This window comes from Salvelinus namaycush, chromosome 21 (genome assembly GCF_016432855.1).
Source record: "Salvelinus namaycush isolate Seneca chromosome 21, SaNama_1.0, whole genome shotgun sequence".
In the NCBI taxonomy this organism is placed as follows: Eukaryota; Metazoa; Chordata; class Actinopteri; order Salmoniformes; family Salmonidae; genus Salvelinus; species Salvelinus namaycush.
This window is the reverse complement of record NC_052327.1, coordinates 26,518,165-26,806,522: the sequence shown is the minus strand read 5'-3', so window position 1 is coordinate 26,806,522 and position 288,358 is coordinate 26,518,165. Positions and strand designations below refer to the sequence as shown.

At 42.6% G+C, this 288,358-nt stretch overlaps 3 protein-coding genes and 2 pseudogenes across 3 annotated transcripts; 2 read left to right on the top strand and 3 right to left on the bottom strand.

The window, feature by feature from the left end:
* Positions 1–65,317, top strand: part of LOC120065834 — a 70,804-nt pseudogene extending 5,487 nt beyond the window's left edge.
* A 7,905-nt stretch (positions 65,318–73,222) lies between these two features.
* Positions 73,223–227,543, top strand: LOC120066253 (N-terminal EF-hand calcium-binding protein 2-like). Its single transcript, XM_039017501.1, has 13 exons — positions 73,223–73,540; positions 79,058–79,082; positions 138,698–138,806; positions 143,421–143,446; positions 143,766–143,863; positions 188,168–188,307; positions 188,752–188,879; positions 191,505–191,584; positions 207,705–207,761; positions 222,355–222,467; positions 225,891–225,968; positions 226,564–226,655; positions 227,034–227,543. Exons 1-13 carry the CDS (start codon positions 73,223–73,225, stop codon positions 227,060–227,062), a joined length of 1,293 nt encoding a protein of 430 aa, XP_038873429.1. The 3' UTR covers positions 227,063–227,543.
* A 2,281-nt stretch (positions 227,544–229,824) lies between these two features.
* On the bottom strand, positions 229,825–238,569 carry slc38a8a (solute carrier family 38 member 8a). The gene is made up of 10 exons (XM_039017954.1): positions 238,381–238,569; positions 235,474–235,672; positions 234,374–234,530; positions 234,159–234,263; positions 233,479–233,536; positions 231,027–231,141; positions 230,568–230,715; positions 230,203–230,402; positions 230,046–230,097; positions 229,825–229,927 (listed from the first exon to the last, which is right to left on the bottom strand). Exons 1-10 carry the CDS (start codon positions 238,567–238,569, stop codon positions 229,825–229,827), a joined length of 1,326 nt encoding a protein of 441 aa, XP_038873882.1.
* Positions 238,570–249,366: 10,797 nt separating this feature from the next.
* Positions 249,367–260,933, bottom strand: LOC120065833 (annotated as a pseudogene).
* A 16,832-nt stretch (positions 260,934–277,765) lies between these two features.
* LOC120066677 (serine/threonine-protein kinase H1 homolog) lies at positions 277,766–285,663 on the bottom strand. Its single transcript, XM_039018111.1, has 3 exons — positions 285,415–285,663; positions 283,334–284,487; positions 277,766–278,772 (listed from the first exon to the last, which is right to left on the bottom strand). Exons 2-3 carry the CDS (start codon positions 284,282–284,284, stop codon positions 278,455–278,457), a joined length of 1,269 nt encoding a protein of 422 aa, XP_038874039.1. The 5' UTR covers positions 284,285–284,487; positions 285,415–285,663; the 3' UTR covers positions 277,766–278,454.
* Positions 285,664–288,358: the final 2,695 nt, after the last annotated feature.

The window sequence follows — 288,358 nt, the reverse complement described above, 5'->3', positions numbered from 1 at the left end:
TGGATTTAGCTCATTTGGCCTTGAAGAAAATATTAATAATGTTAAATGTGACTATACTGTTATGGATAAATTGTAGTAATAATAATAAAGCCTATTAGATAATGATCCACATCATCACATTGGGTTTAATTGTATTGTATTACTTGAATCTAACACAAACCTAATTTTGGCTTAATGAAGTTTGATGGCTGCAATTTGAATACCAGCCTATTTCATTTTGGGTTCAATTTTGGCTTGGTTCACTCGTTAGGGTCAGATCGGGATCTCTGCTAAAGCACCATGGCTCTGTTTTGAATGTATCCAAACTAGCCAAACAAAACAAAATGCTCAAGGTATTTACATATTCCACAGGCTGATATTTGCATTGTTTTTCTGTTTTCATTCTGTAAGCTGACTGCTCCGGTGGGAACCATGTGTTTTGTGTCACTTGGTCCAAGAGAGACTCTGTAATTGTTGTGGATGGCTCAGACAGAGTATAGCCTACCTGTCATGCTAATCCAACAGCGCCATCTCCATGACTAATTATGAAGCACCGACCAATAATAGCCCACCGGCTAGACCAGGGTTTCTGAAACTATGGGCCCTGGTGGACCCTGGGAATGTGAGAGGTGGGTTGCAGTTATGAGAATCTATCATCACACAGTATTTTTTCTTAATTTGGGTCGTTGGATGACGATTTGGGTCACGGGAGGATGGTCAATTTCTCATTTGGGTCTCGCACTGAAAAGGTTTAAGAAACCCTGGGCTAGACTATAGCATCACATTTGTGGCTTTGCCATAAAGTCCTGACAGATAATGGACTGTATAGAAAATAGGGCTGGGAATTGACAGGGACCTCACGACACTAAATTATCACAATATTTTGGTTCCGATACACTATGTATTGCAATTCTCATGATTCTATATGTATTGCAATTCGATACTGTCTTTTTATTGCAGCATACCACCCTGCATCCCACTGCTGGCTTGCTTCTGAAGCTAAGCAGGGTTGGTCCTGGTTGGTCCTTAGATGGGAGACCAGCTGCTGCTGGAAGTGGTGTTGGAGGTCCAGTATTAGGCACTCTTTCCTCTGGTTTAAAACAATGCCCCATGGCAGTGATTGGGGACATTGCCCTGTGTAGTGTGCTGTCTTTTGGATGGGATGTTAAACATGTATCCTGACTTTCTGTGGTCACTAAAGATCCCATTGTACTTACAGTATCGTAAGAGTGTCCTGGCTAAATTCCCAATCTGGCCCTCGTACCATCACCTAATTATCCCCTCTGCCTGCTGCAGAGGGACAAGAGAGAGCCATGAGAAAACAAGTTTTCATCAGTCATGGAAATAAAGTGCTGTAAACAAATGTGCTCCCAATTTAAAAAGAAGATGGTGAAAAAACTATAAAGGAAAAATACTGGAGTTTTAGTACAGGTACAGCCAAACCAAAACGAAAAAATAATATCCCGAAATGTAACTGTATCAATTTTTTCCCCCATTACTAATAGAAAAGGCCTGTATTTTAGAAACACGACATTCTACATACAGTATACATGTACATTGCACAGCTACAGTACTCTTAATAAGTTGTTAGATAATCCAGTAGCTGTGTGTGTCTGTTGTTTCTCCTCAGGGGAGGGTGTTTACATCAGTCTGCATGGAGCGTCTACAGACGTGAATGTGAGGCTGGCTAGGAACTCTGTCATAGTGGAGAAAACCTTGGCCAACCATGGCCAACCAAAGCTCAGTCTCCATAGTGAACAGGAGTGATACTATAGTCCACTATCAGTGGAAGAGATTTGTCACTGAACAGGAGGAGGAGCAGCAGAAGCTAAGGTGGGATGTCCATTCATGTTCATCTCCATGATGTACATCCCAATGTAAACATGATCAACACATCAACATACATTGATTTACTGTAAAACAAACATCTAAAGTGACCCTTAGCTAATGGATCATCAGAAAAGATGGTCGGTCCAGATGGTCGGTCCAGATCAACGCCTTTGTATGTAGCCTGTTTAGATGCTCCTCTGTCCTCATCCCCTACTCACTCTCTCTCTCTGTGGATCTCTCTGCTCTGCCGTGAATCTAGGTTCTGTTCCGAGCTGCAGCAGGAAGAGGAGGATGAGATGGATCAGTTCCTGACAGAGTGTGACGCAGACCCCACTCCACATGACCGCCTGTCCCTGCTCTCACGCACCTTCCAAGACCGACGCAGGCAGCTGAAGGAGGAACGGCTGTCCTTCTCAGACAACTACATCATAGTGGAACCTCTGGTGTGCTATGTAGAGATGGGATGGAGGAAGGATGGGGGCATTTTACTGTGGGCTGATAGCAAATGTTTTCTTATAGGGAGTCCAATGGTCTATGGTACAGTAGCTTTGGTACCCATGCCCATTGACCAACAGTCTAAACAAACTTAATGTGTTTGTCTTAGTTTATGGTCTAATGCTATGCTATAGTACACAGTATCACCAAGGCTGAATTACATGATACCTAATCACCCTCTGGGATTATAGACTTTACTCAGTATGTGAGTCACAAAGTGCATGCAAAGTGCATTTAAGGGATAGTTTTCTCAAATGCCATCATATTTTTTTTTACACAGCAGTAGCTAGGCCAACTTGCGAACCAAAATCCTCCCATAGTATCCTCATGCTTATTTGGTTTGCCCTGTAATCCCTAAGGAAACTGTAATAACTAATTTCAGGGATGCACTTTATCGCATTATACCCTGTACCAGCATTCTGTACCAACCCCTATAACTCAGTGTGGTGTCTGCAGTGGTTGGGCGTAGGTCTTTGTTTTCCCGTTGCCTGGTTCACACCCCCAGCCTCTGGTGACAGTGACACATCTCTCTGTGGAGTACTCAGCTGTGGTAGAAGACAAACTTTAGCACTTTGATGAAATACCTCCAACCTTTAAAAACACATTTAAAACTCTCTCTGCATATCATTTTGCCATGCAGCTAGCAGTGAGTCACTGCTCCACAGCAGCTATAAAAGTCCCCTGGATATTCCTATATTCAATATCATATTTTTCATCCCAATTTGTGTTGAATTTTTTTGTGTGGCAATGTGTGTGAGCACTTATGAGTAGCCATGTGTTCAGCATTCCCAAACACAGAGGGAGACTGTCCCTGCTGAGTCAGAGGCGTGGCCACTTGGATCAGTTCAGCCTCTAACCTGATCTCACCTGCTGTCTCGGAGTCTGACCGTTGGACTGAGATGCCCCTGGGGAGACAGCCACTCATTCTCTCATCCATCCTGACACCCAACTCGCCCCAGGCATTTGTTAAGCACACTATGTCCTCTGGGAAGTCTCACTATAATTTGCCCTTGATGTCTCACTGTCCTGTCTGGTCATGTGGTTTTGTGTCAGAGAGTTGGAAAGGAAGAGTGGAAAACAAACACAGACACCCTCCAAAAAAAGCCAAGCCTCCCAAAGACAAACTCTGCACCCAAGTATTCTGTATAGCACCTTGAAGAGGCGTGCTCTGTCAGCACAGGGTGAGGCCAGAACCCCACTGTTACTCTAAGGCAAACTTGCCCTTCTGCTCTCCAGAGGTCTGCTGATTATGATTACATTAGTGTCTTTCTAAGTACTACATTAACACCCAGCTGCTTTTCTTTTCCACTGGATGACTTTATCTATTTGATAAAGACACTATCATTTGGACAGAAGCTTTATCTTTCATCAGACATAAGTTGTCTTTGATGATAAAGAATAATACTTGGATTAGGGGAGTATTATAATATATAATTTTATATGACACTGAATACAAATATAAACTCAACATGTAAAGTGTTGGTCCCATGTTTCATGAGTTGAAATAAAATATCCCAAATGTTCTATACGCACAAAAAGCTTATTTCTCTCAAATTTTGGGCACAAATTTGTTTACATCCCTGTTAGTGAGCATTTCTCACTCACTTATCATTTAGTGGGCAAAGCTCACCTTCGATGGCACACTGGAGAAGAGTGTTCTTCACGGATTCATTTCAGTTTCAACTGTACCGGGCAGATGGCGTCATGTGGGCGAGCAATTTGCTGATGTCAACATTGTGAACAGAGTTCCCCATGATGGCGGTGGGGTTATAGTATGGGCAGACATAAGCTACGGACAATGAATACAATTGCATTTTATCCATACACACCAGACATGTCACCCATTGAGCATGTTTGGATGCTCTGGATCCACGTGTATGACAACGTGTGTCACGCCCTGACCATAGTTTGCTTTGTATGTTTCTATGTTTTGTTTGGTCAGGGTGTGATGTGAGTGGGCATTCTATGTTGTATGTCTAGTTTGTCTGTTTCTATGTGATTGGCCTGATATGGCTCTCAATCAGAGGCAGGTGTCAGTTGTTGTCTCTGATTGGGAGCCATATTTAGGTAACCTGTTTTGTCATTGTGGGTGGTGGGTGATTGTTCCTGTGTCTGTGTTTTTCCATACGGGACTGTTTCATTTTCGTTCGTTCACTTTGTTGTTTTTGTTTCAGTGTTCTATTTCTTTATTAAAATATGGACACTTACCACGCTGCGCATTGGTCCTCCGATCCTTCCTACTACTCCTCCTCAGAAGAGGAGGAAGACGAGCGTTACAGCGTGTTCCAGTTCCCGCCAATATCCAGCAACTTTGCACAGCCATTAAGAGGATTGGGACAACAGTTCACAGGACACAATCAACAGCCTAATCAACTCTATGTAAAGGACAGTTGTCGAGCTGCATGAAGCAAATGGTGGTTACACCAGAAACAGACTGGTTTTCTGATCCACGCCCCTACCTTTTTTTAAAGGTATCTGTGACCAACAAATGCATATCTGTATCCCTAGTCATGTGAAATCCATAGATTAGGGTCTAATTAATTTATTCCAATTGACTGATTTCCTTATATGAACGGTAACTCAGTAAAATCTTTGAAATTGTTGCATGTCGCATTTATATTTTTATTCAGTGTATAAACCAAGTAGTTTGGCTCCTGGATGCTGATTGGCTGAAAGCCATGGTATATCAGACAATATACCACAGGTATGACGCAAAACTATATTTATGTTGGTAACCGGTTTATAATAGCAATAAGGCACCTTGCAGGTTTGTGATATATGGCCAATATACCACACCTCAGTCCTAATTGCTTAAATAGTGTATATCACCAGCATTATATCATTGAGCTACTCTACGCTTGACAAATAAAAAATATACAGCATCTTACTTACATGACAAAGACAAGCTATGCCAGTTTTTACACCAGCAGGATATCAGTAATCATGTTTGATACTGTAAGAGGCATAGTGTTTAAGGTAGCCTTTCTGTTGCCTGCAGGAGGGGGACATTTGGCCAAACACCACCTCAGATGTCAACACCATTTTCAAACCACAGGAAGCCAAGATCTATTAGCAGATGGTCTACTTTGACATTACAGGTGAAGAGTTTGATCAGATTTGATCCGATTTTGGTAGAGAATGCTCAGGGATGAACTACTTGCTGAAGCAATAATAGTGACTAATAATGTAGAATCCAATTCTAAAGAGGTCACAAGCAGAACGTGTGATGAACAGCAATGAAATGAAACTTTGATGAGAAAGCCTCAGTTAGATTTCTATCCTCTCATACTGAGAGAGAAGTTGTTGGTTGTTTTGCATTTGGTATCCATCTATATTTCCACTTCCGGAGGTCAGATTTCCATTCATTTCCATGTCTGACAGGGTTTAATGGGCATGTGGTGACCTCAATAACACATCATTGAGAGTAGATGTTTTTCCTTATGCCAGTGTACAGTATGTGTATGATTTTTTTATTTACACACCGGTGAGTGGCAGATGTGCTTGATTCATGATCATCTGTTTGCACATTCAGTGTGTTTATTTAATGCGTCTTTGTGTTCTCTGTTTTTGTGATGTTCATCATCTAGGCCGTGAGTCTCGCCTACCTCTATGAATAAAGGGGGAGGGCGTAGGCCCCAAATTGCAATTCAAATTTGACTTCCTTGACATGGGTAACATCTTTATTGCCTCCAAGCACAGCTATGAGGTACTTAACCTTAGTTAAGAGATGCCCGGTACTAATAATATACACAAACAGCTAAGGCCAAAAACACTGAAAAATCGACACTTAAATACACTGAATAAGAATGACAGTGTTCTGTTATATACCGTGGATCCAGTTGTTCAGCTCATCACAACTGAGACTCATAACATACAAAGTCTCAGCTGTTATAAAGATGTAATACAAGAGCAGCTGTGAGAGAATCTCCTGTAATAAGACGTGGCTCACATCAAAATAAATCACACTACTGCTGCCACTAGTCAGCAGATGCCCATGCTTAATCATTGAATAATTGAAGTATAATTGTGATAACTGTTAGTCCTATAATAGAACAGCACCTGGCAGGCACTGTTTGAATTCACTGTTAGGTGAATTATTTAAAGTCTGCCTGCCCAGTCAGCCCCTTTAGTTTCTAGGGCATATGTGGCAGCCTTACTGTAATAACCCAACCCCCTGTGAAACTGGTTCCCACAGACAAAAAAAGACTGTTGGGTCATGTATTGCCAGATAATGTGTTTTACAGAATCTATCTTTTCAGTGGCAGCAAACAACTGTAGATAAAACCATGCAATATACACACATTTCTACTGCACTACACTTACAGTAGGCTAAATGTGAATTCTGATTTGATCAAATCTTATGCATTAGATAGAAAACAAATGGTACTTGGTTAATCACTCTTACATTTACAGTAGATTGGTTTTCACTACAAGTATTCTCTCCCTGGTTCTCAGGTGCTGCTTCTATCCAATAAGGGTCTCATTGAGAGCGTGGCAGGCCCCAAGGGCCCCTTGCACCTGGTTCCTCCCAGCTCAGCGTTTGGCCAGTGTTTCTCCTTCAGCCCCACTAAGAGGATGGTTCCCCCTCAATCGATCAATCAAATATATTTTTATTTTTGTGTTCAAACGTTCATAGATGACCAGCAGGGTCAAATAATAATAATATTCACAGTGGTTGTAGAGGGTGCAACAGGTCAGCACCTCAGGAGTAAATGTCAGTTGGATTTTCCAAGCCAAGCATTCAGAGTTAGAGACAGAGTCGAAAACAGCAGGTCCGGGTCAAGGTAATACGTCCGGTGAACAGGTCAGGGTTCCACAGCCGCAGGCAGAACAGTTGAAACTGGAGCAGCAGCACGACCAGGTGGACTGAGGACAACAAGCAGTCATCAGGCCAGGTAGTCCTGGTGCATGGTCCCAGGGCTCAGGTCCTCCGGGAGGGGAGAGGGAGAGAGAGAATTAGAGGGATCATACTTAAATTCACACAGGACACCGGATAAGGCAGGAGAAATACTCCAGATATAACAGACTGACCCTAGCCCCCCCCCCCCCCCCCCCCCCCGACACAAATTATTGCAGCATAAATACTGGAGGCTGAGACAGGAGGGGTCGGGAGACACAGTGGCCCTATCTGACGATACCCCGGACAGGGCCAACCAGGCAGGATATAACCCCACCCACTTTGCCAAAGCACAGCCCCCACACCACTAAAGGGATATTTTCAAACCAACTTACTACCCTGAGACAAGGCTGAGTATAGCCCATGAAGATCTCCCCCACGGCACGAACCCGAGGGGGGCGCCAAACCCGTACAGGAAGATCACGTCAGTGACTCAACCCACTCAAGTGACGCACCCCTCCCTGGGGCCTGCCACACTCTGGAGGTCTGCTTCTCCTCCAGCACCCTGGGGGTCTTCTCTGAGGAGTTACTCTTCACTGTGGGGGATACCTTCAGCCTATCAGCCTCACGTTCAGGTAACCCTCCCTCACCCCATCACCTCGCTCATCCATCTCAGCACAATCCTTTACCTCTCCATCATTGTCTTGTTAGGGTCGGTACAGTACATCCCCACCTTGGTAGATAAAACATTGGTGGGCATGTCCAGACACATCTATCGCCCCAAACCCCAGCAGCTAGACTTTTCTAAAATGTAAATGTAGCAATGTAGAAAACGCATGACCTACATTAATCAACCGAATGCTTCATCTCCTGAATTCTTGCTCTCCCTAACTTGCCCATTTGATGAACACATTTTTATACTCTAGGTTTGAGTAAATTATTCCCTAAAGGTTGTGTTTAAATTGTACAAAGCAGAACAGTGGTGAAAATCATTTTGTTTCCATAGCACACCTGCCAGTCTTGGCACCTCTCCTTGATTAAGATGTATTACTGTTGAGGAGTGCTGAGTGTAAGGATTACAGAATTACCCTTCCACACTGTCATCCAAGAAATTGACTGATCTTGTTTTTTTCTTCAGTTGTTTTATACTTGCCCAGCCCTGTGTTTTCCTTTAATTATTATGCATTGTCCAGTGACCTTCACATTTGCTAGTCAGCACAGATGTATTCTGTATTTCCTGGCACTTTTTTTTATTGTAGGGGTTGTATAATGGGCCCCACGTTTCACTTCAACATCTCAGAGCTCAACTTTGAGGATGTGTCCTTCCGTGAGTTTTTCATTCATCCTCATCAATGCTGCCTGTTACTCATCGTTAGACGCTTGTGTTAGGCTTGGCGGCAGATTTATCAAACAGTGCATACCTACTGCTTTGTAGTACTATTTACAGTATAAAGCACATACACATCAATGAGAGACAGATGCAAATAAGCAACCATTACCACAAGTCAATGAAATACATAGCCCACAATACATAATTAGCTAATTGTTATGTACAGGTGCAGTGATCTGTGAGCTGCTCTGACAGCTGGTGCTTGAAGCTAGTGAGGGAGATATGAGTCTCCAGCTTCAGTGATTTTTGCAGTTTGTTCTAGTCAATAGTTGAATAGTGTGTATTTTTGTATTTTTTAAATTTTATTTAAAAAATGTTACCCCGTTTTCTCCCCAATTTTGTAGTATCCAATTGTTAGTAGTTACTATCTTGTCTCATCGCTACAACTCCCGTACGGGCTCGGGAGAGACGAAGGTCGAAAGCCATGCATCCTCCGAAACACAACCCAACCAAGCCGCACTGCTTCTTAACACAGCGCGCATCCAACCCAGAAGCCAGCCGCACCAATGTGTCGGAGGAAACACCGTGCACCTGGCAACCTGGTTAGCGCGCACTGCGCCCGACCCGCCACAGGAGTCGCTAGTGCGCGATGAGACAAGGATATCCCTACCGGCCAAACCCTCCCTAACCCGGACGACGCTAGGCCAATTGTGCGTCGCCCCATGGACCTCCCGGTCACGGCCGGCTGCGACAGAGCCTGGCCTCAAACCCAGAGTCTCTGTGATGCAGTGCCCTAGACCACTGCACCACCCGGGAGGCCTTGAATAGTGTGTATTTTAAGAGCTCCAAAGGCAAAACTTTACATTGAGGAGTGGGAGAAAATGTGTGCAATAATTGTTGCAACAAGCGCAACAAAAATGTTTTTTAAGGGACTATTATTGCAAGACAATACACATAGCTAATTATATATTGTGGGCTATGTATTTCATTGACTTGTGGTAATGGTTGCTTATTTGCATCTGTCTCTCATTGATGTGTGTGTGCTTTATACTGTAAATAGTACTACAAAGCAGTAGGTATGCACTGTTTGATAAATCTGCCGCCAAGCCTAACACAAGCGTCTAACGATGAGTAACAGGCAGCATTGATGAGGATGAATGAAAAACTCACGGAAGGACACATCCTCAAAGTTGAGCTCTGAGATGTTGAAGTGAAACGTGGGGCCCATTATACAACCCCTACAATAAAAAAAAGTGCCAGGAAATACAGAATACATCTGTGCTGACTAGCAAATGTGAAGGTCACTGGACAATGCATAATAATTAAAGGAAAACACAGGGCTGGGCAAGTATAAAACAACTGAAGAAAAAAACAAGATCAGTCAATTTCTTGGATGACAGTGTGGAAGGGTAATTCTGTAATCATTACACTGTAATATAGCCCATCCAACTACCTCATCCCCATACTGTATTTATTTATTTATCTTGTCCTTTGCACCCCAGGATCTCTACTTGCACATTCATCTTCTGCACATCAATCACTCCAGTGTTTAATTGGTATATTGTAATTACTTTGCCACCATGGCCTATTTATTGCCTTACCTCCATTATCTTACCTCATTTGCACACACTGTATATAGATTTTTTTCTACTGTATTATTGACTGTATGTATGTTTATTCCATGTGTAACTCTGTGTTGTTGTATGTGTCGAACTGCTTTGCTTTATTCTTGGCCAGGTCGCAGTTTTAAATGAGAACTTGTTCTCAACTAGCCTAACTGGTTAAATAAAGGTTAAATATATATATTTTTTTAAATATTCAACCCTCCCAACAATTGTCCAGGTTGATACATTTTCTGTGGAATTATTTTGAGCAGGACTTTATCTATCTCCGATATGACTTGTATATGGCTTACTGTGGAATAATACTAAACACGGAATCATGTAACGGCATTCCTCCTCCTCTTCATACGAAGAGGAGGAGTAGTGATTCGACCAAAATGCAGCGGGTTGTGAATACATAATGATTTATTACAACCGAAAAACGAACACGAAAACAAACACTTGGAATTATACAAAACAACAAAACGAACGTAGACTGACCTAAAACATGAGAACTTACATATAAGTCGAAGAACGCAGGAACAGGTACAGACTATGACAAACGAACAAACGCTACAGTCCCGTGTGGTAAGAACAAACATACAGACACGGAAGACAATCACCCACAAACAAACAGTGAGAACAACCTACCTTAATATGACTCTCAATCAGAGGAAACGTCAAACACCTGCCTCTAATTGAGAGCCATACCAGGCAACCCAAAACCAACATAGAAACAGAAAACATAGACTGCCCACCCAAAACTCACGCCCTGACCAATAAACACATACCAGACAACAGAAAACAGGTCAGGAACGTGACAAATCAACTAGGGTAGAACGCCCGTTTCTCTTGTGATCAATAACAGCAAAGCTCTTTGCAGACAGATAATATGTATGCTATGACACCTTTTTCATCTCACTGTTTATTTCCCTCACACAAACCAGACCTTTTTAAAGCAGACAGACAAATCAACCTCTTTAGAATGAATTGCCCTCTGGCATTGTAGCTGTATGTCAGTTAACACTGTTTGGACTTTATTTTTCCCTAATCTTTAGAACCGTAACATTGCTTGCTCTATGTTTTATTCCTTATTCCTCCTCTCCTCCAGGTTTCCCTCACACACTGACCTGCAGTCTGAACGACACATCGCTATGACCTTTGGGCTGAGGGTTCCAGGGGATGGCAGTGGGCCTACCAGCATCACCAGTACCTCCTAGGTTTCAGACCTCAGTTTGACAGAACCGGCCCACTGTGTTCACCCTGACACCCACCTCAGGAACCATGCGTCCTCAGGGACTTGTTGACATCCAGGTGTGTGAAATTAGCAGGGAGCATGACCAGGAAGTTACCTCCATTTTCTACTTGTTATAGATATTAAGCATTATCTGAAAACATACAGTATGTGAACATTATTCCAATGAAAAAGTGCTTATGTGCTCACTGTAGAAGATTATCATTTAACTTTGTTATTAATTGTGGACTGGTGGATCATGCTGAGTCAGTTTGTTTTCCAATTTAGTGCTATATTGTGTGTTGTAGATTTTACATTTGAGATTTTGAATAAACTAATCATTAAATTAATTCCCTCTAATCACAACGGCTTCAATCAATGATTGGCACTGAAGGGGCCAGACCTTAATTGTATTCAGCAGTGGAGTTGAATATTGAAAGAATCTGTTGCAGATAAATGCCTAGGAAGATGCCTTTCTCCCTGTGGCTCTGCAAAGCTTAGATTATTACATCAGCTTACTCTGGCTGCCTCTGGTTACTGAGTGTATCTGTCATACGCTGGTCTTTTCCTATCAATGGGAGACTGTTTGGTCTTTTCCCATCACTGAGAGCTGTCAGGCGCTGCGGCGGGCCGATCAGGGGAATCTGTGCAGCTGTCTTGGACCCTATGTATAGGGTGTCTCATGTCTGCTGCCTTCCTTTGGCTGTCTGGAAAACTCTACTTCGCTCTCCAGCCCAATGACCGCACAGCGGCACTCCCGGGCTCTAATGAGTTCTCTTACAAGAGCAGAATATATAGAAGAGGTCAGAGGGAGTCAAATATGCCAGAGGGAGGTAATCTCTCACCTAGCAGAGGAAATGGGCTTTGGCTAACATTTCACAGTATTGGAAGTTATTCATGGGTGGTGCAGAAATCTCCCCAGATACAGACACCTTGGAACATGCAGTGTACTCTCAGTGTAGTGTCTTCCTCTGATGACAGCCTTGACAGGTGTTAGAAGGTAGCGTAGTAGGTTTCTTCTGTATGTAATACAGGTAGTGTAAAGAAGACCAAAATGGAAGCATGATTGGAAAATATTGTGATTTGATAACTAGGTAAAAGTCTGTGAATCAGTGTGAACTGGGAATATATTTGCCAAACGAGCACTTCTACTTCACAGAGATGCCAATGCCATGGCTATGGTTGTCTGTCTATATATGCGGTGTACCTCTATCTGCAGGTGACCCTGTGCTCCAACAGTGTGCAGCGCTACAGCCTGGCTCTAGTGTTGGATGCACAAGGAGTGGGAGAGGAGGTGCTGGCCCTACCCATCAATGCCAGGTTAGAGATCTACACCCAGGGTCAAAATACACCTCTTACAGTAAATGTCCTGATTTATGGTCAGAGGGCACTCATTTTAAAGCACCTCATTCAGAGCAGATGATCCCTTAGAGTCGATGTCAGCGCCCACCAGGAAATCTAATTAGCATAATACAAAAATCCCCACCAAAATCCATCTGTTTAAAATAGTGATGTCTGTTTGAAATAGTGATGTCTGTTTGAAATAGAGATATCTGTTTTTTGTTGTTATATGGGCTGCATCTCAATCCATGTCATCTGCCAATTGCAGACTGGCCGAGCTACAGCGGTGTTTGTCAGAGACATCCTAAAAATCGGTCTTCTCACGAAAATGTCTATAGTGTCAGAACGATTTGGCCAACAAACTAATATGACCACTCTATGGAAAAGATGACACTCGTGAACATGATGGTGTTCTCTGTTTTGCTCTCTGTTTTGCTCTGCGTTACGGGACTCGTCTGAAGTCGGTACCGCCGATCTTCTAACTCCTGTCTGTAGCGTCCGTTGCACACTAATATGACACCTCTATTGAAAGGCGAGATGCCCACAAGTCTCACAAGACTCGTCTGAAGGTAGCCCGGTACCAGTTTTTTAAAATTATGGAAGTACTGTATATATATGGAAAATGTTGAGTGACAATATTTTGTTTGTTAAATATGGGTCTTTCTTATATCTCCTAGATATAGGACAGACACTGCTACTAGCAGTATGTGTGTGTGTAGCCTTGTATTTAGCTCTTCAACCGTTAGCTCTGTTTCCCTACGTGCTCATTTTCTGTCTACATGCTGCCTCTGATTAATGTCTAACCTAATTGAGTGTGCAATTAATTAGTTAATTTGTTCAATGCTTTGTTAGCTTTCTAGATATCAGGCTGCCAGTGCAATCCAATCCCCAGTAACAGCTCATCAGACCTTTATATTTGCTCCATTGCCCTTCTTTTATTACCATGCTCCATCTGTCCTCCTACATTTTCAGTCTTGACCAATAGGCACAAATTAGAAGCATAACAATAATCATTTCATCATCTTCAATTATCTAACTATGCACAATTTTCGCTAAAGATGGGGCTTTGTTTACTCTGCCCGAGCCTCCAGTATTTTAGATAGTGTGTACTAACAGAGTAAAAGTGGGTTTGTTCTATTAGACATACTGTACATTGTGTTTAAGTGATAATGTCCGAGAAGCCGGTGTTTGGAGGATATATTGGCACGGGTGCCAATATTAGGGTTAGGGTAACTGTAGCATGGCAAACCGTGCCAATATATCCTCCAAACACTGGCTTTGAGGGCATTATCACTTTTATACGGGTTACCAACATATTCAAATAATGATTGACATATTTTCATTAAAACCGTTATTTTGAATAATTTATTCATACTATTTGATCATTCCACAAGATATAGTCCTGACACAAATCTAGGGTTGCTACCCAAGCCGGTTGGTCATTTGTTCTATTGGTTCTGTATCTATGGACATGACCCAGTCGTTCATACTACATGTTCCATTGCCATACCGGCTGGCAACGTTCTTATTCCTTGCTTGCTAGCTAGCCAACTACATCTAACTTACAGTCACGTCAAATGTCAAAAGGAATAACAACAGTAGCAGCATTTGCATTTGTTTAAGCTGTTTTCTAGTGACGTTTATTTGGCTACATCCATAACAATGAGCTAATGAGGCGTGATTTCGCCTGGCATAGAACATGTGCTCTCTCGTCATGTCACTGTTGTTCAGAGGAGCTAGCCAACAACACAGCTAACACAATCACTTCAAACACTGAAGCTGTAAAGACTGCAAACTAGCTGCTTTGTTTTGATTTACCTTTTTTCAATTGACATTTCTTTGTATATATCCATAAAAATTATGCCAGCTGATTCATGATTTAGACTGGCTGAGAAATGCTGCCTGCCTCGTCCCAACTCCTGACCCCTACACGTTCATTACTATAGGACAGATGGAGATCGAATTTGAATATTTGTCACGTTCTGACCATAGTTCTTTTGTGTTTTCTTTGTTTTAGTGTTGGTAAGGACGTCAGCTGAGTGGGCATTCTATGTTGTGTGTCTAGTTTTCCCGTTTCTGTGTTTGGCCTGATATGATTCTCAATCAGAGGCAGGTGTTAGTCATTGTCTCTGATTGGGAACCATATTTAGGTAGCCTGTTTTGTGTTGGGTTTTGTGGGTGGTTGTCTTCAGTCTTCGTGTGTCTGCACCAGATAGAACTGTTTCGGATTTCACGTTTGTTGTTTTTTGTATTTTGGAGTGTTCAGTTTTTTGTCTTTTATTAAACATGATGAACACTAATCACGCTGCGCTTTGGTCCTCTCCTTCCACAGAAGGAAACCGTTACAGAACCACCCACCAAAAAAGGACCAAGCAGCGTGGTAACAGGCAGCAGCAGCAGCAGCAACGATGTCAGGACTCCTGGACATGGGAAGACGTTCTGGACGGAAAGAGTTGCTACACATGGGAGGAGATCCTGGCTGGAAGGGATCGCCTCCCATGGGAACAGTTGGAGGCAGTCAGGAGAGCGGAGGCAGCAGCTAAAGGGAGCCAGTGCTTTGAGGGAACACGTCTGGCAAGGAAGCCCTAGAGGCAGCCCCAAAAATTTCTTGGGGGGGGGCACACGGGGAGTGTGGCGAAGTCAGGTAGGAGACCTGCGCCAACTCCCCGTGCTTACTATGGAGAGAGAGAGCGTCGTACTGGTCAGGCACTGTGTTATGCGGTAGAACGCACGGTGTCTCCAGTACGCGTGCTTAGCCCGGTGCGCTACATCCCAGCTCCCCGCATCTGCCGAGCTAGGGTGAGGATCCAGCCAGGGAAGATGGTGCCAGCCCTGCTCTCCAGACAGCCAGTGGGTATCCTCGGGCCAGGATATCCTGCGCCGGCGTTGCGCATTGTGTCTCCCGTATGTCTGCACAGCCCAGTGCGTCCTGTGCCTGCGCCCCGCATGTGCCGAGCTAGAGTTACCATCCAGCCAAGACGGGTTGTGCAGGCCATTAGCTCGAGACCTCCAGTGCGTCTTCACGGTCCGGTCTATCCAGTACCACCAGTGCCAACACCATGCAGCAGACCTCCAGTGCGCCTCCACAGCCCAGTACATCCTGTTCCTTCTTCCCGCACTCACCCAGTGGTGCGTGCCCCCAGCCCGGTACCACCAGTGCTGGCACCACGCACCAGGCCTACTGTGCGCCTCCCGGGTCCAGTATGCCCTGTTCCTGCTCCTCGCACTCGCCCAGAGGTGCGTGTCCCCAGCCCGGTACCACCAGTTCCGGCACCACGCACCAGGCCTACTGTACGCCTCAGCAGGCCAGAGCTGCCCGTCTGCCCAGCGCCATCTGAGCTGACCGTCTGCCCAGCGCCGTCTGAGCTGCCCGTCTGCCCAACGCCGTCTGAGCTGCCCGTCTGCCCAGCGCCATCTGAGCTGCCCGTCTGCCCAGCGCCGTCTGAGCTGCCCGTCTGCCCAGCGCCGTCTGAGCTGCCCGTCTGCCCAGCGCCATCTGAGACGCCCGTCTGTCCAGCGCCATCTGAGCCGCCCGTCTGTCCTGAGCCGCTAGAGCCGTCTGTCAGTCAGGAGCCGCTAGAGGCGTCCGTCAGTCAGGAGCCAACTAGAGCCGTCCGTCAGTCAGGAGCCGCTAGAGCCGTCCGCCAGTCAGGAGCCGCCAGAGCCGCCCGCCAGTCAGGAGCCGCCAGAGCCGCCCGCCAGTCAGGAGCCGCCAGAGCCGCCCGCCAGTCAGGAGCCGCCAGAGCCGCCCGCCAGTCAGGAGCTGCCAGAGCCGCCCGCCAGTCAGGAGCTGCCGGAGCCGCCCGCCAGTCAGGAGCTGCCCGCCAGTCAGGAGCCGCCAGAGCCGCCCGCCAGTCAGGAGCTGCATGAGCTGCCCTTCAGTCATGAGCTGCCCTTCAGTCCGGAGCTGCCCTTCAGTCCGGAGCTGCCCTTCAGTCCGGAGCCGCCCTTCAGTCCGGAGCCGCCCTTCAGTCCGGAGCTGCCCCTCAGTCCTGAGCTATCTCTCAGTCCTGAGCTGCCCCTCAGTCCGGAGCTGCCCCTCAGTCCGGAGGAGTTTCCTCAGTCCAGAGGCGCTCCTCAGTCCGGTGGGGCCCTTTATTAGGGTTCTCAGGCCAGGGTCGGCGGCGAGGGTCGCCGCTCAAAGGACGTCACTGAAGCGGACAAAGACTATGGTGGAGTGGGGTCCACGTCCAGCGCCAGAGCCGCCACCGCGGACAGATGCCCACCCAGACCCTCCCCTATAGGTTCAGGTTTTGCAGCCGGAGTCCGCACCGTGGGGGGGGGGGGGGGGGGGTACTGTCACGTTCTGACCATAGTTCTTTTGTGTTTTCTTTGTTTTAGTGTTGGTCAGGACGTGAGCTGAGTGGGCATTCTATGTTGTGTGTCTAGTTTTCCCGTTTCTGTGTTTGGCCTGATATGGTTCTCAATCAGAGGCAGGTGTTAGTCATTGTCTCTGATTGGGAACCATATTTAGGTAGCCTGTTTTGTGTTGGGTTTTGTGGGTGGTTGTCTTCAGTCTTCGTGTGTCTGCACCAGATAGAACTGTTTCGGTTATCACGTTTGTTGTTTTTTGTATTTTGGAGTGTTCAGTTTTTTGTCTTTTATTAAACATGATGAACACTAATCACGCTGCGCTTTGGTCCTCTCCTTCCACAGAAGAAAACCGTTACAATATTGAAACAATGTTGCAAATGTCGGAGAGACAGACAGCAAGGTTTATACAAATCTCTGCTGTTGAAAACTAAATGTTAGTCTAAAAGAAATGGGAGATAATGTCTAGATGCTTTTTATAGTGGAGATCAAGTTTATAAATTGCCTGGCTGGGCTGATGAGACAATGGATTGCGTAGTCAGATGGAACAGAGTAAATAGGCATTTTAAAGTCATAGATTTAGCCTGGTGGTATCTTGTGGAATAGACACCGGCTGGAATGTGCTTTTAACCAATCAGCATTCAGGATTAGACGCACCCGTTGTATAATATTTATTAATGCACTGTGCATAGTGTTCATCCCTCTGTTTCTATTTCTGTTTCATGCCTCTCTCATTAACCAGCGCTGCCTTGAATCCCTTTGGTGCAAAACAACCTAGTGACTGGTACCCTGCTATGCTGGGTGTCACAATCGTCGTAACTTTGAGGAAGAGTGGACCAAGGCGCAGCGTGATAACAATACATCCTTCTTTATTATTAAGAAGACGAACACGAATACTTATATAAACGAACAAAACAACAAACAGACGACCGTGAAGCTATTCAAACAAAATAGTGCTGACACTAAACACTACACATAGACAATTACCCACAATAGCCTAATGCCTATGGCTGCCTTAAATATGGCTCCCAATCAGAGACAATGAAAGACAGCTGTCTCTGATTGAGAACCATTTAGGCAACCATAGACTTACCTAGACACCTACACTAAACACAACCCCATTACCTCTACAAATCCCCCTATACAATACAACCACCCAAGACGAGACAAATACACACAAACATCCCCCCTGTCACACCCTGACCTAACCAAAATATTACAGAAAACAAAGAATACTAAGGCCAGGGCGTGACACTGGGACCTTGAAGTACTGCAGTCTACAGACAAACGCAAAGACGCACGTACACGTACACACACACACACACACAGTGTCTTGTATTGCACTTAAATCTTTAAAGTGCAGTGCTGAGGAAATACTTCTGACACTCTTTTCACCTCTAAGGCTAAAGAGCTGTGCATTGATAAGGCAGGATTTTTACTAAGCATTTTCAAGCATCAATCGATGGTCATTCTTCTAGAATGACAGAGTCGCTCGATAGCATGGCAAAGAGCCAGGTAGAACTTGATGGCAAAAGAATGTAAAAGATTTAAAAATAAAGCATACTTTCAATTTATATTTTTGCCATTAGTATATTCTTGCCCAATGTTTTGAGCTGCTGCACTCCGTAAGGAGATTAAGGGCAAAGAGCAGTAAGAATAAGAGCATGTTTCACTCCATCGGCCATCGGGCTGCTGAACAGTTGGACAGTAGGCCGCAGAGACTTTCAATATGTGGAAATCTAAACATGTGACGTGTGTATGAACTTTGCATTTTTCCGTGCTGCATGTAATATATTGTGTTGTGTTTGTGCATTTGTATGCTGACGTCACAGAATGAATTTGCATGTAAATGGACAATAAAGTATATTGTATTGTATGATGGCCTTATCAAATCTACTATTTGGGGTCTTAGCTACTGAGTTTTGCTGTGGTTTTCATTTGAAACCTCCTTGACATGCCATGGTTCAAAGCAATACATTTTATTAAACCTCTGTAATGCAAGTCTGATCTGATTATTGACATTTCAGCTGGCTTGTTCTTCATACCCCTCCATGATCACCTTTGTATCGACCAGCAGCTCAGCTCTCACTAGCTCTCTGGCACATAAAGCCTTAGAAAGATGAATCCCAAAGTCACACACCGCTCACATGGATGGTTAGGTGAGGTGTAGTGGCTGAATGCCTCAATTGCCGTTTACTCCCCTTTCTCTGCAAGTCCCTCTGTAATGAGCTGACATCCCACTTTATCTACAAGTGAGAATGAAGTACACTGTAGAGAGTCTATATTAGAATATATTAAATGTGACTAGACATCTTCCTTTGACTAGACATAGAAATCTGCCCTACTTCTGTCTCACAGGGTAGCAGAATATACTTATATCTTCAAGTTAATGTACAGATGAACAAGATACCGATATGCAACAGACTTTGGGGGCTATGATTAATCCCTCTAAAGAATCAGATTGTGCATTTATGGAGAGTAAAGAAGTCTGCGTGACTCAGTAACTTCCAGTAGCTATAAAGTTCAGCTAGTGATAATGTTGTTGATGGTGATTAATCAGGAGCTATGATCCATGATCGGTTGGTTCTACATGACTGCTTGTAACATCAAGAGCATCTCCTGTCGCCAGCAGACCATGCTCTGTTCAATAAGGTCCCCTCCACACTCGAGCACACACTGAAACTCCAATTAAATCCAACTCATTGCATAGCCAATGTCAGCGCAAGGAAGTTGTAAAAAAGTGTCTTTCTGCCCTTGTAGACTAGAGAGTTTGTTATAGAAGTGTAGTGCTTGTTCCTCTCTGCCGTCACATTTCCCCTACATACACGGAGCTCATTAATGTCTTTGGTTGGTCGTGGTTCTGAAGAAGACGTCATGATGGCAGTCAAATGTGATGATTCCGCTTAGTCCATGGAAGCATCCAGATAGTTGGATGAGCCCTCCAGTGTGGTGGTGAAAAAATAAAGTATTATCAATCAGAGAGCCTACTCCAATGTCACAGCGCTGGATTCAATCTGAAAATCCCCATTAAAACTTTATGTGCAACAAATCAATCAGGAAGCTGCTGCATGGAAAATTGATTTTAAATCCTCTTTCAGCTAATAGTTAAGATATATTGAGAGCTACTGGTGCACTTTGGTCTTATCTGCTGATGTGAACAAGGCTGAAGATGTAGTGGTAGAGAAGATTAATGTCTGTTTCCTTTTTAGATTATTTCCTTGTTGAATCTAAATCAATCAGAAATCTAGAATGGAGTAGTATAGAATGGGGAATTCTTCTGCTTTTTTTCTTTAGATGAAAATTCCGCTTTCAAGCTGAATTAGATTGTACAGTACATCTAATAGGGCAAAAGCAGGCTGAATCCTCTGTATCAATCCTGGTATCTATAGCAACACAGCTTTTGGGCCCTGGATCTGATAAAACCCCAGCCTGTCTGTGATTGCTTCAATTAGCAGCTTCACACTCTCTGTAAAACTGATAGACGAGTAGTGAGCTTCCCAACTGCAGCCTTCCTCTGCCTCCACCAGGCTCCCAAAAGGCCCACAGATAAGACAGTATTAGTAGGGAAGAGACTGGAGGGAGCCCGGACCTGCTATCACTACATTACCTCTCATTATAAAACAGTGCTTGGTCCAAGAGACAGATAAGGTTCTGATAAAGGAGTCAAATTGCTTCGTGTGTGGTGCCCTTATTTTATTTGTTGGTTAATCGAAAGCACAGACCCTCTGTAAGAATGCCTCAAACACAGACTTTTATAGAACATATGAGCTCTATGGGCCCAAACATAAAAGGGTTCACTGCTTGTGAACCCTTTTTCTCCTGGATGTTTGACTAACCTGAGAATGTTTAATGAACATCACAGACATACTCTTACAAAGCCCCTCAATGAATCTATCATATATTATACAGGTAGATTGAATTTGGTCCCATGTGGCTCAGTTTGAAGAGCTTGGCACTTGCAATGCCAGGGTTGTCGGTTCGATTCACACTGGGAGCCAGTACAAAAAAGTATGAACATGTATGCACTCACTACTAAGTCACTCTGGATAAGAGCATCTGCTAAATTATATTATGTATTCTGTGTTTTGGCTTACGGCATTATACAGTATGGTTAAACTGGCAGTACTACACCTATTACGTAGTGATTCTGTCTTTTACTACCTCAGATGTAACAGAAGGCCACTGTTTTTTTCCAGGTTCGCAGCAGGTGGTGGGTGGAGCCCAGTGAGGGAGAGGTTCCACCCCAGGGGAAGCTGGAGCTGAGGCAGGTGGCTCACCTATATGACAATCAAATGCATTTATAAAGCCTTTTTTGCATCAGCAGATGTCACAAAGTGCTATACAGAAACCCGGCCTAAAACCCAAAACAGCAAGCAATGCAGATGTAGAAGCACGGTGGCTAGGAAAAACTCTAGAAAAGGCAGGAACCTAGGAAGAAACCTAGAGAGGAACCAGGCTCTGAGGGGTGGCCAGTCCTCTTCTTCTCTTCTGTGCCTGGTGGAGATTTTAAGAGTATATAGGCATTTAAGGCCAGATTGTTCTTCAAGATTTTTAAACGTTAGATAACCAGCAGGGTCAAATAATAGTCATAGTGGTTGTAGAGGGTGCACTTCCAGGACAAGCTGTACCTATCCATCCAGGATAATGAAACACACCATATTTCTCTCTGCCAATGGAAAGGGCACTACCATTGTCACCAACCTTCCTTTTGTCCCTAGTCTGGACCTGGGGGCACATTTCAGGTACAGGCAGGGAGTGTGTACATACTTTACATATTCAATCAAATCAGTCATTCAAATCCCATTCAAATCCACCAGTCATTCAATTATTTCCCTGAAAGCTTGTTTTCTGTCCTCTGCTCCCCAGCTCTGGTCCATATCAGTACTGCTTTAGAGTGACCAACTGAGGTCAGCCCTTCCACCAGCTATACTGGAACACAGAGGGGTACCTCCAGTTCCTCCGCAGAGGCCCCCCCCCGCCCACCAACACAACCAGGGAGGAAAAGGGTCGCAGCTCCCTGGTTCCTCCAGCTGTAGATGGGCCAGTCTTCAGCCTGCATCCTATACGCATAGAGCTCGCCACGGGACACACTGCTAACATGTTGCTGGAGGGCTCCTCTGATTCTCCCAAGGTGGGAACATGTGACAATGGTGGCAAACACTCCTCTGTCAGACACAACTTAGATAGTAAGTTGAGATCTAGAAACATAGACTCATGAGAGCACCAGCTGTTCCGGACGATGGGTTATCATGCTCTCCATAGCCAATGTGAGCAAGACTTTTTAAACAGGTTAACAATCACAAGGCTGCGGGGCCAGACGGATTACCAGGACGTGTACTTAGAGTATGCGCGGACCAACTGTCAAGTGTCTTCACTGACATTTCAAACTCTTCCTGACAAAGTCTGTAATACCTACATGTTTCAAGCAGACCACCATAGTCCCTGTGCCCAAGAAAGCGAAGGTAACCTGCCTAAATGACTACGCCCCATAACACACTTCTAAAGTCTGGTTATGGCTCACATTAACACCATCACCCCGGAAACTCTAGACCCATTCCAATTCGCATACCGTCCCAACAGATCCACAGATGACGCAATCTCAATTGCTCTCCATACTGCCCTTTCCCACCTGGACAAAAGGAACACCTATGTGAGAATGCTTTTCATTGACTACAGCTCAGTGTTCAACACCATAGTGCCCACAAAGCTCATCAATAAGCTAAGGACCCTGGGACTAAACACTTCCCTCTGCAACTGGATCCTGAACTTCCTGACAGGCCGCACCCCCAGGTGGTGAGGGTAGGCAACAGATCTGCCACGCTGATCCTCGACACGGGGGCCCCTCAGGGGTGCGTACTTAGTCCCCTCCTGTACTGCCTGTTCACCCACTAATACGTGGCCAAGCACGACTCCAACACCATCATTAAGTTTGCTGACGACACAGCGATGAGAGCCTATAGGGAGGAGGTCAGAGACCTGGCAGTGTGGTGCCAGGAAAACAATCTCTCCCTCAATGTGAGCAAGACAAAGGAGATGATCGTGGACCACAGGAAAAGGAGGGCCGAACACACCCCCATTCACATTGACGGGGCTGTAATGGAGCTGATCGAGAGTTTCAAGTTACAAACTAGCATGGTCAAAACACACCAAGAAAATTGTGAAGAGGGCACGACAACGCCTTTTCCCCCTCAGGAGACTGAAAAGATTTGGCATGGGTCCCCAGATCCTCAAAAAGTTATACAGTTGCACCATTGAGAGCATCCTGACCGGTTGCATCACGACCTGGTATTACAACTGCTCGGCATCCGACCGTAAGGCGCAACAGAGGGTAGTGCGAACGGCCCAGTACATCACTGGGGCCAAGCTTCCTGCCATCCAGGACCTATATACTAGGCGGTGTCAGAGGACGGCCCAAAAAAACGGTCAAAGACTCCAGTCATAGACTGTTCTCTCTGCTAACGCATGGCAAGCGGTACCGGAGTGCCAAGTCTAGATCCAAAAGGCTACTCAACAGCTTCTACCCCCAAGCCATATGACTGATGAACAATTAATCAAATGGCCACCCGGACTATTTGCATTGACACCCCCACCCCTTTGTTTTTACACATGCTGCTACTCGCTGTTTATTATCTATGCATAGTCACTTTACCCCTACCAACATGTAGAAATTACCTTGACTAATCTGTACCCCCGCACATTGACTCGGTAACAGTACCGGTACCCCTAGTCTATACATAATGTAGCCTCATTATTGTTATTTTATTGTGTTACTTTTGTATTTATTTTTTATTTTAGTAAATATTTTCTTAACTCTATTTTCTTAAAACGGAATTGTTGGTTAAGGGCTTGTCAGTAAGCATTTTATGGTATCTGTTGTATTCGGCGCTTGTGTCAAATAACATTTGATTTGACACACTCCCTCAAGCAACAGATATGGCTGCCTTTACACAGCCAGATCAATTCTGATATTTTTTCCACGTAATGGTCTTCTGACCAATCTTTTCAAATATTTTTCAGAGCTGATCTGATTGGTCTAAAGACTAAATAGTGAAAAAAAGATCAGAATTGGTCTGCCTGTGTTAACAGTCTTTGTTCGTCAATAACAGTCTGTGCATTTTGGATAATTTATTATGTGTTACGGGTGAAAAATTTCGACACCGACTGCATTGGTCTTTGTCAGCACCCACAGTTGTTGGACTTTGAATAAATTATTCAATTTTATTCGCAAAACGAATCTAGTATGTTTCACCACATTGGACTAACTTTATGGATTCGTTTTTATGTTCAGCCAAACCAGTTCTTTTTAGTGTACCATTACCAGTGTTTAATAATAGTATTCACAGCTGGTTATTGACATTCGCTAAAATTTGGACGAACATGTGAATTACAGTAAGTGCACTCTTAGCTAGCATTTCAGATAATGACACAGGGGCCTCAAGGTTGAATACTACAGAGATAAAGGTGTTTAAAGCCCCCTTCATCTGACAATAGTCACGCTGCACAGGCCTGGGTATTGACTTCCTCTCTGGGTATTACTGGGATGCATTTCTCCTTGAGTCCTTATTGATTGAATGGTGAACAGGAGAGGGAAAGAAGCGGGAACCAGAGGTAAGCCCATGCCACTGCAGCCTCTGCTGATCCCCTATATCTTTCAATGGCAATTGTAGGATTGTATTTCAGGAAATCCCAAGCAAAGCTTTGGCAGGACAGGGCTGTATTTCTGTTGGGTAGTTATAGGAAACTGTCACATTTATACCTACACAAGGTCAAAATCTGAGCTTCAGTGCAGAATTGCATATAATGGTATAAATGTTGTCTTGAGCTAACGGAATGTGTGTACTGAATACCTGTGTTTCTAACCCAGGTGGTCTGAGAGAGGCTGGTGTGTCACGCCATGCTAGGTCACCAGAGTGGGAAGGAGCTCATCACCTGTCTTGGACATCTCCTCCCAGCAGCTCAGCTTCTTAGTGGATAAGGTACAGTATGCGACACCAATCACCAATCACCCACAGCCTAAAACTTACTGCCTCTCTGCTCACACCTTACATAACAGAAACAAGCCTCGGTGCATGTGCATGGAAGCCTTAGTGCATGGAAATCATCTCATAAGTTTCTACAATCATGGTGCAGCCATCCATGCCCAATGACACACATTTCATAATGCTTGAAAAATTAGACCTCACATCAGTCATTTGTTCATTGAAGGCATTTATTGTGCAGCAGATCGGTGGCTGGGTTGAGACATTGTGTTTTTTCGATGTTCTACAGCTCCAGTGTCAGAAGTGCTTTGCATGCTCTGTGAAGCTGGATCTCAGTGATTATCTCCTACCTCCTAAGCAAATTACACTGTACACTTCTGCACCAGTTTGTTCCTGATTTATGATGTGGAGATGGCAATGGTTCTGGCAGAGCATAAAAGCTTTGCCCCAGATTCTAGTAACCAATAATCAGTGTTGATTTTAGCATGTAAATCTTGGTGGGGCAAACAAAAAAATGTGGGATGCATGTGTAACAGATTAGCTTCCGTTCCTCTCCTCGCCCCGAACCAGGGGACCCTCTGCACACATCAACAACTGCCTCCCACGAAGCATCGCTACCCATCGCTCCACAAAAGCCGCGGCACTTGCAGTGCAAGGGGAACAACTACTTCAAGGTCTCAGAGCGCGTGACGTCACCAATTGAAACGCTATTAGCGCGCACCCCGCTAACCATTTCACATCAGTTACACTCACCCCCCTTTTGACCTCCTCCTTTTCCGCAGCAACCAGTGATCCGGGTCAACAGCATCAATGTAACAGTTTAGCTTCCGTCCCTCTCCTCGCCACTACCTGGGCTTGAACCAGGGACCCTCTGCACACATCAACAACTGCCTCCCACGAAGCATCGCTACCCATCGCTCCACAAAAGCCACAAAAGCCACGTTACCCATCGCCCCACAAAAACCCTTGCAGAGCAAGAGGAGCAACTACTTCAAGGTCTCAGAGCGAGTGACGTCACCAATTGAAACGCTATTAGCACGCACTCGCTAACTAGCTAGCCATTTCACATCAGTTACACTCACCCCCCTTTTGACCTCCTCCTTTTCCACAGCAACCAGTGATCCGGGTCAACAGCATCAATGTAACAGTTTAGCTTCCGTCCCTCTCCTCGCCCCTACCTGGGCTCGAACAAGGGACCCTGCACACACCAACAACTGACACCCACGAAGCATCGTTACCCATCGCTTCACAAAAGCCCTTGCAGAGCAAGGGGAACAACTTCTTCAAGGCCTCAGAGCGAGTGACGTCACCGATTGAAACGCTATTAGCACGCACCCTGCTAACCATTTCACATCGGTTACACATGCCAGCAAACCCACTACGCAACACTAAACAATACATTAATTGCACTTTAACGGTGACAAACGGTGACTACAAACTGTTAGCGCCTACATAAATCGAATCGTATTAGTCACATGCTCCAAATACAACAGGTGTAGACCTTACAGTGAAATGCTTACTTACAAGCCCCTAACCAACAATGCAGTTATATATATACAGTATATATATACACGGATAAGAACAAGAAATAAAAGTAACAAGTAATTAAAGAGCAGCCGTAAAATAACAATAGCGAGACTATATACAGGGCGGTACCGGTATAGAGTCAATGTGCGGGGGCACCGGTTAGTTGAGGTAATATGTACATGTGGGTAGAATTATTATTGACTATGCATAGATGATAGCAACAGAGAGTAGCAGAGGTGTAAAACAGGGGGCGGGGCAATGCAAATAGTCTGGGTAGCAATTTGATTAGGTGTTCAGGAGTCTTATGGCTTGGAGGTAGAAGCTGTTTAGAAGCCTCTTGGACCTAGACTTGGTGCATCGGTAAGGCTTGCCGTGTGGTAGCAGAGAGAACGGTATAGAACAGTCTTTGACAATTTATAGGGCCATCCTCTTACACTGCCTAGTAAAGCTGTCCCAACAGCAGAGTCCCAACACCTTACCACTGCTACACCTGGCTGTCAGTGGAGCCTTGTCTGGCAGCGAAACAGTTCATTCAGCCTCATTTACTGCCTTTTTTAAAAACATAGCTGATATGGCTGATTTGCTTAAACAAATGTGGTTTCAACTGACAATTGAGTTGTACAAACTATGGCATAAGGGGATGACAAGCAGATAAGAGGCAATCTGTAATTTTTTATTTTATTTATTTTTTATCCCCTTTTCTCCCCAATTTTCGTGGTATCCAATCGCTAGTAATTACTATCTTGTCTCATCGCTACAACTCCCGTACGGGCTCGGGAGAGACGAAGGTCGAAAGCCATGCGTCCTCCGAAGCACAACCCAACCAAGCCGCACTGCTTCTTTAACACAGCGCGCCTCCAACCCGGAAGCCAGCCGCACCAATGTGTCGGAGGAAACACCGTGCACCTGGCCCCCTTGGTTAGCGCGCACTGCGCCCGGCCCGCCACAGGAGTCGCTGGAGCACGATGAGACAAGGATATCCCTACCGGCCAAACCCTCCCTAACCCGGACGACGCTAGCCCAATTGTGCGTCGCCCCACGGACCTCCCGGTCGCGGCCGGCTGCGACAGAGCCTGGGCGCGAACCCAGAGACTCTGGTGGCGCAGTTAGCACTGCGATGCAGTGCCCTAGACCACTGCGCCACCCGGGAGGCCCTCAATCTGTAATTTTGATTAAGACATTAATGAGCGAGCTAGGACGGACGTAGTCAATAGAACTATTTGTTCAGCACTTTTGAAATGTAGAGCGACAGAATTCAGAACATGTGCCGTGTACTCCCTGTACAAGTTAGAACCGTAGGATAAATAAATGGGACATCTAAACAGACAATGAAAGCTCTTACAATATTCGATGATTACATTTCTCTAAAACAGATTATAGGCTATTTGTGCACCACCAAGGTAAAACAGTAGGTGGGTCTTTGTGTGTCAAAAAAGTATGTCATATAACACTATTTGACACGTTAAATAACACAATTCTATTAATTTGCACGTGCAAGCCAAGCACCACCAATACTATCAGTAGTACTGTCAATGCTGTACAAAAAAGTAGCCAAACAAGCACACACCGGGCCACGAACGATGTGTTTACAATACAAATTATTAGGGTGAGGCACACGGGCTACTAACAGCTTACTACACAACATACACTTAGTATTACTTTCTTAGCTACTGTATACATTTCTCCCTTGTGTATTACGTCATTTATGCAGCAGCATACAATACATTTTTGGACTAACCTTGTGAAGGTGGCGCAGCAGTCCTTTGTGGGCAAATTTCGTCACCAAACTTTGTCATCAAAGTCTGGCATTCTCTGGATTTATGGTGAGAACTCTGGGGAAAAAAACACATTGAATAGCAGGCTAACTTTAGAGGTTTCTTTGCAACGCTTACAGTTAGTCACTGATTTCTTCCAAGTGACTCATTGTTGAATTTGCGATTTCCAACTTGTTGTGTAATCTTTATGTACAACGGCCAATGAGCACCGATGGCATTCTTTTATCTGACTCTGTGCCATTCATCTATGTGTTGACAGTCTTGCCTCTTGATTTACAGGCTGCTTGTGCAGAGGAGCTCTCCGGGATAAAGCAATTAGAGAGAGGGAAAGGTGACAGGGAGAGGGAAAGGGGATAGGGAGGGAGAGAGGGAGAGAGAGGAAGGGGTAAGGAAAGAAGCAAGAAAGAAAGGGATAAGAAATGCAGTAGAGTTGAGAAGAGGGAGAGAGGCTGAGAATGAATTGCCCATCTATAAGGCCTGCTGTAAATTGTGCTGCCCACACAAGAGAGGGATAGATGGAGATTATAGATTGGGTCTTTTTTGCTTTGCTTAACCTTTAAGAAGTTATTAATGACGACAGGGCAGCTTTTATATGGGCATTATAATCAATTGACATGCTCCCAGCCTCTAGAGTTTACAGTATTGAATACCGGTAGTTACTCTAACTTACTTCATCTTCACAAATCAGTCTTATCTTTTCAAATGTGTTGATGTATGAATCTAACACACAAACTGTCTATCCTCGAACAACTAGTATTTGTACAATACATTACAGGGATAATAGCCTCGGTTTAGACTTAATATAATCTAACTATGTAACATTTGTAGGTGACTATTCATGCTTAGTATTGAGTTGCTGTTACGGCTCTCGTTGGTAGAATGACCAGACCAAGGTGCAGCGTCGTAGGCGTACATTTTCTTTATTAATGTTCCACCAAAAACAATACAACGAACGTAAAGCTTCGTAGGGCAAAACATGCAACAAACAAAGACAAGATCCCACAAAACCCAAACGGAAACTAACAACTTATCTGATTATCTGATTCCCAATCAGAGACAACGATAGACAACTGCCTCCGATTGGGAATCAAACACACCAACATAGAAACAGAAAACCTAGAATGCCCACCCTAATCACACCCTGACCTAACCAAATAGAGAAATCAAAAGGCTCTCTAAGGTCAGGGTGTGACAGTTGCGGGTACCATATCCCCATGTCTATGTGTCTGTAGACCCGGGTGCTGATTGTAGGAGTGCAGACAGAGCTGTGGGTGCTCTGACCCCTCGTACCGCCAGGTGAGTGGCCGAGGAGGTTCTGGAAGTGCACTGCGCAGACCATCCTTAGCAGGACACAGTGGGACTGAAGAGAGAGGTCCACTTCCCCACCCTCCACTTCTCCACTTCTAAAACGTATGAATTAAGCAGAGCATTTCCCTGACCTTTGCGTGTGTGTGCTCCTAAACGTTTCCTCACCTTCCCTGTATTGGGTGGCTTATTGTTATAAATGTTGTGGATATTGTTTATTGTGGTTCCACTGTTCTATTGAGGCACACAGGAGGGCTCCAGTTTTCATGTAGTTCCAGAAGGGGACAGATGGTGTAGAAGCAGCTGGTATAGCCGAGGAATGGAACTTCTCCTTATTAAGACTGCATTGAGTCAAGCTGTTCATTTCACCCTCAATTGAAAAGATGCAGAGCATCAGTGTCACGCCCTGACCTTAGAGATCCTTTTTATGTCTCTATTTGGTTTGGTCAGGGTGTGATTTGGGGTGGGTATTCTATGTTCTTTCGTTCTATTATTTGTATTTCTATGTTTTGGCCAGGTAGGGTTCTCAATCAGAGACAGCTGTCTATCGTTGTCTCTGATTGAGAACCATACTTAGGTAGCCCTTTTTCCCACCTGTCTTTGTGGGAAGTTGACTTTGTTTGTGGCACATAGCCTTAAGCTTCATGGTTTGTTTTGTATTGTTTATTGTTTTGTCGACGTCATTTCTAATAAAAAGAAAGGGTACGCTCACCACGCTGCACCTTGGTCCACTTGATTCAACGGACAATCAGACTGCTCATCCAACCACTTTCCTTTCTCCTAAGAGGCTGATAACAAATTCCACTCCTGTTAACCGTCAGCGGGACACCTGTCGACCACATCCAGTGAAATTGGAGGGCGCGCAATTCAAATAAATAATCGTAATGTTAAACATTTCTGAACATACAAGTATCTTATATAATTTAAAAGCTTAAATTCTTGTTTATCTATTGTCCTATTTACAATAGGCTTTACAGCGAAAGCATACCATGTGATTGTTTGAGGACGGCACCCCACATCAACATATTTTTCAACCAGCACATGCTTCATAAAATCACAAATAGCAATTAAATAAATCACTTACTTTTGAAAATCTTCCTCTGTTTGCAGTCCCAAGGGTCCCAGCTACAACACGAATTTTCGTTTTGTTAGATAAAATCCTTCTTTATATCCCAAAAAGTCTGTTAAATTGGCGCCATCGATTTCAGTAATCCACTCGTTCAAAATGCAGACAAAGGAATCCAAAAAGCTACCGCTAAACTTTGTTCAAACAAGTCAAACTCCCCTAAAATGTAAATAAACTATAATATTTCATACAGAAAGTAGTATGTTCAATAGAAAAGTAAAATTAGCAGGCGCACGTCCTCTTTGTCGCGCGCGAACAAACGGATGTTCCACTGAGACTCTTTGTACCAAAACTCCAAATTCTTCCTCGTTTTGGAAGAAACAAGCTTGAAACCTTGAACAAAGACTGTTGAAATCTAGTGGAAGCCATAGCAATTGCAATCTGAGTGCTAGAACCCATTGCATAGGACCCATAGCTTTCCATTATAAGATCCTGGGACATCAGAAAAATAAAACATTCCGGTTGGTTTCCTGTAGATTTTAGCCTACCATATCAATTGTGTTATAGTCTCATACATTAATGTAACATTTCTACAAACTTCAAAGTGTTTTCTATCCAATGGTAGCAATTATATGTATATCCTGGCTTCTGGGCCTGAGTAACAGGTAGTTTACTTTGGGCACGTCAGTCAGGTGGATATTCAGGAAAATAGACCCTAGCCCTAAGAATGAAAGATTAACTAAACAGGACACATACACTGGGTGTACAAAACAATCGACACACCTCCCTAATATTGAGTTGCACCCCCCTTAGCCCTCACAACAGCCTCAATTCGTCATGGCATGGACTCTACAAGGTGTAGAAAGTGTTCCACAGGGATGGTGGCCCATGTGGACTCCAATGCTTCCCACAGTTGTTTCAAGTTGACTGGATGTCTTTGGGTGTATCATTCTTGATACACATGGGAAACTGTTGAGCGTGAAAAACCCAGCAGGTTGCAGATCTTGACACATTCAAATCGGTGCGCCTGGCACCTACTAACCTACCCTCAAAGGCACATAAATATTTTGTCTTGCCCATTCACCCTCTGAATGGCACACATACACAATCCATGTGTCAAATGTCTCAAGGCTTAGAAATCCTTCTTTATCCTGTCTCCTCCCCTTCATCTACACTGATTGAAGTGGATTTAACAGGTGACATCAATAAGGGATCATAGCTTTCACCTGGATTCACCTGTTCAGTCTATGTCATGGAAAGAGCAGGTGTTCCTAATGTTTTGTACACTCAGTGTATGTGTGTAAGCACGCACTGTACTGTACTGGAGTGCCCACATCTGGGATTATGGATTTAAAGTTTTCTGAAGTGGCAAAAGCAAGATGATGGCACCGCTAGGAAAGCCAAATCCAGCTATTATCGAAGGAAACCCACAGGAAACAATATCTGAGACACTTCAAGCAAAAGTACACACATATACACTAGCGGACTTACCATTAGGCAGAAGAGGCAATTGCCTCAGGCCTCACATCATCAAAGGTCCTCATGAGCTGGTCAAATAGTAATAATTAATTCGCTTGACGCCCCCACATGCTCCACTCAAGACATAGTAAGTAAATAACATAAAAAATCCCTATAAAAATCAGTCTAGAGATATGTTTTGTTTTTGCACAGGCTGCTTCTCAATCCACAGCATCTGCGGTGGACGGTGGCCGAGCAACAGAGGTTTTTGTCAGACAAGCAGAAATCCGGAAAATTAGTCTTGGTACCGGGCTGAAAAATTAATGGAAGTGAATATAAATAGAAGGTGTACGTGTCAAGGGTGTGTACGGGAGGCGAAGTCAGGTGCAGGAGAGCAGAGTGTAGTGAACAGGCGCACTTTAATTCCGTTCCACAAAATACAGCACATAAAAACAATAACGTGCCAAAAACACGGAACATGGCAAAAGTAAAGCGCCCGACAATAATCCACATCACAAACAAACAATTACACACAAAGACATGATGGGAAACAGAGGGCTAAATACATGCAGTAATTATGGAATGAAAACCAGGTGTGTAATGGAACAAGACAAAGCCAACGGAATATGAGAAATGGAGCGGCGATGGCTAGAAAGCCGGTGACGTCGATCGCCGAACGCCGCCCGAACAAGGAGAGGAGCCGACTTTGGTGGAAGTCGTGACAATACTGGTAATTCCTATATCTCTCAGATTAAGGACAGACACTTCAAAACATACTCACTTTTGAGTAAATGTTTGACTAGCTGTTTTTCATGTATGAATCTGTTATGCAAATCAAATCAAATTTTATTGGTCGCTTACACATGGTTTGCAGATGTTAATGCGAGTGTAGCGAAATGCTTGTGCTTCTAGTTCTGACCATTCAGTAATATCGAACAAGTAATCAAACAATTTCACAACTACCTTATACACACACAAGTGTAAAGGAATGAATATGAATATGTACAAATAAATATATGGATGGGTGATGGCCGAACGGCATAGGCAAGATGCAGTAGATGGTATAGAGTACAGTATATACATATCAAATCATATCATATCAAATCAAATGTATTTATATAGTCCTTTGTACATCAGCTGATATCTCAAAGTGCTGTACAGAAACCCAGCCTAAAACCCCAAACAGCAAGCAATGCAGGTGAAGAAGCACGATGGCTAGAAAAAAACTCCCTAGAAAGGCCAAAACCTAGGAAGAAACCTAGAGAGGAACCAGGCTATGAGGGGTGGCCAGTCCTCTTCTGGCTGTGCCGGGTGGAGATTATAACAGAACATGGCCAAGATGTTCAAATGTTCATAAATGACCAGCATGGTCAAATAATAATAATCACAGTAGTTGTTGAGGGTGCAGCAAGTCAGCACCTCAGGAGTAAATGTCAGTTGGGTTTTCATAGTCAATCATTAAGACATTAAGAGTATCCCAGCAGGTCTGGGACAGGTAGCACGTCCGGTGAACAGGTCAGGGTTCCATAGCCGCAGGCAGAACAGTTGAAACTGGAGCAGCAGCACGGCCAGGTGGACTGGGGACAGCAAGGAGTCATCATGCCAGGTTGTCCTGAGGCATGGTCCTAGGGCTCAGGTCCTCCGAGAGAGAGAAAGAAAGAGAGGGGAGCATACTTAAATTCACACAGGACACCGGATAAGACAGGAGAAGTACTCCAGATATATCAAACTGACCCTAGCCCCCCGACACATAAACTACTGCAGCATAAATACTGGAGGCTGAGACAGGAGGGGTCAGGAGACACTGTGGCCCCATCCGATGATACCCCCGGACAGGGCCAAACAGGAAGGATATAACCCCACCCACTTTGCCAAAGCACAGCCCCCACACCACTAGAGGGATATCTTCAACCACCAACTTACCATCCTGAGACAAGGCCGAGTATAGCCCACAAAGATCTCCGCCACGGCACAACCCAAGGGGGGGCGCCAACCCAGACAGGAAGATCACGTCAGTGACTCAACCCACTCAAGTGACGCACCCCTCTTAGGGACGGCATGAAAGAGCACCAGTAAGCCAGTGACTCAGCCCCTGTAATAGGGTTAGAGGCAGAGAATCCCAGTGGAGAGAGGGGAACCGGCCAGGCAGAGACAGCAAGGGCGGTTCGTTGCTCCAGAGCCTTTCCGTTCACCTTCACACTCCTGGGCCAGACTACACTCAATCATATGACCCACTGAAGAGATATGTAACGGCTGTCAATGTCGTTCTCCTCCTCAGACGAGGAGGAGCATGGATCGGACCAAGATGCGGATTGGTAAGTGTTCATTATTTAATGGCAAACCAACAAACACTACAAATTAACAAAATAACAAACGTGACTAACCTGCAACAGTCCTGTGTGGCCCAAACGCTGACACAGGAACAAACACCCACAAACCACCAGTGAAACCCTGGCTGCCTTAGTATGACTCTCAATCAGAGACAAACGATACACACCTGTCTCTGATTGAGAATCATACCAGGCCGAACACAAAACCCCACATAGAAATAGAAACCTAGACCAACCCACCCAATTCACGCCCTGACCAACTAAAACAAATACATAACAAAGGAAAACAGGTCAGGAACGTGACAAGATAAGTCTTCAGTAAAGACTTAAAGGTTGAGACCAAGTCTGTGGAGATCTATAGGAGAAAGCCCTGCCTCCAGCTGTTTGCGTAGAAATTCTAGGGACAATTAGGAGGCCTGCGTCTTGTGACCGTAGCGTACGTGTAGGTATGTACGGCAGGACCAACTCGGAAAGATAGGTAGGAGCAAGCCCATGTAATGCTTTGTAGGTTAACAGTAAAACCTTGAAATCAGCCCTTGCCTTAACAGGAAGCCAGTGTAGGGAGGCTAGCACTGGAGTAATATGATCACATTTTTTGGTTCTAGTCAGGATTTGAGCAGCCGTATTTAGCACTAACTGAAGTTTATTTAGTGCTTTATCCGGGTAGCCGGAAAGTAGAGCATTGCAGTAGTCTAACCTAGAAGTAACAAAAGCATGGATGAATTTTTCTGCATCATATTTGGACAGAAAATTTCAGATTTTTGCAATGTTACGTAGATGGTAAAAAGCTGTCCTTGAAACAGTCTTGATATGTTCATCAAAAGAGAGATCAGGGTCCAGAGTAACGCCGAGGTCCTTCACAGTTTTATTTGAGACGACTTTTCAACCATCAAGATTAATTGTCAAGTTCAACAGAATATCTCTTTGTTTCTTGGGACCTAGAACAAGCATCTCTGTTTTGTCCAAGTTTAAAAGTAGAAAGTTTTCAGCCATCTACTTCCTTATGTCTGAAACACAGGCTTCTAGCGAGGGCAATTTTGGGGCTTCACCATGTTTCATTGAAATGCACAGCTGCGTGTCATCCGCATAGCAGTGAAAGTTAACATTATGTTTTCGAATGATATCCCCAAGAGGTAAAATATATAGTGAAAACAATAGTGGTCCTAAAACGGAACCTTGAGGAACACCGAAATGTACAGTTGATTTGTCAGAGGACAAACCATTCATAGAGACAAACTGATATCTTTCCGACAGATAAGATCTAAACCAGGCCAGAACTTGTCCGTGTAGACCAATTTGGGTTTCCAATCTCTCCAAAAGAATGTGGTGATCGATGGTATCAAAGGCAGCACTAAGGTCTAGTAGCACGAGGACAGATGCAGAGCCTCGGTCTGACGCCATTAAAAGGTAATTTACCACCTTCACAAGTGCAGTCTCAGTGCTATGATGGGGTCTAAAACCAGACTGAAGCATTTCGTATACATTGTTTGTCTTCAGGAAGGCAGTGAGTTGTTGTGCAACAGCTTTTTCTACAATTTTTGAGAGGAATGGAAGATTCAATATAGGCCGATAGTTTTTAATATTTTCTGGGTCAAGGTTTGGCTTTTTCAAGAGAGGCTTTATTACTGCCACTTTTAGTGAGCTTGGTACACATCCAGTGGATAGAGAGCCGTTTATTATGTTCAACATAGGAGGGCCAAGCACATGAAGCAGCTCTTTAAGTAGTTTAGTTGGAATAGGGTCCAGTATGCAGCTTGAAGGTTTAGAGGCCATGATTATTTTCATCATTGTGTCAAGAGATATAGTACTAAAACACTTAAGTGTCTCTCTTGATCCTAGTTCCTGGCAGAGTTGTGCAGACTCAGGACAGCTGAGCTTTGGAGGAATACGCAGATTTAAAGAGTCCGTAATTTGCTTTCTAATGATCCTGATCTTTTCCTCAAAGAAGTTCATGAATGTAGTACTGCTGAAGTGAAAGCCATCCTCACTTGGGGAATACTGCTTTTTAGTTAGCTTTGCGACAGTATCAAAAAGACATTTTGGATTGTTCTTATTTTCCTCAATTAAGTTGGAAAAATAGGATGATCGAGCAGCAGTGAGGGCTCTTCGATACTGCACGGTACTGTCTTTCCAAGCTAGTCGGAAGACTTCCAGTTTGGTGTGGCGCCATTTCCGTTCCAATTTTCTGGAAGCTTGCTTCAGAGCTCGGGTATTTTCTGTATACCAGGGAGCTAGTTTCTTATGACAAATGTTTTTAGTTTTTAGGGGTGCAACTGCATCTAGGGTATTGCGCAAGGTTAAAGTAGTTGCGATTTGCAAAAGTAATAAAATGGTGGTCCGATAGTCCAGGATTATGAGGAAAAACATTAAGATCTACAACATTTATTCCATGGGACAAAACTAGGTCCAGAGTATGACTATGGCAGTGAGTAGGTCCAGAGACATGTTGGACAAAACCCACTGAGTCGATGATGGCTCCAAAAGCCTTTTGGAGTGGGTCTGTGGACTTTTCCATGTGAATATTAAAATCACCAAAAATTAGAATATTATCTGCTATGACTACAAGGTCCGATAGGAATTCAGGGAACTCAGTGAGGAACGCTGTATATGGCCCAGGAGGCCTGTAAACAGTAGCTATAAAAAGTGATTGAGTAGGTTGCATAGATTTCATGACTAGAAGCTCAAAAGACGAAAACATATTTATTTTTTTTGTAAATTGAAATTTGCTATCGTAAATGTTAGCAACACCTCCGCCTTTGCGGGATGCACGGGGGATATGGTCACTAGTGTAACCAGGAGGTGAGGCCTCATTTAACACAGTAAATTCATCAGGCTTAAGCCATGTTTCAGTCAGGCCAATCACATCAAGATTATGATCAGTGATTAGTTCATTGACTATAACTGCCTTTGAAGTGAGGGATCTAACATTAAGTAGCCCTATTTGAGATGTGAGGTATCACGATCTCTTTCAATAATGGCAGGAATGGAGGAGGTCTTTATCCTAGTGAGATTGCTAAGCCGAACACCGCCATGTTGAGTTTTGCCCAACCTAGGTCGAAGCACAGACAGTCTCAATGGGGATAGCTGAGCTGACTACACTGACTGTGCTAGTGGCAGACTCCACTAAGCTGGCAGGCTGGCTAACAGAGGGCCAATTATCTACAAATTCTATCTTTTGGGAGGGGCAGAAAACAGTTTTCAACCAGCGATTGAGTTGTGAGACTCTGCTGTAGAGCTCATCACTCCCCCTAACTGGGAGGGGGACAGAGACAATTACTCGATGCCGACATCTTTCTAGCTGATTTACACGCTGAAGCTATGTTGCGCTTGGTGACCTCTGACTGTTTCATCCTAACATCGTTGGTGCCGACATGGAAAACAATATCTCTATACTCTCTACACTCGCCAGTTTTAGCTTCAGCCAGCACCATCTTCAGATTAGCCTTAACGTCGGTAGCCCTGCCCCCTGGTAAACAGTGTATGATCGCTGGATGATTCGTTTTAAGTCTAATACAGCGGGTAATGAAGTCGCCAATGACTAGGGTTTTCAATTTGTCAGAGCTAATGGTGGGAAGCTTCGGCATCTCAGACCCCGTTACGGGAGGAGTAGAGACAAGAGAAGGCTCGGCCTCAGACTCCGACTCGCTGCTTAATGGGGAAAAACGGTTGAAAGTTTCTATCGGCTGAATGAGCGACACCGGTTGAGCATTCCTACAGCATTTCCCTCCAGAAGCCATGAGAAAGTTGTCCGGCTGCGGGGACTGTGCGAGGGGATTTATACTACTATCTGTACTTACTGGTGGCACAGACGCTCTTTCATCCTTTCCTACACTGAAATTACCCTTGCCTGACGATTGCGTCTGAAGCTGGGCTTGCAGCACAGCTATCCTCGCTGTAAGGCGATCGTTCTCCTGTATATTATGAGTACAGCGACTGCAATTAGAAGGCATCATGTTAATGTTACTACTTAGCTTCGGCTGTTGAAGGTGCTGACGAACCATGTCCAGATAAAGCGTCCAGAGTGAAAAAGTTGAATGAAAAAAAAGTTGTGAGGGAAAAACAAAAAATATAAACGGTAATTAAAAAGTAAAAACCGTAAAGTTGTCAGGTTGCAAAGTAAGGTTGGCAACAAAACGCACAGCAACACGTCTGCAAGTTGCAAGTTCAAGAGGAAGTTAGTAAGTTTTGCAAGTTGCAAGTTCAAGTTCATATGAGATGAGATGAGTAATGTAGGGTATGTAAACATTATATAAAGTGGCATTGTTTAAAGTGATTAGTGATATATTTATTACATCCAATTTGTTATTATTCAAGTGGCAAGAGATTTGAGTCAGTATGTTGGCAGCAGCCACTCAATGTTAGTGATGGCTGTTTAACAGTCTGATGGCCTGATGGCCTAGAAACTGTTTTTCAGTCTCTCGGTCCCAGCTTTGATGCACCTGTACTGACCTTGCCTTCTGGTCAGGCTCCATAGATGGGCACATCGCTCCCGAGTATACTACTCGCCAATGTCCAGTCTCTTGACAACAAGGTAGACGAAATTCGAGCAAGGGTTGCCTTCCAGGAGAGACATCAGAGATTGTAACATTCTCTGTTTCACGGAAACATGGCTCACTCCGGATACGTTAGAGTCGGTACAGCCTCCCGGTTTCTTCACGCATCGCGCTGACAGAAACAAACATCTCTCTGGTAAGAAGAAGGGCGGGGGTGTATACCTTATGATTTACGAGTCGTGGTGTGATCATAACAACATACAGGAACTCAAGTCCTTTTGTTCACCTGACCTAGAATTCCTTACAATCAAATGCCAACCGCATTATCTACCAAGAGAATTCTCTTCGATTACAATCACAGCCGTGTATATCCCCCCCAAGCAGACACCTCGACGGCCCTGAAAGAACTTCATTGGACTCTATGTAAACTGGAAACCACATATCCTGAGCCTGCATTTATTGTAGCTGGAGATTTTAACAAGGCTAATCTGAAAACAAGGCTCCGTAAATTTTATCAGCATATCGAATGCGTGACCCGGGCTGGCAAAATTCTGGATCATTGCTACTCTAAATTCCGCGATGCATACAAAGCTCTCCCTCGCCCTCCTTTCAGCAAATCTGACCACGACCCCATTTTGTTGCTCCCAGCCTATAGACAGAAACTAAAACAGGAAACGCCCCTGCTCAGGTCTGTTCAACGCTGGTCCGACCAATCTGACTCCAGGCTTCAAGATTGCTTCGATCACTTGGACTGGGATATGTTCCGGATCGCGTCGAACAACAACAATGATGTATACGCTGATTCGGTGAACGAGTTTATTAGCAAGTACATCGGTGATGTTGTACCCACGGTGACTATTAAAACCTTCCCCAACCAGAAACCGTCGATTGATGGCAGCATTCGCGCAAAACTGAAAGCGCGAACCACTGCTTTTAATCATGGCAAGGCGACCGGAAACATGACCAAATACAAACAGTGTAGCTATTCCCTCCACAAGGCAATCAAACAAGCTAAGCGTCTGTATAGAGACAAAGTAGAGTCGCAATTCAACGGCTCAGACACGAGACATATGTGGCAGGGTCTACAGTCAATCACGGATTACAAAAAGAAAACCAGCCCGTCGCAGACACCAACGTCTTGCTCCCAGACAAGCTAAACAACTTCTTTGCTCACTTTGAGGACAATACAGTGCCACTGACACGGCCCGCTACCAAAACCTGTGGGCTCTCCTTCACCGCAGCCAACGTGAGTAAAACATTTAAACGTGTTAACCCTCGCAAGGCTGCCGGCCCAGACGACATCTCAAGCCCCTGGGTCTCGACCCCGCCCTGTGCAACTGGGTCCTGGACTTTGACAGGCCGCCCCCAGAAACGCGACGCGTTTCTATGGGCTAATAGCAGTAAGGCCAAATTCAATGTTAAAAAAAATTTAAAATCTCCCTACAGGGGTCCTAAAATAAAAAATGAAATAGCTAAATGATCCTTGGTATGGCCATCTTAAAACAATTCCATATGTTAGCTTAGTAGAAACCCAGCCCCGGGCCCTTAGACTCGAAGGGGAATCAATACATATTTCTATAAAAAGACAGGTGCTGCTGATAATATTGCCATTATCGTCGAGGCAGAGGACATGTACATGTACCCCATGTATCTGATGCTGACTGGCCAGAAAGAATGTGGCATGGGCTACATAAACTGTAGTAAGACAGAGGGGCGCTGTTTAGCTCGCTATGATGCTTTCTCTGGTGACATTGTTTCACCCACTTGCAAATTGACGGAAAGTTGACGGGTGCACAGCGCACTGTTCGGCACTGTTATTTTGGATGAACGTGCAAAGGCAACCTACTTTTTGAAGTGATTTGTTTGACAATCAGATGAAACATCATGACATGTCTTTACTATAAATCCCATAAAAAAATGTTGAATGGGGAGTGGGGAGTGGGGAGTGAATGGGGAGTGTTCTCAGACTGGCCTCTGCCTGGGCCTCCAAAGCACAAAGTCCGCCCCTGCACATATATTGCTTTTTTCATCCATGGTTAGTTCAAACTTGGCAGCCGTTCCTTGGATCCAGCTTGAGAACACAAAGTAAACCAGTCCAAAAGCCTGTCTTTGGCTGTGACTACTTACCACCACGCTCCCTTAATCTCCTCACACCAGTCAAGAAAGGATCCGATCTGCTACACTAGAACTATTTGGCTACCATTTCAAGCTATCTATTTTGAGGAAATATGAACCCCAAGCAGCTCTACAATATACCATGGCCTTCAGTAGATATTAGTTCATCACGTACCAAGATCTATAGACTCCTGTCACGTTGATTAATGATCGGAGGCGCAGGAATACGTAATAGGGGGGTTTATTTAGTCCATCCCAAAATACAACATGTCATTAAAAGGCACGGGGACGAAGCCCAAAACATACACGTATATAAAATACACAGGAACGTAACCCAAACAAAAGAGCGAGGTTTTAACCTCTAAAGATTACACGAGACAAGACCTGTAATAACACTACATGGGACGAGACCCGTAATAACACGACATGGGACGAGACCCGTAATAACACTACACGGGACGAGACCCGTAATAACACTACACGGGACGAGACTCGTAATAACACTACACGGGACGAGACTCATAATAACACTACACGGGACGAGACCCGTAATAACACTACACGGGACGAGACCCGTAATAACACTACACGGGACGAGACCCGTAATAACACTACACGGGACGAGACCCGTAATAACACTACACGGGACAAGACTCGTAATAACACTACACGGGACGAGACTCGTAATAACAGTACACGGGACGAGACTCGTAATAACAGTACACGGGACGAGACTCGTAATAACAGTACACGGGACGAGACTCGTAATAACAGTACACGGGACGAGACCCGTAATAACACTACACGGGATGAGACCCGTAATAACACTACACGGGACAAGACCCGTAATAACACTACATGGGACGAGACCCGTAATAACACTACACGGGACAAGACCCGTAATAACACTACACGGGACGAGACCCAAAATAGTGCACAATACACGTAACACGAAAGCCGAAACAACAAAGCACAGGTACTCACAAGACCAACAGACAAGGGAACAATAACCGAGGATCCGATCTGCTACACTAGAACTATTTGGCTACCATTTCAAGCTATCTATTTTGAGGAAATATGAACCCCAAGCAGCTCTACAATATACCATGGCCTTCAGTAGATATCAGTTCATCACGTACCAAGATCTATAGACTCCTGTCACGTTGATTAATGATCGGAGGCGCAGGAATACGTAATAGGGGGGTTTATTTAGTCCATCCCAAAATACAACATGTCATTAAAAGGCACGGGGGCGAAGCCCAAAACATACACGTATATAAAATACACAGGAACGTAACCCAAACAAAAGAGCGAGGTTTAAACCTCTAAAGATTACACGAGACAAGACCTGTAATAACACTACATGGGACGAGACCCCTAATAACACGACATGGGACGAGACCCGTAATAACACTACACGGGACGAGACCCAAAATAGTGCACAATACACGTAACACGAAAGCCGAAACAACAAAGCACAGGTACTCACAAGACCAACAGACAAGGGAACAATAACCGACCAGGACAATGGGGAACAGAGGGCACATGATAGCAGAAATCGTGGTAAAGTGAAGTAGAAAATAAAACAAATGCAACACTAAGCATTCAAAGGCCAATGCTGGCTCTGTTGTAAATCTTAGCTGTCAATACAGTCCCAATTTCTGGTGGGGTAGGATTGAGTTTTTATAGTTTTTAATTGTTCTAAAGCTGCTGCCATGTTCTGCCTCAGATAAATCAATAGTGATGTCTCTCTGTGCGACTAAACTGCAGGCCAGTGAAGATTAATCACTCAACCTCCTGCTTTCACTTCTCCAGACCCATCCTCTTAGAAGTGAATAACCCTTCCTATCAATATTTGCATGGATCAATATTTGCATGCACCGGCAACCCTGCTAATTAAATGCCTGTCAGTAATTAAACCAGGTGTGATTCTGCTATTATTGCACCATTTTCATCTGCTTAGCTAAACTCGTTTACGGTGTACATTGAGTGTATATACACTGAGGGTACAAAACATCATGAACACCTTCTCTTTCCATGACAGACTGACCAGGTGAATTCAAGTGAAAGCTATGATCCCTTATTGATGTCACTTGTTAAATCCACTTCAATCAGTGTAGATGAATGGAAGGAGACAGGTTAAAGAAGGATTTTTATGCCTTGAGACAATTGAGACATGGATTGTGGCAAGGAGTGGAACATAATACAGTAACTGAACATAGACAGCAACCAAGCTATGTCTACCATGGTTATAGCAGAGAATAGCCATAGTAAGCTTCTCCCAGGAGGGTCTCCACTTCAGACACTCTTTGAAAAGGCATTGGGCTTCGTGGACTACATTAACAATATATGAATCTCTACTTTCCTCTCTCTGCTGACAGTTTGGTGTTATTGAAATGTAATTTGTTTTCCGGAGACCTCTTGAGGTGTCTGGGGATTAGTGTGATGGACACACAGGCACACACAGACACACACACACACGCACACGCACACCCACACACACACACACAAATGCTAACAAGTGAAAACAGTGGGACAAGATAGAAAGCTTAAAATCCTCTATATTCTAGTGAGAGAAAATGGTGGTTCCGCCTGACAGTGGTCCTCTGGATTATATTAATTATCTGTATTTAAGAATCTCTGCCGGTGGCCTGAACCGTCACAGGACTACGCCATAGACTTCCCCATACAATACTGCCCCCTGCTGTTATTCTCCAGAACACCTACTGTTACTATAGTCTGCAGGCTCTACCTGCATGGTCTCTTACATCACCATGTCTCCTTATATTTTGTATCTCTGCAGTTGTGTGTTTCTCTATCTCGCCATGTCAGTATATTTCTGTCATTTTGCATGTCTGTCTCTCGTTTATTATCTAGCAACATCTGTCCTGTTCCTTTTCTTGCAAAATAGGTGTCCAGTCCACTGGAGTAGTTATTATATAATGTCTCTTAATTATGGAGCATGCTGTAATTAATTAACACCATGGATGCACCAACCGTGAAGCTACTGAGGAGGGGAGAGGGAGAGAGAGACAGAGAGAGAGAAGTGCTGTTGGGGGAGAATCATGAAGATGCTGAGAGGACTTACTGTGATAGAATAAATTAATTCACTGATTTGTTTAATTGCTAATTTTACGTGTCTGTTACTTGGTTGGCTTACGAGATCCAAGATGAAGTATCCAGTGAGTTTCCTTTTTTACAGCTCAATACTGTAGACATAAAGATTATGCCGTTTTTTTGTTTTAGGGAAATTGAGGAACAGAGAACCAGAGAATGAGACCAAGGAGGAGAGGGGGTCTCCCAAAGATCCCCTGTCAGCCCCAGTCACCCCCACTCTCATCACAAATGGGTAGTCAGAGTCAGGTGTGAAACAGCTACACCCCCAGCAGACAGGAGCACAAGTCCCCAGCAGCACAGTTGCCAGCCAGTGCTGATCAGAACACAGGCACAGCAAGCCGTGTAACTAAAGAGCACCCCAGTGCTGGAGTGAAGGAGGTACAGACAGTACACACTATCAGGTGGCCTGCTGATGAGATTTCCTCTCTGTCTCTATTGGTCAGACCTTAGGAACACCTTAACCGAGAACATTGTTGGATTGAATTACAGTATTGAATCTCAATTCCTCTCCTTTTATCGACTATTCCTTTGTGCATCCCCTACCCTCTCTCACGATTGCTCTATCCATATGTCCTTGTGTCTTTATCTATCGTTCTATCATTGTTCTGACCTACAGTATACCTCCTTATCTGTCTCTCCTTCTCTCGTCTTTGATATCCTACCTATCTACTGTATCGGCTGCTGCAGCCAGGTGAAAGCCAGCTGATATCCTTCGCCTTTTACGGTTAGGCAGACATCGGTGGTCCGGTTCTGGCTCTGTGTGAGGTCAAGGAGGGCCCCACGTAAGAGATCAATCTCAAAGGAGAGCCCTCACTGGTCACCTACAGCCTGGACAGAACAGAGATTGACTTTGGTCTTCAGGTATCAAATCAAATCAAATTTTATTTGTCACATACACATGGTTAGCAGATGTTAATGCGAGTGTAGCGAAATGCTTGTGCTTCTAGTTCCGACAATGCAGTAATAACCAACAAGTAATCTAACCTAACAATTCCACAACTACTACCTTATACACACAAGTGTAAAGGGATAAAGAATATGTACATAAAGATATATGAATGAGTGATGGTACAGAACGGCATAGGCAAGATGCAGTAGATGGTATAGTGTACAGTCTATACATATGAGATGAGTAATGTAGGGTATGTAAACATAAAGTGGCATAGTTTAAAGTGGCTAGTGATACATGTATTACATAAAGATGGCAAGATGCAGTAGATGATATAGAGTACAGTATATACATATACATATGAGATGAGTAATGTAGGGTATGTAAACATTATATTAAGTGGCATTGTTTAAAGTGGCTAGTGATACATTTTTACATAATTTCCATCAATTCCCATTATTAAAGTGGCTGGAGTTGAGTCAGTATGTTGGCAGCGGCCACTAAATGTTAGTGGTGGCTGTTTAACAGTCTGATGGCCTTGAGATAGAAGCTGTTTTTCAGTCTCTCGGTCCCAGCTTTGATGCACCTGTACTGACCTCGCCTTCTGGATGATAGCGGGGTGAACAGGCAGTGGCTCGGGTGGTTGTTGTCCTTGATGATCTTTATGGCCTTCCTGTGACATCGGGTGGTGTAGGTGTCCTGGAGGGCAGGTAGTTTGCCCCCGGTGATGAGTTGTGCAGACCTCACTACCCTCTGGAGAGCCTTACGGTTGTGGGCGGAACAGTTGCCTTACCAGGTATTTAGCTATACCATGATCATCCTGAAACTGTGTTAGTTGTGTCTGGTTTACTTGTGAAGGATAAAGGTATCTGTGTGAGCTTTCTTTGCTTGTGTTTTTCATTCGTATCATTGATATTCAGACAAGGACTTTTTGATTTTTGATTTGTAAATGAGTGAATCAGCAGAATCATCTCCTCCTTGCCGGTTCAGCATCAATTTTGGTATCCATTCCCCCTCCTCTTCTCTTCTTTCTCCTGCAGTTGTTTGACCATCTGGCCAAGGTAAAAATCATCATGAGGAACACAGGGAGGGTGGGCTTTGAGTTCAGTGCTCTGTTGGGGGACCAGGATGAGTGTGAGGACACTCGGCCTGGACATACCCTGGTCATCCCTAGAACGGTGAGACAGCCCACAGTATAGAGGATATACAGTGCTTTCTGTACCAATCCTCTCTACCAGCACCCCATGTTTAGTATTTAGCGTAACTACATACACACATCTAGTGGTTTTACTGTAGCTATTTAGGGTGTTTTTTGTGTAACCATTTGCCTGTCTCTCATTACTCAAAGGGCTACATCGAGGCGAAGGCTGAGCGGAAGCTGTCATTGTACTATCTCCCTGGGATCCCTTAGGTTTTCCACAAGACTTTCCAGCTGCAGGTAGCTTTGTGTGAATCAGAGAGCATCACTCTCAGAGGAGAGGGCATTTTCCCCAGGATGTGTCTGGACCCAGTGCTCTGTATGTGCCTTTGTTCATTGTGGAGTTCTATCTCCATACTGTGAAACAGTTTTGTTACAGTATGTTACTCTCTATTCTTGCCTTGTGTAGATGAGAGATATACTGCAGCGGTGAAGGAGTCCACGGAGGCCCTGGAGGAGGACAGGAGAGATAAAGGCACCAGTCGGCCTACCACTGGAGAGGGCCTCCTGTCTGACGGGGACTACATCCCTACAGTTAGTATAGTCAACTCTATCACTAATCTATTTTCCCGTGATTCATGTACATAGATCTCACCATTAGCAAAGCCAATTTGTTCAGTTTGTATACCAGACATGATACCTGGGTGATGTGTGGACAGATGTGTGTGACATTTATTTCACTCTCACTGTGCTCAGCATGATTCCCTGCTGCAGATGGAGGTAGAGAGGCTCTTGGTGAAACAGAATGCCATGGCTATTGAGAAGAGACAAGGGGACCATAGAGACACACCTGCGTCCACTAGAAAGTGGCGCAAGAAGCTTAGCAGGTAGGCTCACATGCAAGTACGTAATCACACCATGGCTATGCATATATTCAGCTCATTACTGAAAGTGGGATCTCACTAAGTCTCATGTTTAAGTTCCTCTTGATGGAGTACACACTGGATTTTGGCTATGTGATCCAGGGTAGTGTTTCTACTCACATAGTTAGTCAAAGTGACAAACACTGGGCCCATGTCTATTTCCTTCTGGGCTGACTGCCGATCACTTACAGGCACAGGGGGATCCTGGGCAGCATTTGGAATGAATGTAGATAGATAATGCTATATGTGGATGGTTTTGATCCAGAGCTGTCTCTTATCCTCAGGGTGAAGAACCTGCCCTATTGTAAGAATGAGACTTCTGAAGTGAAGTTTGAGCCAATCTGGATCTGAGGGAGATCAGTACTGTCATGCCTATACAGGTACAGCAGGAAAACTGTTGCACGAATAGCTAACAGTAGTAGATTTTTTATTACATTTTTTTATTTAACCTTTATTTAATTAGGCAAGTCAGTTAAGAACAAATTCGTATTTACAATGACGGCCAAACCGACACTGGGCCAATTGTGCGCCGCCCCATGGGACTCCCAACCATGCAGCCTGGATTCGAACCAGGGACTGCAGTAATGCCTCTTGCACTGAGATGCAGTGCCTTAGACCGCTACGCACTCTGGAGTATCCTCTGTGTACGTGCTGTTTTGTTGTTTTCCAACATATGTGGGAAATATTTCGACCCCTAGTTTTTTAAGGTCAAACAGGCTGAATGTGCCATGGTGCCGTTGTACTGTGTGTTGTGATTGCCAGATAGTTGGGGGCCCTGCAGTCCAGATCCGTCTGTGTGCCGTAGTCACCATATCCGCCCTCTCAACCTCCACGGAAATGCTGCAGTTTGACAGCATCCAGTGTTGCACTGTTTCAGGTGACCACTGTCCAGCTGTTCAACCACGAGCCTGTACCCTGTGAGTGGAGCATCGCAGAAGAGCAACAGCCCAAGAAGAAGGTACACTACCCAGCATAAGCACTGGTATTCTATACTGCCTCATGGTTTATAAGGGGTTTGTTGAAGCTGAGGGATATTTTCACAAACAGCAGACAGCAAAACTGTACAGTACAAAAGAACACACCCTTTAAACAGATGACTTGTCAGTGTGTTTAACCTAAATTATGTGCTTTTACCATTAAAGCAAATAGCTAATTAGGTGCATTTTTGTTCATTATCTTGTGTTTTATTATGGATTAAATATTTAAAAACAGGATATTAAGGGTATTAGCTGCAGGGCTTTGGCCCATTTTTCTTCTTGTCTTGTGTGTCTTCAGAGAATAATTATAGACCCCCAGGGTCCACACTAGTCTACTGAGAGGTGAAGCTCATCTCATTTATATTTGGGCTTTATCTTTACCAGTAGGACTGCATTGTATCACAGAGTAAACCAATATCACGATACAAATATTCACCAAGTCCTCTTCAGTAATGAAATTATCCACCTAGATACTTATTAGGCTATGGTATAGATATTGTATCTCTCTGTTATTGTTTAAATGTATTATACCATGGCATTGTTGAATACTCATTTCTGATTGGCTTGAAGGGCATACTAGAGCGTGCATTATTTCCCTATAATGCACAATATATTTGCACGGTAGAATTCAATGGCTATAGTTCTTACATGTTCTATGTTTGAGCTGCTTTTGAAAGCAAAAGTCGAATCGAAAACATTATTGGAATTATTGATTTCGATTTTCATAGTAGCCAGCTAGGATTGCTGGTTTGATTAGCTAAACTAGCAAGTCTGTTTGGTTACCAAGGCAACTACTGTCGCTAGCTAGTAAACTTGCTAGCTACTTCAGTGGATGTTGAACACATTTCTACCTGCAAATGAACACAATTCTGTGTTAAATTATAGCCATGGTATAAAAGGGACAATCAACTCGGGGCTTGCGTTGTGGAACACACCATCCACGTCGTTCATTATTTTCCAGAGAACGCATTGCCCCTCGTTGATTATCCCTTTCTTTACTGTTAATAATTGTTATTAATTCAAGTAATATGTGCCTATAGCCTGTGTTTAGATTGACAAGCACCTGAGATGGAAGGCCAGATTGGAGCAACATCCTCCTCCAGGTGTGTTTGAGATGCTTCCTTCAACAGGCATTCTGTATCCTGTAGACAGGGTCAACATCCAGGTCAAATTCAGCCCAGCTGAGTGGGTAAGTAAGTCCAAAAGGCCCATTACAGTTTAATATATTTAAGCAGTCATGACTGCAGGGAACACGGCTCTCTCATAAATTACAGAAAAAGTTTGAACTTGTCTCTCTCGTCTGTTCTGTTAACATTGCATGTCGGCATTTTCTCAGTATTTCCAGAGCTCATCTTTCTCATGAATGATGGAGTCAGGATGAACTGGTCACAGCCAGCTGGGAACAGAAATGAGCCCTGGGAGACACAGATAAGAGGACAGACTCACAGAGGGCCTTATCTCTCTCTGCCACATTATGGACCTCCTCCATCAGATACACACACCTATGACAGTTCTGCTGCCTGGTGCTTTAGAGTCTTGATGGCATTGGGTGGAGATTAGCTGAACCTAGCTAAAAGATTGGTGAAGCCTCTACAGTGTGTGTCTGGTTGGTGAAAGTAATGTTGAAGAGTCAGGGAGAGACAGAGACAACTAAGGGAATACTGGGAGAGAGAGAGTGTTGGCTGGGCTGCAGTTCAGATGGTGTCTGGCTGCTTCCCTGGATGTGAATGGCTGTGTAGAGGGTGTACAGCCAGAGGCTGGTGGTGTCGGTGGCCAAAAGCACCCAGAAGATGCTGCTGCTGGCCCAGGGGCAGGGAGAGGAGCCCCAGCTGGAGTTATCCTCCTTTGTGCTGGAGCTGGGACCCACCCTGCCATTCAGTGCTGGAGAGGAGACTGACGTGATCATATGGAACCCCTGCCTCTTTCCCATCGAGTTCTAATACCGGGAGTTTGACAAGAAAAACCAGGAGGAAGAGAAGGTGAAATCATTTGACTGCCTCTAATGGTGGACCTTGGCAGACATGGTTCTTATCAAAGAAAACATAAATTTTATGTTGAATGATCTCCTATGTTCTATTTAGGTTGTATTACCTTTCAAGTACTAAGAAAGACAGTTTAAGAGTTTTGGAATATAATCTCTCCCTCTCTCTTAATATTCTGCGTATGATGAAGGGCTATGATGGCCAGAATTTCCTGCTGTTGCCCCCACGTGCCCCAGGAGAGTCACTAACTCCTGAGCTAATTGACTATTATAATGACCACAACTGTGAGGAGGAGGACGGTAGGTCTGCTCTGCAGTGGAATCACACTTGTATTTTTATTCTGCTGTCAGACTGTCTGAACACCTCTTATCAGGATGGAGAAGACATATCTACAAAATGAAAGTGTCTGCGGAGCAGTACATTAATATTTACTGATAGCTTACTGATTTAGAGGTCATGTATAATCCATTGGGGTGAGTTCTGGGACTTTCGGTATAAAAGGCCTAGTTTGATCTGCAGTGGAAGCTTTGATTTGACCTGGGATAATCTGCAGTGGAAGTTCTCACTGACTCAAAGCGTTGTCTGGTTCCCCAGAGTCCAAGGCTGGCTCCTCTAAAGATGAGGAGGCGTCTGAAGCAGGGGAGAAGGCAGAGCAGGAAGAGGAGCTGGCCACCCCACCCCTTCCAGAACGACTCATGGAGGAAAAGAAAAAGGCAGCTCCCTCCAAGATGAGACGTCATGTGGAGGTACTGAACAAGACCAAATAGATAACACTATCACACTCCAAACAGTACAAATGACTTACCATTGCAGAAACAGATAGAACAGCTGAACATCATTCACACTGCTCACAGTATGCAACTTTGTCACAGAATACCACAGACATTATATGTAACGCTGGTATGAATGATTCGGGAGACAGGCGCAGTAATGCATAATGTTTTTTTTTATTGCACCCAAATCACAGCGTGCCATGTAAAGGCACGGGGACGAAGACCAAACAAACACATGTACAACACACAGGGTTGAAACCCAAATAAAAGAGCGACGAGTACCTTGAATAAATAACACAAGAGCACAATGATTATCACACGGGACGAGACCCATAATCATCAGCGCAATCCACAATGGCACGAAAGCCAAAACACACAGCACAGGTACTCACACGCACCAACGGACATAGTAACAATAATCGACAGCCTAATGGTGAACCGAAGAGCACATTTATACAAATACAATCAGTGGGAATGGGGACCAGGTGTGCGCAATGACACAGTTCGGAGGGATCCGTGACCCTATAATAGTCATAGAGAGCAAAAACAGCAGGTATCACATTGCATTCTGTCCCTAGACCTGATCAAAGACACAGTGGACAGCAGGACTGCCAGTGTGGGGGACCTGGAGGTCAACCCAGTGTCCAGAGCTATCGCCCACCACATGGGCATTGACCTATCACCTGAGGGCCAGGCTGCACGAAACCGCCGGACATCGCAGTCATTGTGCATGGGTCTCCCCTCTCAGGAAAGCAGCGGCACATCTACCATTTGAAAAAGTAGCAGTGAGAAAAGCATTTATCTGTGTGCAGGTAAAACGGGCACAACAGTGACTCTTGACAAACACTAAGGTGCAGCATGTCTAAGCATTGATGCTGTGGTGCTGGTTGCATTGTCCTCAGGGATGACCTCTGCTAACCTGCAGGCCCACAAGCTGTGTGCCAAGGCTGCCATTGAGCATGCTCAGAAGAGGGTGGAGGAGGCCGGTGAGTCTCAGCTTGATGGATAGGTATTCACGGGGCGTCTCACTCTGTAGATAGCCAATGATAACTGTATCAAACAAATTGTAATTTATGGCATTAAAGTCTAACATTAAACTAACTTTGGATGAACTATATACTGTGTTTGTAGTTGTCTAACTGTAGATGTGATGTTAGGGGGAGTGATGAGCTCTACAGTAGAGTCTCACAACTCAATCGCTGGTTGAAAACTGTTTTCTGCCCCTCCCAAAAGATAGAATTTTGTAGATAATTGGCCCTCTTTCTGGGACTCACCCACAAACAGGACCAAGCCTGGCCTGCTGAGGAGTGACGGACTCCATCCTAGCTGGAGGGGTGCTCTCATCTTATCTACCAACATAGACAGGGCTCTAACTCCTCTAGCTCCACAATGAAATAGGGTGCAGGCCAGGCAGCAGGATTTTAGCCAGCCTGCCAGCTTAGTGGAGTCTGCCACTAGCACAGTCAGTGTAGTCAGCTCAGCTATCCCCATTGAGACCGTGTCTGTGCCTCGACCTAGGTTGGGCAAAACTAAACATGGCGGTGTTCGCCTTAGCAATCTCACTAGGATAAAGACCTCCTCCATTCCTGCCATTATTGAAAGAGATCGTGATACCTCACATCTCAAAATAGGGCTACTTAATGTTAGATCCCTCACTTCAAAGGCAGTTATAGTCAATGAACTAATCACTGATCATAATCTTGATGTGATTGGCCTGACTGAAACATGGCTTAAGCCTGATGAATTTACTGTGTTAAATGAGGCCTCACCTCCTGGTTACACTAGTGACCATATCCCCCGTGCATCCCGCAAAGGTGAAGGTGTTGCTAACATTTACGATAGCAAATTTCAATTTACAAAGAAAATTACGTTTTCGTCTTTTAAGCTTCTAGTCATGAAATCTATGCAGCCTACTCAATCACTTTTTATAGTTACTGTTTACAGGCCTCCTGGGCCATATACAGCGTTCCTCACTGAGTTCCCTGAATTCCTATCGGACCTTCTAGTCATAGCAGATAATATTCAAATTTTTGGTGATTTTAATATTCACATGGAAAAGTCCACAGACCCACTCCAAAAGGCTTTCGGAGCCATCATCGACTCAGTAGGTTTTGTCCAACATGTCTCTGGACCTCCTCACTGTCACAGTCATACTCTGGACCTAGTTTTTTCCAATGGAATAAATGTTGTGGATCTTAATGTTTTTCCTCATAATCCTGGACTATCGGACCACCATTTTATTATGTTTTTAATCGCAACAAATAATCTGCTCAGACCCCAACCAAGGAGCATCAAAAGTCGTGCTATAAATTCTCAGACAACACAAAGATTCCTTGATGCCCTTCCAGACTCCCTCTGCCTGCCCAAGGACGTCAGAGGACAAAAATCAGTTAACCACCTAACTGAGGAACTCAATTTAACCTTGCGCAATACCCTAGATTTAGTTGCACCACTAAAAACTAAAAACATTTGTCATAAGAAACTAGCTCCCTGGTATACAGAAAATACCCGAGCTCTGAAGCAAGCTTCCAGAAAACTGGAACGGAAATGGCGCCACACCAAACTGGAAGTCTTCCGACTAGCTTGGAAAGACAGTAGGGTGCAGTATCGAAGAGCCCTCACTGCTGCTCGACCATCCTATTTTTCCAACTTAATTGAGGAAAATAAGAACAATCCGAAATTTATTTTTGATACTGTCGCAAAGCTAACTAAAAAGCAACATTCCCCAAGTGAGGATGGCTTTCACTTCAGCGGTAATAAATTCATGAACTTCTTTGAGGAATAGATCATGATCATTAGAAAGCAAATTACGGACTCCTCTTTAAATCTGCGTATTCCTCCAAAGCTCAGGTGTCCTGAGTCTGCACAACTCTGCCAGGACCTAGGATCAAGAGAGACACTTAAGTGTTTTAGTACTATATCTCTTGACACAATGATGAAAATAATCATGGCCTCTAAACCTTCAAGCTGCATACTGGACCCTATTCCAACTAAACTACTTAAAGAGCTGCTTCATGTGCTTGGCCCTCCTATGTTGAACATAATAAACGGCTCTCTATCCACTGGATGTGTACCAAACTCACTAAAAGTGGCAGTAATAAAGCCTCTCTTGAAAAAGCCAAACCTTGACCCAGAAAATATTAAAAACTATCGGCCTATATCGAATCTTCCATTCCTCTCAAAAATTGTAGATTCACTGCCTTCCTGAAGACAAACAATGTATACGAAAAGCTTCAGTCTGGTTTTAGACCCCATCATAGCACTGAGACTGCACTTGTGAAGGTGGTAAATTACCTTTTAATGGCGTCAGACCGAGGCTCTGCATCTGTCCTCGTGCTACTAGACCTTAGTGCTGCCTTTGATACCATCGATCACCACATTCTTTTGGAGAGATTGGAAACCCAAATTGGTCTACACGGACAAGTTCTGGCCTGGTTTAGATCTTATCTGTTGGAAAGATATCAGTTTGTTTCTGTGAATGGTTTGTCCTCTGACAAATCAACTGTACATTTCGGTGTTCCTCAAGGTTCCGTTTTAGGACCACTATTGTTTTCACTATATATTTTACCTCTTGGGGATGTCATTCGAAAACATAATGTTAACTTTCACTGCTATGCGGATGACACACAGCTGTACATTTCAATGAAACATGGTGAAGCCCCAAAATTGCCCTCGCTAGAAGCCTGTGTTTCAGACATAAGGAAGTGGATGGCTGAAAACTTTCTACTTTTAAACTCGGACAAAACAGAGATGCTTGTTCTAGGTCCCAAGAAACAAAGAGATCTTCTGTTGAATCTGACAATTAATCTTGATGGTTGTAAAGTCGTCTCAAATAAAACTGTGAAGGACCTCGGCGTTACTCTGGACCCTGATCTCTCTTTTGATGAACATATCAAGACTGTTTCAAGGACAGCTTTTTTCCATCTACGTAACATTGCAAAAATCTGAAATTTTCTGTCCAAAAATTATGCAGAAAAATTAATCCATGCTTTTGTTACTTCTAGGTTAGACTACTGCAATGCTCTACTTTCCGGCTACCCGGATAAAGCACTAAATAAACTTCAGTTAGTGCTAAATACGGCTGCTAGAATCCTGACTCGAACCAAAAAATGTGATCATATTACTCCAGTGCTAGCCTCCCGACACTGGCTTCCTGTTAAGGCAAGGGCTGATTTCAAGGTTTTACTGCTAACCTACAAAGCATTACATGGGCTTGCTCCTACCTATCTTTCCGATTTTGTCCTGCCGTACATACCTACACGTACGCTACGGTCAAAAGACGCAGGCCTCCTAATTGTCCCTAGAATTTCTACGCAAACAGCTGGAGGCAGGGCTTTCTCCTATTGTGCTCCATTTTTATTGAATAGTCTGCCTACCCATGTGAGAGACGCAGACTCGGTCTCAACCTTTAAGTCTTTACTGAAGACTCATCTCTTCAGTGGGTCATATGATTGAGTGTAGTCTGGCCCAGGAGTGTGAAGGTGAACGGAAAGGCTCTGGAGCAACGAACCGCCCTTGCTGTCTCTGCCTGGCCGGTTCCCCTCTCTCCACTGGGATTCTCTGCCTCTAACCCTATTACAGGGGCTGAGTAACTGGCTTACTGGTGCTCTTTCATGCCGTCCCTAAGAGGGGTGCGTCACTTGAGTGGGTTGAGTCACTGACGTGATCTTCCTGTCTGGGTTGGCGCCCCCCCCTTGGGTTGTGCCATGGCGGAGATCTTTGTGGGCTATACTCGGCGTTGTCTCAGGATGGTAAGTTGGTGGTTGAAGATATCCCTCTAGTGGTGTGGGGGCTGTGCTTTGGCAAAGTGGGTGGGGTTATATCCTTCCTGTTTGGCCCTGTCCGGGGGTATCATCGGATGGGGCCACAGTGTCTCCTGACCCCTCCTGTCTCAGCCTCCAGTATTTATGCTGCAGTAGTTTATGTGTCGGGGGACTAGGGTCAGTTTATTATATCTGGAGTACTTCTCCTGTCTTATCCGGTGTCCTGTGTGAATTTAAGTATGCTCTCTCTAATTCTCTCTTTCTCTCTTTCTTTCTCTCTCGGAGGACCTGAGCCCTAGGACCATGCCTCAGGACTACCTGGCATGATGACTCCTTGCTGTCCTCAGTCCTCCTGGCCGTGCTGCTGCTCCAGTTTCAACTGTTCTGCCTGCGGCTATGGAACCCTGACCTGTTCACCGGACGTGCTACCTGTCCCAGACCTGCTGTTTTCAACTCTCTAGAGACAGCAGGAGCGGTAGAGATACTCTCAATGATCGGCTATGAAAAGCCAACTGACATTTACTCCTGAGGTGCTGACTTGCTGCACCCTCAACAACTACTGTGATTATTATTATTTGACCATGCTGGTCATTTATGAACATTTGAACATCTTGGCCATGTTCTGTTATAATCTCCACCCGGCACAGCCAGAAGAGGACTGGCCACCCCTCAAAGCCCGGTTCCTCTCTAGATTTCTTCCTAGGTTTAGGCTTTTCTAGGGAGTTTTTCCTAGCCACCGTGCTTTTACACCTGCATTGCTTGCTGTTTGGGGTTTTAGGCTGGGTTTCTGTACAGCACTTTGAGTTATCAGCTGATGTAAGAAGGGCTATATAAATACATTTGATTTGATTTGATTTGATGTGTGTTTGTGTCTACACAGCCCAGGCTGTGGTGGAGGTGATGGGGCCTGCTGGTCAGGGTGCTGGTACTCTGAGTGTGGAGGCTATAGCCAAACACCCTGCTGAGGGCAGTCAAGTCAACGACCCCCATCCATCTCTACCAGTAACAAGAACAGTGTTGTGGGTCGGATGAGGATTTAACAGATCACCACCCCCTCAATGGTACCCGCAGCTCATCACAGTAATGTGTATTACTATATCAAAGCTAGGAGTTTGTAATGCCTCTTTTTAGTGCTTGCTTTCTGTGCAGGGTGGTGTTCCTATCCACCAGCAGCTGAGCATCAATATGAGTGTGAGCCAGGTCGTAGAGCTGGGCCTGATGAACTGACTGCTACCAGACCAACTGCTGGTGGGCATCCTCTCAGAGAGACCACAGGTGACATACAGTATATGCAGGATACACATGGTATACACTGTCCAACAAAATGCTTACTTGCAGGTTCCTTCTCGACAATGCAACAACAATAATTTATAGTCCATGGACCCTGAATAAATCTCCTGTGTGATCCTTGAGCGTGTAAATGATGCATGTGATGTATGTCTTGTCCCCTGGCAGCTGAGTGACTGTCACCGGGGTGTTGTGATGGACGGGATGGAGACGCTGTACTGCCGCTCCCCCAGCAGCACCCTATAGATCATCAAGGCTTCATCTACATGGTCAACCTCTCAAACAACTACTATGCCTTCAAAGCCAAGGAGAGGGCACAGAGAGAGGCAGAGGGTGAGGACAAACTAGTCCAAAGGAGACTGTGCCTCATATAAACCTCTCTGTTATTGGGAGGGACTATCCTAGTGGAACAGAGACCCTGAAGAGTAACATACTGCTGCCTCTTGAAGAGGTAAATACGTATTGACCTTTCTATGTATTTTTGCCCATGAATTTATTATAATAATAATGATGATCTTTAATTGATGTCCCCTCTCTTCTCTGTTCCCCATGTGTTTGACGGTTTAGGGCTTGGACTCAAAAGCCCTCCTATCCCCTCCTCCACTATCTTCTCTGTCATACCCTACACTAAGAAGAGGCCTGTGCCCAGTGCACAGCAGATCACTAGTTGCTTCCCCTTCATGGTGCCCTCAGCCCCAGAGGAAGCTTAAGGCTCGGTCAAGGTATAAAGGTCCTCCATGAAAAATAGCATAACTTCACACATCAAACCACTATTGCCACCATATTCACTTGTTTTGAACTTCTTGCTTACTCTGAAAAACATGATTGATGATACTGTATTAACATTATGTCTAGACTTATGCTCATTCCCTGGAACACTTGTTAACCTCGTTAACAACTGTTTCTGTATGCCTTTTACGTTTGTCCATTTAAATGGGATGATAAATGAATTAATGAAGCTATTAATTAAAGCTAGGTCTAACTGAATGGGTCTTACAGGAAGAGGTGTTGACCTCTACTGAAGGACGGGGGAAGAAGGCAGACACGGGCAGAGAGAGTCAGAAAGGGGTCCAGGACCAATGACTCCCGCTCCCCTCCTCTAAACGCTGTGACTCGCTTATTTGACACTGAGCATTGCCAACAGGAGTCCCAACAGGAGTGCAAACTACATAAGAATACACAAGAATAAACACTGATGTGCATGAATGTGACTTAAAGGTTTGTGTTGTTTTCTATAGGCTCACCACATTCCACTGGAATTTCCCGCCCTATGGAGAGGCGATCCTGAAGATCTGGTTCCACTCCAAAGTCCCTGTCAAGTTTGACAAAACACTGAACTTTGAGTTGTTGGGTACCAAGATGTTCCAAAATGTACTGTGCGGGAATCTGTACATATCTATCCATCAGTAGATACACAAAGTGAGCATTGTTTGTTTCTAAAAGACATTTGTGTTTTTTTATTCCTTGTGAAATATAACCAATTGTTATAAATAGCTGAGTTTTGTCAGATCTCATACTTTTTTATAGGTTGAAATGTTTTATTATCGCTGTAAATGATGTGTTGAGTGTGTGTCGTTTGGTCTATCCCAGGATGGTATTTGCCCACAGGAAGAGAGTCCTTTGATGAAGCGTTGCAGAAGAGCTACATCATCCGCTCTGGCCTCTATGATTTTGGCCCGCTGCTCTGTGGGAAGACCACAGATAGGTAAGGGGATTAACTTCCACTACCCTACCTACTCTGTGAGTTTATTCACTGTAACTCCATAGAGGACAACATGTGTGATGCATGCCTGTGTGTTACCTGTCTGTGCCATAGGTATAAAGAGAGGAAGTATCCAGAGAACATGGAAAAGCTGGTGATACACAACAACTCCTCACTGGATGCTGAGATTCACTTCTTCTTCCAGCATGACACCAAGGCTACCACCTACCAACTGGAACATCCCAACATGACCCTTAAACCCAACGAGAGACAAGAAGCCAATCAGAACTACTCATAACATCGTAGAATGTAGTCTGAGATGTCAGATTTGTCAGAACCCTGACTGTGTGATGCAAACTTACCTAAAAGTTATCACTGTTCACTAATATTATCAGTGAACAGTTTCACATCCATTTACTTTTGTTCTCGTTTTGAAACTTTGTGCGATAAGCACAGTGTTCCAATAATCCACGGTTGTGTCCTGGCAGAAAGAAGACAGTGTGGTGTATCAAAGAGAACCCAGAGCCAGCATTTCTGTCGCGGGGTCCATCCCGAGCTCGAACGCAAGCAGCTGTATTTTGAAAAGAATCTGCTGCACAGGTCTGAAATGAATTAATCCTGTAATTAACATTATCCAGAACTACTGTATAGCTTTTAAACATGCTTCAGTAACAAAGTAGGAGATTTGTTTTTGTCATGGTAGTTTTCTGTTGATTTTCCTTTCGCCACTCTACACCATTCTCCCTGTGCTGGTTGTGAACCTCAGGAAGAACACGAGGAGTCTGTACCTGCGTAACAACACGCTGCTGCCTGCATCCTGGAGGCTAGAGGTGCTGGGGGATGAGTTCAGTGTGTCCCAGGACCAGGGCATCATACTGCGGGATCCTTGGGGTGTCCCTACCCTAAACCTCTAACCCTAAACTTAACCCCTACCCTTATTCAAACCATAACCTTAACCATAACCCTTACCTAACCCTAACCCTAACCTTAATTCTTACCGTAACCATTTTAAATTTCAACTTCAAAGGGGTAGAGACGCCCCAAGGATCCCGGATAGCATGGACCCTTGTCTCAAGCCAGAAAGCGCGATTGCCGTCTGCACTCATCGGTTGAGGAACGAGCGTTGCGTAGGAGTGACGCCATCTGACGTGAGACAATGGCACATCAACCTAAAGAGAGCCATATGCCTCGAGGTACATTACTGGATGATGATTGATTTGATGTTTAGTATCGACTGTTGCATTATTCCTGTTTACCTCATATTGTTGTTGTGTGACTTTCTGTCTGTGTGTTGCCGTGTGTGTTAGGTGTCTGATGTGTGGAACAGACAGTCCCCAGGTCTGCTTCTCTCCACAGGTGGTCCACCTCCATGTAGACTGTGCCAAGGAGGTGACCGTGGCCTTCTGCTCAGAGCCGCCCGTAGTGCTGACTGCCCAGCCTATCAAGTGTAAGCTGTGCAGGGTGGTGTTCCAGCAGCTTGTGGACCAGGTGCCAGACTGGGACGACCACCTCAGGACCATCATGTGGGTTGACTCTGGGAAACAGGCGGGTAGTCAACAGCCTGCAAAGAAGAAGATAAAGTCACACATAGCTATAAGGCTACCTTTTTGTGACTGTATTTATTGTTTATCATCATGACCCATGCAGGGAGGATATTTCCTGACTACCCAGACTCCTTGCTCTGGCCAAATGCTACACCACGCCCACAGACGTCAGTTTCTTCACAATCAGTCTGGATCTGAGTACCTCCCCAACGATTTCTGGAATGCAACCACATTCTATCCGTTCTGATTGGTCCCAGAAACCCATGGGTTGGGTCTGAGCCAGGGTAAAGCAGCGTTTTGAAAATGTGTCATTAGTTTTAATACTCTGATTGGTTACAGATGATCCAATTGCTAATGACTGTTTTGTACAACACCCCTTATTTTGACGTTACCACAAATGACTTCAAGGGTGGCTGTCTCAGAATGAAATATGTTGCGAACAGACAGCGGCGGAAGAATTCCGTTTGAGTCATCAGGCAAGGGATGAGAGGCCATTGTATTTTAATTACAGTAACTAGTGAAGTAAATTGAGTGTGCCCTGTCTGTCCCCAGGGGATTGAGACAGACACAGAGCTATGGTAGAGAACTCATTCAGTTATGGAACTACGCATCAGTGCTGTGTGTGATTATGCCAAGTTCACCTTGAAGCAGTGACCATAGGAGAGACCATCCACTTCAAAGGACACACTGCTCTATCAGACCAGGCTCACCAAACAGTGTATCTGGTGAATAGGGAGAATCAGAACTTCCAGTTTATCATTGAAGAAATGTCTTGCCACTCAGAAGCCTTTCTGGACAGCCTGCAGCTGGAGCCTATGGAAGGGGTAGTGCCACCTAAAGACAGGTGTGTGACTCAACTCTCAGCTTATCAGTGGTACATCAACAAATCAACAAATCATCTAAATGTAATGTAACGGAAAAGTGTTGCAGTCCATCTGTTGTTATAGTTAATGCATTGTTAGTGATACCTTTGACACAAAGCATCCTCTCTCTTGGTGTCCTGCAGGTTTCCTGTGGTAGTGTCCTTCACCCCAACACAAGATGGAGTGGTGATCTTTAACCTGCTAGTTCAGGTGAAGGGGAAGGTCCAGCCCCTCACTATGAATGTCAAGACAGAGGGCTATGAACGCCTGTATGCAGTGTGAGAGCACCGAGGGAGGCGTCGCTGAGCTGTCTCCAGGCAACTCTCCTCATCAGGTGGACTTCAAACGGGTGAGAAATGTCGGCTTCAAAGCTTAAGACTCAGACAGAAAGGCTAATTATACACTTAAAACTCCTCATAATGCAAATTCACAGCTACCTTTTCACTCCTTTGCTTTGTCTGAAGTTTTATAATGACATTCTTCCACCTGCAGAAGTGTGTGCTCAAAGACATGGGCCTCAACATCAAGGTATCTCTTAGCAGAATCTTAGCAGAAATCAATCTCCCTCTTTCTCCCTCTATGTCTACCATTTGTTCTGATTCATGATTTTCTCTCTCTCTCTCTCTCTCTCTCTCTCTCTCTCTCTCTCTCTCTCTCTCTCTCTCTCTCTCTCTCTCTCTCCTTTTCAGATTAAGAATGGGCCTGCGTTCAGCTACTCCATCCTGGATTCAGCTGGCCTGGATTTCTCCTTCCTCAAACACACCTTTGTAATGGGCTTCATCTACAATGCAGGGATGGTGCTAGCTACACAGACACTGATCATAAGCAACAACGGAGAGAGGGGCATCAGGTAACTGCTGACAAGTTGCCTCGCACTCTGCCTTTGCTTGAGCGACAACTTTAAAACCGAAAAACCCCCAGCCTACATCAATTGACAGGCTCGCTGTTGGCCCTTTTCATTTCCTCTCGCTTATACTTCCAAATGAAATGTAATGAAAAGGACAGAGTGCCTCACTGCACTGGCAGGGAAAAGCAGAGGTAATATATATTAGTGACTCTCAATGAAGGAGCTGCCATAGCGTGTTATTCTCCTCTTCAGTCCAGATCAGGGATAATCAACTAGATTCAGCTGCAGGCCGTTTTTTTCCTGAGCGGATGGTCGGGGGGCCGGAACATAGTTACATCTAATTAGTAGACTGCAAAAGGACAGCAAGAAGCCCAAACAGATATAAAATTTGACTAAAACATAATATTTTCAAACCTTGCTTACATTTGTATGCGATCACGTCGTGCCTCTCTATTATGCGTGGGAATACTTGGGAACAGATTTTTTATTTTTTGTTGTTGCTCAGAAAGAAATAAAACCACCTGCGGGCCGTCAGTTGGGGAACGCTGGTGTAGATTGTCAGTTCTCTAACACCTCGTTTCTGGAGGCGGGGTTCCAGCCGGAAGTGCTGCCCCCTGGTGGGTCCATGGAGGTGCCCATCACCTTCTACCCACAGGAGGCAGTGCAATACCATGAGCGAGTGGTCTTTGAGATCAATGACTGTGCCGAGCAGGTGGTCGAGACCCTAGGTCAAGGAATTGAGATGAAGGTGAGGAGATGTCTGTGTATGTGTGTGTATGTGTGTGTGTGTGTGCATACGTGTGTGTGCTTGTGCGTCTTTATGCATACATTTCCTGTGCACTTCTTCCTCCCAGGTTGACTTTGAGGACCCCAGACACAAGGTGGTGAATCTGGGGGCTCTGCAGATTGGTCAGAAGATCAGGAGGGTGATTCCCCTGGTGAACAACAGCCACTCCTCTCTGACTTTCTCCCTTCTGCTCAGCTCCACTGTACACACTCTGCTTGACTCCAGGGTACTGTACGCCTCTCAGAACCACCTCAACATCACTGTCACTGTGTCCTCTCTCTGAAAGTCAAGCCATATGGCTACCTCGACCTGGCAAGTAGTACAGTAGCTAGATTAATGGATGTTTTGCTCAGAATGTAGCTATAAAGAGAACACAGTTGAGAGTTGTCATACTAGTTGAGTTCTACCTGTGTGATTGAGTGTGATGAGACGTGTATTCCTCTCCTGTACCGTAGGTGCTGTCAGTGAACCCGCCAGGTGAGGTGACCCTGAAGCCGTTTGGGGGCCGCTGTCTGGTGGAGGTGCTATTCTCTCCCAGGTAGCGCATGGCTCCCTTCACCGCAGAGCTGCAACTTGAGTGTCTGGGCACGGTACGCCCCCTGCTGGTGCTGAATGGCTGCTGTCATGGCATGGAGGTCAAGCTGGACCAGGACTACCTGCCCTTTGGAGCTGTTGCTCAGCGCTGCAAAGCCATAAAACGCATCATGCGGAACACTGGAGAAATTGGAGCCAGGTAGGTACTCTGACACACATACTGGTGCTCATGATACATTTTGATATTTTGCTAGTTCCAGTGGGATATGGAGAGGTTTGGCAGAGACTTCATCCCTGCAGAGGGCTACATCTGCCCTGGGATGGAGGTTCCCTTTCAGGTGGCCTTTGCCCCTGTGGAGCTGTGTCAGGACCTGAGATATGATGACCTCTACACCGTAGAGGAAGCCATCAAATTCACCCTGGCAGGCTCCTGAATCATGCCCCCCATCATTGACCTTGTCCTACCTCACAAATCAGCGCTGGACTCTGAAGCCTGAGATCGAGGGGGAACACTGGAGTGGCCCTCCTCCTTCATCATTGATCCCTACCAGCAGAACAAGGCTTATGAGATCACATACAAACCCATGGTCTTGACCCCCGATGGCAAGAAGCACCTGGTGAGAGACACTTTTACTGGAGCGCTGTCTTAGTAGTCTTGAAAACCAGACCCTAGGCAAGCCGGGAAATTAGAAAATTGTGGGAGGCAACGCGGATGTCAAGAGGGATTACTGTCTTAGCTCTAGAACAGACTGAGTGTGTCTGTAGTGTGAAGAGCCTTGAATATGAGGACACATTCTTATTGTTGCTGACAATGAACGTCAAAGCCCTTTTAGATTAGTTATTTTGGTTTTGTCAAATACTATGTTTATATGATACAGTATATTATACCATTACGTACTGTAGATGCATCCTGTTATTCATCTCAGTTGCTTGACCACACTGTCTTACTCTCCTCTCCCTCTTCCAGGACTCCGTATTCTTCTTCCCAGATGGGACAGGCATACTCAACACTCTGCATGGCACTTCTGAGGCCCCCAAGGCTGTGGTCATACATTGAGACAGGGCCTGTCCACAACTGGCACTCCAACCCTCAGCAGTACCACACTACTACTTTAGCAGGATGTCTATCAGCTGCTTAACACCTTGTAATAGCACTGCTTCTACCTCTGTCACACTACAACACATCACCACAACTTTGTCAGCTGCCAGTACTAAAATGTTCTGTGTGCAGGTTCCTTGCTGTGGTGGAGATCATCAAGCACTGTGTCCCTGAAGGGCCTGGACTGTCTGGATGTACCAGCTCTGGCCAAGAGGGACTACACAGTCTTCTTCTTCACCTACAAGGAGGGCCAATGCAATGCAAACGTCAGTAGAGAGAATCTGCTCATGTAGATGTACATTATAAATGCATACTGACCATCTTCAGGTACTTATGGATTCCAAAACCCAGATCATCACTCCACCTTGCTACCTACCGATAGTTGAAGGCTGTAAATGCAGCTGTTTTCCAAGTTGATTTGTATTCAATCGTATGTGTCCTGTCCTCCTCGAACGAGTCTACAGTGGAGTACCTGTTCTCCTACATGAACTACAAGGCCACAGAGCCGGGTGTCATCAGCACAATAGATATGGTGACTCCGGTGCGCCAGACAGCCTCTGCCTCTGTGAGGATGGAGAACCTCATTAGCGTGTACTTCAGTGCTGAGTGCCGCAGTCCAGATGTCAGTGTCTCCACAACTATTGTGCCTCCATTCTCCAAGGTGGGTCTGCATGCATCTAACGTAATGACAAGATTGTTATTTTTCTTGGCATACACAGTGTATCATTCAAATGCACATTGTGGTTGATGCTATGTTTACTCCTCAATTATATAGTTTTAAACAAAGGTCAAGCTAATAATTTTAGCACTGAAATAACTTGAAATATTGTAATATGTTTAATATTTGCATATTTAGACTATATACAGCAGGCTCCAGTAATTACATTTATTTACTGTATTTATTTTACAAATATTAATTTATTTGTCTTTGTCCTATTTATAAAGACTTAGGATATTTATCCATTGTGAGATTAAAGAATAAATATATTTATAGCGGACATGGTCTATCTTATCAGCTCTGTTGTTGGGTGTTATCTCTTCTCGTTTCTCTAGTCTAGATCCATGTGTTCTTCTCAGAGCCACTAGGGAGAGCACTTGCTCCTCTCCAAATAGCACTCATTTGGCATCAGCACCAGATACTGTACCTCCTGGGTTCATTTGTGGGAACAGGATGGGTGTTCAGAATGCATGAAATATATGTTTCCAATTAGCATAAACAGCAGTTCAATAGTGTGTTTGTTGAATAAATGGAAGTGTGTGTGTGTGTGTGTGTGTGTGTGTGTGTGTGTGTGTGTGTGTGTGTGTGTGTGTGTGTGTGTGTGTGTGTGTGTGTGTGTGTGTGTGAGAGAGAGAGAGACAGAGAGCGAGCAGTTAGCAAGCAGTGAGCGAGCAGGATGAGTGCCTGTGTTTTGGGAAAGGTAACTATTAAAATGTTCCTTCATTCTCTCACAGTCAATGAGTTGTTAAATTCTTTCATATTTAAATATTGTGCAGGGGTTTGAAGTCTCCTGACAGAGCTTTTAATTTGGTGACTAGGGGAGCTTTAAAGAAGCTGTACAGTATATCCTGATTTCTATGAAGTATGACCTAAATTTAATTACAATATACTGTAAGTGAAATAGTTTTCCTTCCAAAGTTTTTGAATTAAGTATGTTTAAAGCCAAAAAATTTTTTTAAAGGTGTGGGCATACCCCAACAACAGAATGGTGTGGGCGTATACCAGTCATTAAAAATATTCACGCAAGTAGAAAACTGATTGGCCAGGTCAGCCAATGAGCCAACATAACATAATGTTCTATGAGGAAATAGTAAGGATCTTTGAAACGGTCTGTTTGAGACACGTTTGAGCAGTGGCGGTCGTGCCATTTAAGATGAGGGAGGATGATTTTTACTTTTCATGAGCAGGCCTTATTTCTGTTACAGCATATTGGATGACTGTCATTCATATTCCATTCACCCATTTCAATGTAACAGCGATTACATGATTCTCAAATTTTCCCTATATCCATCATGGTTGCTACAACCTAGCCTATTGAAAGTTTACAACGTAGGCACACAAGTCGAGAGAAAAATTTGAGGTGACAGACAGTGACACATGGACATACAGTGACACATTCAATACCGCCTTACACACTCTTGCCTGCATCAAGCTGATCTAGGATGTAATCATTAGTCCAACAGCTGCAAAGGAGTAGGTTCTATTGGCCAAATGTAGGTATATTTATCCTAGTTTTGTTCCATTTGCTTCCGTTTAAGAAATGTTTTCTGCTATGGAAGTGAAACACGGTTCACTTTCATAGCAGCCACGTATTCCTTCTCGCATCTATCCTCTCACCCTTTTCCTTCACTTGTGGACTTCAATGCACAACACATCAGCTATATGTGACCAGGTGAAAAAACCTTTCCAAGCCAAACCATATCATAACCACTACACACAGCCTACATTGTTGTCACCATATCAGCTAAAGTAACGTCATAGTCAACATAGCTAATACAACTAACGCGTTAGTAAAACCTCTACAATCATGCAGTAAAGTTACAGTGCACAGTCAGTAAGCAGTTTAGCACTTACAAAAACCAAAAGCACTTAGCAAAACCAAAAGCTTACCTTGACATGGAAGAGTTACAGTGTTGTGTTGGATAGTCATAGCCAGCTAGCTATCATAGCATCCCTCTCTTTAAGCAGTGTGTTTGAGTAGGCTAAACTAGCTAGCTGCATTTGCTAGCTAAGTAAGTGAAACTGAAAGTGAAAAAAAATTACAATCGCTCTCTCTCTTGCTTCTCCTTCATTTTGGAAGAAATTAATTTGTTCAAAACTGTTCAACTATTGTCTTTCTCTCTCTTTGAGTCAACTACTCACCACATTTTATGCACTGCAGTGCTAGCTAGCTGTAGCGTATGCTTTCAGAACTAGATTCATCCTCTGATCCTTTGATTGGGTGGACAACATGTCAGTTCATGCTGCAAGAGCTCTTATAGATTGGAGGATGTCCTCTGGAAGTTGTCATAATTACTGTGTAAGTGTATGGAAGGGGGTGAGAACCATGAGCCTACTAAGTTTTGTATTGAAGTCAATGTACCCAGAGGAGGACGGACGCTAGCTGTCCTCCGGCTACACCATGGTGCTACCCTACAGAGCCCTGTTGAGGCTACTGTGGACCTTCATTGCAAAACAGTGTGTTTTCAATCAATTATTTGGTGACGTGAATATATGTAGTATAGTTTTATCTAAAAAGGATAACTTTTTTAATGTTTTAAACATGTTATTTTATGAAATTCACTGAGGAGGATGGTCCTACCCTTCCTCCTCTGAGGAGCCTCCCCTGAGTTTAAGGTGTTTTTTTCTACCATTTATGCTTTGTCCACAAATTTGAGTATAGGATGAGTCAACAACATTATTTGGGTATCAGTTAGCAGAATGTACATTTTTAAAAGTGAGATTTTCACTTGACAGTTACTTTAATGAGGGAGTGGGAGGGTCTTGCACAGGCACACATACATATATTGGGTATCGTAAGTATTCACCCCCCTTGGATTTTCACATTTTGTTAAGTTACAAACTGTTATTGAAATAGATTTAATTGTGATTTTTGTGTCATTTATCTACACAAAATACTCCATAATGTGAAAGTGAAAAGAAAATTCTGCACAGTTTTACAAATTCATAAAAATGTAATAACTCAAATATAGCCGTATTAATATTCACCCTCTTTCTTTAGGAAATCCTAATTCAGTTCAAAAGTAAAATTTGGCTTAACAAATCACATAATAAGTTACATGGACTTACTCTGTGTGAAATAATAGGGGTTGTATTGAATTTCAAGCACAGATTCAACTACAAAGACCAGGAAGCTTTTCGAAAACCTCATAAAGAAGGGCATGGACTGGTCGATGGGTACCACTAACAAATCAGACATTGAATATCTCTTTAAGCATGGTCAAGTCAATAATTATGCTGTGAATGATGTACTGTATTAAACCACCCAGGACAGAAAGGAAACTGCTCAGGGATGTGACCATGAGGCCATTGATGACTTTAAATGGTTGTGATGGATGAGGTTGCATAAACAACATTGGAGTGACTCCACAATAATGTCCTAATTGACAGAGTGAAAAGAAGAATAGAAATATACAGAAAACATGCATCCAACAAGGCACTAAAGTAATACTGTGAGAGAGAGAAAAAATCAAACGAATACACTTTTGGCCCAAATGCAAAGCCTTATGTTTGGGGCAATTCAACACAACACATCCCTGAGAAACTGCCTCCTTATTTTCAAGCATGGTGGTGGCTACATCATGTTATGGGTATGCTTGACATAGGCAAAGACAGGGGAGTTTTTAAGGATAAAAAGAAACGGGATGGCGCTAAGCACATGCAAAATCCTAGAGGAAAACTTGCTTCAGTCTGCTTCACACCAGACACTGAGAAAGGAATTCACCTTTCAGCAGTACAATAACCTAAAACAGAAGCCAAATCTACACTGGAGTTGCTTACCAAGAAGACAGTGAATGTTCCTGAGTGGCCAAGTTACAGTTTTGACTTAAATCTGCTTTAAAATCTATGGCAAAACTCAGAAATGGCTGTCTAGCCATGATCCCCAACACCTTGACAGAGCTTGAAGAATAATTTTAATAATGGGCAAATATTGCATAATCCAGGTGTTCAAAGCTCTTAGAGATTTACCCAAGAAAACTCTCAGCTGTAATTGCTGCCAAAGGTGTTTCTAACATGTATTCACTCAGGGGGGAATACTTATTTTATCAAGGTATATCAGTGATCTTTAAAAATATATATAATTACTCTTCCACTTTGGCAGTACAGAAAAGGTTGTGTAGATCATTGACAATTAAATCAATTTTAATCCCGCTTTGTAACACAATAAAATGTGAAGAAATCCAAGGGGGATGAATACTCATGATACTTACATTAGAACTTTTTCCTAATCACAGAATTCTAATTGTTCTTATATTTTTTCACAGGATCAGTTGAATCCATTGTTTCTTTGCTGCAGTGTAACCAGTCCCCCTGCCAGGACTAGCCTATATACACAGAACAGCCCACAGTACTATCAACTCAATAGGGATGGATGGCATTACCACTTCCCAATGTCTCCTTCCCTCCCAGCCATTGCATACAGTAGGCTATGTTGTGGGTTTATTTGATGGGCTTGTCAGTGCTTCCCCTTTATATACAGTATATTATTATTTTCTGCCAAGATTCCCTTTTAAGATCAGAGTGACAAGTTACATATCTTCCTCAGATTCTCATCAGACTGTCAGAGAAACCTCCAAGCTAACTAGCTAGCTAGCTTTTAATCATGTTTAGCCAACCCTATTAATAGATGCATGTAATAATTGTCAGCTAAAATACAGTGTCGTTACGCTAGCTAAATCATTTTGGGGGTTAATATAGAATTGGCTGGTGATGTCATTGAGATCAAGAGATAAAATTAAACTGTCCTCGATTTTCATATGAGTTTCAAAGGATGAGAATATAATTACATTTTCTTGCATTTTGGAGTAGAATGTCCTTTTAAAAAGTCACCAGAAGGCACCTTCCCACAGTTGTTCAACAACAAAAATCTCCTGGGGGGGGGGGGGGGGGCATGCCCCCGGACCCATCCGCTACCTCTGCCACCGCTGCTGCAAAAAAAGTATCTTAATTTGATCACTCTTTTATTGCTGTTAGTTTTCCTGCAAAATGCAAAAGTAGTGTATTTGAGGTTTAAAAAGGCTTAATGTTTGTAATTTCCACATTAATTATAATCCACATAATAATTCACATTTCCTGTTGCTGCAGGGTTATTTTCCTGCTGTAGAAAACTGGCTCAAATTAAGATCCTACATCTGTAGGGGAAACACTGGGGCTTGTTATATGGTCAGATTGTTCTTAATATCCCTATCTGGTATGGTCTCAAGAGAAGACAGTAACCAGAAGAGGATGAACAGTTTTGACAGAAATGGCATGTGTTGTGTTTGTGATTGTCAGTTTGAAACTGAGTAGCAGTTGTGATGTAGTTGAACTGTAATCAGAGCAGACAGATAGATTCTCTAGTGAAAGAGCTCTCATTTCTCCTCTATATGGAAAGCGCATGGCCCTGTGCTAAGGGGCATCACATCCATCTGGGATTTACCACAGGAGAAGCCTGTCTATGCTGGGCTCTCTATAATGGGCTTGTTTTCCTGATCCATGTGGTGAAGCATGGGGCTGATGAAGCTCAAGTAACCAAAGTCCTATTGAACCCAACCAGGTCTGACTGGCTGTGCTCTGCTCCAGGCCTTCCTCTGTCAAAGACTGGAGGCGGATGGAAGCACTTCTAGTCACCTAGGCAATATGTCCTCTCAGAATGGGTTCTTCCTCAAAACTGCTGTGGACGATTACAATATGCAAAGTTTTTCGCTAGATAATAATGTCAATAATTATATTTTCATCTTTCTAATGGCAGATAATTCCTCCAAATGATGCTAATACTCTGGGTAGGTTTGGCTAATATAAGGGAGAGACATCTAAACTATAATCACCTCCCTGAAAAGGGCAGGACCAGGGAGCCATTCATTTCACAAAGGTTATCCTGCATGGGCCTTTATAGTAGCACACATCACACAGTAGTAATGAGGGACTTTCCTCAAAATTGAGAGAGGCTCAGATGAAACATGTAGGTGGGGCGTTCTGCGCTCTATGATGAAGCCCAACGTCTCTGATCATCATCATAGAAGTGTTTCATCTAGCAGAGATTATGAATGCAACAGGGGGCACAGTCAGTGGCTTAAAATTTCTTAGGTATAGGGGGCGACATTTTCACTTTTGGATGAATTTGTGCCCAAATGAAACGGCCTCGTACTCTGTCCTAGATCATATGATATGCATATTATTATTACTATTGGATAGAAAACACTCTGAAGTTTCTAAAACTGTTTGAATTATATCTGTGAGTAAAACAGAACTCATATGGAAGGCAAACTTCCAAACAGGAAGTGAAAATTCTGAAATGGGTCGCTGTGAAAGGCATCGCCTATTCAATTGCCTTATATTTATGGATCTGTATGCACTTCATACGCCTTCCACTAGATGTCAACAGGCAGTAGAATGTGGAATGAAGCATATAGCTTCATGTGGGACCGGATGAGAGCCTTTGGAGTGACAGGTCAGGCAGATTGCCAGTTCTTGGCCACGCACAGAGGGCATGTGATGTCTTTGTCTGCAATGCGTTTGAAGTTTGAAGTTTTCGTTCATTAGCGTAAAGTTCGATGGACACGTGAACTTTACACATGCTAGCCAAAGTTGCTAATTCGACAGAAGTAATGGACATTATAAAACAAAAAAACGATTTATTGTGGAACTAGGATTCCTGGCACTGCATTCTGATGAAAGATCATCAAAGGTAAGGGAATATTTATGATGTAATTTCCTATTTCTGTTGACTCCAACATGGCGGAGAATGGCTGAGCGCTGTCTCAGATTATTGCATGCTGTGCTTTTTACTAAAGTAATTTTTTAAATCTAACACAGTGGTTGCATTAAGAACCAGTGTATCTTTAATTATATGTTAAACATGTATCTTTCATCAAAGTTTATGATGAGTATTTCTGTATTTCACGTTGCTATCTGTAATTACTTTCGCTATTTTGGAGCCATTTCTGAACATGGCGCCAATGTAAAACCACGATTTCTGGCTATAAATATGCACATAATCGAACAAAACATAAATGTATTGTATAACATGATGTCATATGACTGTCATCTGATGAAGTTGTTCAAAGGTTAGTGATTAATTTTATCTCTATTTGTGGGTTTTGTGAAAGCTATCTTTTCTGTGAAAAAATGGCGGTGTGTTTTTGGATATTGTGGTGAGCTAACATAAATATGTTGTGTTTTCGCTGTAAAACATTTTAAAAATTGGACATGTTGGCTGGATTCACAAGATGTTTATCTTTAATTATATGTACAACATGTATTTTTCATCAAAGTTGTATGATGAGTATTTCTGTATTTCACGTTGCTCTCTGTAATTATTCTGGCTATTTTGGAGCCATTTCTGAACATGGCGCCAATGTAAAACCACGATTTCTGGCTATAAATATGCACATAATCGAACAAAACATAAATGTATTGTATAACATGATGTCATATGACTGTCATCTGATGAAGTTGTTCAAAGGTTAGTGATTAATTTTATCTCTATTTGTGGGTTTTGTGAAAGCTATCTTTGCTGTGAAAAAATGGCTGTGTTTTTTGGGATATGGTGGTGAGCTAACATAAATATATGTTGTGTTTTCGCTGTAAAACATTTAAAAAATCGGACATGTTGGCTGGATTCACAAGATGTTTATCTTTCATTTGCTGTATTGGACTTGTGATTTCATGAAATTATATTATATTTTAATGAACCTACACAGGGTGACATCACCCCATTCAACCAAGCCACTCAATCCCTCTATTCTAATAGAAAAGTAGTAGTGACTTGATCTTTCAATGAAAGTGAACATTTGCCCCATCTCATCTGAAAGCAAAAGCGTGCTACTTTATTTAAGTGGAATGCTGAAGAATGTTAGAGTTAGAGTGTTAAAATGACATCAAATCAAACGTCAAATCAACGTCTATTCCACTCAACGTAATTTCATTGAAATTACCTGGGAACAACGTTGATTCAATCAGTGTGCCCAGTGTGGCATACTACTCCATAACTTAATTCAATGTGCTTAAATCCACCTTGTACAATGTCTCTCAACACTTTGTTACTGAACAACACTTTATTGTCTTTACAATAACTTTTACATATACAATAATTTAAAATATATTTATGGAAGTATATCAGACAAGGTGCTGATCGAAAATTGCCAAGGCACCAATAGACAGTCCGCAACCCTCTGAAAGTAATGTTGAAGAGAGGTGTGTTTTCGGGGACGTTCGGAGGGTCGATGATGATGTAAGAGGAGAGGGAGGGATTGCCCCCATAACGCTCAACATGAACGCTCCGTGGCAAAAGGATGTGTGAGCAAGCAGCGCGCTACTGCAGGGACGGTGTCCACAAACTGCTCCAAAAAGAACAACCGAAACTCCGGGCTCAGGACAGCAAAGAGCAACCAAAACCCGTGGCCGAGGAAAGCGAGTCAGCGACGGCTGCACAGTTTGGAAACAGCGGCGCCCAGCCCGGTGGAATTGACGGGCTCGTCCGCTGGATAGTCACCAAGATGAGCGACAACAAAAGCATCTCTACCCGGGAATACGCGAAGGAGGAGGCAGCGGTTGCCCAAGAGCAGTTCTTCGCACCAGAGCCACGGAAAGGCATCTCTGTAATATTGGATGTAGGTATCGCTTACTTACCTGTAGGATTATCAGATATTTTACCTGCAAATTATTCATTGGTATGGTGGCAGAGGTGGAAGAAAGTCCCATTTTAATTCAGTGCACAATTACGCGTAAAGATCATCCCCAATGTTGTGCCAATACTGTTCACATCATCAATTCGTTACATAGCCTCTCGGAATATACACGTATTCACTTTATATTACTTGAAAATAAAGTTTTTCTGTAATCTGTAGTAATCTGTAGATCAGATGATCCGTGTTTTCCTTAAACGGTGGATGAATTCTAAGCACCATAACCAAATCAAATAGGCTACTCAGAGTTTTTATGGAGTTGGCCTAAAAAGGTAGACGAAATTACTTTGCCACGAGCAGCACCGCATATATTGGCCGTGTCCGAGAGCATCAAAACCGTTATGTATCATGGGTAAGTAGTGACCGATTGACTGATCTACAAATAATATTGAGTTGTTATTTATGATGCAAGGTGATTTGTAGATTAGTCCGCCTTGCCTTTAAAGGCGGCTGCAATGTCGAATGTGCCAATTGAGATGCGTGAAATGCAAGACTTTGACACACATTATCTGCGCACAACGGGTTCACTTCATGCTGTGGGTTCGGATCATAAACAGCGGTGAATTTAGTTGTTGCGGAAATTGACCCATTATGCTGTTTACTTTCTGCATCTACCCCATATCACTGAGTCTACCTGTAATTAAGTGCACCCCATATTGGATGTGGGTGGTGCGCATAGACTATACATCCTAGATATAATATTATCCATGCTCTAAATTGGTATCAATTGGTGTAAATGCTCCTAGATGTGTTACATTGTAGTCTTACTGATGTCATTTTATGCCATAGCATGCATATATAGTACAGTCCTTTAAATGTTAAATGTTGTCATAATAAATAATCTTATACAGAGCTATAGATTAATATATGACTGATAGCCAGACATCTTGTCTTTATACCACTAGTGCATCTTTGACAGGCATACCTTACTTTGAATAATTAATATATTTTTTGCAGAGTATCCAGCAATTACGCTAGGGGTAGGCGGCTGAAGCTGGTCTCAGCAGTATTCATTTAGTAGGTCAAAGTGTTGCCATAGGATTATTCATCATTGCTTCATCATTATGTGTGTCTGGTGCTCCTTCTTCTAGGGATCTACATATTGCATTTAGGGGTACAACTAATCTGAGAGTCAGAGAAACTAGTTCACTTTTAGCCCCAGACCCAGATAAGCTAGGTGATGAAGAAGTGGTGCATGGAAACTCATTAGAATTCTGAAATGAAGACCAGAGGGGTAGAAGTATCCTAGTGTGTGTGTGTGTGTGGGGGGGGGGGGGGGGCTTGTGGGTATCCTTGTGGGTACCGGAAATCCCCCAAAGTTCGCACAAGGATAGTAAAACAAGAAAAATACTCCCTTGTAGGGACATTTTACAGGTCCCCACGAGGACAGACTATTTTAGGCTTAGAGGTTAGGGTTACAGTTAGGGTTAGGATAAGAATTAGGGTTAGGTTTAAAGTTAGGGGTTAATGTTAGGAGTAAAGGTTAGGATTAAAGTTAGGGTAAGGGTTAGGTTTAGGGATACGGTTAGGGGTTAACAAAAATAGGATTTTGAATGGAAATAAATTGTAGGTCCCCACAAGGATAGTAAAACATATGCTGTGTGTGTGTGTGTGTGTGTGTGTGTGTGTGTGTGTGTGTGTGTGTGTGTGTGTGTGTGTGTGTGTGTGTGTGTGTGTGTGTGTGTGTGTGTGTGTGTGTGTGTGTGTGTGTGTGTGAGTGCGTGAGTGCGTGAGTGCGTGTGTGTGGGTGCGAGGCAGAGAGAGAGAGATTACGGGGGAAATATAGTATTCAATAATATTATCTATTGCTTGGTGTGTGCAATTACATATCTGCCATTAAATAGGATTCCAAGACCATTGTCTAAAGGTGTGTAAGTATTGAAAACCCATAGAATTAGAAGACAAACTTCACAGTGGCTGTTCTTTGTACTGTATTTTTATAGCCTCGTTTTTCTCCTCTCTTCTCTCCTCCACACCCCTCCTCCACACAGCAGAGGCATAGATCCATCCATTTGTAATGAGGCAAAAAGATGCAGAAAGAACGCTGCCTCCTCTCTATTTTTTCTCTCTTTCTTTTTCTCTCTCTCTCTCTCTCGCTCTCTCTCTCTACCTGTTCCCACCATTCTGTGCCTCTTTCTTTCTCACACATTTTCTTCCTTCTTGTTTCTCAGCCTCTCATTATTACCTGCTTCTTAATTCTTCCTTCTGCCTTGCATGCTATTCAAGTCTCCATCCATCCCCATGACACCTCCGTTCCTTCTCTCTGTGCCACAGTGAGTGGCGTTGGCAAGTCACCGCTCTCATTCTCATGTAGTGTTCTCACCTGACTTGTTTAGGCTAGTGCTCTGCTGAACTGTCTTCCATTTACTGTAAACCAAGCCCATCTGTATTGTTTTCTATTGTATGAGGCCCTCTGTAAACTCCCTCTCTCACCCCCCCCCCCCCCCCCCCCCCCCCCCCCCCCCTCTGTCTCCAGACTCTCTACCATACCCCACATGACAAATGTTTACCCATTTTGGCTTTAATGAATTGAGCACTGATCTCTGGCATCAGAGATGACTAGGCTGTTCTGTCTAAATAACAGATTAGGTCTGGGATTTGTGGTACATTGGTTTATCTCCAAACTGCGTTATGCCATATTGCCATTAGGAACAGTGATTAGTATTATGGAATCAAATAAACTCTTAATATCTGTATGGCAAAGAGCAAAGACAGTGTGTCTATGTATGCGGTGACTCAACACTATACACCTCAGCTACTACAGCAACTGAAATGACTGCAACACTTAACAAAGAGCTGCAGTTAGTTTCAGAATAAGTTTGTCATAAATATTTCAAAAACTTAAAGCATTGTATTTGGGACAAATCATTCACTAAACCCTAAACCTCAACTAAATCTTGTAATGAATCATGTGGATATTGAGCAAGTTGAAATGACTAAACTGCTTGGAGTAATCCTGGATTGTAAACTGTCATGGTCAAAATATATTGATACAACAGTAGCTAAGATGGGGAGAAGTCTGTCCATATTAAAGCGCTGGTCTACCTTCTTAACAACACTATCAACAAGACAGGTCCGGCCCTAGTTTTGTCGCACCTGGGCTACTGTTCATACGTGTGATCAGGTGCCACAAAGAGGGATTTATGAAAATTTTTGTAAGAAGTGTGTACCGAGCTGTCTGTTTAAACTACTAGCACACAGCTCGGACAACAATTCATACTCTACAAGACATACCATCAGACACACCTACCTATTCAAAGGTTTTTCTTAATTTTTACTATTTTCTACATTGTAGAATAATAGTGAAGACATCAAAACTATTAAATATCACATATGGAATCATGTAGTAACCCAAAAAATATTTTATATTTGAGATTCTTCAAAGTAGCCACCCTTTGTCTTGATGACAGCTTTGCACACTCTTGGCATTCTCTCAACCAGCTTCACCTGGAATGCTTTTCCAACAGTCTTGAAGGAGTTCCCACATATGCTGAGCACTTGTTGGCTGCTTTTTTCCTTCACTCTGCAGTCCAACTCATCCCAAACCATCTAAATTGGGTTGAGGTTGGGTGATTGTGGAGGCCAGGTCATCTGATGCAGCACTCAATCACTGTACTTCTTGTTCAAATAGCCCTTACACAGCCTGGAGGTGTGTTCTGGGTCATTGTCCTGTTGAAAAACAAATTATAGTCCCACTAAGCGCAAACCAGATGGGATGGCGTAACGCTGCAGAATGCTGTGGTAGCCATGCTGGTTAACTTCTTTAATATACATATAAGTGAATTTGTTCCAATACTTTTGGTGTCCTAAAATGGGGGGACTATGTACAAAAGTGCTGTAATTTCTAAACCGTTCACCATATGGATGAACATACCCTCAAATTAAAGCTGACAGTCTGCAATTTAACCTCATAGTCACTGTATCATTTCAAATCCAATGTGCTGGAGTACAGACCTAAAACAACCAAAATATTGTCACTGTCCTAGTACTTCTGGAGCTCACTGTATGTTTTTCATCTGAAAAGCAGGGAAATTGGTTCACCTACATTATGTGACGCTATGCTGTAAGGCCTGACAAATGGATTATCAGACAAGTCCCTTAACACCAGAATGATGAATGTTATACACACATACCTCTGCCACTTTTATCATTAGTCATGCCCCACTTCTGTTGCTTTAATTGTAGTTTACATTTAGTATAATATGTAATATTTTAATGGGCCCTTTTTTTTATAGTGTAAGTGAGAATGGGTCTTTCTGGAGGATATATACCTGTATTTCATTACCTCTCCCGTCAATCATCTGCAAGCACATAATAATGAAAGTCATTGTGATGTATGGCGTGCTCTCTGAGTCAGTGTCCATTGTCTTTCCCTCAATGGTTTTATATCTCATCTGATGAGCTTTTCCCAATGTCCAATGGACAATTTCTTACCCCCGATTTATTTTATTAAAACTCAAGTGCTCATCAGTCTGGTGAAGAAGATAGATATCAATAATGACCCAAACTAAAAAAACCTATACACAGTTGTTTATACTGTTAAATGGAAACTCCACTCAAAAACTTTATAAAATTAGTCCACTGTTGATACAGTCCCAAAATGGTTTGCATATCAGCAGTCAAGTTTTCAAGATATTGGACTTTCAAGAAGTAAAGTGGAGTTCCCCTTTTAACCTCGTTCATGCATGAAATGCACTTACCACTTTCAAAAGCATAGAAAGAAACACATGAATATATATCCCCCACCAGATATAACAAGGATTCACAGATAATTTATTGGTGTTCTAAACCGGTGTGATTACTGCTTTCCCAGTGACAAACTAAGGATTTGTAACGGCTTTCGTCCTCTTCGTCTGAGGAGGAGTAGGAAATATTGGACCAATGTGCAGCGTGGTACGTATCCATAATATCTTTTAATAGAATGAATACAAAATACAAAAAAAACAAGAGAATCAAAATGAAAACCGAAACAGTCCCGAATGGTGAAAACACTGAAACGGAAACAACCACCCACAACCAAAATGGGGAAAACATGCTACCTAAATATGATTCTCAATCAGAGACAACGATCGACAGCTGCCTCTGATTGAGAACCATATCAGACCAGACATAGAAATACAACAACATAGAAAACAGAACATAGACTACCCACCCCAACTCACGCCCTGACCAACCTAACACAAAGACATAAAAAGAAACACAGGTCAGAACGTGACAGGATTAGAGTCTTAACTGTGCCATTACACACGAGTGCATCATGTGGTTAGGCTTTTTAAACAAGATTACGCTGGGTTTTCACTTACTCTTACCTAGCTATTCAGGCAGGCTTATTTACTGTCTCTCATTGCCCTTTTGCGCCATGTTTTATCATGTTTCATGTTTTTACACTGTTCACGTGACTAGTCCCTTCACTAATGTAGGGCTCATGTTTTGTCTTAACAGATTTTCCGGAGAGCTGATAAGGATGGTAAGTGTGTTTTGGTTTGTTAAACATATTTAGTTATCATGTTGTCTGTGTCCTCTCAGTGAGGTATCTACTCTGGCCAGTCTTGTGGATTGTTAGTACATTGTTTAATTTCCAGGCTAGAACAGTGTGGTGCGGTTCCAGAGCTTCCCTCATTCCCTCATTCCCTCTAGCACTTGTTTGTCCTGCTGTCGTGTCTTGGAGCCTTTGACAGGATAGAAGAAAACTAACAAGGAGACAACTTAGAAGGATACGTTTTTATACCAACCAGATGGCCATTTTATTTTCTGATCTGTGTGGTTGCACTGTATCTCTAACTACCTTGTGGAATAGCAATGGTAATTTCACTGCTATATTTTTTAGTTATCTATTCTGTGTGTATGATTCTTAGAGACACAGTAGATACACTACAAATATGTTATTAGCTCCTAGTTAAAGAGAATCCTTGTCATTTGATGTATGGAACAAGCTCAGTTTGTGGTATTTTTACCCTCCTCTCCTGGGAAATGTTCTGTGGCTGTTTCAATGAAAGAGAGATGCTAAACACACTGTGCGGGAGGGATAGAGAGGCTGAGAGAGAGAGAAGAGAGCGAGTAGCAAGAGAGAGAGAAAGAGATGGAGATAGATAGGGGATAAGGGAGAAAAAGATCAGGGGTCCAACATCGCTCCAAGATCTGCTCTGGTCTTCACAATGGGATCCATGTATGGATCGACTAGGGTCAAGGTTTATTGCCTCTCCCTCTCTGCCCGCTTCCAAAAGGGCACCTGCTAAATAAGCCTATATGTCTCCTAGCGTTGATAACACAATTAGCAGTGAGAAGGGTAATCATTAGTGTGTGTTTTATAGCTGAGCTAACATGCTCCTTTGGCCCAGGAGCTTTTATCATTGCTGCCTCCAGGTGAGCGCTGCCTAACAGGCCCTGATTAGAGGTTCTGATCCTGCGGTGTTATGCTGCTGGGCCCACCGTCATAGAGAGGAACGCATCACAGCCCTTTAAATACGGACGTCCTGTAATGAAACTCTTTCCTGAGAGAAAGAGAGGTATCAGTAATTATAGACAAGTGTGTGGTAATGGAAATGTAATTGTCTTCTTTCTCCCACTCCCAATGCCATGATATGCTCCACTCCCGAAACTGCTCAGGGAGGGGGTGGGGGGTAGGTGGGGGGGGGGGGGTGTTTCCCATCCAGCATTAAAGGAGGTACAGCACACATGTTACAGCACACATGAAAAAATACTACAGTTTGCTATAGACTACTACAGTACTTACTGTAGAATTCTGTTGTAAACTGTAGTACCTACCTACCTACCTACAGATTATGGAAAATTTGCTTTTTGAGTAGTTTGTCCAGTAGGTTTCCTCAAGGAGAAAGCCCCCACTGCTATGTCAAAGATAATAAAGCCAAAACGCTATAGTATATATAAAAAAACACTACAGTAAATACTATAGTATAATACAGTCCGCAAAAATACTACAGTAATTACTAAAACAATTTAAATTATACATATACTATAGTAATATATAAATAGTACAATATACTACAGTCATTTCTGCAACACTACAGTGAATATTACATTAAAGTCTGCAAAAACACAACAGTGAATACTATAGTATTTATACCATAGTATACTATAGTATTTTTTCATTTTGGAGCACCGCTAGTTTGTATGAGAGTGTAAGCATGTGTACCTGATTAGTGATTGCCTTGCCTTGGTTGTTGTGGATCTCATACTCCATTTTTGGAACTGGCTTGCAGAGAGTAATCAACTGCCTATTGTATAATATGCCATTTTCATGACTGCTCAGGGTACAAGTTTTCAGAAATGTTATTTTATTGAAGCACAATGAGGAAATATTTGCAGATTTCAGCCTTTGTGAGTAAGACCTTTAAACAGGTAAACATTCACAAGACCGTAGGGCCAGACTGATTACCAGGACACATTCTCAGAGCATGCACTGACCAGCTAGCAGGTTTCTTCACTGACATTTTCAACCTCTCCCTGACCCAGTCTGTAATATCCATATGTTTCAAGCAGACCACCCCGTGCCTAAGAAAGCCAAAAAAGCCTCTCCCTCAATGTCAGCAAGACAAAGGAGCTGATTGTGGACTACAGAAAATGGAGGGCATAGCATGCCCCCATTCACATCAACAGGGCTGTAGTGGAGACGGATGAGAGTTTCAAGTTCCTGTATCCATATCACTAAGGACCTATCATGGTCAAACGCACCAACATGGTTGTAAAGAGGGCACGACAATGCCTCTTCCCCTTCAGGGCTTCTATACCAGGCAGTGTCAGAGGAAGGCCACCCAAGTCACAGTCTGTTCTCTCTGCTACAGCACGGCAAGCTTTTACCGGAGCACCAGGTCTGGGACCAAAAGGCTCCTGAACAGCTTCTACCCCAAAGCCATAAGACTTCTGAACAGTTATTTAAATGGCTACCCGGACTTTCTGCTTTTCACCCCTTACTGTACCTACATGTGCATAGTACAGTACTTCAATCAATCACCTAACCAGGCCTACATGTACATATTACCTCAATCAATCACCCCAACTACCTCGTACCCCAGTACACTGACTCAGTACAAGTACTCCTTGTATATAACCTGTGTGTAGCCTTTATATTGTTATTTATTGTGTTATTTTGTGTTACTATTTTCTTTTTATCTATTTGTTCATTTTCATACTTTTTAACTGCATTGATGGGAAAGGGCACATAAATAAGCATTTCATGGTAAAAATCACATTTTTATTGGTCACATACATATATTGAGCAGATGTTATTGCAAGTGTAGCGAAATGCTTGTATTCCTAGCTCCAACAGTGCAGTAGTATCTAACAATTCACAACAATACACACAAATCTAAAAGTAAAAGAATGGAATTAAGAAATATAGGACGAGCAATGTCGGAGTGGCATTGACTAAAATACAGTAGAATAGAATAGAGTATATACTGTACATACAGTTGAAGTCGGAGGTTTACATTCACCTTAGCCAAATACATTTAAACTCAGTTTTTCACAATTCCTGACATTTAATCATAGTAAAAATTCCCTGTCTTTGGTCAGTTAGGATCACCACTTTATTTTAAGAATGTGAAATGTCAGAATAATAGCAGAGATGTATTTCAGCTTTTATTTCTTTCATCACATTCCCAGTGGGTCAGAAGTTTACATACACTCAAATAGTATTTGGTAGCATTGCCTTTAAATTGTTTAACTATGGTCAAACGTTTCGGGTAGCCTTCCACAAGATTCCCACAATAAGTTGGGTGAATTTTGGCCCATTCCTCCTGACAGAGCTGGTGTAACTAAGTCAGGTTTGTAGGCTCCCTTGCTCGCACACGCTTTTTCAGTTCGCACACACTTTTTCAAATTTTCTATAGGATTGAGGTCAGGGCTTTGTGATGGCCACTCCAATACCTTGACTTTGTTGTCCTTAAGCCATTTTGCCACAACTTTGGAAGTATGCATGGGGTCATTGTCCATTTGGAAGACCCATTTGCGACCAAGCTTTAACTTCCTGACTGATGTCTTGAGATGTTGCTTCAATATATCCACATAATTTTTCTTCTCCTGATGTCATCTATTTTGTGAAGTGCACAAGTCCCTCCTGCAGCAAAGCACCCTCACAACATGATGCTGCCACCCCCGTTGTCATGGCCGTCGTCGGAAGGAGACCAAGGTGCAGTGTAGTGAGCGTAAATTTTCTTTTATTATTGTAAATGTCGCCAACAAAACAAGAAACGAAGAAACAACCGTGAAGGCTAACAGGGCTATAGTGCCACTAACAGAGATAACTACCCACAAACACCAAAGTAAAAAAGGCTGCCTAAGTATGATTCCCAATCAGAGACAACGATAGACAGCTGTCCCTGATTGAGAACCATACCCGGCCAAAACATAGAAGTAAAGAAACTAGAATGCCCACCCTAGTCACACCCTGGCCTAACCAAAATAGAGAATAAAAGCCTCTCTATGGCCAGGGTGTGACACCCGTCACACCAACACCACAGTTGGGATGGTGTTCTTCGGCTTACAAGCCTCCCCCTTTTTCCTCCAAACATAACAATGGTCATTATGGCCAAACAGTTCTATTTTTGTTTCATCAGACCTGTAACGGCAGCCTTCCCTCTCTTCACTAGAAGAGAGTGTGTAGCAGGGATCGGACCAACACGCAGCGTAGCCAGTGCTCAACATGTTTAATAACACTAATAAACAGTGAACACTTAACACTTAACAAATAACAAAATAACAAAATGTGGCAAACCGATAACAGTCCTATCTGGTGCAGAACACAAACACAGAGACAGGAAACAACCACCCACAATCCCCAACACAAAACAAGCCACCTATATATGATTCTCAATCAGGGACAACGATTGACAGCTGCCTCTGATTGAGAACCATATTAGGCTGGACACAGAAACAGACGAACTAGACACACAACATAGAATTCCCACCCAGCTCACGTCCTGACCAACACTAAACAAGCAAAACACATAAGAACTCTGGTCAGGACGTTACAGTACCCCCCTCCTGAGGTGCGGACTCCGAACGCACCCCTAAAACTCAAGAGGAGGGTCTGGGTGGGCATCTGTCCGCGGTGGCGGCTCCGGCGCCGGACGAGGACACCACTCCACCACTGTCTTTGTCCCCCTCCTTAGCGTCCTTTGAGTGGCGACCCTCGCCCACGACCTTGGCCTAAGAATCCTCCCCAAGGCCCCCACATGATTTAGGAGGTAGCTCAGGACAGAGAGGTAGCTCAGGACAGAGAGGTAGCTCAGGACAGAGAGGTAGCTCAGGACAGAGGGGCAACTCCGGACAGAGAGGCAGCTCTGGACTAATGGCAGCTCCGGACTGAATGGCAGCTCCGGACTGAATGGCAGCTCCGGACTGAGTGGCAGCTCCGGACTGAGTGGCAGCTCCGGACTGAGTGGCAGCTCCGGACTGAGTGGCAGCTCATGACTGTAGGGCAGCTCATGACTGTAGGGCAGCTCATGACTGTAGGGCAGCTCATGACTGTAGGGCAGCTCATGACTGTAGGGCAGCTCATGACTGGAAGGCAGCTCATGACTGGAAGGCAGCTCATGACTGGAGGGCAGCTCATGACTGGAGGGCAGCTCCTGACTGGCTGGCGGCTCTGGCAGCTCCTGACTGGCTGGCGGCTCCTGACTGGCTGGCGGCTCCTGACTGGCTGGCGGCTCTGGCGGCTCCTGACTGGCTGGCGGCTCTGGCGGCTCCTGACTGGCTGGCGGCTCTGGCGGCTCCTGACTGGCTGGCGGCTCTGGCGGCTCCTGACTGACGGACGGCTCTAGCAGCTCCTGACTGACGGACGGCTCTAATGGCTCGGGACAGACGGGCGGCTCTGAAGGCTCGTGGCAGACGGATGGCTCAGATGGCGCTGGGCAGACCGATGGCTCAGATGGCGCTGGGCAGACGGATGGCTCAGATGTCGCTGGGCAGACGGATGGCTCAGATGGCGCTGGGCAGACGGATGGCTCAGATGGCGCTGGGCAGACGGATGGCTCAGATGGCGCTGGGAAGACAGATGGCTCAGATGGCGCTGGGCAGACGGATGGCTCAGATGGCGCTGGGCAGACGGATGGCTCAGACGGCGCTGGGCAGACGGATGGCTCAGACGGCGCTGGGCAGACGGATGGCTCAGACGGCGCTGGGCAGACGGATGGCTCAGACGGCGCTGGGCAGACGGATGGCTCAGATGGTGCTGGACAGGCAGGCAGCTGAGACGGTGCTGGGCAGACGAGCAGTGCAGGCAGCTCAGACGGCGCTGGGCAGACGAGCAGTGCAGGCGGCGTTGGGCAGGCAGGCAGTACAGACGGTGCTGGGCAGATGAGCAGTGCAGGCGGCGTTGGACAGACGGCCGACTCTGACCTGCTGAGGCGCACAGTAGGCCTGGTGCGTGGTGCCGGAACAGGTGGTACCGGACTGGAGACACGCACCTTAAGGCTAGTGCGGGGAGCAGGAACAGGGCACACTGGACTCTCAAAGCGCACTATAGGCCTGGTGCGTGGTACCGGCACTGGTGGTACCGGGCTGAGGGCACGCACCTCAGGGCGAGTGCGGGGAGAAGGAACAGTGCGTACAGGGCTCTGGAGACGCACAGGAGGCTTGATGCGTGGTGCCAGAACTGGAGGTACTGGGCTGGAGACACGCACCACAGGGAGAGTGCGTGGAGGAGGAACAGGGCTCTGGAGACACACTGGAAGCCTGGTGCGTGGTGTAGGCACTGGTGGTACTGGGCTGGGGCGGGAAGGTGGCGCCGGATATACCGGACCGTGCAGGCGTACTGGCTCCCTTGAGCACCGAGCCTGCCCAACCTTACCTGGTTGAATGCTCCCCGTAGCCCGTCCAGTGCGGGGAGGTGGAATAACCCGCACTGGGCTGTGTTGGCGAACCGGGGACACCATGCGTAAGGTTGGTGCCATGTACACCGGCCCGAGGAGACGTACTGGAGGCCAGATATGTAGAGCCGGCTTCATGGCACTTGGCTCAATGCTCAATCTAGCCCGGCCAGTGCGGGGAGGTGGAATAACCCGCACCGGGCTATGCACACGTACAGGAGACACCGTGCGCTCTTCCGCATAACACGGTGTCTGCCCGTACTCCCGCTCTCCACGGTAAGCATAGGAAGTGGGCACAGGTCTCCTACCTGACTTCGCCACACTATCCTTTAGCCACCCCCCCCCCCAAGAAATTTTTGGGGTTTCTTCACGGGCTTCTTACCGCGTCGTCGTGCTAACCTCATTCGCCGGTATCCCTCTGCACATTGCTCCATCGAATCCCAGGCGGGCTCCGGCACTCTCCCTGGGTCAACCGACCACCTGTCTATTTCCTCCCAAGTGGTGTAACCCAGATCCGGCTCCTGCTGCCGAGCTAGCTCCTCGAAACGCCGCCTCTCTGCTTTTGCTGCCTCCAGCTCTGCTTTGGGGCGGCGATACTCCTCTGGCTCTGCCCAGGGTCCTTTTCCGTCCAGCTCGTCCTCCCATGTCCATTTCTCCTTGTTCCGCTGCTGCTGCTGCTGCTGCCGCTACTGCCCGTTGCTACGCTGCTTGGTCCGAGTTTGGTGGGTGGTTCTGTAACGGCAGCCTTCCCTCTCTTCACTAGAAGAGAGAGTGTAGCAGGGATCGGACCAACACGCAGCGTAGCCAGTGCTCAACATGTTTAATAACACTAATAAACAGTGAACACTTAACACTTAACAAATAACAAAATAACAAAATGTGGCAAACCGATAACAGTCCTATCTGGTGCAGAACACAAACACAGAGACAGGAAACAACCACCCACAATCCCCAACACAAAACAAGCCACCTATATATGATTCTCAATCAGGGACAACGATTGACAGCTGCCTCTGATTGAGAACCATATTAGGCTGGACACAGAAACAGACGAACTAGACACACAACATAGAATTCCCACCCAGCTCACGTCCTGACCAACACTAAACAAGCAAAACACATAAGAACTCTGGTCAGGACGTTACAAGACCAGAGGACATTTCTCCAAAAAATATGAGCTTTGTCCCCACGTGCAGTTGCAAACCGTAGTCTGACTTTTTTATGCCGGTTTTGGAGCAGTGGCTTCTTCCTTGCTGTGCGACCTTTCATGTTATGTCGATATAGGACTCGTTTTACTGTGGATAAAGATACTTTTGTACCTGTTTCCTCCAGCATCTTCACAAGGTCCTTTGCTGTTGTTCTGGGATTGATTTGCACTTTTCGCACCAATGTATGTTCATCTCTAGGAGACAGAACGCGTCTCCTTCCTGAGCGATATGACGGCTGCGTGGTCCCATGGTGTTTATATTTGCGTACTATTGTTTGTACAGATGAACATGGTACCTTCAGGTGTTTGGAAATTGCTCCCAAGGATGAACCAGATTTGTGGAGGTCTCCAATTTTTTTTCTGAGGTCTTGGATGATTTCTTTTGATTTTCCCATGATGTCAAGCATAGAGGCACTGAGTTGGAAGGTAGGCCTTGAAATACATCCACAGGTACACCTCCAATTGACTCAAATGATGTCAATTAGCCTATCAGAAGTTTCTAAATCCGTAACAATTTTCTGGAATTTTCCAAGCTGTTTAAAGTCACAGTCAAGTTTGTGTATGTAAACTTCTGACCCACTGGAATTGTGATACAGGGAATTATAAGTGAAATAATCTGTCTGTAAACAATTGTTGGAAAAATTACTTGTGTCATGCACAAAGTAGATGTCCTAACTGACTTCCCAAAACTATAGTTTGTTAACAAGAAATTTGTGGAATGGTTGAAAAACGAGTTTTAATGACTCCATGTAACGCTCGTTGTCTGAAGATGAGGAATCATCGGACCAAAGCGCAGCGTGGTAAGTGTTCATGTTAATTTATTAAAACAGAACACTAAACAAAATAACAAAGAGAATGAACGAAACGAAACAGTCCTGTCTGGTACAGACACAAAGACAGAAAACAACTACCCACAAAACACAGGTGGGAAAAGGCTACCTAAGTATGTTTCTCAATCAGAGACAACGATAGACAGCTGCCTCTGATTGAGAACCACACCCGGCCAAACACACAGAAATAGAAAACATAGAACACAAAACATAGAATGCCCACCCCAACTCACGCCCTGACCAAACCAAAATAGAGACATAAAAAAGGAACTAAGGTCAGAGCGTGACACTCCAACCTAAGTGTATGTAAACTTCTGACTTCAACTGTATGAGATGAGTAAAGCAGTATGTTAACATTATTAAAGTGACTAGCGTAAATTCTACACTTGTTTTATTCGGCGCATGTTACATATACAATTTGATTTGAGTCACTAGATTTATTGTTGAAGTAATTATCTTTCTGAGAGGTTTAATCCTGGTGTTGCCTTAGGTTTCAGTTTGAGTGGAATGTTTGCACCATACTATAACAGGGTGAAAATGAGTTAAGTCATTGGCTAGTATAACTGTGTGTTGTTGTGTTTTGCCTCTCAGCATTTTGTCTCCTCTCGCCTGGACAGATCTAGTGAGGCAGATCACTTTGCTGACGGAGTGGAGGCAAGTGGTCTGCCTCAAAGGGACAGGCGACTGACATTGTAATGAGAGAGCGATGGTGAGAGAGGATAAAGATGGAGAGGGGAAAATGAAGAGAATGGGTGAGAGAAGGGAAGAGAGAGAGTGAGAAGGAAAATACATTGGAGAGGGGAGAGAAGCCTTGCTGGGAGGATTCGCATAAAGGTTTCAGCTTGCCCTATTTTCTTCTCCTTCTCTCTGTGGGTACACTGCAGGGAAAGTCCCTTTCACAACCCAACAGAGGGAAACATGAGTCTGACCCACTAATCCAACATTTCCTTCTATGCTATAATGCTCTTTTTGTTCCCCTCTTATTCCAGTATTTTGCGTCTTATGCCTGTGGTGAGCTCTCAGGAGTGTTGACCGTGTTGCTTAGATAACGGCAGTTGTTCTATTTCCTGCCTACTGATAGAAATGGGCCCATAAACTAAGTCGTCTATCGTCTATCCCAGCTGTAATGGAACCTGCACAGCGTGCTAATAGAGGTGACTTTGAAGTCTGCTCCATACGTGTCACCTCACTGCAGCGTAGGCTGATCCCTCTTGCCCCCATCACAGCGCTGGCTTTCCCTGGTTTTCCCTGACTTTCCCTGGCCACAGATTTGACAGGAGTCAGAACAGGAGTCAGGACAGAGGCCTGGGAGCTTCACAGGGCAGCTGGAAGCTGATGAGGCATGAACAGATATAACTACTGCTGCTACTCTCCTCTCCGCCCTGTCCTGTCCTCTGTTCAGCATCATCTATTATTCAGGGGCCTCTGCCTTGGCATTTCTGACATTCTACTCAAAGTTGGAACATCATTTGAACCAGGGCAGTCGCCAATGTCAGGAAAGGACAGTGTACGTACACACACACCCATGCATTTCCACCTCATCCATTTTCCTCTTTCTCTCTATGTCTATCTGCCTCTCTCTTGCTCCCTTACTCACTCTGTCTGTTTCTCTCACTTTTGTCTCTCTCTCAGAGTTACCATATTGTATACTGTATAATACATTAAGATATATATATACACACACACACACACACACACACACACACACACACACACACACACACACACACACACACACACACACACACACACACACACACACACACACACACACACACACACACACACACACACACACACACACACACACACACTCTCTCTGTCTCTCCCTCTCTAAGTGACTTTCCCTTGTGTTTTTTCATCATCCCTGTGTGAATACCTGTCAGACACGTGTCCTCCCGGTAGGATAGTGCCTGTCTGTCTGATGCCTGGTGCCCTTGTTCCTTTCTTTTTGGGTTTAATTATTGTTTTTGAAGCTCCATAGATTTCTGACTCATTTAGCTTGAAGTAATTATTGTCACTCACGGTGATAAGGAGACAACAGGCATTTAGGGATGTTTCTTTATCCAAGATTCTCTACAAATGCGTACGCAGTGATTTTAGTGTTGGGCTAGGGTAAAGGGTAATGACGTGGTAATGGGGTTGACCTAAATGAGCAGCATTACTGCCACAAACACTTGTAAACATGTGTTCCTCTAACTGCCCCCCAGAGTTTGTCAGCCTGTCCCCAACCTTGCTCATTTATTTTTTAACCTGCAGCCAGGCCAGGGAGAGGAGAGGGCTGGGGAGAGGAACAAGAGGAGACTGGAAGAGAAAGGTGCTCATGGTTTATTCAGCATCAACACCAGCATGATAGAACCTGCTCACTAACTTTAAGCCTCAGATAGGCTATTCTATTCCCCAGACCAGACCAGGCCAACAAGAAACACAGCTTTAATATATATATATATAAAGACAGTTTTGGGAAACTACAGTGCCCTCCTGCCAGCATTACTTTGAAAATGTTTTTTAAAAGTTAAGCTTTACTGAAGCGACACAAAAGTACATTAGTCACTCCCTACAGGACGGCATGCTAGCTAGTACAGTACATGTTCTCTGCAGGAAAGTACAGGAAGGATAGGATAGGAGGTCTAATTAACTCCGAGCTGGCTGCTCTCATTGCAATTTTCTTATTTTATTAAGTACAGATACATTTAGTTATACCACTAGTCCTTGCTGTGTATTTCAGTCTCATAATTTCAGTCTCATAATTTCTGATATCCTCAATCAAAACTGTGCCATCTGTATTTAATAACCAAAAGTGCTCAATTACAGTACCTGAATCCAAATGATACAGAATAGACCATCTGTCCCAACAAGCTCTCACAGTCTCACTGCAAAATTAAACGTTCATCCACGTTCTCCAAATGTCACATTTTGAAGTTGCTCCAAACGTCAAATTTGGAAGTGTTTTTGTTGCTCCTGCTACTCTACAAAAATCTAATTTCTAATTTAATAGTTAATAGTTAAGTTTAAGCACTCATTCCGAATAGTTAAGGTAAGGGTTAAGGTTTTGGGATAGGATTAAAACATTAAGTTAAAAGGCTTCTTCCGAAAATATTTTTGGATTAGGCCAAGTCCAAAAAATGCACGTGGACTAGCCTATAGCCTATGTTCTGTTCAGTTTGTGTCACGCCCTGACCTTAGTATTCTTTGTTTTCTTTATTATTTTGGTCAGGGTGTGACGAGGGTGGTATGTGTGTTTTTGTCTTATCTAGGTTTTTTTTTGTATGTCTAGGTGTGTGTGTCTAGTCTAGACATATGTAGGTCTATGGTGGCCTAGATTGGTTCCCAATCAGAGGCAGCTGTTTATCGTTGTCTCTGATTGGGGATCCTATTTAGGTTGCCATTTTCCAGTTTGGTTTGTGGGTTATTGTCTATGTGAAGTTGCATGTCTGCACTCATTGTTTATAGCGTTCACGTTCATTTTGTTAGTTTGTTTAGTGTTCTTCGTGTTCATTCGTCTTACATTAAAAGTATGTATTCACATCACGCTGCGCTTTGGTCTCCTCACTACGACGTTCGTGACAGTTTGAGAAGGAGAGCGCAAAGATGAGAAGGTGGACCGGAGGTCAACTTTGATAGCTTGCTACTACAATCTATTTTATTAAAAACAATATGTTTCTCGCCAATTATGTATTATTGAACTCACAATAAGACAGATTCGAGTAACTTACATTGTCGTGACATTGTATTGATTAATGTGACGACTGCTGCTCATCGAATGATTAACGGTTTATAATTACGTGATTAAATGAATCAGGTAATTATTAACTCATTAACGTGGGGCACCATGGGAAAGTTTTAGCTTTATTGAGTTTCTATTTCCCAAATTAACTCAAAGAATATCAGAATATCAATTTTACAACAGTCGCTAATTAATCAATTTCCTCTACAGTCTCATTCTGAACGTCGCATAATCCAGGAATCTGCACAAACCCGAGTCCCACCAATGAGTCCGTACCACACCAATTGGGTTGATTATTTATTTACTAACAAGCTAAAATTATAATATAAGATACACATACACAAACACACAGTCTAGGCTATTGATTAGAACTTAATACAACAAAACAGCTCCCTAGTGGGCCAACACAAAATGGGGATTTCAAAAGAAAAAGAAAAAGAGAGTGCACGAGAGAAAAATACACTTGGGTGCATTTGTCAGTTATGCTTATTTTAACCCTAACCTCGCACTCAACTGCCGCTCTAATGGGTCAGAATATAATGATGTAATTACGTGTTGAAGGTCTCTGATGGTGGTCTCTACGTGGACAGTTTTGGCTTCACAGATGACACACTTCTCTGGTTACAGGGTTAACTCTCTCTTCCTTTGTCTTAAACCTCGTGTTGTGTTTTGGGGTTGCTGACTACTCAGACCTTGGCTGCAGCTCAGGTCACTTAGTCTGAATGTAAATTCTTAACTCACATGTTTTGTACCCTCGGGTCAGAAGTGGGCAGTTCCGCCTTTAGGGCAATTCTCTGGGTGTACCAAGTTACGAGGCAAGGTCTGGATTTTACTCAGATCCAATTTAGACAACTAACTTCACATTTCGTCTTTACAAAAACATTCTCTTTGATCTGGACATTTTCCACAAAATCGTACAATATGCAAACACCCAGCATATACTAGGAAAACTCTTAAAGTTACAATGTTTTCGTTATAACGTCGTCCTTTAACTATTAATAACTTAACAAAAATGACATTAATTTTCATATTCCATCTATCGTCATTACCACCGTTGTGGCTGACAAAACCTATTGTCCCAAAGTCCATTTATTACATGTTAATGTTCTGAGGCCGGTTCTCCATAGTGAGAGGACAAATGAATTTTGTATGCTGCCTTCAATTTACAATGGACGTGAGGTGTCATAAAACTCCCCCATCTCTATACCTCTCGATCTCTTCCCCCCTGGTGGGTGTGAGAGATCTCTCTGTAGGATTGTGGTCCACTTTAACCTGACCTGAGCAGTCCAGTCATGATAACATTGTGGTGCTGAAACTTGAAGCAGCAGCCACGGCACAATCAATTTGAAATGGACAGCTCATGGTGCTGATAGTAGGCAAAATTCATTTAAACCGTCTTCAGTTTAATTAGACTTTACTAACAACAAGAGAGCTTTTTGTTGGAGACTATTTCTTCCTATGTAGGCCTTTTCTGTAGTCAAATGACTAGTGGCCCCATGGGTGGAATGTTATTCCTATTTTTCATAATTTCATAATTAATAAACATTATTTTTTTAACTTCAGAAAATCTGGTGTTTCTATGTCAAACGGTTTTGTTACATTTCAGTCTTCTGTGATGTATATAAAGTGTAATATTGGGATGCAAACTCAAAATGTAATACATTTCAACTATATATCTGACATGGTACATTTCTTTCTGTTTTTCTTTGCTCAACCATGTGTGTGAGGTATATACTTTGGTTTCAAAGCAGCTTTGTTTAAGACTACCAAGAAACACTATGTGTGACCCTGATTTAGCCCATTGCAGTAAATGGTTAAGAAATAAGAGGTAGGCCTACCTGTTTGACAGACAAAATTAGGCTATGGGCTGCTATAGCTATATATAGATGTGTCAGTCAATTCCTCCACCCACCATGCACTCTTTAAATTGCCGACCTCCGTGTCAGCGAAGGGCTGTTAAGTTAAAACCAAAATTCAAATGGCATAAAGCACAGGCCTACCTCTTGTTATCTTAAGATTTTGAAGAAAATAAAACAGATCTGATTATATAGAGTGATCAATAACAGAGCTTTGGTCCGCGATGCTTTATGCTTAGAAACAAGCTTTAAAATACCCTGGAAAGATGTGACTTGTTTCTTTGAAATTCAGAGGCTGAGCTACAACCTACTATAGCCGAGAAGACAAAAAATGTGCTTGTGAAGTTGTCTAATTCTGTCACTATCAATTGATTAAGCTATTCACTTTCTGTCCAATATTTTTCTCCGAACTGCAAATACGATGATAGATTCATGCAATACTTTTACTTTAAAGGAGATCGTTCCACCCCTACTCTTGTCCACGGTGTTCTGCAAATGCACAACCTTCTGGCCCGCAGCCCTGTGTGCTATCAAAATTCCTGCGTTGCCATGTAATGCTTACAGGAGGAATAGCAGTTTCTTAAACGGCATATCTAAGGCTCTGGTCTGTCCAAAAAGTGAGGGTAAACGGTAGACATGTTCTCTGCTATCCACTTTGTTTAAATTATTATTTGGGGTATAGGGGGGGGTCACTTGTTTTTCTTTTCAAGCATTCCAGGAGGGTTTATGCATACTATACATACACATGGATTTAGTACTGTAGATATGTGGAAGTGGTGGAGTAGGGGCCTGAGGGCACACAGTGTGTTGTGAAATCTGTGAATGTATTGTAATGTTTTAAAAATGGCATAAACTGCCTTAATTTTGCTGGACCCCAGGAAGAGGAGTTGCTGCTTTGGCAACAGCTAATGGGGACCATTAATACATACAAATACAAATGTGTTTGAAAATGGTTTTGGCACCCGCAGATCTGTCGCACTACCTAATCCCAGGAGTCCATGGCTAATTAAAACACATTTTGGGCCTCAAGCAAAGAGCTTTGGGTTTGTTCCCCTTTTCAATTGTTATGTTCCCCCCCGCCCACCTCACCCTCTCTCTCCTCAGTACTCTATCCAGATTAATTAGGTTTGGCCAAAAGTTAATAAAGAATTATGCCAATAATGTTTTTGATCATTTCTCCCAGAATAAGCAACGGAGTGATGCTGTTTTTGAATGTAGAGGTATCAAATCATGTAATCAGAATTGTTTGGGTGACAATGGTACTGAGCAAATAGAGGGTGTGTTTCTGACTTTCCTCCAAAGGTGTCTGCCTCAATAGTGTGTGATTGTGTACCGCAGTTCGAGGCGTTACTGCATGTGGGCAGTCCTCGAGCATCTCTGCATGTGGCTTGTGTTTAAGTAACGCTTTTGATATTCTGGATTTCCCCTGATTGTCTATGCAATTAAAATGTGGGTCAAGAGGGAAATAAAGGTATTATCAGAGTTTTTTGTTTAGGATATGCCATTGTCGTGTCTTTGACTATGCCAGATTAATTGCTATGACATGCTATTCTATAAAATAATTTCTCCGTAATTAATATTACCTGATTGAACTAATCATGTAAATGTTAATTAACTAGAGAGGGACACCACGAAAGAATATTTATAGAGCTGTTATCTTTCGAATAAACTCTTAAAGATTTAGTAAGATTATACATCCATAACAGTCACATTAATCGTCATTTTATTCAGTCTCATCTGAAAGTTGTAAATCCTTGATTATCTGCAAGAATCCTGGCTAACAAGTTGAATCTGTAACGGGTGTCCTCCTCCTCTTCAGACGAAGAGGAGGAGTAGGGATTTGAGGACCAAAATGCAGCGTTGGAGTTAGACATAATATTTATTTACAAGAACCAGACGAAGACGGAAAACTCTTGAACAAATTACAAAACAACAAACGAAGTAGACAGACCTGGACTACGAACTTACACGTAACGAAGAACGAACGAACAAGTACTGACTACAAACAAAACGAACTCACGATACAGTCCCGTATGGTGCAACAATCACTGACACAGGAAACAACCACCCACAACAATCAAAGTGAAAACACCTACCTTAATATGGCTCTCAATCAGAGGAAATGAAAACCACCTGCCTCTAATTGAGAGCCATATCAGGTCACCCTTAAACCAACACAGAAACACATAACATAGACTACCCACCCAAACTCACGCCCTGACCGTCAAACACATACAAAACAACAGAAAACAGGTCAGGAACGTGACAGAATCAGCAATACAAAATTGGGTTTAATTATTTATTTACTAAATACCTAACCAATCACACAGAATCACACATACACAATGAAATCATAACTTGATCACAAATTACGTCACAGAAAAACGTCCCTAGCGGGCGGAATAGATATGACAGCTTGTTACACAAAGAAAAGGGGCGGGATTTTAGTGAAAGAGCGGGAGACTGGAACATAGGCGAGCTGTGCTATCGTAAATACAGTATCTTATGCATTCTAAATTACCGCCCATTCGAAGAGGAAAATGCAATGAATATTTACTCTGAGCTGCGCTTCAGTAGGTTGGTGGTAGATGGACCGTGTCGCCAACCCGAGTCCTCTGTCCTTTGAAGAATGTCTCTGGTGCCTTACTGGATACGTTGGAGGAACGTTGGTTACTCGGACTGTCCTTCCTAACCTGCGTTTAGCTGTTGCTAACTCAACGGCTAGGAGATATCACTTCTGTAGTGAATACGAGTTCAAAGTTCATACCATTCACAATCAAAGTCCATGCTGATGTTGGCTTAGTTCTGTAGTTATTATCTGAACCATTCTGACACCGGACCGTCATCCTGGTGTGCCCGGAACAGGAAGTTATATTCTTGTCAATGGCTTTTATAGTGGAGGGAGAGGGGTGTGTCTGAAAAGTCTATTACCCATGTCTCTTCACAGGGGCGGGCCCCTAGTTGAGCAGAGAAACTTATGAAAGTCCAGATCTCTCATTTGGAAGCTAAAATTACATTTCACCTCTTCACAAATAATGTCATATTCAAACATTTGAATTAAACAACAATTCCATGTGAATCCGATATCTCTGACATTTAGACTTTCCACAGTAGAGTTTATGTCATTCTATCATTGATGAGAATGTGTCAGAGGGCAACCGAACTGACATAATATACCTTAAGTACCACCGCATATGTTCAGTTGGTCGGATTACCAGAATATAGTTCATTTCCCCCCACTTCTGATGTTCCCAGAATCTCTATGTTAACCCATGGGTTTCCTTATGTCACATCAGTTATAGTAGGGAGAGAGAAAAAGGGGGAAAGAGGTATTTATGACTGTCATAAACCTACCCCCACTGCCAACGTCATGACACCATCATTGTAGTATAATTAATGTGCAAGGTTTGATGTTAAAATGTACACTATCGTTCAAAAGTTTGGGGTCATTTAGAAATTTCCTTGTTTTCCATGAAAACATACATGAAATGAGTTGCAAAATGAATAGGAAATATAGTCAAGACGTTGACAAGGTTATAAATAATGATTTTTAATTGAAATAATAATTGTGTCCTTCAAACTTTGCTTTCGTCAAAGAATCCTCCATTTGCAGAAATTACAGCCTTGCAGACCTTTGGCATTCTAGTTGTCAATTTGTTGAGGTAATCTGAAGAGATTTCACCCCATGCTTCCTGAAGCACCTCCCACAAGTTGGATTGGCTTGATGGGCACTTCTTACGTACCATGCGGTCAAGCTGCTCCCGCAACAGCTCAATAGGGTTGAGATCCGGTGACTGTGCTGGCAACTACATTATAGACAGAATACCAGCTGACTGCTTCTTCCCTAAATAGCTCTTGCATAGTTTGGAGCTGTGCTTTGGGTCATTGCCCTGTTTTAGGAGGAAATTGGCTCCAATTAAGCGCCGTCCACAGGGTATGGCATGGCATTGCAAAATGGAGTGATAGCATTCCTTCTTCAAGACCCCTTTTACCCTATACAAATCTCCCACTTTACCACCACCAGAGCACCCCCAGACTATCACATTGCCTCCACCATGCTTGACAGATGGCGCCAAGCACTCCTCCAGCATATTTACATTTTTCTGCATCTCACGAATGTTCTTCTTTGTGATCCGAACACCTCAAACTTAGATTCGTCGGTCCATAACCCTTTTTTTCCAATCTTCCTCTGTCTGTGTCTGTGTCTGTGTTCTTTTTAATATTTTATTTTTATTGGCCAGTTTGAGATACGTCTTTTTCTTTGCAACTCTGCCTAGAAGGCCAGAATCTGTTGATGTTGAGACTGGTGTTTTGTGGGTACTATTTAATGAAGCCGCCAGATGAGGACTTGTGAGGCATTTGTAGACACTCTAATGTACTTGTCCTCTTCCTCAGTTGTGCACCGGGGCCTCCCACTCCTCTTTCTATTTTGGTTAGAGCCAGTTTGCACTGTTCTGTGAAGGGAGTAGTACACAGCGTTGTACGAGATCTTCAGTTTCTTGGCAATTTCTCGCATAGAATAGCCTTCATTTCTCAGAACAAGAATAGACTGATGAGTTTCAGAAGAAAGTTCTTTGTTTCTGGCCATTTTGAGCCTGTAATCGAACCCACAAATTCTGATGCTCCAGATTCTCAACTAGTCTAAAGGACAGTTTTATTGCTTCTTTAATCAGAACAATAGTTTTCAGCTGTGCTCACATAATTGCAAAATGGTTTTCTAATGATCAATTAGCCTTTTAAAATGATGAACTTGGATTAGCTAACACAACGTGCCATTGGAACACAGGAGTGATAGTTGGTGATAATGGGCCTCTGTATGCCTATGTAGGTATTCCATAAAAAGCAGCTGTTTCCAGCTACAATAGTCATTTACAACATTAACAAGGTCTACACTGTATTTCTGATCAATTTGATGTTATTTTAATGGACAAAAAATGTGCTTTTCTTTCAAACAAGGAAATGTCTAAGTGACCCCAAACTTTTGAACGGTAGTGTATGTGTAATCTGTTGATGCGTTGGATAGCAGATGTAACACATACAGCACCTTCAGAAAGTATTCAGACCCCTTCACTTTTTACACATTTTGTTACATTACAGCCTTATGACAATGGAAAAACAAAATCATATCACATTTACGTAAGTATTTAGACCCTTTACTCAGTACTTTGCTGAAGCACCTTTGGCGGCGATTACAGCCCTGAGTCTCCTTGGTATGACGCTACAAGCCTGGCACGCCTGTATTTGCTGAGTTTCTCCCATTCTTCTCTTCAGATACTCCCAAGCTCTGTCAGGTAGACATTTTTTTTCAGGTCTTTCCAAAGATGTTCAATTGGGTTCAAGTCCGGGCTCTGGCTGGGCCACTCAAGGACATTCAGAGACTTGTTCCAAAGCCCCTCCTGAGTTGTTTTGGCTGTGTGCTTAGGGTGTTGTTATGTTGGAAGGTGAACTTTCACCCCAGTCTCAAGTCCTGAGCACTCTGGAGCAGATGTTCATCAAGGATCTCTCTGTACTTTGCTCCTTTCATCTTTCCCTCGATCTTGACTAGTCTCCCAGTCCCTGCCGCTGAAAACATTCCCACAGCATGATGTTGCCACCACCATGCTTCACCGTAGGGATGGAATTGGCCTGGTGATGAGCAGTGTGTTGCATATGCAAATCATTATAGCCTACACTCTTAGAAAAAAGGGTTCCAAAACGTTTTTTCGGCTGTCCGCATAGCAGAACCCTTTTTGGTTTTAGGTAGAACTCTTTTGGGTTCCATGTAGAACCCTCTATGTAAAGGGTTTTCCTTGGAACCAAAAAGGGTTATTCAAAGGGTTCTCACATGGGGACAGCCGAAGAACCATTTTAGGTTCTAGATAGCTAGATCATTTTTTGAGTGTATTGTTTTCTCGGTTTTTACTTTCCTAAAACAATAATTGTCCACCGCACAGTTCAGCTGTCAAGAGATTTGAGCACTATGACAATAAAACATTTTTTTTTATGAATCAGGGTTTTTCATGCATAGGCTTTCTTGGCATTCTCTCAACCAGCTTCATGAGGTAGTCACCAGGAATGCTTTTCCAATAGTCTTGAAGGAGTTCCCACATATGCTGAGCACTTGTTGGCTGCTTTTCCTTCACTCTGCTGTCCAACTCATCCCAAAGCATCTCAATTGGGTTGAGGTCGGGTGATTGTGAAGGCCAGGTCATCTGATGCAGCACTCCATAACTCTCCTTCTTGGTCAAATAGCCCTTACACAGCCTGGAGGTGTGTTTTGGGTCATTGTCCTGTTGAAAAACAAATGATAGTCCCACTAAGCGCAAACCAGATGGGATGACGTATTGCTGCAGAATGCTGCGGTAGCCATGCTGGTTAAGTGTGCCTTGAATTCTAATTAAATCACAGAGAGTGTCCCCGGCAAAGCACCCCCACACCATCACTCATCGTCCTCCATGCTTCACGGTGGGAACCACACATGCGGAGATCATCCGTTCACTTACTCTGCGGCTCACAAAGACACAATGGTTGGAACCAAAAATCTCAAATTTGGACTCATCAGACAGATTTCCACTGGTCTAATGTCCATTGGTTGTGTTTCTTGGCCCAAGCATGTCTCTTCTTCTTATTGGTGTCCTTTAGTAGTGGTTTCCCAAAGAAGGCCTGATTCATGCAGTCTCCTCTGAACAGTTGATGTTGACATGTGTCTGTTACTTGAACTCCGTGAAGCATTTATTTGGGATGCAATTTCTGAGGCTGGTAACTCTAATGTACTTATTCTCTGCAACTCTGGGTCTTCCTTTCCTGTGGAAGTCATCATGAGAGCCAGTTTCAACATGGTGCTTTATGCTTTTTGCGATTGCACTTGAAGAAACTTTCAAAGTTTGACGGACCTTCATGTCTTAAAGTAATGATGGAATGTCGTTTCTCTTTGCTTATTTGAGCTGTTCTTGCCATAATATAAACTTGGTCTTTTATCATATCGGGCTATCTTCTGTATACCACCCCTACCTTGTCACAACACAACTGATTGGCTCAAATGCATTAAGAAGGAAAGAAATTAGACAAATTAACTTCTCTGCGCTACAGATCCCTTTTACGGGATCCCTTTCCTAAACAACCGCTAGAATTGCAGGGCGCTAAATGCAAAAATATTACAAAAAATATTTAGAATCATGCAATCACAAGTGAAATTTACCAAAACACAGTTTAGCTTGTTGTTAATCCACCTATCTGTCACGCCCTGGCCTTAGTATTCTTTGTTTCCTTTATTATTTTAGTTAGGTCAGGGTGTGACATGGGGAAGGTATGTGTTTTTGTATTGTCTAGGGTGGTTGTATGGTTTAGGGGGTTAAGTAGAGTAGATGGGTTTGTGTTTAGTGTAGGTGTCTAGCTGTGTCTATGGTTGCCTGAATGGTTCTCAATCAGAGACAGATGTCATTAATTGTCTCTGATTGGGAGCCATATTTAAGACAGCCATAGGCACTAGGTTAATGTGGGTAATTGTCTATGTTGTACGTTTGTAGCTTGTGTGTGCACTTACGTCTATAGCTTCACGATCGTTTGTTGTTTTGTTTGTTAAAGTGTTCGTTGCGTGTTTTTTTCTTTCTCTAAAATAAAAGAGAATGTATTTTGCACACGCTGCGCCTTGGTCCACTCTCTCTCAGCAAGACGATCGTGACACTATCATGTCAGATTTTGAAAATATATTTTACAGTGAAAGAAATCCAAGCTTTTGTGAGTGTAGCTTTCAATGCTACAACAGCTAGCCTTATATTAGCTTGGTTAGCTTGGTCACGGAAGTCAGAAAAGCAATGAAATTAATCGCTTACCTTTGATAATCTTCGGATGTTTCCACTCACGAGACTCCCAGTTACACAACAAATGTTATTTTTGTTCGATAAATATTACTTTAATCACAAAAAAAACGCCATTTGGGTTGCGCATTATGTTCAGAAAATCAAAGCCGTGTTCCGTTCGACAAATTCCAAAAAGTATCCGTAATGGTCGTAGAAACATGTCAAATGTTTTTTATAATCAATCCTTAGGTTGTTTTTAACAAACATAATCAATAATATTTCAACCGGACCATTACCTATTCAATAAGAGACAAACGGAAAATGGGGAGCTCCTCTCGCGCGCGCAGGAACTATTCGGAGGACACTTGACTAGTTTTGAAAAATCTTGTTCATTTTTCAAAATAAAAGCCTGAAACTATGTCTAAAGCCTGGTCACAGCCTGGGGAAGCCATTGGAAAAGGAATCTGGTTGATACCCCTTTAAATGGAGGATAGGCGGGCCAGGAAACACAGATTTAAAAATATATATATATCACTTCCGGGTTACATTTTCTCAGGTTTTCGCATGCAGAATAAGTATTGTTATACTCACAGACGATATTTTGACAGTTTTGGAAACTTTGGAGTGTTTTCTATCCTAATCTGTAAATTATATGCATATTCTACGATCTGGGCCAGAGAAAATGTCCGTTTACATTGGGCACGTTATTTAAAAATAAAAAAATCTGACCCCTAGCGCTAAGAGGTTAACTTTTAACTAGGCACACCCGTTATTTGAAATGCATTACAGGTGACTACCTCATGAAGCTGGTTCAGAGAATGCCAAGAGTGTGCAAAGCTGTCATCAAGGCAAAGCGTGGCCACTTTGAAGAATCTCAAATATAAAACATTTTGATTTGTTTAACACTTTTTTGGTTACTACATGATTCCATATGTGTTATTTCATAGTTTTGATGTCGTCACTATTATTCTATAATGTAGAAAATAGTAAAAAATAGTGAAAACCAGTGAATGAGTAGGTGTGTCCTAACTTTTGACTGGTACTGTACATTTTTGTCTTCTTTTAATGCCTCTTAAGGGGAAAGTAATCTAAAAGTAACTGAATGTAATCAGATTACGTTACTGAGTTTGGGTTACGTTACTGTTTACAATTTTGGACAGGTAACTAGTAACTGTAATGGATTACATTTAGAAAGTAGCCTACCCAACCTTGAATTTGTTAGATTATAGAAGTAACTGGTAGGCCTAAAACATTCTTACTCACCTCAAATTCAACTATCAGAGTCAGTTGGAGCGCCGGTGCGCACTGCCTTCATATGATAGGCCTGCAACATAATAGGCTAATAGCCACACCACACCAAACCTTCACAAAAGTTTCTAAACTTCATTAGGGTAATATCAAAACTAAGTCAAGCCATTGTTTATAGGGAAAATACGAGCAGGCTATTATAACACGGCAAACACAACATTAAGTTGGAAATTCATTTGGCCAAAGAAAATGATGGGTTGTGTGTCCCCAAAGCTTGTGCCTCCCCCACATTGCGGAAACTGCGGTGGGGTGTGCTATGCCAGTGCCTACCACGTTTTCATAATGTAGAATATATCATTATGTAATAATGAATCTTATACAGTGCCTTCAGAAATATTCACACCCCTTGACTTTTTCCACATTTTGTTGTGTTACAGCCTAAATTTAAAATTGATTAAATTGTAATTGTGCGTCACTTATCTACACACAATACCCCATAATGTCAAAGTGGAATTATGTTTTTAGAAATGTTTACAAATTCATTTAAAATGAAAAGCTGAAATGTCTTGAGTCAAGTATTCAACCCTTTGTAATGGCAAGCCTAAACAAGTTCAGGAGTAAAAATGTGCTTAACAAGTCACATAATAAGTTTCATGGACTCACTCTGTGTGCAATAACAGTGTTTAACATGATTTTTTAATGTCTACCCCATCTCTGTACCCCACACATACAATATAATTATCTGTAAGGTCCCTGAGTCAAGCAGTGAATATCAAGCACAGATTCAACGACAAAGACCAGGGAGGTTTCTAATAGTTCACAAAGAAGGGCACCTATTGGTAGATGGGTAAAAAAAGGAATAAGACATTGAGTATTCTTTCCCTTTGAGCATCATGAAGTTATTAATTACACTTTGGATGGCGTAACAATATACCCAGTCACTACAAATAGACAAGTGCCCTATCTAACTCAGTTGCCAGAGCAGAAGGAAGCTGCCTAGGGATTTCTTTGTGAGCTTAATGGCTGTGATAAATATAACTGATAATGGATCAACAACATTGTAGTTACTCCACAATATTAACAGAAATGACAGAGTGAAAAGAAGAAATAATAAAAATACTCAAAAACATGCATCCTGTTTGCAACAAGTCACTAAAGTAATACTGCAAAAAATGTGGCAAAGAAATTCACTTTTTGTCCTGATTACAAGGCCAAATATACACTGGAGTTGCTTACCAAGATGAAATTGAATGTTCCTGAGTGGCCTAGTTACAGTGTTGACTTAAATCAGCTAGAAAATCTATGTCAGGACTTGAAAATTGCTGTCTAGCATTGATCAACAAATAAGAATGCTCTTAGATACTTACCCAGAAAGACTCACATCTGTAATTGCTACCAAATGTGATTCTAACATGTGTAAGATATATTAGTGTTTTATTTTCAATCATTTTTTCCCAAATGTTTCAATTTTTTTTCTACTTTGACATTACAGAGTATTTTGTGTAGATCTTTCGCAACAAATAACAATTTAATCCATTTTAATCCAACTTTGTAACACAACGAAATGTGGAGAAAGTCAAGGGATGTGAATACTTTCTGAAGGCACTGTATGTAGTTTATTGCAATAGCACTATGTGACTTTAAATAATACTTATATCACGGCTCAGGAGAAGACCCGGATGCAGACAGTTCGAAGTAACAAAAGTTTATTACAAAAACAGGGGGCAGGTAAACAACAGGTCAAGGGCAGACAGAGGTCAGTAATCCATAGCAGAGTCCCGAAAGGTACAGAACGGCAGGCAGGCTCAGTGTCAAGGCAGGCAGAATGTTTAAAAACGGACTACTAGAATATAGGGACTAGAGAAAAACAGGAGTACGGGAAAAACACTGGTAGGCTTGACGAGACAAGACGAACTGGCAACAGACAAACAGAGAACACAGGTATAAATACACTGGGGATAATGGGGAATATGGGCGACACCTGGAGTGGGGTGGAGACATACACAAAGACAGGTGAAACAGATCAGGGTGTGACAATTTATCTCAAAACTGTGATTCTTAAAAGATGTTTCTAGAGATTGGTCAACTCTGTCAGATTTGTCTAAAATGCTAAATTAATCAGGAATGAGCAGGGTCAGCTATACAATCAGGACCCTTCATTCATGTCCTCATTACATGTAGTGCAACAAGACCGCTCATGGTCTGTAAAGTTCTCTACTTTTGAGAGATTTAAACCAGCAATATTGGAATCACCATAAACTATAAACTCCATCTGCCTTATAGATTACGATAGAATATGAATTGGTTGAAATATGTTACATTGAATTACGTTTTAGAGTCATAGGGCAACTGAGAAAAAACAAAATTGCTACTGTGTATACCACTTGAATGAAGAAGAAGAAAAATGTCAACACCGTAAAACATCATCTCTGTCAGACTTGTGTCTCATGTCAACTCCGTCAGAGTGCTGACAGATCTGATAGAAAGGTTGTCTTTTTGGGGGATTTTCAAATGAATCAATATTCAGAAAAAATATTTTCTGTGCTAGACCTAAGTGATAATGTTTGCTTTATAAATGTTAAAACATTTTAAAAACATGCGAAAATGCTAAATAAATTAGCCCTGGAGCATTTAATAGTGCTATAAAACAAATCAAAAAGACATTTGGATATTTGAATAACCTAATGTTAGAATTAAACAATAAAGACCTTTAAACACTTGTTGGACAATTACTGTAAAAATGAAATGCCTTTTATTGTGTCCAGTTAGTTGCATTTTATGAAGAAAAGATATATAAATTGGAGGTTCTTTCTTTACATGGTGTGATAGCTTACACTTTGATCCAGAGGTGGGACCAAGTCATTGTTTTACAAGTCACAAGTAAGTCGCAAGTCTTAGCACTCAAGTCCCAAGTCAAGACAGGCAAGTCCGAGTCAAGTCTCAATTCAAGTCCGTCAAGTATCAAGTCAAGTCTCAAGTCCTAAACTTTGAGTTTCGAGTCCTTAACAAGTCATAATGTGTTCTTCACCAAATGTAATACCATTTCATATTTTTAACAAGAGTAATAGTTAGTATATTACATTTAAGCAAATCATGAATGCTTTTAAAAATATCTCTATATTTATTACTTTCCAAATAAACGCTATATTTCCATGGAAATACATGGGTAGCCATGAGAAAGATCCCCCCCCCCCCCCCCAAATAGGGATCGACTATCGAGGATGGCTATGGGGCGGAATCGGCGATGTAGGTGATGCACACTCTCTCTCTGTGTGGTTACAGTAGGCTAACATTTGTCAATGGTTTTAGGAACAGCAGTAACATCAGGCAGGATTTAGGCTACAAACTGCCTAGCCAGTTGTAGCTCAATCTTGGGTGCAATGATCACGTTCCCGCACTGACTGACTGTGTGGAGGCTCATTGATTTAACGTTACCCTACATGATACACTAGTAAAGTAATAAAATATATAGCTGTCGGCTATATTAGCCACGACTTACCGTTCTTTGTGTAGCTTCAAATGTCGAACAAAGTTGGAAGTTGTTGCGCCTCCGTCTGCAATTTTCTTCTAGCATGTTTTCCAAGTTGCAATCCGTTTTTTGTTGATACAGCGTCGTCTTTATATCCGAAAATAATAATTTTGGGTATCATCTTTCCAAGGGCTCCATCTGAATTCACCTGCCGACGTTCCTCTGCACTGCCACGCACAACTTTTTCTCAGCTGGCACAATTTCATTGGCTGCTGTCTGATTCAAACTGTAATCCGTTAAATGAAGAGTTGATGCGCTGCACACTTTTTTTAATAGCATAATTTTTAATATTTGGGCTTGGGGAGGGTATCAAGTCAAGTCACGATTCATTGGTGTTAAAGTCGAAGTCGAGTTGCAAGTCATCATATTTGTGACTCGAGTACAAGTCATGTGACTCGAGTCCACACCTCTGCTTTGATCTATCAAAATGTATATACATTTTTTTTGCTAAGACCATTTTTCCTGAAAAAAATTGAGGTTGTACCGTCTTTCATGAATCTCCGAGATCTAAAACAGCAATATTTTTACTCAGCCTTATAGCAAAATGTGTAAAATAGCATGAGATTACTACACATTTTCCTCTCTACACCATGGCAACCACCCCTCATTTTGGAGGTGGGGTTGAGGGTGGGGCCATGCTCGAACCTTGCAAGCGGGCCCTGCGAAACTGTTTTACGCCACTGTAGGCATTGATTGGAGTTAGGAGACAGACTATAAGAGAGTATGATTTTTTATAGTAAATGTCTTGATCTTGTGGATTTTAGATCAAAGGCTCAAAGTTAAGATGCCCCTTGAAGATTTTTTCTTGACCTGAACCTTTCAAGGTGCTGAAAAGCTTAGCACTGAGATAAAGCCCCCCCACCCCCTCTCACTCTCTCTTCTAAACCCAGGTTTTATCTCTGGTCATACATTTCTGGCAGAGACTCTCTCCCCCTGGTCATGCAGAAAGAGAGGCAGAGAGCACAGAGAGAGAAAAAATGACTTCACTTGGCCAAACTCCTAAATCCCCAAAATGGGAGAATTAAACCATCTTTCCACTTTTGAGAATGTGGGAACGATCCGTGTACACATAAGGGACAGTGATGTTGAGTGTGTTTCATTTGGTGATCTCATGAAGGACAGGAAACACACATAACGATATCTCTTAAAGTGTACATTTCCCAGCTGTCAGGTTTACATCTAAATATTGGGAAAAGTATGTGATTAAACATGAAACTATTTGTGAAAAGATGTAATGTGATGTTAACCTTCTAAATGAGAGTATGGGTTTTTCATATAAAGATTAACTACTCAGTGACCATGCCCACGTGAGCATAGACATTACGTCCACGTCATGGAACCGCCCTTTTCTACTGAAACGTATAAATCCCACTCCTGATGAAATTCACACCAGACCACGCAAACCCCGGTGTAAGATAAGGTTGAAAATTGTTGAATTTCTGAGACCAAAACATGCCGCGTGACGCTGGTGTGTGAAGTGGTTTAAACTACAACTCCACCAAAGGACAAGACTATACCAGGTGGAGCATTGGCTACACAGCTGGAAATGGTTCAACTCTGAGACTATCGATCCCTACAGAATATGAGCAAATCTTAGACACAAATTACTAGTCGGGCTAGAAATTATGTAAACCTAGGACGAGAATACAGACAACCGCCGAAGTACCTATTCTATGAGAACATTTGTGAATGGTACTCTGAAGTAACCATTCTAACCACCTACAACCACAAAAGACTTTGTGACTTCAATGAAAGTTAACCAGAGACTCTGATGAACCCTACAGGGCGATCAAGGATTCCAACAGAGAAGATATACAGGCGTAAATATAATGTATATACATTGCAATTATTCTCGAATGAGCGGCCGTTCATATGCAAAGGATTAGCATTTCAATTAATCTAATTATAGACTGTGTGTAATGAATCCATTTGTCTTTCCTGCTCTCAGTCCCACCCCTTTCCTTTTGTCTACCAAGCTGTAATGTCAGCTTAGCCCACTAGGGACTTTTCTATCTTTGTTAGTAACCAATATCTTCTGTTTGTTTGTTATGTATTTCTGTGTTTATTTTGTTAGTTAGTAAATAAATAATTAAGCCAATTTGTATATTGCTGATTCATAATTTATGCTAGGGTTTGTGCAGATAACCAAGAATTGTACAACGTTCAGATGTGACTGATAGAAGGTAGCAATTAATAATCATTAATGGCAGACTGTAATTGATAAGATATGAAAATATCTGAAGAGTCGATTCGGGAAATAGAGACTCTTTTAGAGGTCGACCGATTATGATTTTTCAACGCCAATACCGATACCGATTATTGGAGGACCCAAACCAAAGCCGATACCGATTAATCGGACGATTTTTATTTATTTATTTGTAATAATGACAATTACAACAATACTGAATGAACACTTATTTTAACTTAATATAATACATCAATAAAATCAATTTAGCCTCAAATAAATAATGAAACATGTTCAATTTGGTTTAAATAATGCAAAAACAAAGTGTTGGACAAGAAAGTAAAAGTGCAATATGTGCCATGTAAGAAAGCTAACGTTTAAGTTCCTTGCTTAGAACATGAGAACATATGAAAGCTGGTGGTTCCTTTTAACATGAGTCTTCAATATTCCCAGGTAAAAAGTTTTAGGTTGTAGTTATTATAGGAATTATAGGACTATTTCTCTCTATACGATTTGTATTTCATATAACTTTGACTATTGGATGTTCTTATAGGCACTTTAGTATTGCCAGTGTAACAGTATAGCTTCCATCCCTCTCCTCGCCGCTACCTGGGCTCGAACCAGGAACACATCGACAACAGCCACCCTCGAAGCAGCGTTAACCATGCAGAGCAAGGGGAACAACTACTCCAAGTCTCAGAGCGAGTGACGTTTGAAACGCTATTAGGGCGCACCCCGCTAACTAGCTAGCCATTTCACATCGGTTACACCAGCCTAATCTCGGGAGTTGATAGGCTTGAAGTCATAAACAGCGCAATGCTTGAAGCATTGCGAAGAGCTGCTGGCAAAACGCACGAAAGTGCTGTTTGAATGAATGCTTACGAGCCTGCTGGTGCCTACCATCGCTCAGTCAGACTGCTCTATCAAATCATAGACTTAATTATAACATAATAACACACAGAAATACGAGCCGTTGGTCATTAATATGGTCGAATCCGGAACCTATCATCTCGAAAACAAAACGTTTATTCTTTCAGTGAAATACGGAACTGTTCCATATTTTATTTAACGGGTGGCATCCATAAGTCTAAATATTCCTGTTACATTGCACAACCTTCAATGTTATGTCATAATGGCAAATTAGTTCGCAATGAGCCAGGCGGCCCAAACTGTTGCATATACCCTGACTCTGCGTGCAATGAACGCAAGACAAGTGACACAATTTCACCTGGTTAATATTGCCTGCTAACCTGGATTTCTTTTAGCTAAATATGCAGGTTTAAAAATATATACTTCTGTGTATTGATTTTAAGAAAGGCATTGATGTTTATGGTTAGGTACACATTGGAGCAACGACAGTCCTTTTTCGCGAATGCGCACCGCATTGATTATATGCAACGCAGGACACGCTAGATAAACTAGTAATATCATCAACCATGTGTAGTTATAACTAGTGATTATGATTGATTGATTGTTTTTTATAAGATAAGTTTAATGCTAGCTAGCAACTTACCTTGGCTTCTTACTGCATTGGCGTAACAGGCAGGCTCCTCGTGAGGCAGGTGGTTAGAGCGTTGGACTAGTTAACCGTAAGGTTGCAAGATTGAATCCCTGAGCTGACAAGGTAAAAATCTGTCATTCTGCCCCTGAACAAGGCAGTTAACCCACCGTTCCTAGGCCGTCATTGAAAATAAGAATGTGTTCTTAATTAACTGACTTGCCTAGTTAAATAAAGGTGGGAAAAAAATAAAAATCGGCATCCAAAAATACTGATTTCCAATTGTTATGAAATCGGCCCTAATTAATCGGCCATTCCGATTAATCGGTCGACCTCTAGACTCTTTAAACATTTTTCCCGTGGTGCCCCTAGTTAATTAAAGTTTACATGATTAGCTTAATCACGTAATAATAATTACACAGAGAATTGATTTGATAAAATTACAGTCTTCACATTTAAGGATAGTAAAGACTTGACAAAAGCTTTGCCATCCACCCCCCTGTGAGCTGTAACATCCATGCTCTGAGCACTCATGCTGCATTTAGACAAAACAATCCACAAATATGACTCAACATTGGCTAGTCTTCGTATGTTTGTAAGCTCTCTATGCTAATAATACAATTGAAGCCTTATTCTAATTGAAGTGTTCCATTACGTTAACGTTAAAGGCCCAATTCAGACATTGTTATATCAATATCAAATCATTACTGGGTAACAATTAAGTACCTTTAATAGTTTGCCATTCAAATCTTTAAAAAATCTTGCTATGACTGTCTGGGAGTGGTCTGAGTGGGAAGGGGAACACTGAAAACTAGCTGTTATTGGCAGTGAGGTTTGGAACTCTTTGTTATTGGTCTATTACCTAATTTACCACCTGGTGATGTCACCAGGCAAGCTGAAGGTCTGGTGTATATTGTATGTTCAACCAGCAACTGTCAGGAAATAACACTGATCAAATTTTTACAGTGTTAGATTCATCAGTTGTTACAAAATATGATACAAAACACAATATGAAAAAAATAATTTGGACCGCACTGGGCCTTTAAAGGTAACACTTCTTTCCAGCTGTGTTGTCTCCTGCATTCACTGCAGACAGACTAGAGAAAGTTACTGACACCTGTCTAGTCAGGTGATCTATAGTGACTGTCTATAGTCTCAGCTGGAGACACTATGACACTAAGTGTATCACCTGGAATACCATGGTTAGCTGCTGTCTGACTTCAATACAAACTGCCCTGTCATACATGCAGGTGTAATATCTTAATTTCACCAGTTTTTTCAGCAGGAAAATAATACTGCAGTAACAGGAAATGTGAATTATTTTTGGACATTTTTGTAGGGGTTGATACATTTTTTGTTAGGATAAATCAAGTCTGACATTTTAAAGTGGTTATTACATACTATAAGTATTTTTAAACCTTGAATATATTACAATTTGCATTTCCTGCCGCACAGGAAAATTGTCTGTGACAACAGAGCGATCAAATTAAAGGGGCAATAATTTACTTATAAATGAATGATAGGTACCCATCTTGAAAATATATAACTTATACATGCCTTATGAGCTTAGTTCATCTGTCGTACCCCATCAGAACCCAAAATATAAGCTTGTTTTACTCAAGATAACCTTTATAGCAGCTTGAGGACATTGTCCTATCACAGTAAGCCTGTGTCTCACCAGGGATCTCAGAATGTCTTCCTCTGACTCCTGCAGTGAGAAGTGCAGGCAGGATATATTTACGTTGCCTGTCTGGCACCACTATCATATGCCAACCTACTGGCAGTACTGTCATTGGAACAGTGGCAGTAGTGGAGCCGTGTAAGCCTGGGGGAGGCTGTGGGCAGATACCACACTCTCCAAACTCCTCTTCAGCGATGGCCCACAGCAAGGATCACAATTATCCATTTCATTCTGTGCTTATGTAACTGGAGTAGAGTGAGGACTGCCAGCAGGGGAGATTTAGCAAAACTTTTGTTAAAACCATTTGGTTGTTGCTGCAGGGGGACTGAGGAGCTGAACACCGGTTCATGCAGCATTCACAGTCTCAGATTCATACTGTAGATACCATTGCAGTACACACATACAGGGAATGCACACTGTCTATTAATAAGAACAATGCATACCAACAAAATAAGTGCTTGCCTGTGGTATTATTATTTTGTGAATGATTTTACCATCGTACTCAAATTAGGTGATATATCCCAGTTGTCCACCCAGTATCCTGTGAGGTGTGGGAATGAATCATTGATGTGACCTTTCTGCTCAAAGCCTTTTATAAACAGACAGACAGCCTCTCTGACCTTCTTACTAACCAGAACAAACAAACAACTCAATACGACAGGATCACAGCACAGCACTGTGTGTCCTGGCATAGATTACACTACCCAAATCGACCAGGGTTGTGTCAGGTAGCAGGATGGCAGAGACAGGCGACATGGTGGCTGAGTTACTGAAAGTGGAGATTAGAATCAGCCTCTTGGTAATGTTGTAGTGGAAGAATGACAGAAGGTGATAGTTGTGACTAGCAGCTGGCTGGAGTGGGAGCACAGCGTGATGACTCAATCACGATTTATGACATTGTTTGGATGGCCGACCATCTGTGGGCTACCACAGGGATCAAACACACCTTATCTGTGGCTGTCTCGATGAAGTGTGTGTTCTCACAGAAGTCCTAGGGTCACTGAAGCCAGGAGAGGTGATGACTGATGAAACTTGAATCAACTAAATTAATGTTACTGGTTTGATTTAATTGTCATGTTTGGATTGTTACAAGAGTTCATGAAGAGCTATGAATTTTGATATGTTTCAATGTACTCTAAGTGCTATGGATTTATTGTTACAGAGAAACTGTTATTCTGTTTGTCGGACGGCGCATAGTTCAAAGAGGAGCAATACAGGGGTGTGCTCTTATTATACAGTGTTAAGGTGTGGTGATTTGATTTGAGTTTTTGATTTGATTAGATTAGAGAATGTGTGTTGTTTTCATGCCTTTGTTTTAGTGTTTTTGGGCCATGCAAAGTTATGTTAATTAGACGATTGGAGATACTGGGAGTTTGCGTTTAAACGTCGATCATGCAGTCATTGGTAAACCGATCTCCTGATGGGAGAATGATTGTCATAGACGTGAATTTTCTATGCTGTTAAGACTTAGGATATTTTGTATTCTTTTTATTGTGAAGATTTCTGGTATGTACCATTTGGTAATTGTATTCTTATTGAGTAACTGCAATAAATCGGATTACTTCAAGCTAGAATCCAACACACAAGCACTAACCATATTCCTCACATTTCTGAGTAATATTCCTTGAATTATTATTTGGTGAAATGTTTAATGGTAAATGTTATTCGCAAAGTATTCAGACCCCTTGACTTTTTCCACATCTTGTTACGTTACAGCCTTATTCCAAAATGCATTAAATAGTTTTTTTCCCATCAATCTAAACAACAACCTATAATGACAATGCAAAAACAGGTTAAGACATTTTTGCTAATTTATAAAAGATATAACTTAAATATAACATTTACATAAGTACCCTTTACTCAGTACTTTGTTGAAGCACCTTTGCCAGTGACTACAGCATCGAGTCCTCTCAGGTGTGACGCTACAAGCTTGGCACACCTGTATTTGGGGAGTTTCTCCCATTCTTCTCTGCAGATCCTCTCAACCTCTGTCAAGTTGGATGGGGAGCGTTGCTGCACAGCTATTTTCAGGTCTCTCCGGAGATGTTTGATCGGGTTCAAATCCGGGCTCTAGCTGGGCCACTCAAGCACATTCAGAGACTTGTCCCAAAGCCACTACTGCGTTGTCTCGGCTGTGTGCTTAGGGTCGTTGTCCTATTGGAAGGTGAACCTTCGCCCCAGTCTGAGGTCCTGAATGCTCTGGAGCAGGTTTTCATCAAGGATCTCTCAGTACTTTGCTTCGTTCATCTTTCCCTCGATCCTGACTAGTTTCCCAATCCCTGCCGCTGAAAAACATCCCCACAGCATGATGCTGCCACCACCATGCTTCACTGTAGGGATGGTGCCGAGTTTCCACCAGGCGTGACGCTTAGCATTCAGGTCAAAGAGTTCAATCTTGCTTTCATCAGACCAAAGAATCTTGTTTCTCATGGTCTGTGAGTCTCTAGGTGCCTTTCGTCAAACTCCAAGCGGGCTGTCATGTGCCTTTTACTGAGAAGTGGCCTCCGTCTGGCCACTACCATAAAAGCCTGATTGGTGGAGTGCTACAGATATGGTTGTCCTTCTGGAAGGTTCTGTCATCTCCATAGAGGAACTCTAGAACTCTGTCAGAGTGACCATCGGGTTCTTGGTCACCTCCCTGACCAAGGCCCTTCTCCCCCAATTGCTCAGTTTGGCCGGGCGGCAAGCTCTAGGAAGAGTCTTGGTGGTTCCAAACTTCATCCATTTAAGAATGATGGAAGCCACTGTGTTCTTGGGGACCTTCAATGCTGCAGACATTTTTTTGTACCCTTCCCCAGATCTGTGCCTCGACGCAATCCTGTCTCGGAGCTCTACGGAGAATTCCTTTGACCTCATAGCTTGGTTTTTGCTCTGACATGCACTGTCAACTGGGGACCTTATATAGACAGGTGTGTGCCTTTCCAAATCATGTCCAATCAATTGAATTTACCACAGGTGGACTCCAATCAAGTTGTAGAAACATGTTAAGGATGATCAATGGAAACAGGATGGACCTGAGCACAATTTCGAGTCTCATAGCAAAGGGTCTGAAAACTTACAGTATGTAAATAAGGTATTTCAATTATTATTTTTTTTAATCAATTTGCAAATATTTTTTAAAACCTTTTTCTATAAGGGAACAAGGTGAGACCCAAATGCAGACACAGGAGGCAGATGGTAGAGCTCCGACATTTATTATAACAAATGGAGTAGGCAAAGGCAGGTCGGGGACAGGCGAGAGTTCATATATCAGGTCAGAGTCCAAACAGTACCAGACGATAGGACGTCTCGAGGTCAGGCTAGGCAGGGGTCAGAAACCAGAGTCCAAAAACAAGGGGGATAGGCGGGCTTGTAGGGGATAGGCGGGCCCTCACTTTCAAAACTAAAAAATGATCATGATCCATTAGGTAATTTGTAATTTTCAATGATTAGTGATGTTTTGAGATAGGTCTGTATTAAAATAGATACAGTTGAAGTTGGAAGTTTACATACACCTTAGCCAAATACATTTAAACTCAGTTGTTTTTCACAATTCCTAACATTTAATCCTCGTAAAAATTCCCTGTCTTAGGTCAGTTAGGATCACCACTTTATTTTAAGAATGTGAAATGTCAGAATAATAGCAGAGAGAATGATTTATTTCAGCTTTTATTTAGTTCATCACATTCCCAGCGGTTCAGAAGTTTACATACACTCAATTAGTATTTGGTAGCATTGCCTTTAAATTGTTTAACTTGGGTCAAACGTTTCGAGTAGCCTTCCACTAGCTTCCCACAATAAGTTGGGCGAATTTTGGGCCATTCCTCCTGACAGAGCTGGTGTAACTGAGTCAGGTTTGTAGGCCTCTTTGCTCGCACATGCTTTTTCAGTTCTGCCCACAAATTTTCCATAGGATTGAGGTCAGGGCTTTGTGATGGCCACTCCAATACATTGACTTGGTTGTCCTTAAGCCATTTTGCCACAACTTTGGAAGTATGCTTGTTGTCATTGTCCATTCGGAAGACCCATTTGCGACCAAGCTTTAACTTCCTGACTGATGTCTTGAGATGTTTCCTCAATATATCCACATAATTTTTCTTCTCATAATGCCATCAATTTTGTGAAGTGCACCAGTCCCTCCTGCAGCAAAGCACCCCCACAACATGATGCTGCCACCCCCATGCTTCACGGTTGGGATGGTGTTCTTCAGCTTGCAAGTCTCCCCCTTTTTCCTCCAAACATAATGATGGTCATTATGGCCAAACAGTTCTATTTTTGTTTCATCAGACCAGAGGACATTTCTCCAAAAAGTACGATCTTTGTCCCCATGTGCAGTTTCAAACCCGTAGTCTGGCTTTTTTATGGCAGTTTTGGAGCAGTGGCTTCTTCCTTGCTGAGCGGCCTTTCAGGTTATGGCGATATAGGACTCGTTTTTACTGTGGATAAAGATACTTTTGTACCCGTTTCTTCCAGCATCTCCACAAGGTTCTTTGCTGTTGTTCTTGGATTTATTTACACTTTTCGCACCAATGTACGCTCATCTCTATGAGACAGAACGCGTCTCCTTCCTGAGCGGTATGATGGCTGCGTGATCCCATGGTGTTTATACTTGCGTACTATTGTTTGTACAGATGTACGTGGTACCTTCAGGTGTTTGGAAATTGCTCCCAAGGATGAACCAGACTTGTGGAGGTCTCCAATTTGTTTCTCGGAGGTAGCTGACTTCTTTTGATTTTCCCATGATGTCAAGCATAGAGGCACTGAGTTTTAAGTGAATTGCTTTGTCACATTTTTTGCAGTATTACTTTTGTGTTGTTGATCCATCCCCAGTTTTCGCCAATCAAAACCATTCAACTCTGTAACTGTTTTAAAGTTACCATTGGCCTCATGGTGAAATTCCTGAGCAGTTTCCTTCCTCTTTGGCAACTGAGTTAGGAAGGGCACCTGTATATTTGTAGTGACTGGGTGTATTGAGGTAGTTGTTAAAAAACTCATGTTAAACACTATTATTGCACACAGAGTGAGTCCATGCAACTTATTATGTGGCTTGTTAAGCACATTTTTACTCCTGAACATGTTTAGGCTTGCCATAACAAAGGGGTTGAATAGTTATTGACTCAAGACATTTTAATTTTTTAATAATTTGTAATATATATATATCCACTTTTACATTATGGGGTATTGTGTGTAGGCCAGTAACCAACATAAAAAATGTAATCCATTTTAAATTCAGGCTGTAACGCAACAAAATTATGAAAAAGTCAAAGGGTGTGAATACTTTCTGAAGGCACTGTATATACACCAACAGATATAGTAAGAACGATATGTACAGCAGTATGTGGACACCTGCCCGTCGAACATCTCATTCCAAAAGCATGGGCATTAATATGGAGTTGGTCCCCCTTTTGCTGCTATAACAGCCTCCACTCATCTGGGAAGGCTTTCCACTAGATGTTGTAACATTGCTACGGGGACTTGCTTCCATTCAGCCACAAAATCATTAGTGAGGTTGGGCACAGATGTGGGGCGATTAGGCCTGGCTCGCAGTCAGTGTTCCAATTCATCCCACAGGTGTTCGATGGGGTTGAGTCGATTTGTCGACTGCCAGATGGTGAAGCGTGATTCATCACTCCAGAGAACGGTGAGCTTTAAACCACTCCAGACGACGCTTGGCATTGTGCATGGTGATCTTAGGCTTGTGTGCGGCTGCTCAGCCATGGAAACAAATTTCATGAAGCTCCCGACGAACAGTTCTTGTGCTGAAGTTGCTCCCAGTGGCAGTTTGGAACTCAGTAGTGAACTGAGGACAGATGATTTTTACGCACTACACGCTTCAACACTCAGCGGTCCCGTTCTGTGAGCTTGTGTGGCCTACCACTTCACGGTTGAGCCGTTGTTAATGTACTTGTCCTCTTCCTCAGTTGTGCACCGGGGCCTCCCACTCCTCTTTCTATTCTAGTTAGAGACAGTTTGCACTGTTCTGTGAAGGGAGTAGTTCACAGCGTTGTACGAGATATTCAGTTTCTTGGCAATTTCTCGCATGAAATACCCTTCATTTCTCAGAACAAGAATAGACTGAGGAGTTTCAGAAGAAAGTTCTTTGTTTCTGGCCATTTTGAGCCTGTAATCGAACCCACAAATGCTGATGCTCCAGATACTCAACTAATCTAAAGAAGGCCAGTTTTATTGCTTCTTTAACTTCTCTCAGCTACGGATCCCTTTTACGGGATCACTTTCCTACACAACCGCTAGAATTGCAGGGCGCCAAATGCAAAAATATTACAAAAAATATTTATAATCATGCAATCACAAGTGAAATATACCAAAACACAGTTTAGCTTGTTGTTAATCCATCTAACGTGTCAGATTTTGAAAATATACTTTACAGCGAAAGAAATCCAAGCTTTTGTGAGTGTAGCTTTCAATGCTACAACAAGCTAGCCTTATATTAGCTTGGTTAGCTTGGTCACGAAAGTTAGAAAAGCAATAAAATTAATCGCTTACCTTTGATAATCTTAGGATGTTTCCACTCACGAGACTCCCAGTTACACAACAAATGTTATTTTTGTTTGATAAATATTACTTTTATCACCAAAAACCGCCATTTGGGTTGCTCATTATGCTCAGAAAATCAAAGCCGTGTTCCGTTCGACAAATCCCAAAAAGTATCCGTAATGGTCGTAGAAACATGTCAAATGTTTTTTATAATCAATCCTCAGGTTGTTTTTAACAAACATAATCAATAATATTTCAACCGGACCATTACCTATTCAATAAGAGACAAACGGAAAATGGGGAGCTCCTCGCGCGCGCAGGAACTATTCGGAGGACACTTGACTAGTTTTGAAAAAACTCGTTCATTTTTCAAAATAAAAGCCTGAAACTACGTCTAAAGCCTGGTCACAGCCTGAGGAAGCCATTGGAAAAGGAATCTGGCTGATACCCTTTTAAATGGAGGATAGGCGGGCCAGGAAACACAGATTAAAAAATATATATATATATATATATCACTTCCGGGTTACATTTTCTCAGGTTTTCGCATGCAGAATAAGTATCGTTATACTCAGAGATAATAATTTGACAGTTTTGGAAACTTTGGAGTGTTTTCTATCCTAATCTGTAAATTATATGCACATTCTACGATCTGGGCCAGAGAAAATGTCCGTTTACGTTGGGCACATTATTTATTTTTTTTAATAAAAAATCTGACCCCTAGCGCTAAGAGGTTATTAATTAGCCTTTAGCCTTTAGCCCAATTAGCCTTCAATTAGCCTTTTAAAATGATAAACTTGGATTAATTATTATTAGCTAATATATTAGCTATTAGCCAGTGGAACACAGGAGTGATGGTTGCTGATAATAGGCCTCTGTACGCCTATGTAGATATTCCATTAAAAATCAGCCGTTTCAAGCTACAATAGTCATTTACAACATTAGCAATGTCTACACTGTATTTCGGATCAATTTGATGTTATTTTAATGGACAAAAAATGTGCTTTTCTTTCAAAAACAAGGACATTTCTAAGAGACCCCAAACTTTTGAATGGTAGTGTAGTACCAGTCAAAAATGTAGACACACCCAGTAGTTCCAGTTTTTTGTAATTTTACTATTTTCACATTGTAGAAACACATATGGAATCATGTAGTAACCAAAAAATAGATAAACAAATTTAAATATAGAAAGAGGAGGAAGGGAGGCGCTACTAAGGTACACAATAGTAAATTATGGTAGACAGAAGGTGCTCTTTGGTAAAAGGGGTAAATTGGTCATCAAAAAGAAAAGAGGACCAAGGCACACTTCATATAATTAATTCAAATGCCTTTATTAGTATGGCATGTTCAATAGAAACAAAGTTTTAAAAATCCTACGTGTTGTCAATTAGACAATGATGAATTCTACCAATCTCTTACCTTCAACCCTACAGAGGACCTAAACACTGAATTGAAAGGGATCCTCACAGGAGCTAAGGAGAATGGCTACATTTCAGACAATGAGTTCAAATTTCTTTTCAATGGCAGTCCGCGTATGGCTTCTTTTTACCTTCTTCCAAAAGTCCACAAAAGTCTTGAAAATCCCCCAGGCAGACCAGTCATTAGTGGTAATGAAAGTCTGACAGAACCCATCTCTAAGTACATTGATTACTTTATTAAGCCTTTTCTGACGTCACTTCCAGCCTATCTTCAAGATACCACAGATGTGTTGAACAAAATTAAGGAATTGAACAATATAGGTACAGCTTCCTTTTTAGTCACCATGGATGTGGAGTCTCTATACACCACCATTGAGCATGAACAAGGTTTGGCAGCTATGCACCATTTCTTGAGTACCCGACCTGAAACTGAGATGCCTCCTACAGAATTCATTGTCTCACTGACTGAATGGACTCTTAATCATAACATCTTTATCTTTCAGGACCGTATTTTTAAGCAGGTCAAAGGATGTGCCATGGGAGCTTGCTACAGCCCTTCCTACGCTGGTTTGTACTTGGGTAAATGGGAAAATGACTTCATTTTGGATCCTTCTAATAACCATTTCTTTGACCGGATTATATGGTGGGGACGCTATATTGATGATGTTTGCCTGTTTTGGTCCGGCTCAGAAGATGAACTTATTTCCTTCCACCAATACCTTAACAGCATTAACCCTAACATCAAACTAACTATGGAGTACAGCAAGGATAACATTCATTTTTTGGACCTCGACATTAGTAAAAATGACAAAGGTTGTTTGCACAGATCAATCTTTAGGAAGCCTACAGATGGGAATACCATTCTGAGGGCAAACAGCTTTTACCCCAAAAGGCTAAAAGAGAATATTCCATATGGGCAATTTCCAAAGAGTCCGCAGAATTTGCGATCAGGAAACAGACTACAGTGTCAAATCTGCTGAATTGGAGAATCGCTTCTTGAATCGGGGCTACAGCGTTCAGGTCCTGAAAGATGCAGGTACAGTATAAGGGCTGGATTGCTTGACAGAGAGAACTTGTTGCGAAGGGGAGTGCCTCGTGATACATCAGAGAGAGTGTATTTTGTTACAAAATACAGCACTGAAGCAGAGAACATTAAAAGAATCATTAAAAATAATTGGGGAATCATCCAAAGTGATACGCTACTACGCCAAGTCTTTCCTGAGCCACCAGTCATAAGCTTTAAGAGATGTCCTACCCTAAATGACAAATTAGTCCACAGTTATCTTCCGGGTGACTCTCAAAAAACTTGGCTTGACCACAAACCCAAGGGCTCTTTTAAATGTAATCATTGCAACCATTGCAGAAATATTGCACGGAATAAGTATCTTGTTGACACAGTTTCCAAAATGGAGTATTACGTCAAGCATTTCATTAACTGCAAAACTACTCATGTCATCTATAGATTGGAATGTCCACAGTGCAATGTGTTCTACATTGGACGGATAAAGAGACGCCTTCAAGACCGCTTAGCGGAACACAAGTACGCCATACGGGTAGGCAATGAAGACTACAAGTCCTTACACCATGGCAACCCTGCCTCCCTACAAGCTATGGGTATTGATCATATTCCGGCCTCTATTAGAAAAGGGGACCGTCTTAAACAGTTAAACCAAAGGGAAAGTTTTGGGATTTACAAACTACGGGCCACTAAATACCCTGGTTTAAATGAAGATATGGATTCCTCACCCTTCCTGTAGGGTTGTGATAGGTCCATTTGCTGTCATCTAGTGGACATTTTGCTCAATTGCACTCAGCTATGTTTAGACTGTTGTTGTTCATGTTTTGCTGTGTTCTAGTGTACTATGGAATATATTTCTTTCTTATTCTTGACACTTCTCCCAGTCATATTTAAGGTTAGAACTACCTTTCTAAGTGTCCTGATATTTCGAGCTTGGAGTTGTATTTTTATGATAACATAGCTACAGTATTTCATTTTTTAATGTGAATAGTATTGCTTACTAGGTGTGTCCAATCAATTTTGTAACCACTCCCTCTTCTAATTAGGGCTAATTGGAAAAGCTGTTCAAAAGAGGACATTGTATTATTTTTTTGTACTCCCTGACGAAGGCCATGCAGCCGAAAAGCGTCAGATTTTTAAAACTTTGTTTCTATTGAACATACCATACTAATAAAGGCATTTTAAGTAATTATATGATGAGTGCCTTGGTCCTCTTTTCTTTTTGATGACAGATTTAAATATATTTTACATTTGAGATTCTTCAAAGTAAACACCCTTTGCCTAGATGACAGCTTTGCACACTCATGGCATTCGCTCAACCAGCTTCATGAGGAATGCTTTTCCAGCAGTCTTGAAGGAGTTCCCACACATGCTGAGCACTTGTTGGCTGCTTTTCCTTCACTCTGCGGTCCAATTCATCCCAAACCATCTCACCTTGTGTGTGTGTTTTTGCTCGTCTGTGTGTTTTATGTGAATGAGTCTATCTTTGTTTCTTACTACAAGAGTTAGCGTATAGTAGGGAATCCATCCTGAGGGAAATCTTTCTTCGTCTTTCTGTTAACTTCTTACGGCTGAGACCCCGTAAACGGGATCGACTTGACAACAGCCAGTGAAAGTGCAGGGCGCCAAATTCAAACAACAGAAATCTCATAATTAAAATTCCTCAAACATAAACTTGTTGTTAATCCCACCACAGTGTCCGATTTCAAAAAGGCTTTACTACGAAAGCACACCATCTGATTATGTTAGGTCAGTACCTAGTCACAGAAAAACACAGCCATTTTCCAGCCAAAGAGAGGAGTCACAAAAAGCAGAAATAGAGATAAAATGAATCACTAACCTTTGATGATCTTCATCAGATGACACTCATAGGACTTCATGTTACACAATACATGTAGGTTTTGTTCGATAAAGTTCATATTTATATCCAAAAATCTTAGTTTACATTGGCGCGTTATGTTCAGTAATGTTTTTCTTCCAAAACATTTGGTGATTTTGCAGAGAGCCACATCAATTTACAGAAATACTTATAATAAACATTGATAAAAGATACAAGTGTTTCACATGGAACTTTAGATAAACTTCTCCTTAATGCAACCGCTGTGTCAGATTTCAAAAAAACTTTACGGAAAAAGCACACCATGCAATAATCTGAGTACAGCGCTCAGAGACCAAAACAAGCCATACAGATACCCGCCATGTTGTGGAGTCAACAGAAGTCAGAAATAGCATTATAAATATTCACTTACCTTTGATGATCTTCATCAGAATGCACTCCCAGGAATCCCAGTTCCACAATAAATGTTTGTTTTGTTCGATAACGTCCATAATTTATGTCCAAATACCTCCTTTTTGTTCGCGCGTTTAGTTCCAAAATCCAAATTGATGACGCGCAGGCCAGACGAAAAGTCAAAAAATTCCATTACAGTTCGTAGAAACATGTCGAACGATGTATAGAATCAATCTTTAGGATGTTTTTAACATAAATCTTCAATAATGTTTCAACCGGAGAATTCCTTTGTCTGTAGAAATGCGATGGAACGCAGCTAACTCTCATGGGTGCGCGCCTGAGTGAGCTCGTGGCACCCTGCCAGAGCCCTGACTCAAACAGCTCCCATTCCCTCATCCTTCACAGTAGAGGCATCAAACAAGGTTCTAAAGACTGTTGACATCTAGTGGAAGCGCAATGTGAAGTGCAATGTGACCCCATAGACACTGTATATTGGATAGGCAAACCTACAAACCCCAGATTTCCCACTTTCTGGTTGGATTTTTTCTCAGGTTTTTGCCTGCCATATGAGTTCTGTTATACTCACAGACATCATTCAAACAGTTTTCGACTTCAGAGTGTTTCTATCCAAATCTACTAATAATATGCATATCTTAGCTTCTGGGACTGAGTAGCAGGCAGTTTACTCTGGGCACCTTATTCATCCAAGCTACTCAAAACTGCCTGCCATAAGAAGTTAATGCCTGCCCTTTCTGTGTTCTCACTAATGAGCTGCGGTCATGAAGGTGTCAATCACATGACATGGCTGGATGCAATGTGCTTCTCTGAGCCAGGGCTCAGTAGGGTCCCTGTCCAAATTACATTTAGATGCCTGGTAATTAACCAGGCTGCCTTTCTGTGTGTTTGTTTGTCTGTGTGCGTGTGTGCATGTGTGTGTGTTTGAGTCTCGGAACTCTGTGTGATATCACAGAATTGTGTGTGTGTGCGTTTGTGTGTTTGTGTGTGTGTTTGTGTGTGTGTGTGAGTGTGTGTGTTTGAGTCTCAGAACTCTGTGTGATATCACATAATTGTGTGTGTGTGTGTGTGTGTGTGTGTGCGTGCGTGCGTGCGTGCGTGCGTGCGTGCGTGCGTGCGTGCGTGCGTGCGTGCGTGCGTGCGTGCGTGCGGGTGGGTGGGTGTGTGTGTGTGCATTAGTGCCTGAGCAATGGAGCAAACGGAGCAGCTGCACCCTCACTTTCAAAACTAAAAAATGATCATGATCCATTAGGTAATTTGTAATTTTCAATGATTAGTGATGTTTTGAGATAGGTCTGTATTAAAATAGATACAGTTGAAGTTGGAAGTTTACATACACCTTAGCCAAATACATTTAAACTCAGTTTTTCACAATTCCTGACATTTAATCCTCGTAAAAAGTCCCTATCTTGGGTCAGTTAGGATCACCAGTTTATTTTAAGAATGTGAAATGTCAGAATAATAGTATAGAGAATTATTTATTTATTTCATCACATTCCCAGTGGGTCAGAAGTTTACATACACTCAATTAGTATTTGGTAGCATTGCCTTTAAATTGTTTAACTTGGGTCAAACGTTTCAAGTAGCCTTCCACTAGCTTCCCACAATAGGTTGGGTGAATTTTGGCCCATTCCTCCTGGCAGAGCTGGTGTAACTGAGTCAGGTTTGTAGTTCTCCTTGCTCACACACGCCTTTTCAGTTCTGCCCACTAATTTTCTATAGGTTTGAGGTCAGGGCTTTGTGATGGCCACTCCAATACCTTGACTTGGTTGTCCTTAAGCCATTTTGCCACAACTTTGGAAGTATGCTTGGGGTCATTGTCCATTTGGAAGACCCATTTGCAACCAAGCTTTAACTTCCTGACTGATGTCTTGAGATGTTGCTTCAAAACATCCACATAATTTTTCTTCTCATAATGCCATCTATTTTGTGTAGTGTACCAGTCCCACCTGCAGCAAAGCACCCCCACAACATGATACTGCGACCCCCATGCTTCACAGTTGGGATGGTGTTCTTCAGCTTGCAAGCATCCCCCTTTTGCCTCCAAACATAACGATGGTCATTATGGCCAAACAGTTCTATTTTTGTTTCATCAGACCAGAGGACATTTCTCCAAAAAGTACGATCTTTGTCCCCATGTGCAGTTGCAAACCGTAGTCTGGCTTTTTTATGGCAGTTTTGGAGCAGTGGCTTCTTCCTTGCTGAGCGGCCTTTCAGGTTATGGCGATATAGGACTCGTTTTACTGTGGATAAAGATACTTTTGTACCCGTGTCCTCCAGCAACTTCACAAGGTCCTTTGATGTTGTTCTTGGATTTATTTACACTTTTCGCACCAATGTACGCTCATCTCTATAACACAGAACGCGTCTCCTTCCTGAGCGGTATGATGGCTGCGTGATCCCATGGTGTTTATACTTGCGTACTATTGTTTGTACAGATTTACGTGGTACCTTCAGGCGTTTGGAAATTGCTCCCAAGGATGAACCAGACTTGTGGAGGTCTCCAATTTTTTCTCTGAGGTCTTGGCTGATTTCTTTTGATTTTCCCATGATGTCAAGCATAGAGGCACTGAGTTTGAAGGTAGGCCTTGAAATACATCCACAGGTACACCTCCAATTGACTCAAATTATGTCAATTAGCCTATCAGAAGCTTCTAAAGCCATGACATAATTTTCTGAAATTTTCCAGGCTGTTTAAAAGCACAGTCAACTTAGTGTATGTAAACTTTTGACCCACTGGAATTGTGATACAGTGAATTATAAGTGAAATAATCTGTCTGTAAACAATTGTTGGAAAAATTACTTGTGTCATGCACAAAGTAGATGTCTTAACCGACTTCCCAAAACTATAGTTTGTTAACAAGAATTTTGTGGAGTGGTTGAAAAACGAGTTTTAATGACTCCAACCTAAGTGTATGTTAACTTCCGACTTCAACTGTATGTTGCGATAAAAATAGTTTGACTTCTTAGTGAGTGTATTTTGAGCAGATTGGTTGGGAGTGCTGTGTTCACAGTCTGTGCTGAGCTGCTATTGCCTGGGCTCATGTTCATTTTAAGTCAGGGCTGTTCCCCAATATAGATATGACTAAACATCTCTATGTGTGTAACGCTCGTCGTTGGAATGAGGTGAGGACCAAAGCGCAGCGTGGTAAGTGTCCATATTCAATTTAATAACTGAACACTAAGAATAACAAAAATAACAACGTGAAATACAAAACGAAAACGAAACAGTCCCGTATGGTGAAAACACAGACACAGGAAGCAACCACCCACAAAACACAATAGACAACAGGCTACCTAAATATGGCTCCCAATCAGAGACAACGACTGACACCTGCCTCTGATTGGGAACCATACTAGGCCAAACACATAGAAATATAACCATAGAACAAAACATAGAAAAACAACATAGAATGCCCACCCCAACTCACGCTCTGACCAAACTAAAATAAAGACATAAAAAAGGAACTAAGGTCAGAACGTGACAATGTGTTCTCCAGTCCTGAACATCAAGCCTCACCAGGCCTCTGTCTCTGTGGCCATGTTCTGAGGGATGAGTAGTAGGAGTCGATTAAATCTTAATCACGTTGGGCTACTGTTCATTAATTGATCCTGTCAGTGAGGCTGGGGATCATAATGTTTAATGAGGGTAGAACTCCATTAATGAGGGTTGAACCCAACTCTAATCATGACAGATGACATTCACTCATTGAGGAGACACGGGATTTATAGATTACTCAATATCTGTCTCTACCAAGCTCTGTACTTAATTTCTCAATAGGGGGTGCTGTTTTCACTTTGTAAAAATTTCGTTCCCAAATTAAACTGCCTCGTACTCAATTCTTGCTCGTACAATATGCATATTATTATTACTATTGGATAGAAAACACTCTCTAGTTTCTAAAACCGTTTGAAATATATCTGAGTAAAACAGAACTCAAGTTGGAGCAATTTTCCTGTGAGGAAGTGAGAAATCTGAAATCAGGCAGGCTGTTCTGAGGTCAGTTTATTAATTTGCATGTCTTCTATTGGTCGAGATGCACTGCATACGCCTTCCCCTAGATGTCAGCAAATAGTGAGAATTGGAATGGTGTTGCTAGGCAGATCTGAGGCCATATAAAGGGTTTTGGAACGTGGGGTGCAGTCTTTTCAACATTCGCCATGACGCAAGACAGACCTCAGGATGGCGTTCTGGAAAGCTACCGTTATAGGCCTTAGATATATCCGGCTCTGATTTTATTCGATATAGGTGTTAAAGACATCATAATGTTGTTATTTTAAACCGAGTTATATCAGTTTATATCAGTATATTGCGATTTTCGGATATTTCTTTGTGCTGCGTTCTAGTGAGTTGGGCACGTCTGGGCCACATGGCTAATGTTTACTGCTAATTCCAAAGTTGAAGGCGACAATCTACAACCGAGCAACGATTCTTTTGGACAAAGGACAACTTGCCCAAGATTCTGATGAAAGCTCATCAAAAAGTAAGAACTATTTATGATGTTAATTCGTTGTTCTGTTGAAAAATGTAAAACTCATATTCCGCCATTAATTTCGGTGCGGTCTCGCTTTAACGCACGCTGTATGTCGTAGTAACGTTAATTTAAAAAATCTAACACAGCGGTTGCATTAAGAACTAATGTATCTTTCATTTGCTGTCCAACCTGTATTTTTTAGTCAAGTTTATGATTAGTTAATGATTAGATTAGGTGCCTCTCCCAAGATTTCTCCCGACATTTTGTTGGCAGCTTGGCTACTATTCTCATTGTATAACCACGATTTGTGCCGCTAAATATGCAAATTTTCAAACAAACTGTCACACCCTGGCCTTAGTTATCTTTGTTTTCATTATTTTAGTTAGGTCAGGGTGTGACATGGGGAATGTATGTGTTTTGGTTTGTCTAGGGGTTTGTACGTTTAATGGGTCAGTGTCTTGTCTAGGTGTTTGTATGTCTATGGCTGCCTAGATTGGTTCTCAATTAGAGGCAGCTGTGGTTTATTGTCTCTGATTGAGAGCCATATTTAAGGCAGCCATAGGCATTTGGGTTTTGTGGGTAATTGTCTATGTTGTACGTTTGTAGCTTGTGTGTGCACTTACGTTTATAGCTTCACGATCGTTTGTTGTTTTGTTTCGTTTTGTTATAGTGTTCGTTGCGTGTTTTTCCCTTCTCGAAATAAAAGAGAATGTATTTTGCACACGCTGCGCCTTGGTCCTCTCTCTCACCCATAGACGATCGTGACACAAACTCTATATGTATTGTGTAATATGATGTTATAGGACTGTCATCTGAAGAAGTTTGAGAAGGTTAGTGAAAAAATTAATATCTTTTGCTGGTTTATTCGTTATCGCTATTGTTGGCTTGAATCAATGCTGTTGTGTGGTTGGCTATTGTAGTAAGCTAATATAATGCTATATTGTGTTTTCGCTGTAAAACACTTAAAAAATCTGAAATATTGGCTGGATTCACAAGATCTTTGTCTTTCATTTGCTGTACGCTGTGTATTTTTCATAAATGTTTTATGATGAGTATTTAGGTAATTCACGTTGGTCTCTGTAGTTATTCTAGTTGCTTTGGTGAGAGTTGTGATGGTGGCTGCAATGTAAAACTATGATTTATACCTGAAATATGCAAATTTTTCTAACAAAACATATGCTATACAATAAATATGTTATCAGACTGTCATCTGATGAAGTTGTTTCTTGGTTAGTGACTATTTATATCTTTATTTGGTCGAAATTGTGATAGCTACCTATGCAGGAAAAAAAAGTTGGGAAAAAAAAGTTGTGTCTTTTGCTATCGTGGTTAGCTAATAGAAATACATATTGTGTCTTTCCTGTAAAACATTTTAAAAATCAGAAATGATGGCTGAATTCACAAGATGTGTATCTTTCATCTGGTGTCTTGGACTTGTGATTTAATGATATTTAGATGCTAGTATTTACTTGTGATGCTATGCTAGGCTATGCTAGTCCGCTTTTTTACTGATGGGGGTGCTCCCGGATCCGGGATTGTGATGAAGTAGAAGTTAATGTAATCACTAATGATACAGTATGTTGCTGTATGCTTCACACCTACGCTAAAGTCTGTTCATTTATGTGGTAACATCTGTTGGTATGCAGCTGGTGTGTGAGGAGTTGGGTGTGTTCCTTTATCCTGGCAGATAGGGTAGGTCTGGCTGTGCTGATGGATGGAGGGAGATAAGGATAGCTGACAGCCTTGTGTGAGCCACTTGTGTTCCTCATTTATCAGCCAAAACAGGCCTCTGTCTCTGGAACAGGCCCTGGCTGTGTGTGGGGCCGATCCTGTGTGTGTGTGTCACAGGAGGTTGGTGGTTTCCATGTTTTTGATGTTATTTCATTCGCTCCGTTACAGCCATTATTATGAGCCGTCCTCCCCTCAGCAGCCTCCACTGGTGTGTGTGTTATCATTTTCAGACATTCACACACTCTCTTTCTCTCTCTCTCTTTCTCACTCACACACACGCACACAGACACATTATCACTTTCAGACACTCACAACCACAACTTGTTCTCTAATGAAACTCCCCTCAATCCATCATGGGAAGATATTCCTCTGTGTGTGCTAGTCTCGCTTGGTAGGGAGCTACTCTCCTGTTCTGAATGGATGGATCCCTGACATGTACCACCTCAGACAGGAGATAATAACTGAAAAAAGGTCCTTTATTAGTCCAGGAGATAAAAAAGAGAAAATATGGGTCACTGGATGTAAGGCCTGGGTGTCGGAGTGTGGAGTCAAAACGCAGGAAACAGCAGGTGCCAATACAAAATGTTCTTTAATGAACACGGACCAACCAGGCCACCCTACTAACACACTGGGTGTACTACTTAACCAACCCCAGACACGGGGGAAAGGAACACAGTCCAGAAAACACGTAGCACAAAACCAACACCACTACTTACAAACAAACAATCCCGCACAAAGAAACGTGCGGACCGGCTGACTAATAAGCCCAACTAATTAACCCTAATACAAAACAGGTGAACCCAATAAACACATAGGGAGGGGGAGAAAAGGATCAGTGGCAGCTAATAGGCCGGTGACGACGACCGCCGAACGCCACCCGAACGGGAAGGAGAGCCTGCCTCGGTCGAAGTCGTGACAGTACCACCCCTCTGACGCGCGGCACCCGCAGCGCGCCGACACCGGCCTCGAGGTCGACCCGGAGGACGAGGTGCAGGGCGATCCGGATGGAGGCGATGGAAATCCCTCAGCATCGATGGATCCAAAATGTCCCCCACCGGTACCCAGCACCTCTCCTCCGGACCGTACCCCTCCCAGTCCACGAGGTACTGCAGGCCCCTCACCCGGCGTCTCGAGTCCAGAATGGCCCGTATCGTGTACGCCGGGGACCCCTCGATGTCCAGAGGGGGAGGAGGGACCTCCGGCACCTCACCGTGCTGCAGGGGACCAGCTACCACCGGCCTGAGGAGAGACACATGAAACAAGGGGTTAATACGATAATAGGAAGGGAGTTGTAATCGATAACACACCTCGTTTATTCTCCTCAGGACTTTGAAGGGCCCTACACACTGCGGACCCAGCTTCCGGCAGGGCAAGCGGAGGGGCAGGTTTCGGGTCGAGAGCCAGACCCTGTCCCCCGGTACAAACACGGGGGCCTCACTGCGGTGGCGGTCAGCGCTCCTCTTCTGCCGTCCACTGGCTTGTTGGAGAGATTCCTGGACGGCCCTCCATGTCTCCTTGGAACGCTGCACCCATTCCTCCACCGCAGGAGCCTCGGTCTGGCTCGGATGCCATGGTGCCAGGACCGGCTGGTACCCCAATACACACTGAAAGGGGGACACGTTAGTAGAGGAGTGGCGTAGTGAGTTCTGGGCCATTTCGGCCCAGGGAATGTATCTCGCCCACTCCCCTGGCCGGTCCTGGCAATACGACCGCAGAAACCTACCCACCTCCTGGTTCACTCTCTCCACCTGCCCATTACTCTCAGGGTGATACCCCGAGGTCAGGCTGACCGAGACCCCCAAACGCTCCATGAACGCCCTCCATACTCGGGACGTGAATTGGGGGCCCCGATCAGAAACGATGTCCTCCGGCACCCCGTAGTGCCGGAAGACGTGGGTGAATAATGCCTCCGCAGTCTGTAGGGCTGTAGGAATACCGGGCAACGGGAGGAGACGACAGGACTTAGAGAACCGATCCACAATCACCAGTACCGTAGTGTTCCCCTGAGACGGGGGAAGATCGGTCAGAAAATCTACGGACAGGTGCGACCAAGGCCGTTGTGGAACGGGGAGGGGTTGTAACTTCCCTCTAGGAAGGTGCCTAGGAGCCTTACTCTGGGCGCATACCGAACAGGAGGAAACATAAACCCTAACGTCTCTCGCCAAGGTAGGCCACCAATACCTCCCCCGAAGGCTCCCCACCGTCCTCTTCACCCCAGGGTGACCCGAGGAGGGTAGAACGTGAGCCCACCGAATCAATTTGTCCCGAACACCAAGCGGCACGTACTTCCGCCCCACCGGACACTGAGGAGGAGCGGGTTCCGCCCGTAACGCCCGCTCGATGTCCGAGTCCACTTCCCACACCACTGGTGCTATCAGCCTTGAGGCGGGAAGGATGGGAGTGGGTTCGGTGGGCCGATCGTCCGAGTCGTAAAAACGGGACAGTGCATCCGCCTTTACGTTCTGAGAGCCCGGTCTATACGTTAACGTAAACTAAAATCGGGTAAAGAACATGGCCCACCTTGCTTGACGTGGGTTCAGTCTCCTAGCTGCCCGAATATACTCCAGATTCTGGTGGTCGGTCCAGATGAGAAAAGGGTGCTTAGCCCCCTCAAGCCAGTGTCTCCACACCTTCAGGGCACTGACCACTGCTAACAACTCCCGGTCCCCCACATCATAGTTACGCTCCGCTGAACTGAGTTTCTTCGAGAAGAAAGCACAGGGGTGGAGTTTTGGTGGCGTACCAGAGCGCTGTGATAGCACGGCACCTACCCCAGCCTCGGACGCGTCCACCTCCACTATGAATGCTAGAGAGGGATCCGGATGCGCCAACACGGGCGCATCCGTGAACAGCGCCTTCAACCTGTTGGAAGCTCCGTCCGCTTTTGCTGACCACTGCAACCGCACCGGACCCCCCTTCAGCAGTGAGGTAATGGGAGCTGCTACCTGGCCAAAACCCCGGATAAACCTCCGGTAGTAGTTGGCAAAACCCAAAAACCGCTGCACCTCTTTTACCGTGGTCGGAGTCGGCCAATTACGCACGGCCTTAATGCGGTCACTCCCTACCACCACGCCCGAGGTGGAAATGCGATAACCCAGAAAAGAGACGGCTCGTTTGGAGAACACACACTTCTCAGCCTTGACATATAGGTCATGCTCCAGCAATCTACCAAGCACCTTGCGCACCAGAGACACATGCGCGGCGTGAGTGGCTGAGTAGATCAGAATGTCATCGATATAAACAACCACTCCCTGCCCGTGCAGGTCCCTGAGAATATCGTCTACAAAGGATTGGAAAACGGCTGGAGCATTCTTTAACCCATACGGCATGACACAGTGCTCATAATGGCCCGATGTGGTACTAAATGCGGTTTTCCACTCGTCTCCTTTCCGAAATACGCACCAGACTATACGCGCTCCTGAGATCCAATTTTGTGAAGAACTGCGCTCCGTGAAATGATTCCATTGCCGTAGCAATGAGAGGTAGTGGGTAACTAAACCCTACGGTGATGGCATTTAGACCTCTATAATCAATACACGGACGCAAACCTCCCTCCTTTTTCTTCACAAAAAAGAAACTTGAGGAGGCGGGTGAGATGGAGGACCGAATGTACCCCTGTCCCAGAGACTCAGTGACATATGTCTCCATAGCCACCGTCTCCTCTTGGGACAATGGGAACACGTGACTCTTGGGAAGCGCAGCGTCTACCTGGAGATCTATCGCACAATCCCTTCCCGGTCGATGAGGTGGTAATTTAGTCGCTTTCTTTTTACTGAAAGCGATTGCCAAATCGGCATACTCGGGGGGAATGCACACCGTGGAACCCTGGTCTGGACTTTCCACCGACGTGGCACCGATGGAAACTCCCAAACACCTTCCAGAACACTCCTTTGACCACCCCTGGAGAACCCCCTGTCTCCACGAAATTTTAGGATTGTGCCGGGCCAGCCAGGGAATCCCTAGCACCACTGGAAACGCAGGCGAATCAATAATATAAAAGCTGATACGCTCCTTATGATTCCCCTGCGTCACCATGTCCAGGGGGACCGTGGTCTCCCTGACCACCCCTGACCCTAATGGCCGGCTATCTAGGGAGTGCACGGGAAAGGGAGAATCTATCGGCACAAGCGGAACCCTTAACCTAAGCGCGAGTCCGCGATCCATAAAGTTCCCAGCTGCGCCTGAATCGACTAGCGCCCTATGCTGGGAAGAGGGAAAAAATGTCAGGAAAAAAATCAAGACAAACATGTGACTAACAGGGGGTTCTGGGTGAGTTTGGTGCTGACTCACCTGGGGTGATCGAGAAGCGTTCCGCCTGCCATCTCGACTCCCAGACGGACCCCCCCAGCACCGATCGGCCGTGTGTCCTCTCCGACCACAGCTGGTGCAGGGAGAGCCTCCTCCTCCGGTATCCCTCGGCCCAGCCCCTCCCAACTCCATCGGAATAGGAGCGGAGGGGCTGGGTGGTGGAACGTACAGGACCCTCTCAGAACGCCCGCGGGCAGCCAGCAGATTGTCCAGACGGATGGACATGTCAATCAGCTCATCCAGGGAAAGAGCGGTGTCCCGACATGCTAGCTCCCTGCGGACGTCCTCCCGGAGACTACACCGGTAGTGGTCAATAAGGGCCCTGTCGTTCCACCCAGATCCTGCAGCCAGGGTCCGGAACTCCAGCGCGTAATCCTGGGCGCTCCTCTTCTCCTGCCTAAGGTGGAACAGTCGTTCTCCCGCCGCTCGGCCCTCTGGAGGATGGTCAAATACGGCCCGAAAACGGCGGGTGAACTCTGGGTAATGCTCCTTCGCCGAGTCTGGGCCATTCCAGACTGCGTTGGCCCACTCCAGAGCACGACCCGTGAGGCAGGAGACGAGGACACTCACCCTCTCCGCTCCCGAGGGACTGGGTCTTACGGCGGCAAGGTACAGTTCCAGTTGGAGTAGGAACCCCTGGCACCCCGCCGCCGATCCATCATAATCCCTCGGGAGTGTCAGACGGAGAGCGCTGGAGCCGAGGGATGGAGAGTCCTGGGCTGGAGGAGCCGAAGGTGGAGAGAGGAAACCACTCCTCTCCCATCGGTCCATTCGCTCCACCATCGAATCCATCGCTGATCCAATACGGTGGAGAACAGTGGTATGATGGAGCACCCGTTCCTCCATCGATGGGAGAGGGTTGGCCGCTGCTCCTGCTGACTCCATTCGGGTGCGGGATTCTGTAAGGCCTGGGTGTCGGAGTGTGGAGTCAAAACGCAGGAAACAGCAGGTGCCAATACAAAATGTTCTTTAATGAACACGGACCAACCAGGCCACCCTACTAACACACTGGGTGTACTACTTAACCAACCCCAGACACGGGGGAAAGGAACACAGTCCAGAAAACACGTAGCACAAAACCAACACCACTACTTACAAACAAACAATCCCGCACAAAGAAACGTGCGGGCCGGCTGACTAATAAGCCCAACTAATTAACCCTAATACAAAACAGGTGAACCCAATAAACACATAGGGAGGGGGAGAAAAGGATCAGTGGCAGCTAATAGGCCGGTGACGACGACCGCCGAACGCCACCCGAACGGGAAGGAGAGCCTGCCTCGGTCGAAGTCGTGACACTGGAAATGAATGAGTATATCTCTATACCCTTTACCTGGATCATTTGAAATGAGGAGGATGGGGAATAGAGGAATGTTTATTTAACTTGGCAAGTCAGTTAAGAACAAATTCTTATTTACAATGACAGCCTACGGCCAAACCCAGACAACGCTGGGCCAATTGTGCACCGGCCTATGGAACTCCCAATCACAGCCGTTTGTGATACAGCCTGGAATCGAACCAGGGTGTCTGCAGTGATGCCTCTAGCACTGAGATGCAGTGCCTTAGACCGCTGCGCCACCCGGGAGCCCGAGTGGTGCGGAGAGAGGAGAGAGATGTGCACAGAGTGAGATTGAGACATCCCAAGTAGGGTCAGCTCACTTGTTCTGGTTGCCAAGACAACCAGGCAGCCCTGCGCCCCAAAAAGCAATGACTAAGGATAGGCATGAAATACATAGTGTATGTCTCTTCTTCTTCTTAGAAGCGCACAGGATGTGAGAGCCCTGCTGGAAGTTAAAAGTGCTAATTGCATCCCTTTTGTCCGTAGCAGCAAGGTCTGCATAGCGTCGTCCCCATTCCCGTCTGCCCACTCAGACATATTAGCAGAACTGTTCCCATCTGTCTGATGTACCCCTATATGTCCTCACTTCAGATCCCTCCCCACATGCACACACTTATCCATTTTTATCACAAAATAACACCACTGGCTTTGAGGTCTTTTCATTACTTTGAATGTCCCCTCTTATCTGGGCTCTTAATGTAATCTGAAAATTGTGGCCATCTGAGCAGAGCTTTTCATGCAAGCTTGGCGTTTACAGTCTGTTATTATAAGATCCTGATTCTAAGATATGAGTGATAGTACACCCATTAACCTGGAACACAGAGAATGTTCTCTTCCCTGTTGGTGAATGGAGGTAGTGCTGGAACCTGTGATCTGCTCACATCAGAACCTATCCAGCCCTTATCCCACAGTACCCACTGAGCTTCAGCAAACTGTAATTTAGAGTAGAGGATGGCTGGGTTGGGCTGGCATGCTTTTTCATGCAATGGCATTCCTTAGTGGCGAGTAATGTGGTAAAGTAGGTCAGTGTTTAATTAACTAGTGGTACAGTTGTGCTGTTCTGAGGCTCTACCCCTCGCAGAAAATGGAGTAAGACAAGGGGACACAAAGGAGGGGTACCCTCTTAGAAAAAAGGGATCCAAAGGGTTCTTCAGCTGTTCCCATAGGAAAACCCTTTTTGGTTTCAGGTAAACCCTTTCGGGTTCCATGTAGAGCCCTCTGTGGAAAGGGTTTTACATGGAACCCAAAAGTGTTCTACCTGGAACCAAAAAAGTTCTTCAAAGGGTTCTCCTATGGGGACTGCCAAATAACCCTTTTAGTTTGGAGATGAGCCTGTGTTCAGTAGAGAGATGGCTCTGCTCTCTATCCTTCCTCCTCTATTCCAGCAGTTCACTCAGCTTTTATGTGCCTATGCGTGTCTCTCAAAAGCAAACAAGAGACAAATGACAGTGACAATGGAGAGAAGAGAGAAAGGAGGGGTGATAGAAAGAGCAATGACAAAGGTAGAGAGAAGAGAATGAACAGGGGAGGGATATCAATAGGATAAAGAGGAGGACTGAAATAGAGAGAGAGGGATGGAGGGGGGATGTGCTTCTGCAGCCAGTTGTCATTAAAATTCAAAGAACCGGATTCAAAAGATGTTCTCTTTAAAACCTCTTAAGGATCGGCCCCTTTTTTTCAATTTTCGCCTAAAATGACATACCAAAATCTAACTGCCTGTAGCTCAGGCCCTGAAGCAAGGATATGCATATTCTTGGTACCATTTGAAAGGAAACACTTTTGAAGTTTGTGGAAATGTGAAATGGATGTAGTAGAATATAACACATTAGATCTGGTAAAATATATGGCAAAGAAAACCTTTTTACAAACCTTTTTTTGTATATTTTTTTGTACCATCATCTTTGACATGCAAGAGAAAGGCCATAATGTATTATTCCAGCCCAGGTGCAATTTAGATTTTTGCCAGTAGACAGCAGCAGTTTATGTGCAAAGTTATTGACTGATCTAATGAACCATTGTATTTCTGTTCAAAATGTTGTATCAAGACTGCCCAAATATGCCTAATTTGTTTATTAATAACTTTTCATGTTCAAAACTGTCAACTCTCCTCAAACAGTAGCATGGTATTCTTTCACCGTAATATCTACTGTAAATTGGACAGTCCACTAATCCTAAAGAAGTCTCAATAGTTCTGGTCGGTGGAAATAACTATAACAACTCGTTATTTTTAGGCTTGCGCTGCAGTCATTTTCATACACTGGAGTTTAGAGCCCACACTTTGTCCAATAGCCAAAAGTCCAGTTGAACAGCTTCAAGGGCAAACATAATGGTATGAATATTTAATTTCCTTCCCATTCACATGGTGAGCCAGGGCACAGTACGGCTCCACAGGCTCCTGTAGTCCATTAAAGCTGACTGGAGTCCACCTGGCTGGGACTGGGCTTGGAGTCTGGGGCTAAGGGTGGGGCTGGGGACTAAGTTTGGTACTGGGGCTTAGGTCTGTTTCTAGTTCTGTTCCTGGGTCAAGGGCCTCAGTGGATCAAGGGTGGCCCTGTTTCAGTTGGAGTCTGCAGCAGACTCTCTCCCACCTCCAGCTGCCTGTAGCAGCCATGTACAGTTGAAGTCGGAAGTTTACATACACCTTAGCCAAATACATACAAACTCAGTTTTTCACAATTCCTGACATTTAATCCTCGTAAAAATTCCCTGTCTTATGTCAGTTAGGATCACCACTTTATTTTAAGAATGTGAAATGTCAGAATAATAGCAGAGAGAATGATTTATTTCAGCTTTTATTTCTTTCATCACATTCCCAGTGGGTCAGAAGTTTACATACACTCAATTAGTATTTGGTAGCATTGCCTTTAAATTGTTTAACTTTGGGTCAAACATTTCAGGTAGCCTTCCACAAGCTTCCCACAATAAGTTGGGTGAATTATGGCCCATTCCTCCTGACAGAGCTGGTGTAACTGAGTCACGTTTGCAGGCCTCCTTGCTCACACACACTTTTTCAGTTCTGTCCACACATTTTCTGTAGGAATGAGGTCAGAGCTTTGTGATGGCCACTCCAATACCTTGATTTTGTTGTCCTTAAGCAATTTTCCACAACTTTGGAAGTATGCTTGGAGTCATTGTCCATTTGGAAGACCCATTTGCGACCAAGCTTTAACTTCCTGACGGATGTTTTGAGATGTTGCTTCAATATAGCCACATAATTTCCCCTCCTTATGATGCCATCTATTTTGTGAAGTGCACCAGGCCCTCCTGCAAAGCACCCCCACAACACGATGCTGCCACCCCCGTGCTTCACGGTTGAGATGGTGTTCTTCGGATTGCAAGCCTCCCCCTCTCCAAACATAACAATGGTCATTATGGCCAAACAGTTCTATTTTTGTTTCATCAGACCAGAGGACATCTCTCCAAAAAGTACGATCTTTGTCCCCATGTGCAGTTGCAAACCGTAGTCTGGCTTTTTTATGGTGGTTTTGGAGCAGTGGCTTCTTCCTTGTTGAGCGGCCTTTCAGGCTATGTCGATATGGGACTCGTTTTACTGTGGATATAGATACTTTTGTACCTGTGTCCTCCAGCATCTTCACAAGGTCCTTTGCTGTTGTTCTGGGATTGATTTGCACTTTTCGCAATAAAGTACGTTAATCTCTAGGTGACAGAACGCATCTCCTTCCTGAGCGGTATGACGGCTGCGTGGTCCCATGGTGTTTATACTTGCGTACTATTGTTTGTACAGATGAACATGGTACCTTCAGGCGTTTGGAAATTGCTCCCAAGGATGAACCAGATTTGTGGAGGTCTCCAATTGTTTTTCTGAGGTCTTGGCTGATTTCTTTTGATTTTCCCATGATATCAAGCAAAGAGGCACTGAGTTTGAAGGTAGGCCTTGAAATACATCCACAGGTACACCTCCAATTGACTCAAATGATGTCAATTAGCCTATCAGAAGCTTCTAAAGCCATGACATAATTTTCTGAAATTTTCCAGGCTGTTTAAAAGCACAGTCAACTTAGTGTATGTAAACTTTTGACCCACTGGAATTGTGATACAGTGAATTATAAGTGAAATAATCTGTCTGTAAACAATTGTTGGAAAAATTACTTGTGTCATGCACAAAGTAGATGTCCTAACCGACTTGCCAAAACTATAGTTTGTTAACAAGACATTTGTGGAGTGGTTGAAAAATTAGTTTTAATGACTCCAACCTAAGTGTATGTAAACTTCCGACTTCAACTGTACTTCACTCTAGAGTCAATCTGAGATAAAGCCTATATCAAAAGCTCTGCAAGTGGTTTTTACTTCATTGATCTTACAGCTCGCAAATGCCCAAATCATTGTATAAATTATTTACCATAATCAATAATGGTTCAGCATTGAGCCCGAAGACTGCAGGGAGATTTTGATAGATCGTGATGCGGATGATGAAGATGATGATGATGATTATCGTTATGACGATCATTATGCTGATTTTGACATTGTTAGTGATGATAATGGCGATAATGATACAACGCTAAAGAGGATGTTTATTGATCACTGTGTGTATATGATAGTCACAATGAGCCCAGCGTGTAATGACAGTGACCATGGTGTGTGTAGTTGCATGGCTAATGGCAGCATGGCTAATGGCAGCATGGCTAAGGGCAGCTGTTAACCTGATTGATGTCTCTCCTTTCCTCTCATCTGCTCCTCTCCTGCCTGCAGATGATGGGAAGCTATCTCTGGACGAGTTCCAGGCGTTCTTCTCCGACGGGACGCTGAACGAGGAAGAACTGGAGAAGCTGTTTCACACAATTGACTCTGATAACACCAGGTGAGACAGAGCATCACATCACACTGCAACAGCAGAGCAGAGCTACAGACCGGAACACAATGGGTCTGTACCTCAGTGTGAAGATACCATTGAAGCTATATGAAACTATTGCATTTTTTTACCGAAGTTGTCCTCTAGTTTCGGTCTACTTTTATCCATTGCTGGGCTATCCTTGAACCTTTATTCCCCTCTATTCATGCTAGTAGCCTGTTCACTAACATATAGGGCTGCAAAAGACGTGTGTGCGTGTGTCTGCATATGTTAGCAAATGGGAGTATCCTATAGGAATGTGTGTTTGTGCTGTTCAGTGCTACACAGGCAAGTTGATGTTTATTGTCATGAGTCTTGTCTTGGAGGCAGAACTGAGCGATTTCCCCTTAGATGAGCCAGCTGCATAGACAAAATTGCCAATTTGGTCAAAATTCATGAAAACTAAAATTTGCTTTTTGGTCTTAACTTAAGTTTAGGGTTAGGCATTAGTGTTAGCAGTGTGGTTAAGGTTAGGTTTAAGGTTAGGGTTAGGTTTAAAATCATCAGATTTGATGACTTTGTGACTGTGCCATGTAGTGACCACTCTGCAGAGCTGCCTCCAGAACAAGATTAATGACTGAAACGTTAACCTGCACTATACAGTAGGCCAACTCTGCCTGTGTGTATTTTGATCTAGTGAACTAGATCTGTAATATGTAAATCATCATCTGGACTGTTCAAATAAAGTGTGTTACATTGAGGAGGAAATTTCACAAGTCTGAGCTACAATAAATAAAACTGCCGTGTGTATGTGCGTGTGTATGTGCGTGTGTGTTTGTACGTATGTGACTGTGCATGTGACCGTGCGTGAGTGTGTGTGCATGTGTGTGTGTGTTTGTGTGTGTTTGCAAAAGTATACAATTTATCTATACTCGTAAATATCACATCCACTTTTTGAAGGTCTTTTGATGTGGAACTGTGGAACCTTCAGCTGACAGGCCTTTGTTGATGACACCTTTAGATTAAAAAAAGAGAAAAGGAGAATGATAAAGACAAAAATGAAGCATCTGGAAAAGAGATAGAGAATGATGAAAGAATTGCAGAGACTAAGGACAGTCGTCCAGTTCCTGTGTTACCTGTGGTCTCTCCTCTTATCTCCTGCCACTCTTTCTTTCTTTTACCCTTGGCTATCCATGACATCAACCTTGTTATTTTCCGACACTAAATGCTTTCTCTCATTAGAATATCAATTGAAATAACTTTATGGTTCCCCTAAATTTCTCTTTAATCAGGACTTTATCAAACACATCTTTAGATATTATCAGAAAATGTCCTTCACCATGACATTTTTTATTTTATTTAACCAGGCAAGACAGTTTAGAACACATATGTCAGAGTCAAGGCCCGCGGGCCACATCCGGCCCGCGAGAAGGTTTTTTACGGCCCCTGGGATGATCTTGATTTATTATTAGAACCGGCCCGCAGACCGCAGCAAGCCGGCAGCCCGCAGATCTTTTACACGCACCAATACTACATTTCCCACAATGCAACGGTGACGCACCGAGCAGTAGGCTGCTTCATTTCAATATTTATTGGCACAGCAGTCGTCAGCATCACAGTAAAATTAACTTTCAGATACCCATCAAAAATGGCAAAACGGAAGGTGGACACTGAGAACCGGGGGTTTCAAACAAGGTGGGAGTCGGAGTATATGTTCACGGAGGTAGCTGGAAAACCTGTGTGTCTTCTGTGTGGAGAAAGTGTGGCGGTACTGAAAGAGTATAATCTGAGACGACATTATGAAACGAAACACGCGGACAAAAACAAGAATATGGACATGGAACAAAGGCTACAAAAGGCAGAGGAATCTCGACAGGCTCTGTTCAAAAAAGCCAAATCACAAGGCCAGGCTGCTGTCAAGGCCAGTTTTATTTTGGCAGAAGAGATCGCTAAATCAGCCCGGCCATTTACGGAGGGGGATTTCATCAAAAACTGCATGATTAAAGTTTGTGACGAAGTTTGCCCAGAAAAAAGGCAACTCTTTTTAAATGTGAGTCTGAGCAGAAACACCATTGCCGAGAGAGTAGACCAGTTGTCCATCAATCTAAAAGAGCAGCTTGTGAAAAAGGGAAAAGATTTCATTGCATATTCCTTGGCTGTGGATGAGAGCACCGACATTTCTGACATTGCCCAGTTGTCAATTTTCATCCGCGGAGTGGACTCCAGCCTAAGCGTGACAGAGGAGTTTTTGGCTTTACGTCCTATGCATGGCACAACTACGGGGCATGATTTGTATGAAGAGGTGTCAAGATGTGTAAATGAGATGGAGCTGCCTTGGGAAAAACTCGTGGGTTTGACAACCGACGGAGCACCTGCGATGTGTGGACACAGGAGCGGACTGGTGGCGAAGATACGGGAAAAGATGCAAGAGGAAAACGCGACAGGTGAGCTGACAGCTTATCATTGTATCATACACCAGGAAGCGTTGTGCGGTAAAGCCTTGAAAATGGAGCATGTAATGAGCATCATCACGCGCACAGTTAACTTTATCAGAGCCAAAGGTTTGAATCACCGCCAGTTCAAGGCATTTCTGACGGAGTTAGAAACGGAGCATGGTGATTTGCCTTATCACACAGAGGTGCGATGGCTAAGCCAGGGAAAGGTGCTTCAAAGATGTTTCGAGCTTCGTGAGGAGATTTGTCTGTTCTTGGACAGCAAAGGGAAAGACACAACACAACTCCGAGACGAAATGTTTCTGTGTGAAATGGCTTTTCTGTGTGACATTACGAGTCATCTGAATGCAATGAACTTGCAGCTGCAGGGTCGGGATCATGTCATCTCTGATATGTACAGTACAGTGAAGGCATTTAAAACCAAACTGACTCTGTGGGAGACGCAGATGCGGAAAGAAAATTTGAGCCACTTTCCCAGCTGCCAGACCATGAAAGAGAAGCTCTCTACCAGTGCGTTCCCGAGCGCACAGTTGGCTGATAAAATAGGTATGCTTGCCGCTGACTTTCGACGCCGATTTGCTGACTTTGAAGCACAAAAAAGCAGGTTGGAACTGCTCGGTAACCCATTTGCTGTTGACGTGGAAAGCTCACCACCAAACCTCCAAATGGAGTTGATTGACCTCCAATGCAATGATGCACTGAGGGCAAAATATGCGGCAGTGGGTGCTGCGGAGTTCGCCCGTTTCCTCCCCGACACAATGCCCCAGCTGCGCATCCAGGCTGCTCAAACGTTGTCTATGTTTGGCAGCACATACCTGTGTGAACAACTGTTTTCTTTGATGAACCTGAACAAAACATCACACAGAAGTCGACTTACTGCTGAACACCTCCACTCAATTCTGAGGATTTCCTCAGCTCAGAGCCTTACCCCGAACATTGATGAACTTGTGGAAAAGATGGGACACCACCAAGTATCACCCTCAACCTCAAACAAGTGAACATTACTGTGCAATCACATATTTAGAGTTTTTACTCAGTTCAAGTTTAAAAGTTAAAGTTTAATATTTGTTTTCACTGCATGTTACTTCTCCTTAAACAAAGTGTTGTTTTTGATTAATAGATTTTTGCACTTTATTTTATTGTATTTCAATCCAATTATATTTTAAAAATATTTCAGTTGAGTGGATGATAGAAAATTGCTATTATTGTTTTTTTCTTTGAAGTAAATTTAGCCCACTTTTGCTAAAATAGAAAATATAGGCTACTGATGGTGCCTTGAATACCGGTTTCTTTCATTTAATGTTCATGTTATGGGGATTTTTATATAAAGGAAATTTGTCTTTTGTGTCTGTTGAAAATTAAAGATTACTGACAGAGCCATAAGAAAATATTGCTTTATTTATCTGATCATATTGGAATATATTTGTTAGGTTTTCAGTAGGTTCAATTAGGTTCACTAGACTATATGCGTCATTTAAAAATTTTTCAATGAACATTCGAACAGTCCGGCCCTCGGCTTGTAGCTAAATTTTTTATTTGGCCCTCCGTCCATTTGACTTTGACACCCCTGGTTTAGAACAAATTCTTATTTACAATGACGGCCTAGGAACAGTGGGTTAACTGCCTTGTTCAGGGGCAGAACGGCAGATTTTTGACCTTGTCAGCTTGGGGATTCGATCTAGCAACTTTTCGGTTACTGGCCCAACTCTAACCACTAGGCTACCTGTCACCCCCATTACTCAACAGTATAACAAGTTGATTGGCCTGTTTAGAATGTTAAATTACAATGTAAGCTTTTGCTTTTTAATGCCAATCTATTTTATCAGCTGACCGGACCACAGCAAGCAAAGATGAACTGTTCACCTTGTTCCTGCTCCTCATCAATCTGGTTCCGCCAGATTGTAATTTGTAATCAGTGATATGAAGCAGTTTCATGCCAAAGAATAAGATTCAAAATGAATAACAATTTAGTGACCTGAAGCTGAACTCATGGGCACAGATATGCTTCTGATTCAAGTTCGGGTCTTGTAACCTGTTGGTCCCCCCTGATGGAGAAGTATAGATATAGAGGGTTATACTGTAGATCCATGTTGTGTCGCATGCCAGCCTTTCCTCTGTTTCTTACCCCATTCTCCCACTGCCTCTTCCCGCTCTCTCTCTCCCTATGCTGCTCTAACCTGTGGTGTGTTAGTAATGTTGACACTAAGGAACTCTGTGGTAAGTTTTAACAGATTACTCTGTGTGTGTGTGTATCTGTGAGCTTTACATGGTGTTTGTTTGTGTCTTTGGATGTATTGGATATGTGAACGTATGACCAGATTGTTAATCTGTGAAGTCAATATGCCATGAATAGTTTTTCATCCCAACCATCCCAGTAGAATATCTGCATTGATTAATCACGTAGCTAGTCCGTTATCCCATAAGTCACATGAAGTGCCTGTGTGTGTGTGTGTTTGTGCGTGCCTGTGTGTGTGTGTTTGTGCGTGCCTGTGTGTGTTTGCCCCTCTTACCACTGTCCTCTTCCCTGTCCTTCCAGACTACTTTGCCAAACACATGGGTGACTATGAGGGTGTACTGGCCTCCCTGGAGACTCTCAACCTGTCCATCCTCAGAGCCATGGACTTCACCAAGAAGGTGAGTCTCAACCCGGTACATTACACTACTAGGTGCTATTAGATGTGTGTGCGCCAGTTTGTCCTGTCTGTACTACTGTATGTATTAATCATTTGCATGTGTTTTCAGGGCTGTGCTAGTCATGGAATTTTTTATGATGGTTATTGCTCAGCCAAATGACCGCGGTCACAGTAATAACCGTTGGAATAGCAACAGCAAAAAAAATATATATATATTTAAAATGTAAGACACACATGTTCTCCTCCCCTCCGCTCCTGACTGGATCTGTTGCCATAGAAATAGATTTCTATGGCAGCCCAGGTAACCGAAGACTTGTTTGCAACAAAGTTGCATCATGTTGTTAAGAATCCATGTTATTGTAGAAACCAGTGGCGTTCGGGTGTCGTTTAAGATGTGGCAGGATCAATATATTTTTTGGGGAACATGGCCATATTTTATATTAGAGCCTATTGGATGACTGTCATTCATATTCCATTCACCCAACTGAATGTAACGTCGATAGGTTTAGGCTACTACATGATACTCTTATTTTACCTATACCCATCATGAGGTTGCTACAACCTAGCCTATGAATGAAAGTGTACAACATTTGTGCACAGAGAATTTTGAGTAATAAAGATGACAGACAGTGGTGACACATTCATATAATTCCTTCTCACATCTATCTACACTCTTTCTTCCTCTCACGTTTTCCCTTCGCTTGTAGACTTCAGTGCACAACACATCAGCTGTCTGTGGCCAGGTGAAAAAAACATATCATGACTGCTAACCACTAAACACAGCCTACATCATTGTCTCGTCAGAGTCAACATAGCTACTAGAACTAACGTATTAGTAAACCCGCAACAATCAGGCAGTACAGTGTACATTCAGCAGCAAGCAGTTTAGCAGGTCCTGGTGGCAATAAATGAATCAAACCAAAAGTTTACCTTGACTTGGAAGAGTTCCAGTGTTGGATAGTCATAGTCAGGTAACTCCCCTTCCCCTTCCTCTCTGTTTGAGCCGGGGGTATGAGTAGGATACACTACCTAGCTGCATTAGACGTTAGCTAAGTAAGTGAAAGTTTAAAAAAAGGGCCTCCCGAGTGTCACAGTGGTCTAAGGCACTGCATCGCAGTGCCACTAAAGAACCTGGTTCAAGTCCAGGCTCTGTTGCAGCTGGCCGTGACCTGGAGACCCACTGGGCAGGGCACAATTGACCTAGCGTCGTCTGTGTTAGGGGAGGGTTTGGCTGGCAGCGATGTTCCTGTCCCATTGTGCATTAGCGACTCCTGTGGCAGGCTGGGTGCAATGCATGCTGACACGGTCGACAGGTGTATGGTGTTTCCTCCGACACATTGGTGCGGATGGCTTCCCGGGTTAAGTGGGTGTTGTGTCAAGAAGTACAGCTCTTAACCTTCGCCTATCTCTCCCGAGTCCGTACGGGAGTTGCAGCAATGGGACAGGTCTGTAACTACCAATTGGACAAAAATGTTTTTTTATCACTCTCTTGCTTCTCCTTCATTTTGGAATAAATGTATTGGTTCAAAACTGTTCAACTATTGTCTTTCTCTCTCTTTGAGTCAACTACTCACCACATTTAATGCTCTGCAGTGCTAGCTAGCTGTAGCTTACACTTTCAGTACTAGATTCATTCTCTAATTCTTTGATTGTGTGGACAACAGGTCAGTTCATGCTGCAAGAGCTCTGATAGGTTGGAGGACGTCCTCCGGAAGATGTCATAATTACTGTGTTAATCTATGGAAGGGGTGAGAACCATGGGCCTCCTAGGTTTTGTATTGAAGAGGACAGAAGCTAGCTGTCCTCCTACTACACCATGGTGTTACCCTACAAAGTGCTGCTGGGGCTACTGTAGAGGTTCATTGCGAAACAGTTTGTTTTAATAAATTATTTGGTGGCGTAAATATATTTAGTATATCTTTTTATCTAAAAAGGATAACTTTTTTAATGTTTCACTATTTCAATTTTTTACTCAATTCACCTCCCTTTCTTCCTCTGAGGAGTCTCCACTGGTAGAAACAGACTCAACCGCACGAATGCCAGGCCACCCCGTCTTCAGTCAGTCGTTCGTTCTACACACCAAAAAATATAAATATTTTATTTTCATGAAGGTCTTCATCCATAAACGTCGGTTACACGGTTATGCAGTAATTGTACCAGCCCTAGTGTTCAATGTGGTTTACATTACAAGGTGGGGACTCAATGCATCCACCACCAGAAACCATTGCATTGGAGCTGAGCCTAGCTTTGCTGAGGATGTTCTTTCTTATAGACAATTCCTAGCAATATGGGGCTGAAAGCTCCTCTATCCACCAGTACTCTAATGTAACGCCCATGTGCTGCAGATAGGACTGGGTATTACAGTAGATGTGTGTGATGCGCTAATGTGTTAATGTGGCAGCCACTCAGATAGTGTCTATGTAGCCTGTTGTTTCAGAGCTTCACTTCCATATTATGTTTGTGCCTGGCTTCTCATTAGCATTGAGTCTAGGTTCATCTTGATGATGGTAGGGCATCCAGCAACACACAGCCATCAGCTAGTTACCTCTCCCCATTCTAATCAAATATATTTATAAAGCCCTTTTTACATGAGCAGATGTCACAAAGTGCTTATACAGAAACCCAGCCTTAAAACCCAAACAGAAAGCAATGCAGATGTAGTTGCACGGTCACTAGGAAAAACTCCTTAGAAAGGCAGGAACCTAGGAAGAAACTTTTAAGGGGTGGCCAGTCCTCTTCTTCTGGCTGTGCCGGGTTAAGATTATAAGAGTACATGGCCATTAAGGCCAGATCGTTCTTCAAGGTGTTCAAATGATCATTGATGACCAGCAGGGTCAAATAATAATCACAGTGGTTGTATAGGGTGCAATAGGTCAGAACTTCAGGAGTAAATGTCAGTTGGCATTTCATACTCAAGCATTCAGAGGTCGAGACAACAGGTGCGGTAGAGCGAGAGATGGTCGAAAACAGCAGGTCCGGGACAAGGTAGCACATCCAGTGAACAGGTCAGGGTTCCATAGCCACAGGTAAAACAGCAGAAACTGGATCAGCAGAAACTGCACAACTAACTGGACTGGGAACTGCCAGGAGTCATCAGGCCAGGTAGTCCTGAGGCATAGTCCTAGGGCGAGAGAGCTTAGGTTCACACAGGACACCAGATAAGACAGGAACATTTCACCAGATAGGACAGACTGACCCAAGCCCCCCATCACATAGACTATTGCAGCATAGATACTGGAGGCTGAGACAGAGGGGGGGGGGGGGGGGGCGACACTGTGGCCCTGTTCGACGATATGATGATGTAACCCCACCCACTTTGCTAAAGCACAGCCCACACACCATTAGAGGGATATCAACAGACCACCAACTTGCTACCCTGAGACAAGGCTGAGTATAGACCATAAAGATCTCCTCTACCACATGAGCCCGAACGGGCACAAAACTGGACAGCAAGATCACCTCAGTGACTCAACCTACTCAAGTCGAGCATAGCAAAAAAAGCCTGACACAACGTGACACACCCCTCCTAGGGACGGCATCGAAGAGCACTAGTAAGTCAGTGACTCAGCCCCCGTAATAGGGTCAGAGCCAGAGAATCCCAGTGAAGAGAGGGGAGCCGGCCAGGCAGAGACAGCAAGGGCGGTTCGTCAGTCCCATTCCTTGCCGTTCACCTTCGCACCCCTGGGCCAGACTACACTCAACCAACTGAAGAGATCTCCATAGCCTCCAGTAAAGACTTAAAGGTTGATACCGGGTATGCGTCTCTCACATGGATAGGCAGACTATTCCATAACAATGGAGTTCTATAGGAGAAAGCCCTGCCTCCAGCTGTTTGCTAAGAAAGTTTAGGGACAATAAGGAGGCCTGCGTCTTGTGACTATAGCGTATGTATCGGTATGTACAGCAGGCCCAAATCGGAGCGATAGGTAGGAGCAAGTCCATGTAATACTTTATAGGTTAGCAGTACAACCTTGAAATCAGCCTTAGCCTTAACAGGAAGCCACTGTAGGCTAGCACTGGAGTAATATGATCCTATTTTTTTTAGTTCTAGTCAATATTCTAGAAGCCGTATTTAGCACTAACTGAAGTTTATTAAGTGCTTTATCCGAGTAGCCGTAGAGTAGAGCATTGCAGTAGTCTAATCTAGAAGTTAAAAATATCATGGATTAACTTTTCTGCATCATTTCTGGACAAAAGGTTTTTTGCAATGTTACGTAGATGGAAAAAAGCTGCCCTTGAAATATTCTTGATATGTTCGGAAAAAGAGAGATCAGGGTCCAGAGTAACGCTGAGGACCTTCACGGTTTTATTTGAGAGGACCATCAATATTCATTGTCAGATCAGACAGCAGATCTATTTTGAGTTTAAAAGTAAAAAATGTGCCGCCATCCACTTCCTTATGTCTGAAACAAAGTCTTCCTGGGTACGCAATTTTTGGGCTTCACCATTTTTCATTGAAATGTACAGCTGTGTGTCGTTGACATTGTGTTTCCAAATGAAATCATCAAGAGGTTGTCACGCCCTGGCCTTAGTATTCTTTGTTTTCTTTATTATTTTAGTTAGGTCAGGGTGTGACATGGGGAATGTTTGTGTTTTAGTCTTGTCTTGGGTGGTTATATGGTAAAGGGGGTGTTGGGTTTAGTGTATGGGGTTGTGTTTAGTAAATGTGTCTAGGTATGTCTATGGTTGCCTGAGTGGTTCTCAATCAGAGACAGCTGTCTTTCATTTGTCTCTGATTGGGAGCCATATTTAAGGCAGCCATAGGCATTATGCGTTTGTGGGTAATTGTCTATGTAGAACGTTTGTAGCTTTTGTATTGCACTTACGTTTGTAGCTTCACGTTTGTTGTTTTGTTTCGTTTTGTTATAAGTGTTCGTTTCGTGTTTCACTCGTCTCAAATAAAAGAGATGTATTTTTCACACGCTGCGCCTTGGTCCACTCATTATCCTCAAGACGATCGTGACAGAGGTAGATTATATAGTGGAAACAATCGTGATCTAAAACAGAACCTTACGGAAACATACAATTGATTTGTCAGAGGACAAACCATCCACAGAGACGAACTGATATGTTTCCGACAGATAAGATCTAAACCAGGCAAGAACTTGTCCGAAAGAATGTGGTGATTGATTGTGTCAAAAGCGGCACTAAGGTCTAGGACAGCCAAACTCAACTGTTATGTAAAAGGCAATACATCATTTTTCAGACATCTTTAAAAAAAGAATCAACCAGATGCAGCGGCCGCTTTAATGCAGCAAACTCTCTTTCTCGCTCTCTCTCTAAGCAACGACCGCCTCTACTAGTGCCCCATCTAATCCAATCGTGTGGTTATATGCTAATACAAGAAGCCGCGTCTTACCCAATCACATTAATCCAAATATCCTCAGCGGAACCTTGGGACAAGCAGGCAGAAAGAAACAGAAAGATTTGACCGTGGTTCAACTGTAAATATCACAGATAGAAGAAGCTTAGTTACCAGTATCTTTGTTAATATGGCTTGTTAAAACAAATAAAAAATACTCTGAAAACCGTATATTCAAAGACGAGTGGACAGAACAGTATTTGTTAATTCTCCCCGCAACTAGCAGATAACAAATGTGCCTAATATGCAATGAGTCTGTAGCTCTCGTGAAAGCAGGTAATGTTAAGCGCCATTATGACACCAGGCATAGTAAATTCGACCAGACGTATCCCCTGAACACAGAGGTGAGAACAAACAAGATTAACCAACTCAAATCCCAATATGAGAAGTCCACCAAAGTCCTTGTCAATTCTCTGACAGCCTAACAACGTGCAATGGAGTGTTCACTGAGGATAGCTTGGGTTATGGGAAAAAAATACAAAATAATTCAGATGCTGAGATGGTAAAAGAATGCATGTGTGAAGTTGCTGACACCTTGCTTGAGGGTTAAAAAAAGATGAGCTCAGGGAAAATATCAAACAGATCCCATTGTCAGATTCCACAGCAATGAGGAGAACTGAAATATTAGCTGAAGATTTAACTTCACAACTTGATGTATAAGGGCACAAGGCGAGACCCAGATGCAGACATGGGAGGCAGATGGTTTGAGTCTTGATATTTATTAAACAATCCTAAAGGGGTAGGCAAGAGAATGGTCGTGGACAGGCAAAAGATCAAAACCAGTTCAGAGTCCAGGAGGTACAGAGTGGCAGGCAGGCTCGAGGTCAGGGCAGGCAGAATGGTCAGGCAGGCGGGTACGGAGTCCAGAAAATAGGCAAGGGTCAAAAAACGGGAGGGATAGCAAAAGAGAATAGAAGCAGGAGTACGGGAAAACCGCTGGTTGACTTAAAAAGCATACAAGACGAACTGGCACAGAGAGACAGGAAACACAGGGATATATACAGCTATATATAAGCGACACCTGGATGGGGTGGAGACAATCACGTCAAGTGAAACAGATCAGGGTGTGACATGATGAGGCTATTCAGAATGCAACATGTATTTCATTAGCTGTGGATGAATCAACAGATAACACTGATAATGCCCAGCTTCTGGTGTTTGTCAGATTTTATAACGAAACAAGGAATTCTGTGAGGAGCTGTTGGGCTTAACAAATCTAGAAGCACACACGCGAGGAGAGGATATGCATGAGGCAATCAAAGGGATGCTGACAAAAGGGGGATAGATCTGAAGTCACCACAGATGGAGCTCCAGCCATGATAGGAAGAGGGAGGAGACTGGTTGCACGTTTGAAAGAGGACCACCCTGACCTGACATCATATCACTGCATCATCCATCAATTTGTCAGGTGTGCCAGTCTGTGAAAATAGTATTCTGAGGTCATGACAACAATGATGAAACTTCTCAACTTTTTGAGATCAACATCATCCCTACAACATCGCCTGCTACATTGCATTCTGACAGATGCCAATGCCAGTTTTGATTACTTACTACGGCACAACAATGTCAGATGACTCTGGCAGGGTTCTGGAACATTTTTGGGCCATTCAGGAGGAAATCAAAGCTTTCTTATGAGAGCAAAATAGTGACAAGGCAACTCAGTTTTCTGAGTTTTCAGAAGATGAGAAGTTTCATTTTTGACAGGCACCTTAATCAACTGAATGTTAATCTGCAGGGACAGGACAACACAGTGTGAGACATGATAACAGCAGTCCGGGCTTTTCAGAAGAAATTGGCGCTTTTTAAGAATGATCTCCAGGGAGAATTGTCCTCTTCCCCAATCTTTTGGTGCAAATGCAGGGAGACAAAGATGTTCCCAACCATGTTGATTTCATCCAGAAGCTGATGGATAACTTCAAGGCTTGCTTTGATGACTTCACTGTTGGAAGATAACTGCTGCTGCTCATCCAGAATCCCATTCTTGGTCACAAATGTGGCAAAGTTGTCAGAAGAAGCAAAACAGATCTTCAGATAGGTAGATGTTGCATCACAACAAATGGATCTGATTGAGCTGCAAGAAAATGTGGCTTTGAATGAGCAGGCTGGAGATTGTGATCCTGATACTTTCTGGGAAAGATGGTGCCTGCAGCTGATGTCCCTGTTCACAAGAAACTGGCACTATACATCCTGACTATGGTTGGCTCCACATACAGCTGTGAATCAGCCTTCTCCACAATGAACTTCATTAAAAACAAATACTGTACCAGGCTCACCAATGAACACCTGCACCATTGTCTCAGAGTTGCTCTCACACTATTTGTGCCAAAGTTCAAAGCATTGGCAGGAGACAGAAAGTGTAATTTCTCTCATTAATGCAAGGTAAGGCCCAGAGTGACTTATACATGAATATTGCATGGCCCACAGCGACATTCTGTCCATTCAGATTATTATTTTTGTTTAACTCTCCTTTGTTCTCCAGAAAACATGCACTGTATTTTATTTAAATATATATATTAATTCAAGGCCAATGTACAATGGTTCACATTGCCCATTTTGCATAGACAATTATGCAACCACTTTTGTTCTTCAGCAATGTTGATGGAGTGTTGTACGTTTACATTCGAAAGAACTTGTAATTCATTCGTAGTCTCATTTAATGTATTTAATGTACATTTTATATAACAACATGTTTCCTAAGTCATAGACGACTATGTTTGTTACTACGCTGTACCACTGCGGCAATAAAGGATGATATCCATCCGGACCTTTGCCACCTAGGAAATGTGTGTCTCTGGACCTTCTCAAATAGTAGTTGAGTACCCCTGGTCTAGGAACAAGAGGACAGATGCAGAGCCTTGGTCTAATGCCATTAAAAGGTAATTTACCACCTTCACGAGTGCATTCTCAGTACTATGATGTGGTCTAAAATCAGATTGGAGTGTTTTGTATTCATTATTTATCTTCAGGAAGGCAGTGCAACAGCTCTTTTTTTTAAATCGAGAGGAATGGGAGATTCAATATAGGCCGATAGTTTTTTTTACATTTTCCGGATCAAGGTTTGGCTTTTTCAGGAGAGGCTTTATTGCTGCCACTTTTAGTGAGTTTGGTACACATCTGGAGGAAAGGAAGCAGTTTATTATGTTCAACATAGGAGTTGAACTATTTCAGTAGTTTAGTTGGAATAGGGTTCAGTAGGCAGCTGGAAGATTTAGAGGCCATGACTATTTTCGTGAATGTGTCAAGAGATACAGGATTGCAAAACTTGAGTGTCTCCATTGATTTTATGTCCTGGCAGTTCTGTGCATCTCTTTTCGTCGAAGAAGTTCATGAATTCATCACTGCTGAAGTGAAGGCCATCCTTTCTTGGGGAATGCTGCTTTTTAGTTAGCTTTGCGACAGTATCAAAAACACATTTTTGATTGTTTTTATTCTCCTCAATTTGGTTGAAAAAGTAGACTGATCGTGCAGCAGTGAGGGCTCTTCGAAATTCGGTACTGTCTTTCCAAGCTAGTCAGAAAACTTCCAGTTTGGTGGAGCGCCATTTCCATTCCAATATTCTGGAAGCTTGCTAAGGTATTTTTTGTATACCAGGGAGCTAATTTCTTGTGACAAATGTGTTTTGTCTTTAGAGGTGCCACTGCATCTAGGGTATTACGCATGGTTACATTTGGATCCTCAGTTAGGTGGTTAACCTTTCAATGATACCCATCCCGGATCCGGGAGCATCCTCATCAAAAAAGCTGACTAGCATAGCCTAGCCTAACGGGACAGGGATATCATATAATATAATTTTCATGAAATCACAAGTCCAATACAGCAAATGAAAGATAAACATCTTGTGAATCCAGCCATCATTTCCGATTTTTAAAATGTTTTACAGCGAAAACACTATGTATTTCTATTAGCTAACCACAATAGCCAAAGACTCAACCACATATTTTCACCATGTTTCTACCGCATAGGTAGCTATCACAAAACCGACCAAATAGAGATATAATTAGTCACTAACCAAGAACAACTTCATCAGATGACAGTCTTATAACATGTTATACAATACATTTATGTTTTGTTCGAAAATGTGCATATTTGAGGTATAAATCATAGTTTTACATTGCAGCTACCATCAAAAATATCACCAAAGCAGCCAGAATAATTACAGAGAGCAACGTGAAATACCTAAGTACTCATCATAAAACATTTATGAAAAATACATGGTGTACAGCAAATGAAAGATAAACATCTTGTGAATCCAGCCAATATTTCTGATTTTTTTAAGTGTTTTACAGCGAAAACACAATATAGAATTATATTAGCTTACCACAATAGCCAAACACACAACCGCATTCATTCACCGCATAGATAGCATTCGCAAAAACCAGCAAAAGATATAAAATTAATCACTAACCTTGAACAACTTCATCAGATGACAGTCTTATAACATCAGGTTATACAATACACTTATGTTTTGTTCGAAAATGTGCATATTTAGAGCTGCAAACCGTGGTTATACATTGTGAAAATGTAGCAACATTTCCCCAGAATGTCAGGAGCTATTTTGGACACTCACCTAATCTGACCAAAGAACTCATCATAAACTTTACTAAAAAATACTTGTTGTATGGCAAATGAAAGATACACTGGTTCTTAATGCAACCGCCATGTTAGATTTAAAAAAATAACTTTACCATAACAAACAGCTTGCGTTATTGCGAGACAGCGCCCACCAAAACGGCGGAGAATAGAAATAACATTTTCCACTGAAATACGAAATAACATCATAAATTGTTCTTACTTTTGCTGAGCTTCCATCAGAATCTTGTACAAGGAGTCCTATTTCCAGAATAAATCGTTGTTTGGTTTTAGAATGTCCTTTTCTCCTGTCGAATTCGCGCCACAATGCTAGCCAAGCTTGATGACGTTCCCAGTTTCTCTCAACGCAAAGAACGGAAAACTCCAAAAGTCCCAATAAACGTTGAATAATCTGATAAAACTCGGTTAAAAAAACATACTTTACGATGTTATTATCACATGTATGAAATAAAATCAGAGCCGGAGATATTAGCCGTGTATACCGAACGCTTATCAGAAGACAATATGGAGGTGCTTCGCGCGCCTAGGTAGAGAAAGGAAATTCCTGACCTGCCACTCCAAAAGCTCTTGTTCGACCTCAGATCAAGCTAGACACCCCATTCCACCTTCCACTGCCTGTTGACATCTAGTGGAAGGCGTATGAAGGGCATGCATATCGATAAATATAAGCCAGTTGAATAGGCAGGCCCTGGAACAGAGCCTCGTTTTCAGATTATTCACTTCCTATTAGGAAGTTTGCTGCAAAATGAGTTCTGTTTTACTCACAGATATAATTCAAACAGTTTTAGAAACCTGAGAGTGTTTTCTATCCAATAGTAATAATAATATTCATATTGTATGATCTAGAATAGAGTACGAGGCAGTTTAATTTGGGCACGATTTTTTCCAAAGTGAAAATAGCGCCCCCCTATTAACAAGAAGTTAACTGATTTTTGTACTCCAACAGAAGGGCATCTAGGAATAAAAAATAAAAAAGTCTTTCACCTTTATTTAACCAGGTAGGCTAGTTGAGAACAAGTTCTCATTTACAACTGCGACCTGGCCAAGATAAAGCAAAGCAGTTCGACACATACAACAACACAGAGTTACACATGGAATAAACAAACATACAGTCAATAATACAGTAGAAAAAGTCTATATACAGTGTGTGCAAATGAGGTAAGATAAGGGAGGTATGGCAATAAATAGGCCATGGTGGCGAAGTTATTACAATATACCAATTAATCACTGGAGTGATAGATGTGAATCTTTGGATTGTCCAAGAATTCATAGTGCAGTTTTTGATAATCCTTGGTTGGGGTCTGAGCATATTATTTGTTGTGATTGCAAACATAATAAGATGGTGGTCCGATAGTCCAAAATTATGAGGATTTTTTGTTGTTGAGCCACAATATTTATTCCACGGGACAAAACTAGATCCAGGGCCTACAGTACCAGTCAAAAGTTTGTACACACCTACTCATTCAAGGGTTTTTCTTTACTATTTTCTACATTGTAGAATAATAGTGAAGACATCAAAACTATGATATAACACATATGGAATCATATAGTAACCAAAAAAAGTGTTAAACAAATCAAAATACATGTTATATTTGAGATTCTTCAAAGTAGCCACCCCGTGCCTTGATGACAGCTTTGCACACTCTTGGTATTCTCTCAACCAGCTTCATTAGGTAGTCACCTGGAATCCATTTCAATTAATGTGCCTTGTTAAAAGTTAATTTGTGGAATTGTTTTCCTTTTTTTGAGCCAATCAGTTATGTTGTGACAAGGTAGGGGTGGCATACAGCAAAAATAAAGAAAACCCCTGAAATGAGTAGGTGTGTCCAAACTTTTGACTAGTACTGTAGGTCTGGAGACACATTGGGCAAAACCCCCTGAGTCGATGATGATTCCGAAAACCTTTTGGAGTTGGTCTGTGGACTTTTCCATGTGAAAATTGAAATATTGAATATTCCATGAAAAAAAATGGAATATTATCTGCCATGACTATCTGCCTTGGTCCGATAGGAATTCAGGGAACTCAGTGAGGAACACTGTTATACGGCCCAGGAGGCCTGTAAACAGTAGCTATAAAAAGTGACCAAGTAAACTGCATAGATTTCATGACTAGAAGTTCAAAAGACAAAGACTGTTTTTTAAATTTGCTGTCATAAATATTAGCAAAACCTCTGTCTTTGCGGGATGCGCAGGGGATATGGTCTCTATTGTAACCAGGAGGAGAGGCCTCATTTAACATAGTAAATTCATCTGGCTTGAGCCATGTTTCAGTCAGGCCAATCACATCAAGGTTATGATCAGTGATTAGTTAATTGACTATGACTGCCTTGGAAGTGAGGGATCTAACATTAAGTAGTCCTATTTTGAGATTTGAGATATAATCACAATCTCTTTCAATAATGACAGGAATGGAGGAGGTCTTTATTCCAGTGAGATTGCTAAGGTGAACGCCGCCATGTTTAGTTTTGCCTGACCTACATCGAGGCACAGACACAGTCTAAATGGGGAAAGCTGAGCTGACTACACTGACTGTGCTAGTGGCAGACTCCACTAAGCTGGCAGGCTGCTTAACAGCCTGCTACCTGACCTGCACCCTATCTCATTGTGGAGCTAGAGGAGTTAGAGCCCTGTCTATGTTGATGATAAGATAACAGCACCCCTCCAGCTTGGATGGAGTCCTTCACTCCTCAGTAGGCAACGCTTGGTCCTCTTTGTTGGGGAGTCCCAGAAAGAGGGCCAGTTATCTACAAATTCAATCTTTTGGGAGGGACAGAAAACAGTTTTCAACCAGCGATTGAGTTGTTCGAGTCTGCTGTAGAGCTCATCACTCCCCCTAACTGGGAGGGGGTCAGAGACAATTCCTCGATGCCAACACATCTTTCTAGCTAGGTTACACACTGAAGTTATGTTGTGCTTGGTGACCTCTGACTGTTTCATCCTAACATCGCTGGTGCCGACGTGGATAACAATATCCCTATACCTTCTACATTCGCCACTTGTAGTCTCAGCCTACACCATCTAAAGATGAACCTTTACGTCGGTAGCCCTGCCCCCTGGTAAACAATGTATGATTGTTGGATGATTCTTTTAAGTCTAATACTGTGGGTAATGGAGTCGCCAATGACTAGGGTTTTCAATTTGTCAGAGCTAATGGTGGGAGGCTCCGGCGGCTCAGATCCCATAACGGGTGGAGGAGAGACCTGAGAAGGCTCAGGTTCTGACTCCGACTCGTTGCTTAGTGGGGGAAACCAGTTGAAAGTTTCTATCGGCTGAATGAGCGACACCGGTTAAGCTGTCCGGCTGCAGGGGCTGTACAGGGGGATTAACACTACTCCTTTTATTTACTGGTGGCACAAACGCTGTATCATCCTTTCCTACACTTAAATTTCCCTTGCCTAACGAGGCGAGTCTGAAGCTGAGCTTGTGTCTGAAGCTGAGCTTGCAACTCTGCTATCTTCACCATAAGGCGATAGTTCACCTGTATATTAAGAGTTCAGGGACTGGAATGAGAAGCCATAATAAGAAGCCATAATGACTTAGCTTTATATATTTTTTGCGGCCGGAGGAGGTCCTGCAGATCTATGTCCAGATAAAGGGTACGGGGTGAGTAAGTGGGAGGACAAAACTAAGACCTTAGTAAACTTATTAAATCCATAGTTTGATTATAAAGTTATTAAAAGTTAAAAGCGAAAAAGTTTGGCAGCTAGCCAAGTGGCAAGAAACAGTACAACAGTACAGAGACAACGTGGAAGTGTGTTGAATGACTGTTGAACAACTGCTGTTTTATGTATCAGTCTCTCAGCCCTCACCATTGCTCTCTTTCTCCAGGCTGAATATCGGCATCCCGTGCAGTTTACAGTCCTGGTACTTGACGGAACCGAGCTATATATAAGTACTGCAGGTTAGAGTCCTTAAAGAGTTGGCTGAATGGCTGTTGTAAACTATCTAGGCGTACACTAACTAGGAGTTCACATTTTAAATATTGATGGTCCTTTTTACGGTGCCGCGCTAGGCAGTGCTGCAGCTACTGGTGCTGCTGTGTTCACATGGTTGGCTGTGCTGCAGTGGCCTCCTCAGGACCTTGGGGAAGAGAGAGATGGCGCTTCGGATGAAAACCATTTCTGTTTAAACACAGCTGAATGACTACAAACAAGAACACCTTCAATGATTTAGAAAAGCTATTTTTTCCATCACTGTCATGTCCTCCTCCACCCTTTTCTCCATCACCAATCTCTTCTCGTTCTCTTCTTTTATTATTTCTCCTTCTCTCACAGCATTTGTTCCTGTTCTTCTCTCTTCTCGTGCAGCACTGACTCTGCTGCTATGCTCTGATGTTTAATCTTAAACATTAAACGTCTCCTTTAACGTGAAGTGTGTTTACAGGGCTGCTGTTGAACCCGTTTACAGGTGGAAGGTCTCAGTATGTCTGAAACCTCTTGAAGAGTATCTTAAATAACTCTCAAGGCGCCCCCTGTGAGAGTTATTTTCCTACTAGCGCTGATAAATCTTTGTTGAGGAAAATGTACTTGATACGATTGTGATGTGTTGTTTATTAAGATGAATGCACTAATTGTACATCCCTCTGGATAAGAGCGTTTGCTAAATAAAGTTTAAAATGTAAAGTTTCCCTCTGTACGGATTGTGAAATTCTCCCAGGGAAAGAGGGAGCATTAAAGAATGCTGCTTTCATGCTTAAAATTCCTGCCTTATGGTGTGCACCACAATCCTCCTGCCTGCTGTTCTGCTTTCTACCTTTGAACTTTGACACAGTATTGAGTTGCGCATCCCTTGAGTTTGATTGCAATCATGTCCATTATGGCGTTTCCCCTGGTGAGTGTGTCAGGTGTTCTCTTTCGCCTAGCTGGAAAATAAAGCCCAGGAGATTGATGTCTATTTCATTTTGGATAATCTAACAACCCAGGCTCAACTCCATGTGATGTGTGCTTGAGGACCTGACTGGTTTACAGAAGAAGCTATTGATAACTTCTCTGTTTTTGAGATAGACTGTGAGTCTATCTTTCATGTCTCAGGGGACACACCACTAATAAGTCATGTAAATGTGATATTTCCATTCCCTTCATGAAATATTCATCCTGTGAAAGTCTGTGTCAACTAGAGGGACAGTTGTAACCCTTTTTTAGGATGGAAATTAAATATGCAGACCAAATTAAGTAATTAATAAACAGGAGCTTGAAATAATGCATCCTGAACTTTCACGCAAAGCTTTGGTAATTAAGAATAATTTGGGTGTTTATGTGAGTGATTTACATCTCTGCCTCCCTCTGGTAGTGCTAGCGTTACCGCCTTGTCTTTGTTAAGCTGCAGGATTACTCAGGTGGTTAAGAGCTACATTCATTTGTAAAACTCCTGAATATCTTGGGCATTGCATACAAATCTTTATTGTTGTTGGTGTAATCCACTCCACAGAGACAGAAGGAAATGTCAGTGAAGCAGTTTGTGCCATACCCAAATCTAGCTGGTATACCTGTGTCCCTGCTAGCTTCTTGATCTTCCATAGCTGCCTGCGAACATGTCATTAGCAGTATGTGAAGCAGACACGGTATGGGATTCTACCTGCTGCGCTGAATTGCTTCTGATGACAGGCTGGTCACAATGATTGCACTCATACCTGTAGAGCCAAACTGCCATGCGGTGATTTTGTTCTGTGTCTGTCTGTATCCCTCTAAGAGCAGGCTGTGGGTCAGTCAGGGGCTGTCATTAAGAGAAGATTGGCAGCTGACTCCCTAACAGGGATCAGTCATTTCTCACCCTGCAGCTGACATACTGATCCAGCACTGGACCACCAGGACTCACTGTGATTATCTGGATGGCAGGGACTGGATTTGATGCTAATGGAAAGAGATGTGAGATGTAAATCCTTTGGGGGAAAATCTTCCATTTCCACATAACAGTCAGTTAGACTATATCAAAATAACCAAACAAACATATAAATATGTACCCAAATAAATACACAAGTGTACAGGACATGTGTGTTGAATATTCCAACTACTGTACTTTAAAAGCAGTTATGCTAATAAGGAAGTCTGAAATGTTTCCAGAACATTTTTAATTGGCTCTTTAGCAGGTGGAAATGACTAATTGACACTCCCATGGGGGAGGATAGGAGTAAGGGAAAACATGAGAATTCATTAAACACATCTCATCTGCTTTTCGTCCTGCGCACACTGTTTAATGAGCTACTCTCATTATCCTCTTATTTATTCAAGCCTGGACTCAGCACACACACACACACACACACACACACGAACACACACACACACACTTTTTTTCTGAATCCACTCAGGACAAGTTGTTTATTTTGCTAAGTGACCTTCCAAGTTTGCAACTTTTCCAATGTGACATTTCTTACGCTGGGCTGTTGTTTTCCTTTTTTTGATTTTCTGTCCTTTCTTTCTTTTTCATGTGCACCACTTTCATTTTCTCTCTGTTCTCCTCTCCACCCCTCCTCATCCCTGCTGCGCCCAAGAGGAAGCAAAACAATATATATATTTTATTTTTACAAAGAAAATGTAGTAAGGAACTATATACTGTATACAGTAAGTATTCAGACTCCTTCACTTTGTCCACATTTTGTTACGTTACAGCCTTATTCTAAAATGGATTAAAGAAAATCCTCATCAATCTACACACAATACCCTGTAATGACAAAGGGAAAACAGGTTTTTAGACATTTTTGCAAATTTATAAACAAAACAAAGAAATACCTTACATAAGTATTCCCTTTGCTATGAGACGTGAAATTGAGCTCAGGTGCATCCTGTTTCCATTGATCATCCTTGAGGTGTTCCTACAAATTGATTGGAGTCCACCTGTGGTAAATTCAATTGATTGGACATGATTTGAAAAGACACACACCTGTCTATATAAGGTCCCACAGTTGACAGTGCATGTCAGAGAAAAAACCAAGCCATGAGGTTGAAGGAATTGTCCATAGAGCTCCGAGACAGAATTGTGTCAAGGCACAGATCTGGAGAAAGGTACCAAAACATTTCTGCAGCATTAAAGGTCCCCAAGAACACAGTGGCCTCCATCATTCTTAAATGGAAGTTTGAAACCGAAACTACCAAGACTCTTCCTAGTGCTTGCTGTCTGGCCAAACTGAGCAATCGTGGGAGAAGGGCCTTGGTCAGGAAGGTGACCAAGAACCTGATGGTCACTCTAACAGAGCTCCAGAGTTCCTCTGTAGAGGTGGAAGAACCTTCCAGAAGGACAACCATCTCTGCAGCACTCCACCAATCAAGCCTTTTTGGTAGAGTGGCCAGGCAGAAGCCACTCCTCAGTAAAGGACACATGACAGTTTGCCAAAAGGCACCTACAGGACTCTCAGACCATGAGAAACAAGATTCTCTGGTCTGATGAAACCAAGATTGGCCTGAATGCCAAGTGTCACGTCTGGAGGAAACCTGCCACCATCCCTACGGTGAAGCATGGTGGTTGCAGCATCATGCTGTGGGGATGTTTTTCAGCCGCAGGGACTGGGAGACTAGTCAGGATCGAGGCAAAGATGAATGGAGCACAGTACATAGAGATCCTTGATGAAAACCTGCTCCAAAGAGCTCAGGACCTCAGACTGGGGTGAGGGTTCACATTCCAACAGGACAATGACCCGAAGCACACAGCCAAGACAACGCAAGAGTGGCTTCAGGACAAGTCTCTGAATGTTCGACCGGAACCCGATCGAACATCTCTGGAGAGACCGGAAAATAGCTGTGCAGCGACACTCCCCATCCAACCTGACAGAGCTTGAGAGGATCTGCAGAGAAGAATAGGAGAAACTCCCCAAATACATGTGTGCCAAGCTTGTAGCGTCATACCCAAGAAGACTTGAGGCTGTAATCGCTGCCAAAGGTGCTTCAACAAAGTACTGAGTAAAGGGTCTGAAAACAAATGTAAATGTGATATTTCAGTTTTATATTTTTAATACATACATTTCTAAATACCTGTTTTTGCTTTGTTATTATGGGGTATTGTGTGTAGATTGATGAGGGGGGGAAACTATTTAATACATTTTGGAATAAGGCTGTAACGTAACAAAATGTAGAAAAAGTCAAGTGGTCAGAATACTTTCCGAATGCACTGTATGTTATATATACAGTATATATTATATATGTAGTATATATTTTGTATTTCTTTACTGCAACCGCCAACCACAGGAGGACTCAGGAGTGTAGACTCTCAATGAGTGTAGACAGCCTGCTGCTGCAGCTCTGCTAATCATCAGATGGGGGAGGAGGTAGGGGGCCCACGTTGGTAACTGGTGGGCCCTGCCTTGATTGGGTAACTGATTAATAATTTTGTAATAATTCTGATCAATCATTTTTAAAAATAACTGTGGATTAGGTTTTATACACAAGCACATACAGGTACAGTATCTGCCAAAATAAAGAAAACACCAACATAAAGTGTTGGGCCACCACGAGCTGCCAGAACAGCTTCGATGCACCTTGGCATAGATTCTACAAGTGGACCTAAACCACGCCAGGAAAATGCACCCCACACAATAACATATACTTTGTATCCTTCGTTCACTCAAGTGTTTCCTTTATTTGGGCAGTTACCGGTATGCCTACAGCCAGGAAGACTGCAGTTTGGGCAGCATGCGTGTCAAATATACAGCTTGCTGCACTGTGCCAATAGACATATAATACATAGGGTTTTGTAACCTGGCAATTTGACTGTTAAACTCATGGGTACACTAGCAATGGCTGCCAGTCTTGACTTGAATGGGAACTGCCATCTATGGTTTATACACTGCTCAAAAAAATAAAGGGAACACTTAAACAACACAATGTAACTCCAAGTCAATCACACTTCTGTGAAATCAAACTGTCCACTTAGGAAGCAACACTGATTGACAATAAATTTCACATGCTGTTGTGCAAATGGAATAGACAAAAGGTGGAAATTATAGGCAATTAGCAAGACACCCCCAAAAAAGGAGTGATTCTGCAGGTGGTGACCACAGACCACTTCTCAGTTCCTATGCTTCCTGGCTGATGTTTTGGTCACTTTTGAATGCTGGCGGTGATCTCACTCTAGTGGTAGCATGAGACGGAGTCTACAACCCACACAAGTGGCTCAGGTAGTGCAGTTCATCCAGGATGGCACATCAATGCGAGCTGTGGCAAAAAGGTTTGCTGTGTCTGTCAGCGTAGTGTCCAGAGCATGGAGGCGCTACCAGGAGACAGGCCAGTACATCAGGAGACGTGGAGGAGGCCGTAGGAGGGCAACAACCCAGCAGCAGGACCGCTACCTCCGCCTTTGTGCAAGGAGGTGCACTGCCAGCGCCCTGCAAAATGACCTCCAGCAGGCCACAAATGGGTCCCCAGATCCTCCAAAGGTTCTACAGCTGCACCATCGAGAGCATCCTGACTGGTTGCATCACCGCCTGGTATGGCAACTGCTCGGCATCTGACCGTAAGGTGCTACAGAGGGTAGTGCGAACGGCCCAGTACATCACTGGGGCCAAGCTTCCTGCCATCCAGGACCTATATAATAGGCGGTGTCAGAGGAAAGCCCATACAATTGTCAGAGACTCCAGTCACCCAAGTTATAGACTGTTTTCTCTGCTACCGCACGGCAAGCGGTACCAGAGTGCCAAGTCTAGGACCAAAAGGCTCCTCAACAGCTTCTATCCCCAGGCCATAAGACTGCTGAACAATTAATAAAATCTCCACCGGACAATTTACATTGACCCCCCTTCCTTTTGTACACTGCTGCTACTCTTTGTTTATTATCTATGAATAGTCACTTCACCCCCACCTACATGTACAAATTACCTCAAATAACCTGTACCCCCACACACTGACTCTGTACCGGGGCCCCCTGTATATAGCCTCATTATTGTTATTCTTATTGTGTTACTTTTTATTATAACTTTTTATTTTAGTCTACTTGGTAAATATTTTCTTAACTCTTCTTGAACTGCACTGTTGGTTAAGGGCTTGTAAGTAAGCATTTCACGGTAAAGTCTACACTTGTATTCGGCGCATGTGACAAATAAAGTTTGATTTGATATTTATGCAGCTCCAGTGTATGTATGGTCACCCATCTACACACAATACCCCATAATGACAAAGTAAAAACATGTTTTTAGAAATTTAGGAAAATAGAATGAAGGGAAGCGCTGCTAATGTACACAATAGTAGATTTTGGTAGACAAAAGGTGCTCTTTGATAAAAGGGGTAAATTGGTCAACAAAATAAAGGAGGACCAAGGACCTGTTCATATAATTAATTATTATTACACACATAATGAGTCCATGCAACCTATTATGTGACTTGTTAAGCACATTTTCATTCCTGGACTTATTTAGGATTGTCATAACAAAGAAGTTGAATACTTATTGTAGTGTTGAAAACATAATTCCACTTTGACATTATATTATATAGTGTGTAGGCCAGTGACAAACAAATCTCAATATAATACATTTTAAATTCAGGTTGTAACACAATAAAATGTGGAAAAGTCAAGGGCTGTGAATACTTTCTGAAGGCACTGTTGCTGATGCTGTATCGGTTTGATCATGTTCCATCCTTTCTTCAGTAGGGACAGAGGGACAGAGTATCTTCAATGTGTTTTCAATGCTGACACACAGTCCAAACCCAGAGATAAGTCCACTTAAGTGCTTCTGTTTTTGTTTTGTACAGGACCAAAGTTTCATCCAACTACTTTTTCTTAGATGAGGTCATAAATAGAGGTGAATAAGGTTTCCTGAAAATGAGATTCTCAATAGCTCATTGCTTATTTTCTGTTTACTGCTGAAGTCACAGCATCTTTGTCTGTGTAGCAGTGAAGTTATATTAACCATGGCCCGGTGTGAACTCTAGTGGCACTTAATATCCATACCTCTAGCGTCTAGCCTAATCAAACCTGGTGACTAGGGTTACTGGGTTACCACGGTAACAGAGGAGGCACCTATCAAGAAGCCCTCGCCTGCTTTGCTGTAAACCAGAGGTGTTGGAGGGGAAAGCCAAGGGATTGATCCCTGCTGTGCCTCTGTTTGTTCTGTTTCAGGGACATATTTCAACAGTCAGTGTTGATAATTTCATGAGGATGTGTAAATAATTTTTTCACTAAAGTAATTTGATGGGTATGTCATGCAACCAACTGTCACAATAACATCTGTTTGTCATCAAACATCCCAGTGTGTGGTCTGTCTAAAGGGATATATTTTGCATTGTTAGCCTGGCTCTCTGAATAATAAATTTCCACGCAGTTAATATACTGTATATTTTTTTGTGGAAAGTTAAAGAGGGTGCAGAAAGAGGGGGAAGGAGTGAGGAAGCTAGCCTTCAAGGCATGGTTGCTGTGTTTCTCAGGGGAGGGCACATCCAGATGAAGCTCTCTCTCTCATTCGTTCTTTTTCCTCAGGAACATGCTCGTGCTGCTGCTGTGGCACACAGGGCTCTCACAGATCTGTCTACGTCTGAATAATCTAATTGGGGAGTTCATTTGAAATTCTATATATATAACAGGGTTAGTGGTGAATGTTAGATTTGAATATAAGTCTGCAGATGACAGGTTACTGCTTAGCTAGGTATACTGTCGGCGTATTTATTTTATGTACAGAATAGACAGAAGCTTTTGTTGCTCCCTTTACTATTGTGATAGGTGGTACCGCCAATAGTATGCAGTCATTGTTGCTTCCATTGTGATAACACATGGCACACTATGTCCCTTTTCCCTACCCCAGAGTCTCCTTTCTCTTCTCCACTCAATGGAGGTTTTTGGTCTAGTTAGAGGGTATGAGATGTAACTCAGAGAGACAAATAATGCATGCATGAGTAATGTGTCTCACTCCCAGCTAGAACATGTTCAGGTCACGATTCCATGCTTTCACATTGCATTGATGGGGATGTCATCTCCTTTGTCTTGCTGATGCTGAGGAAGAGGTTGTTGTCCTGGCACCACACTGACAGGTCACTGACCTCCTCCCTATAGGCTGACTCATCGTCGTCGGTGATCAGGCCTAACACCGTCGTGTCGTCAGCAAACTTAATGATGGTGTTGGAGTCGTGCGTGGCAATGCAGTTGTGGGTGAATAGGGAGTACAGGAATGGACCAACACTCCCCTAAGGGGCCCCCGTGTTGAGGGTCAGCCTGGCAGATGTGTTGTTCCCTACCCTCACCACCTGGTGGCAGCCTGTCAGGAAGTTCAGGATCCAGTTGTAGAGGAAGGTGTTCAGTCCCACAGACCTGCGCTTAGAAGGCATTTAGCTCGTCTGGCAGGCTCGCGTCACTGGGCAGCTTGCGGATGGGTTTCCCTTTGTAGTCTGTGATAGTTTGGAGGCCCTGCTACATCCGATGAGCATCAGCGCCGGCATAGTAGGATCCGATCTTAGTCCCGTATTGATGCTTTGCCTGTTTGATAGCTCGTCGGAGGTCGTAGCGGGATTTCTCATAAGTGTCCGGGTTAGTGTCCCGCTTGAAAGTGGCAGCTCTAGACTTTAGCTCAGTGCAGATGTTGTTTGTAATCCATGGCTTCTGGTTGGGATATGTACGTACGGTCACTGTAAAAGACGACGTCGTTGATGCACTTATTAATGAAGCCAGTGACTGATGTGGTAAACTCCTCAATGTTATTAGATGAATCCCGGAACATATTCCAATCTGTGCTAGCGAAACAGTTCTGTAGCTTAGCATTCGCTTCATTGACCACTTCTGTATTGAGTGCGTCACTGGTACTTCCTTTTTGAGGTCAGATTTGCCAAAGGGAGGGCGAAAGAGAGCCTTGTATGTGTTTCTGTGTGTGGAGTAAAGGTGATCTAGAGTTTTTTCGCCTCTAGTTGCACAGGTGACATGTTGGTAAAAATGAGGTAAAACGGAATTACATTTCCCTGCATTAAAATCACTGTTCACGAGAAGCGCCATCAATGGATGTGCATTTTCTTGTTTGCTTATGGCCCTATACAGCTCATTGAGTGTGCCCTTATAGCCAGCATCGGTTTGTGGTGGTAAATAGACAGCTACGAAAAATATAGATGAAATCTCAACACTAATATTGCAGATAGATTGTGACTTCTAGCATATATGTATTTGTTTTTGTAAATATACAGTACCAGTCAAAGGTGTGGACACACCTACTCATTCCAGGGTTGTTGTTTTTTTTATACTATTTTCTACATTGTAGAATAATAGTGAAGACATCAACACTATGAAATAACACATATGGAACCATGTAGTAACCAAAAAAAGTGTTAAACAAATCAAAATATACACTCTTGGCATTCTCACAACCAGCTTCACCTGTAACGCTTTTCCAACAGTCTTGAAGGAGTTCCCAAATATGTTGAGCACTTGTTGGCTGTTTTTCCTTCACTCTGCGGTCCAACTGATCCCAAACCATCTCCATTGGGTTGAGGTTGGGTGATATGTGTTATTTCATAGTTTTGATGTCTTCACTATTATTCTACAATGTAGAAAATAGTAAAAATAAAGAAAAACCCTTGAATGAGTAGGTGTGTCCAAACTTTTGACTGGTACTATATTATTTTAAATATACACCACCGTTCAAAAGTTTAGGGTCACTTAGAAATTTTTGGTCCATTAAAATAACATCAAATTGATCAGAAATACAGTGTAGACATTGTTAATGTTGTAAATGACTATTGTAGGTGGAAACGGCTGATTTTTAGTTTGGAATATCTACATAGTGGTACAGAGGCCCATTATCAGCAACCATCACTCCTGTGTTCCAATGGCACGTTGTGTTAGCTAATCCAAGTTTATCATTTTAAAAGGCTAATTGAGCATTAGAAAACCCTTTTGCAATTATGTTAGCACAGCTGAAAACTGTTATGCTGATTAAAGAAGCAATAAAACTGGCCTTCTTTAGACCAGTTGAGTATCTGGAGCATCAGCATTTGTGGGTTCGATTTCAGGCTAAAAATGGCCAGAAACAAAAAACTTTCTTCTAAAACTCATCAGTCTATTCTTGTTCTGAGAAACAAGAATAGGGTGAGCCATTCTATTTAATCATTTCTGCCCTCCAAATTCATATTCATTATTTAAACAGGCCTGTGTAATTTTGTCTGGCTTTCCGTTCCAAATAAAGTGGAATATTTTTTGCTTATATAATTAAAAGAAACAAGTCATTAGTTGTCGGCAGGGCCATAAGTAAATAGGTATACTGGGATATGACTAAAGAATTAATCAGGGGAATTTTTCCACAAATAAACAGGTGTTGCCCTTTCCATGGTAGCAAAATTGGATCTTATTTTGCTAACTTTCTGTTCAAATGTATTGAAGTGAGATCATTTATTTATTTTGGGATATGAATACCGAGTATGTCCTCTTCACCGTCGGACCATTTTATTTGTAAACTACACGGTAATGTAAAAGTTGTATTTTTTTAGAGATCCAATACGTAATATCATAATTCGGTTTTAATTCAGAGAGGTTCGAAAAATGATCTAGATCCTCTATGAGGCTGTGCAGGGATCCAAATTACAGATTTTAAAGGAGACATGAATCATCAGCGCACAATGACTCCTTTATTTTTAAGCCCTGGATTTCTAGCTCCTTGATATTATTGTTGGATCTGATTTTAATAGCTAACATTTTGATGGCCATTATAAATAGATATGCCGATAGTGGACAATCTTGTTTTACTCCTCTTGACAATTTAATACTTTCTGAGAAGTAGCCATTATTTACTATTTTACACATGCGGTTACTATACATAACTAACCCATTGTATAAGAAATTCTCCAAAGTTAAAATAGTCCAGGCATATATAAATTCCAGTCGTTCTTTATCAAAGGCTTTTTCAAAGTCAGCTATGATTTCCACACCTGGTTTCACATAGGCTTTAATTTCATCTAGAAGTTCCTTCACATTAGTCTTTCTGTATAGCTGTTAATATTTCAAAAAAATCCTGACAATTAACTTCAATTAGTGGAGATGGAGTAGACTGAAATGAAAACATATGCTTAAAGTACTTTGCTTCTTCTTTCTTGGATGACTCCGTCATTTGTAACAAGTTTCTGCAAATTATGTTTGGTAGCATTTCTATGGTGAAGATAATAAAAAAATAATTTGGTGCATTTTTCCCCATATTCCATCTGGCTCGAGTCATACGTCCTCCAAAACATGACCCACCAAACCGCGCTTCTTAATACCTGCCCGCTTAACCCGGAAGCCAGCCGCACCAATATGTCGGAGGAAACAACAAGTGTTTACCAATTATTGGATGATCCGACCACATTCTGTCCCCTATCAACACTCTTTTAACTTTTGGTGCAGCGAAAATTACATAAGAAAGTAGTCAAGACAACTAGCTTGATTGAGCTTCCGCCATGTATATCTCACTAGGTCAGGTTATTTAAGCCTCCATATATCCACTAATTTGAATATGTCCATAATATTCGTAATTTCCTTAAGTGCATGAGGGTGATCGTTTGTAGTGTGATTTCCTTTACGGTCCATTGAGGTATTTAAAACCGTATTTTAATCTACCACCATAATAATTGAGTCATGTATTGCCTGTAAGCTCGATAAATTATTATATATATATTTTCAAAGAAGAGTGGATCATCATTATTTGGACCATATAGATTAATGAGCCAAATCAGTTTATGATCCAGTAGCATATTTAAAAGGGCCCACTTTCCTTGTGGATCTGTTTGAACAGTTTGCACATTGGGATTAAAATGATTGTTAATTAATATCATCACCCCTTTAGAGTTTCTTTGCCCATGGGAGAAATATATTTTGCCCCTCCCCAGTCATTTTTCCATGCAACTTTGTCTTTCCTGTTGTCACGTTCTGACTATAGTTCCTTTTTTATGTCTTTATTTTAGTTTGGTCAGGGCGTGAGTTGGGGTGGGCATTCTATGTTGTTTTTCTATGTTTTGTTAGATCGACCTACACCCCTCCCCCCAATTCCATAAGTAAGTAGTAAATATGACTAGCTTGATTGAGCCTCCGCCATTCATATCTCTCTAGGTCAGGATATTTAAGCCTCCATATATCCATTAATTTGAATAGGGCTGGCAGTAGGAATTCTACATTTTTGTCAGCAGACGTGGGATTTAGTTTAGTTTAGTTTAGTTTGTTAATTTGGCCATTTTAAAAAATAAACACACATAAAACTTAAAAGCCATACATGCACATGAATAAAATCATCAAGGATAACACACAATAACGTCTGGGACTTATTTCCATTGTGGTCCTCTTGAGACAAGATGGCTATACAAGATCGAACACAGTATGGCAGTGAAATAATAAAACAAAAACAGAGAAGAAGAACATCTATCTCATAATTCCAGTTACATCATAGGGGTTATTCATATGGGCACAGAGGACATCAAACATATTTTTACTTTATTTTTAAAGCTGTCCAGAGAGGACGTTGTTTTTATAGGCAGAGGCAACTCATTCCATTCTGAGGCTCCAGTATACAAGAAAGTACCTTTCCCAGTACTCCTGAACCTGTGTAAGCACACATCAGCAACACCTGATCTGGTGCTGTGATTGTGTGCATCCCTAACACGAGGAAAGTAATCACTTAGATATCTGGGCGCAGGACCATAAATACTCCTGTAAACCAAACCTAGTCTAATCTGGGACACCCTAGCCTCAACAGGCAGCCAGTTTAGTTCCTGAAAGCAGCTCCTACCTATGTGACTACGTGGACTCACCTTCAATACTACCCTGATCAACTTATTCTGGGCTATCTGGAGCTTCCCCTTCATAAGTTTAGATAAGACCCCAAACCAGGAAGTACTAGCATAGTCAAAATGGCATTGAAAGCACTTTCATGGAGTCCTTATCAAGCAGCTTGGACTTCCTAGCCAAAAACTTCAAAGATTCATACACTCGCTCACGCCACCATTCCCAAACTAACACCTCTGCCCCTCTCTCCCCTTCCACCCATAGATCGACCTACACCACATTCACCTTTCTGTCATGGCTGCGTAGGCTACTTGCAGAATACCTATAAAACAGATAAGGACTCCTCCTTAGTGGGTGGGTCGCTCAGGTGGGTGTCTAGGATATAGGGTTGGCACCGTTCCATCATGATAGGAAAAATTATATTTTAAAATGTAAATCCCATATCTGCACAAAAGTTAAGACTCACACTCTGTCCTACTAAGTCCTACTCGCAGACACACACGATCTCTGGCTTTTGCAACCATTTTCCTTACTCACTCACTTAACTCAATCACACAAAACACACAGGCACTCCCCTCACATATACACCCATACATACCCAGATACATTTTATGTCGTGTTTTTATTTGTAGCTTGTTGATTCCTGCCTAATTTCGAGCTTTGGGTACTTTTGTGTTCCAGTTCCTTGTGATTGGGGATTTATTATTTCATGAATTGTCCTATCTTTTATCTATTTATAAATACTATACATAGAAAATAGAATACCAATTATTTTATAACATTTCCTAACTTCAATAATATAGTGTATTTTTTGATTCTTTATTATTTTTTGATTTATTACAATCCCTATCATTAATAGTGTTGGATTTTGTCTAGAATAGCCATGGAATAGTCTTGGTGTCTCGGAACAGTTGGTTATCAATGTATAGCTTGTCGACTTCAAGAGCTACACGTCTCCCTTTTAGTCTAATGTTTTTGAAAAGTGGATACAGTACTTTGCGTCTTTCTACGATTTCCTTTGAGAATGGATCGTGCCTATTTTAAAGCCAGCGAGTCTTTTCTCCAGGCTTTTAACCATTATTTTATCTTTAAAGGATGCAAATTTGGCAACAATTGGGCACTCTTATCGCTGTCCTCTCTGTCCAAAACAATGTAAGCGTTCAAGTTTAATTTGGTCGACAGTGTCGCCTGGGATCTGCAGCACTTTAACCATGAATTCTTTCACCACACTCTCTGGATCTTCACCTTCATCCTCTTTCATTCTGGTAAGCACCAGATTTTTGCGCATTGATCTAGTCTGTATATCAGTAGGGATTCTCTTAACAACTTGTTCTCTCTTTTAAGTTCATTAGCGTCAGCTTCGATGACATTGACTGTCCCCTTCAGGTTTTTAGTTTCTTTTTCCAGTGTCGCAGCTTTCTCATCACTCATTTCAAGGTTCGCCTTCGTCTCTTGTATATCTTTACGGACTAACTCAAGGTCGGCTAATTTATCATTTATAGATTTTAGCAGTTTGGTTTCCACGCTTATCGTACAGGGTGGTGAAAGTAGGTCATTCGTGTCAGTAGAAGAGTCTCCGCCATGTTTTTATTTTGACTGCATTGGTAGTGTTTGTCTATAAAATTATCTAGCCTTACAAGTTGTTGTGAGTTATTATCCAGTTTAGATGTTGTTGCCCACGAGTGAGCAGATCAGCGTAAAAGTACTATTATTTGGTCTGTTTCTAAACTTTTTCAATAGGCATTTATGAGGCATTCTGCACCGCCATCTTCAGTCCGCCATATCAGCCTTTGAAAACTCTCTTGGTAAATACTATAGTGTGGTCTGCAGCTTATCATGAGGTATTCTAACTCACGCGAGCAAAAATTTGAGACTTCCTTAACATTAGTGATTGCACACCACACCCTTCCATCCCTCGCCTTACCCGAGGCTGCCGTCCGGTCTAGGCAATGTATTGAAAAACCAGCGAGATGTACTGTACATTACAGTGCATGTTTGATGGCACTCTCAGACCCTCAACGTTCTCCTTGCAGAATCATTCATGTGTTGTTCACTGATGATACAGGAACACTAGATATGGTTTCATGTAATTCTCCATGCCAAGAGCTCAAAGTCATATCAGATGCTGAATGTATATTCAAATTCAATGGTTGCTAATTGGTTTAGTTCTGAATCTGGGTATAGATGACCATATTTTGATCCAAAATGGAGTGGAATGTATCCATAAGGTCTGTAGAAACAGATTTGTTTAAGGTGTGATGGTACGATGGCAGTCTAAAGCACCTTTAGATATGATGCCAGGTTTATTAGAACCAAACATAGCTTCTATACTGTAGTAGTCAGTGGCAACAGTCAATATGACAGTCAATATATTTCATGCTGGTCAGACGGCGCTGCAGTGGATAGCAGCCGTTTTACAGGCTCCTGACCATTTCTGCTCTTTTGCGTTTTTGTTTTACGCTGGTCTTAACTTTTTTGTACATAATGTCTCCGCCATCGTTTCCTATGACCGAAAACAGCTTCTGGACATCAGAACAGCTATCATTAACCTCGATTTGGATCACAATTTCTACTTCAATGAGTCGACAGCTCTGGACGTTCTGCTTACTCCGTACCAGGCCCTAATCCCTGGGAATCGAAGAGGAAGTGACGGCGCAAGAGAGGCAAACGTGCTGGCATCCTGATGAGACAATGTTGGCAAGCAAATAAGCCGCCTCTGCACTCCGTTCTATTGGAGTACGTACAATCGCTCGAGGCTATCCTATCAATGGGACCAGAAGAACTGTAATATTCTATGTTTCTCGGCAACGTGGCTGAACATGGATATGTGTCTCAGATGTATGTGTCTCAATTTGCCATCTTTATATAATTTCTCCTTCTCCTAACTTCTCTGACAGAATTGATGAAAGCCAAATGGAGAACGTTCTACCTTTCCTAAAGATGCATGTAGTCATCCATCTTGTTCTGTCTGATCACAGAGCATGGGGAGATAGGACACAGGAAATCAATGACAAAGTTTGATTTATTTATCATTTATCAAGTTCACTGTATAGTATGTTTTATTTACAAACCTTAATACAGTGTGTCACACCAAATTTAGCAACAGCTGCACAGCATTCATTAGTTATGGGCCGATTTCAAGTAGAGTTCGCTTTAAAGTTGGATGCAGAGGTCAGGTTTTATAACTTAGCTTTCTTCAGTCCTGCATATGTTTTTTTGACCTTATTGATATAGTGTATCCAGTGTTAATGTAAAAATAAAACCATACACGACAACACAGAATCACACCAGCAACCTTAATAAAGAATTCTGTTTGAATTCCCTCTCCAGCCTAGCCATAAACCTCTGGGCCAAAATGTATTTGGTTAGGGGCACCACAGTTATTCTATCTCCTCTCTCTCTCTCACTGCAGCAACAGTTTCTATCATATCCCCCTACCCGAGAGAGAGACCCTATTTACTTTTGGGAGTAGAAACTAAAAAAGATTGAATCCTGTAATCTATAATTCATTGAGGTCAGGGACCTCTAGAGACTGCATCGCCCCATCTATCTGGAAGGTTGATTTGCTTTGTTTTCATCTTACTCTTCACCTTCTGTTGTGGTTGTGTTGTGGTTGTGTTATGGTTGTGTTGTGGTTGGGATGTGGTGCTGCTAACACATGACACCCTAGAAGCTATCATGTTTTGTTTGAATCTACTTGATTCAAATTTTCATACATACGCATCAATGCAGTATCAGCAATGCCCATCAGGTACTAGACCAGCCAGCCAATCCAACTGCTTTTCAAACTGACTTATGATCAGATTTTTCCCCCGATAATATCTTTAACTTTCATTCAGTCCAATTACAGCCCAACATAATGATGACTGAATTGTTAGTGCCTGATGAATAGTACCAGTGAATTGAATGTTGAGATTAGAAGAATCTTTGCTCTTGTCTCAACTCTTTTCTTCACCAGAGAGAGGAGGGAAGTGAGAGAATATGACATGTTTCTGCCTGTCACTTTGTGTGTTTATAATCAGTGCTTGACTTGGACTGAAATAGGTGTCGGTACTCATTTTGGGTGCGGGTACTGTTTACATTTAGGTGCAGGAGTGCCACAATACTTTAGAACTAATATTCAATAAGAGGAACAGGAACTCAAACAGTAGAACATTTGAGGTGCTGGTACTTAGCTCCGGTCAACTCCTGCCCAAGTCAAGCACTGTTTATAATTACATCTTATCAGTTTGAAATAGGTCAGGCTTTCAAGGATTCTCTCTCTGTCTCTTCATAACTCGTTGTTCTCACGTTATTTTGAGTTTGAGTCTCCCTTATCCATTAAGAGAGTGCTGTAGTAGCTTGTCTTGAAGTATCAACATGGATGGGAAAATAGGGTAGAGGGGTGTAGGAAGGATAGGAGAGAGAGGTAGAGGGTGTGGGAAGGAAGGAAGAGAGGGGTAGAGGTGTGTAGGGAGGATGGGAGAGTGGGATTGAGGGACGTAGGGAGGCTGGAAGACAGGGGGGTTGGGAGAGTGAAGGTGAGGGGTATAGGGAGGTTGGGCGAGTGGGGGTGAGGGGTGTAGGGAGGTTGGGAGTGTGAAGCGGAGAGATGTAGGTAGCATGGGAGAGTGTGGGAGAGAGATATGGTTTGGGCAGCAGCAGGATCTGGGGTGTGGAGGATGAGAATATATGTGGTGGAGCAGCAGCACTACGTTGGCCGGCCCATCCCTGGCTGATAATGTGCTCTTTCGTTAAGACTGGGAGCCTCCTGTTCTACATTAAACCTCTCTGGGGGTTTTCTGTGTGGCTCCAGGCGCCAGTCGGCGAGACAAACTCCACAGCCTCCCTCTCTCTCTCCACCCATTTTGTCTTCAGTGATGCTCCAGGAGCGTGTTTGCCGTGCTGCAGACTCGTAGTCAGTTGTCTGAAATGTGGGCAGTTATATCCCAGAAGTGATCCCTGTCTGGAATATAAGCGCCATGTGAATTGAAACAGACTTTCGGAGGAGTTTGGCTATGGACTTTCTTTCTTTTCTTACCGCACTGCAGTGGAGACCTCCTTTCATGCAATCATATAATATTGTCTCGTTACTCCCTTTTGAAGAGGCAGGTTGTCAGTTCAGTGGTTTTACTGAATGCAGTCCTTCTGCATCATTAAATTAAATCACTGAGCGGCGGGACAGAAGAGCTAGAGCAATGAGAAGCATTTAGACAATTTACAGTATGACTCCTCAGTAACCCTTCCTCTGTAGCAGGGAGTACAGTAGGCACAGGGATCCAGAGATACTGCCGTGCTGCATCATGTCTTAATCAAAGACGATAGAAAAAAGCCCCCGTTGAAAAGTATTTATTGTCCAGCCTTCTCCACCGTCCAAACAAAAGCCTTATCATCATTTCAGAATCCCAGGCCTTCTCCAAATCACCCTTCCTGATTAAAATTGCCTGGAAAATGGCAGTGAGCAGCGATTATAATTAGGTGCTAGACGGGACTCATTTGGTGGTATTTGGGGGCATTGTTTGTCGTTACCTTCCTGCTGACCTGATGGTGTGGAGAGAGGTGTCCACTGGGAGAGAGGTACACCTAGGGCTGTGGCGGTCTCGAAATTTCGTCAGCCGGTGATTGTCAAACAAATAACTGTCATTCTCACGGTAATTGACCGTTAATTAACATAAACAAATGTATCATCTCCTGGCTTCCAACACAGCCTACAAGCCTCTTTAAAAAGTCTAATAAATCCATGTAATATAGCCTACACCTTCACAATAAATCCATAATTTATTTTAGACAGGTCTAAAGAAGCATGATTTGAAGAAAATGTAGTCTATTTCAGAAGAAAAGAAAAGCATACTCTGAGTTGTCCTTATGTTAGATACTGATGTGGATATGCCAAATGGCTGTGGGCGACACTAGTTAATTTTGCAGACAAGATTGGCTTATAATTCCATGGCATTATTTTATATTATTTTATAGTATGAAGAATATAATTGAACAAAGCAGAAATAAATATTTTCTCCAATCGATTTTAGGGAGTGTGCACATGCGGCTATTCTGTGTTGAGCAGTTAACAAAAAAATAGGTACTCGTATGCTTCATTTAGAGTTATTAATGTAACTTTAGTTGTTCGACAAACGTTGTGCTATATGTTTAGATTTTTAATACAGTGTAAGGTTGCATGATGAAACTCTAATGATGATTTGAAAACAGTCGCTTGAAAGGTATGAATTCTGCTTTGTTTTTTGCTTAGGCTGTACACACTTCGTCAGTCTCTCATTCACAATTTGACAAGCACTTGATAATGCCTTGAAGTTCAAGGCGGCATCCCCGTTGTGGCTGTTATGCATCCTAAAAAATCCATGCCTTTTGCGGTCCGGAGTGCTGCTTTGTGCCCTTCTCCCTGAGTGTGCTGCGCAATCCGAAGTGTGTCTCACTCACACATGGCTCTAAGTCATGTGATTGGGTCTTTCTCACAGGCTACAAGTTAAGACAGACAGATCAGGGACGCAACTGCGCGTGTCCTTATCCAATTTCGAGGTGCATATTGAAGATATTGGATGAACTGTCCACATTTACTTTTCATCAGCCAACAAGATGAGTAGGCCTAAAGAACACTAAAAGCACTAGCCTATGTCAATCTACTATCCCCCATAGTACAAAAGCTGACCTATTCTATTCTGTGCGAGAAATAAATATTCCGGTCTGGGACAGTTGTGGGATGCGATAGATCCCAAATTAATACAACTACTGGCATCAAAAAAAAAATGTTTATTCAATGTGGCTGACGCAACAGATCAGAACCTTTAGCTTAAAATGTTGATCATTTATTAGGCCATTTCTTCACATTATAAGTGCAGCAACGCGCACATGGTAGTAGGCTATAAGCTCGAATGTTCCATAGCTTTTATTATAAAGGTGCATTTTTATGGTGAAAATTCTCATTCCCGAACTTGAAACTCACACACTGTTTATATATGCCAGTTAGGCTCTACACCCCTTTTAAAGTGGATTAATGTGATTAATTTTAGGAAGTTATTTGGCCACTTTAGCTGTGATACAAAACTTATTAAAACATATAGGCCTATGGGCTAGGCTAACAAGTCGCAAAAAAAGGCATTGTTTCTTATGCTCGGCATCATTCACAAGTGATAAGATATAAAAATCTAATCAAAGTTTATTTGTCACGTGCGCCGAATACAACAGGTGTAGACCTTACAGTGAAATGCTTACTTACAGGCTCTAACCAATAGTGCAAAAAAAGGTGTTAGGTGAACAATAGGTAAGTAAAGAAATAAAAACAACAGTAAAAAGACAGTGAAAAATAACAGTAGCGAGGCTGTATACAGCAGCGAGGCTATAACAGAAGCCAGGCTACATACATGCACCGGTTAGTCAGGCTGATTGAGGTAGTATGTACATGTAGATATGGTTAAAGTGACTATGCATATATGATGAACAGAGAGTAGCAGTAGCGTAATAGAGGGGTTGGCGGGTGGTGGGTGGTGGGTGGTGGGACACAATGCAGATAGCCCGGTTAGCCAATGTGCGGGAGCACTGGTTGGTCGGCCCAATTGAGGTAGTATGTACATGAATGTATAGTTAAAGTGACTATGCACATATGATAAACAGAGAGTAGCAGCAGCGTAATAAGAGGGGTTGGGGAGGGCACACAATGCAAATAGTCCGGGTAGCCATTTGATTACCTGTTCAGGAGTCTAATAAGTCTAATAAGTGATAGGCTAATATTGTCACCCATCAGACTATTCTTGATTTAATCTTGTCTTTACATTTACTAAATAATATATGTGTGACATTTGTTATGATTTAAAATGAACCATTATCATGCACCTGTATTGAAACAGGGGCAGCGGGAAAAAATACATGTCATCTATGCACTTAAATAGCGAAAGGAGGACACTTTTCCCTATGGTTTATTTTCATGCCAGCCAGGTAGGCTATACTCCTGTTGTAAATATAAGCAATGTTCTTACTATTAGGAAGTTGATACATAAATATAGTAGGCCTAGCCTATAAAAAGCTCATGGGATACTCCTCTTTATATTAGCGGCTATCACTCTGTTTTCCCCCACAATTGCACAGCCTTTAGAAATGTTGCGCAAAATGAGACATGGGCTCTCATGTAGTGTTTGATTAGATTTTCGAATACATTTGCATTGATGTCAGAGTGATTAGTTGGACACTAGAGTGCTTAGTACCAGGCAGTTAGCAAGTTTGGTAAGTTACTAATAACCAGCAGCAGCATCAGAGCTGCGTAATAAGCTTAATAACCGTGACTAAGCGGTCATTTGTAATTTGACTGCCTTCATGACTGTGACCGCCGGTTTGGCGGTAATACGGTCACCTCAACAGCTTTAGGTACACCCTGCTGGAGATCACTCTGCACCTGCAAAACTATGGCTAGCGCTATCTGGGATCCTTGGAACGTCTCTACCCTAAACCCTAACTCTAACAGTAACCCCTACCCTTACCCTAACCATAACTCTTACCTAACCCTAACATTAACCCTTACCGTAACCATTTTAAATGTAAACTCTAATGGGGTGACGTCAGAGGTGGGACATCCCAAGGATCCCGTTTAGACATTTCTGCTAAACTATGTGTCAACTTCACACAGAGATAACTGCACAACTCCCATTTCCTGTCTCTCTTCTGTTTTTACCACTACTTTTACTACTACTGCTTTCACTGTTTTTACTGTGGCTTGACTGACAGGTGGATATTGATGTATTTAAGTCATGCTTGAGCAGTTCTGTACTGATTGTGTGTATTCATCAGAATCCAGTTACCTCTGTCATGCTTCCACCTGTCACCAGAGTGTGGCAGAGACCGTCCTAGAGACATTAACGACACTCAGGTCTGTCCAATTTAGTCTTTATGATTTCCCTGTTAAAAGAGGTGTGTTTTCTGTTGTTCTTTGCAGAAGCTTGAATTGTTTACTGTGTGCGCGTCCGCTTGTTTCCTGAGTGAGTTTTCAATACTTTTTTCAAGTGTACTGTGTAGCTACCGTTTCTAAGTAAAGTATTATATTCATCCTTAACCACTGATTCCTCGTCTGGTCTCTTCTCTGCACATGGGTCCAACCTTACCATGTCACAGCAAGCTTCTGCCCAAACATGGACCCAGCAGAGATCACCCAGATCAAGAATTGTGTAACCCACCAAGGAGCACTGCTGGGGCGGCAGCAAGAACAACTCTCCCAAATATCACATGCGCCGAATACAACAAGTGTAGACCTTGAAATGCTTGCTTACAAGCCCTTAACCAACAGTGCAGTTCAAGAAGAGTTATTTACCAAATAAACTAAAGTTAAAAAGTAACACAATAACGAGGCTATATACAGGGGGTACCGGTACCGAGTCAATGTGTGGGGGGTACAGGTTATTCAAGGTAATTTGTACATGTAGGTAGGGTTGAACCACAGTGCAACCTCAACCCAGGAGGAGCCAATGTCCAAGTCTCATCGCCCAGTGCTACATGCGTTCCTCCAGTTCCTCCAGGGAACCTGCACCGGGAACCCAAGATCTCAACCCCCGAGCGGTATGACGGCCCCCTGGGAGGATTCAAGGGGTTCCTCACTTAGTGTTCTCTGGTGTTCGAGCTACAGTCCACCTCGTTCCACACTGATCGGGCCATGATCGCGCTACATCATCTCTCTACTTTCAGGCAAGGCCCTGGTGTGGGCAACGGCGGTGTGGGAACAGCAGCCACTATCCTGCAACTCCATATTAGCCTTCATTGTCGAGCTGTCATGAGTCTTTGACCAACCAGTCAGCGGACGAGAAGCAGCCAGCCGACTGTTCAACATCCGCCAAGGGGCCAGACCTGTGGCTGGCTTCGCCATTGAGTTCCGCAGCCTCGCCGCCGAGAATGGGTGGAATACGGAGGCCCTGGTCACCGCTTTCCACCAGGGCTTGTCTAACTCCATCAATGATGAACTGGCCCCTTGGGAACTGGGAGAGGACCTTGAGTCCCTGATAACGCTGGAAATCAAGATCGACAACCGCCTCCGAGAACGCGTGAGACAGCGCCTTTTTGACACCACCCCAGTATCACAGTTTCCTGAGCACCCCAAGCCCCCCAAACACAGCATTGAGGAGCCCATGCAGCTGGGACGTACACGTCTGAGCTGACAGGTGCATGACAGGCGCATGCATGAAGGCTGCTGCCTCTACTGAACCACTCAGACTCTTAGTTTTCTTTTTATCACTGCTCCCGAGAACCCCCTTATCCTAGGGTACCCCTGGCTAGTGCTACATAACCCACTATTCTCCTGTTCCACGGAACACCTCCCAGGCTGGGGTAAGGACTGCCAGACTAAATCTAAGACCACCACCAAGAGCCTCACCGTGTCCTCCTGCATCCATTGAAGACCAAGACTCTCCCTGCCGAATACTTCGACCTCCGGGAGGCCTTCAGTAAGAGGCAAGCGTTTTCCAAGTTTCCTTCCTGCGTCACATTATCTCTACCGCAGGTATCCAAATAGGCTCCGTAAAGGTTGAGGCAGTCACCGACTGGCCCCGTCCCACCTCACTCAAGCAGGTCCAGTGGTTCCTCGGGTTTGCCAATTTTTACAGGCATTTTATACGCAACTTTGGTGAGGTGGCAGCGCCTCTCAGGGTCCTAACCCTGCAAGTCCCAGACCCATTTTTGCTGGCCTCCCGAGGCTGACAGGGCATTCATGGAGCTCAAGGGACGTTTCACCTCTGGACCCATCCTCGTTCATCCTGATCCTACTCATCCCTTTGTGGTAGAGGTGAACGCCTCGGACACCGGCGCAAGGGCGGTCCTTTCACAGCGGAACGAGGAGGACAAGAAACTGCACCCATGCGCCTTTCTCTCCAAATGGTTCTCGCCAGCGGAACACAACTATGATTAAGGCAACCGGGAGTGGCAGTTAAGTGGGCTCTTGAGGGGTGGAGACACTGGTTGGAAGGGACATCTCATCCTTTTGTGATCTGGACGGACCATAAGAACTTGGTCTCTATTCAAGAAGCCAAGAGGTTGAACGCTCGACAAGCTAGGGCTCTATTTTTTAACAGGTTCGATTTCACACTAGCCTATCACCCGGGATCCAAGAATCAGAAAGCAGATGTCCCGCCAACACGATGTCTCTAACGAGGAGAGGGAATCCGAGCCCATCATCCCCAGCTTCCGCATTCTGGCCCCTCTGATATGGAGTATTGAGTCCACGGTCCGACAAGCCCAGACCTGAGAACCTGACCCCGGCAGTGGACCCACTAACAGACTTTACGTTCCGCGATCAGCCCGTTCCCGAGTACTACAATGGGGACACCCCTCTAACTTAACTGGGCATCCAGGGGTCTATCAGATACTTGGGCGGAAATTCTGGTGGCCCAACATGATTGAGGATGTGGGATCCTTTGTTGTGGCCTGTTCCACCTGTGCCCAAAGCAAGTCCTCAAGACAGCGACCGGCTGGGTTGCTCCAACCTCTGGCCATCCCAAGCCGGCCCTGGTCCCACCTTTCCGTAGACTTTATCACAGGGTCACCACCATTCCAAGGGTTTACCAATATCCTGGTGGTCGTTGGTCGGTTCTCCAAGACAGCCCATTTCATTACCTTACCCAAGTTGCCCTCAGCGAAGGAGACTGCTAATCTCATGATTACCCATGTCTTTCAACTACACGGACTTCCCCAGGACATTGTCTTGGATCTTGGGCCCCATTTCGTCACACGGTATTGGAAAGCCTTCAGCTCCCTGTTGGGGGCCTCGGTGAGTCTCTCCTCAGGATTCCACCCACAGCAGAATGGGAAAACGTAGCGGGCCAACCAGGAGCTGAAGATGTTCCTCCGCTGTATCGTCTCCACCCAGGCCAGCAACTGGAGCAAGTTCCTCGTCCGGGCGGAGTATGCTCACAGCACACTACCGAACTCGTCCACTGGACTATCGCAGTTTGAGTGTCAGTTTGGGTTCTTTATCCTTAACCACTGATTCCTCGTCTGGTCTTTTCTCTGCAACTGGGTCCAACCTTACCATGTCACAGCAAGAGGAAGAGATACAGCTCAATCATTGGCTCCTTTGAGGGGAGGCTCCTCGTCTCCTCCATTAATTCTCTCCAGCAGTAGATCTAATCCCAGTCTTGTAAAGTCTCTGCAACATAGCAGCCTCTGAATGGCTGTATCCATGACTGAAAAACTGCCTCATGTTCTGACTGCTTTCAAGCCTCACTAATGCGATTGAGATTCAATCTTTTCTTTCATTTTCTCTGACGCTCTGTCTAACTGGGTCTGGAGCAGGCCCAAAGGAGTTCTACTGATGCAGGCAGCACAGCGCCTTTACCTGGCTGTCACTGTTCAGACTCCATCATGTAGGGGATGAGTTTAAAAAGAAAATCCCAAACCTTTCTTCAGCCACTCTAATGTGCTAGTGACAGTGTAACACTGTGAACTGTCTCTTATAGTACAGTTGAGGTAATACAAGTCAAACTTGTGTGACAAGTCAAACTTCATGTTTGTCTAACTTCCTATATACCATACCTCTGTCAATTCCAGGGTATGATAATGATGTATTACAATGATTAAGTACATACACAACAGACGTCAGGTTGTCATGAAATATTATTTGATATTTGTGAACTATGTGAACTGTGGTTTTTATGGAATTGACAGTGTAACATTATCCTTATAGACGGGAAATGGGCATTATAGTAGGCTCAAGTGGAATTATTGATTTTGCTTAGAATTTTCAGACTTTCGCAGGGCCTATTCTACAGTAAAGCATTCCTCGGTGTCACTGTCTCTGTTGTCCAGCTGGAGTGCAATCCTGCCAACAAAGGTGTGATCTGTTTGAAAACAAATATGCCAAGATAACTCATGTTTTTATCTATTTTAAAATATAAACATTCAAAGCTACACACTCTAAAGTGGCTGTTGGCTGACTTGAACCAATTAATAGTATCCTAGCAACAGCAGTCAGTATGTTTCTTAGCAACACCATTTGGATATGCATAAATGATATTTAATTCAAAACGGGTTGGTCTAAACAAGCATTTTTTTTATTTTAACTTTTATTTAACCTTTTTAACTAGGCAAGTCAGTTAAGAACAAATTCTTATTTACAATGACGGCCTAGGAACAGTGGGTTAACTGCCTTGTGATTGGTTGAGATGCGTTCTAAGCCATACTAAAAAACCTGTTTAGCATGGGTAAGCCTATGTCGCAAAAATGGGCATCTTTTTTCCGTTCCATCTGAGAGATCCCTGCAGATCCACTGTTCCATCAGCCCAGCCAGCCAATCCATTAACTTCATCTCCACTGCAAAAAAGCATAGTGTAACGCTCGTCGTCGTAAGGAATAGTGGACCAAAGCGCAGCGTGGTAAGTGTTCATGATTTAATTTAATATCAAAAACACTCGAACAAAGTAATAAAAACGAAAGCGAACAGTTCTGTCAAATAAACAGATACTAAACAGAAAATAACTACCCACAAAACACAGTTGAGAAAAGGCTGCCTAAGTATGATTCCCAATCAGAGACAGACAGCTGCCTCTGATTGGGAACCACACTCGGCCAAAAACAAAGAAATAGAAAACATAGAAATAAAGAAACTAGAATGCCCACCCTAGTCACACCCTGGCCTAGCCAAAATAGAGAATAAAAGCCTCTCTATGGCCAGGGCGTGACACATAGAGACATTATGTATCCTTGCTTCTAGCCTAACATATGTTATGCAACAACGGGGTTTGTACAAATTTTGCTGTCTTGTCTCTCGACGTTTGCAGCATTGTTTCAATATTGAAATTTGATCTCCACTGTCCTATTGAGAATGAACGTGTCAGGACGAGGCAGACGTATTTTCTCAGCCAGTCGAAGGCATGAATCAGCATCATTTTTATGGATATACTAAAAGAAAGAAATGTGAATAAAAAAGCAGGTCAAACAAAATGAAATGCAGCTAGTTTGCTGTCTTAGAGTTTTTTTTAACCTTTATTAGGCAAGTCAGTTAAGAACAAATTCTTATTTACAATGACGGCCTAAGAACAGTGGGTTAACTGCCTTGTTCAGGGGTAGAATGACAGATTTTTACCTTGTCAGCTCAGGGATTCAATTTAGCAACCTTTCGGTTACTGGCCCAATGCTCTAACCACTAGGCCACCTGCCACCCCAAGGTGAATGAAGTGATTGTTAGCCTTAGTAGGCTAGCTGGCATACAAAGGATAAGAGCGTTGCCAGCCAGCATGGCAACCTGACCGATAGAATGAATGGCCAGCCGGCTTGGCTAGCAACCATAGATGTGTCAGGACTAGGCCTATATTTTTGTTAAGGGATGAAATAGTAGCCTATGAATACATTTATCAAAATAAAGTGTTTAATGTAATTGGTAACCCCTTGTAGAAAAGCAATTGTACACAAGAGGGCGTGCAAAACAACTATTTTAGCACAGCTGTGCTGATCTACGGTAGTCGGCTCCGCTTCGTACCTATGACCGCAGCACATCCGTGCTAAAAAAGTAGTTTAGCACGCCCTCTTGTGTATAATTGCTTTAGCAGGGCCTTTGAGTAAAGTATTTGAGGAAGCTAAGGCTCACACATTATCAATAAGGAATCATCAGGCACCATCATCTTAGAAGTCATAAAAATATGAGCTTCCAGGAGGTTACTGTATGTCTAGATTTTGCATAATCTTATAGGAGCCTACTCTGAAAGGGATAGAAGTGGCAGATATCACTCAACTCAATTCAGGTATCTTTCTGTCTCACACTGCATTCAACCCTCATTATGTCTCGTTTTCTGACTGACTGCTGAAAGCCTTTATCACACAATGCCTCTGTCTGAGACCCTTCCTGTGTGTGTCTGTCCTTGGAGGTAGACTCTGTTAATGAAGAGATCATAGTTTTCTTTATCATCAGGCCCTTCAGCTCACACACACAGAGCAGCAATTAGACCTCTATCACTCGTCTTCTGTAATCAGCCCACAGCAGCCAGGCTTAATGTTATCTATTAATGCTTTCTCTCTCCCTGTGTAATGACCAGTGGAGGCTGCTGAGGGGAGGACGGCTCATAATAATTTCTGGAACGGAGCAAATTGAATGGCGTTAAACACAAGGAAACCACGTGGCTGATGTTTTTGATACCATTCCACTTATTCCGCTCCAGCCATTACCACGAGCCCATCCTCCCCAATTAAGGTGCCACCAACCTCCTGTGGTAATGACCTACAGTGATATGATCTGTGGCTGAAAGGGCTTTGCGTCAGGTGCTACCTGCTGCTCAGGACACTAATATTTGATATTTAACAAGCCCATTAGTTAACAAAACACCTTTTCTGATTTTCCCACCTCTGAATTGTCACTCATATTACAGGTACATCTGAGACAAGACACACCTTATTCAGTCTCCATTTAATATGGATGGCTCTGAATTGAATTACAGATTTTGGGAAATGAGCTCTATTCACATGCATTTCGAGGTTGTGGCTATTTCTCTGGGCCAGCCATTTGATAATCAGTTTTACAAATTCATGTAATTTTCCTCAACCCCTCATCTGGAGCTGGGAATCCTGTAACTTGTCAATGATGCAGGGCTTTGAACCCACATCCTTTTAACGGGCTGCACTCTGCGCACACACCCAATCCTGGCGACCTCAGCGTAATAGAATATGGACCTGTGAGCCAACACTGTAGTATTCACCCTACTTGTGTTACTATCACACTACTAATAGACCTCTCTGTCTGTCTCCCCTGGAGGACCGTTCAGCGGGCGGACCATTAGTGCAGTACACAAGGCCAACCACAGGCTTCATGTATCATATGTTGCTCTACTTGTGTAGATATGCACACAAAACATGACTGGCGTAATATCAAATGATCTGAAGCTAATTTGTATACTAAGATCAATCAAATAGTCTCTGTTTGTGCAAACAATCTTAAAGGGAAATTACACCACTTTTCAACCTCATTTTCATTATCTCCAGCACAATGACCAGTGTCTACATAACTGTGCATGCAATATATTTTCAATCCATTGCATAAACCATTATCTCTTGCTGATACTGTCCCTAAATTACACCCTGTACTTGTAAACAACATTGTATCACTGTTTTGATGTTTTTTAATGAAAATACTGCCATGCTTGATTGCTATATGGTCTACTATATTAATTCTCTCAGTATTACTTTGGTGCAGACTGCAGTATAGTCCTTTATATAATCCATCATCTCCTCTCTGCAGAGGCAGGGTCAGAGGCAGGGTCAGAGGCAGGGTCAGAGGCAGGGTCAGAGGCAGGGTCAGAGGCAGGGTCAGAGGCAGGGTCAGAGGCAGGGTCAGAGGCAGGGTCAGAGGCAGGGTCAGAGGCAGGGTCAGAGGCAGGGTCAGAGCCAGAGACAGGGTCAGAGCCAGAGACAGGGTCAGAGCCAGAGACAGGGTCAGAGCCAGAACGAGGGTCAGAGACAGGGTCAGAGGCAGAGACTGGTTCAGAGACTGGTTCAGAGACTGGTTCAGAGACTGGTTCAGAGACTGGTTCAGAGACTGGTTCAGAGACTGGACAGAGGCAGAGACAGGGGCAGAGACAGGGGCAGAGACTGGGTCAGAGACAGAGACTGGTTCAGAGACTGGTTCAGAGACTGGTTCAGAGACTGGTTCAGAGACTGGGTCAGAGACAGGGTCAGAGCCTGAGACAGGGTCAGAGCCAGTGTCAGAGACAGGGTCAGAGGCAGAGACTGGTTCAGAGACAGGGTCAGAGGCAGAGACTGGTTCAGAGACTGGGTCAGAGACTGGGTCAGAGACTGGACAGAGGCAGAGACAGGGGCAGAGATAGAGGATGGTGAAGGAATGATCACACTCTTAAACCTCCTCCTTCCTGCTGTCACACTATAACCTGAACTCTACAACCTCGAGAGAAAAAAATCTGATGCTGATGAAACATGGCCACGGCACCAACCCCAGATTCCATTCTGTCTCCATCTTTACTATACCAGCTCAGCAATGTCCATAGTGTGCAATTTGACAACAAAGTTATAACTCTTCTTAAGTATCAGACAGCCTCTTCGTAGATCCTCTAGTCACACAGTAGGCTATATTTCATATTATCAAGCAATGATGAGACTTGGATTAATGTTCATTCTTTGGTATGCAATCACCAGAAATGCCAATACAAAGTCTTAGAAAAGTCTCAGCACATTATCTCATTTGTTCTTATCAGACCAGTATGCAAATTGTTTCTGAACCTACAGCTGGCATTGGCTGAGATAATGGAATTCGATATTCACTTTCTATTTTCTTGGCCTGTTTACGGTTTTCTGTGATAATTAGAACACTTTGTTCCATCAACCTTATAATTAATTATCTTAGAAATCTTATTGTGTGTCTGCTTACAAGAGCTGACAATTAAGTTTATCCAAAAGAACATAAAGCTTGTTTGACAGCACAAACCATTTCCTCACAATGGCAAAGCAGGAAGAATATTGTCTATTTCATCCAGTGAAATTAAACTGACTATAGATGAGTACGGCCAAGGCTGCATCCTAGCTGACTACTGCCTATATTTCGTTTTTTCTCTTAAGCTTAGAGAAAGTGCCTGTCTTCAACCTTGGGGAAAATATGTTCTAAAAGCACTCTGCAGCAAGGAAGCTTTCAGAGGCAGTGAAAGACATGCAGAGAGGGACTTATCTGATGTGTGTTCAGATGGGCAGAAGGGTGCTAAGGCTTCTCTCATCCTCTATCTCCTCCCCCCTACGCCTCTCTATCTCTCCTCTCGCCAGGTGTACGAACGAGGGACCAACGTGGAGCAATTTGTTACCCGCTTCCTGTTGAAGGAATCAGCCAATCAGATCCATTCTCTGCTGAACTCGGTGGAGAGTGCTGTGGACGCTATTGACGAACAGCACTGTAGTCAGTCAGGGTGAGTTGTGGAGTGAGGAGGACACCACTGCTGTGTCATGTCATTATGTGTGTGAAATTTAGCCTGGAAGTCCCCCAAATGAAAATCACTCAGGTTCCTAGCAATGTGCCTTCTCTGGCTACTGTGATCCACCCTCATCCTCTCTCTCTCTCTCTCATCTCTCATCTCTCTCTGGGGCAGCTGGTAGCCTAGTGGTTAGAGCATTGGGCCAGTAATCTAAAGGTTGCTGGATTGAATCCCCGATCTGACAAGGTAAACATTTGTCATTCTGCCCCTGAGCAAGGCAGTTAACCCACTGTTCCCCAGGTGCCAAAGACATGGATGTTGATTATGGCAGCCCCCACACCTCTCTGATTCAGAGGGTTAAATGTGGAAGATGCATTCAGCTGTACAACTGACTAGGTATCTCCCTTTGTTTGTCTGTATTTCACTCCCTCTGTATAGGTACCCTATTAAGGTCAGTCAACAGGTTCCAGAGAAATGTTATGAGAACCCAGTGCCTGACTACCCTCCTAACAACAGAATCAGTGCTGCTAAGGATGCTGCCCCAAGGATCATCAACACTGCTACAGGTGAGGCCTCTATGCCTGTGTCACACACAACATACTGTACACTGGCATAGGCCTACAGTATGTAGTCTCTCACTGAATAAGTTTTGTATGGATTGGAGTCAATTATCCAGCCCCTTCTACAATCTGCTGATTCATTTAAGTGATGTACTTTACCTTCTGTCTCCCTCTCTCTCCCCTAAGAACACTGAACACCCTCTCTCTCCCCTTAAAACACATCACGTTTAAGCAGAATGTAGACATGTGTCACCTGAACCAAATGCAATGTAAAAAAAAAAAAAAAAATCTGAATGAAGTCTGACATACATTTGTCATTTGCATTTGTGATTAGCTTGGAGACAAGGCTGGTAGAATGAATCAAGCAGAATGGAAATCAAAAGCACTGTTCTCTTCAGGCAGAGTGTTTTATTTCCCATTTTCTACATTCTCAATCAATCATCTACAGGAACATGGAGATGTGACTAGCGGCTCCAGCTCTCCCACAGAGAGGATGAGGATGAGGCAGGGAGGGAGGAAGAAGCGGCTGTAACAATGACACAGATATGCAGATTAAAAAGTCAAATACATTATACACTGCATGCAGCCAGCACTTCAGTTAGAGTTGGTTCTGCAGTGAGCCGCTGTAAAGCAGCACATGTAGGCCTATGGGTTTGAGTAGCAATATCAGTCTACCAAAACCAGTGTGCATATGCCAGACACCCTTATTTGTAGATTTCTTCATTCATTCAGAACCACAATGACATTTCAGCTGTTTCATGCTTCTGTCTCAAAGATAATTCTGGAATATATCAATTTAAAGCAGCTTGCATAACGTACAGCATTCAGAGCAATTACAGAATAAACAAAGAGTGCACAATCAGCATGCATCATGCATGCACTAGATAAGCATTATGTACTGTGGTGTACAATGGTTTGGGAGTAGACCAAGTGCTGAAAACGAACTTTCCAATGGGGATAAATAATCCCTTTTCCCCTGAATCCATTCCTGAATTTCAATTAGAGAGTGGCTCCACTGAAAAGCAGAGTTAGAGCTTCTGGCTATGGCCTCACAAATTAATTCCAGTCCAAACTGCTCTCATTTATTAACAGGCTTTATAGAATTACATTAGAATGACATGGAAACCATAGAAACGGGCAATTCTGAGTCCATTACTTAAGCCTGACACCAGTTAAACATTTCCCACAGACACTCATAAACCTGACAGTTTGGGCAATAAAAACCAGTATTACAGCTGTCAGCGGCTGGAAATAGGGCCTTGATTGGGGCCAGCTTGGTCTGGCCTGTCATTTATTTTATCAGGAAGAAAATATTGATCAATACTTCCCTGTGCCCCCTCCCCCTCTCTCTGTCTCTCACTCTTAGACTCACTCGTTCTTTCCTGACTTTCCCTCACACTTTTATCAAATATATTTATAAATATAAATATATATTTTTCCTACAGTTGTTCCTGCTATATTGCAATATCCCTATTTTTTTATCATGGCAGACAAAACATTCTTGTTGCAGAATCTGTCTGTGCTCTCTCTTCACTGATCAGGGAATACCTTGCCAGTGAATGTGCTAAATTTAAACATTCATGCTGATCAGATTTGTGGAACTGCCTCCTTGCAGGACTATATGACACTATGGGAGAAATTTTGTTTTTAAGTACGTAACATTGTTCAATGTTACCTGAGTCAAGCCACATTCCTCCATGCATTTTGACAAGGGTGTACTTGTGCTTGTGTGTGTGAGTGTGCAGGCATCAGTGTGTGGAATGAAAATGTTCCTGCGAAAATGTTCCTGCCATATGTTGGACAGTATGCTAAGGCAGCTGCACATGGAGATGGCTGTCTGTTGTTAGCATTGCCAGTCAGGAATAATGACAGCTCTCCTGTGTATGACAGAGAGCATGCTCAAACAGCATGGACAGCCATTCAGCCCCAACTGACCAAATGTGCCTGCTATGTGCATGCTTCAAACGTCTCTATGGTTAAGGCTGGTAGGTTCCAAGATGCCACAGCCCCTCTAAGCTCTGTGCTTCTGTGGTAAGCTCATCGACACAGGGGGAAGTGTCATCCTCTAATTGGCTTGGCACCTTGAGAGGTGATGATTTTAAAGAGCAGAAAGCCCTTTTCCACCATTAATTGGTTATGTTGCATCACATAGAGGGGAGAAGAATGGAAGGATTAATATTATTGGCCTTCCTATTCATTTCTGCCTCACTGAGGCCTCTTATCACAGGGCCTCTCAGTGTGTTTCATTCTATTGTCATTGTCGTCCTGGCTGTGCCTTTACTGCACACACTATTATCCAGGGTGACTCACAAAGGCAAAGCTAATCACAAGAGCCAAGAACGTTAGGATAGAATGTGTTATTGCTTTCTACACAGAGCTGAAAATCAATAAAGGCCTCTTCTCTGCTGAGGCACAAGGTATATATTTCAATGTCAAACCTTGAATAGTCATGATTTTTCCTGATTAACACATTTTATTCCCTATTTATCAGACCTGGTTGGAACTCTTTAATTGCCTCAAATATTCATAGACTCTGGAGGAAAAGATCTATACCATAAAATGTGTTGAATGCTGAGAATGTGTTGGCTTCAGGTGTTGAATGCTGGGAGTGTGTTGGCTCTGTTCTATCAGGGGTGGTGGAGGTAAGGAAAGAGACGCTGGAGGCACAGATCAACCGACTAGCTGAGCTGATTGGACGCCTTGAGAACAAGGTAAGAACACCCACCCTGCTCAAAAAAAGTATTGTAATAAAATACAAAAATTACACGAAACAAAAATACAAATGCAACATATAAAGTGTTGGTCCTATGATTCATGAGCTGAAATAAAAGATCCCAGAAATGTTCCATTCGCATAAAAAGCTTATTTCTATCAAATTGTGTGTACAATTTTGTTTACATCCCTGTTAGTGAGCATTTCTCCTTTGCCAAGATAATCCATCCACCTGACAGGTGTGGATTATCAAGAAGCTGATTAAACAGCATGGTCATTACACAGGTCCACCTTGTGCTGGGAACAATAACAGGCCACTCTAAAATGTGCAGTTTTGTCACACAACACAATGCCAACAATATTGCAAGTTTTGCGGGAACGTACAATTGGAATGCTGATTGCAGGAATGTTCACCAGAGCTGTTGCCAGAGAATTTAATGTTCATTTCTCTACCATACATCGTTTGAGAAAATTTGACAGTACGTCCAACAGGCCTCACAACCACAGACCATGTGGTTGCCCAGGACCTCCACAACCCTGCTTCTTCACCTGCGGGATCGTCTGAGACCAGCCACACAGACAGCTGATGAAACTGTGGGTTTGCACAACCAAAGAATTTCTGCACAAACTGTCAGAAACCATCTCAGGGAAGCTCATCTGTGTGCTCGTCATCCGCACAAGGGTCTTGACCTGACTGCAGTTTGGCATCATAACCGACAGTGGGCAAATGCTCACCTTCAATGGCCACTGTCACGATGAATCCCGGTTTCAACTGTATTAGGCAGATGGCAGACAGCGTGTATGGCGTCGTCTGGGTGAGCGGTTTGCTGATGTCAACGTTGTGAACAGAGTGCCCCATGGTGGTGGTGGGGTTATGGTATGGGCAGGCATAAGTCACTGACAGCTAACACAATTGCATTTTATCAATGGAAATTTGAATGCACAGAGATACTGTGACAAGATCCTGAGGCCCATTGTCGTGCCATTCATCTGCCGCCATCACCTCATGTTTCAGCATGGTAATGCACGGCCCCATGTCGCAAGGATCTGTACACAATTCCTAGAAGCTGAAAATGTCCCAGATCTTCTATGGCCTGCACACTCAACAGACATGTCACCCATTGGGCATGTTTGGGATGCTCTGCATCAACATGTACAACAGCGTGTTCCAGTTCCCGCCAATATCCAGCAATTTTGCATAGCCAGCGAAGAAGAGATGGACAACATTCCACAGGCCACAATCAACAACCAGATCAACTCTATGTGAAGAAGATGTGTCTCGCTGCATGAGGCTAATGGTGGTCACACCAGATACTGACTGGTTTTCTGATCTATGCCCCTACCTTTGTTTTTAATCCATAGATTAAGGCCTAATGAATGTATTTAAATTGACTGATTTCCTTATATGAACTGTAACTCAGTAAAATCTTTGAAATTGTTGCATGTTGTGTTATCTTAGAAAATGCAGTTTGTATTTTCTACTTCGGCATGATCAGCTCAGAAATTGATGACTACAAACTTGAAATCACTGATTATCATCACAATTTAGCCCACCCCAGTCATAGACTGTTCTCTCTACTACCGCATGGCAAGCGGTACCGGAGTGCCAAGTCTAGGACAAAAAGGCTTCTCAACAGTTTTTACCCCCAAGCCATAAGACTCCTGAACAGGTAATCAAATGGCTACCCAGACTATTTGCATTGTGTGCCCCCCCCAACCCCTCTTTTACACTACTGCTACTCTCTGTTCATCATATATGTATAGTCACTTTAACCATATCTACATGTACATACTACCTCAATCAGCCTGACTAACCGGTGTCTGTATGTAGCCTCGCTACTTTTATAGCCTCGCTACTGTATATTGCCTGTCTTTTTACTGTTGTTTTATTTCTTTACTTACCTATTGTTCACCTAATACCTTTTTTCCACTATTGGTTAGAGCCTGTAAGTAAGCATTTCACTGTAAGGTCTACACCTGTTGTTTTCAGCGCACATGACAAATAAACTTTGATTTGATTTGACTGATTGAATCTCCTGGACAGCTGTCGTGAGTAGCCTAATTTCATTCCATTGGCTATTGTCCATTTTACTTTGACCTGTCCTGTTTATAGGATGTGGTGTGTTTGTCAACATGTTCATTCATAATTCACATTGAAGCACATTTTTATTTGATAGGACGCCATTTAGGCTATTTAATCAGAAACACTCATGATGTCAAAAGTGTCTCATGACATTATCATAAATTTGGTCGTCCTGTAGGCTACAGAAAAGGCCACAGAGGCTATATAGTATTTATACTGTATGGGCTGCTACATGATTTATGTTAGATGACTTTGACGGAGCGTTGGTGGAGCGCCGCAGGTCTGCGTCTCTCCAACAGTACCATGGAGATGTGCGCTGGGCATGGACAAGATAAATGTTTCGCGCCCTGCCTTTGGCAAAGTGGACACTGCTTATCATGGGGCAGCATCACCACTCACCTTAATAGCCCATATGTCACTGGGTGAATAATGTTTTCATTGTTTTGGCCAGAATTATGTGAGGTGATATGTGTTGTTGGAGGTGCGTCTTGGTCAATTTAGCTTGTTAAATGCCACCCTCGTCAATCTGCTGCCCTAAGAGGCTGCCTAATCATGCCTAATGGGCGGGCCATCCCTGATAGAACCAATCTCTAGCACATCCCATGGCTGCTCGCTAGCGCATCTCCAACAGGTCAGACTCGCTCAAGTGGAACAAACTTAAATTTGTGCCTTTTTCAATGCTGATTTGAATGTCATTGAGAAAACAGAGAAGTGTCAAAGATTTTTTTTCACAAACATCCTTTCTGAATTTAAAAGTAATAGTCGAAGTAATCATCTAGTTTTTCAAAAGTATCTGTAATCTGATTACAATATTTTTTTGCTGGTAATGTAATGGATTACAGTTTTTTGTAATCCCTTACATAATCCGTTACTCTCCAACCAATCTCCAATCTGCTAAATATGTGTATGTGACCAATAAAATTTGATTTCATTTGATTTGACTTGAGGGCCGAAAAACTGGGACCTGGGAAACTAGGTGAGTGCAAAAACAGCAGGTAGAATCAAAAAACAGAAGTGTTCAGTAAGGACCAAAATTGTACAATACATTTTTTCTGGCACTCCAAAATGTGATGTTGTGCTCCTAGCTTTTTAAAGTAGGGAGCACTGGGCCTCCCGAGTGGCGCAGTGTTCTAAGGCACTGCATCGCAGTACTTGAGGCGTCACTACAGACCCAGGTTCGATCCCGGGCTGTGTCGCAGCTGGGTGCGACTGGGAGACCCATGAGGCAGCGCACAATTGTCCCAGCGTCGTTCGGGTTAGGGGAGGGTTTGGCCGGCCGGGATGTCCTTGTCCCATCGCGCTATAGCGACTCCTTGTGGCAGGCCGGGCACATGCACGCTGACACGGTTGCCAGCTGTACAGTGTTTCCTCCGAAACATTGGTGCGGCTGGCTTCCGGGTTAAGCGAGCAGTGTGTCAAGTAGGGAGCACCAGTGCTAGAGATGTTTTAATGTTGAGCCCTGCCTGGGAGGTGCAGCACAGATTGGATGTGTTGTTGGAGATAGAGACCACTATGATGGTCTCTGTTTTGATGGATCGCGGTAAAAGAGCAGGAATAGGCTTTTGTAGGCTACAGTCCAAACTATGTCTTCCAATGGTGCAACTGCTGTCGGCATCCAAAGATTATCCAATTTCAATAAACGCATGGAGGTAAGGATGACAGCAGTGATGTATTCTACGGCGATACGGGTATCACTTATTATGGATATCTCCATAGCTCATTGATGTGAATCACACTGCTGCTCTCTCATTTAGCTATTTACGCCTTTACGGATTGTGGTTGTTGTTCACAAATCTAAATGTGGATTTGAACACAATAATGGTTGAATTCAAGAAGTTTAAGCTGACTATCAATCATTGTTTTTGAAACCAGTGGATAGCCAGTGAAAATGCGCTCTTGCAACAGCTGCATAGTGCGGATCCCAGCCTATGGAATAAAAGTGGGGCCCTTTTAAGGCTGTCAAAAGTGTGCGAGTTTGAGCATGTGGCCTATGGACACATGCTCAAACTCGCACAGTTTCGACAGACTTAAAAGGGCAATCTGTAGTTGCTACATCCATTTTTGGACTTATAAATTATATATATATTCTTCAAGAATCAATGGATATATATATATATATATATATATATATATATATATATTATCAGCATCCTTGAAGAATATAACTTATAAATGCCTCATAAGCTTAGTTCAACTGTTATACTCCATGAGAACCAAAAATATAAGCTTGTTTTCCACCAATGTTTGTAAACATTGTACATTTTATAGCCTATAGCATAGTTAAAACAATCATTTTGATATCATGAATGGTCTGTCCTTGCATCCATTGCTCTGTCTATCAATCTGAGCGTGGTTACATTTCTCCAGGCCCATCCCTCAGCGTTTTACCAAAACAGAAGCGGGGCGTCCATTTTGTTATTGTTTCATCTGTGGATTTGCCCTTTAAACAGCTGTATATTACCAAGATATCAAAGTGTCTTCAACAAAAAGGTGAACAAGAGGCCAAAAGCAAATGCAGCATATGACGTTCATTTTCACATGGAAATAGCACTTTTCAGTAGCACTCAAAGCATGCCATTCCATGAGCGCAGCATTTATTTTTCATCTCGAATCAATGAGCCCAATCAGTCCTCCAAGACAACAAAATCATAAACAATAGAGTTGTTCTGGCTAATACGTTTTTAGATTTGGGGTTATGTTCAGGTAAAACAATATTATTGAAGATCAAGGGGTATAACATTTATTGGAAGGACTGGAGTTCTAATAGACTTTGGTTTTTAATGTAAATATACATTTTATCATATTATTACAGTACCAGTCAAAAGTTTGGACACACCTACTCATTCCATTACATTGTAGAATAATAATGAAGACATCAAAACTATGAAATAACACATATGGAATCATTTGTAACCAAAAAAGTGTTAAACAAATCAAAATATATTTTATATTTGAGACTCTTCAAAGTGGCCACTCTTTGCCTTGATAACAGATTTGCACACTCTTGGCATTCTCTCAACCAGCTTCATGGAATGCATTTCAATTAACAGTTGTCCTTTGTTAAAGTTAATTTGTGGAATTTTTTTCCTTCTTAATGAGTTTGAGCCAATCAGTTGTGTTGTGACAAGGTAGCGGTGGTATACAGAAGATAGCCCTATTTGGTAAAATATCAAGTCCATATTATGGCAAGAACAGCTCAAATAAGCAAAGAGAAACGACAGTCCATAATTTCTTTAAGACATGAAGGTCAGTCAATCCGGAAAATTTCAAGAACTTTGAAAGTTTCTTCAAGTGCAGTCGCAAAAACCATCAAGAGCTATGATGAAACTGGCTCTCATGAGGACTGCCACAGGAAAGGAAGCCTCTGCAGCAGAGGATAAGTTAATTTAGAATTACCAGCCTCAGAAATTGCAGCCCAAATAAATGCTTCACATAGTTCAAGTAACAGACACATCTCAACATCAACTGTTCAGAGTAGACTGAGTGAATCAGGCCTTCATGGTCGTATTGCTGCAAAGAAACCACTACTAAAGGACACCAATAAGAAGAGACTTGCTTTGGCCAAGAAACACGAGCAATGGACATTAGACCAGTGGAAATCTGTCCTTTGGTCCGATGAGTCCAAATTTTTTATTTTTGGTTTCAACCGCCGTGTCTATGTGAGACGCAGAGTAGTTTAATGGATGATCTCTGCATGTGTTGTTCCCACCGTGAAGCATGGTGTAATGCATCTGTGTGTAGCTGGTGAGATGAGTCAGGCGCAGGACAGCAGATATGAGTAATGAAAGCAATTTTACTCAATAATATAACAATACACGTCGTATAAATACAAGGCCACAAATACAGACCGCAATACAATAAACAATTACTCACAAACAAACATGGGGGAACAGAGGGTTAAACAATCAACAAGTAATTGGGGAATTGAAACCAGGTGTGTAAGACAAAGACAAAACAAATGGAAAATGAAAAGCGGATCGGCGATGGCTAGAAGGCCGGTGACGTCGACCGCCGAACGCCGCCTGAACAAGGAGAGGGACCGACTTCGGCGGAAGTCGTGACACATGGAGGAGTAGGTGTGATGGTGTGGGGGTGCTTTGCTGGTGACACTCTCTGTGATTTATTTAGAAGGCACATTTAACCAGCATGACTACCACAGCATTCTGCAGCGATACGCCATCCCATCTGGTTTGCGCTTAGTGGGACTATCATTTCTTTTTCAACAGGACAATGACCCAACACACCTCCAGGCTGTGTAAGAGCTGTTTGACCAAGAAGGAGAGTGATGGAGTGCTGCATCAGAAGACCTGGCCTCCACAATCACCCGACCTCAACCCAATTCGGATGGTTTGGTATTAGTTGCACCACAGAGAGAAGGAAAAGCATCCAACAAGTGCTCAGCATATGTGGGAACTCCTTCAAGACTGTTGGAAAAGCATTCCAGGTGAAACTGGTTGAGAGAATACCAAGAGTGTGCAAAGCTGTCATCAAGGCACATTTAGCATATTTTGATTTGTTTAACACTTTTTTGGTTACTACATGATTCTATATCTTATTTCTTAGAAAATGTCTTCACTATTATTCTACTATGTAGAAAATAGTAAAAATAAAGAAAAACCCTTGAATGAGTAGGTGTGTCCAAACGTTTGACTGGTACTGTATCTGTAGTAGAAAGTGATGGGTTAGAAGAAGCCTAAATAACCAAGCCATAAAGTAAAATGTAACATCCATATATGGCAAGCTATGTAAACTTTAACATTGATTTATCCTGCAACAGATGTCGTTCAAGTTGGTAATATACATTTTTGTCTTCTCTTAAGGGGAAAGTAACCTAAAAGTAACAGAATGTAGTCATATTACGTTACTGAGTTTGGATAATCCTAAAGTTACATTGCTGATTACAATTTTGGACAGGTAACTGTGACTGATTACATTTAGAAAGTAACCTACCCAACCCTGTAGCAGATGTTATTGCGGGTGTAGCGAAATGCTTGTGTTCCAAGCTCCAACAGTGCAGAAATATCTAACTATTCACAACAATATACACAAATATAAAAGCAAAATAAGTCGGAAGTTTACATGCACTTAGGTTGGAGTCATTAAAACTTGTTTTTCAACCACTCCACAAATTTCTTGTTAACAACTATAGTTTTGGAAAGTCGGTTAGGACATCTACTTTGTGCATGACACAAGTCATTTTTCCAACAATTGTTTACAGACAGATTATTTCACTTATAATTCACTGTATCGCAATTCCAGTGGGTCAGAAGTTTACATACACTAAGTTAACTCTGCCTTTAAACAGCTTGGAAAATTCCAGAAAATGATGTCATGGCTTTAGAAGCTTCTGATAGGCTGATTTACATCATTTGAGTGAAGTGGAGGTGTACCTGTGGATGTATTTCAAGGCCTACCTTCAAACTCAGTGCCTCTTTGCTTGACATCATGGGAAAATCAAAAGAAATCAGCCTAGACCTCAGAAAATAAATTGTAGACCTCCACAAGTCTGGTTCATCCTTGAGAGAAATTTCCAAACGCCTGAAGGTATCACGTTCATCTGTACAAACAATAGTACGCAAGTATAAACACCATGGGACCACACAGCCGCCCTACAGCTCAGGAAGGAGACGCGTTCTGTCTCCTAGAGATGAACGTACTTTGGTGCGAAAAGTGCAAATCAATCCCAGAACAACAGCAAAGGACCTTGTGAAGAAGCTGGAGGAAACAGGTACAAAAGTATCTTTATCCACAGTAAAAACGAGTCCTATATCGACATCACCTGAAAGGCCACTCAGCAAGGAAGATGCCACTGCTCCAAAACCGCCATAATAAAAGCCAGAATATGGTTTGCAACTGCACATGAGGACAAAGATCATACTTTTTGGAGAGATGTCCTCTGGTCTGATGAAACAAAAATAGAACTGTTTGGCCATAATGACCATTGTTATGTTTGGAGGAAAAAGGGGGAGGCTTGCATGCCGAAGAACGCCATCCCAACCGTGAAGCACGGGGGTGGCAGTATCATGTTGTGGGGGTGCTTTGCTGCAGGAGGGACTGGTGCACTTCACAAAATAGATGGCATCATGAGGTAGGACAATTATGTAGATATATTGAAGCAACATCTCAAGACATCAGTCAGGAAGTTAAAGCTTGGTCGCAAATGGGTCTTCCAAATGGACAATGACCCCAAGCATACTTCCAAAGTTGTGGCAAAATGGCTTAAGGACAACAAAGTCAAGGTATTGGAGTGGCCATCACAAAGCCTTGACCTCAATCCCATAGAAAATGTGTGGGCAGATCTGAAAAAGTGTGTGCGAGCAAGGAGGCCTACAAACCTGACTCAGTTACACCAGCTCTGTCTGGAGGAATGGGCCAAAATTCACCCAACTTTTTGTGGGGAGCTTGTGGAAGGCTACCTGAAAAGTTTGACCAAAGTTAAACAATTTAAAGGCAATGCTACCAAATACTAATTGAGTGTATGTAAACTTCTGACCCACTGGGAATGTGATGAAAGAAATAAAAGCTGAAATAAATCCTACTCTCTACTATTATTCTGGCATTTCACATTCTTACAATAAAGTGGGGATCTTAACTGACCTAAAACAGGGAATTTATACTCAGATTAAATCTCAGGAATTGTGAAAACTGAGTTCAAATGTATTTGGCTAAGGTGTATGTAAACTTCCGACTTCAACTGTAAATATTAGGACAAGCGATGTCGGAGTGTCATTGACTAAAATACAGTAGAATAGAATACAGTATATACCAATGAAATGAGTAAAGCAGTTTGTAAACATTATTAAAGTGACTAGTGTTCCGTTATTAAAGTGACCAGTGATTTAATGTCTATGTATATAGGGCAGCAGCCTCTAAGGTGCAGGATTGAGTAACCGGGTGATAGACAGCTAGTGATGGCTATTTAACAGTCTGATGACCTTGAGATAAAATATGTTTTTCAGTCTCTCGGTCCCAGCTTTGATGCACCTGTACTGACCTCGCCTTCTACTGTGGTCCCGTCAATGTGGATGGGGGCGTGCTCCCTATGGTGTCTCCTGAAGTCCACGATCAGCTCCTTTGTTTTGTGACGTTGACGGAGAGGTTATTTTCCTGGCACCACTCTGCCAGGGCCTTCACCTCCTCCTTGTAAGCTGTCTCTTCATTGTTGGTAATCAGGCCTACTATGGTTGTGTCATCTGCAAAATTGATGATTGAGTTGGATGCGTGTGTGGCCAGTCATTGGTGAACAGGGAGTACAAGAGGGGGCTGAGCACGAACCCTTGTGGGGCCCCTGTGTTGAGAATCAGTGAAGTGGAGGTGTTGTTTCCTACCTTCACCACCTGGGGGCGGCCCGTCAGGAAGTCCAGGACCCAGAAGCACAGAGCGGGGTTCAGACTCAGGGCCCCGAGCGTGAATGCTGTTGAAGGCTGAGCTATAGTCAATGAACAGCATTCTTACATATGTATTCCTCCTGTCCAGATGGGATAGGGTAGTGTGCAGTGCAATGGCGATTGCATCGTCTGTGGATCTATTGGGGCGGTAAGCAAATTGAAGTGGGTCTAGGGTGTCAGGTAAGGTAGAGGTAATATGATCCTTAAAAATTCTCTCAAAGCACTTCATGATGGTAGAAGTGAGTGCTACGTGGCGATAGTCGTTTCGTTCAGTTACCTTTGCTTTCTTGGGTACAGCAACAATGGTGGACATATTGAAGCAAGTGGGGACAGCAGACTGGGATAGAGAAAGATTGAATATGTCCGTAAACACCCCAGCCAGCTGGTCTGCGCATGCTCTGTGAACGCGATAAGGGATTCCATCTTGGCCTGCAGCCTTGCGAGGGTTTAACACGCTTAAATGTCTTACTCACATCGGCTATGGAGAACGAGAGCCCACAGTCCTTGGGAGCGGGCCGCGTTGATGGCACTGTGGTATCCTCAAAGCGGGCGAAGAAGGTTTTTAGCTTGTCCGGAAGCAAGACGTTGGTGTCCGCGACATGGCTGGTTTTCCCTTTATAATCCGGGATTGTCTGTAGACCCTGCCACATACATCTCGTGTCTGAGTCGTTGAATTGTGACTCCACTTTGTCTCTGTACTGACGTTTTGCCTGTTTGATTGCCTTACGGAGGAAATATCTACACTGTTTGTATTCAACCATATTCCCAGTCACCTTGCCATGGTTAAATGCAGTGGTTCGTGCTTTCAGTTTAACCCGAATGCAGCCATCTATCCATGGGTTTCTGGTTTGGGTAGGTTTTAATAGTCACAGTTGAAACAACATCCCCTATACACTTCCTGATGAACTCAGTCACCGTGTCCATGTATACATCAATGTTATTCTCCGAGGCTACCCAGAACATATCCCAGTCCGCGTGATCAAAACAATCTTGAAGCATGGATTCCGATTAGTCAGACCAGCATTGAATAGACCTTAGCACGAGTACTTCCTTTTTGAGTTTCTGCCTATAGGAATGGAGGAGAAAAATGGAGTCGTGATCTGATTTTCCAAAGGGAGGGCGGGGAGGGCCTTGTAGGCATCCCGGAAGAGAGAATAGCACTGGTCGAGTGTTTTCCCAGCGTTAGTACTACAGTCAATGTGTTGATAGAACTTCAGTAGCGTTTTCCTCAAATTTGCTTTGTTAAAATCCTCAGCTACAATAAATGTTGCCTTAGGATATGTGGTTTGCATAAACTCCAGTGTAGTTCCTTGAGGGCCGTCATGGTATCGGCTTGAGGGGGAATATACACAGCTGTGACTATAACCAATGAGAATTATCTTTGGAGGTAATACGGTCGGCATTTGATTGTAAGGTATTCTAGGTCGGGTGAACAAAAGGATTTGGGTTTCTGACCGTTATCAGAATCACACCATGAGTTGTTAATCATGAAACATACACCACCGCCCTTCTTCTTCCCCGAGAGTTCTTTATTCTTGTCTGCACGATGTACTGAGAACCCAGCTGGCTATCTGGACAGGTGACAGTATATCTGGAGAGAGCCATGATTCCGGAAAACAGAGTATGTTAGTCCCTGATGTCTGTCTGGATGTAGACTCTCGCCCTGAGCTTGTCTACTTTATTGTCCAGAGACTGAACATTAGCGAGTAATATACTCGGAAGCGGTGGATGGTGTGCCCGCCACCTGAGTCGGATTAGAAGTCCACTCCGAATACCTCTTCTCCGCCGGCGGCGTCTTGGAGCAGACTCTGGGATAAGTTCAATTGTTCTGGGGGGTGCGAACAAAGAATCCAATTCGGGAAAAACATATTCCTGGTCGTAATGCTGGTGAGTTACCACAGCTCTGATATCCAAAAGTTATTTCCGGCTGTATGTAATAACACAAAAAACGTTCTGGGCTAATAATGTAAGAAATAACACACACAAAAAAATAAATACTGCAAAGTTGCTTAGGAGCTAGAAACAGCTGCCATGTCTGTCGGCCCAATCTATTACCCACCAGCACTGACATTGAACAGCCCAGGCCTATATGAATTCTAGCTACTTCTGAAGCACATGTTGTGCCCTCAACTCATTTGTAACTCTGTAAATACATTTGTTTATTATAAAAAATGTAAAAATCTTCATAAAAATACTTATCATTGAAATTAAAAAGACATTTGTGGAATATTAGGTTTCTACATTATGTAAAAGCACAAATTTGAGATGCATTACATTGAAAATTGTACACTGCCTTTTTAAGAGTGTCAAGTTTGTGACTACAACATGCAAGTGATCAGTCATTAATTTATTCATTACTATGACCATTGTTCTCCTGAAGAAGCTATCCCTTTTCCATTCTTACTGTGCCCCCAAATGTTCAGATATACTACTGGTAAAGTTATCAGGTTGCTAGCTAGCTAGCTAATGAGGTAATTAACTTGACTGAAGAAGATTTAAAAAAAGGTTTTTAATAAAAGGTCAAGGGCCATAAAGTCCAAATTGTCTATCTTGTAAAAATTCATGAAAATTCTTAATTTAAGGTTAGATTTAGGCTTAATGTTTGCAGTGTGGTTAAGGTTTTAAAAAATCTGATTTTAAGAAGATTAATTGTATAAATAAGTGGGGTTTATGACTTTGTGGCTGTGGGAATTAGTGACGACCTTTTAGAACGGCCCTTGACATGGTTTATGAATGTAAAATGCGTCCCCCCCAATCCGCAATAGGAAGATGGTGGGAAGGGAAGGGATGAGAGAAGAGAGCGAGGGAGAGCGAAAGAAAGAGACAAAGAAAGCAATTATAGAGCCCTGACATCCAAACTATTGCAATATGTCTTGCTATTTCTTTCACTCATCCCTCCCTCTCTCCTTTGCACTCTTCTTCTCCCTCATGCCCTCTCCCCTTCTCCACGCTGTCTTCCCTCACTCATTCCCTCAGGCTTTATCTGTGTCTCTCTCTTTTTCATTCTCTCTCCTCTCTCACTCGCTCCACTCTTTGTCTCTCTCCGTTGCCCGTGTCTTGTATGCAGTGAGCATGGTAGACTAATGGAGTCTCCAGTTAATTGTGTTGTATCTAGCAGGCAGGCAAGTTCTTATTGCAGCAGCTAAGAATAGCTGAACAGTTTTATTCCACGCTCGATGAAGCGCCCCTGAGAGAACAAGGAAGGCACTGTCAGACCCCAGTGAAGATTCCTAAAGGGAGGATTTTTAGGTCTTCCTAGGCAGACCTTCTGTGTCACAGGGCTAGGAACGAACCTGGAACAGTCAACTGTACCGCACGTCTGGCGGGATGGATTTGGTGGAATCAGACAAACGTTCCCTCACAGAAAATATGTATTCGCAGCGGGCTGCGCTGTTTGCCACAAGTGCTTATTATCCATGTTATGGGAGAGGGGCTGTACAAATTTATGGATGTGGGCAAAAAATTATCACAAAAGGGTTTCGAACAGAGTGAGAATCTTGTTTACTGGATGCCGTTATGACTAGCATGCATTGCACAAATTGAGTTGTCTTCTGCCTCACGAGATCAAAGTAGTAGTCCCCTCAGCTATGTCCATGCTATCTCCGTCTGTGATTCTAGTCCTGAATGTACTTTTCTGCATTTCTCCTTCAAACCAGGCATATGCTTTAAATTTGTTAGTCCCATACAATGTGACTTATTTGCACACACTGAATGCCCTGATTGCTATAGTTATGTCTGATCTAGTCATTGTATATTTTCAGCAGGATGATTTTAACCAGCGGTGACCTCAAGCCCATACCACATGTGTGAAGGATCCTTGTCATCAGAGCTCTTGTTGTCTGTAGAATGCTGTCGAATGCTGTAGAGTGCTCGCATGCTGGTTCAGGAAGCATCATTTCCTTTCCCCGTTGTGTCATTATAAATGCCTCAATCACCGTGGCAACTGGAGCACCAGCATACTTTCTTTCTCCAGCAGCCCTCATATTGCTACAGATGAAGGATCCTAATTTGATCACTATTTTGTTGCTGAGAATTTAAAGCAGAATTTAAAGTAGTGATAGGAGAAAGTGGTCTGGATCAACTGAGTCAAGTTACAATGGCATTAGCAATGCAGGCATTCTGTGGCCTATTCATCTGAAGTCTAGTTTACAGGAGGCCACATAGGACAGAGCCAATACATTACATGAGACAAACTGTGATGAGTAAGTTATGGACTGCAACTATTGAAAACTCATTACAAACTTGTAGTGTATTTTCAATAACCAAAAATATTGTATTTTCACCTTTTTGAAGCTGTTGTATAAAACCGGAAGTAAAATATACAAAAAAGAAACTTAAGAACGAGACGCATAGAAATAGCGCACATAGAACAGATCTACCGCTTCTTAGACTTGCGTTCAACGAGAATGACAGGTCTATAACTCACATGTCTATGTGAATTTGGTTGGGTCATTACATATTGCAGCCTTAATTATAATCCTCATCATAATTCACATTTCCTGTTGCTGCAGGATTATTTTTCTGATGTAATTTAGCAGACTGGAAATTAAGATCCTACATCTGTACAGTATCTGGTGCTGTATGAAAGATAATCCAGGGTCTCAACCCACATTCAGACACATCTGCGTTGTCTGTTCATCATTATGCACCAATGTACACTCAGTAAGACATTTGTCGGAAGGAAACTGCTATACAATACAGTGTTTCACTCCACTCCCATCGGATAGATGAGAGTAACTTCAGAAACACCACAGAATGTGAATTTTACATGAGTTTTCAATAGTTGCAGTCCATAACTTACTCATCACATTTTGTCTCATGTAATGTATTGGCTCTGTCCTATGTGGCCTCCTGTAAACTAGACTTCAGATGAATAGGCCACAGAATGCCTGCATTGCTAATGCCATTGTAACTTGACTCAGTTGATCCAGACCACTTTCTCCTATCACTGCTTTAAATTCTGCTTTAAATTCTCAGCAACAAAATAGTGATCAAATTAGGATCCTTCATCTGTAGCAATTTGAGGGCTGCTGGAGAAAGAACGCATGCTGGTGCTCCAGTTGCCACGGTGATTGAGGCATTTATAATGACACAACGGGGAAAGGAAATGATGCTTCCTGAACCAGCAGGCGAGCAGGCATTCCACAGAATTCTACAGACAACAAGAGCTCTGATGACAAGGATCCTTCACACATCTGGGATGGGCTTGAGGTCACCTCTGGTTAAAATCATCCTGTAGATAATATACAATGACTAGATCAGACATAACTATAGAAATCAGGGCATTCAATGTGTGCAACTGAACCCAAAAACGATATTTTGGTTTTTGTTTCATTAGTCCGTTGTTGATATAGTCCCAAAATGTTTTGTATGTCATCAAGTTTTCAAGATATATAACTTTCTAAATACAGAAATACAGCCGGTAGGATGCTGTCTTTCCGTATTTTGAAAGTTATACATTTTGAAAACTTGATTGCTGACATTCAAAACATTTTGGGACTATGTTATCAATGGACTAATGAAACAAATACCAAAATATTGTTTTTGGGTGTTATTTTCCTTTATTATGTGATTGGAAATATAGCTCTGTAATACAGTGATGGGTTTTTCTGGGCTTGACATTTTCCTGCAGTCGGAGATGCTCATCTCTGATTAAGATCTCTGTGATTCTATATTAAATGTTATCTAAGGCCGTTCCACATTATACTATGTGATAGCTACCCTCTCTGCTGTGTAACATTTTCCTCTACAGATCTGTGAGTATATTAGCTAGCTAAGCGATATAGCGTGTCACAGTATTCAAGACAGATTTCTGCTCAAATAGAAAGCAAGCATTTCCTTCATTACATAAAAAATCTGTTCTAGAAACAAATAGGGGGATAGTTTGACAGTTTGAAGGGAACTCCATTGTTAACTGTAATAAATGGGTAATAAAGCAGCAAGAAAAGTATAATTCATGACCACCTTAGTTACTGCAGTTTTTATTAACTTCTCAACTAGTAGCTAACTACTAGAACTACACACTACTTTAAAAAAAAAAAATATATATAGATGAAGTAAGCCAGAATTTCCTTTATTTTTCGACATTAGACCTGCCTAATTCTCGCTTGAAACACTTTTTGTGTGCCTAATTCTAACTTTTTGTGTTTATAGGCTAAATTACACATTCTGTTAACATCTGACTCCAGAGTAATTTGTTCTTGCAATTTGTAGTCTATGACATTTTAGATATAGATATGATAATTTTTCACTAAGTAGTTTGGATGTAGTTAACTACTTTTCAAAGTAAGCTTAGTTAAGTAAACTGTATTTTTATTAAGGGTAGCTGTAGTGTAGCTTAACTTATTTCAGTGTGAAGTAATTGGTACCTTGGTAAACTACATTTTCAGAGTAGCTTCCCCAACACTGATATTCATTCAGCTTAGTGATCAATTGTCATCAGAACAGTATCAAGGCAAGTCTTGAGTCGGATTAAAAGAAACATGCATTATTTCTGTACAGTTGCAAATAAGAAATGTGAGGTGGAAAAAAACCTGCCCACCTGGGTGTGTGCAGTGCAGAGTAGGGTGCCTCTGTTCCACTGTTCCAGTGCAGCTTAGGCTTAACACTAATCCACTTGTGGTTCTTGTGTTTTGGTTCTTGTTGCAGACAGTTTGGTTTGACCTGCATCAGAGGCTAACAGACACTGATGGCACAGCCAGCGCAGTAAGTAGCATATTTATGCCTGAGAGCCTGGTAGTGGGGCACGGTTTGGCTGTGGCACTGTGAGGGATTTGCTGCTCCACCCCTAGCTATCCCTTACTACCCCTCACGACCCCCAAGCTGGGAGCTCCATTCTGAAGCTCCCAGCTTGCACAGAGAATCATTGGCATCTCATATCCACCTCCTATCAAGCAGAAAGCAGACAAGTAGATTACTTATCTCCCTGCATGAAAAGCATGAGTGCATGTTATCTATCTTTTCTTATCAAAGTGGTCAGACCCAGTGCTTGAGTTCAAATGATGTATTTTAAGTGCCTCCCATGGGTGGTTATTTGATCCTGAAACCTCAGGGCAAGCATACATTCTGTTCATATTGTTGTTATGGCCTCATGCTTCCATATTAACAATTGTTAAACAGTTTGAACAGTTTCCTACAGTATAGCTAAGTTATTTATCTTTCAATCCGAAACATGCTTAACCAAAAAACAAAATACTCATATGTCGCTATACAGTTTGTGTAGTCTGCAACAAGCATACTCTCCAAATGCCAAAATGTTATTATGCTCTTGTGACCCTTTCATTATTATTTTTGACTGATTAGACAAAAGTTTCTCCATCTGGTTCTTGAAATATATATCCCTCCGTCAGCATGCCTGTATAAGATGTGGATGTAGTGGCCTGTAGAACTGTCAGTATGAGTAAGATGGAGAGATGGCAGTTCACACAGGGACAATCTGATGGATCTGAGAAATAATACAGGGATCGGTGTCTTTATCTGAGCATCAGTGCAGTTCCCCTGCTCACTCCTAGGGTCCTACTGCAGCAGTCCACTGGCAGCACCTGCTCTGAATCTGAAACAAGCCGGCCCGGATCCTGCCTCTGATTGACTTCTGCCTTATTGATGCTTGAGGGATCCAAGCAAATTGAATCATTCCTTTTCTCCCATTAATCATTGTCAGCGTCTAGAGCTATCATTTGCTCTCACAAATAGGATTAGAGCAGGCTTCACCTGTCAGCTGGGCCAGTCTGATTGGTATGGAGCTGCATGTGCGCTTGTGTGCCCAAAGCTCAATAGGGGCACATTAGTAGGCCCGACGGGTATTCTTAAAGTGGGAGAGAAGATTGAACCTTTTGACCCACCATACTCTCAGCAGGGTTTTCTTAGTGCTGTGAGCCCTACTGCAAGTGATTCACTCAGCATACAATCAAGAATAGAAAGATTGAATCTAAAGTCATGTTTTCTACAACAGCATGCACAGTAGAGGTGCCAGAGTTCACCATCCACATTTGAAATGCCTTGAAATAGCTTACTGAGTATCCTTGCTTGCAATTGCTCTTATAAAGCATGTTGTATGGCATTTTGATATTAATGCGGTACCATTGCTGTATGTGTATTATGCAGTGTTCCTTAATGCAAATGCCTGAATCGTTCCAGTAATTTCCCCCTCCTCTCCAGCACCCAGGTCACACATATACTACCATTCAAAAGTTTGGGGTCACTTAGATATTTCCTTGTTTTTGAAAGAAAAGCACATTTTTGGTCCATTAAAATAACATACAATTGATCAGAAATACAGTGTAGACATTGTTAATGTTGTAAATGACTATTGTAGCTGGAAACGGCTGACTTTTAATGGAATATCTACATAGGCGTACAGAGGCCCATTATCATCAGCCATCACTCCTATGTTCAAATGGCACGTTGTGTTAGCTAATCCAAGTTTAGCGTTTTAAAAGGCTAATTGATCCTTAGAAAACCCTTTTGCAATTATGTTAGCACAGCTGAAAACTGTTGTTCTGATTAAAGAAGCAATAAAACTGGCCTTCTTTAGACTAGTTGAGTATCTGGAGCATCAGAATGTGTGGGTTCGATTACAGGCTCAAAATGACCAGAAACAAAGAACCTTCTTCTGAAACTCGTCAGTCTATTCTTGTTCTGAGAAATGAAGGCTATTCCATGTGAGAAATTGCCAATAAACTGAAGATCTGGTACAACGCTGTGTACTACTCCCTTCACAGAACAGAGCAAACTGGCTCAAACCAGAATAGAAAGAGTAGTGGGAGGCCCCGGTGCACAACTGAACAAGAGGACAAGTACATTAGAGGGTCTAGTGGCAGCTGGCAGCTTCATTAAATAGTACCCGCAAAACACCAGTCTCAACATCAACAGTGAAGAGGCGACTCCGGGATGCTGGCCTTCTGATCAATTTGATGTTATTTTAATGGCCAAAAAATATGCTTTTCTTTAAAGAACAAGGACATTTATAAGTGACCCCAAACTTTTGAACGGTAGTGTAGATATGAGACTAGGGTCTGATTATTAGCTCTTTGGTATCCCTTAGTCTCTATTTAATTACATGCTTCCAATGTATTGTGCCACAGCTAATGATGCTCAGGCTTCTGTTTTCTTGCTGTATTGTGATTTTCAATAGTCAAGCAGTTCCATTTTACATATTGATTGCCTGCTTAGAAATTGCAAAGTTATGTACATGTTTGCCTGGAGGGGGTGGCAATGTTGGAAAATATTTGTTATTTACTTTTATTTACATAAAATGGGGGTGTGGTGCATGCCCTCAAGAAGCACTCGGTATGCAGCAACCCCATTTTTGACACTGATTTATCTGGATTGACTGTGAGGAAAACAAAAGGCCAGTCTGCCTTACCTGAAAGACCACACTGTATTTCTCCTTCCATTATCCAGTTCAGAGTGATATACTGTACCTGGGACAGAGCAGTGCTGCAGAACAGAGTTATCTGACCTAACTTCAGCCAGTACAGTGGATACTGGGTATAGCACTGACCACAGTGGTACTTCTGACTGACCTTTTTCACCCTGGGTGCAGCCTGGGTAGTACATATTTTCATCCACTCTCCAATTGTTTGTTCCATAATGTGAAACTCAACAGCTATGTGGTGAGGAATCGGAGCGTTAGAGGGACTGAGCAGTAGTTATTGCTCACTGTAGCCTTGTGGGAGTGACCAGTGCTCAAACATGCACTGTCTCCATCGGGAGAGAGTCAAAGTGTGAACGCATCATTGCTCTTGTACATCACACCACAGTGTATCTATTGTGTCAGCAGTTTCTTTAAGGGTTTCGAATGCATTTCACAGTTGTTAATAGTCTCCTAGACCACACACAGCTTTATTTTATATTGGCAGACCTGAAATCACTGGCCCTTGTCGATACAACCACTGTGCCATGAGGGATGGGGAGAAATGCACAAGGAAAGAGAATCATTGGAGAAAGATATGCAGCATTGCTCATTTGGAGGGTGTTATGGTGCGAAGGGATGCACCACTGCAGAAAGAGAATTGTCTCTCTAGGACAGGGATCCTCAACTGGCAGCTTATGGGCCGAATTTGGCCCGCGGATGGTTTTATTTGGCCCTCCAAGATGTTTTTCTTTTTATATTTATTTTCATTAATGGACATAATAGACTGTAAAAACACCAGGAAATCAGCTCCAAGTGATTTTAATTTTGGAAATCTGTTCCCATTTATTCCCATGCATAATATAGAGACATACAGTGCATTCAGAAAGTAGTCACACCCCTTGACTTTTTCCGCATTTTGTTGAGTTACAGCCTGAATTTAAAATGGATTACATTTTGTTTAGTTTTTTGTCACTGGCCTACACACAGTGTTTTACATGATTTTTGAATGACTGCCTCATCTCTGTACTCCTCAGTCGAGCAGTGAATTTCAAACACAGATTCAACCACAAAGACCAGGGAGGTTTTCCAATGCCTCGCAAAGAAGGGCAGCTATTGGTAGATGGGTAAAAAAAAGTTAAGTTATTGATTATACTTTGGATGGTTTATCAATTCACCCCAATACAAAGATACAGGCGTCCTTCCTAACTCAGTTGCCGGAGAGGAAGGAAACCGCTCTGGGATTTTACCATGAGGCCAATGGTGACTTTAGAAAAAACTGTTACAGAGTATAATAGCTGTGATAGGAGAAAACTGAGGATGGATTAATAACATTTTAGTTACTCCACAATACTACCCTAATTGACAGAGTGAAAAGAAGGAAAATCAGCCAACGGCTGAATCCCGAGTGGCGCAGCGGTCTAAGGCACAGCATCTCAGTGCAAGAGCTGTCACTACAGTCCCTGATTTGCACAATTGGCCCAGCGTCGTCCGGGTTTGGCCGGGGAAGGCTGTCATTGTAAATAAGATTTTGTTCTTAACTGACTTGCCTAGTTAAATAAAGGGGGGGGGGGATATTCTCCAGTTTCCATGTTAACGGTGCAATTCTGTGATTCCCCTCTGAGTTCTCCCCCAACTTCTTCCATACCCTATGGGGGACACATTCCCGTACATACATTCAAACTCTCTCTCTTTCACACACACCCTCATGTACACAGCCATGCACTATTATCTCATGATATATTCAATGGATTCCTTACTGCCTTCATTATTCCATGTATGCCTGCATGTGTTTGTGTGCACACATATGCCTACATATAGATATTGCCCTGAGCCATACACACACACAAACCCTTGTACAATCACACACAAACCCACAGACAGACAGACAGACAGACAGACAGACAGACAGACAGACAGACAGACAGACAGAGACAGACAGACAGACAGACAGACAGACAGACAGACAGACAGACAGACAGACAGACAGACAGACAGACAGAGAGACAATAAATAATGTAGGTAATAAAGAGAGAGAAGGGGGATGAATGGATGGATTTTAGTACTGCCATTGATAAGGCCTCTTGTATCTTTATTGCAGTGGTGGTCAAAATAGTTCCTATCAAACTAGCTTATAGAGTCAATAACCATTTGTGAAATGTCCCCATTTTCACATCCAGTAATGATGACACTTTATAGATCTCCCCACAGACAATTACTATTTTATGGAAACTCATGCTGAGATACACAGTTACAAGGATTTCTAGTTTTGTTTGACTTTTTGTCTGTGCCACACGCTGTCTTGTTAAAACCAGCCTAGATGACAAATGAAAGGCACACAATTGAATCAACTTTAATTTAGCATGATGGGCCTAGCCCTTATTTTAGGCAGCCTGGTAAATGCTGCATGTGTCTTGGTAATAGTTGATTTATTCTCCATCTGGAATGGAAGAGGAAATGTAATAATATTGCTCTGGTTTGAGGTAAGATGGGTAATTTACTGTTTCTGATTGAGTTTTGAGTTTATTATCAGTTTTTTGCCCATTTATTGCCCTGGCCCAGAGGGGATGATAACTGTAGTTTGAAATGGTCCTGTCAGACAGGAGTTTCTAATGGCTTCAATTAGTTTTTATCTTTCCCACCCGCTGAAGCATCACATGTTGGACTCAGCTGCTCGCTAAATAATGAAGAAAAACAACCAACTGTAGATTTAAGCAGTTTGATTGCGTTGTCACAGTCCCTATGTCACATATCAGAATAATGTTAGGCATAATTTAAATTAATGTATTGTATAGCATTCACCGAATCAGTGACATAAATACATACAGTATATTATATAAATTATAATTTTTTAAAACAGAAAGAACATGATTTAATGACAGGAGTTGGCACAAGAGTTAGGGTTGTGGTTGAGGCTAGGGTTAGTGTTGAACCAGGATGTGGACATGAATCTAGGTTTAGGGTTGTGGTTGAGGCTAGGATTAGGGTTGAACGGGGATGTTGACATGAAGTTAGGGTTAGGGTTGTGGTTGAGGGTTAGGGTTGAACAGGGAAGTGGACATGAAGCTAGAGTTAGGGTTATGCCAAGATTAGGATTTAGGGTTAAGGCTTGGTTCTAACTAACAGCTGCTACATCCAAAATAGTTATTTTGCAAAGATCACAACCAAATGTTATCTTAGCAACTGTTCAAGCAAGAATCAAAACATAATTTTATGCATATGAAAACCCCAAAAAGTGGTTTCCGCAGATGGCGATGGCTTTCTTACTGCCGCCAAGAGTCACACGCATCCGTGCGTGACATCAGTGTGTCGTGTACTGAAAAAGGGTCTATACCATGGCTATACAGAACACTGCAAGCACTCCATAGAGCAGGGTTCCCCAACTGGTGGCTCGTGGGATGAATTTGGGCCACTGGGGGGTTTTATTTGGCCCCCCAAGTTTTCTGAGCGAAAAAATTATAATAATAATATATTGTTTTTAGAATTTATTTTCATTGTTAGATGGGAAATACTGTAAAAACACCAGAAAATCAGCTCCAAATGATTTACATTTTGGAAATCTGTTCCCAAGTATTTCCACACATAATAGAGAGATGTGATTGTATATAAATGTAAGCAAGGTTTGATATTACTATGTTTTAGTCAAATATTATATGTTTGGGCTTCTTGCTGTCAAATTGCAGTCTACAAATTATTAGTAATTATGTTCTGGCCCCCCAACCATCCGCTGAAGAAAAAATCGGCCCCACGGCTGAATCTAGTTGATGATCCCTGCCATAGAGCATTCCCATCACATTGTATTTTTATATACACTGCTCAAAAAAATTAAGGGAACACTTAACTCCAAGTCAATCACACTCTGTGAAATCAAACTGTCCACTTAGGAAGCAACACTGATTGACAATAAATTTCACATGCTGTTGTGCAAATGGAATAGACAACAGGTGAAAATGATAGGCAATTATTTATTGTCACTCCAATAAAGGAGTGGTTCTGCAGGTGGTGACCACAGACCACTTCTCAGTTCCTATGCTTCCTGGCTGATGTTTTGGTCACTTTTGAATGCTGGCGGTGCTTTCACTCTAGTGGTAGCATGAGACGGAGTCTACAACCCACACAAGTGGCTCAGGTAGTGCAGCTCATCCAGGATGGCACATCAATGCGAGCTGTGGCAAGAAGGTTTGCTGTGTCTGTCAGCGTAGTGTCCAGAGCATGGAGGCGCTACCAGGAGACAGGCCAGTACATCAGGAGACGTGGAGGAGGCCGTAGGAGGGCAACAACCCAGCAGCAGGACCGCTACCTCCGCCTTTGTGCAAGGAGGAGCAGGAGGAGCACTGCCAGAGCCCTGCAAAATGACCTCCAGCAGGCCACAAATGTGCGTGTGTCAGCAGTTCCTGCAAGAGGAAGGCATTGATGCTATGGACTGGCCCGCCCGTTCTCCAGACCTGAATCCAATTGAGCACATCTGGGACATCATGTCTCGCTCCATCCACCAACGCCACGTTGCACCACAGACTGTCCAGGAGTTGGCGGATGCTTTAGTCCAGGTCTGGGAGGAGATCCCTCAGGAGACCATCCGCCACCTCATCAGGAGCATGCCCAGGCGTTGTAGGGAGGTCATACAGGCACGTGGAGGCCACACACACTACTGAGCCTCATTTTGACTTGTTTTAAGGACATTACATCAAAGTTGGATCAGCCTGTAGTGTGGTTTTCCACTTTAATTTTGAGTGTGACTCCAAATCCAGACCTCCATGGGTTGATAAATTTGATTTCCATTGATCATTTTTGTGTGATTTTGTTGTCAGCACATTCAACTATGTAAAGAAAAAAGTATTTAATAAGAATATTTCATTCATTCAGATCTAGGATGTGTTATTTTAGTGTTCCCTTTATTTTTTTGAGCAGTGTATATATATTTTATTTATTCAAGTTTTACAAAATCTCTTCCTCCCTCCACACAACACATCCACCCCCAACCACCCAAGTCCCTTCCCTACCTCTCCGCCCTACCTCAGTCCACTCACCTCGATTCCCTGTGATAGATGTCATGGTGAGACATGACATCTATCACACTCATTATTTACATTTGGATATATTTCAGACAATTTGGATTTGGAAAAATACACTTTATGTAAAACCTTAAATTGTTTGAGACCAAGACGAGCACAAGATGTAGTGGAGCGTACTCTATCAATTGTCTCATCCCACCACTCCTGTGTAAATGCAACACCCATTTCCCATTCCCAAGCAGATTTAGTTTTGTTGGTGGAGTGTTTGTCCAATGACATAATACACAGATAGGTCTGAGAAATTACTGCTTTCTGTCGTGGTAATAGAGTCAATATGCCATCCCAGGGTTGGCAAGGGGGTGGAGCAGGGATGCCAGAAAATTGGGAGGAGACACAATGCCTAATTTGAAGGTAACGGAAAAAGTGAGATGGAGGCAAAGAGTATTTGGAGACCAGGTTGGGATAACTAGAAAAATCTATTTACGATAAGTCTTGTAAGGACTTAATGCTTTCTCTCACTGGACAAGGAAAGGTTTTATCTATTAGGGAAGCGGGGAATAAGTGATTCTTATCAATAGGATCCATAGTAGACGCAGAGGAGAATTTAAAATGCCGTCGAAACTGGTACCAAGTCTTAAGTGTGGAAAGTACTGCAGGATTGCCAGTATAGCGAGAGGGGGATGCTGGGAGAGAAGAGCAGAGTAAAGCATGAAGAGAAGCAGAAATACAAGAATGTGCCTCTAGGTGGCAGCATGGGGTATCTGGAGCATGTAACCAGAATAGCAATTTCTGAAAGTTGGCTGCCCAGTAATAGTATAAAAAGTTGGGTAGTGCAAGCCCTCCTCTAAACTTGCATCTCTGAAATAAAGATCTCCTGACTCTGGGTACCTTTCCTCCCCAGATAAATGTGGTAACTAAATGTGGTAAACTTTTTTAAAAACTTTGATTTAAAAACAATGGAATCGATTGAAATAGATAAAGGAATTTGGGTAAATGGTTCCTTTTTATAGCATTAATCCTTCCTATAAGTGATAGTGGTAAGCTACCCCATCTCTGAAAATAAGATTTCTTTTGCGTAAGGAAGGGAGCAAAGTTTGCAGAAAAAAGAGCATGTAATGAACGAGTTACGTTCACTCCAAGGTATTTGAAACCAGAGCAGCTAAGCTGAAAAAGCAAGTCTGTCTGCTGGAGCTGTAGCACTGCTGGATTGATTTGAAAGCACTCAATTTTCTGGAGATTCAGCTTGTAACCGGAGAAAGAGCCAAAGTTCTCCAGAATAGAAAGGATAGAAGGTAAACAGGTTACAGGGTTATTTACAAAGAGAAACAAATAATCTGCATGTAATGATAACCTATGTTCAACTGCTTCCTGTGTTACATATTGGAAAGAGGAGGATGCCCGTGAAGCTACTGAAAGGGGCTAAATGGCAACAGCAAATAACTAAGAGGAAGATGGGCAGCCTTGGCGTGTCCCACGTTCCAGGGCAAAATAATCCGAACGGGTGTCATTGGTACAGACAAGAGATGGATCCATGAGCTAAATTTGTCCCCAAATCCAATTTTTTAAAGAAAGCAAATAGGTACTATCATTCAATTCTGTCGAATGCCTTCTCTGCGTCTAGGGAGATTGCCACCTCAGGGGAGTTAAAAAATTGTTTCGAATAAATTATATTAAACAGTGTCCGAATATTTAAAAAAATGAATATCTGTCCTTTATAAAACCGGTTTGTTCCTGTGATATGAGTCCTGGTAAGACTACTTCCAGACGCCTCGCTTTCACCTTCTCAAGCACCATAACATCCACATTAAGGAGGCTTAGGAGCCTAAATGAAGAACAGGAAGTTGGGTCTTTCCCCTACTTAAGGAGAAGCGCTATTGAAGCCTGTGTTAGGGTAGGTGGCAGTGAGCCACGTTCAAGTGACTCGTTATACATAGATAAGAGTAAAGGGGCTAACTTGGTATGGAATTTCTTAAAGAACTCAGTTGGAAACCCATCAGGCCCTGGAGCCTTGCTGCTCTGCATTGACTTGATAGACTGAATAACTTCTTCAAGGCTGAGAGGAGAATCAAGGTCATCAGTTTCAGCCTCAGCTGTGGGAGTCTCCAGTTCACCCAAAAATGTAGTCATATTGGCAGTATCTGATGGAAATTCAGACGTATACAGGGAGGTGTAGAAAGATTTGAAGGTGTCATTTATCCCCGTAAGGCCAGAAATCAAGTTATGAGAGGAATCTTTAATTTGGTGAATCAGACGGGTAGTAGCGCTGCTTTTTAATTGGTGTGCAAGCAGACGACTTGCCCTGTCGCCATGTTCATAGTAGATACCACGTGAATGCAATAGTAACCGTTCTGCATCTGTAGTGAACAAGAGATTGAATTCAGATTGTAAGTTCAAGCGTTGCTTATATAGCGTGGCGTCAGGGCATATTGATGGTCTAAGTCAAGGATGACTTTAATGAGTTGTTCTAGTTTAACTTTCCGACTTTTGTTTAAATGAGAAGAATAAGAAATGTTTTCTCCTCTAAGATAGGCCTTAAGGGATTCCCATAAGAGAGAATGAGAGGTTGAGCTTGTCTGATTGGAAAAGAGAAAATGATCAATAGAAGTGGAGATAACGTTACAGAAGTCTGCATCAGACAGGAGAAGAGAATCGAAGTTTGTCCTGAGAGGACTATGTCGAAGGCTAAAGGTCCATGGTCAGAAATTACAATGGATAAATATTCAGAAGAGGTGACATTTGGAAGTAACTTATGATCAATAAAGAAATAGTCAATATGAGAAAAAGAATGGTGTACATGTGAAAAGAAAGAATCATCTTTTGCCTGGGGATTCTGAAACCTCCAGGGATCTGTACACCCATTCTGAACCATAAAATCTGAGGAGGACTTTGACATAGCAGAAGGAGACATAGTTCTGGGGTTGGAGCGGTCTAAAGCTGGGCTAATAACACAATTCAGATCCCCGCCAAATATCAAAAGATGGGTGGTCAGAGAAGAGATTTTCCCCAGCAACCCATTGGCAAATTCAACATCATCAAAATTGGGAGCATATACATTGACCAATACTACAGGTGTTTGCCAAATGGTGCCAGTTATGATTAAATATCTCCCATTACTGTCTGAAATAACATTAGTAGTAGAGAAATGTGTTATTTTACTAACCAAAATTGCAACGCCTCTTTCTTTGGAGTTAAAGTCTGAGTGGAAAACCTGACTGAGCCTGGAGTTTTGTAGCCTTGAATGATCTTTAATGCATAAATGGCTCACTTGTAAAAAATACCTTTTAGCTTTTTCAAATGGGAAAAGACTCTTGACAGGATTATTCATTGTCTTAGTATTCAAGGATAAAAACGTTCTAGGATTAGGCCTACCTATTCCAATATTACTATTATTAGCGTTGTTAGCCATCTAAAATATTGAAAGGAAAAAGGTGTGAAAACAAACCAAGTATTTGCAAAAATAACAGAGAAAACTGATGAAAAAAGCAACAAATTTTTTTTTTACATTTAAAAGGACCAAAAAAGGTCACTCCCCCTCCCACCCAAATCCGAAGTCTCCTTCCCCAGCGAATGGAGACAGCAGATTGACGTTTGCGCAGCTTCGGTACATATAAACAGAAACCCTTCCTTTCCTAACGCGGAGAGGCTCCATAGCACGAGTAGTGAAATACATTTGAAAAGGAATTCACAAAATGGTAAAGTAGGTCAACAGATAACCAAAACAAAGTCAGAAAACCCCATAACAGTAAAACAAAACTGTCCTGACTCAGGGAGTCTTCAATCAGTGCAACATGTGCAATGTCTCTTAAACTTCTTGCCACTATAGGGGGTGCTGTTTCGCATTAGCATAATTTGCTCTACAGATTAAACTGCCTAGTACTCAATTCTTGCTCGTACAATATGCATATTATTGTTATTATTGGATAGAAAACACTCTCTAGTTTCTATAGCCGTTTGAATTATGTCTCTGAGTGAAACAGAACTCATTCTACAGCACTTTTCCTCCCAGTGTGTGAGATTTCAGAAATCTTGGCCTCTGGTTCCAGATCAGTTTTAAAGTCCCTGTAAATCCTATGAGGATACAAACACTGCCCACGCCTTCCTCTAGATGTCAGTAAGTGGTGACAATTTGAATGGAGTCGATTGCGCAATCAGGGCCTCTATAAATCACCAAATACCGGAAGTAGCGTTCTTTTGGACCCTGCGCTCAACGCAAGAAGGACGTCGGACTGGCCTTTTTCCAAGCCTTGGTTTAGCCAGTAATATAGCGCCGGTCATGTTTTTACTCGTTATAGGTGTTAAAAACATCATAAGGTAGTTAATTTAAACCGTTTTATAGCAATTTATATCCGTTTAGTGCGATTTTGAGGCATTTCTATGTGATGCTCTTTGAAGCGCCGGGCACGTTTCGGGGTCCCGGTCGAACGTTAGTGGGCATTTCGACGGACAGAGGACATCTTTCGACCAAAAGAAGATTAGACCCAAGAAAGGATACATTGCCCAAGATTCTGATGGAAGATCACCTCATAGTAAGAAATATTTAAGATGATAAATCGTTGTTCTGTCGAAAAATTTTAAACGCATATTCCGCCATTTTGTTTGGTATAGCTTCGCTTGGCGAACCCTGTATTGCACAGTAAGGATAATTTTAGAAATGTAATTCAGCGATTGCATTAAGAACTAATTTGTCTTTCGATAGCTGTCCAACTTATATTTTTTTAGTCAAGTTTATGAATAGTTATCCATGAGACAAGATCACTGTGAAAGATGGCGTCCGACATTTTCAGGCTAGTTTTGCTAGTATTGTCATTGTATAACCACGGTTGTTTGTGGCTAAATATGCACATTTTCGAACAAACTCTATATGTATGTTGTAATATGATGTTACAGGAGTGTCATCGGAAGAATTCTGAGAAGGTTAGTGAAAAAATTAATATATTTTGGCGATGATAACGATATCGCTCTCTTTGGCTTGAATCAATGGTCGGGTAACGTTTGCATATGTGGTATGCTAATATAACGATTTATTGTGTTTTCGCTGTAAAACACTTAGAACATCTGAAATATTGTCTGAATTCACAAGATCTGTGTCTTTCCATTGCTGTGAGTTGTGTATTTTTAAGAAATGTTTTATGATTAGTAATTAGGTAATACACGTTGCTCTGTGTATTTATTCTAGTCGAGTTGTGATGGTGGGTGCAATTGTAAACTATGATTTATACCTGAAATATGCACATTTTTCTAACAAAACCTATCCTATACAATAAATATGTTATCAGACTGTCATCTGATGAGGTTTTTTCTTGGTTAGTGGCTATCAATATCTTTATTTGGCCGAATTGGTGATAGCACCTGATGGAGTAAGAAACTGATGGAGTTAGGAAAGTTGTGTCTTTTGCTAACGTGGTTAGCTAATAGATTTACATATTTTGTCTTCCCTGTAAAACATTTTAAAAATCTGAAATGGTGGCTTTATTCACAAGATCTGTATCTTTCATTTGGTGTCTTGGACTTGTGATTTAATGATATTTAGATGCTACTATTTAATTGTGACGCTATGCTAGCGATGCTAATCAGTGTGGGGGGGGTGGGGGGTGATCCCGGATACGGGGTTGAGGTTCGGTAAAGGTTAAGGATGGCCAAATAAGTGTCCCGCAGTATGTTACCCTGTTACAAAAAAGAAAAGGGGCAGAGTGTATGTACATGTACGAATGATCAATGGGGTGTAATAAAGTGGTGAAAAGTCCTTCAGTAAGTATCTAGATAAAAAATCTAGGAAAGCTCTGCAAAAGCCTGGAATTGTAGTCATGCATTGCTATGCTAGCCACCTAGACAAATAAAAAGGACCTCCCAAACGTGTAGCTTAAATAACAACCACGCAAGACAGTATTATTCATTTTTATCAGAGTTCAATAGTGTTTCTGCAGAGTAGAAAAGGAATGGCAACAGGGGGAAAAAGTCCCTGCCATGAAAATCAAAACATACCTTTGACTTGGAGGGTAGGCTAGGTTATGCACGCTAACTGGCAAAAGAGTAGGTCATAGATCCCAAAAAACGGCTCAGAAGTGACTGTCGAACCGACGCTGGGCATCCTCGTGGGAGTCGAACTGTAGCTTGTCGTCTCCGCCCGCTGGGGAGGGGCCAAATGGGCTTTGTCCAGCTTTGGGGGTGATGGAACTATGGCAGGACCCAGCACCTCCACGAAGAAGTCTGACATGAACTTAACTGAGTCCCCTCCTTCAAGTTTCTCTGGTATACCAACAACCCAAAGATTGCAATGGCGAGAAAGGGATTCCATGTCATTGATCTTATCAATCAGCTTTTGGTTTTCGGAGCTCAGACGGGTGACTGTTTTCTCAAGGGCTACTATGCGGTCACTGTAGTCACACAGGTCATGTTCAAAGCCGCCAAGTCGTTCATCTGCAGTGGCTCATCTGCAGTGGCTCGGACACCATCCAGGACGGTGGAGAAGAGGGGCCAGAGCAGCATCAATGGCAGTTTTGAGCTGGGTGGCAATGGTAGCTGTAATTTCCGAGACCAGAACCGTACGGAGGTTCTGACGATCTGTGTGGAGTGTGACCACATGAGAATCCGTAACGGTTGGACTGTCGGCGCCATTACCATTCACGTTTGCCATCACGGTTGAAACGTTAGTTACAGGTCTTCTGCTCCTCAGATCGTGTGACATTTGAATCAAAAAGGTAACTTACGAACTCATCAATCAAATCTGATATGTAAGAAAGTGGAATGCAAAGTAAAAATGTGGCAAATTTAACTCATGCGTACAAGCCTCGTCCACATGCTTCTTCTCCACTCACATGCTAAACCAGGAGCCCCCATCACATGATCAAATGGATTTCCTTACCTATTTTTCTGCTTTTATCTCCCTCTTTTTCTCAACCCCTCACTTTTTACTTCTGTCTTTCTTTCTGTCCAGTCCCTGTACCTGATTCGTCAGGAGATGACGGTATCCCAGAAGCAGCTGGGAGAATTCTGTGAGGCCCTGAAGCAGTACCTGAAGAATGTCTCTGCTGAAAGAGACTGCTTCCAGTGAGTCCACCTATTTAACTTTATCTGTGTATCTTTCATTGTCCATCTCACACAATACCTTTTGTGACCATTTGTCCACTGTGTGTGTTTTTCTACCTGGCTGATGTATTCACAACCTAACTGATTATCTACCAGTGGAGGCTCTTCAGAGGAGGAAGGGGAGGACCAACCTCCTCAGTGAATTTCATTTTTTTTTTTTTGTAAAACATTGAAAAAGTTATCCTTTTTAGATTAAACTATACTAAATATATTCACATCACCAAATAATTGACTAAAACACAATGTTTTGCAATAAAGGCCTTCAGTAGCCTCAACAGCACTCTGTCGGGTAGCACCATGGTGTAGCCGGAGGACAGCAAGCTTCCTTCCTCCTCTTGGTACATTGACTTCAATACAAAACCTAGAAGGCTCTTGGTTCTCACCCCCTTCCATAGACTTACACAGTAATTATGGCAACTTCCGGAGGATGTCCTCCAACCTTTCAGAGCTCTTGCAGCATGAACTGACATATTGTCCACCCAATCAAAGGATCAGAGAATGAATCTAGTACTGAAAGCATAAGCACAGCTAGCTAGCACTGCAGTGCATACAATGTGGTGAGTAGTTGACTCAAAGACAATAGTTGAATAAATGAGTTTATGGCTAGTTTAGTTACTCAAACACCCAACTTAAACAGAGGGGTGCTATGTTAGCTAGACGGCTGTGACTATCCAACACAACACTGGAACTCTTCCAAGTCAAGTTAAGCTTTTGGATTTATTAATTTATTGCTGGTGTAACTGCTTACTGACTATACACTGTAACATTACTGCATGATTGTAGCTGGTTTACTAACACATTAGTTCTATTGGCTATGTTGACTAGGACGTTACTTTAGATAATATGTAGGCTGTGTGTAGCGGTTATGACATGGTTTGGCTAGAAACATTTTTTTCGCCTGGTCACAAACAGACGATGTGTTGTTCATTGAAGTCCACAAACGAAGGGAAAAGGTGAATTTGTCCAATAAAAACTCTTGTTTGCAACTGACGAATGATTACACCCTAGATAAGCTAGATGCAGGCAAGAGTGTGCAAGGCAGTATTGAATGTGTCACTGTCTGTCCATGTGTCACTGTCTGTCATCAAATTTTTCTCTCGACCTGTGTGCACTTACGTTGTAAACTTCATTCTTAGGCTAGGTTGTACCAACCTCGTGATGGGTATAGGGAAAATTGTAGTATCATGACGTAGCCTAAACTTATCGATGTTACATTGAACTGGGTGAATGGAATATGCATAACAGTCATCCAACATGCTGTAATAGAAATAAGGTCATGCTCATGAAAAACAAATGGTCCTCCCTCATCATAAACAGCACTGATTGCCACTGTTATCTACTGACCATGCTCAAGTACTTTACCAATCTTCAATATACAACTTAATATTGTGAGACAGATGCCCTGACACATTTCTTTGTTAACCCTGTTGTGATTGTGTCATGCCTTTGCAAATCCTCACATTTGTCTCTGGCATGATGGGCCATGCCTTCATACAGATGGAGGATCTTAATTTGAGCCAGTTTGTTACAGCAGGAAAATAATCCTAAAGCAACAAGAAATGTGAATTATTATGTGGATTATAATACATTTTTGTGAGGGTTGATTCGTGAGGGAAAATAAAGTCTGTAATTTCAAAGTGGAAATTACAAACTTCAGAAGCCTTTTTAAAACTCAAATACACCACAAGTTTTCAAAGTAAAGTACTCCTGCAACAGGGTGATCAAATTAAGATCCTACATCTGTAATGCTTATTTTGTCACAATGCTCCGCAAGGTACTAATCTCATCTCAAATTATAATGGCAGGAAGGCTCGGGGAGGAAACTCAGAGAGAGCATGAATAGATATTAGAAAATAATGGACAAATAAGTCAACATTACAGATAGGGAGAGACAGAGCGCCTCTGAGTGCTGGTGTGTACAGGTTATGGATGGTTGAGGGAGCATCTGGCAGAGAAAGGATGTGCTGGGGACTGAAGAGGCAATCAGACTCGATAAACCTGTTTAACACGCTGTTGTCCTCTGCCTCTCCACAACCATCATCAACCAGGAGGAATCTCCATGTGACAAGGGACGATGAAATGGAAAATAGGGCTGAGCAGATTAGAGAAACCTGGATTTAGGTGGACAGAGCCTCTCAGATCGTCTTGCTCTGAGCTGAGGTAATGTACGGCAGCCTACTGCACAACCTCCAAATATGCTTTAGAGCACTGCTGTCATAGCAAGGAAAGAGCTGATTTGTAGAGAATATGACATGTATATCCACTATTACTGCTGCTGCCTGTAGCACAAATGTATCTTCTTTCCTATCAATGTAGCAGCAGATTCTCATGCCCAGGGTGTGTAAGACTCAGTTCAAAAGGACAAGTTCCTCTACAGTCATTTCAGAGCGACTCCCTGAAGCCAAGTCCAGAAAATAGGCATTTCAGCATTTTGTAGTCTCATCATAATACACGTAGGGATGGTGAATAATTGATTACTGAGGAATTGGGCTCTGACTCTGGACTGTGAATAGGCTGTTTTCTTTCTCTCTCTCTTTCTCACATTACCACTATTTAAGTCTGAAACTTTATTTTCCTCCCTCATGTCTCTACTATAGGTTTTTATAAGTGCTTCTACATGGTACTAATACATCCTGCAAATTATGCCATAAGAATACGTCCTCCTTTTTAAGTCCTTGAATTTACACATACACACAAACAACCCACAGACAAACATTGACAGAGTTATGGGAAGGAAGCACACGTGTGGATGCACAGACACACACTCAGACACCCTCCCCTTGTGCACATCTTTCTTTTAGATGGACACACATTGACTTGGACATGTTTTTTTCCGGTTTGAAGAGTGTGATTGTGGAGCCTCGCACAGCAGCGGCCCGTCAAATGAAACAACGCAGTGGTCTGATCTAGTTGTAACCTCAGACAGAGAGCTGTCAGCTGTAATGGAAGCATTCAGCAGGTCAATAAGATGTGTCAGGAGTCTCTCCAGTTGCGAGCCCCACTATGATGGAAGGAAACATAAAACCCAGCTCATACAGTAGAACTCTTCTACTGCACTAAACCCCTGAGACACAGGTCAGCCGTCTGAACCACTACTGCCCTCCAGTGGAGGATTACGCGTGGGAGTGAGTGGAGCTGAAGTCAAGTGACTATGGGCATCTACTATAATGGTTGACTATGGGTGTCTATTATTATGGTTTATGTGGTGTGAAAGTGTTTCTGTGCTCAACTACCACACATCACTCTCTGACATCTGTCTGCGTAAAGCTTATTGGTAATTCACTGTTTTATTCAAATATTTTATAGTTCTCCAATGTCCTCTGCCCATTATTGACTTGCCAGTGTCTTACTCTATCTCTCTTTTTGTATTCCTTTCTTCCTCAGTGTGACTGCAGTGCGGCTGCCAGATGGGCTCTCCTTCGTGGTGTATGAGTTCTGGGATGGAGAGGAGGAGTGGAAAAAGTAAGTTCTAGAATTGTGTCTCATTTGACATCTCACCCATGGAGTCATCCCTCCCTCCCCCACATTTCCTGACCCTTCACCCCTTGGTCTTCTTATAATCCCCATAGGTACAATTTCCAGAAAATATGGAATCAATAATGCACAATAATTTGATATGTTGGTGTCTACTATTTTGTAAGCACAGTTCTTATATGAGATGTGTATTTTTTTATACAATTGGGTAGATGATTACAGAAGAGCCATCATTGCTTAGTGTTTTTGTTTAAATGTTCATACAAAGCTAACATCTGGAGTCAGACTTTGGTTAAGCAGACTTCAGAGGTACAGAGCTCTATCACGGCAGGAACCTATCTACAGCTATAGCCACTGAATAAGGCTGACATACTATAATTACTTATCGATGTTTTGCGAGATGTGCTGAGGCTGTAACGAGTCTCTATCTTTCAAGTTCCCTATTCATATTTTACTGTTCACAATCACAATATCGTCTATGGGGCGTAGGAGAACTGAAGGAGTGAGCGTGTGTGCGTCTGCATGCATGGGTGTGCGAGTCTGTGTTTATATGTAATCTCATGCCCTCCACCTCTGTCCTCAGGCACCTCCAGGCTGCATCCTTCAAGGCCTTTCAACATGTTAAAGTTGACACTCTGTGCCAGCCTGAGGCTGTGTCCACTGTTGCTGTGCCAGGTTAGTCTCCTGAGAGAGAGCTGGCATAGAGCACAATCCCCTGCGTAATGCCATATATCTGGGATGGGGAGCCCTGATAGCGATGGAACCTACTGGGGGAGAGAACTGTTTGAAGTAGAGCAGTCAGGGAAAACACATACCCTGATATGATATTATATTTACTTATTGTTATTGGTATAAATGCATGTCATAGACTTACCTCAGGCAAACCTGAAAATGTATGACATTCAATTTGAATTATATTATGCAGTGTATCATCATTGTATTATCACATTGAGCAGAGAAACACTAGACCTGAGTGTGAAAGTGTTGTAAATGATTTATCTATTCCTGAGCTGCTTGTCTAACTGAACTCCCCCTCGCTCTCTCTCCCTGCAGCCGCCTGGTGCAGCCTGAGCAGAGACTGATGGGGGTGGGGACGCATCGCCTAAGTCCACAACACCCCCATCCTTAGCTCCCACATACCCCCTTTACCTCACTCTCACTCTCACCCCCACAATCCCTCTTTCTCTCTTTTGTAAGTACATGTTTACACAGTGTCTGTTTGATATTGAGACAAAATGGAAGGCACCAATTGCAGTGAATATTAAACAGTGCATTAAAGCGAGATTACCGCCATCCAATGCATTTGTTCATTATATCGTTCACCCTCAAGTCATTGTAGAAATGAGGTGAACAGTTAACCTGCTTTTGAGGCTCTAGTGCATGTCATCAATTTTGACTAAAAGACATGAACCTGCTGTTGCTGCTAATGACAGTAATAGAGCCCTCAACATTCATCTCTATCAAGCTGTGAAGGTTCGTTTTTTTTCGTTGTGTTAAGAGTACTTGTATGAATCAGCAATGGATATATTAGCTGTTAAAGTCTAGTAAAATTATATGAAAACATGTTCTATTATAATTATATTTGTATTGACGTCTTTAGTGGTACAGTGCAAAATTCTTCAGAAAAAGCGGTTACAACAAAAGCAGGAAAACTTGTGGTTTGCTGCAGACAGTTTCCCTTTTGAACAACTCATCTCAAGCCTTAAACATCAGCATAGGGTTGAGGTTGTAGGATTTCCAATAATGCAGTTGCTGCAGATCCAACTTCACAGGATCGCAATCAGTTTCATGAGGATATGCATTTAGATCTTGAGTTATAGTGTTGTTTTGAATGATGTACAGTGAGCAAATTTTAGAGCAGATGGTGTTAACTGTAGCATAGCCTACAGAGACTGTGCATAAAGTAGAGAATAAACACATGAGCAGAACATGATCCACACATGCACAGAATCTTTAGGACCTTTAGTCGAGGGAATAAAGATCTGGGAAAAGTCAGATCCACAGCCACGGCCCTCCCATAAACACAGAGTAATTTGATTTTAAACATCTAACGCACAGCCACATATTACAATCACAATGTTCATTGCAATTGAGCAAAAAGGAGATGTTTCACATGCCTATCAAGCAAATGATAGTAACAGAAAATATATCAGAAAGAATGTTCACCCACCAACCCAGTTGAATAACCTCTTGTGCACATCTAGGAGCATGACCAGTTTGTCCAACTCCAACAACCTGAAATCAACATTATCCAACAGACCCAGTCGAAAAGCACAATGTAAATTAATGAAATATAGCGATTACATATATTTAAAGTATGAGTGTATTACAAATGATCTCAATAAGTGTTTTTATCTATAAACAATAAAGTATGAATCACTCATTCTGAATCTACCTTTAGAGGGTAGAATCTTTCACCCACTTCTCCATTGAATTTCTTAGTTTGTTCTGTAAGCACATGGTGGTGGCAAGCTTGTCCTTAACCAATTGGGGGATATCAAACCCTCACTCCCCAGGATAAGATTATCATCTCAGATAATTACATGTAAGTATAGCAAAGACTGTCCCTGTTCACTGTAAAAATACAACTTTATTTACTTGGCTTTGATCGTAACTAGGACCACCACTGAAATGAAAATAACACATGTCCAGTTCCATCTCTGGTGCTAAGCCACATTGCACTTTTCTTTGAGAGAACCCTGGACTTCTCCGTGTTAATACACCCGTGATATAAATAATAAATAGCACGCCTTGGGCTTCATATTAGCCTGAGCATCAGTATTACAGAGCAAGAGCATGGCTCCCTTGTTGACATAGACTTATGTGGGGAAATTCTACTGGAAAGGTTTTCTATCCGTAGCTTCCGTTGGGTTCTGTATGAACAGGTCAGAGCCAGTCAGAAAATGCCAATTCTATTTCTGTAACATTCCTGGCTGTTCCCTAAACTGTGCAACCAAATTTTTTCTCCCTGTCTCTTGAGTGCATGTTAAAATGAATGTCCAGTAACATATTTTCTATAGTATTTAGCCATGCTACTTTCACTGGGTTTTGTGGATTTCTTATTTTTCTTTTATAGTATTCCTATAAAAGGACAGACAAAAGAAATATATATATGAATAGAAAATGGCATACAGAATGAACATTCACTTTTATGGCAGTGTTTAGAGAAATACTCATTCTTATACTTATGTATGTTTCAGTAAAATGGCTTTCTCTCTGAGTGTAGAGACTTATTGCAGGGATGCAAGTACTATATTTGGTCTTAAAACTGTTGAAATTCTAGATCATGTAGAATGATAAAACTCAATAAAATGGAAATACACCATGAATCTGTTGCTTCATTGCTTTACATTTCTGGGAAAGCATGCACACAACATGTAGTATGAAGACTAATGAAAAACAAATGCCAGTGCATATTTCCTATAAAACATTTTACTTCTGATAAACATGTCAATACAATGAAAAACATCGACATACTGTACACAAAAGGCAGAATCGTAACTTGAGACAGCAACCTATGTGAGAATACACCATTTATGTTCATTCAAAATATCAAAGCAAACACCACACACACACACATTAACAAAAAGTGAAAATAACTCACTTTCTCCCCCACCCCCATATGACATGTTCACTCTATGGCCATCCTTTCATTATGGCTGTAAATACTTTTTTTTACCTATTATGTAAACTTCCATTCCGATTTCCTTCAGTGTATCAGACAGTAAGCAGAACACATTGTGCAAATGAAATAATACAAAAGTAAGAAGAATAAGAATAGAAAACTCCACTATTCCTACCCAGTAAACAAATCTGACACAATGAAGACATGTACCAGTTAGGGTTAGATCTTATTGAGGAGCTGTATGATGGCGATGGTGGTGCTCTGTCCAAAGATGAAGGCCCCACAGATCAGAGTGATCATCCCCCATGTTGTTAGGACCACTCTGAGAGGGAATGGGGGAGGGGGAGTGAGAAAATAAAGGAGAAACATGGTGTCAATGAAAAGAAGGATTTGGATGGATGAATGGTTTGAATGAGTGACCATGATTGGTTTAAACTCACCGTGTTTTGAAAGATACTTGCTCTGACTGCATGGCAAATACTAGACATAACCCTGCACACAAGCAGATAAAGCAAACATACATTATCTCTGCTGGTTCGATTCACATACAACTGTGTGGGAGAGAGTGAAGGTGTGAAAGGGGGATAATTTTCCCACCTGGGAAGATGAAAATGAAAAATGCGCTGATTCCCCCAATGATACTGATAACCTTGCTGATGTCTGGGATGAACATGGCAATGAGCAGGGTGACGGTGATCCAGGCTATAGTCAGCCCCACGCGGCTACAGTTCTCATACGACTCGGTCACAACGTGGAAGCGCCGACGGAAACTCAGCAGTGGGTCCTGAATCACGGACCTGAGTGCAGAACGTTAGAGACACTGCAATGAGACTCACTGGGTCAAACAGACAAATTTACTAACAAGTTCTTTATTTCAACATAAAATGTTCTGATTTAAATGGCCAATGAATGATATTTCTATGTAATGCCCATTATTAAATGCTCTCCAGCCATCATGTTACCTTCCTAGCAGGAGGATGATGGGGAAGATGGTGATGATAGAGATCCCAAAGAGCAGTCTTGCAATGATCATGAGGACATCGTCCCCTGTGTATGACATCAGAATATCTGCTGCAACATCCTTGCCAAATGTCAGGTATCCGTAAACACCTGAACCAGAAAGGGAGGGGAAACCTTCAAACACCAACTTTACCTAAAAGGTTCTTCAGCTGTCCCCATAGGAGAACCCTTTGAAGAACCCTTTTAGGTTTCAGGTAGAACCCTTTATGGTTCCATGTAGAACCCTTTCCACAGAGGAAACCTAAAAGGGTTCTACCTGAAACCTAAAAGGGTCCTCCTGTGGGGACAGCTGAAGAACCCCTTTGGAACCTTTTTTTCTAAGAGTCTACAATAGTATAGTCACTGTGTTCACTACAATCACTTGGTGCTATGAGCCGGAGTATTGAAGGGATGAGTCTCACCAGTTAGGGAGTAAATGACCAGGCAGAAGAACATGGACACCACAGAGATGAACACCCAATGGGACAGGCTTTTGTTCTCCATGCTGCTGTAGATGGCTATGCAGGCCTCGTGACACTGGAGCACAGAATGATACAGAACAGAACATGGCAGGATCAGAATGCAAAGCTCAGAGAAACATGACTACATAGACCTGTGACAGGCTTGAGTCCTTTGAATCATTCTGGTGGCCAGTTAGCTCTGGCCCTTACATTGAGACTATGTACAGTGGGGCAAAAAAGTATTTAGTCAGCCACCAATTGTGCAAGTTCTCCCACTTAAAAAGATGAGAGGCCTGTAATTTTCATCATAGGTACACTTCAACTATGACAGACAAAATGAGAAAGAAAAATCCAGAAAATCACATTGTAGGATTTTTAATGAATTTATTTGCAAATTATGGTGGAAAATAAGTATTTGGTCACCTACAAACAAGCAAGATTTCTGGCTCTCACAGACCTGTAACTTCTTCTTTAAGAGGCTCCTCTGTCCTCCACTCGTTACCTGTATTAATGGCACCTGTTTGAACTTGTTATCAGTATAAAAGACACCTGTCCACAACCTCAAACAGTCACACTCCAAACTCCACTATGGCCAAGACCAAAGAGCTGTCAAAGGACACCAGAAACAAAATTGTAGACCTGCACCAGGCTGGGAAGACTGAATCTGCAATAGGTAAGCAGCTTGGTTTGAAGAAATCAACTGTGGGAGCAATTATTAGGAAATGGAAGACATACAAGACCACTGATACTCTCCCTCGATCTGGGGCCCCACGCAAGATCTCACCCCGTGGGGTCAAAATGATCACAAGAACGGTGAGCAAAAATCCCAGAACCACACGGGGGGACCTAGTGAATGACCTGCAGAGAGCTGGGACCAAAGTAACAAAGCCTACCATCAGTAACACACTACGCCGCCAGGGACTCAAATCCTGCAGTGCAAGACGTGTCCCCCTGCTTAAGCCAGTACATGTCCAGGCCCGTCTGAAGTTTGCTAGAGAGCATTTGGATGATCCAGAAGAAGATTGGGAGAATGTCATATGGTCAGATGAAACCAAAATAGAACTTTTTGGTAAAAACTCAACTCGTCGTGTTTGGAGGACAAAGAATGCTGAGTTGCATCCAAAGAACACCATACCTACTGTGAAGCATGGTGGTGGAAATATCATGCTTTGGGGCTGTTTTTCTGCAAAGGGACCAGGACGACTGATCCGTGTAAAGGAAAGAATGAATGGGGCCATGTATCGTGAGATTTTGAGTGAAAACCTCCTTCCATCAGCAAGGGCATTGAAGATGAAACGTGGCTGGGTCTTTCAGCATGACAATGATCCCAAACACACCGCCCGGGCAACGAAGGAGTGGCTTCGTAAGAAGCATTTCAAGGTCCTGGAGTGGCCTAGCCAGTCTCCAGATCTCAACCCCATAGAAAATCTTTGGAGGGAGTTGAAAGTCCGTGTTGCCCAGCAACAGCCCCAAAACATCACTGCTCTAGAGGAGATCTGCAGGGAGGAATGGGCCAAAATACCAGCAACAGTGTGTGAAAACCTTGTGAAGACTTACAGAAAATGTTTGACCTCTGTCATTGCAAACAAAGGGTATATAACAAAGTATTGAGATAAACTTTTGTTATTGACCAAATACTTATTTTCCACCATAATTTGCAAATAAATTCATTAAAAATCCTACAATGTGATTTTCTGGATTTTTTTTTCTCATTTTGTCTGTCATAGTTGAAGTGTACCTATGATGAAAATTATAGGCCTCTCTCATCTTTTTAAGTGGGAGAACTTGCACAATTGGTGGCTGACTAAATACTTTTTTGCCCCACTGTATAGCATGGGGCTCCACAGCTCTTAATGCTTCCAATCATAGAACGTCAGATCCTTTGTCACAAGCTGACAATTCAACTATATACATTACACTAGCAAGGTTCTTCCAGGTTTTCTATATCAAATTTTACTCAACATTCCTCCATCCACCTTCCTTCAGGATTCCCAACCTTCCTTTTTTTTCACCAGCTCAGTAATCAATCAGCCCGGGGGTGCAGGGGCTCAGGGAGCTGGGCTTTGTCTGCCTCTCTCCCCACTTCCCTTTTATTACATTTCTGACAATCCCCCTGTGTTTCCTTGATTACTCAGAAGATTACAAACAATATCTCTGAAAATGAGTAATATTTTCCAATTTTCCTCCAATCTTACCCTAGTTAAAATATTGAACAGAGAAACAGCTTTCATCTGCCGGATAGCCTGAGGCTCTGTTGGACTGTGATGACTGACCAGTCCTCAATAGACAGCTCCTCAATTGACCAGAATTTGGGGTAAATGCCAGACTTTTAACCATTGGCTTCATAAAGAAAATAAATCTAACCTCACAAGTGACCACTTTGAAAACCAAACATGTTTGAAGCCGTACTCACCTGAAAGCCAAAGCAGATGGTCGGGATAACGCTGAACATCGAAGCCCAAGAGCTTATTCTACAGAGAGACGACAAGAAAACTTCAGAGTGGCTCTTAAAAGGGCTTTTTCAACAAGACCTAATCTGACCTGAGGCAATTTCAGTCTTTTACAGTTTCTGTCAATCACACCGACACATTACAATGTGTGGGCTGAGGGCTCGGACTCCACTCCCAGACAGTCAAAATGTAGCTCAAAATGAAAATACCTTTAACAACGGAACAAGGACTAAAAGCTCCTAATATTATAGGGCATCTTTGATCCTGATCTCACAGACTTCTTTACAGGTAACTTGAAAGCATTTTCCGACTATATCGATATGATTTTATGATAGGCCTATCCTGAAGGCCATCACATAGGCCTATGCTGAAGGCCATCACATAGGCCTATGCTGAAGGGCATCCCATAGGCCTATGCTGAAGGGCATCCCATAGGCCTATGCTGAAGGCCATCCCAAAGGCCTATGCTGAAGGCCATCCCAAAGGCCTATGCTGAAGGCCATCACATAGGCCTATGCTAAAGGCCATCATATAGGCCTATCATAAAATCATATCGATATTGTTCACGTCACTCAGACTATGTAACAAGGAGATAAATTGCTCAAAGGTCAAACTAATATGAATTGGGATTACAAGCACTCACCCACTTGTGTACAAGGGGGATATATGCACCTCACTGCCCTCTCTTGTGTGATATTTCACAATGATGGCCACTGTTAGGTATGTAGCCGCCAGAGTACCTAAAACACTTCAAAAAGAGGGAAAGGGTTGAGCATAACATGAGATTGAATATGGCAGTAACAGCCATTGCAAATCTTTGCAATGCTGTAGTACACTGCCCATAAATTACTCACTCACCTGATGTACTTCTGAATACTGATCTCTTTAGGGATGGAGAGAGGGAGGATGAGGAAGACACACAGGAGGATGAGGACGAAATGTGGGTGTGTGTACCAGTGGTATGGCATATCTGTCTCAGGCAATCCAGTGATCAACTCATAAAGGGAGATGCATACTGCAACACAAACACATAAATTACATAAAGAAACATGTATCAGATACTGTTCTGCCTGCAGTTATGGAACCCCTACCTGTCCCAGACCTGCTGTTTTCAACTCTTAATGATCGGCTATGAAAAGCCAACTGACATTTATTCCTGATTATTATTTGACCATGCTTGTCATTTATGAACATTTTGAACATCTTGGCTCTCTCTAATTCTCTCCTTCTCTCTTTCTTTCTCTCTCTCGGAGGAACTGAGCCCTAGGACCATACGTCAGGACTACCGGGCATGATGACTCCTTGCTGTCCCCAGTCCACCTGGCCTTGCTGCTGTCCCAGTTTCAACTGTTCTGCCTGCGGTTATGGAACCCCTACCTGTCCCAGACCTGCTGTTTTCAACTCTTAATTATCGGCTATGAAAAGCCAACTGACATTTATTCCTGATTATTATTTGACCATGCTTGTCATTTATGAACATTTTGAACATCTTGGCCATGTTCTGTTATAATCTCCACCCGGCACAGCCAGAAGAGGACTGGCCACCCCTCATAGCCTGGTTCCTCTCTAGGTTTCTTCCTAGGTTTTGGCCTTTCTAGGGAGTTTTTCCTAGCCACCGTGCTTCTACACCTGCATTGCTTGCTGTTTGGGGTTTTAGGCTGGGTTTCTGTACAGCACTTCGAGATATTAGCTGATGTACGAAGGGCTATATAAAATAAACTTGATTGATTGATTGATACTGTATATGAAGTTGAAAATATATATCATTAACCTATTTCCAATGATCATCATTACATCATGAGAAGAGGGGACAGAAAAATCTGATGATTTCAAAGGCTCCAGAAGAAATAGTTCAGGAAGGAATGACTTTATTATGAAACGGTAACATAATCCAGTAAGAGATAGTTAGGGAGTCATGCAGGAGTCATGCAGTCGGGGAGAAGCATGAAGATACTCACGTTTCTCCAGCTGGTCCGACACTACGACCAGGAAGGCCACAGAGATCATAAAGAGGTTGAAGATGAAGACGACCTCACAGAGCTGCCCGATGGCAGGCCCACACACATCCTTCACCACGGCCTGGTACGTGTTCTGACCACTGATGGAGGAGGAGTAGCCCAGGATTACCAGGCCACTGATGAGGAACACCAGGGACACCTGGGGCGGAGGAGAGATGAAGATACAATCAAGAGGTTGCTGAGTGGGAGAAGAGAGATGTGATTGAGCAAATAATAAGAGAGTAGGTCTATAACGGATTGGTCTGGCTGACACCAAACTCGAAGTCTTCGTGATTCATGTCAGCCAGGCTAATAAAGGAGAACATGGATGAGGGGAAGGGATAACCAGAGGGAATTTCATAGAAAGCTGAATTTAGTGTGTACAACTGCTGAGAATGATGTGTTTGACTGCAGTGCTTTATATTGATTATATACTAAATGAAAAAAATTGAAATTGTCAACAATGATGCTATTATTTGATTAAGAATATGTAGGCTACCCAAAATTAATCAATTACGCAAGCTATCCAGCTCTTGGCATGTTAACCCCTCCTCGGCGACACTACGGTGGCAGGCCTGATCACCAACAATGATGAGACAGCCTATAGGGAGAAGGGCAGGGAACTGGCAGTGTGGTGCAAGGACAACAACCTCTCCCTCAACGTCAGCAAGACAAAGGAGCTGATCGTGGACTACAGGAAACGAAGGGCCGAGCACGCCCTTAATTCACATTGACAAGGCTGTCGTGGAGGGGGTCGAGACCTTCAAGTTCCTCGGTGTCCACATCACTAAGGATATATTATGGTCCAAACACACCAACACAGTTGTGAAGATGACACAACAACGCCTCTTCCCCCTCAGGACGCTGAAAAGATTTGGCATGGGCCCTCAGATCTTCAAAAGGTTCTGCAACTGCATCCTTGAGAGCATCTTGACTGGCTGCATCACCGCTTAGTGTGGCAACTGCTTGGCATCCAACCGCAAAGCGCTACAAAGGGTAGTGTGAACGGCCCAGTACATCACTGGGGCCGAGCTCCCTGCCATCCAGGACCTCTATACCAGGTGGTGTCAGAGAAAGGCCCTAAAAATTGTCAAAGACTCCAGCCACCCAAGTCATAGACTATTCTCTCTGCTTCCGCACGGCAAGTGGTACCAATGCACCAAGTCTGGAACCAACAGCTTGAACAGCTTCTACTCCCAAGCCAAAAGACTGCTAAAAAGTTAGTTAAATAGTTAAGCAAATAGCTATCCGGACTGCGTTGACCCTTTTTGCACTAACTCTTTTGACTCATCACATATGCTGCTGCTACTGTTTACTATCTACACTATCTGTCAATTTATTCCTAGTTATATGTACATATCTACCTCAATTACCTTGTACCCCTGCACATCAACTAGGTTCTGGTCCCCAATGTTCCCTCTACGCTACGCATGTGTCTGGGAGCGTAGCACGTGCAGAGAATCACAAGGCTTAACTTCACTCAACTTTCTAGAGTTTTCCCCATTAGTTAACACTATCAACATTTCCCTTTACTGTTGAAATTGTGATCGAATTAATGCAATATTAGCCACTTTCAATGCAACATACTGAAACAAAACGAACTATGCAAGACTTAGTATGCAAAACTATGCAAGAGATTTTGTTGTAGGCAGAGCCCATCAGAATAGGCATGTATTGCCATATATGGATATGTACCATTCACTTTGAACTGGACTGTTTTACAGCATGAGCGGTCGTGATTATTATGCACCTGTTTTGAGATCAAAGCGAGAGCTGCATGTAGCCACGTGTGCACATTTGTTCATATTCTTTGCTAGTTAGTGAGTCATTAGCTCAGTTATAGCTAATGTGTAGTCAGCAATGAGGGTGTGATTGCTTCCTACAAGAGCACAAACCTGTATGTTTCCAGCCATCTTTAAAAAGCAGTCAGGTAAAGAGCTTTTTTATGTCTTAAAGGGGCAGTGTTGTATTTTAAAACAGGCTTGAATAAGCTAAGTAGCCAATAGGCAGAGGGTAGCATAATTTGTCTGATTCTCTGTAATAATGGTATGGGAATAATAATAAATAGTATTTTGTAAAGTGGTTTCTTGCATCAAACAACACAACAAAATGTTCAGTCACCTTCTTGTCTGAAGGACAAGTGGATAAACAGGTTAATGTCAAGCCCAACATGTTTTTTTCAAAAGTCTTGTGGAATGTAGACCTACATTGAACACCACATATTGGCTGCTACTGTAGGCTGAATGATACAACCTATTTCCATGTTAAAATGTTGTGATGCATTTCTCCACCGTTTTTTAATGGTAGGCCTACATTATGATCAAATAGTCACAGTAGCCTACTTGGACACTGTTAAAACAGTAAATTAATGGGGGTATAACCCCAGTATTCACAGTAAACGTGTGCTGGAAGTTGCACAGAATTTTCACAACCTGAAGTTTGCTCAATGCAAAAAAAAACGAGGGAACATTGCTGGTACCCCTTGTATATAGCCAAGTTATCATTACTCCTTATGTATCTACTATCACGTGTTTTACTTTTCTATTATTTATATATTTTATTTCTCTCTGCATTGTTGGGAAAGCCAATAAGTAGACTGGGCATTTCACTGTTCGTCCACACCATTTGTTCACGAAGCACGTGACGATTACAATTTGACTTTATTTGATTCCCAAAACGAATCACCAACCAATTCTAGATGGTTCGTCCTACACAGTAAATGACAAGACTAAATCAATAGGTTTGGAGTAGGCCTATATATATCGTTTAAATTACGTGTTAAATCAGGAGGTGGTTAAAATGACGTTTAATAACAGGAATGCATCAAATAAAGTAAGTTGTGTTACTGGGGTCAGTAAAGTCACTTACCATCTCCACTGCGACCGCGGAGCGAATTCCACCGGCTTTCTCGAAAGCCCATGGGAAGTTGAGAAGTCCCGCTCCAAGCGCAGATTTGAGCATGATGAAAATTGCTCCCAAAGATCCAAGTCTTGGGCCATCTGTATCGAGTGTGGGCTTGGCCAGCAAGCTGATGCTTTCTCTCGCCAACTCTTCCATGCTTTGTCAGATTTGCTTCAAACTCTCCGAAAAACCTCTGCGACTCGTGCCAGGCGATGTGTTCACAGGAATCTGCTCAATAAATAAAGGTGAATTAAAAAGGAGGCTGGAGCAAGGATTGGGTTGGGAAGGTCGGTGTACTTTTCTTATTTTGATTTCCTAGTCAAAAAGTAGAGTGGAAAACAGAAAACGGCTAGTTTTTAGTTTCTGAATTTGAGAAACAAAAATTGTAACTCAACTTGTTCTCTAATTTCTCTCATTGATTGTTTCAAAGTTGGACATGGTATAACTAAAACAATTAACATTTGACATTTGGGGATTTTAGTTTTTCATTTTGTCCATACCTGGAAGTACACTCCCCCCTCATAGAATATTCATGAGTCTTAGGGGGTGTGGTTAGAGCCAAGGTTGGCAGCACAAAGAAAGGCTTAGCCTGTGTGTGCCAGGAAGATAAAAATACTCATGTTAGCTAAGATGCTGAATTTATTATGAAGTTAGCATGCCAATAGAACAAACTCAACAAATGTCAGCTGACTAGCTAGCCCTACCTGGTTACTGGCTATAGTCATGCTAGCTAGTAGTAGCTAGTGGAAGTAAGTAAGTCCCTCAACCTGCAACAAGATGAAGCTGCACGGCCAAAGCTACCTGCTATGGAAAGGTCAGATTTCTCCATTACTTTCTGTTGACAAAATTCTAATTAAAGGTCCACTGTATTTAAAGGGATGGTTTAATTTAAATGTGCTGAAAACCCCAGGAAGCTGCTGAAGGGAGGACAACTCATTACAATGGCTGGAATGGAGTAAATGAAATGGTATCAAAGACATGGAAACCATGTGTTTGATGAGTTTGATTACCATTCCAAATAGTCTGTTCCAGCCATTACTATGAGCCAACCCTTCCCAGTTAAGGTGCCTCAAACTCCTGTGCTGAAAACCCTATTGAATGAAAACTCCATGAGAAAATCTGTTAGCCAGCAAGTGGGAGGGTTTTTAGCAGTTTAATTAAATCTATTCAGTGCGTGCAAGGGAGTCACGCAAAAGGTAAGTCTGAATACCAACTACTGAGAAGTGTGTAGGAAAGGCATATATTTCCTAATTAGGAATTGGCCCATAAGTGAATACAGACTTAGATCTTCCTTGAATGTGTGTAAGTAGGTGGGGGCGGGGAGAGGAGTGTACTGCAGGTGTGTGTGGTGGCCTGCCTGGTAATTTGTTAGTGGGCTGTAGCCTCAGGCCTTTGCCTCTTAATTCTCTGACCCCTCACCTACAGTGCTTGTCATAAAAAAAAGCTAGCTAGCCCATGGATGCAAACAATGTTCTTCCCCAGAAACATAGCAAAACAACATCTGTTTCAGTAGATATAGTTAGCTAACTATATAGCTAGGTGTCATCATCTAAAATAAGACAGTTCTTATTTGACTGGTGGTCAGACCCATCTATGTGAAGCTAGCCACAATAAGGATTTGCCACAATAGTGGATTTTGCGGTTAGCCTTCAAAATAAAAGTATGTCATTGACAGTGAGGAAAATTAATACAAATAGTAGAATTATGCCATAATTGAATAGATCATGCTAAACGAGGTTGGAATGTTATATAAAATGAACAAAATACAATTTGTTAATTTGACAAAAATCTGAAATCACACTGGATGTATTATACTTTAGAATTGCATTGGGAGCATACTTATTTCACTGTACAGCCTTACCTGTGGATTGTGGATCCATGACATGGGGTATCAGTCTACTCAGTGACACCCAGAAAACATTAGCATCATAGCTCTTATTGCGGGACTCTGAAACAACTGTGAATTGGGCCACATTTATTGTCAACCTATGTGTGTTGAACACTATTCCTGAGGAAAAACAATACTGCTTAGATGTTTTGTAGTCTGATAATTCTGAGGAGGACGTTGGGAAAAAATATCTTGAGTAGACTTGAGTAGACTGATACCCCCATTTCATTGATCCCTAATCCTTAGGTAAAGCTGTACAGTGCCATATGAATGTCATTACACATAATAGGCTGACTGGGGAGGGGATTTCACACAGTCACAGTCCCGCGATAAGAGCTACAACACTAATATTTGCATAAACACTTCACAGTGTGTTCTGTGGGTGTCACCGAGTAGACTGATTCCCCATTTCATTGCTTCACATTCCAACCTTGTTTAACATTATCTAGTCTAAATATGGCATGATTCCACCAATTGTAACCTTCTGCATCACTTTCAAAAAGGTACTTTTATTTTGAAGGCAAACTGCAAATTACACTATTGTGCCCAATCCTCATTGTGGCTAGCTTCACAACACATGTTCTGGTCGAGCGTCACTAGCCAGATTAAGTTAGCTTTGGGCAACAGGGTTAAGTAGCTGGCTAGCTATTTATTTTCATGAACTGAAGTTCAATTTCAGTAGGCAAACAACAAGTGGCTACCAAGCTAATACTTACTCACAAGGATTCCTAAATCATTGCTAAGATGAATGAAAATGACTGTAGTTTCTCCTGGTCATTGTTTTCAGGCTGGTGGGATTGGTGCTAGCTAGGTACCAAGCTAAAGCTAGCTACCCCAGAAGTTGCGATCATCCAAATAATGCTTTATTACCAACCCAGTATTGTAAACATATCGTTCGTGGCCGGTGTTTGCTTGTTTGCATTTTGTTAAATTTTTTTGGTGTACAGCTTTGACAGTGCTACTGATGGTATTGGTGGCGTTTGACTTGCACGTGCAAATTCAGAACCCACAACATTCTATAATAGAACTGTGTTGTTCAACGTATCTTTTTTGACACTCAAAAACCCAAATGGCATTCCATAGTATGTTGTGACGCTACTACTGTGTAACTCCGGTAGGGCTACATCTGAAAAATAGTGCACTTGGTGGTGTGTACCGGTGCTCAACCAGTCGTGAAAGCCAACATCACCACGACAGAGAACGGTTGATTGTCAAGGGCAATGAATTCCATTATCTTGGCGTTAATGGATTTCGCCTTTGTGTTGTCTCGCTGAAATGTTCTTACTCTTTCAAATGACTGCTCGACTTGTTGACTGCTCGATCCACACAGCAGACATTGTGGGCAAAATTTTACGTGGCGTCATTACGTCATGTACCTACGTTACGTAGATATGCACGTCAGCTTTGACATCGGTTTTGCACATCGGCGTTAAACTAGACATCAGGCTAATGTTGGCATTTTTAGCTAATATCGGCCTATTCCGATATGTTCACCGATAGATTGTGCATCCCTAATTGTAATGTTTTTAAAATTGTATAGACTGCCTTATTTTCCCTAGACTCCAGGAAGAGTAGCTGGGGTTCATCAAAATAAATACAAATTATACCTCCATTTAGTCTTAGCTTGTAACTTATACAATTATTTGATTTTGGATCACAGGTCAAATGCAGCAATTACATTCAAATGTATTACTTATCAAGAGAAGGAGGGGAGGTAGGGGGACAGGTTTCTTCAACCAAACCCATCTATCCACTCTCTCCCCCCACAACCACATCCCCCATACAAGTGCCATCTGTCAACTTTCAGTAAAAACCACACATGAAGCAAATTTAAACATTGAATTAAACCGATTTAATCAAAGGGCAGTTGAACAAGAGTGAGCAAAGTTTGGTATGAGGGGGATTAAGTAGTTGATTTGGCAACCTGGCAGCATGGCATTGGTGCCAACAGTAAAACAAGTTACCCCAATGTATCCTGGAGAGAAAGAGAGAAAGCAAGGGGCAGTAGAGGAATCATTTGAATTCTGTGAGATGGATGCAATATTTAAACACACAGGTAACAAGTAATTAGTCTGATGTAGACAACCAATGTGAAAGTGTCTAGGGGTGTTCTCTCGGTAATACCACACAACATGTGAGAAATTGAGAAACGCATCTTGAGAGCATCGTGCCTAAGAGGTAGTGTAAATAAGGGACTTTCCTTGAAGGATGGGGAAGGAGAAGAGGGTCTCAGCTGAAGTCCAAGAATTCTGATATGTTCTGTCCAATTGTCCCTTAAACAGACCTGCAGGTGTAATCAACCAGCCTACATACCATCTGTGAGTGAACTGTGAGGATTGTCAAGACAGAGAAATAGATAGAGGGAGAGTTAACTGTTCATTTGAGTTTATTTATTCCACTTGCTTTGGCAATATTATCATATGTTTCCCATACCAATAAATCCCCATTGAATTGAGATGGATAATCACTGTTGAGCATTCATGCCATTTAAAATATTGTAAAACTGTTCTAGAGTCATATTGTCTCAGCACAGTAGGGTACAGCATCAGGGTGTTGTAAGAGGCGGTAATACAGGACCTTGAGAGCATCTTGTCCACTGGATAGGGCTGAGTGACTGAACTGTGTGTGTGTTTGATCGAGAGATACTCAGTGGCCAGTTTATTCCGTTCACGAAAATGGTTTGCCTCTACAGATAGCGAGTCACGTGGACGCGGCTTGCTATATAAAGCAGGCAGACTGTCATCGAGGCATTCAGTTACTGTTCAACTGAATGTTAGAATGGGCAAAACGAGTGACCTGAGCGACTTTGAGTGTGGTATGATCAGCGGTTCCAGTTTCTCAGAAACACTCGGCCTCCTGGGCTCTTCACGCACCACAGTGTCTAGGGTTGACTGAGAATGGTGCGACAAACATCCAGTCAGCGGCAGTCCTGTGGGTGAAAACTGCTTGTTGATGAGAGAGGTCTAAGGAGAATGGCCAGAATCGTGCAAGCTAACAGGCAGGCCACAAACCGGCAAATAACGGTGCAGTACAACAGTGGTGTGCAGAATGACATCTCGGATCGCACAACTCATCGGTACTTGTCACGGATGGGCTATTGCAGCAGACAACCACACTGGGTCCACTCTCAGCTGGTTGGTGTGTTTATGGACATATTCAATCACTCCCTATCCCAGTCTGCTGTCCCCACATGCTTCAAGATGGCCAACATTGTTCCTGTACCCAAGAAGGCAAAGATAACTGAACAAAATGACTATCGCCCCGTAGCACTCACTTCTGTCATCATGAAGTGCTTTGAGATACTAGTCAAGGATCATATCACCTTACCTGCCACCCTAGACCTACTTCAGTTTGCATACAGGTCCACAGATGATGCAATCGCTATCACACTGCCCTATCCCATCTGGACAAGAGGAATACCTATGTAAGAATGCTGTTCATTGACTACAGCTCAGCATTAAACACCATAGTACCCTCCAAGCTCATCATTAAGCTTGACGCCCTGGGTCTCAACCACGCCCTGTGCAATTGGGTCTTGAACTTTGACAGGCCGCCCCCAGGTGGTGAAGGTAAGAAACAACATCTCCACTTCGCTGATCCTCAACACTGGGGACCCACAAGGGTGCATGCTCAGCCCCCTCCTGTATTCCCTGTTCAACCATGACTGCGTGGCCATGCACGCCTCCAACTCAATCATCAAGTTTGCAGATGACACAACAGTAGTGGGCATGAATACCAACAACGACGAGACAGCCTACAGGGAGGAGGAGAACAACCTCACTCAATGTCAACAAAACAAAGGTGATGATCTTGGACTTCATGAAACAGCAGAGGGAGCACCCCCCTATCCACATTGACAGGAGAGCAGTGCAGGTTGAAAATTAAGATCCTCTGCGTACACATCACGTACCAACTGAAATGGCCCACCCACACAGACAGTGTGGTGAAGAAGGCGCAACAGTGCACAAACTTTTACAGATGCACAATTGAGAGCATCCTGTCGGGCTGTATCCACCGCCTGGTATGGCAACTGCACCGCCCTCAACCGCAAGGCTCTCCAGAAGGTGGTGTGGTCTGCACAACGCATCACCGGGGGCAAACTACCTGCCCTCCAGGACACCTACAGCACCTGATGTCACAGGAAGGCCAAAAAGATAATCAAATCAAATGTATTTATAAAGCCCTTCAACTGATATCAACTGATATCTCAAAGTGCTGTACAGAAACCCAGCCTAAAACCCCAAACAGCAAGCAATGCAGGTGTAGAAGCACGGTGGCTAGGAAAAACTCCCGAGGAAGAAACCTAGAGAGGAACCAGGCTATGAGGGGTGGCCAGTCCTCTTCTGGCTGTGCCAGGTGGAGATTATAACAGAACATGGCCAAGATGTTCAAATGTTCATAGGTGACCAGCAGGGTCAAATAATAATAATCACAGTGGATGTCGAGGGTGCAACAGGTCAGCACCTCAGGAGTAAATGTCAGTTGGATTTTCATAGCCAAGCATTCAGAGTATCTCTACCGCTCCTGCTGTCTAGAGAGTTGAAAACAGCAGGTCTGGGACAGGTAGCACGTCCGGTGAACAGGTCAGGATTCCATAGCTGCAGACAGAACAGTTGAAACTGGAGCAGCAGCACGGCCAGGTGGACTGGGGACAGCAAGGAGTCATCAGGCCAGGTGAGGTGGGGGGGGCTGCTGAGAGAGAGAGAGAGAGATAAAATACACTTAAATTCACACAGGACACCGGATAAGACAGGAGAAGTACTCCAGATATAACAGACTGACCCTAGCCCCCGACACATAAACTACTGCAGCATAAACACTGGAGGCTGAGACCGGAGTGGTCGGGAGACACTGTGGCCCCATCCGACGATACCCCCGGACAGGGCCAAACAGGAAGGATATAACCCCACCCACTTTGCCAAAGTGCAGCCCCCACACCACTAGAGGGATATCTTTATATATATTTATATGTACAAATTCTTATTCCATCCCTAATCAAGGGCAACAACCACCTGAGCCACTGCCTGTTCACCCCGCTACCATCCAGAAGGCGAGGTCAGTACAGGTGCATCAAAGCTGGGACCGAGAGACTGAAAAACAGCTTATATCTCAAGGCCATCAGACAGAGAGGCTGCTGCCTACATACAGATTTGAATCATTGGCCACTTTAATAAATGGATCACTAGTCACTTTAAATAATGCCACTTTAATAATGTTTACATGTCTCATGTATGTGCATCTCATATATATATATATATATATATATATATATACGGTATTTTATACCATCTATTGCATCTTGTCTATGCCGCTCGGTCATCGCTCATCCATATATTTATATGTACATTTTCTTATTCCATCTCTTTAGATTCGTGTGTACTAGGTAGTTGTTTTGGAATTGTTAGATTACTTCTTATATTTGTGTGTACTATGTAGTTGTTGTGGAATTGTTAAATTACTTGTTAGATATTACTGCACTGTCGGAACTAGAAGCACAAACATTTCACTGCACTCACATCTGCTAACCATGCGTATGTGACCAGTAAAATTTGATTTATCTAAAAACAAGAATAAGTGGCTCCAGTGGGCACGCAATCACCAACACTGGACAGTTGAGGAGTGGAAGAAAAAAATCGCCTAAAACAAATCCCGGTTCCATGCTGATGGCAGAGTAAGGATGAGTCCATGGCCCCATCCTGCCTGGTGTCAACAGTACAGGCTGGTGGTGTAATGGTGTAGGGAATGCTTTCCTGGCACACGTTAGGTCCATTAATACCAATTGAACAATGTTTGAACGCCATACCTTGTAGAATCTATGCCCCAAAAAATTCAGGCTGTTCTAGAGGCAAAGGGGGGTCCAACCCGGTACTACTATAGATAGGTGTACCTAATAAAAACTGGCCACTGTGTATGTGTGTAATATATATTTATTTGAGAGTAGGGATTGTGGGGAGTAGGGGAGTGTGGGGGGGAATTAGTACACAAATAATATTAAACTGGTTTCATTTAATTGATCAACACACACACACACAGATGGATCTTAATTTGAACATTTTCTCACAGCAGGAAAATAATCCTGCAGGAACAGTTTATTGCGTGGATTATAATTATATATTTTTGTAAAGTTTGATACATTTTTTGTTAGGGGAAATCAAGTCTTACAGTGGAGGAAAGTGGAGGAAATGTCCAGCAACAACAGGGTGATCAAATTACAGATCCTACACCTGTATACATTCAGAGAAGTATAGCTTACATCTGCCTTACAGTGAACAGGAAAGGATTTTGGTGAAGTATACCCATAACAATAAAAAGGCTGATTTTAACTTACTGTTTTGGCTGATGTAACTACATGAAGTTCATGATGATCAGCTCAGATGCCATACTGTGGTTTTCTCCTGCAGGAACACAGTGCCTGTTGTTCACAACTGTATCTGCCCTCTCCCACCTGCCTTCCATCTTTGAGGACATGTACTGTATTTCCATTGTTAGAGCAGTCACTGGACTATCTTGTCAATATAATACATAATCTTTGCCTTTATGAATTACCACATGTACAAACACTGTTAGTGCCCAATATTAATTACTAAACTAGAATCCTAAATTGAAACTATAACAAAGCACCCTTGGGGCTAGAGAAATGTAACCACTCAAATTTATAGAGCTATGGATGCAAGCACTGACCATCCATGATATCAAATGTATAATTTTAACCATGTCTTGAGGCTATACAGTATACATTTAGGTTGTTTAAAAACATTGACATAACACGTGAGGCATTTATAAGTGGGTATATATATCATAAGGACTTAATTAACATGGTCATCACTAAGGACTTAACATGATCCACACACCCTTGAAGAGTGCACGACAGTGTCTCTTCCCCCTCAGGAGGCTGAAAAGATTTGGGATGGGCCCTCAGATCCTCAAAGTTCTACAGCTGCATCATTGAGAGAATCTTGACTGCTTGGTATGGCAACTGCACTGCTCATGACTGCAAAGCGATACAGAGGGTGGTACGGAGAGCGGATGGCCTAGTACATCACTAGGGCCGAGGTCCCTGCCAACCAGAGGGGTATATTACGATTGAAGCTAGATCTACTCAAGCTTTTATAAATTTAGCAAGCTTCAGTTAGCTTCACGTTCAAGCTTCATCCATACTACGAAGGTGGATATTGATCATGCAGCTGCCGCCAACTCAAGCAAGGTTAAATTGCAGCACTTCTAATAGCCTTTTTCACACCATAGCCTGCTGAATTTGCAAGATAATTTTTCATTTTGGCAATAATGAAAATGTGGCACTGCCTTGCCCCTGGGTTGTGTAAGCATGGTCTCAATGAAGAGTTTGGCGTTCGACATGCAAGCACAGTTACAAGCTTGCTAGAGTTAGCGGCAGTCGTACGAGCAATACCCACCGTCATAGAACAGATGAAACCTGAGCTGGAATGTGAAGATAACTGAAGCTGGCTAGCTTTAGAAAACCCGGAGTATATCTAGCTTCAATCATAGAATACCCTTCAGGTCTGTGGTGGTGAAGCCTGTAGGTATGAATTTGCTGGCTGTCATATTCGGAGATGTCAGCAGGAGAAATCGTTGGCTACTTTTCCTGGCTGCTGGGAACCTTCCAAGGGAAAAGAGGGCATGTGATTTCACGCCACAAGATTTTTTTAAATCCATTCAACCACAGATCACAGGGTCAGTTCCCATGTTCTCCAGGTAATTAGCATCCATTGTGGGCTGTCATCCGAGAGGGACCAGTGACATTTTCACAGGCTATTCTCCCCCATTAAAAGTGGATCAAGCTGGGGATTTAGCAGGACCGCCCGGCCCCCATCACCTTTAATGGAATTAGTCTACTTCACAACCAAGGCAACTGATCCTCAGACAGCTCTGATGGAATTTGAGGCAGGCTATAGTGGGATGGGGACCTTCAGCATCTCTGGTATGGGATTACACCACCGAGGTTATTCTGATATGTGAACCACTTATAAAAATGCAGTTCTGTAGAAAATCCCAACTCTTTTCATATATAACAATTACACTGTGTGGGACAGTTTCAAACACCAAAGTACATGAATGCAAGAGATTGATCAAGAATGTAGCCACTTAGGAAGACAGCTATTTTACCAAGAGGGATTGTAAACCACTCACTCATGCTGACAGATCATGACAAGGCCATTCATCTTGTTTTAGCTGAAGATTACATTTCAGATGCTGTTGTTGAAACTGATCTTCAGTTGCCACAAATATGTTGATAGCACACTTAAACCACTTTCAGGCCTCAAGTGGTTTATTGTGAAGATGGGTCCATGTCCATCTGTTGTGTAGAGCTATCGAGGCACCCAGCTACATGGCTCAATGCCAAATGAATGGGAAAGATAAACAATATAATTTCATCAATTCAGATGCTGCCTATCATTCCCATGCCATTTGGGATGGGGCAGTATATAGATGAGAGATGTGGGTCATCTTCGACATTAGAACACTTTTGAAATCATACATTTAGATTAAGGTTTTGCATGTCGTAGCTTTCCTCAACATACTTTAACACAGATTTCCCAACTGTTAATTTTCTGAATGCCAAACATTACAAAAATAAACAAGGGACCCAAGGCTTACACTTCATAATTAATTTGAAAAGTTTGCCAATGCTACTCCATTAACAGTTAAATCATGATGGATATTAGAATGCCTCACCAGAGCTCATTATACAAAATATAAAAACAAACAAGACAAACAATTAAGCAACCCATAATTGCCTGAACAAAAAGTACTAAATAAGGATATCAGTACATCAGTTAATCTGACTTTAAAAGAACACAGGGAAGATGAGGTCAATCGGGGGACGATGCAGATTCAATAAATACAAAAAGTGGACAGACATTTCAATCAAACTCCATTTGGTCAGTGGAAAGAAAAGCTCCTTTGAAGAGTGGAGGCAAGATCCTGTGGAAAACATTGACTGCGTTTGTAGGCTGTATATTTCAAAGACAAACAACCTGCCTATGAACCTTCATCCAACAGCCACAACTCAAAGGCAGAAGCACACATGGTCTCAGCATAGTCTTCCAGAGTTCAGGGCCTTGTGTACTTTGGCATAATAGTCTGTGGTGTTGGTGCCAGTTGTTGCTGCTGAAAGTAAGTTGGACGTTTGACTCTGGGTTTCCATCGTTTGGGCTTGCTTTTGGATTTGGTGAGCTGCACCACAAAGAAGGACAGCACAACCATGGCTCCCAGGAAGGCAAACATGGGGATGGTCTGGCCCACTTCTGGTTGTAGCGTCCTGGCATTATATCTGGGGAGATGACATGGGTGTCAGGAAGCAGCACATATTAGCATTGTCAAAATGGACAATGACTAGACAAAAAAAACAGATCTCTTAGATATTCAAACAGTTTGTGTGCATTTTACAAACGGACTCAGAACACAGTACCTCTGAAACATGTGCTGTTGAGCAGGTGATAACGCTACTCGGTATGTATTCTCACCTCCAGGGATGTCCCAGGCTCCACTCTCCCCAGGAGACAGAGGCCGGACCTGAGGTCTGTAGTTTCTGATGTTGGGCAGCACCACTTTGTCCATGTCAATAGATAGCAGCTTCTGGTGCTTCCATAGGTTACTGTGTAACAAAGGCATGGATGCACATTACGACACTTACTTATCAATATGGAAATTAACAGTTGAGTGTATTCAAAATAATCTCCCCATATGTTTGATAGAAAATGAAAGGAAATGCAGGAGATGGAAATGAACAAAGGAATAACACTTCAGGGGGTAGGAACATTGTTACATGGCTTAGAGAATCGGCACACACCTGGGTGCCGTTTCGTTAAGTGGCTGTGGCTTGGACCATGACAGGTGAGGGAAGGCAGGGAGTGGGCGTGGCTTTGGGTCTCCCAGGTGAGCCTCCAATACCCTTGAATACCGATATAAATGATTACCTGGAGGAGGATAGCTACTAAGTGTGTAAAGCTGAAACAAGTGCTGAGCTGGATATGTTTGAAGGCTTTCTCTTACCCTCCAGTCTCTCTGGCAGGGGGCGGTCGGAGCTAGCAGGAGGAGCCACCCTGCTCTTGGAGTGGGTGAGACTGGGAGGTGTCAAGCTGCAGGAGAGCATCCAGTAGCCAGAAACAATCTATGGGACACACACACACACAACGGTCAAAACCACACCAACTGATCATTTAAGATAAGTTTAAATCATTACATTTTCAATAACTGACAGTTTCTCAGATATGGTTTTAGATATCTGAAAATGCAGGTGGGGTCTCTACCTTTCTGCCTGTGACTGTCATCTATACAGTGAGTCTCTGTAAAGGGCTATCCGACCTCCCCCTTCAGACAGTGTTTGGTACATTCCCAGTATGGGAACACCCTCCACAATCGCAGTCTCCTGCTTCAAGACCTCCAGCCCTTAGGAAGAAAAAGAAAGAGGGGGGGTGAATATGTGAGAAAGACAAGAAGAGAAACATGAGAATATACAGCAACATCTCCATGGTAACAGCTGTCAGGTGGAAGTGGGTGTTTGCAATACCTTGATCCTTTAGGGTCTTGGAAATCACAATCCCATCTTCTGGAAACTTTGCAATACTGCAGCCTGATGCATAGTACAATGAGGAGACAGACGAGTTTAAACATTACACTAAATAATATAACATTTATTAATCCATCTAACCTTGATTCATTTTCTAGATTTACACACAAATGAGTGGCACAGCGAGTGAATGAGGGTGTGTGAGCGCGTGTGTGTTCTTACTGTCATGGTCTGCCATGGTGAAGTCTCCCTCAGAGCCCATCACTGAAGGCCATCGCCCATACAGAGATCAGATCATTCAGAGCTGGCACGTTGGCGCCCCCTGTGTCTGGCATCCACCATTGCCTGAGGAGAACATATTCAACCCATGAGAGGGGATACAAATGAAAGGCCAATTTTAAAACAGATGGGTTGGCTGACGTCACAAACGATGTGCACACATCGATGGGGCAGTGTGTTGCTATGATTCTGGATGGTCAGATAGCTAGCAACAATGACAAGAAGCTGCCATTGGGGGAATCGTAGATGGCTCATTTCAGCTCGTCTCGTTATTGATACCATGTCTTGTTTTGACTGATGTCATGGCTATGCTAATATGCTGGGCATCGGCACACATTTCAGCAAATAAACGCCTGTTTCAAATAAACGCTGCGTCTAAATTAATTGTTTGAGGTTACCATAGACATAGTTCTGAAGCGAGAAATCTGGGGTATATGATAAGGCAGCCTAGTCTTTGCAAGTCAGATCTGCGATGGATTTCTTATGTTTATACTGGTCCTACTAAATCACAATAAAGTGTGGTAGTCTAACATTTTTATTAAGCAAAAACTGTGTGCATTAAGGAAATGGACGCCTGGTTTAGTTCCTCGGCAGTAGGTGACTCCTGAGATTGACGGCTTTCTCGCGCCTGATTTTACACCCCATCAGCACTGGCATTCGAACCGGCAACCCTCTGGTTGATGTCCCACTCTAACCTCGAAGCTACCGCCATCCCCTATTGACACAGGCTATGCTGAGGCTTGACGCCCTGTCTGTCCTTTGATGTTTTAATGAGGACTATAGGAGAGAGATTCAGAGAAGATACAAAGTGGTGTTATAATACCTACCTGGTGTTTTCATCGTAGAACTTGACCTTCCTCATGACAGAAATGTTGTACCAGTCACTGAAGACGATGAGAGACAGTCCCTTAACCAAGCTGTGGCGAGACATTGATATCTCCTCTGGAAAGTACTCCTCTTCACTGTCCACCATCAATGTCCCTAAACACACACAGGAAATGTCAGCCCGAGACCAGATACAGAAAAACATGCTCTGCTATGCATGCGTAGGCACTGGAACTATTGCTGTAAGCAATGACAGCATGATAAGCCATTCATTCATGTGCTGCACCCCCATATCCCGCTCTAAAATATGTTAGATCACAGTCAACTGACAAAAATAGCAAACATATTCTCACCATATTGATTAGCATCAAAGCAGGTGATGGGTGCACCCAGAACCTCCACAAAATAACCCATACTCCTCAGGTGCTGGTACATATCCCTGAAGTTGGTGTGAATGTGATCTCCATTCCTACAAATTATTCAGACAAGACACCAATCACAAAAAAAAGCAATGATTGTAAAGGGGAAAAAGGTCTGGCTTGCTCTTATATGGCACCCTCTATAGGCACGTTTTAAGAGTTGCACTGCAATGACCCCAAACAGCCTAATCTTCTCTTAAAACTAAACAGTGATACAGAGCTAAATAGTTGCCCAAAGAACTCACCAGTCCAGTGGGTCATTCTTCATGCGCAGGTTCTCTCGAGGGAAGTAGCCAGGCGGATAGCGCAGGTTGTGGTACTGGTCCCACGGAACCCTCTTACTACGAAGAGGAGTGGGCACTATCTTTACCTTGACTGGCAATTTAACCGTAGAGGTCATCTCCCCATCCACCTCAGACTGAGGAATTAAACAACAATGAGGGTCAGAACATTGAACCATTGACCCAGGATACAGCAAGCTACTTTGCTAGTAGGTAGCTTGCTAACTCTAACCCTAACAGTAGTATCTAAATATTGTGCCCTCTGGTTATAAATCTACATTAGAGGATGGCAATGTGAGATTACAGAAATAACATAAAAATAAAAGTGAATGGTGAGATACGGTAACTACGCGAAACATATCCTGGTTATTACTCACATTATTCCCAACAGGCGAAGACACGGTCACCATCACATGACCCTGGGCAATCCCCTCCCATGATGCAGATTTCTTGGCGACAGAGATGGAGACTGCCAGGTATCCAGCCCAGGGTCAGAGGACTGGCGAATAGGAGACTGCCACATCAATGTGGTCACCATTCTGTGATAGGTAAGGCTGCCAGATGGGCTGGAGAGCACAAGAAAGGAAAATGTCAACAAACGGGAGGATGACACACAAAAAAAAAAATAAACACAGCATGTCAGATCAATTTATATTATTTATGTTTTGACATGAGACCTAAAGCCTTCAATACAAAAGTACCTTGTCCAAAATCCTGCCCGTCACACCCATGCCATTGAGGATGGTGACGTTGACGATGGTGGGCATGCCACCGTAGTAGATGGGCTGGGAGCAGTAAGGCCACATGTAGGGACACTCAGTCAGGTCAATGTAGCTGGGACTGAGACTAAAGACAAACAGGATCAAATCAACATGATCAGGTCAGAGTTATGAAAGAGGACCGCTGGACATTGCTAGAACCTTTCAAGTAGTTAAGAGTGAACATATAACAAAGTGAATACTATGTAAAACAAAGTGTATGATGAGCGTGTGGAGTGTGTGCAGTACCTGGCCTGGGGTTTGTAGCTGTTGAGGATCTGGTAGGCTCTGATGAGGTCCAGTTTTCCGTGGCCCTGTACAAACATGTTGACTCCAGGGAGCCTCAGTGCTGAGGCGATCAGAGCCTGCTTCATACTGGCTGGGTTCACCAGCTCTCTGTTCAACACCGTGCTGTAGGAGAGACACAGCTGGGTTAACAACTATTACATTAACTTTGCATTATGTTTCAATGATCAATAAAGATGAGGAATAAAAAGCAGAGCTTCCATCGGACTCAACAGATGATGAGAAAGAGAGGGATGAGGTTTTAGAAACAGACAGACTGCGAGACGGAGATTTAGGTGCAATAAACCCATTTGTAAGAGATGTGAGAATTAAACTCAGTCTGGATCTTAAGAGACAAATGGAAGTGGAGATAAAGGTGAAAGTGTGTCAGCTCTTTCCCTGGATGGAAAGTAGATTGATTCTGTTAAATGTCTGTGTTCTTGTTGTTTTGAAGTGAAGGATATCTATCGATTTCATTTATCCCAAAGGGTCCACAGGAAAAAACAGCATCATCAGACCACTTACACACAGACACAGTCTTTCTGTTAAATTGTAACTGCATCTTGAACCTGAAAACAATTGTTTCAATTCAGCCGATAACTCTTAGTCTGTCACTAACACTGCGAATGAGGTGTTCATGGTCTCTTAAAGAAATACTGCTGAGTAAGGTGTCTCCTGCAGAACAAGTAGACTAACTTATCAATCAAATGCTTTAATGCTACTATGCCTATACACCAGACTGTAGCATAATGTTTACAGACAAGATGTATGACAACCCATTGAGATGTGTTGTAATGGTAATTATTGAACCAAATAAATTGAGTGAACTGCTGGCAGACTATAGAAGAATGTTCACCATTAGCCATGTTTCAGCATTTCAGTAGAAACGAATAATGCCTCTGGTAGGTAATGCAGCAGCCACTTCTTGTTAGAGTATGTTCTGAAGTTATTCTGCTCACAGATAAAAAGCAGCAACATCTCTCACAAAGCAAAGTCTGACCATGAATAATATATTGTGTATGTGTGAGTGAGTGAGTGAGTGAGTGAGTGAGTGAGTGAGTGAGTGAGTGAGTGAGTGAGTGAGTGAGTGAGTGAGTGAGTGAGTGAGTTGTGGAGAAAGTGGGGGAGTGCTAAGAGCATGCGGGAGGGAGGGGCCAGGGGAAAAGAAGTGTAGACAGCCAGGCAAGGAACAAGAGACAGACTTTTTCACACACACACGAACATAAATTCACCTGTTAAGGTACAGATTGTGAGAACTCACCTCACCAGTGGGGTCACAGCGCCTGCCACCACAGGTGATGCTACGCTGGTTCCTGAGAGAGAGCGGCAGCCCTCCTTCATCCCTGAGCCCCTCACCCCAGAGCCATAGGTCACAATGTCAGGCTTCACTCTGCCATACCCCCCAGGCAGCTCCTAAAACAGCAGGCAGAGAGAATCATGTTGAATAAAGAGTATAGGGGAAAGAGAGAACATGGGAGAAAGAGACACTTGCAGCGAAGCCGCTCAACATTTACATTAAGTCATCTAACAGACTCCCATCCAGAGCGACCCACAGAAGCAACGCCCTGCTTAAGGGCACGTCAACAAATCTCCCACAAGGTCAAAAACCTTCCTCAAGCTCCCAACCGCCAGGCCACCAGCCCTCCAAGATCCCCCCCACAGTTCCCTGAGAGCTGCCCCTCAACCATCTGAGACCCCCCCGAAAACAAAATCATAATAAAATAATTCCATTCTCCATATGTGCACGTTTGAATGCATGTGTACACGCGTACAAACACTTGCGCGGCATCAGCCTCAGGCAAACAGGCATTAGATTAGTGTCATTCAAACTTTTTTTTTCATACATTTAAAAAAAAAAAAACATATCTTTGACCGTCATTCTAACTCCACTCCCACTTGTCTCCAAATCCACATCCCAACCCTCAGCTTCCCTCAGCCCATCCCACCAATCTCTGCTGGCCACCCTCTTCAGATTTTCATACATCTTTCAACTATGCTGTGATGTTTAACATACAATTTGAATCTATTGAATAGTATCCACAGATTGCGAGTTGAAGATAAATACTTTTACTTAGACCGCAGCAGTCTAAGTTACTGCAGACCCGGGTTCGATCCCAGGCTGTGTCACAGCTGGCCGTGCCTGGGAGACCCATGAGGCAGTGCACAATTGGCCCAGCGTCATCCGGGTTAGGGGAGGGTTTGGCCGACCGGGATGTCCTTGTCCCATCACGCTCTAGCGACTCCTTTTAGCGGGCCAGGTGCATGCACGCTGAACTCGGTCACCAGTTGTACTGTGTTTCCTCGGCTGCGGCTGGCTTCTGGGTTAAGTGAGCACTGTGTCAAGAAGCAGTGCAGCTTGGTAGGGTTGTGTTTCGGAGGACGCCTGGCTTTCGACCTTCACCTCTCCCGAGTCCGTGCGGGAGCTGCAGCAATGGGACAAGACTAACTACCAATTGGATATCACGAAATTGGGGAGAAAAAAGGAGTAAAATTAAATAGAGTATTAGTATATTGGTATTTGACTGACCAGGTCTCTCCAGATCTCACAACAAAGCTATTTCTAGGGTCAATTACCAATACAGACCAGAAACAGTCTACCTGAGGGCAAGACCATAACAAATCTATTGATTCTGTATCCTCACAACAAAATCTGCAGAGCTGCGATGATATGCCCCAAATGTTCAACATTTTGTTGGTAGCAAGAATTCTGTACAATCATTTTAGCTGAAAAGCACAGTCTTGAATCTTACGTTGTTTTATACATCAACTCATACATCCTGTATCATGGAATATCTACATCAAAAATCTCTTCCCAACTATTTCGCAATCTGTATGGCACAGCTGTCAACATCCTGGTCCTCAAATGAAACTGGTATACTTTCCTATTTTTATTCCTCTGCCAGTTTTGATCCTTTATATTGGACAGACCAGTTCCCTTCTAGGTAATGCTGTCATCAATTGGTTGTAATCTTAAGCAGACCATCCCATACAATTCTGATAACTCCATGAAAGACATAACTCCCCATCCCAATTTACAATATCTTTTTTTTTTTTTTTTAAATAGCTTTTAAAACATATTTTCCATAAATAGAGCTCTTTTATCAACCAGCACATTTGAGTTCAACCAAACATTTGTTGTAATATTTGTTTATCTTTTCAGGGGGATGAAATTGAAACCAGCTCTGCAATGCTTGTTTGAAAAAGGTTTAATTTTCAATTAATCGAAAATGAGACATAGCAATCTGCACAAAGGCATGAAGGCAATTTGTAAACAATGGATGAGCTTTTCTTAGTAATCTAAGAAAAGAGAACCATTTAGGCTTCATTTAAAACTTTTGTATAAGTGAAACTTTAATATTAAGGTTTAGTGCTTTTTATATTTAATAATCTTAACCCACCCAGTTCATATTCATTATATAGATGGGCACGCTTTATCTTGTCTGGTTTAGCGTCCCAGACAAAGCAAAATATTTTTTGCTCATATTATTTGAAAAACGAATGATCAGGAGTAGGCAGCGCCGTAAGTAAACTGAGATATGACAATGTTTGCATTCCTCATTTATATGTCCCACAAAAAAAAGGTTAGGGAGTGCCATATGCTGCCATACGGTCTGAACACATCCAATTACTCTCAGTGTTTTCTTATGGCTGAGTGTCAGAGACGCAGGGTTAGATGTCTAGTGTGGAACTGATAATAGGTAGGCTGGGGAACAGAGTTCAGTTTACTATTACTATGAAAGGTAAGAGTACACAGATAGACATTTGAGAGGTTATGCTGTGAGTGAGACGTACCCATGTAGTCATCCCCCGCGAGGAGAACCTGGCAATGTTGTCCTCAAAATCTATCCCACCGACCCCAATCACATCCATCTGATCCGCTGGATTGTTCAGGGGGCTAGGATACGTATGGAATTGAAAATGTATGTAAAATAATAATTACATCTTGGCTTTCCTTTAAACTAATCTGTATCTTGTAATAATCAATGCTACGCCCTTTTGACCACCACACCTCCTCTAGGTGTGAGAACACACCCATATAGTGGTCCATCGTTCCCAATGGCAGAGACCATGATCACTCTGTTAGCAGTCAGCTCCCAAACCTGGCACACACAAACACACATTTTCAGCAAAATAAACTTTTAGAAAAGTAAATCAGTTTAAATGCTTTTGGGATTCTTTATTATTCACCTTATCAACAAAGGGGTGGTCCATGAAGTCTGGACCGCCGATGCTGAGGTTTAAGACATCAATCTTCTTCAGAATGGCATAGTTAAAGGCATCCAGGAACCAAGAGGTGTAGGAGACCTGATTGTTGGTGAACACTCTGAACATGTGAAACTCAGAGTCAGGGGCAAAGCCCTGGCACTCTCGCATGCTGGCAATGACCCCTGCCACAAAAGTACCATGTCCCAGCCCTGGAGAGAGAAGGACGAGACCAAACGTAGTGTCAATGGCCACAGCACAGAAACAGATCACATTACTAAAGCACAAGGAGAGGAGAGGGTTCACTTAGTACCCATGATCCTACCATCATCAAGTGTCTTTTCATTGGTCCAGTTGGTTCTCTCCTTCACGTTTTTAAAATGTGGATGTTTTTCGATGAGTCCTGTGTCAAAAACAGCCACCTTCACTTCGGAATCTACACAGAGAATACGGACAGTTAGAATAAACCAGAAAATAAATGTACACAAACTACAACATGTACACAAGACACGTTAATGTAAACGACCACAAACACACCCATTCAACTGTTTACACACAACCTGTTATTAACCAGACAGACACAGTGCCCCCTGCTGTCTGTCCTCACCGGTGTGTCCCATCTGCCAGAGGACATCAGCCTGGGCCACGTGTCGGGGGATGGCTCTCAGTAGCCTCGGGCTGGAGTGGCGGCCCGTGGCATGCCAGAAGCCCGGGGCCAGAGACAGGCTAGTCCGACGCAGCAGCCGGGATGACTGCCACTTCTGGGTCCAGCGGGTGTCGTTATTGCAGGGTTCCCCGGGGTCCGGCGCTGACGGGCAGGGATGACAAGAGAGGAAAACGTCAAGAACAATCGTTGCTGAAATAGACAGGAGTGAAAAACAAACATTCAGTCATACATTGGTAGTGTGCGCACAATATTGAGAGAAATTCATAGCTCCCCAATGTGATATGAAATCTCTATTCTGCATACAGTGAAGTAACCTCTTTCGTTCTCATTTAAAATAATCTGCATGTTAACGAGCTACTGAATTTAGTTAATCATGAAGAATACATTAGCTCATTGAACTTGACTGGGTTCCAAATGAAACAGCACTCTGTGACCAGACCATTACAATATTCAGAGACAAGATATAGGAGATGGTGGTGGGTGACTAACAAGCACCACTGACCTAATCATGTGAAATGGCCCTATTGCAGTAACAGTCTTCAGTGACACTGACACTGACAGAGCTGCTGATGTCTCCACTATGAAGTGTAATTATTTTACACTCTATTCTCTTAGTCACTCTAACAGATGATGATACCGCCACTGCCTGCTCATAAGTATTACCATCTCTAAATGGATCCAGGAGGTCAACCTGTGGAGATAACTTTAGTCTGATTAATATCAATGGAATAAAACATCACTGAAAACTATGAAATGGTTCATCAACTCGCATCACGCAAGGAGAGCACTGTGATTTTTAAGTGCACTCCTCTTCCATCAAGTTCATTTTAAATGTCCCCTTTCAATTAAATCATGTTTAAATTGGTGGCAGTTAGTGGTACTGGTGTTGGTTTGTAGTGCAGCATGGTCATTGTGGTGGTGAGTGATTCCTGCACTACAGATGCAGACTAGGTGGTTGGAGGAGGACGACTATTTAGGGCTCTGGGGTGGAGGGGGCTCCAATGTGCCCAGACACAGCACTCTCATTCCAACCCAGGTCCTGAGAGGAGTTTCTACCAACCACCGGGCACACACAGTGCTCTGGAGCTGCATGATATATGATCCCTGCTAAACGTCTAACATGTCCAAACACAGTGACAGAACAGAGCACTGAAACTGCCTGGAGCACTGAAACAAAAGCACACTGACCAAACTAAAGCTACTGTGTAGCAGAGATAAAAGAAGCACCAATTTACCTCTGACTGAAAGGAGTCTGTGTGTATGGGAGCAGTTTGGTGAGTGGACATGTGAGATCAAACAGTTTCATGGCACGGTTTCAAGTGAGGGACAATAACATGGTGAGTTTACCAGGGGGAAAGACTTGGGGGGGTGATCAAACACAGAAAAACATGACCGGAGATTACTTGTTGGTTATTACTGCATTGTCGGAACTAGAAGCACAAGCATTTCGCTACACTCACATTAACATCTGCTAACCATGTGTATGTGACAAATAAAATTTGATTTGATTTGGGGGCAGCTATACGACTTGACACACGTGGGATATGGGGACAGTCCATATGACAAAGCGTAAAGTATGTGGATCAGTTAAAACAAGAAAAGCAGGGCTGAGTGGAGATGGAGACTCACAGTCAGGCATATACTTGAGTGTGCGGAACACCTTGCGCTGGGGCGTAACCCTCTTTATGTAGGGGTGGTCCTCCAGGGTGAGCAGGCTGCTGTGAGAGGCCTGGCGGATCTGCACCACTTCAAAGTCACTGGGGAAGTCACTGGCTGGGTTCTCCCGGAGCACGATGCCCCAGTCCAGGGCCTCGGCGCTCCGCAGAGCACTACTGATGAAGTGACTGATTCTCTTGTTTCTAGAAAAAAAAAATGCCCAGTTACATCTCTGGGCTGGTACAGGACACAATAGTGCAGCATTATACTAGCAGTTCCTATGCTATCACTTAATTGCAATAGGGAAATATAAAGCCCTTTTACATTTGACTGACAAACAACTTTAATAACATCTAACTAGACTACACAGTTCTTGAGAATTAACACTAACCATTGAGCAAAAGCAAATAACCAAAACAGTGAAATAAAAGTCCATAAGAACAGCAATGGATGACAAAAGGAGGCCTAGAATCAAATCATACTGAATAACTTTGTTAGCTACATTGTGCCATTGTCAGTGTACAATTGCAAAGACCCCTTAGGTGTGGTACCAATGCAGCTTAACTTTCATGAATTTAGTACGAATGTGTTGGCAGAGACAAAACTACAAGCCAATTCTTTATTGACTCTGTAGAAGGCCCGTCACATGATCTGGACCGCTTAGCCCGACCACTCTGTCATGATGACCCCTCGCCCTGCTTCACAATGCACTGCTCTCACTGGGTCATTAGGAATTCATTGAAAAATAGGGCTGCGGAATATAAATACCATGTTATATTCTGGCATGGTGCTCAGCCAGCAGGACTGCACAGACATGCATCCCAGACAGACTACTCTGACTGGAGCACTGGACATTTAAGAGGAAGGAGGGTGGTATGTACGCTCTGGGACAAAAGCCAATGAATACTCCACCGAACAATGAAGGATCCAACAACAGCTTAGCTAAAGCCCTCAAACTCAACTCTGGCCGTGTCTAGACTTGACAGTTCATGCAGCTTTAGTATTCTGACCATGGAATTCCGAACGTGTCATGCATCTACACCTACATTTAAATGAGTCTACAGGCGCTATATTCAAATAGCAGCATGCATTCTACAAACGGTGCAATAGGCGAAATTTGACAATACCACAACAACTGATGGCAGTAGCTAACCTCTGTAGCTAGCCAGCAAGCAAGCATGCAAGTAAGGCTAAAGGGATTGCAAACAGGTTAGCATAACTCTAGCCAAACAATCTTTTCCTAAATATTAGCTAGATGGCTAGCATTTATGAGTCCAGCAAACACGTTCCTTACACGCTAGGAAAGTATTTCCTCCAAAGTTATAATTAAAAGGTGCCTCTTGGTCCCAAAACACACGTTTGAGACATGTGGGAGTAGTGCTGATGATGTCGCCCACTGTATGAGCTTTCGGTAGCCTGATTGCGTCCGTACTAAGGAGAAATCCGCACAGATCTGTACACAATCCGACCACAAATCGACTTGTGCGTCTAGACCAGTCTTTTCAATGCGATCTTCGTTTTCTGATTGAAGAAGTCACATGTAAGTGTCAAGTGTAAACATGACCTCCGGAACTCGAAGCCAGTTCCACTGCTTTTATTTATTTATTCCCCTCTAATCAGGAACTGATTTAGTGGATGCAATTAATTATCAGGTAAAACCAGCAGGCTCCGGACGTTGTAGGGTAAGAGTTGAATAACCCTGGGCTAAAGTCTGCCAAGCCATGTGGGAACCTCCAGCCAGATAGAGTAGAGAAGCATGGCAGTGATAGTCCTGCCAAGTGCACGTTGTGTTATCGGTCTGTGGCCAATGAGTGACAATTCATTGAACAAACACCATAAAACAGAAAGATAAACTTGACTTACGTGTCATAAATGGCAATCACCGTAAAGAGAATGTGGCCTGAATATATCTCACAAACATGATTTGGCTTTGACCCAAATAATGACAAGACAAGGTGTTGTTAGGGAATGGTGAGTATGGACTAAGGACCTTGTATGTCACTCAAGATGTTTCAGAAGTTCCATAGTAGTAGCCAAGAGGCAGCCCTCAGTATTAGCTTCCTGGCATTGGTGTTCTAGTATGTAAACTACAGTAACATAGCTTACCATGTTCGACTACTTTGGTGGGAAAATTCAGTTTTACAGTGAGACTTGAGCAGTTGGAACTGTGGGTCTCATCAGGGTTGGAAGAGTAGATGGAGGATGCAGCCTCATCCCCTTCCTCTATCCCAACTAGAATGAACCTGCCACATAGCAGAATCACTAGTATGGAGAAACATATAGGCACCCGGGTCATGGTCCAAGCTTTCCTTTTCTGTTCACTAGAAATAGTCTGTATCCCTCCAAGCCCAGAGCCCAAAAAGCCCAAAAATATGGCTATGAATATCATCAACAACATAGTTCATGTCCAGCGCTCATCGGTGCCCTTCTTGCACACGGCCTGAGCTTCTTTATTTTCTTTCTGCGTTTCCTCTCCATCTTTAAAGTCCAGTGTGTTGATCCTTCAGCCAGGCAACTAATCGGGGATCCATTTTCACACACAGAGGAGATCCACAGAGGCAGATGAGGACGGTGGTTGTGTAGTCTAGGGAGTTCCCCTGCAGATCTTTTCTTCAAATACCTGGAATGAAATGGAAGACACATTGTCATATTAACAGGACATAAAAAAATCTAATGCACACATATGCTTCAGAAACTTCATGCTTTCCGTTCCCCAATCAAATCAATCTATACTGAACAAAAATATAAACGCAACATGTAAAGTGTTGGTTTCATGTTTCATGAGCTGAAATAAAAGATCCCAGCAATTGTCCGTACTCACAAAAAAAAGCTTATTTCTCTCAAATTTTGGGCATAAATTTGTTAACATCCCTCTTAGTGAGGATTTTTCCTTCGCCAAAATAATCCATCCACCTGACAGGTGTGGCAAATCAAGAAGCTGATTAAACAGCATAAAAACGAAATAGAAATGTTTTTCTAAAACTTTAAATAAATACAAGTAAAATGGATCTGAAAACTAAACTGAAACTAATAGAAATAAAAACTAATATATAAACAAAACTATAAAGGGAGTGGCTGCGGTTCCGTATTTTCTGGAAACTCAATTTGCCTGGCTAAAGATGTATGCGCATGTGCAGGATCTTTTTTTCCGTAGCTGCTGCCGACGTAGCTGTTGCTCAGTACTCAGCTGCTGCTTTGCACTCCTTGATCGGTGATGAATGCCTTTGTCTGGTGTAGCCTACAAATTTCATGTTATACATAAAAGGACATGGTCGACATGTTTGAACTATTGCATTCCATGCCTCAGTAGGCTATTAAGCAGAAGCGTGATTTCATGTTATTTTATCAGGTGGGGAGTTGAGGCGTTCGCATGCTTCCCAGCCGAAAAAGTTCGGTAGAGTTCGTGCATATATTATGACGATATTTTGTGGTGTTTTGGACTTCATTGTTTTTTCTGGTTGTTCGGGCACACAACATTATCCCATCCCTAAAAACCGACTGTTTTTCTGCAAACTCACAGGTCTTGTGATTAGTGGTGGGTAGTTGACTCCAACAGAATAGATTCCTCTATTCCTTGCCCGTCGACTCCCATTTCTGGATGTCAAGATAGCAGAATTTTTACAACGGCGGAAACTATTCTCCGTAGACTACTTGAAGAAAACAAACTCTTGCGTCTTTCACAGCAAAGAAAGAGCAAGCTAGCTAGCGAGCGAGGTACACAAAAAAAATGAGCAAACTAGAATGCTATTTGGCCCTAAACAGAGAGTACACGGTGGCAGAATAGCTGACCACTGTGACTGAACCAAAATTACTTTAACTATTTGCGCATCGTTACAACACTGTATACAGACATAATGTAACATTTGAAATGTTTCTATTCCTTTGGAACATTTGTGAGTGTAATGTTTACTGTTCATTTATATTGTTTATTTCACTTTTGTTTATTATCCATTAAACTTGCTTTGGCAACATAAACATATGTTTCCCATGCCAATAAAGCCCCTTAAATTTAAATTGAGATGGGAGGGGCACAGCTAAGCATACTGTAGGTAGGCATGTCGGCAGACAGAACTGTGCATCGGTAATCAAAAGATGTAGGCTATCGCAATGCTGTATTTTGCAATTTCTTGGCTTGCAATGTAACTAAAGTAGGGGCTATCAATTAGTAGGCTGAGCTATTCTACACAACAGACCAAAGACCAAGACACACACTAGCGATTTTTCACAGTGAAGAGAAAGAGGAGCAGGCGAGGGAGAAAATCGGGGCAGGCAGAGACAGAACCGGTGCGCATAGGCTTTGTAATCTGTATCTAGCAATGCCCCGTAAATTCACCAAAAGTATATATTAGTCTAACAATGAGTATGGCTGCTATTCTTCATAATGCCAGTAAATTGAAGTTGAACATAGCCAAAGAATAATTTTTATTAAGCCTAAATGTGCAATAAATAGTATTGCCTATATCTTATTTAATGAAACCCTGGCTGGCTGTTGACGAGCGGATAAGAGTGTAAAAGGTTGCGTCAATCAAATCTGGTATCAGGATAAAATGTGATTCAGAGTCACCGAATATACTTTAATTATATTTATTTAACACAAGTGATAAATTGTAAATGCAATTTTCGTATATACGGGTTCACTGTATCACCACGCAGGGTAAAGCAGAGAACTGACTGAAATAGTACAGACATCTTCTTTTATACTGTGACAGAGGTAGTTCCAACTTTAGAGTTGGCCTGGCGTGGTTTAAACTTGCTAGCCTATCGGTGGTGCCCAGGCTGGTCCCAGCCCCACAGCACTCAGGATTCAGATGTCCGGAATGGTGTTTGTGAAGATTGAGCTGAGTTGTCGGTTTCTACACATTTCTCAGTTCCTGTTTTCTTGTTATTCAGCATTTTTCCTACACATTCCTCAACCTTGTGGTTTGCACAGTCGACACCCTAGATTAACAACAGCTTTTCTGCAGTCACGCTATGTTTTGTGATAAACATGTCCTATTTCTATAAGGCATATATTTTTGTTAAAAAGAGAACAAAACCATCCTTCACAATCCCCCTTTTTACACCTCTTGCGGGTGTAAATACTAAGAAAAAGATACCATCACGTTCAATGATCGTGACACACATACCAGGTTGTAGTTAAACCCGGGAACTTTAAACCCTTAAAGACCATTCAGAACACAGCTCTTTTAAAAAAATGTTCAGCTCTATTTTTTTAATACTGTACCAGTGATACAGCTGTAATTCCCTCCAAATATCTCAATTTCTTCCCTGCTTATCCAGATTAAGCGATCCTTCATGCTTGGTTAATACAAAATCCTCATCGTCTAAACTGGTTACCCTCTTTAGCCTTCTCGGGGGCTCATGGTGTATCAGGAATATAGCATATGTTTTCTGTACTAATGAAATCTCTCCTTCGGGAGTCCACTGTATTTTATCTAACAATAACCTGGGTTAATCTTAAATCAGTCTCATCAATAATTTAATATATGTTGCATAGTATGGGATCCATTATCTACAGTAATTTACCATCCCTAAGAACTGCAACATTTTTCTTTTCATAATTAAATTTAATGCTTATAAAATCACTATGTTTCTACCTTCATCTTTTTTCCTGCCCTGTTGGTTTAAAATATGTCCTAAATACTTAACATGAGTCTACCTTTTTTTTTAAACGTATCCTAACTAATTTTCTCACCGTATTCATCTAAGAAAATATAATACACTATAATATCAATTTCACCGCCTTGTTGTATTAAATTACCTTAAACTCAGTATTACCAATGACCTTAGATTCTCCATCCAAATGGCTTTCCAATGTGGCTGATCAGACCACAATGGAAAGTTATGATAGAAGTCTCTCTTCTTCCATTCCTTTCCATCTTTTCCACCATTTATCTCCAATGTAGATTTCAGAGTCTTTAAAACTTTCTCAACATTTTGGTGTTCCATGATAGGGTTTTTATTTGTCTCCTGGGGTAAATTTAAATAGGAATATACTTTTGAGGTTTCAAATTGGGCTCAACTAATTTTTCTATTATCCTTATTTATATACTTGTCACTCTGAAACAGTAATTTTTCAATTGGACACGGGAGAATAAGGAAATAACGGCCACACCCGGTGGGGAATGTTCAAATTGTATCGCGTTCCCCGTTTTTATTATGGACCTTACTCAATACTCATCAATCAAGTTAGAAAGTCCATTTCCCACAATACCCAATGTTAAATTCAACGTTGTGGTTAAATATACGGATTTAGTAATTTTTGTCAAATGTTTGAATATACAGGTTTAGTAATTTTATCAAATGTTCTAACAGATTAGTACAGTTCAAATCAGGATATGCGTTTACATAGGGATATACATTCACACTGTTACTCTCTTTAATTAAAAATTCTTCAGCTATAGTACTTATTACTAAATGGAAAGCAGATCCCTAATATAATAAATTCTTTCAACTGTGTATTAATCCCAGTCGCACATAATAGGGAGTGTATAAATTGTATACATTCAGGGCCAATCTTAACGTACTTTACTGTATCACTTTTCTCGTATTCCATGCACACCTCCTCAATATTCAATTATATAACTCTGTTACGGACATCTCATCCGTAGGTCCGCGACCTTTAAAAATCATTCTCACCGATACCAGCTCCAACTGAAATATCTAATGTACTGCAGTCACTTGGCAGTTTCAGTTAATACAACGTAGACATCTCATCTGAAGGTCCCTGACCTCATTCAAACTGATACCAGCTCCTACTGAAATATCAAGTGTACTTCATTCATACGATTTGAGCGTCTCTAAATCTTCATTCACACCAGTAAGCTTCAACTTACACCATACAAACTCGGCATCTCACCTTAATACACTTCATTCACTGTTGTATTAATCCCCACCGTCATGCTTTTGGACATATAGCCCATTGGGCATCTCACCCTTATTCATACACGCTTGGCATCTCACCCAGTACATCACATTTGTTCGTTATATCATAGAATACCTGGCCAGTCAAAATTGCATTCACCACCATATATTCCTTATGATCATTTACCAATATAAACTAATAAAATTTGGTTACTTACATCAAACAGGTATCTCACAAAATAAATTTGGATAATGCCAATGTGCAGATCTTTAGTTATTTACAATAGGTATCTGCTTACCTTTTTTTTTTTTTTTGACCGGTCTTTTTTGTGAGAAACACCGTTCGACAACAGTAATGGTCAATTTGCTGGCACGCCAATGTCCAGCGAAGTCCTTTACCAGATCACGTCGGGGTCACCATGTAAAAGGTTGTGTCAATCAAACCTGGTATCAGGATAAAATGTGATTCAGAGTCACCGAATATACTTTAATTATATTTATTTAACACAAGTGATAAATGGTAAATGCAATTTTCGTATATACGAGTTCACTGTATCACCACGCAGGGTAAAGCAGAGAACTGGCTGAAATAGTACAGACATCTTCTTTTATACTGTGACAGGCCAACTCTAAAGTTGGAACTACCTCTGTCACAGTATAAAAGAAGAGGCTTAGTGTGGTTTAAACTTGCTAGCCTATCGGTGGTGCCCAGGCTGGTCCCAGCCCCACAGCACTCAGGATTCAGATGTCCGGAATGGTGTTTGTGAAGATTGAGCTGAGTTGTCGGTTTCTACACATTCCTCAGTTTCTGTTTTCTTGTTATTCAGCATTTTTCCTACACATTCCTCATGTCCTGTTTTCTTGTTATTCAGCATTTTTCCTACACATTCCTCAACCTTGTGGTTTGCACAGTCGACACCCTAGATTAACAACAGCTTTTCTGCAGTCACGCTATGTTTTGTGATTAACATGTCCTATTTCTATAAGGCATATATTTTTGTTAAAAAGAGAACAAAACCATCCTTCACGAGGCAATCCGTAATTTAGATTAAGACATCAATGAGCGAGCTAGGACGGAGTCAATATAACTATTTGTTCAGCACATTTGAAATGTACAGCGACACATGGGCCGTTCTTACAGTATTCTCTCTGTACACCAACTCAGAACCATAGGATAAATAAAGGGGCATATAAGCAGACTCTTACACTATTCAATGATTACATTTCTCTAAAACAGGCTATATGTGACCAAATTATTAGGGTGATGCACATGGGCTACTAACAGCTTACTACACAACATACACTTAGTATTACTTTCTTAGCTACAGACAGTATACATATCTCCCGGGCATATTACATAATTTATGCAGCAGCATACAGGGCATTTTTGGACTCACCTTGTTGGGATGTGCTCACTTGAACAGGAAGGTGGTGTGGCGGTCCTCCGTGGGCAAATTTTGTCATCAAACTTGGTCAAAGTCGGCATTCTCTAGATTTATGGTGCTTTCAAAACAACTAGGAACTCTGAAAAAAACAAGGTCGAATCATGATGACGTCAGTGATCTTCAGGTTGGAGCTCTAGAAAGAGGCCAGAGTTCCTGACTTGCAATTCCTAGTTGGATGACCGTTCAAAACTTATTTTCCCAGTCGGAGCTCTTTTTTTCGAGTTCCCAGTTGTTTTGAACTCACTAAAATCAGATTTCCCAGTTCGTGGTTTCCAGTTGTTTTGAGCACGGCATGCTGGAATGACAGCATGGCCAATGTTGAATGTTTATCCTTTTAAGCTTGGAAAAGAGACCCTTAAACTGAGACTTGGGACCACACCCACTCCACTGAATAGCAGGCTAGTGATTGCTTTGCAATGCTTGCAGTTAGCCACTGATTCCTTCCAAACTACTCATTGTTGAATTTGCAATTTCCAACTTGTGTAATGTTTATGTCCAATGGCCGATGAGCACCGATACGTTTTATCTATAATTCCTCTTAAATATTTATCTTCATATGACAAGGATTGTAAAGGATGTCAGTAGATTGTCGACTTGATTCATGATAATGACTGCTAGCTTGCTAGCTAATATTTTGAAAGCATGATGTTGACAATCAAAGCTACTGTAGATATGATTTGATGTCATTTTATCTTTGGCCAATTACCTTGAGCCTTCTTGGATGGGCACTTCTAATGTAACTATTTGGCAGCACCCAAGGGGCTTGAATTTTCTAGCTCTCCCCATCGATTTTGCACTGACATAGTGTCTCCATGAGTGAGAACACTGAGCCAATCACGGCGCAACTAGAGAACATTACCACCCTTATGCTCCTTATTTTCCGCTGGCTGCCCCACCACCACAGAAAGCACTTGAGCTAGGCTGAAACACCTGCATTTTGGAGTTGCATTACTCAAGAAAGCAAAAAAGAGATCATGTTTGTATGCAGCTTTATTAACTCAATTAATGTTTTTATTCGGTCTTGTGTGTAGAATAACTCAGCATACTCATTGATAGCCCCTACTTTACTGAATTTGCGCAAGTCATTAAAATACCAGAAATTGCGAAATACAGCATTGCGATAGACTAACTATTTTTGATTACCGATGCAAGGTTCTGACTGTCTACCTGGTGGCCGATATGCCTACCTATGCCTGGCTGTGACCTTCCCATCTCTCTCCCCCTAGCCCGGTCTTTCTTTGCTGTGAAAGACGCAAGAGTTTGTGTTCTTGAAGTAGGCTACAGAAAATAGTTCCCTCCGTTGCAAAAAAATACTGAATCTTAGGAGTCGACGCCGTGATTCGACAGGTAAGGAGTAGAGGAATCGATTTGAGTCGACTCCCCATTACTAATTATACTTCACTCCACCTGCAATCTTTTTTCGTAAGGGGACAGGGTAGTGGGCTTGATTCCCGGGACCATCCATAAAATATATGCACGTATGACTAAGTAGTTTTTAATAAAAGTGTCTTCTAAATGAGATATTGTTGTGATTATATTATCTACATAGCATACCGCTACCACGTTCAGATAGCTAACCATCATCATTCAGCAGCAACAGACGCCTCTACGCCAGGCTACGACATTAGCTATCTAGCCCTGCCTGCTGGATGGGATGCAGATTGCACTTTAGCTTCTTATTGAGGTTTAACGGCGGTTAGCATCCAATTTGTTGCATTACCAAACTCCCTTATACTTTACTTGAAATAGAAAAATGTACTAAATAAATACCCTACCATCTAACACTATACTCACAAATTTCAAAACTATATAAAATAAATAAACACCCCCTACTCCACTAATTAAATGTATTTATTCCTACCTCATGCCATCACCCTAAAGGGATTGGACATCACCACTCAACACATCCTGTAACTCTCCTGCTGTCAAGTCCTGCACACCCAAATACATCTCTGCATCTGCCACCACAACCTCAATTTCCTGAGACTTCCGATCCATTCCTGCAGTACCATTAATAACCATTGCTATAAATGCTAAAAATCCAATCTTACTGAAACTTATTTAACTTTTTGGCCTATCCCTCTGTACTGGTATATTTCTACTACTCACACCACTCCTCCCCTTTAACCCATCTTCCTCTACTTTCTTCACTGCCTCAGCATATGACAACTTCTGCTCTACTCTAACCCTGGAAACCTCAACCTGCCTCTCGCACGGGACATTTCTGATCCCCGGCTCCATGGGCACCCCTACAATTAACACATTCCACTACTTCCCCAATTCTACACATTCCTTTGTCTCATGTCCTTTTGCACATTTCTCACACCTTGGACCCCCCCCCCCCCCCCCCCCCAACACACTGCTGCCACATGCCCATAATCTTGACACCTGTAACATCTTAACGTATTCGGCACATACGCCCGTATTCTATATCCTAAATTCACTTTATCAGGCAAAGACTCAGCTTCAGAACTCAAAAGAACAGACAATGACTCTTCTGTTCCCCCACTCTAGCCACCCTGTCTGCGTTGCATCAAACGCCGAGCATCACATACACCGGGAATCTTTGCTTTCAACTGGTCAACGTTTATATCTACTGCTACCCCAGTTATCACGCCTTTCATTGGTGCCTTTTCTTACTTACCCCCATTCGTTTTACTTTAAGCGCATTCTTCCTCTGCCCAACAGAAACACAAACAATTATCACTGGACCACTTCTAGATACCCTCACCGATTCCACATGACCCAACAGTGAAACCACAAATTAATCAGCCAAAAGGCAAGAATCCAATTTCTCCATAAACTTCACTCCTACTGTCACAGACTCTTCTTCATCCTGATCCTCTGTGCATACCTCGATCACTTTACCGCACCTACCACCTCCGATACTTCACCGTCATTCACTTCCATTTCTCCTCCTGTCTTCAGCTCCCTCTGCTTACACTTTCTACCATTCTTCTTTGACAAACCATCTCCATTTTTTTCACAATTTTTATCCGATTCAAGCTCACGCTCCTCTTCCCTCACTCTTAGACCTCTTCTCCCTCTCTTTTCCCCCATTCCTCCTCCGTTTGTCTCGGCATTGGTTTCCACATGCGAATAATTAACACGAAGCATTACCCCATTAGAGGAGCCAGCTTCCCGTCGTCCCAAGACTCTCACCACCATAAGCGTGGTAAGAAGTGCTGTATGTATATTGTTTTATAATCTTATTTAACTGAATAACACGACCCAGCTCAACTTTCTTCGGCCTCGAGTCCAACGCTTCTTCGGATCACTTTGCCATGACAGTCAATCCCTCTCCCCAGTGCCGACCAGGTGGGCTCAATCGGTCATGCAGATTGCACCACATTACATTTATTTAACTAGGTAAGTCAGTTAAGAACACATTCTTATTTACAATGACAGCCTAGGAACAGTGGTTTAACTGCCTTGTTCAGGGGCAGAACGACAGACTTTTACCATGTCAGCTCGGGGATTCGATCTAGCAACCTTTACGGAGATTTTTACCTTGTCAGCTCGGGGATTCGATCTAGCAACCTTTACGGTTACTGGCCCAACGCTCTAACCACTAGGCTACCTGCCGCACGGGACCACCAAATTATTTATTGGCTACATTTAAACTAGGCATCAACACTAGTCTATCAAGTAAACATATTGCACACATCAACTGGTAAATGAGATAAAAGCACAATTTCGGAGGCTTGGATTTTTAGATGCATTTATCCATCGAGCCAGTGTTGATATGGAGGATTTCTTAGGGTTACCCAATCTGAAATCATAGCAATGCTGCTCCTTGTTGTAAAGTCTTTAAAATTCTTAGCTAATTTAATTACCCACATAACAATACCTACCTATGATGAAACATGATAGATCACCATCAATCTTACATTGCAGCAAACCCCTTTTAGTCATATTTGTGGAATGTTTTACTAGGACTGTCAAACAAAAAATCTATAGGGCTCACACATGGGAGACCACAATGATGCCGACTCGATGAAAACACAGGGAAATCTGACAAAGCATGAGACACTCGGTGTGAATAAGGGTGCGTTTCTTCACTTTGGTATGAACATATGGCTGATACTTGCTTAGATTGTTGCAATAAACTATCACGAAGACTGATCATTGCTGAAAACGTATTTAAATTACTATTTAAAAAAAGGTAGTCAGGTTCGAGTTTATTTGGCACATTTGCATAAAACATGACTCATTGAACCAGTTCACCATTAGTTAATGTAGAATAATCAATATGTTGTTATCACTCATTTAAACACACAAATTAACAAGAATATTCAAAATCATAAAAACAATTGTACTCAGAAGACAGTGTTGAATTGGCTACTTAAGAAAACGGTCAACAACATTTATACATGTATAGTACATATAGAAAAGGTGAAAGGAAACACTTTAGGAAAAATTTTCACATTCTGCAAAATCGCTTGCAAATACTATTTAGTTATTCATTGACCTGGCACACATTGCACACTTTACAATTAAGTGTTTTATTTTTAAACCTTTGCTTCATTTCAACATGTTTTTTTAAATTCTCTTTTGGTCCAGAAATTGTGTTTTTGTGATGTACAGGGAATTTCGAATCTCAAATGTGCATTAAAACCAAACCTTTGTTAAAAATAAATGTAAGACAGTGGTGTTCCAAAAACCAAATCAACAAATCATCTATCTACACACAATACCCCATAATGACAAAGCAAAACTTTTTTTTAAATGTTAGCAAAACAGAAATATTACATTTACATAACTATTCAGAGCCGTTATTTTGTTGAAGCACCTTTGGCAGCAATTACAGCCTTGAGTATGACCCTACACACTCGGCACACTTGTATTTGGGGAGTTTCTCCCATTCTTATCTGCAGAGCCTCTCAAGCCCTGCCAGGTTGGATGGGGAACGTTGCTGCACAGCTATTTTCAGGTCTCTACAAAGATGTTCAATCGGGTTCAAGTCCGGGCTCTGGCTGGGCCACTCAAGGACATTCTTAGGGTCGTTGTCCTGTTGGAAGTTTAGCCTTAGCCCCAGTATGAGGTCCTGAGCACTCTGGAACAGGTTTTCATCAAGGCTCTCTCTGTCCTTTGCTCTGTTCATCTTTCCCTCAATCCTGACTAGTCTCCCAGTCCCTGCCACTGAAAAACATCTCCACAGCATGATGCTGCCACCATGCTTCACTGTAGGGATGGTGCCAGGTTTCCTCCAGACTTGACGCTTGGTTTTCAGGCCAAAGAGTTCCATCTTGGTTTCATCAGACCAGAGAATCTTGTTTCTCATGGTCTGAGAGTCCTTTAGGTGCCTTTTGGCAAACTCCAAGCAGGCTGTCATGTGCCTTTTACTGAGGAGTGGCTTCTGTCTTGCCACTCTACCATAAAGGCCTGATTTGTGGAGTGCTGCAGATATGGTTTGTCCTTCTGGAAGGTTCTCCCATCTCCACAGAGGAACTCTGGAGCTCTGTCAGAGTGACCATCAGGTTCTTGGTCACCTCCCTGACCAAGGCCTTTCTCCCCATATTGCGCCGTTTGGCCGGGAGGCCAGCTCTAGGAAGTTTTGGTGGTTCCAAACTTCTTCCATTTAAGAATGATGGAGTCCACTGTGTTCTTGGGGACCTTCAATGCTGCAGACATTTTTTGGTACCCTTCCCCAGATCTGTGCCTCGACACAATCCTGTCTCGGAGCTCTACGGACAATTCCTTCGATCTCAGGGCTTGGTTTTTGCTCTGACATGCACTGTCAATTGTGGGACCTAATGTAGACAGGTGTGTGCCTTTGCAAATCATGTCTAATCAATTGAATTTACCACAGATGGACTCTAATCAAGTTGTAGAAACATCAAAGATGATTAATGAAAACAGGATGCTCCTGAGCTCAATTTCAAGTCTCATAGCAAAGGTTCTGAAACCATATTTTCATAAGTAATCTGTTTTTTACTTTTCATACATTTGCAAACATTTCTAAAAAAAAAACTGTTTCACTGTGTCATTATGGGGTATTGTGTGTAGAGTGATGAGGGAAATGTATTTAATCCATTTTAGAAAAAGGCTGTAACATAAAAAAGTCAAGGGGTCTGAAAACTTTCCAACTGGACTGTATGCTGCATGACACACACAGAGTTGAACAAAAAAAGTGTCTACTTACAGAAACATGCACATAAATGACAACAATACAAATGTCATTAATAGGCACTTCATGTGACGAAGAGATGCTATTCAAATTGAGTTACCATTACGTCAACAGGTGACCAAGTGAACTATGTGGGGTGGGGGGACACACCACTGCACTTGACTGTGTGCAACGATTTACAAAACAAATAAACAGCAGTAGGACCGACAGTGTAGATAGAGCATAATGTAACATTATAGAAACACCAAAAGAGAGACTGAGGTCAGCTGATACGGCTGTTGAATTTCCAGTATCTTTAAAAAAAAATTTACCTCAAAATACCAGCGCTTCTCACCGCAAATTACTTAAAAGTACATATGACCACATCATACCAATTGCTTACAATGGTTGTTCTGGTTGGTGTACAAAAAGGTAAACACAAAAGTATCTAACAAGAGCAGTTTTAATGAAGACATAAAACCTACAGCCTGTCAACACAATAACTAAAAGAGGTATAATTATTTCTTTTTTTTAACACACAATTTCTTTTTGAAGCCCTTCAAAACACTTGAATGACCCCTCAAAATGAAGTGCTAGAAACTGGAAACAATCAGTTAAATGTGATCAGGTTCTTGATCCATCTCTTGAATATAATTAAAATAAGTGCATTCACAGGCTATAACAAGGTACGCTAAAAATAAAACTTTGAAGTATTGAAGATAATTATTTGAAAGAACAATGTAAAATACGTCATCACAACACTCCAAATTAGTTTTTAAGCATATTTTATGGCAATTATTCTTGACTTTTAAAAGACTTGACAATAGAGAACAAGTGCCAGATTTAATTTGGTCTCTCCCAATTGTCTGTGAGCTCTGACTGGCAAAGCATCCACAATATCACAAATGTTGTCAATCTACTAACTATACGGTTTGGTCAATGACAATTATGGAAAAAAATACAATAAAAACATGACATGCCTAAATTACTTTCCAACAAATTGGAAAGACATTTGATATAACAAACTAAATTAATACTGAGCCATCAACCAGTTCTCTCCATCAGTTAGTGATCTATTGGATCGATTCTCCATCAGTTTGTTAAATTACACATCCCTTGACGTGTATCCTTCATTACAACAGGGCCGTCCATCTCAGACTGTGTAGCAGGACCAGGAAAGTGCAGAGACAGGACAGGGCTCGATCCGAGTAAGTCCCCACAATGACAACTATGCAAAAGCACTGGCTCATCTTTCCTTATTTAGAGTTTCCAGTCAACCTCCCATAGTCTTTTAAGATCACAGTTAAAAAAGAATCCCAAAATGAATAGAAACAACTCCTACATTAACAGGTTATAAAAACTGAATCCTGGCAAGAAAAATACTTAATTTTCAAATCATGAAAGCAACTGGTCAGAATACAATAATATTGGATATACTAGACTTCTAAACCAAAATTAAATAAATAAATGTTTATTTTGGCATTCATTAAACAGGTTTCCATCCAACCTCCTATTTTTTTATTTTTTTTAAGTCAAGACGGGCCTGATGGAAACCGCACATTTTCCAGTAAACTTTCCAAATGTCGACAAAACAATATATGCTACACAAGGTGGGATCTTTTTGTGGCAGTAAAATTAATTATCAGAGAAATGTAGGTGGAAATGCTTTTATGCGCAAATAGTGATAGAATAACCATCATATCGAAGTAAACTTGGAGTCACGTGATGACATGTATGGTCCTCCCACTACAACTCGGGAAACCATGCAGTTTATTAGGCTACAGATGAAATAAATTATGATGAACTTCACAGGGTGGTGAAAGTGCAAGGTGATGAGCTTGAATCTCCTTTCCAATAAATATTGAGGGTCTTATTCTGGTGACATGATGACCATAATAATCTCATCATATAGGCTACACCTGCACTGTATCTGCGAGCTGTTGGCTAGAGCGCAAGGGTCAGTAACAGAGTGGGCACATCCGCTACATAACGCAACATTTTTTGTGACAAAACAATCTGAGTTGAAAATGCGATGGAAACCCATTTAACTTATATTTTTTAATATGGGAATTTAACCGCCAAAGTTATTTTTATGTACACTACGTCATCAAGCAAAGCCTTTCATCCGCAACAAGTTAATTTCCCGGAAACACATCTCTGGTGGGAAAATGTGCATATTGTTTTTATTCAATTTTTTTGAATATTCACAAGAAAATCTGTAGTCAATTGGATGGAAACCTTGCTTCTGACATACTTGTGTTTTAGCACAAAGTATACATTTATTTCTTCCGTATCTCAGGATATATTCACTACATGACCAATAGTATGTGGACACCCCTTCAAATTAGTGGATTCGGCCATTTCAGCCACACCCATTGCTGACAGGTGTATAAAATCAAGCACACAGACATATAATCTCCATACACAAACATTGGAGGTAGAATGGCCCGTACTGAGGCGCTAAATTAATTACAATGTGGCACTGTCATAAGATGCCACCTTTCCAACAAGTCAGTACATCAAATTTCTGCTCTGCTAGAGCTGCCCCGGTCAACTGTAAGTGCTGCTATTGTGATGTGAAAACTTCTAGGAGCAACAACGGCTCAGCTGCGAAGTGGTAAGCCACACAAGCTTATAGAACGGGACCGCATAGCGCGTAAAAATCGTCCGTTGCAACACTCACTAGAGTTCCAAACTGCCTCTGGAAGCAACGTCGGCACAATAACTGTTAGTCAGGAGCTTCATGAAATGGGTTTCCATGGCCGAGCTGCCACACAAGCCTAAGCGTTGGCTGGAGTGGTGTAAAGCTCGCCGCAATTGGACTCTGGAGCAGTGGAACCACATTCTCTGGAGTGATGAATCACGCTTCACCATCTCGCAGTCTAACGGACAAATCTGGGTTTGGTGGATGCCAGGAGAACACTAGCTGCCCCAATGCATAGTGCCAACTGTAAAGTTTGGTGGAGGAGAAATAATGGTCTGGGATGTTTTTCATGGTTCGGGCTAGGCCTCTTAATTCTAGTGAAGGGAAATCTTAACGCTACAGCATACAATGATATTCTAGACGATTCGGTGCTTCCAACTTTATGGCAACAGTTTGGGGAAGGCCCTTTCCTGTTTCAGCATGACAATGCCCCCGTGCACAAAGCGAGGTCCATACAGAAATGGTTTGTCGAGATCGGTGTGGAAGTATTTGACTGGCCTGCACAAAGTCCTGACCTCAACCTCATCGAACACCTTTCAGATTAATTGAAACGCCGACAGTACCCGACCTCACTAATGCACTTGTGGCTGAATGGATCAAGTGGAAAGCCTACCCAGAAGAGCGGTTATAGCAGAAAAGGGGGACCAACTCCATATTAATGCCCATGATTTTGGAATGAGATGTTCGACGAGCAGGTGTCCACATTCTTTTGGTCATGTAGTGTATCTCCACCAAAGCACTGTTCTTGTAACATGAATTCACAGCAAATAATCAAGAACGAGTGCAGGAACAGCATTTTAACACCCCTTCCTAAAACTTAATTCCTAGAATTTTGTTCAACAGATCCGTTTAGATGGGCAGCTTCAAGTGACCATTTCTACGGAAACAATATAATCATGACAACAATAAATAAATGTGAGACACACAAGGACAGGAAAGAAACATTAGGGAATAGGAATCTAGGAAAAAAGGGTGAAATATGAGGATGTTTTTCTTGTTGCCTCAGTGGCACTATGGCCTAGGAGCTGAATTGCTGTTCCAGGCAGCTGCTGGTAAGTCCCTGCTTGTGGTCTCAATGAGACACACAACATTATGAGTTTCAACATTGCAACCCACATAACTATTACTCAGCCATTGTATTGTTGTTGGTAGCGGCGGTTGAGCTCACGCAGCTCTTTCTCCCGAGCACGACGAGCCTTGTTGGACTTAGTGGAGCGGCTGGAGCGTGTGGACTGGGCAGACTTGGTACTGTGACAGCGTGATGAGGCCCTCTTCAGGAGGTTCTGGGAGATAGAGCGCTGCAGGTTCTTCATGGAGGATGACGCGGCCATGCTGACGATCCAGGGGTGCTTCAGAGCCTGGCCTGCTGTTAACCTCTCACTGGGGTCAACAGTCAGCACACGGTCGATGAAGTCCTTTGCCAGGTTGGACACACTGGGCCATGGCTGAGCAGGAAGAAAGAAAGAGGTTTAAATGTTGAGAAACTGCACATTTCTATGCACTAGGGGGGGTGGTCGAATCAAAGTAATTAATTAGCAGAGAGAGTCAATTTCTCTAGCACACTGGTTGTTACCAGTTCAATTTTGGGGCATGGCTATAATGAACAATACACACAAGAGGGCAGCAGAGTGTAAAGCAGCTACAGTTTAATATTGCTGTACTGTAAGGCTCTGTAAACCTACAGGCTACATGTTAATAGCACAGTAGTAACTTCACAATGTGAACTTAAAGGCCAATTCTTTTTTTGTAGTGTAACATACGGCAACGAGATATTGAGTACAATTTCTAAACCCTAGGATCCAAGGAAAAAGACATGGCCAAGCATGTCTTTCGCTCGTTCAAAGTGCTGTCCAATGATAAAGGACAGGGGGTGATTTGCCCTCAGACTACAGCATAAACATTAGGCCTTTATAAAGGAAGAATAGCTACACCCATGTATGTTACCCCCACTGAGAAGCTGAGCCTGTCTGGTTCAGAGTATAAGAAAGGCCCCAACGCACGCACACATTGAGCATACTGTGGTTGCTTCCAGGATCTCCCGCCTTAAGCTACGTCACAAAGTCACGTAGGGGGGTCGTGTTGAACATTCAGAGATGACATGAGTATTACGCCCAGTCGAGAAACACAGACACATGTTTTTTATTAAAATGAAACCTAACACATAAGTAACTGTCTGCAATGCATCCAGAATGAATTTAACATTTTTTTTAAAAAAAACTAAAAGAAATGTAACTTTCGTTTTGATTCTCTGCTGGGATTCAGGTGTTCAACTCTTTTGGCATTATTGGGTAGCTTTCTAACTGTGAGGAATCTTTCTTTACTACAGTGGAGTGACTAAGTGCACTCAAGTGCCCTACTGTACACTTGTTTCTACCTCAGTCAGATGTTACTAGGGCTGTTGCAGTGACCATATTACTGCTACACAAGTCACGACCGCAGTAAAATTCCAAGTGACCGTTGAGTCACGGTAATCTCACTTTATGCACTCTTAGACATGTGTTGGTAGTACTCAACTCACTAACAATCATCAGGACGCTAATGGCCTGGTACTCGGGACTCTATTGTCCCTCTAACCATTATGACGTCAATGCAAATTCAATCAAATCACATCAAACACTTATCATCAAAACAGTATGTGGTTTTAAAACTTACCTGTGACTGATCAATTTGAGGAAAGTTAAACAATCGGTTGAAACAGTAGAAAACATGATCTTTGTGGATGTTTCAAAGCCCAACAACACTTTCTAAGGTGAGGATTAATTCAAAAACACCCATATGCATATTACAGCCTGTGCAGATTAGAGCTTATGCATAGGTCTATATATGAGCCCAAGCACCCCCCAAAAAAATGAATTTAAAATAATGATTGTGCCTACACAATACATAGCCTAGCGCATATTATACATTGCAGAAAAACCACCAAAAAAACCCAAAGATGTCTTTGGTACATAATTACAATTAGTGTCCAATTGGTGAATTTGTATTTGATTTTGAATAGGGATTGTTTTTACATTTTCATAATTAATAGGCTGACATTACCTGTAGCTACAGAATCTCTCACCACGGTGATTTTCCATCTCCTCCCCTCTCTCCTTCATTCCTTTCTCGAGCACGCAGTGAGAGGGGGCTGTCGACAGTTAATTAAATGTTTCGTTGTGAAAACATGTTACTATTGATGTGCCCGAACAGGCTTCACTTGGTTTCCCAAATGAAGCATCGGGTAGCTGCAGGAACAGGATTGTAGCGCTCATGCTATAGAGAGTTTGGGAAGAATGTCACCTTTCACGTAGTGAGAGGCTGCATGCTCCTCAAATAGTGGTTAATGTGTGGAGTGAAATAATCGGAGTAGCCTACCCCGGCATCAGTGAAAAACGAACCTGCAGGTAAGTGGCCTCCATTCGCTATTCGAGTGCATACAGACATCTTTTTTCCCATGCCCATTTGATAATGGACCATTATAAATCGAAACTAATTTGACATATTAGTAAAGACAGATTAAATTGAGAATAGTCTGATGGGTGAAAATATGAGCGATCACTTGATGAGATTAGCATGTGCAGCCTGAAGCAAGGAACAGAGTAAGTTTTTTTTACTTTCTCAAATCAATAGCCTATAGTCGCATCATGCAGCCCATATATTTTGATTTATAAGACATTGTAAGTTTTGTACCATTCACAACTAAAGTTGCCAAACAGATTTAGAGTTAACATATAGGACCTGTTTCAAATGATCACTTTTACACTCAACATAGTCACTTCATAAGTGCACTCGTTCCGGAATTGGGAAAAATATCCCTTCTATTTTATTTAGCTATAGTAAGAAGTATATAATGGTGTGGGATTTAGAGCATATATTGTTTGCAAAATGAAGTAGCCTACAGCATGGCGCATAGCCAGATAACATACATTAGGGCAAATGTTCATCTGAAATACATTTTTGTCATATCATGTTTCTTTAGACCGGACTAAAATAAATGGACTTATTGTGATGGTGTATATTCAATTGATATATTCTACTTTTTTAAATGTAGATGTTCCAAAGGCTCGCATCAGCAGCTTGTATGCGTGGGGGCCTGGAGATGCTAAACGTGTTTGTTAATTACCAGAAGACCGGCAGTCTTTTGCATGACAATAACCAGCTAAGAAAATGTCATGACCGCCACAGCCCTAGATGTTACACCTCCTGAACTGTAAACTGCTGCATTTCCAATCACCCAGCAGGCACACAATATACATATTTTTAGACCCACAGATAAATCTCATATGAGCTTAATATACATGACACATATAGCTCACAGATATTACATCCCCAAACCGACATGATGCTGGAGTCATTTCTGATAATTACCATAATGTCCAATACTCCAAAACAAACTACTCAAATATTTGTTTTAAAATCTACAGTGCCTTCAGAAAGTATTCATACTCCTTGACTTATTCCACATTTTGTTGCGTTACAGCCTGAATTCAAATATATTTTATTCTTGCCCATCAACAAACAATACTCATAATGGCAAATTGAAAACATGTTTTTAGAAATGTTTGTAAATCTACTGAAAATTAAATAGAGATCTAATTTAATATACAGTACCAGTCAAAAGTTGACACGCCTACTCATTATCAGGGTTTTTCTTTATTTTTACTATTTTCTACATTGTAGAATAATGAAGACATCAAAACTATGAAATAAAACATTTGGAATCATTTAGTAACCAAAAAAGTGTTAAACAAATGAAAATATATTTTATATTTGAGATTCTTCAAAGTAGCCACCCTTTGCCTTGATGACAGCTTTGCACACTCTTGGCATTCTCTCAAACAGCTTCATAAGGTAGTCACCTGGAATGCATTTCAAGGTGTACAACTCCGGTGTACATTTGGCCTTGTGTTTTAGGTTATTGTCCTGCTGAAAGGTGAATTTGTCTCCCAGTGTCTGTTGGAAAGCAGACTAAACCAGGTTTTCCTCTAGGATTTTGCCTGTGCTTAGCTCTATTCTGTTTCTTCTTATCCTAAAAAAACTCCCCAGTCCTTGCAGATGACAAGCATACCCATAACATGATGCAGCCACCACCATGCTTGAAAATATGAAGAGTGGTACTCAGTGATGTGTTGTGTTTGCCCCAAACATAACGCTTTATACTCTGGACAAAGTTAATTTCTTTGCCACATTTTTTTCAGTTTTACTTTAGTGCCTTACTGCAAACAGGATGAATGTTTTGGAATATGTTTTATTTTGTACAGGCTTCCTTCTTTTCACTCAGTCAATTAAGTATGTATTTGGGAGTAACTACAATGTTGTTGATCCATCCTCAATTTTCTCCTATCACAGCCATTAAACTCAGCAAACAGTTTTATAGTCACCATTGGCCTAATGATGAAATCCCTGAGCGCTTTCCTTTCTCTTAGGCATCTGAGTTAGGAAGGACCCCTGTATCTTTGGGGTGAATGGGTGTAATGATACACCGTCCGAAGTGTAATTATTAACTTCATCGTGCTCAAAAGGATATTCAATGTCTGCTTTTTTTTTTTACCCATCTACCAATAGGTGACCTTTCTGAGGAATTGGAAAACCTTAGTATTTTGAATGAATTTGTAAACATTTCTAAAAACATAATTCCACTTTGACATTATGGGGTATTGTGTGTAGGCCAGTGACACAAAATCTCAATTTAATCCATTTTAAATTCAGTCTGTAACACAAAAAAAATATGGAAAAAGTCAAGGGGTGAGAATACCTTCTAATGGCCATGTATGTACCAGTACATCGACTGGTATTGGTACCCTCTTCATCACTCACTAATATGTGGTGTGTGTCAGTGTATGTACTGTCCAAGTAAAATTGTCCAAGTAAAATATCCCCATGAGTATATCATATAACGTTATCAACACGTCAAAGGAGGACTGCTCGATAGGGGATTGTAGAATTATTGAGAAGTAGAGAGGACAACAAATTAGTAAGAAACAGAAAAGAAATGGACGAAGGGGGTGTAACGTCATAGATGCTTACCTCCCCAGAAAAGCTGTACTTCCCCTTGAGGATCTGACGGTAGAGGCGCATGCGGTTGTCATCCTCAAAGGGCATGGTTCCACTCAGCAGAATGTAGGAGATGACCCCTAGAGCCCACATATCCACAGCATTGGTGTATGGCTTTCGTACCAGGATCTCTGGGGCAATGTACTCTGGTGTCCCACAAGTGGTCTTCATCAAGCACTCATCACCCTTCTTACGAGTGCTGGCCAGCCCAAAGTCAGTGACCATAATCTTAGAGTCCGCACCGGGGTGATAGTAGAGCAGGTTCTCAGGCTTGAGGTCACGGTGGGTGATGCCAAGTGTATGTAGATACTTGACCCCGTCCAGTACCATCTGTAGGACACGTGTAGCATCACGCTCTGTGAAAGAACCACGGGCGATGATACGGTCAAAAAGCTCTCCCCCTGTAGCCAGCTCCATCACCATGTATACTCTCTCAGCTGTCTCAAACACCTCCATCAGCTGGATAATGTTGGTGTGGCGTACACGCCGCAGGACACACAGCTCTGACTCACATACCTCACGTCCCTCTCTGTAGCGCGTCTCTATCATCTTGATGGCATAGGGCTGCCGCGTGCTCTTATGCTCCACTCGCACCACCCGGCTGAAGCTACCTCGGCCTATCAGCGCCTTAATGTCATATTTGGCTGTGACCCGTGGGTCAAACTTAGCTCTGTACTTGGCTACCTTGTTTCTGCGTGGGTCAGAGGCCTCTGGTTGGCCTGTATTTGTGGGTGCCTGGGCGGCTGAGAATGCTGCCTGGGGCGGGGGAGAGCCTGTTTTCTCCCCTCTCATTTTACTCCCACTGCCGTCGCCTCGGATGAAATGTTTGTAGATGTCGGTCTGGAGGGGATCCACCTTTTTGACCAAGTCTAGCTGGACATCTCCAGGTGGCTCAGGGAGGACCTTGCTCGTCCTGCACCCCATCACATCACAATCCTGTCCCACTGGGACCAGCAGGACATCCTCATCGCCCACGCAACATCCAAGCACTGAAAAGCATCAAGCCACAGGAGGCAGCCAATGTTCTTGAGGAAATGCTGCAGTGGCCCACTGAACCAATCACTGTGGCAGACCACTCAGAAAACAGACTTCACCACACTGTAGTAGACTGATGAAATGGGGCAATTCTGAAAGAAAGAATACAGAGTAAACAATTATACATTTGAAATAAATCTTTGTCCAATACCAAGTTCAACAGCAAAAAAATGTGCATCCTGAAAAATTAGAGCCATTGACTGATTTGACTAAACATTGCCCAGTAGCATTTAGGCCTATTTGCTGTGGCAATGTATCACGTTCTACCTAAACTGACAACCGTTGACTAAAACAAAATAAAATCAAGAATTATGTTCGTAGAATCAACACTGGGCTGTCTGGTAAAAGTTCTAGAATCGGGCCTACCAAGATTGCCTATAAAAATAATCGGCATGTGTTGACATACCGCTAAATAACGGTTCACCCATCCCACCAACTACCATCCCCCCCCCCAGATCCATATCCATTTACGCTTTAGGCCTGGATACATCGTATACTGACCTTGTAAACGAGGAAAATAGCGGTATTGGCAACAGCCGCCATGTATCAAATATATAATGTATGCACAATTGAGAAAATTATACAATGTTGTCATAAGCTGCACAATGTATCATTTGGTGGATGTAACCAGCAAAATGACTTTGTCGGCCATGATGATTGTAACAAACCTAAATGCCGATAGTAGCCTAGCATTCCTCTATATCATGAACTAAAAGTATAGGCCTAAAAGTTGTTTGAATGTTTATAGTTGGGATTTGAAACAATTTGCCAGATAAAGATAGTGAAGTTCCAAGCCATTATAAGTACATTTATCTTGATCGAGTAGATTTAAGATTTAAAAAATACATTTATACCTTGTATGAGTAGATTTAATCGTATTATATACCCTGAAGCATCAAAACAACATAAAATCTCACTTTATAGCAAAGTGAGCTATTTAGCAAGTTAGCTAGCAACATACGACAGCGGGAGTTACAAGGCAGAAGTTCACAACTTGCCAAAGCCAACCTCCTCCTCACCCCACTCTCAGCTGTTGTCTCAGTTTTTTTGGTTCGGATTTTTCAAAGTTGAATCCAGATGATAAAACGGCACACTGCTCCCTTATGGCTCTGATAACGTTTCAAGTAAATTGCAACTAGTTGATGGCTTCATTTTGCGCGTAAAGCAACAACACCGTGGCAAAAAAAGCAGATAGAAGCGCTCGGTCGTTCGCTTCATAAAACGGTGTTCTTGAGTGGGACCACCTTTTTTCCTGCAAACTTCTTTGTTGGAACGACCTCCTCGTCGGCTTGTTTCTACCCCAGAAAATCCTCACGAGTACGTCGTGAGGTCACTTCCTGGATACAAAGAAAAGTACCGTACCAATGCATATATTTTGTTCATCTAAAATATTACAAGAAAACTGTCAAAAGTGTGGAAAATACATGACACGTTGAAATCGCTCTTGAATTACAGTGTAGGGCAGACCTACCTGAAGTTATTGTCCTGCTAACAAACTCTGTCATAATATTTTTTCATTATTAGGCTAATCAATTAAGTGTTGATGTGGGTAATTCTATGTATTTCAGAATTTTGTTTTCTCTTGATGCTGCAAGGTCTATATCAAATGTAGGCTACTTGAAATGTGATCTGGTGTAAAGACCTAAAGCCTAAACCTCAGAATGTTGCTCAATAAAACCAGCATAGGTTAGCTACATTTTGATTTGGCATATAAATCGCAATTGTAAACTAATAAACGTTACTCTGCTTTTTAATTTTACCATACAGATCCACAGGATGGCGCTATATGCATGTGATATAGATTAGTCCAGTGGTTGCCAAACTGTGGGGCGCTCGGGGTGGGAGGGGGCGCATTTTTTTGTTTTTATTTATTTAACCTTTATTTAACCAGGTAGGCTAGTTGAGAACAAGTTCTCATTTGCAACTGCGACCTGGCCAATATAAAGCATAGCAATTCGACACATACAACAACACAGAGTTACACATGGAATAAACAAAACATACAGTCAATAATACAGTAAAAAAACAAGTCTATAAAGAGATGTAAAAAGATATATACAAGGGACACGACAGGACAAAGTTTTAAGGAACTCAGTCCGGCTTGAAACATACTTTTGAAAAGTTGTGTAAAATGTGTAGAAGTCCAGGAAATAAGCTTTAAACCTGCAAAACAAGAAGGGTGTGAACAGTTTGTGTTACGAAGAGCGCTTGTGCCCATAGAAATAGACATGGGCACGCTCAGGGGTGCACAAGATGTTCCCCAATGCTGGAAGGGGGCCCGAGTTAAAATGTTTGGGAACTCCTGGATTAGACCACTATCTCTCACCGTTTTCCTTATGATTTTGGCAACTACCCCTTTATCTGTTGTATTCCTATTACATTTTGGGGCGGAAATTCACATTTTTCATATTTTACGCTTCTTGCTGAGCTTGTGCTCAGCTGGCTACATGGGTGACTTTTGAATTAGAATGTTCAGATAAACAATTCCACCAAACAGGGCAAGGCAATGAAAAGCCTATGGTTTTTATAGGGTCAATGAATGTTATGAATTGTGTTGGATTAGTTGTAAACGATTGCCACTGACATGCCTCCCGCCCTGCAGCGAGGACCTCAATACGACAGCTGCACATATACACAGGCAATGAGCAGAGCAACAGGCCCAACCCCCGCTAATACACCCACCCAAGTCCCATCCTGCGACCTAAGAGGTCTGTATCAGATGCTCAACATGCTCTGCACACACCTACTGTAATGGTCTGAGCCTAAACCACACGAAAACAACACTATGGAACACAAATCTTTTCCTATCTCACCCTGGAATATACAAGGTCTGAGGTCATCTGCCTTTGGCCTAAAGAACAGGAACTTAGACTTCATCAAATAAATTGGAAATACAGACATTGTCAACCCACAAAAAATATGGTATAGAGGAGACGGATCCACTGATTGCCCTCTAGATTACAGAGTGCTGGTAGTCCCATCCACCAAACTACCAGGTGTGAAACAGGGAAGAGACTCAGGGGGTATGCTAATTTGATATAGAGCAGACCTAACCCACTCTATTAAATTATTCAAAAAAGGAACATTTTACATCTGTTTAGAAATTAATAAGGACATTATCTCTATAGAGAGAAAAATGTCCTCAAGTGTGCTACCTACAGTGCATTCGGAAATTATTCAGACCCCTTGACTTTTTCCACAATTTGTTACGTTACAGCCTTATTATAAAAGTGATTAAATACACATTTTCCCTCATCAATCTACACACGATATCCCATAATGACAAAGCGAAAACAGTTTTTTTTTGCAAATCTATAAAAAATAAAAAACAGAAATACCTTATTTACATAAGTATTCAGGCCCTTTGCTGTGAGACTTGAAATTGAGCTCAGGTGCATCCTGTTCTCATGGATCCTCCTTGATATGTTTCTACAACTTGATTGGAGTCCACCTGTGGTAAATTCAATTGATTGGACATCATTTGGAAAGGCACACACCTGTCTATATACGGTCCCACAGTTGACAGTGCATGTCAGAGCAAAAACCAAGCCATGAGCTCGAAGGAATTGTCCGTAGAGCTCAGAGACAGGATTGTGTTGAGGCACAGATCTGGGTAAGGGTACCAAAATTGTCTGCAGCATTGAAGGTCCAAGAACATACTGGTCTCCATCATTCTTAAATGGAAGAAGTTTGGAACCACCAAGACCCTTCTAGAGCTGGACGCACGGCCAAACTGAGCAATCTGGGGAGATGGGCCTTGTTCATGGAGGTGACCAAGAACCCGATGGTCACTCTGACAGAGTTCTTCTGTGGAGATGGGAAAACCTTCCAGAAGGACAACCATCTCTGCAGCACTTCACCAATCAGGCCTTTATGCCAGACGGAATCCACTCGTCAGTAAAAGGCACATGAAGGCCCGCTTGGAGTTTGCCAAAAGGCACCTAAAGACTCTCAGATCATGAG

Coding starts and splice junctions, on each gene's coding strand:
- LOC120066253 (XM_039017501.1), top strand. CDS start 73,223: ATGTGTGAGCAAGCAGCGCGCTACTGCAGGGACGGTGTCCACAAACTG. Junction 143,864..188,167: donor CCATGGACTTCACCAAGAAG/GTGAGTCTCAAC, acceptor TCCTCTCGCCAG/GTGTACGAACGAGGGACCAA. Junction 222,468..225,890: donor GCTGAAAGAGACTGCTTCCA/GTGAGTCCACCT, acceptor TTTCTTCCTCAG/TGTGACTGCAGTGCGGCTGC.
- slc38a8a (XM_039017954.1), bottom strand. CDS start 238,569: ATGGAAGAGTTGGCGAGAGAAAGCATCAGCTTGCTGGCCAAGCCCACA. Junction 234,531..235,473: donor GTCGGACCAGCTGGAGAAAC/GTGAGTATCTTC, acceptor TTTGTGTTGCAG/TATGCATCTCCCTTTATGAG. Junction 230,716..231,026: donor GGTCATTTACTCCCTAACTG/GTGAGACTCATC, acceptor TTTCTGGTTCAG/GTGTTTACGGATACCTGACA.
- LOC120066677 (XM_039018111.1), bottom strand. CDS start 284,284: ATGGGGTGCAGGACGAGCAAGGTCCTCCCTGAGCCACCTGGAGATGTC. Junction 278,773..283,333: donor AGTACAGCTTTTCTGGGGAG/GTAAGCATCTAT, acceptor CTTCCTGCTCAG/CCATGGCCCAGTGTGTCCAA.